Raw genomic sequence first — 284,012 nt, 5'->3', positions numbered from 1 at the left:
TCCTTTCCATATCTATTCTTTGTCATCTTCTAGTAAAGGCTTGTTTCTCCTGATGAAATCTCACTAATCTCCCAGTGCTCTCCAGTCTCTTTATTTGTTTTTCTCACTTTGACCTTGACCCCCCATGAACTTAGACCAGTAATAACCTAAGCTTCTTCCTCCAGAGCGGTGAGGGAAGAGATTAGAAACAACTATGATCTAATATATTTTACTTCCTCTTTATTGCATCTCCTTCTTAGCGTCAACTTTAATGTCTTGATTTAATAGAGTATCTGCAGTACCTAAGACAGAGCCGAGCATGTGGTTAATGCTTATAATGTATTGAGCTAAATGAAAGAATGCAATGAGTGAATAAACAATGTTCGGAGGTCAGTTCGTTTTTTTCCCATGCAACCTTAAAACAAATGTTGCCACTCCCAGATTCTAGGAAGTCTAAATAGCACCAGTGTCTGTCCGCAGAGGTCCCCTAAAGGTGATTTGGAGATACCCCACTCCTGGCTGGAGAAATATGTTGTTAGATGCTTCCCACTATGTGGATATTTTTGTTTGTTCTGTTTTTGTTTTACCAGATCATCAATTTATTATAAAAGAATATAACTTAGGAAAAGCTAGATGGAGGAGGTACACAGGGCAAGTCACGGGGATGGGGGCCGGGGCAGGGTGGCGGAGACCTTTCACGCCCTCTCTATCCATCCGTCTCCATTTCTAGGTGCCCCACTCTTGCAGAACCTCCACGTGTCCATCAACCCAGAAGCCCTCCAAACCCCATTCTTTTGGGTTTTTATGGAAACTTCATCACATGGGCACAATTGATTAAGGCGTTAGCCGTTGTTGATTGAACTCCATGTCTAGCCCTTCCAGGCAAGGCTGGTTTCCCCTGGCAACCAGCCCCCTTCCAAAGGGGCTTTCCAAAAGTCAGGTCATTAACATAAACTTAGGTGTAGTTAAAAGGAACTTGTTATGAATAACCAAAGACACCTTTACCACTCATATTACCTCTTTTCACTTAGGAAATTTCAAGGGTTTTTAGGAGCTCTTAGGAGCCGGGAATGGGACAGACAAAGACCAACACCACGGTGATATTTAATGAAATTGCAGAGATGGCCTGCTGTGCTTCGTGATTTCTCCGAAGTCTCTAATCTCTCTGTCTCCCATTACTGTTGCAGTTAAAAGCGTTTTGGCTTGGTGTCTGTGCACTCAACGCCTCTCTCAAATCAGCTTGAAGGCTAGGACTGCTAAATTGGAAAATGTCCTTGTCTCTCAGGACACTGCTTCTATAACTTCTTGATTTGTAGGTCTCAAAGCAGAGGAGTGAACATTTTTAAATTTCCTCACAGTTATCACAGGAGACCAGAGTCAAAGATTGAAAACACCAACACCTACCAAGCAGATTGGATATTCTTTCCTCCATGCTAACAAAGTGGAGGCACTAACAAAAAAACAGATCATCTGCTTTCTCTATTCTGGCCTTTCGCCCCTGCCCAATAAACAAAAGTCTAAATACTGAAAATCACTAATTATATTCTGAATCCCTAATATAGCAGCAGCAATTATGTATTAGCGAAGAGCTTCAGGATGAAGCCTGCTTTCTGTTTAGCAGAAAACACCCTCTCCTACTTATTCAGAAACTACTGTATCATTTATTTATCACATACCCGCCATATGCTAGACACTATGTTATTTTCTTTCACATAAGTGACTTCCTTTAATGTAACTCTTTTTGTGTGTGAGCATTTATTCATTCATTACACAACTGGTAGAAGGAGAAAAAAATCCAACAGGGGTTTATCCCTCTTGACTTGTAGGGGTCCTCAACCATGAGGATAAAGAAAATGAAAGGTTAGTGTAATTGGCTTTGATTTTCTACAGATGGGGCATTGTTATTTAAATATAATTTCTTTATGCTGTAGTTCCTGGTTTTAAAGATGGTTTCTTGGTTGAGCTAAAACTAGATACACAGCATCAGTCATTTAACTCTCACTTGTTAATTATATGAGAAAACATTGCACCCTGTGTATGGATTTGAAATCACTGGCCATCTTCCAACTTTATGAAAGATACGTTATAAACAGAAGTATGTCTCACCACCAAGTGACTCTAAATGCAACTATGTGATTTTGTTATGTCAATACTTAAAGTGATATATACGCCTTCATGCAAATTTCGAGGCTTAAAAAGGAAATAAAAGAGGGTGGCTCACAAACATCCCTACAATCTAATTTTAGGACGTTTCCCCTCCCTTAAAAAAAGAAACCCCATACCCATTCGCCCTCAACCCCCATTCTCCCCCCTCCGCCACCCTCTTCACTTCCTGGCTCTAGGTAACTACTAACTTACTTTCTGTCTCTACAGATTGCCCTATTCTGGACATTTCCTATAAATGGAATCAAGGCTCATCCATGTTGTAGCATGAATCAGTACTTCATTTATAAAGAAGGCTTTTTCAATATCCAAAAATCAAATAAATTCTTTGTGAGATAATGAATAAGGTGTATGGAAGATAAACACGTAATTTAGTTATGTACCAAATATCTTGTTTTGACTGTGTCAAGGTCAGGATTTTTAATTTGCACATTTTGATAGACAGCTGTGTAAGTTCAGAAAATGATAATTAAAGAGAAAGACTAAAATAAGACATGTTTTGTACGTTAAATTTGGTGATATATTTCTCCATTCCTGAAAATTCAGAGATATTATGGAAAGATAATAGCTTAATGCATTCACAAAGAAAAAAATTTGGAGTGCTGAAGAAAACGGGTGCCTGAAAACTGATGAAGAAATTGCTTTTCTTTAATCAAATACCAAACAGAGGTCTGAAAACTCATTTTAGAGTAAGAATATTCAGTTGCCTCATAAATAAAGCAAGGTCATGGGTTTTCCATTGTGTAAAGGGAACATGAAAAATATCATGCCTATTGTCAGCTGCCCTTAGGGCACCAGGCAGCAATAATATCTTTCAGCAATTCACCCCTAACTCTTCTCAATTTTTCATAGATCTTTTCACGGTTCTTTGATCTAACCTTCTTTTGACTTTCAGTTACCTTCTTTCCCTACTCTTGATCTGCTTCCCTATCATCAGATGCATCTTGCGTGGAGAAAGATAACACAAGTAACCAGGCACAAAAATGACCAAGTGACCCTTTCTTCTCCAGAAACCTGAAGTGACAGCCTCAACATTGTGGGTTTGCCTAGGCTGTGTACTAGGCAAACTAAGCCTTGCTTAAGGCTCCAACAAATCAGGGATGCCAATCAAGAAGAAAAAATTAAATAATCATATGTTAAATATTTTCAAAAATCATCGGATAGCTATCATGGTGTACATTTTAAAATAATTGCACTTATGCTTATTTTATAGATTAGTATTGCTTTTATTTTGTACCACACAATGGTGAGGTGTTGCAAACTGATTTCAGCCACTTTAGTATGCACAACACTTAAGTTCTTTCGGAAAGATGACAGCAGCCACCTAAGAAGTTTGCTTGGAATAAAGATTAGCACTCCCCCATAACCTTGGTGCCTGGCTGTGAAGAAAGAAGCCCTCAGACCACATTCTGCCAACACACACACATTCACCATCTAACGATTCATGAAGCAGGCAAACACAAAAGCCTATACAACCTATTCTGAGCTCAAAAGAAATTCCTGCTCGCTTGCTTTTCTTTTCTTTCCTTACTTTCTTCCTTTCTTTCTTCTTTCCTTCCTCTCTCTTTTTTCTTTTATCCAGATGCCCTAATGACTCTAGGCAGATATTCCAGAACATAACACAAGAATCCTCTGAGCCTAAGTTACATACGTAAGAAATACATACTACAGGAATCTGTTGCTTTTTATATCCTGTTCATGCAAGTGCTAGGGTGTCTCTAAAACATTTCACCAATCAAGACACTGAAATTACCCATTTCTAACTTTCTTCATGCTAGTTTGTAAGTCACTAAGTTTACCATTAAATGACCATTTTTGACATTTACCCTGGTAAGTAGAGTTACGATGAGTGGGTCAAGCCATGGACAATCACAGAAACACCATCCATGTAGGATAGCCATCTCTGGCAAGCCTGATTAGAATGCCAGCTGCACTTAGTTGTAGTTTAATCTAAGTAACAAGCACAGTGGTAGTCTATGCTGAATTGTTTTATTTTTTTATGGTGAATTTTTAAAAATGTTTTTATTTATTCTAGAGAGAGAGAGACAGACAGAGTGCAAGTGGGGGAGGGGCAGAGAGAGAGGGAGACACAGAATCAGAAGCAGGCTCCAGGCTCTGAGCCATCAGCACAGAACCCTGACACAGGGCCTGAACTTATGGACTGCAAGATCATGACCTGAGCCTGAAGTCAGACGCTTAACCAACTGAGCCACCCAGGTGCCCCTATACAGAATTGTTTTAAAACAGATTACAAACATCCTAACATGAGAATTGCACCAGATACTTTTCTGTCCCTGTTTTCTCAAGTCCCCATCTGAATCTTGTTTGCCAGCTTCCTCACACCTTCCTTGTTTCTTATGGCAACAAGATCAAGGAAAGTCAATCTTCCTTCTTCTTGGCCCTCACATTCAATCAATTGTCAAATCCTGGCCACACTCTTGTCATAATTAAGTTCATGTCTGCTCCTTCCATATACTCTCATGGCCAGTAATCTAGTTTGGGCCATTGCCACTCAGGGGCTCTGCAAATGCTCAGTAACTGCATTTAACTTGCTCACAGTGAGTACTCAACAAATACTTCAGGGAGCAAATCAAGTGAGCTAAAAAATGGAGTCAAAATCAGAAAATACATAACAAACAAAGCTGGAGCAACTGGTTGCCAATATGTCCTTCAGTATATTTAAGACACAGCCATGAAGATTTCAATTGATAAATTAGACTTGTTACATGACAATCCAAATACCCATGTAGGAAAACTGTCTAATGGCATTAGTAGTAGGAGAGAGTTAGGTTGCTATTCGCTTCCATAAGAATACTTTTTTTAAGTCTTTACTTAAATTCAGGTTAGTTAACATATGGTACAATGTGAGTTTCAGGTGTACAATATAGTGATTCAACACTTTCATACATCACCCAGTGCTCATCACAAGTGTCCTCCTTAATCCCCATCACCTTTTTCACCCATCCCTCCACGCACCCTCTGGTAACCATCATTTTGCTCTCAATAGTTAAGAGTCTATTTCTTGGTTTCTCTCTTTCTCCCTCTCCCTCTCCCTCTCTCTTTCTTCTTTGCTCATTTGTTTTGTTTCTTAAATTCCACATATGAGTGAAATCATATGGTATATAGTATATATATCTTTCTCTGATTTATTTTGCCTCGCATAATATTCTCTGACTCCATCCATATCATTGCAAATGGCAAGATTTCATTCATTTGTGGCTGAGTAATATTTCATTAGATATATAATATATATATACCACTTCTTTATCCATTCATCTATCGACGGACGCTTGGGCTGTTTCCATAATTTGGCTATCGTAGGTAATGCTGCCATAAACATCTGGGTGCATGTATCCCTTTGAATTAGCGTTTTTGTATCCTTTGGGTAAATATCTAGTGGTGCAATTGCCGGATTGTAGGTTAGTTCTATTTTTAATTTTGGGGGGAACCTCTGTACTGTTTTTCAGAGCAACTGCATCAGTTTGCATTCCCACCAATACTGCAAAAGTTTTCCCCTTCTCCACATCCTTGCCAATACTTCTTGGTTCTTGTGTTGTTGATTTTAGCCATTCTGACAGACGTGAGGTGGTATCTCATTGTAGTTTTGATTTGCATTTCCCCAATAAGCGATGTTGAGCAACTTTTCATATGTCTGTTGGTCATGTGTATGTCTTCTTTGAAAAAAATGTCTATTCATGTCTTCTGCCCGTTTTTTAATTGGATTGTTTGTTTTTGGGTTGCTGAGTTTTATAAGTTCTTTATACATTTTGGACACTAACTCTTTTTCAGATATGTCATTCGCAAATATCTTCTCCTGTTCCATAGGTTGACTTTTTGTTTTGTTGACTGCTTCCTTTACTGTGAAAGAGCTTTTTATATTGATGTAGCCCCAATACTTTTTCTTTGCTTTTGTTTCCCTTGCCTCAGGAAACCTATCTAGAAAGAAGTTGCTTCATCCGATATCAAAGAGGTTACTTCCTATGTTTACTTCTAGGATTTTTAAAAATTAAAAAAAAAAACAATTTTTAAATGCTTATTTATTTTCAGACAGAGAAAGAGAGTATGAGCTGGGGAGGGGCAGAGAGAGAGATGGAGACACAGAATCCTAAGTAGTCTCCAGGTTCTGAGCTATCAGTACAGAGCCCGACATGGGGCTCGAACTCATGAGCTATGAGATCATGACCTGAGCCAAAGTTGGACACTTAACCGACTGAGCCACCTAGGCCCCCAGACTCTTCTAGGATTTTTATGATTTCAGGTCTCACATGTAGGTCTTTAACCCATTTTGAATTTATTTTTGTATATGGTGTAAGAAAGTGGCCCAGTTTCATTCTTTTGCATGTGCTGTCCAGTTTTCCCAGCACCATTTGGTGAAGAGACAGTCTTTTTCACATTGGATATTCTTTGCTGAAGATTAATTGACCATATAAATGTGGGTTCATTTCTTGGTTTTCTATTATGTTCTATTAATCTATGTGTCTATTTTTATGTCGGTACCCTACTGTTTTGATTTACTACAGCTTTGCAATATAACTTGAAGTCTGGAATTGTGATGCCTCCCGCTTTGCTTTTCTTTTTCAAGATGACTTTGTCTATTTGGAGTCGTCTTCTTCTTCTTCTTCTTCTTCTTCTTCTTCTTCTTCTTCTTCTTCTTTTTTAAGTAAGCTCTAGGCCTAATGTGGAACTTGAACTCATGACCTTGAGATCAAAAATCACATGTTCTACTGACTGAACCCACCAGGTGCCCTGCTATTCAGGGTCTTTTGTGGTTCCATACAAATTTTAGTGTTGTTTTTTCTAGTTCTGCGAAAAATTCTTTTGGTGTTTTAATAATGTATAGATTGCTTTGGATTGTATAGACACTTTAACAATATTTGCTCTTCCAATCCATGAGCATGGAATGTGCTTCCATAAGACTAATTTTCATGGGAACATATACAAAATGTGTACAACTGTTCAACAAACGTTTATTGAGTGCCTACTATATATTAGGCACTGTTCAAAGTGCTGGGGAAGAGTCAGTGAACAAAACAGTAAAGTTTCTGCTTTTGTGGAGCTTACATAATCAAATTGTTTAGTGCATTTCTCTCCTGTTCTGGTATCACTTTGGTTATCACCAACTCATTAAAAAAAAAAACAAAACTGTTGGAAACTTTGAATCACTTTTCTTAAATCATGTTAAATTTTGTAAGTGATATGCAAACAAAATTTGTGTTATGGAAGTCTGGTTTCAAGCCAGTTTTTTAAAGGGTAGATCCCAGGTGCCTGGGTGGCTCAGTTGGTTAAGCATCTGACTTTGGCTTAGGTCATGATCTCATACATAGCTCATGAGTTCGAGCCCTGTGTTGGGCTCTGTGTTGACAGTTTGGAGCCTGGGGCCTGCTTCAGATTCTGTGTCTCCCTCTCTCTCTGCCCCTCTCCTGCTCATGCTCTGTCTCCCTCTCCTTCAAAGATAAATAAACATAAGACAAAAAATTTTTAACTAAAGGGTAGATCCTTTCCTGTCCTATTCTCAATCCTGAATTACCATGAGGACTAACTCACCCATTCATTTTTTAAAAACATTATTTACTGTTTATTATGTTCTGGGGATATAGCAGTGAATTGAACAGAGGTTTTGCCTAAGGAGCTTACATTATAGGGCAGAGAGACAAACAATAAACAAGAATATGTCCGATTATCAGAGGTGCTAAGAACAGAAGAAATAGGGAGTGTGGAGAGAAGGACTAAGTCCTAACCCTTAGGGAAGGTCTCTCTGATCTGTTGAATTTATGGAAAAGCCTGAAGGAAGTGAGGCAATGAGCCCTATGGATATCAGAGAGAAGAGCGTTACTGGGGGATCAAGAGCAAAGACCTCCTAGCAGGATTGTTCCTGGCATGTTGAAGGAACAAGAGGGAAGTCAGTGCAGCTGGAACAGAGTTAATGAAAGAAAGTAGATGAGATCTGAGCGTTGAGGGAGTAAAAGGGACAAGATCATGCAGCAGTGGGGGAGGCCACGATAAGGACTTTCACTCTGAGATGAAAAGCATTATTTTAAGCATGTGAATGTCATGATTTTACTAGAGTGTCATACATTTTAATAGAATCAAATAAGCCACAAGAGGGCAAGGTGGAAGCAAAGAAAACTGTTAAGAGGCTTTTGGAGTAACCCAGGCAAGAGATGACAGTGGCTTGAACCAGGGTAACAGTGGGGACGATGAACCGTGGAAAGACTAGAAGTATGTCTTAAAGATAGAGCCGACAGGGTTTGAATAATGTATGCGAGATACAAGAGAAAAAAGAGTGCCCAGTTGTCTAAAGGTGCATCCCTTCCAAAAAAGAGATAATATATCTTTACAAATATAGTGCAGTTTTATGTGTCATATATGTGAAATGCAGCAACATAGTAACTGTGTATTTGGCATCGTAAATGCTTCTGATACTGATATGCTTCATATCCTTTTTCTTCATGTACCCATGTTAGGTAAGGCAAGAACCTCTGCTACTATATTATGTATACATACGTCTACATATACACATATAAAACACCTCTGCCTACACGTATGTAAAACCCCTAAGCAATGGGTTGCCTACCTCACATTTATATGACACATTATTTCTTACTCTCATTCCAAACATTTATTTTCTTTTCATCCCCCTGCCCAACCACATCAATCTTATCATCCAAAATTATGTTACACGTGCAGGGAAAGCTTACGTGAATGGATGGACACCACTTTCAACTTTTAAGAACTTTCAGACGTAAAAAGTGCCTTTTGTAGTCTCTTCAAAATGAGCTGTCTTTGTGGCATAAAAGTTTTTGAAAGATGATGATCCAGGAAAAAGAGTTCTTTAGATCTAACGCATTTTTGTCCTATTATTATTAGGCTTTTAGTATCAAGTCACGTAATTTTGTAGGCATTTGCAAGTGAAATTTTCACAAGGTTGAGCTCTTTTCTGGCATGTTTTACACATCTTTCAAGCTCATCAGCCCGGGTTCATGTTCTGGCTCTGCTGTAAATTAGCTGTGTGATCTTGGACGTTTCCTCGGTGTATAATGAAGACAGTAAATGTGCCTCCTTCATTAGATTACTGGGGATTAGATGACCTGCAGAATAATGCTTGGTACGTGGGAAACCCTCAGTAAATAGTATTTTTTACCATCACCACTGCCATCATCATCATCAGGCTACATACAGGGTCTGTTAGTTGGTAAATCTTAAAATCTTAAATTGTTTCCACCCTATGCAAAAACAACCACTCGTTGCAGTCAATTCATTAAAAATATCAGGCCCTAGTACAGACAAAACACTAGTTGTCCATTAGATTTTTTCCCCCAGTACCTTTCAGCAGATTATTTTTGGCGTTACAAAGGAACAGACAACGGAAAGAAACTTCTCTTTCCATCTAGCAAGTGTTTTCTCTCTTTGTGAAAATTGCCGCCAACAGAAATAGTCCCTTTAACAGCAAGGGATGACTCTTCTCTTTCAGGGCAATCCCTTCTTGTTCTGGACATTATCGGCCTGCTGATTAGGTAGCACTGGAGACAGGTCAGCGCAAGTGCTTAACGTTTGTATATGAGGCTTTCTCTCTCACTCTCATCACTAAACTGCAGAAAGTTGTTGGAGCAAAGCAAATTCATTCACTGCAAAAAAAAAAAAAATCAAGCTTGAATTTCTGCCCATTTTTACCTTAAAAGGATGATTTCAAACCAAATTCACTTTCTCTACAAAGATAAATAAAGCAAATTTGTTTTGCCCTTTGCCCTGTATGTTCTATTGATTTCTTACACAAAATTCAACCTATATCTTCCAATGCTCTTTTAAGTCTAAAGAATGCCATTCATCTTGTAAACAATGTTCCATGGTGGGCAGAGGAAATAGAAACCATTGTGAATAAAGATGGTTTTAATCCCAAACATCAGCTTCTGGACAAAAAAACATTAAAATACTGTAAGAAGTATCACCTTAGGTCTTTATTCCTCACTTCTCTGTATCTTTTCCCCAGAAGTAAAGTCTCAGGTTGATAAACTTCTCACTTGGAAACTATTCATTCACAGTATTTTCAACTTGTGTTCAGGTTAAATGTTGACTTCTCACTATTGTATCCCTGGCATCTAGCACATAAGTATCCATTACAATAAAATAATAATGCTGAATGATTTCTTTTTTTTAAATGTTTATTTTTGAGAGAGAGAGAGAGAAAGACAGAGTGCGAGTGGGGGAGGGGCAAAGAGGGAGGGAGACAGAATTCCAAAGCAGGCTCCAGGCTCTGAGCCATCAGCACAGAGCCCAACAAGCACAGAGCCCAATGCGGGGCTTGAACTCAAAACCCTGAGATCATGACCTGAGCTGAAGTCAGAGGTTTAACTGACTGAGCCACTCAGGGGACCGGATTTCCTTTTCTTTTTCTTTTTAAAAATACTTGGCTCTATTTTTTTTTTTTACTGTTTTTTTTCTTCCAACTTTTTATTTAAATTGCAGTTAGTTAATATACAGTGTACTATTAGTTTCCGATGTAGAATTTAGTGATGCATCACTTACATACAACACCAAGGCTTATCACAAATGCCCTCCTTAACCCATCATCCGTTTAACCTATCCCCCCATCTCCCTCCCTTTTCAGCAACCCTCATTTGTTCTCTACAGTTAAGAGTTATGTTTGCCTCTCTCTTTTTTTTCCCTTCTATGTTCATCTGTTTTGTTTCTTAAATTACACATATGAGTGAAATAATATGATATTTATTTTTCTTTGACTGATTTATTTTGCTTAGCATAATACTCTTTAGCTTCATTTATGTCGTTGCAAATGGCAAGATTTCATTCTTTTTGTTTGCCGAGTAATAGTCCATTGTATATATATGCCACCTCTTTATCCATTCATGGACATTTGGGCTCTTTCCATAATTTGGCTCTTGTCAATATTGCTGCTATAAACATTGGTGTCCATGTATCACTTTGTATCAGTATTTGTGTATCCTTTGGATAAATACCTAGTAGTGGACTGCCGGGTTATAGGGTAGTTCTATTTTTAACTTTCTGAGGACTCTCCACCCTGTTTTCCACAGTGGCTGCTACAGTTTGCATTCCTATCGACAGTGTAAGAGGGTTCCCCTTTCTCCACATCCTTGACAATACCTGTTGTTTCCTATGTTGTTGATGTTAGCCATTCTGACGGGTGTGAGGTGATATCCCATTGTAGTTTTAATTTGTATTTCCCTGATGATCAGTGATGTTGAGCATCTTTTCATGTGTCTGTTAGCCACCAGCATATCTTCTCTGGAAAAATGTCTATTTGTGTCTTCTGCTCATTTCTTAACTAGATCATTTGTTTTTCGGGTGTTGAGGTTTTGGAGGAGTGTTTTTTTGGTGTGCTTGTTTCTTTCAGTAGGCTCTACACACAGTGTGGAGCCCAACTCCGGGCTTGAACTCAAGATCGTGCCATCAAGACCTGAGCTGAGATCAAGACTCTGACACTTAACCAGCTGAGCCACCCACGTGCTCCTGAGTGTTGGGTTTTATAAATTCTTTATGTATTTTAGACACTAACCCTTTATCTGATATGTCACTTGCAAATACCTTCTCCCATTCCAAAGGTTGCATTTTAGTTTTGTTGATTATTTCCTTCACTGTGCAGAAGCATTTTATCTTGATTTCTTATTTTTTTTTAAAGAGAGATATATACAATGTAGCCATTTAATCAAAAAGAATTCTGAGAAAAATCACCCCCCTTGAGGACTTGTAAGTAGACAATGCGATCTTGCAAATTACTGTTCTACTTGCTCAGGAAAAGTGGTGATTTATTAAAAATAAGTGTAAAAAAATCAATTAGTACCTATGCTAAGCACTTGGTAAGATCAGAAAAGATACCCATTTTTGGACTAGGCCTAAATTTGGTTCTTTTAAATAAATTATAGGAGAAAGTTTTAAAATGCCAAAAAGACTCAGAAACCAGTAAAAAGAAACTTTTAAATTAAAAAAAAATTTAATGTTTATCTATTTTTGAGAGACAGAGAGAGAGAGAGAGAGAGAGAGAGAGTGGAGGATGGGGCACAGAGACAGGGAGACACAGAATCTGAAGGAGGTTCCTAGCTCCAAGCTACCAGCACAGAGCTAGATGCGTAGCTTGAATTCACAAAACTGTGAAATCATGGCCTGAGCCAAAACCAAGACTTGGACATTTAACCAACTGAGCCACCCAATTGCCCTAAACACAGTATTTCTTTTTTTTTTTTTTTAAATTTTTTTTTTTTAATGTTTATTTATTTTTGAGACAGGGAGAGACAGAGCATGAACGGGGGAGGGTCAGAGAGAGAGGGAGACACAGAATCGGAAACAGGCTCCAGGCTCTGAGCTGTCAGCCCAGAGCCCGACGCGGGGCTCGAACTCACGGACCGCGAGATCATGACCTGAGCCGAAGTCGGACGCTTAACCGACTGAGCCACCCAGGCACCCCTAAACACAGTATTTCTTACCTGCAGTTATCCCCCCCCCGCTTCAAGGAAGAAAGCCTCTGGCCCTTTTTAAAACTTCTGATGCAGGAGCACCAGGCTGGCTCAGCCGATGAAGCATGTGACTCTTGATTGTGGGATGGTGCGTTTGAATCCCACATAGGGTGTAGAGGTTACTTAAAAATAAAATCTTAAAAAAAAAATTTCTGATGCAGAAAAAATGGGCCACAATAACATCTGATTGCGGTTCTATTACCTTATTAAGAAGGGTTTGGTAGATGGGTCTGTCTCTATTCTTTAGTACAAATATTAGTATTTCTATTATTTCAAACATTAGCACAATATTAATATAGTGCAATTTATACTAATATTGGTACAAATATGAGTAATTTCCCATAGGAGCTTTGCAAATATCACACATTCCATTTGTGGTGATAACACAAACTTGTTTTTCCAAAAAGAATACACACAGATCTTGATGAGACTTGCTTAAGAAAGCTAGCTAACAATCATAGTTTTGTATTTCAATTTTTTTTCCTCAAAAGATGAGGGGAAATGAATGTATAATGAGTATCAATAAGCTCATGACTATTAGAAGCAATTTTACCAAAGATCTTCTGGAATAGAACTCCAATATATAAATAAAATCTTTATATTATATGTAAATTGACTTTATGTAAATAGATTTACTTTCCATGTTGCTAGGGTCATTCCTAGTTAAAGGGTCCCTGTGGGAAAAAAATTTTAATCAAAGAATCTTTTTGTGATTTGAATCTCCTTAACTGAACAACTTGGATGTATACTGAATTTTATTGCTAGAGAATTCATCAATGGATAAGTGAATTGTGGTTCACTATGCAATGGTCTAGTATGCTGAATGAAATACTATTCAGCAATGAAATGGACCAAACGACTGACTGAGAAACTGCCTGCCATGGCAGCTGCCCCTCAAAAGACCATTATCTTTGGGTGCCCATCACCAATGTGTGACCACAAAAAACCCACACACAAACACCCATAGATCCCAACTTGTTCTGGGAAATGGCTGACCACAGAAAACCCTCCACCTAACACTGAACCCTCCTTCATCTTTTGAAATGTCCCCAAACTTCTCACTTGCCCTCTTGCAAGTAATCAAGGACTGCCAAATAGCTAAAAACCAATGAGAAAGTCTCCCCGCTTCCCCAAATCCCACATTAATAGAATACTTGCCAATCAGGGGCTGTCTCAGTATTTCCTCTTTTTGCTCCATAAAACTTATTTTCCCTTCCAATGCATCTGAGCCCCTGCTGAAACAAAAGTGATGACAGATGGGTTCCCTTGCCAAGAGTAAATGAATAAACAGTTTTTGTTAATTCTGTCTCAGACTTGGTTTTATCTTTGACGTGATAGACACAAGAACATGGATGAATCTCAAAAACATGAAATTGAGTGAAAGAAGCCAGACACTGTATGATTCTATTTATATAAAATTCTGGAGCAGGCAAAACTGAGCTGTGATGATAGAAATCGGGATAGAGGTTGTCACTGGGAGTGGAACTGACTGGAAAAGACCAGAGGGATCTTTTTGGAATGATGGAAATGTTCTATATTTTCATTCAGATATGTGTTTTTCAGAGCCCATTGATCTATATGCTTAAGGTTTGTGCATTTTATTGGATGCAAATTTTACCTCAGTTTTGAAAAGTAAGAATGTCTCTGGTTTGGAAGAGTAATAGGTTTCAGTATCCACCTATAACTGACTTAGAGGAACCAAAGCTCATTCTGTGCCCTATAAGGAAATGCACCATGTCTCTAATAAACTCCAACTTCTGTACCCCGAAGCTGGCAACAGAGGAAGAATTCCTAGAATGAAAATCATAATCACTACTGTTTCTGGAACTCTTACCATGCTCTTCACATACATTATCTCATTTAATCCCTCTGAGGTAGTATTGCTTTTATCCTCAGTAAGAGAAAACATAGGCCCAGAGAGGTTGACTAATCTTCTCAGTTTACTGTAAGGTGGAGCTGGTAAGTGGAGAAGTCAGTATGAAACCCAGGCAACTTGATCCCATAGTCTATGATTTTATCATCATGCTATGTTGGAGAAGAGCCTGTTGGACACCATAACCTTAGCTTTGACCTCAAAACTCATTTTCTTTTGGGGAATTCTCATTAGTCTGCTGTTACAAGACACTGAAAAATAATATGACATTTCTATCTCTCACAACAGTCCGAGTGATGGTTCAGATTGGTAGGCAAATTTGTCTGCATGATCCTTCAGGGATCCAGGCTGATAGCTGCTTGTCGTCTCAATGTGTGGTTTCTAAGGTCACGCTGGTCTTCATCTTTCCAAGCAACAGGAAAGAGAAAAAAATGGTTACTCAAAGTTAGGGATTTTCTCATAAGCAAGTGAGAAGTTGTATAGACCACTTCTGCTCATCCCACTGGGACACTTTAAGCAAAGGGCATACCTAGCTGCAAGGGAAGCTGGGAAATGTAGTCACTAAATATGCAGCTATGGTATACCATTAGCCTTTTATTATGAAAGAAGCAGAGAATGGATTTTGCTTGGACACTTAACAGTCTCTGCCATATTACTCTAGACAAATCATTCTTTTTCTAAAGTATTTATTTATTTATTTATTTATTTAGAGAGAGAAAGAGAGAGAGAGAGCATGTGCACGTTGGGGAGGGACAGAGAGAGAGAGAATCCCAAGCAGGCTCTGCACTGCCAGTGCAGAGCCCAATGCGGGGCTTGAACCCACAAACCAGAAGATCATGACCTGAGCCAAAGTCAAGAGTCAGATGCTCAACTGACTGAGCTACCCAGGTGTTCCTATATGTATCATTCTTAATTTCCCTAGACACACCTAAGACAAAGCTGGAATGTTAGTAAGTTTATACTTTTGGGAATAGTAGAGGAAGAGGAAATAGTGCACAGCATACCACAAAATAATGTGCGCTAAAAGATATTCAGCAATTTGCTTGCTGAAGTCTTTTCCTACCTCCTAGTCTATTTCATGAGGTAGGTATTATCTCAATCCAGGCTCTTTATAGGAGCCAGAGGAGAAAAGAACTACAGTCAAATTTAGCTCAAGTGAAAAGATATCTTTTGGAAAGGACACGTGGGCAATCTAAAAGATATTCTCACATAGGAAATAAAGTAGAATTCTTAAAATACTTAGGAAAGAACTGGAAAAAGAAAGTTCTGGATATTATTCATTCATTCAACAAATATTTATCAAGCATCTATTATGAGCTGCCAGGCACTGTTTTAAGTGATGTAGACACAACAGTAAAAAAAAAAAATATCTCCCTGAACAAACTTTCTTAATCATAAAGTTTACATTGTAGTAGTGGAGACAGACAATAAACAAAATAAGTGAAACATATAGCATATCACAAGGTCTTAAAATGTTATGGAGAAAAAAGAAAGAAAATGGGAGTAGAAAATGTTAGAATGGTTGTTGGTGATAAAGATTTGTTAGCTGCCACTCAAATCTGCTTTTCTCTTCCTCCTGGGAACATAGGTGAATTACATTTCTCAACCTCATTTTGTAGTTAGCTGTTGTCAGGTGACTAAGCTTCACTCAATGGAACATGAGTAGACATGATATTCACCGTCTGAAGGCCTAACACATAAAACCACTTATACACAATCCTCTTCTCTTAGCTCATCTGATAACTGAATGGAGAGCGCTCTGGGAACTTATGAAGGGGATGGAACCACAAGATAGGATTCTGGGTCCCAGCGTGACCAAGGTTGGCTTTTCTTTTCAGAAATCCCTAACAGAGCTTTATATGAACAAGAAGGAAATTACTATTTAGTTCAGCTACTGAGGTTTGAGGATTTATATTACAGAACATTATTTACTGTAATATAGTAATTGGTACCAAAAAATGTAAGTTATGAGCCATTAAAGGAGACCATAGCCTCAAGAAGGAAGGACCACAGGTCTCTAAATGATTAAGTAGAAGACTACCAACCACCCAGAGCACCCAATTGGTCTTATGTAACTAGAATTAAATGGTCATTGTGTTAAACCACTGAAAGGCATCTGTTCAACCACTGGATTTTATCTATTAGAGCAGCTAGCATTACTTCCCCTAACTAATCAGGGATACTGTATGATCTCTAGTTTCTTTTTGGCTGCATTGTTCTGCCAGTCTCCTGCTTCTCTGAAGACCAGCTCTCTGGGTTCCCTATAATTTTGGCTGGAACATGGCGCTCTCATGAAGTCAACTCCAGCCCTGACTATACATGACCTTGCAGTTCAAGTATCCATACTCCTCTAACTGACTCAGACTCTCATTGTCACAATGCCAGCTTCTCAAAAGCAAAAACCTAATTGACCCATCTAGTATTGGGCATCCACAACTTGTCCTATGAGCTGTGCTAGGGGAAGGTGATAATGGTGTTTTCCAGGGGGCACGGGCAGAATAATATCTAAATAAAACAGAAAACAAACAAACAAAAATATCCACAATACTGGATAGGAAAGCAATGGTTTCAAAATTTACTATAGACACCATCTTTTCATCTCTTATCCAGAAGCCCACACCTGGACACTTCCCTGAAAACCTTCTTTAAAATCTATCTCTAACAAGAACAAGACCTCAAATGGGACACATCTTCCCTGCTACATATTGTAACTTCTGGTTCATTGAGTTAAGGTCAATTGGATAAATGACACCAGGAAAAATGGATTCCTTCAAATAAAACCCTCACTCTCTTCATAGGGGTGTGTTATTCTCTAACATCTGCAACACATTAACCAAATCTGGATTCAATACCATAACCCCAACATCACAAAAGAATTATATGTAGAGCAACAGGCAAGGCATGTATTTTGATCATTGTGAATTACTCTTAATTGCCTTTATCATTAGTTTCCTCTATTGTACTTAAGACTTAGGGAAAAATATATTATTCTCACTTTTTAAAAAACATTATGTTTTTACATTAATTTATTTTTGAGAAACAGAGCATGAGCAGGGGGAGGGGCAGAGAGAGAGGAAACACAGAATCTGAAGCAACCTCCAGGCTCTGAGCAAGCAGTCAGCACAGAGTGCGACACGGGGCTTGAACCCACAAACCATAAGATCATGACCTGAGTTGAAGTTGGACACTTAACTGACTGAGCCACCCAGGAGCCCCTTACTCTCACTTTTAATACGAATTCTTGACAGGGAACATTATCACTTCTCCTGAATCTTTCACTGAAAGGTACCTGTGGGGAAATATCAGAACTCCGAAAATCACAATAATCCAAAATCTACAAGGAAATTTCATGCCCATGTACCTGTGAATAGAATTTCTGAACTCCCATGCAACGAGCCAGGAGAACAAGGCAAATTCTTTGGGAAATCAAGGAGATTCTTGCCCTCAATGGACTCATTTTGAATTTCTATGGGGCTTGGGGACTTGCTTAAGTATTATCTGCTGTCACTTCTGGTATTGAGTGCAGGACCACGGCACAGGAGAAGGAAGAAAAGGCAAAGGGCACACGTGGCAGAGAAAGTTTGTCAGGAGAGAAGAGGAGAGGGACAATAGAGAGAACAAAGGAAACATGAATTTTTGAAGGATGGGAAGTGAAAGATTACCTACAACATCCCCTTAGGATTCTAAGTGAAGGCCACCACTAGAAGACCATCCCAGTTGAGCCTGAGATGATGTTTTTCTCAGCTTTCTCTATATTCTTCACCCTCCTCCAACCTCACTGTGGGCACACACACACACACACACACACTCACCACCTTACTATATTCTAATATGCATTTCCCAACACCAATTCGCTTCAGTGCTTTGTACTCTCTTTGTTCTAATTTTTTTTACAAGTTTTAAAATGCCTCCAAAATTATTTTTTAAAGACTCAGAGGAGCACCTGGATGGCTCAGTTGGTTAAGCATTCAACTCTTGCTCTTGGCTCACAAGATCGTGCATCAGACCTTAGAGCCTCCTTTAGATTCTCTCTCTCCTTCGTTCTCTGCCCCTTCCCCCCTCCTTCTCATTCCCTCTATCTCTCGCCCCCCTCCCCCTCTCTCTCAAAAATAAATAAGGGGTGCTTGGGTGGCTCAGTCAGTTAAGCATCCGACTTCGGCTCAGGTCGTGATCTCATGGTTCATGAGTTCCAAACCCCATGTCTAGCTCTGTGCTGACAGCTCAGAGCCTGGAGCCAGCTTCATATTCTGTGTCTCCCTCTCTCTCTGCCCCTCCCCTACTCACACTCTATCTCCCTCTTTCTCAAAAATAAGTAAACATTAAAAATTTTTAATAAAAAAATAAACAAATACATAAACTTTTTAAAAAAAACACTCAGAAAAGTGACAATACTGCAAATCACAGTATCAAGGACTTGGAGGCTTTTGACTTGCCAATGGGAATCCCATAGTATTTATATGTCCATCAGTGTCTCTGATTTTGAGTCCTAGTCTACTTTCTTACTTAATAAGACTTTCCTTGTACTGGGCCTTTCTATAATACTAACATTAGTATTATAATGTTGTAATACTATAACCTATGGACAAACGTGTCCTGACAAAATTCATAGGTTAAATCTCTACTCTCCAATGTGATGGTCTTTGGAGATGAGGCCTTTTGGGAGGTAATTAGGTAAGAAGAGTGGAACCATCATGAATGGGATTAGTGCCCTTATAAGAAGAGACACAAGAGGGACAATCTCTGTCTCTCTCTCTCTGCCATGTGAGGATAGAGAGAGAAGTTGGCCATCTGTAAGCTAGGAAGAGGGATCTCACCAGAAAAATGAATCAGCTGGCTCCTTGATCTTGGACCTCCCAGTCTCCAGAACTGTGAGAAATAAATGTTTGTTGTTTCCGCCACTTAGTCTATGGTATTTTGTTATAGCAGCTCAAACTAAGATAATTAGAGTAAAAGGTACTCAGGGAGCAACAAAATTGTGTCCACTCAGTATGAAATTGGGAGAAACAGCCACTTTGTGACTTGTGCATGGCTTATTTCCTGGCCCCCACAGTATTTCCAGTGTAAGTTAATTTCATGTAATGGTTTTAATTCGGCATTGCTGTAATTGACTTGATCTCTTAGGAAACAGATTATAAAAAAAGAAAATTTACCTGAAATATTATCTTCTTTAAATGGATACGGTGATGGTTGTACAATATTATGACTGTGTTTAATACCACTGAACTGTACACTTTAAAATGGGAAATTTTTATATTATATGTATTTTACCACAATGAAAAAAGGCTAAGCTTATATTAAAAATAGGCAAATCAAAGAGAGCAATGGAAAGGAAAAACCACTGATCAATAAACAGTTATATTAGCCAGAATTCTTTGGTTCTCAAGCACAAGAAAGGCAACTCAAATTGGCTTATGCAAACAAACAAACAAACAAAAAAACATTGGCTCATGTAACTGAAAAGCCAAGGAATAATTTTCTATCAACATTTATTCATTTTTGAGAGACAGAGTGCAAGCGGGAGAGGGGCAGAGAGAGAGGGAGACACAAAACCTGAAGCAGGCTCCAAGCTCTGAGCTGTCAACACAGAGCGTGATGCCAGGCTCAAACTCATGAACCATGAGATCATAACATGAGCCAAAGTCAGATGCTCAACCAACTGAACCACCCAGGTGCCACTGGAATAATTTTTTTTTATTTCAGTCATTGCTAGATTGAAATATTCATTGTCATCCTGACTTCTGTCTGCATCTATTGGCTGTTTTCCCCTATGCTAGGTTCATTCTTATGCAGGTTCTCCCTAGATAATGGTGAAAGTGACTACCCAAGGCTCCAGGCTTATATCCTAGCACCTTAGCAAACACAGGAAAAGGAGAGTGATCTCTCCCAAAAGTTCCAATAAAAATTCTGGAGCTAAAATGGCCTGGCTTGGATCAGAACCATTTCCTGAGCCAGTTACCTTGTCTAGGGGGATGCAATGCTCTAATTACTTAAGCCTAGGATGGGTTATCACCTTTAGAGCAAGGAGATAAAATCAGCCCAACCTAAACCAACTGAACTGAGAGTGGGGGAGAGGTGACTCCCTAAGAAAATTAAGTCCTGTTACCAAATGGGAGGAGAGACATTGGGCAGGCAAAAAACACAGATGTCCAGAAAGGGTACAAAATAGACACTGGGACATGTTTTCCCCAAAAATAAAATCAATAGAATCATTTACAGACTAAAGACAGAGACAAAATTTTCTAACTTTATTTGATAATATCCCAGTTGGATGGGTGTTTGCTTCCTAGTTTTTGATCTTACATCTCTCTACAGCTACCACTCTCTCTGTTTCCCCTCTCCGTTTTGGCCAAGGTTCTTGAAAGACTTTGATATTCCCATTTAGAATTGTTTTCTGGGGACGCCTGGGGAACTCAGTCAGTTAAGCATCCAGCTCTTGATTTTGGCTCAGGTCATGACCTCACAGTTCCTGAGATGGAGACCCATCTTGGGCTCCACTCCGAGTGTGGAGCCTACTTAAGATTCTCTCTCTCTCTCTCTCTCTCTCTCTCTCTCTTTCTCTCCCTCTGCCCCTGTTCCCCACAGTTCTCTCTGTCTAAAATAATTTTTCAAAAGTAAATAAAAATTTTAAAAAGAATGTTTTCTGAAATGATAAATTGCATCTCCACTCCTCTTGTCCTTTCCACACCCACAAAAGTTAACATAATGGACTCCAAATGCTACCAAAATGAGAACATTCAGTGTGTGAGTTGTAGATTGAATCTGTGTCTTTGGCCTCATAGTACATCACCTCCTCAGACTGTTTCTATGGGAGAACAAGCTGACTTTTGCTGGCTGGAGTTACATAAATATACCTTCTGTGTTTTTTCTTGGTGTTCATGGTCACCTTAGAAGAGAGCTACCAAATCAAATAGAGATAATATTAAACCCTCAGCTCTCGGAGTTCCTCCATGTGGTGCTAATAATGCACAATGGCTAGCCCCCTCCAAGCTCATTTGACTTTGCCCTTGCATTATCATTGAAAGCACACACACACTTCTTGGGGAGCCTGAGTGGCTCAGTTGGTTGAGCATCCGACTTCAGCTCAGGTCATGATCTCACAGTCTGTGAGTTCAAGCCCCACGTTGGGCTCTGTGCTGACAGCTCAGAGCCTGGGGCCTGCTTCAGATTCTGTGTCTCCCTCTCTCTCTGCCCCTCCCTGCTCATGCTCTGTCTCTCTCTGTCTCAAAAATAAATAAAGACATTTAAAAAAAAATGTAGAAAGCACACACGCTTCTTAATGTCTGACCTTGACCAGAAAGCACACAGATGACCAAGAAGATAGATTCACAATGGCAATCATCGTCACTGAGCACAGTCACGTGATTAACAGAAATAGAACTTGAATCCTTTCCCCCACCCCCAAATTCCTTTATTTTCCTTCTTCACAAAACTAACTGGAAATAGAACCACGTGATTTAAGTACTGAGCAGAAATATTACTTTGTCGAGATAACATATTGCCTTTGCCCCCATGTTCAATAGAGGATCTTGTCACCATCATTCCATTAAGCCAAACAATGTCAGGAAAAGGAAGGCTGACACTTAAAGCCGCATTTAAAACCTGTAAATGCTATCTGGGATATGTCTGTGAGGAAGAACAGAGAGGGATGGTCTTTTCTCACTAACAACCTACTAACCCCAGGAAAAATTCACTTAGCTTCACCTTGGAAACCAGAGAAGAGCAGAGAATTTCAGCATTCCATTAAAATACTGGTAAATTTGGAGACCAGAAATTGCCAGGGAGGTGAGGTCATTATGCAGGCCTTGGAAGAGGAAATGTCCCAAATGAACTCACAGTCATTGGAAAGAATTTTAAAAGGGAGAATCAGATAGAAAAGAGAAAAAAATTAGTCAAAGAAGTTAATAGTAGACAAGCAGGTATATTTGTCATTCAATCCAGGAGAGATTAAACAAAAAACAAAAAACCAAAGTCAAGGGATATCTGGGTAGCTCGGTTGGTTAGGCCTCTGACTTTGACCCAGGTCATCGTATCATGGTTCATGGGTTCAAGCCCCATGTCGGGCTCTGTGCTGACAGCTCAGAGCTTGCATCTTGCTTCAGATCCTGTGTCTCCCTCTGTCTCTTCTCCTCTCCCACTTGGATTCTCTCTGTCTCTCAACAATAAATAAACATTAAAAAAAAATAAAAAAGAAAAACTTGAAGCCAAATAGATATCGTGTCTATTGGGGAAGAAGTAATTGAGACATGGTGAAAGGGGGTTCAGAAAACAAGAGGATTCTGCCATGCTCTAGCATGAAGTCAAAGCCCTGTCACTTAGACATCGGGAGGGGAAGAGAGAAGCAGACTGGGGAATCACTCCCGCAGTCTAATGCATAGAATCCATTAAGACTGTTCTTTGTTTTTCCATCTCAAACTTACAAATTTCTCTGTGTCTCTTGTAGTATTGTAGCAGCTGGAAGCAGATCTGAACTACTGCATGTTGGTTCTAGAGAATGTCATGATCAGAATTTACGTTTCAGAGAGATCACCATATCTTCGTTATCCTGCAGCCCTACACCTAGAAAATGGCAGGCACATAGTATGTATTCAATAAATGTTGCATAGTTGAGTGTTGTAGCAGATGCAGCCACGGCCTTGATCTTGTCCTCTTGGCCCAGCCTGAGGTCACCAGAAATCTTGGTTATGAAATCTCGTACTTGCTCATGGCTTCTGTTGTGTGGGTCTTGGTCTATCGGTAGTAATGCATTGGGCTAGAAATGCCCGAGGTGCTCACCTGGGCCCATCCTACCTGTGGCAGTCCCCATGGGAATTTTTTTTAATGTTTATTTTTATTTATGAGAGAGAGAGACAGAGCACAAGCAGGGGAGGGCAGAGAGAGGGAGACACAGGACCTCAGGCAGGCTCCAGGCTCTGAGCTGTCAGCATAGAGCACGACACGGGGCTCGAACTCACAAACCATGAGATCATGACCTGGGCCGAAGTGGGAAGCTTAACTGACTGAGCCACCCAGGCGCTTCCCCCCAACCCCACCCTCTAGGAATTTCTGACCAGAGTCAACATTGTGGATGGACTGGCCCTTGTGGTTCTCATTATGACTGCACCAAAAAAGAGCTGCAGGATGGAGCTGGGCTCGGCCTTTGTTAGGCTCTACCTAGGGTTGCTCAGGTTCTCTCTTTGTTGGCAAATGTAAAATGTAAGAATGGGACTCAGGATGCAGGGAGGGAGAAGCGGGGGCCACCCAGGTGGTCAGTTATCCAGGTGACCCAGGGCATTCCTAAAAGGGGAACCTGATGGGTGGGGGTGGCCTGGTTTCTTGACTGGTTGGTTTGCTAGTAGCCGTATCCTACAGCCGACAAAGTGTTTATCGGGATGAGTGTCTTTGAAATGGATACCTTGGCAATTAAAAACTTAACGTCAGGCACATCCACCACAGCTTCCCAGCATTTCTTGCCTGCAGGAGCTGTTCAGTCTGGGCACAGAGTAGACCACAAGTGCCACAGGAATGATCCTCAACTAAAGAGAGGCAGTAGTTGGTGAATTAAAAAAAATCTCTTGCTCTGGGTATGGTCTGCAGGGTCTCCCAGTGGGTCCCTCATGGGCAGACCATTGCCACCACTGTAACCTGCTCACTGAGGAACATTTATTGACTTTCCTCTCTTTGTCTTACTTCTCCAACCTTTTTAATATGGTTCCTGGGATACCCTCTGAATAAACTACTTGCACCCAAATCATTGTCTTAAAATTGCCTTTTGGATGGTTCAAAAACTAAAAAAACAAATTACTAATAATCTAGTAAGCCAAGGGACTTTCTCTTATTATGCCCCTGACCTTGTAATTCCTTTTACAGAGTCTGTGACCTCTGGGCTCTAAAGTTATTAGTCAGGGAGAAATGTGGCTTTGAATCCCATGAGACAAATTTTGTTATTCATCAGAGTGAATAAAGATTGAATAATAATCAGATTCTGTTGGTTATAAAGCCAAAGCAAAATATTCATTTATCAAACATTTTTGAGAAGTCTGAATACCAAACTGTTGAACCAATCATTTATAATCCATTTCCAAGAGACTTGTATTAATTCTAGTATTAATTCCCTACGTAGACCCAACTTATTCTTACCCAAATTACTTACCCTCTCAGCAGCTCCATTTTTCTTGTTTGTGGAATGGAGATAATCATGCTCGCCAGCTCCTTCACAAGGACACTGTGAGGATTAATGAGTTAATGCCAGGAAGCACGTTTCTGCCTTAGACGAATGTTGCTATATAAATGCAAATTATTGCATTACAGCTAGGCTTACATGTGCTAATGCAATAAGTTTTAGATCCTAGCTTCTTTCATAACACTGAGAAATAATTCTCCTCTGAACACAGCTTTCTCAATTTTGTTTTGTCCAAGAGAAAAAGCAATCAGTGTGAAGGGTAGCCAGGGATGAGAGAGTTGCTCCTCATACTTTTTCCCAGACCCTCTCCCTGTCTGCTAATTGCTCAGTGATTGTGTGTCTACTCTCTCCTCAGCTACCGTGCAGGGATCATCCCTCTCTCACCTGCTGTGTGACCAGGTGTTCCCATCACTCCTGAAACCCTTTGTGGCTTATTTAAATGAACTGTCTGCTTCTATTAAAAGAAAATCATCCTATATCTTACTTTTTGAATTCTTACAGAATCCTTCTTTCTCCTAATTCACCTTTGAAGCCTGACTCAGTAGATCCTGGGCAGTGGTCAAAGAGGAGAGGAATAAAGTCTTTAGTATTCCATTGATCATATTATCCTCCTGCAAAACACTTGGGCAACTTTCCATGACCTGCAGGATGACGTCCACACTCCTCAGTCTGGCACTCTGCCTCGTCCGTTCCTAATTCGACCGAAAGGCTCTTTCATCCCTCTCTGTCACTATTATCCTGCACAAAAAGAACACCCTTCTCTTATCTACCTTACAGCTCAGAACACCTGGATTTAATCCTGTTTGGGACCTTACTACCTGTGTGATCTTGCATAAATTCCTTTTTAGCTTACATTTTTTTTATCAACATGTATACACATGGTACAAAATTCAAAGGTACAAAAAGTGTAAAAGCAAGTCCAACGATCCGCTGTCTGCAAGCTGAAGAGCCAGGAAAGCTGGTGGTAGAATTCATTCCAACACTGCAGGCCTCAGAACTGGGAAGACCGCTGGTGTAAGTCCTGCAGTCCAAAGGTGTGAGAATCAGGAACTCCAATGTCCGAGGACGAGAAGATGGACCTCCCAGCTCAAGAAGAGAGAGCAGGAATTTGCTGTTCTGCTGCCTTTTTGTTCTATTTCAACCCTCAACAGGTTGGGTGAGACCCACCCACATTGGTGAGGGGCATCTCTTCTTTACTCAGTTTACCAACTCAAATGCCAATCTCTTTTGGAAGGCACCCTCACAGACACATGAATAAGATTTTATTAGGTATTTGGGGATTTCTTAGCCAAGTCAAGTTGACAGATAAAATTAACCATCGCAACATATTATACAAATGAAAGGTACTAATATTGTTACCTAGCTATATCTTGTGTGGGTGTGTGTTTCATCTCTACACTGTCACACATGTTCTTCCCTAACTCCTCCCAACGCTCCAGCTTTATCTCAGGTGTCTCTTATCCTTATTCTCAATGCTCCAGTCACTTTGAAATTTTAATATCTAGTTTTTGTTGCCTAATAAAAACAAGGATTTATAGTCTTTTTTTATTTCTTAAATTTTTTTGATGTTTATTTATTTTTGAGAGACAGAGAGACAGAGTGTGAGCAGGGGAGGGGCAGAGACAGGGGGAGACACAGAATCGGAAGTAGGCTCCAGGCTCTGAGCTGTCAGCACAGAGTCTGACGTGGGGGCTCAAACCCACAAACTGTGAGATCATGACCTGAGCCAAAGTAGGATGCTCAACTGAGTCAGCCACCCAGGTGCCACTATAGTCTTTTTTTAAAGTACAGAGGGTGGGCAAAAAGGGGGAAGGTGATCAAAAGGTGATCAAAATTCCAGTTATAAGACAAATAAGTCCTGGGGATGTAATGTACAGCATGGTGACATAGTTAACAATACTGTATTGCACATTTGAAAGTCGCTGAGAGAGTAAATCTTAAAAGTTCTCATGACTTGGGGCGCCTGGGTGGCGCAGTCGGTTAAGCGTCTGACTTCAGCCAGGTCACGATCTCGCGGTCCGTGAGTTCGAGCCCCGTGTCAGGCTCTGGGCTGATGGCTCGGAGCCTGGAGCCTGTTTCCGATTCTGTGTCTCCCTCTCTCTCTGCCCCTCCCCCGTTCATGCTCTGTCTCTCTCTGTCCGAAAAATAAATAAACGTTGAAAAAAAAAAAATTAAAAAAAAAAAAGTTCTCATGACACATACAGAAAGTGTAACTATACATGATGATGGGTGTTAACTGAACTTATATAATTATTTCACAATATATACATACATAAAATCATTATGTTGTACACCTAAAACAAATACAATGTCATATGTCAATTATATCTCAGTAAAAACAGTTTTATTTTAAGCCAAGTAGCACTATACATTTTCAAAACAGTAAACAACAGTTCCCAAGTTACTCGACTCATAGTCCTACCCCACCTATAGCTCTTTCGAGTGTTTTATTTTTTGTGGTATTTGCAGATATTATTATCACAATGTTCTGTTCTTGATTTATTAATTTCAGATATTATCTGTGAATTCCTCATGGAATGTATTCCTCAACGGAATTTCCTCATGGAAAATAAGGATTTAGCATTCATAAGCCATCATTCCTAACAGTTCTCCTCTGATAATACCAGCAATTTAGATATATCACAACTTAAAAAACAAATATTGTGATTTCTTCACTGTGATTACATAATTATTGTTCACTACTAAACCCAAAGTATAATTTGATTACATTTTATTTTCTTTTTAAGTTTATTTATTTGTTTTGAGAGAGGGAGAGAGAGTGCCCATGAGCAGGGGAGGGACAGAAAGAGAGGGAGAGAGAGAATTCCAAGCAGGCTCCACACTGTCAGCACAGAGCCCCACGTGGTGCTCAATCCCACGACCATGAGATCACAACCCAAGTGGAAATCAAGAGTCAGATTCTTAACCCACTGAGCCACCCAGGTGCCCAATTTCTGGCCTTATCTGGAGTTAATAGTTGATTCTTCCGGGGCGCCTGGGTGGCGCAGTCGGTTGGGCGTCCGACTTCAGCTAGGTCACGATCTCATGGTCCGTGAGTTCGAGCCCCGCGTCAGGCTCTGGGCTGATGGCTCAGAGCCTGGAGCCTGTTTCCGATTCTGTGTCTCCCTCTCTCTCTGCCCCTTCCCCGTTCATGCTCTGTCTCTCTCTGTCCCAAAAATAAATAAACGTTTGAAAAAAAAATTTTTTTGAAAAAAAAAATAGCTGATTCTTCCATTCCTTTGCTTAAAGTAAATGATATACATATAATCTTTTTCCTCCCAACTCTTCACAGAATCATAAAACCCACTTAAGGGGTGCCTGGGTGGCTCAGTCGGTTAAGTGTCGACTTCCACTCAGGTTGTGATCTCAGGGTTCATAGGTTTGAGCCCCACATCAGGCTCTGTGCTGACAGCTGGGAGCCTGGAGCCTGCTTCAGGTTCTGTGTCTCCCTCTCTCTCTCTCTCTCTCTCTCTCTGCCCCTCCCCTGCTCATGCTGTCTCTGTCGAAAATGAATAAACATTAAAAATAAATAAACAAGGGCACCTGTTGGGATGAGCACTGGGTGTTGTATGGAAACCAATTTGACAATAAATTTCATATTTAAAAAAATAAAAATAAATAAATAAAAATAAATAAACATGACCCACTTAATAATATTTTTCATATCCTCAAATGCATCAGTGCTGGTGTGCGTGCATCTGTGTTTTCTTAGAGCTTACTAGTCATCTACTCCAATCTAACTAGTTGTTCTCTAGGCTTTTGGCAAAACTGTTATCCCAGGACTTTCTTTCTTACTTTTTTTTTAGTTCTAGGACTTTCTTTTCTCATCACCTAGGGCGTTCTCTCTCTCTCCTTTTTTAAGACTTTATACCAACATGGGGCTCAAACTAATGACCCCAAGATCAAGAGTCACACATTTACGGACTGAACCAACAAGCCAGGGACCTGTCAGGAGTCCTCTTTATTATCCCTCTTCTATGTTGTATCTCCTATTTCTTTTGATCCTATGTCTACCTCCTTCTTTTTTTTTTTTTTTGAAATGTACTTCATTTTGAAGGAATATACCATGCAGAAAGTTCCTGAGAAACAGGGTTTGGGAGGTAAATGCTTATGTCTGAGAATATCTTTTATTTTCCCGTCACCATTTCTTAAAATTTTTTAAACATTTTTTTAAGTTTTATTTATTTATTTTTGAGAGATAGAGCGAGCACAAGCTAGGGAGGGACAGAGAGAGAGGGGAGACACAGAATATGATGCAGGGCTCAAACCCCTTGAACCCTGAGATCATGACCTGAGCCAAAGTCAGATGCTCAACTGACTAAGCCACCCAGGTGCCCCTCCCATCACCATTTTTGATAGTTTATCTGGGTAGAGAATTCTAAGTCAAAAATATTTTTCCCTTAAGATTTTGAAGACATGTCACCTCTGCTTTCTTGCTTCCGGTGTTGGTAATAAGTACAGCATATTTCTAATTCTTGACCCTCTGTAGATTTTAGCTTTTTCTTTATTCCAGTGAGGATGATTCTGGGAAGACAGCAGCAGCAGAACCATTTTGAATCTTTCCAAATCTTCACTTAAAAACAGAGTAATTAAAGGGAAAACAAACAAACAAAAAACTAAGAGATATCCCCTGAATCCCAAAGTACAAGCAGGTGAGAACAAAATAGCAGCCGTCAGTCATAGGACCTGTAACAGCATCTACGTTTATGCAGGAGAAAAGCAGGGGCAAGTAATGGTATTCTGAAAGACCTGAAAATAGGAGAGCCCCATGGCTAACAGGTATTCATTGGAAAGCACAGTGAGTCAAATTTAGAACAGCATCTGAACATGGGAAAGGTTTTGTCCACTCCAGCAGCAGGTGAGAACAGTAAATGTCTCTCTTGTAAAATAAGCTGGACAAAACAAATATTAAAACTATAAGTCAAGACATCTTGTCTAAAAAAAGAACAGCCCAAAATAAAAACCCTTAAAACCACATGTTGAAAGAGTGTGCCTCATATCTAATTATATCAACCTAAAAATCACCAGCCCAAGACAGATTCTAATAAAATTATTGGACTTGAAAGAAAAATTGTTTGGGCAACTAGGCACAAACAGCAAATGATATAAAGGAAAGAAAATTACAGACTTTTGTCAGCAACAGATTATGCCAAAAGAAATGGAGTGTCTTTAAAATACTTAAGAGCAGAAAATGTGTAAAGGATTTTATATCCAGCAAAAATGACTTTCAAATAAAAGGGGGCAGAGGCGGACTATTATTAACACACATAAACTCAGACTTTCTTGTGTGTTGTTTTCATGGGCCCTTCCTGCGGAATCTACTAAAGGAGAGCTTTGAACAACCAAGGTAACTGGAATACTCACATAAACCAAGACTATATCTAATACTTCAGCTAGGTGTTTCTTCATGCATTATCCTGGGAATTTGAAGGATGTTTTCAACCTTAAAACTTAGTTCAGAGAAATGTTCTTGTATTATTCATTTGAAAATCCTCTCCCCTAAAATAGGTGGGGAGAGGGTGTCTTGCTTGCTCAGTAGGTAGAATGTGCAACTCTTGATCTCAGAGTTGTGGGTTTTGAGCCCCAATTGGGTGTAGAGATTACTTAAAAATAAAATCTTTTTTTTTTCTTTAGAAAGAGAGAGAGTGTGTGTGATCGGGGGAGAGGAGCAGAGGAAGAGACAGAGAATCTTAAGTCAGCTCTATGCTCAATGCAGAACCTAATACAGGGCTTGATCCCATGACCCTGGGAATCATGACCTGAGCCGAAATCAAGAGTTGGATGTTCAACTGACTGAGCCACTCACGTGCCCCAAAGATGAAATCTTTAAAAAAAATGAAAAAGAAAATGTCTTCCCCTATATATACATATTTTTTTTCTCTTTCTGAAACTACTATACATCAGTTTACCATATGTTCTGTCTCTTTTCCTTTTTGTTGTACATTTTGAGAGTTTCTTGACTTTATCTTCCAGTCTCTATACTGAAAGTTTTTATTTTTCTTTTCAAGATTTTATTTTTAAGTAATCTCTATACTCATTGTAAGAGTCAAACTCACAACCCAAGATCAAGAGTCACATGCTGTACAAACTGATCAAGTCAGGCACCCCTGAAAGTTTTTACTTAATCTCTCATCTTTTTAATTTCTAAATGCTCTTCCTGCCATTTAAAAAAAATTTTTTTAACATTTATTTATTTTGAGAGATACAGAGAGACAGAGCATGAGCAGGGGAGGGGCAGAGAGAGAGGAAGACACAAAATCTGAAGCAGGGTCTTGGCTCTGAGCTGTCAGCACAGAGCCTGACATGGGGCTCGAACTCACAAACTTTAAGATTATGACCTGAGCCAAAGTCAGACGCTTAAATGACTGAGCCACCCAGGCACCCCTCTTCCTTCCATTTTTTTTAAACAGAATTGTGTATTGTTTCATGAATACAGTATCTTCTCTGATTTCTGTGACGATATTATACTTACAAGGTTTTTCTTTTGCTCTTTATAGTATCTGTTTCCTTTGAGTCATTTTTCTAGTCTTTGTATTTCATGATACTGGTTTTCTTCCAATGTATGAAGACCCATGATTGTCCCCTCATATTAAATTGGAATATTACAAAGCTGACTGAAGTTCTGTGAGCATAGACTGGTTTGACCACTGTAGGCATTTAGGCAAGGACCCTAGTGATTTAAGAGACCTAAAAATATCAATTCTTATAACTTTTCCTCTGGGACCATTCTGTTTCCCTAGAGAAGTGCCTTGTGTTTTTTTTTCTACCTAGGAAGTATAACCTTGATTGCTACCATTCTGGGAGATGAACAGGAAAAGGTGGTTGGTTGGGTGGGGTGGGATGTCTGCCTTTCAATATGCAAATTCTTACTTATTCTGTTTTTTATCAGTCCTGCACCTGACTGTCTTTAATGCTGCCTGGTGTCCTCAAGCATGGAACTTCTCTAATTCAATTTCTCCAGATTATAAACCTCTGGTATCCTGCAGAGGCTGGAGGAAAGTTGTCACCTAGCTATGAAACATGGGGAAAAAGAACTGGAATCTATTTATATACAGATTTTTAGCTGATCATTGGTTTTAACCCCATCACTTACCCTTACCTTCCACTGCTCCTAGTGCCTCCAGGGACTGACACTTTCTGTGTTTTTTTTGGGAAATGGACTTGCTCCTTTTTGTCATCTTCCTTATGCAAACATGTAAGGTTTCAGCCTTCTCTGTTCTGTTAACGTTATTAATCACTCCCCCCCCACCCCCGCTTACTATCTTCCAGAAATTTGTTGACATACTATTGTTGTCTCTGTTTTTCTTTATCTTTATGAGTTCTTATATTTAAAATTCATTTTCTGTCATTTTATTGGGGAATTGGAAGGAAGCAGCTATAAACAAACCTGTTCAATGTGTGCTTAAAAGGGAGTCTTCCTTTCTATTGCTTGAATTAAAGTATTGTGTTACTTTCTGTAGCAGGTTTTCACACATGCTGTTTCCTCTCTGTAAAAGACTCCTAGTCCTTCCTTCACTCTGGAATACCCATTCAACTGATGTGGTGGGTTGAATTGTGTCTCTGCAAAAGATATATCTGAGCTAGTACCTGTGAATGTGACCTTATTTGGAAATAAGACCTTTGCACATGTAATTAAGTTACAGATCTCAAAATGTTACAGATCTGTCTTAAGGAGTGGTTTTCTCATAAGAGAAAGAAGAGGGAGATTTGTGACCCACATGATGAGGTTTTGAAATGGTAGGGATTTGGAGCTGATGGCCAAGAAAGAATTCTTGGAGACATCTTTCATGCAAAAAGGTGATTTTATTAAAGCACAGGCACAGGACCCGTGTGCAGAAAGAGCTTCACTGGGGTTGTGAAGAGTGACTGGTTATATGCTACAGAGTTGAGGAGGTAAAGGCAAACAGGAGGCCTCCAGAAGGACTCTGATTTGCTTAGGAAGATTCCTAAAATGCCAGGGCCTTACTATTGTCAAGCTAAGGTTGTTTTCCTTCCAGTAAGGCATTAACAAAGGGCAGTAGGGGGTTCCTGGAGAAATGTTGTACTCCAAATTTGTCTCAAGTATTTGTCAATGGGCTGCAGGTTATAAGGAAATTTAATTTTACCTGCCATTTCCTTCTTGCCTTTGTTCTCCATATCATCATGGAAGGGAGGGTGATATTAGAGCTCCAGGAAAATGAGTCTATAGGTTTTTGGAAATTAGGCTATTGGTAAGATTGCCTTTTTCTTGTAATTTACTAAGATATTTATAAACTGATGGAGACTCATGTCCTGCATGACTGTGATCTCTATCAGTAAACTATTTGTTTTCCCCTTTTCTTTGTTCTTGGGCAGCAAGAGTTGCCTGAGGAATATCACACATATCCCACCTGGAGCTGGGGTTGTGTGCTAGTTTGTACTTTGCCCCCTCACTTGCCTTATGCTCCCTCATCACACAGACACAGAGAAGACCCAAAGGGCTCTCTGTGAAGACAGGAGCAGAGAGTTGAGGGATGCAGCCACAAGCCATGGAATTCCAGGAGGCAGGAGAAGCTAGAAGAGGCAAAGAAGTATTCTCCCTCTGAGGCTTCAGAGGGAACACGCTCCTGCCAACACCTTGATTTTGGACTTCCGGGCTCAAAAACTGTAAAAGAATAAATTTCCATTGTTTTAGGCCATTAACTTCGTGGTTATTTGTTGTGGTGGCTCTAGGACACTAATACTCCTGGATAATTTGAACTCACTCTGCAGGTCTCTGCCTAAACATCACACTAAAATAGGTCCACCACATTCAGTCCCTTTAATATACCACCTCATTGCATTCCTTTGTAGTATTACAACAATTTTCATTGTATAATCATTTGTTTACTTTGTTTTGTATCTACTTCTCACGAGTGGCAGGACTATATTAGTCTCATTTACTCTTACATCTTTCTGACACAGTGTCTTTTATATAATAGATGCTTCATTCATTCATTCATTCATTCTTCTACAAGGTCTTCCTTCATTTTTTTCAATTCTACCATTATGATGGGTATAGCTACAAAGCATTTCCTTACTACCCTAACTATATTACTGATGACCTAGACTTAAAATACTATAATTGCTTTTTCATGTGTACATAATCTATCTCCCCAGCTCCACTATGAGGTCTTGGCATTCTATTCACTCATTCACTAATTTGTCTGCATACATTAAGTAAAAACCATCTACACGTAAGCTAACAAGTGACACATAACCTCTACATCCAGAAATCAGACACAATTAAAGAGCTAGAACAAGCTGTAATATATAATGTGATAAATGCCAAAGAAGAGGTTAAATGTGCAGGGAAAAATTTAGCTGAAGAGACCAGGAAAGTCTTTGTAAAGGAGGTGACCTTTAGGCTCTCTATCCCCCCAGAAACCACAGCATCTATCATGATGGAAGCAAATAAACCTTTTTTGGTGGTGGTCATGATAGCTCCTTTAAGAGCTAATCATTTATTGGACACTGTGGTTAAGTTGTCTTCTCCTCTGTCTCATAATCAAGACTTAAAGCAGCCAGAGGCAGATGCAACATAATACTCCCACTGTATCTCTGGTTGGGAAAAAAAATTAGTGACCTTGTGGGCTTCTGTGTTTATAAGTTTTAATCACAATTTTACCAAGGATTCCCGAGGCTGGAGCAATGTGTTCTACACCTCTGTTAACCTGTATATGCCCCTAGTTTTGTACCCAGCACAAGTATATATTGTAGAGGTATGTGTTCATATTATGTAATTATATACTTGTGTGCTTCCCCCACTAATTTGAAAGCCCAAGGAGAAACACTGTGACTTATTCATCACTGTATGCCTCTTCCCTAACAAAATGCCTGGCATGCAATAGGAGAACAGCATATCTTTGCTAATTAAATAAATGTCATTTAGTTAAACTTGCTCTGTCCCTGTAAGTTCTCATTTTGGATAATTTCTAAGAGCTGAATTTTTTTTTTATCACATTTTAGCTCCTCTGAAATTGGAGTATATATATATATGTATATATATACATATATATATGTATATATGTATATGTATACATATATATGTATATATGTATATATATACATATTTATATATATGTATATATATGTGTGTATATATATATTTAATATTTATGGTTTTTTTGAAAGAGAGAGTATGAAAAGGGGAGGGGCAGAGAGAGAAGGAGAGAGAGAATTCCAAGCAGGATCCACGCTGTCAGTGCAGAGCCCAATGCAGGGCTTGATCTCACAAAACTTGAGATTGTGACCTGAGCTGAATTCAAGAGTCAGATGTTCAACTAAGCCACCCAGGTGCCCCTAAGGGTTGAAATTTTTATTTATTTATTTTCAAAAAAAATTTTTTTTTTTCTTCAACGTTTATTTTTATTTTTGGGACAGAGAGAGACAGAGCATGAACGGGGGAGGGGCAGAGAGAGAGGGAGACACAGAATCGGAAACAGGCTCCAGGCTCTGAGCCATCAGCCCAGAGCCCCACGCGGGGCTCGAACTCACGGACCGCGAGATCGTGACCTGGCTGAAGTCGGACGCTTAACCGACTGCGCCACCCAGGCGCCCCAGGGTTGAAATTTTTAAAAATTTTCTTTAGTTTATTTATTTTTTGAGAGAGAGAGAGAGAGGGTGAGAGAGAATCCCAAGCAGGCTCTGTGCTAGAAGTGTGGAGTCTGATGCAGAGCTGGAACTCATGAACCATGAGATCATGACCTGAGCCCAAATCAAGAGTCAGACTCTCAATCGACTGAGCCACCCAGGATCCCTGAATTGAACTTTTTTAAAACTATGGTTATGTGTGCAGCCATCTAAGATGCCTGTAAATCAGGACTTAAACTGGATGGGTGTTCTTTTGGAGTTCCTGGACCCAATTCCAATGTGTTATGGGGGTGGGGAGCTTCCCATACACAACACCTAGAAATTTTTTTGTTGTTTTAAGATTTTATTTTTAAGTAATCTCTATACCCAACATGGGCTCAAACTCACAATCCCAAGATCAAGAGTCACATGCTCTACCAACTAAGCCAGCCAGGTGCCCAAAATAGCAATTCTTGAACACCAACCAAGTGTCCAAGAATTCAACTCAATTCTGACACTATCTACCTGGAGATAAAATCAGATTCCACAGGTTAAAGGTTCAATTCTATGAGATGCCCTTCTCCAACCCCGATCTCAGACACCAGTCACAAGCTCCAGGCTGTTATCTGTGTCTCTGACCAACAGGCTACAGATGGAGGTTCCAGCAACCTCCTCCTTAGGTTGAACTAATTTGCTAGAGCAGCTCACAAAACTCAGGGAAATATGTTTACCAATTTATTAAAGGATATAATAGAAGATATGAATCAACAGACCAGTCAAGAGATACATAGGGCAAGATCCTAAACAAAGAAGCTTCTGTCCTCATAGAGCTTGGGCCTGACTCAGAGGCATGTGGAAATGTTATGGTTCCTGAAACTCTCTGAAAAAGACCAAAAAGTTATTCTCTTGGGTTTTTATAGAAGCTTCATTACATAGTTGTGATTGACTAAGTCATTGGACATTGGTTGATTCAACCCCCAGCCCCTCTCTCCTTCCCAGAGGTCTGGGAGTGGTGGGACTAAAAGTTTAATCACAGGGTACCTGGGTGGCTCAGTCGGTTAAGTGTGTGACTCTTGGTTTTGGCTCAGGTCATGGTCTCATGATTCATGGGTTTGAGCTCCACATGGGGCTCTGTGCTGACAGTGTAGAGCCTGCTTGGGATCCTCACTCTCCCTCTCTCTGCCCCTCCCCTGCTCTCTCTCTCTCTCTCTCTCTCTCTCTCTCTCAAAATTAATAAATAAACTTTTTAAAAAAATTCAAAAGGTTAATCACAACCTTTAATCATAAGGTTGGCTCTCCTCACTTCCAACCTCTAGCCTTGGTGAACTCCAAAAGTCACCTTCATTAATAACAAGACACTCATTTCACCTTTATGGCTCTGAAGCATTTTCAAGAACTGTGGATGAAGACCAAATATATCTGAGAAATATATTTTGGTCATCTGAATGATTGAGTGTATGTATTCTTATAAATCATTTTATCACAGGTACTCATTAATTCTCAGATCCACATCCTGCTGTTCTATTTGCTTTGTGTTCCTATAAATAGGTATCGTGTAGAAATTTATCCACAGTGAAACAAAGGACAAGAATAGCCACATCCTTCCTTTATACTACTGTCACTAATGTGGGCACATTAATCCTGATGGCAATTAAATGTGGAATACAAGCATGTGCCCAGAAGAAACCTGCTAGTTGAAGAGTCACAAGGCACACACATACATACACACAAGAGAGAATTCTCATCTCATCAATTCAATAAATAGTGTAAAAGATCTACTGGTTTGGCTATGGTATTGTCCAAATGCCTGTGGTTTGCTCTCCTCTCTCACCCAGAGGTCAAACTGTTACGGAACCTGGTCTGGATCACCTGGCGGAAGAACCAAGCAGCACTCGGAGATCTTGGAAGGCAGGTGGTTTATTTCACGCCGGTGGGCTCAGAGGAGATCACTCTCCAGAGGTCTGAGTCCTGAGTGTAAGCATGAGGGACAATTTATTGTCTGTTACTTCTGCATTAGTAGCAATTTAGTGCGCAGGAGAGGCGGGGCAGAAAGAAGAACATGGAAGGGGAGTTTTCGGGTGGGGACTGGAATTTCCCTATCAGTCCTGTGGGCCATCTTATAACATAATTTTTCCCAATCAAAACTACCCAGGTAACGAGGAAAACCTCTTGGAAGAACTAAAAGATATACCTCTATGCCTCTTTGATCAGTGCACATTTTTGGGTTTGTACTCAGATTCTGTTCAGGCTCCTTGAGAACCTTCTTTTCTGCAGAAGTGGCCTCAGTGTCCCTGGCCAGAAGATAGCAGCCCACCCCTTGCCTAAAGACTATAGAAGTCTTCATGGGGCTTCTGGGTGGCTCAGTCAGTTAAGTGCCCAACTCTTGATTTCAGCTCAGGTCATGAACTCATGGTTCATGAGTTCAAGCCCTACATCAGGCTCTGAGCTGACAGTGTGGAGTCTGCTTGAGATTCTCTCTGTCTCCCTTGCTCTCTGCCCCTCCCCAGCCAACATGTGGTCTCTCTCTCGAAGTAAAGAAATAAACTTTAAAAAATAAATAAATAAAAATAAAGACTACATAAGGCCTCAAATGAAGCAGATGTCCTGTGCTCTTCAGTACAAAATTTGCCTTCCTCCTCCAGTGTGGCACCCTCCTCCCCTCCTGGCCACACTAAACCAGGAACAAGGAACAAATCTCACTTCAGCCTGATTGGAGAGGTACTGGCCTTGCCACAAAGAATATTTACTGAAGGAGCTTCAAGCCCTGGCTAACCTATCTGGGAGTGGATGTTGAGGGTGCTGGACCTGATTGGGGACAGTATACTAACCTGGATAAGGAAGAGTTTAATATGAAGCACTATTATATCACTCAGGATTTAACACCCTGACAATGGAACCAGTTCTAATGTGCTGTTGAGATGGCTTTTAGAAGTTTATGGGGGAAAATGGCCCACATTAAAAGAAGCAGAGATGCCAGAAATGCCTTGGCAGGGTGTTAAGGATGGCATTTAAAGGCTCAGAGATAAGAACATGTCAGAATGAATCAATTATTTAAAACTCAAGGACCCACTCTGTTCCTTGTGAGGGCCCAAAGGACACTCCTTTCACTTATGCAATGAGGAATGTTCTAGTGAGAGGGACATAGCACTCCTGAGACCTCCTCAGTTGTGATGTCCTCCATTACTGAGGGCTGATGGTTCCAGATGCTGTTATAGAACCATTCTCCTTAATGACAATGGGGATGGAAGGATTCCAGAGTAGTAGACATTGGGGGACAGATCTTAACCACCAGAGACAAGGTGAGCTCACTTACTATAACGTTTGGTCAGGTTGGAATAGTTCATGGTTGGTCAGCTCATTGGAGCAAGCCACAAATGAAATGGGCTGCACTATATCCCACCACATGCAAAAGTGTTCTCAAAAGACAGTGGTGAGGAGAAATCCATTTAAAGGTCTGAGTTTCAGGTAGTGTGCCTGGCCACCCACTAGTATGGAGAGAAAGGGGTAGGATATTATGGTATCTTGGACAGATACTGTTGGGAAATACCACGTTGTGGGGAGGGACAGTGGGAGCACTCCAGCCCAGCATGGAGGAATAGTTTAATACCTACATTGCTTAGAATTGTCACTGCACAGTGATAATAAAAAGTGAACTGAATTTTAGGCATTTTTTTTATTGTTTGAAATTGTCTGCCAACAACATATACCCCTCTTGCCTGCACAGGAGCGGACCATTTTTGCCACTGTCTCCCTAGTTCACCATTGCTCATAGGCTGTGGTGAATAATTTGGTTGGTCGGTCAGAGCTCTGGAAGGAATAAGACCGTGGATGTGACAGCCTGGGGGCCTATAGGAGTGGGCCAAAGTGTGATGCCTATCAGAGTGGATCCATTGCAGAAGAGGCATTAAACACCTAAGGACTTGCCCAAAATGTCAGACTTCTATCACCAGCCACCTGGTGCCTGAACAAAGACGGCCAAAATGGAGCCTAGCGGCATAGACTCCCTTTCACCAAGGCTGATTTAGCGATTGCGATTGCGGCTGCTAAATGTGTCTGGTCTATCACTAGCAAGGACTGCCACTGAGCCTGCAATATGGCACTTTCCCTCAACAAGGACAATCAGTGCCATGGTGGCAAGTTAATTACATTAGATCCCTTCCACCCAGGAAGGAGCAGCCACTCTCCTCACTGGGATTGACACATTTTCTGAGTTTGACTTCTTTGCCTACAATATCTTGGGATCCCACATAACAAAGCCTCACTCTGCATACAAAGGGAACCAATTAACAGCAAAGAAGTCACAGGAAGGGCCAATGGCCACAAGATCCATTGGCCCAACCACAGATGGCATCACCTAAGTACAGCTTGCCTGATAAAGAGGTGGGATGCTTTTAAAAATGCTCTTAAAGATGCAGCAATGGTACCAGCTTAGAGAGGACTCACTCCAAGTTCAGGCCACTGCCCTTAAGGATGTTATTATACCTTCAGCTAACAGCCTTGATATGGTGCTGTGCACAGTGGCTCTGTTCACTATCACTTCTGGAGACCCACTTGGAGAATTTATCCTTCTTATCTCTATAAGTATAGGTTCGCTCAGTCTACATATCCTGGCTGCCAGAGAGGAAACGCTTCTGCCTTGGGACACCCTAAGGGTTCTAACAAATTTATAGCTATAGTTGTCACATGGTCATTCCATGTTCATGCCATTCAAACAAAAGGCAAAAAAAGATGAGTTGCTACACTGGCAGGGGCAGGTGTCCGTGTTCATCATGAGGAGATAGAGCTAATGCTGTAGAATGGGGCAGGAGAGGTGCCCTTGGGACTCAGAGGACCCACTGGGGCAAGGCATGCTACCCTCGTGCTCAGTTTTAACTCAAAATGGGCCAATTGCAGCAGAAATGGCATAAGGGCCTGGGAACCAGGGGCTGACCTAGCAAGGATGAGGGTCTGGGTCACTTCGGTAGGTAAGCCCCCTGGGGCCAGAAGAAATGCTTGCTAAGGATGAGACAAACTAGCATAGGTAGAGAAGGGAGATGATGAGTATCACTTATGACCTCCAGACTGACTGTACCAATGGGGCTTTAGCTCACTTCACCAATGCTCTTTTGGTAAGTTCTGCCCAAGAAACGTGACCAGTCACCGTCTTGAAGGAGCCAAGACAGGATAGAATGAACTTAAAGCGAGACTCAAGTAGATCTGGGTATTAGAATGAGTGGATGGCAGTGGCCACTGTTGGTACTTTACCGGATCCCCTATAATTCTGTAATTCTTCCTGTGTGCCCGTCTCCCATTTTCTGGGCTCTTTTGTTTTTAATGGCTTGCACATGCAACTTTATACAACTGACTTTATGTCTTTATACAACAGACTGAGAGCTACTGGAGCCTCTGCCTATACTTGCTGGGAGCCCAAAATACCTGGGAGTTTGTATCCCCTGGAGACGGCTTAACCAGTAACCAATTGGTGAGAATATGAAAGTCAAGCTTCCTTGCCTCAAGTTTCCACAAACTCTGAAATGTAATTCATACTCCAGAGCTCCCCATGGGATCATGCTAAGGCTAGTGATATTGCCTGTGGTAGGCAGAATTCTAGGATGGCTGCCAATGACCCACACCCTTGTATAATCCCCTCCCCTCAGGTATATACAGCACCTGTGAATATTGTGGACTATCGCTCCTGTGGTCATATTGTATTACATGGCAAGGTGAAGGGATTTTGCAGTTGTAATTAAGGCCCTAAATCAGAGGACTTTGAATTAATATAAAAGGAGATCATCTGAAGTGAGCCTGATCTAATCAGGTGAGCCTTCCAAAGAAAGCTTAAGCCTTTCCTGAGAAAGGGAGCCTTAGTGAGGAGGTGACTGCAGTGGTTCAGGCAGAGTTGATGATGGCCGCTGGGCTAGAGAGAGGGTAAAGGGAAGCACTCAGTTTACAGATAAACTTTAGAGGCAGAATGATCAGCTTGCTGATAGCTTAGATAGGAATTCTCTCAAAACCATCCTCATATATCTTTAGACAACTCTAATTCAACTAACAGCTGATAATTCACTTTTTGGACAGCTGTAATTAAGAGAACCTTCTTTTCTTTGGTGCACTAAGTCAGCCTCATAGGACTCTGCCTATGGTCTAGCTCCCATGAAATGTACGCATCTGACAGTTGATTTTTTTTATTACAATGGAAGTACCTGACATTAAGCTTTTGATTGTTGAAGCATCTACTTCAAAGACTACTTTCTCAGGGCCTGGGTGGCTCAGTCGGTTAAGCGTCCAACTTCAGCTCAGGTTATGATCTTGCTTTTCCAAGTTTGAACCCCCATCAGGCTCTACGCTGACAGCTCAGAGCCTGGAGACTGCTTCAGATTCGGTCTCCTTCTCTCTGCCCCTCCCCCATTTATGTTCTGTCTCTCAAAAATAAACATTAAAAAAAATTTTTTTAATTAAAATAAAAAATAAAATTCACCAGTAAGGAGCAAAATCCTTCTCTCTGCCCCTCCCCCATTCATGTTCTGTCTCTCAAAAATGAACATTAAAAAAAATTTTTTTAATTAAAATAAAAAATAAATTCACCAATAAAGAGCAAACTCCTAGGCCCTCAACCCCAATAAAAGCAGAACTCCAGGCCCATGTGTACTCTGTCCCTGAGAATTTTCTGTGTGGCCTTACGTGTGCCAAGGACCCTCGAGGACCTGTGAGAAAAAGACCTTGTTTTTCTTTCCAAAATTCCCTGATAGTTGATGCTGAGATGTGTCTTATAATCATAACAAGAATCACAAAGGCCATTCCAGACACAACATTGGCTCTGAAAGGGGAAATGTCCAGTGGGATCTCACCTCTCAGGCCTAGGTGAGTACCCGCAGGCATTGGCTAAATATCAGCCACCACTAACTCACGTTGTGCCCTTGGCAGGCTCAGCCCTACCCATTTTTTAAACCCATGAAAACCTAGTGTGGTAAGAAATGAGAAGCTCTCCCCAGGGGCAAGTAGTGGGGAAATGGAAATTACTGGTAAACCAAAGGTGAAGAGAGTGCTGGAAGTCTGTGTAAGCCCTGAGCCAAGCCTGCCTACAATTCCCCCCCCCCCCCCAAACAGATACACTCACTCACTCACCATTTCCAAATATAGCCTGTGTGTCTGATTTGCCTTGTAGGGTTCTCTGCCCCCAAGCAGCTTCCTCACTGGAAATAAAGCTTGGCCCTGAATTCCAGCATGGCAAACCATATCCCAGACTTCCTGGATTTATTCTACTGTCTTTCTTTAGAACTCTTGTTATTCCTTGCAATGACTCTACTCTGAGTTTCCCCTGACTTATGATTTGCAAATGCACCTGCACAGCACTGTTCCCACTGCTCTCAGAATCAGGTTTTCCCTCTTGGAGAGCACTGCTGATTTAGAGCCACCTGGAGTTTGCCACATCCCCATGGACTTGCTGTTTGATTGCACACCTCTTCCTCAGGCTGAGCTGATGCCCCTGGGGTTTCTCCACAGCACTGCCACTTTTTGGTCCTCGTTCCCTGATCTTGCTTGTTAGAATGTCCCAGCAGGCCATGCAGCTCGGACTGTGAATTATGACATATGACTGAAAGAATGTTAGAACTCAAAGGAATCTTACAGATCATCTTGCCTGGGGCCTCTCAAACTTTTCTCTGAACCACGCGTCTCAGGAAAAAAACACAAATAGCAGTGAATACCTTCTCTTTACAGACAAGAAAACAAGCTAAGCTCACCAAAGATCTTACAGCCAGTTATGATCAAGAACTAATTACCTGAAAAGCACCCTGGTGGCTTAGTCAGTTGAGCATCCGACTCTTGATTTTGGCTCAGGTCAGGATCCCAGGGTTATGAGATCAAGCCCCACATCAGGCTCTGCATTGAACATGGAGCCTGCTTAGGATTCTCTCTCTCCCTCCACCCCTCACTCACACTCTTTCTCTCTCTAAAATAAAACAAACAAACAAACAAAAAACTAATTACCTGAAATGTAGTATATAGCATTTATGTATCATTAAGAGTCACATTGATTTGGATCTTTTTTCTGCCAACTTGGGTTTATCACCAACCTATAAGAACTTTGGGGGGTAGTATGTGCACAATTTAACTTTAAAAACAGCCATTGAGAGGCACCTGGGTTAAGTGTTAAGTGCCACATCTTCTTTATGCATTTGTCAATTGATGGACATTTGGGCTCTTTCCATAATTTGGCTATTGTTGATAGCTCTGCTATAAACAGTGGGGTGCGTGTGCCCCTTCAAATCAGCATTTTTGTATCCCTTGAATAAACACCTAGTAGTACAATTGCTGGGTTATAGGGTAGTTCTATTTTTAATTTTTTGAGGAACTTCCATACTGTTTTCCAGAGTGGCTGCACCACTCTGGAGTGGTATTTGGGAGTGGTCTGGGAGTTTGCATTCCCACCAGCAGTGAAAAGGTACCCTCTTTCTCTGCATCCTCGCCAACATCTGCTGTTGCCTGAGTTGTTAATGTTAGCCATTCTGGCAGGCGTCGGGTGGTATCTCATTGTGGTTTTGATTTGTATTTCCCTGATAATGGGTGATGTTGAGCATCTTTTCGTGTGTCGGTCGGCCATCTGCATGTCTTTGGAGAAGTGTCTACTCGTGATTTTTGCCCATTTCTTCACTGGATTATTTGTTCTTTGGGTGTTGAGTTTGATACATTCTTTATAGATTTTGGATGTCAACCCTTTATCCGATATGTCATTTGCAATATCTTCTCCCATTCCATAAGTTGCCTTTTAGTTTTATTTATTGTTTCCTTTGCTCTGCAGAAGCTTCTTATCTTGATGAGGCCCAATAGTTCATTTTTGCTTTCATTCCCCTTGCCTCCAGAGACATGTCAAGTAAGAAGTTGCTGTGGCCAAGATCAGAAAGTTTGTTGCCTGTTTTCTCCTCAGGATTTTGATGGTTTCCTGTCTTACATTTAGGTCTTTCATCCACTTTGAGTTTATTTATTGTGTATGGGGTAAGAAAGTGGTCCAGTTTTATTCTTCTGCATGTCACTGTCAAGTTTTCCCAACATCATTTGTTGAAGAGACTGTCTTTTTTGCATTGGATATTCTTTCCTGCTTTGCCGAAGATTAGTTTGCTGTACATTTGTGGGTCCATTTGTGGGTTCTCTGTTCTATTCCATTGATCTATGTGTGTATTTTTGTGCCACTACCATGCTGTCTTGATGATTACAGCTTTGTAATACAGATTAAAGTCTGGAATTGTGATGTCTCCAGCTTTGGTTTTCTTTTTCAACATTACTTTGGCTATTCGGAGTCTTTTCTGGTTCCATGAAAATTTTAGGATTGTTTGTTCTAGGTCTATGAAGAATGCTGGTGTTATTACGATAGAGATTGCATTGAATGTGTAGATTTCTTTGGGTAGTATAGACATTTTAACAATATTCATGCTTGTAATACATGAGCATAGAATGTTTTTCCATTTCTTTGTGTCTTCTTCAATTTCTTTCATTAGTGTTCTTTAATTTTCAGCATATAGATCTTTTACCTCTTTGTTAGGTTTATTCCTAGGTATTTTACATAAAAGAGTCTTGAAAAAAGATGGTGGGCACTATATTAAGTCAGCCAGGCCTGCCATAATGGAATATCACAGTCTGGTTGGCTTAAACAACAGAAATATTGTTGTTTAACATCAACAGAAAGATCAAGGTACCAGCAAGATTGGTTTCTGCTGAGGCCTCTTTTCCTGGCTTGTGGACAGATGCCTTTCTCTGTGTCCTCACATGGCCTCTCCTTGGTGTTTTCACACACAGCCAGAGGGAGATCTCTGGTGTCTCTTACTTTTCTTTCTGTCTTTTTTAAAATGTTTATGTATTGGGGTGCCTCGGTGGCTCAGTCGGTTAAGCGTCCGACTTTGGCTCAGGTCATGATCTCACAGTTCTTGAGTTTGAGCCCCGCATCAGGCTCTGTGCTAACAGCTCAGAGCCTGGAGCCTGCTTCAGATTCTGTGTCTCCCTCTCTCTCTGCCCTTCCCCTGCTTGTGCTCTGTCTCTCTGTCTCTTTCTCAAAAATAAATAAATATTAAAAAAATTTTTTTAATAATAAATGTTTATTTTTGAGAGAGAGAGAGAGCACGCACACACTCCAGCATGGGAGGTGCAGAGAGCTACGAGGACAGAGGTTCCAAAGCAGATTCTGCACTGACAGCAGCGAGCTGCATGTGGGGCTCAAACTCATGAACGGCAAGATCATGACTTGAGCCAAAGTTGGACGCTCAACTGAGTCACCCAGGCACCCCTCTGTTCTTTTTCTTAAAAGGATACCAGTCCTATCAAATTACGGCCTCACCCTTACAACCTCATTTAACCTTTACTACACATTCCTAGAGGCTCTATCCCCAATACAGCCACACTGGAAGTTAGGGCTTCACTAGAATGTGGGAAGGACACAATTCAGTCCATTAAAAGGCACTTCCTCAAGCTTTTCTCAGTATTATGCACCAACTCACTCCTTTGCTTGAAAGTTATCTCATGTGTTTACAGAAGAGACAACAAAGAATTAGTGTTTGTCAGGGTAACAGCTTTGCCTTTGTGATACAATGTTTATTGTGTGAGTAACGGCTTATCTGTCTCCAGAGAGCAAGCAATACCTGAATTCACCTCCTATTCCACGTAAATGCAACGATGTAAATGCAAGGCAGAAGATTTGGCCACTCTTCATCTTCCTGTCACAACCCACTCTGCACTGATCAAATCAATTATTAACAACTCCCAGCCTTCGTCTTAATTTTGTTCAGGCCTTTGCTGTCACTGGGTAGCTTAGTTTTTTCTTCTCTGGAAATACTGCCAGTTTTCTCCATATAGTTACACTGGCAGCATATATATTAAAACTGGTTCAATAAATTGTTGATATCTGATACAGCAGAAAAGGAAAATATTATGAAAGCCATAGGTAAATGCTGGACTAAATTTCTCCCTTGAACTCTGAAGTTAATGGTAATAATAATGTTGGTTAATTTTGTTAAACTCTTTAGGTAAAATGCTGTCCTTTATTTTTAAAAAATTTTTAAATGTTTTATTCATTTTTGAGACAGAGAGAGAGAGAGAGAGAGAGAGAGAGAGAGAGAGAGAATTAGTGGGGGAGGGGCAGAGAGAGAGGGAGACACAGAATCTAAAGCAGGCTCCAGGCTCTGAGCTGTCAGCACAGAGCCGGACCCGGGGCTCAAACCCACCAACCGTGAAATCATGACCTGAGCTGAAGTTGGACACTTATCCGACTGAGCCACCCAGGCACCCCTATTTTTTTCCATTTATTTTAGTTGCAAAAGCAATATATAATGTTGTTTAAATTAAAAAAACACCCAGGAGTATAAAGTAAAAAATTAAAATCTTACCCACCTGCCTTATTGTTACCCCACTCACTCATTCTCCCCACTAGGGATAATCGCCTCGTCTGATGTGTTTTTTTCTAGATCTCTTACTAAACACACACACACACACACACGCACACGTACACATGTACACATGCACACACACGTACACACACACTCCCTCTCTTTCTGTGTTACTTTTAAAATAAAAACTGGATGATACTTTGTATTCATGCGTTTCACTCCTCAATGTATCACAAACAGAGATGAAATGAAAATTGCAGGAGACTGATAATTGTTGAATCTGGATAATGGATACATGGAGCTACATTATTCTCTTTATTTCTGGGCTAAAAAAAATCACAAATATCCTTCGATGTGAGAACAAAAAAAGAAAAGAAAAGAAACGTCATGGAAAAAAAGATCAGATGTAGCAGAGGCAGGGGTAGAGGGTGGAAGACTTGGATGAAAGTATTCAAAAGGTACAATTCCAGGGGCGCCTGGGTGACTCAGTCGGTTGAGCGTCTGACTTCGGCTCAGGTCATGATCTCACAGTCTGTGAGTTCGAGCCCCGCGTCAGGCTCTGTGCTGACAGCTCAGAGCCTGGAGCCTGCTTCGGATTCTGTGTCTCCCTCTCTCTCTGCCCCTCCCCTGCTCATGCTCTCTCTCTCTCTCTCTCTCTCTGTCAAAAATAAATAAACATCAAAAAAAAAATTTTTTTTAAAGGTACAATTCCAGACAGAGATAAATTAGTGCTGGGGATGTAATGTACAATATGATTATAGTTAACGCTGCTGTATGGTATATTTGCAAGTTAAGAGAATAAAATCTAAGACTTCTCATCATAAGGGGAAACAAAAACATTTTCTTTCTTTCTTTTTGTATATATATGAGATGATGGATATTTATTAAACTCATTGTGGTAATCATTTCACAATATATGTAAGTCAACTCATTATAATACACACCTTAAACTTAAACAGTGCTATATGCCAATTGTATTTCAGTAAAACATGGAAAAAAATAAAGTTCCATTGTATAATATCATATACAGAAGGAGACTGTTGATGAGAAAATTGAGTTTTCCATATACTATGTCAAATTATGTCTAATATCTCCCCTTTCCGCCACCGACTCCCTACCGTAAACCAGGATATACTTCATCACTAAGGTCAATTCCAATCTTTGGAAGACACTGAAGGAGTTTGAACCCAAAAATGTTGAACTTGGTACCATCACATGTACACTCTCACACTTCTCATACTTTGCCTGAATTACAGTGACTGGCATTCTTCTGCCTTGCTGCACATTGCTTAATTCTAATCTTGGTCACCTTTCCAGGTCCACAGTCTTTTTAGGATTGGAGACCTGAATTCTTCTCAGTTGTTGACTCCAGTGGTTGATCTCTTTGGCTACCTATTTTTTTAAGTAGGGTCTGTGCCCAACATGGGGCTCGAACTCATGACCCCGAGATCAAGAGTGGCATGCTCTATTGACTGAGCCAGCCAGGCACCCCTTTGGTTGCTTATGTGAATCTCTGATTTCCATTGCCTCCGGAATTCACCTTTGTTTATTCCCCAAGCCTCTTAAACCACTCCCTACCTTACTTTTGGACTACCTTGAGATCAATCTTGTTGATTTTCCCGATCTCTCAAAAACTTTGTTCTACCTGTTGGTCTGGACTCACTCCCCATCTCCCAGGACATGCCGCATCTGTTCTGCACAGCCTATTCCACCTCGTAGGTCTAGTTCAGGGTCTGCATAATCTCCTGTGGAACTGTGCTCTGTGCCTATAATAAGACTCTTCAAATGCTCAAAAGACCATTTTCTACATACCTGAGAAATTTTCAGACATTTCTAGAAATGGAAAGAAAGTGTAAACAAAGAGTTATTCTGAAGAGAAAGAAGCCAGTAAGAATCAAATTATAACCGTTCAGGTGAAACTGGGAAAGACCTGTACTACGAATAGAGATTATGATGGTGTGAGTAATCTCATGAGGCTAGTTAAAGATGACTTATTTTACAATAAAGGAAATTGCATAGAGATTAAGGGGTCATATTGTCAATAAATAATAAATTCTACAGGGGTGCCTGGGTGGCTTAGCCGGTTGGGCGTCTGACTTTGGCTCAGGTCATGATCTCACAGCTTGTGCGTTCAAGCTCTGAGTCTGGCTCTGTGCTGACAGCTCGGAGCCTGGAGCCTGCTTCAGATTCTGTGTGTCCCTCTCTCTCTGCCCTTCCCCTGCTCATGCTCTGTCTGTCTCTCTCTCAAGAATAAATAAACATTAAAAAAATTTTTTTAATAAAAAAAATAATAAATTCTACAAAGTAGAAATCTCTGCCCAAAATAAAATAATAAATAGAAGCTATCAAGAAAAATAAAACTTTTTAAAAAATCAGTTGCTTGGAAATGTTAAATGAAACCTCTAAATAACTCTTAGGTAAAGAAGAAATTAAAACTGAAATTACACAATAAAACTGAAAAATTCTGAAATTATAGATTATTTACAATATAACAACTATGTCACACTAGTGATCAGAACTTTTAGAATATAGTTTAAAATCCTATTTAGGGAGGAGTGTCTGGGTAGTTCAGTCAGTTAAGTATCTGACTTTGGCTCAGGTCATGACCTGGTGGTTTCTGGGTTCAAGCTCCATGTCTACATCAGGGTCTGTGCTGACAACTCAGAGCCTGGAGCCCACTTCGGATTCTGTGTCTCCCTCTCTCTCTGCCCCTCTACCACGAGCACACACGTGCATGCTCTCTTTCTCTCTCTCTCTCTCAAAAATAAATAAACATTAAAAAAAAATCCTATTCAGGGAAAATTCAATGATGTTTAGTAGTTACATTAATGAGTACAGAACATCGGTCATTATACATTTATCTCAAGAAACAAAAAAAGGGGTGGGGGGGCACCTGGCTGGCTCAGTCAGTAGAGAATGTGACTTTTGATCTCGGGGTTGTGATTTTGAGCCCTATGTTGAGTATAGAGATTACTTAGAAAAAACACAAACAAACAAACAAACAAAAAAGAAGGTAAAATAAAGGAATGTTCTAAGTAGTACACCAAAATCAGAAACTGAAGGAAAACATTGACAGCTTTAACTACAAAACTTATTTTTAAATTTCTAGAGCAAAATACACCATAAATAACAATAAAATGCAAATGACAAACTGGGAAAAATACATGCAACATATGGCAGAAATATATTTAATACATCTAGCATTAGTATATCTTTCAGATCAATAAAAATCAAGAAACACTTCAGTAGAACAATGAATGGGGATTCAACAAAATTTGCAGAAACAGAAGGTAAGATAATATTACCCAGATAAAAAGATAGTAAATTCACAGACCATCAGAGAAATGCAAATCAAAGAAAAAGAAAATATTTTGAATCTATGAAGCTGAGAAAAATTTAAAGGATCGATTTTGCCCAGAACTAGTATGGAGGGGCGCCTGGGTGGCTCAGTCGGTTGAACGGCCGACTTCAGCTCCAGTCGTGGTCTCGCAGTCTGTGGTTTCGAGCCCTGCGTAGGGCTCTGTGCTGACAGCTCAGAGCCTGGAGCCTGTTTCGGATTCTGTGTCTCCCTCTCTCTGACCCTCCTCTGTTGATGCTCTGTCTCTCTCTGTCTCAAAAATAAATAAACGTTAAAAAAAATTTTTTTTTTAAATAATAAAGAAAGAAAGAAAGAAAGAAAGAACTAGTATGGGAATGGGAAACCGGCATACTTGTCTACTACTGATAGAAGTGTAAACCGGTGCAAATTTTATTTTGGAAGGTTGATTTTGACAATATGTTTTGTATTTAAAATTTGCATATTAACTTGATGGCCCAAGCAGTATGCTTATCTCTCACACCTGCCAAAATCTCATTGAAGTGATGGAAAATACATCAAGGGAAGTTCTTGGGCTGTCTGACTGGATCAGTTGGTAGAGCATGAAACTCTTGATCTCAGGGTTGTAAGTTCGTGCCCCACATTGGGATAGAGATTACTTAAAAATAAAAATTTTGGGGGAGTGCCTGGGTGGCTTACTTGGTTAAGTGTCCAACTTTGGCTCAGGTCATGATCTCACGGTTCATGGGTTCGAGGCCCACATTGGACTCTGCTGACAACTCAGAGCCTGGTGCCTGGTTTGGATTCTGTGTCTCCCTCTCTCTCTGCTCCTCCCCCACCTGCACTCTGTCTCTCTCTCTCTTAAAAATAAATAAATATTAAAAATTTGTTAAAAATAAGATAAAATAGGGGCGCCTGGGTGGCGCAGTCGGTTAAGCGTCCGACTTCAGCCAGGTCACGATCTCGCGGTCCGTGAGTTCGAGCCCCGCGTCAGGCTCTGGGCTGATGACTCGGAGCCTGGAGCCTGTTTCTGATTCTGTGTCTCCCTCTCTCTCTGCCCCTCCCCCGTTCATGCTCTGTCTCTCTCTGTCCCAAAAATAAAAAAATTAAAAAAAAATAAGATAAAATAATATTTTTTTAAGAAAAGGATGTTCTTTGCCTAGTGGGGAAACCATAAACTAAGAAACCTGAAGCCCAAAATAGAGGCCTCATACCCAGCTTTCACTAGTGGTTTCTAGGAAGAACTCAAGTTCACAGTGAGCCGCAAGATGTCCCCTAGAAGGCAAAAATGCCCTGGATTGAGAACCACTAATACAGATGTAGACATTAGCATGGCCCTACCTATATCAAGGTCTTAACAATGATCTTTGTGGGATGAGAATACAGAGTTTGACTTTTGATATGTTATTTGTATATATCATACACACACACACACACACACACACACACACACATTTCCTTACAGTCATTATTACTCTTACTAAAAAAATTCTGAGGAGATAAAAGGATGAGGCACACCATTTTGTACCCATTGAAAAAAGCCTCGGAGTAAATAAAACCTGAATATGTTATTCTGAATTTAGGGGGAAGAATCCAAACTCCAAGTGAGAGAAACTGGACTGGTCAAACCAAACTGCATTTTAGGAGAAGATCAGAAATAACTCCTGAGAAAATATCCTGTGGTATTTTGTGAGGGACTTGTTTTCTGAAGAACTTCAGTGTGAGGTCATCTTTGATATTCACCTATAACTTGAAGAGTTTTGTACTGTAGGTGAGCTAGGTGATGGTTTACTGAGGAGCCAGTGAGAGGATACATCACTGAGTGTATGTGTTACCCTCTCATAGATTTACATTTATTTCTCTAGTCTCTTCCTTCGTAGATATGAGGTCTGATACATTTCCAGTGACCTATAGGTTGGACTAGGAATTAGAGAATCGATCAATACAACAAAATGTGTATCAGAACTCTGGAAAACAAAAATCACTCAGCTGGCAGCACCCATGAAAGTAGGCCTCTTTCCAAAAAACAACGCTGGGAAAAAAGAAATCCCGTGCTAAAATTTTAATAAATCTCATGTATTACTTTACCATGGTATTATATTTAAAAGGATAACATGCCTCAGAATAAGAAATGACTAGAAATTTAATTTTTTCTGCCTGCTTTTAAATTGATTCACACACCATGAAATTTACCTATTTATTTATTTATTTATTTATTTATTTATTTATTAATAGAGAGACAGAGCAAGGGGGCACCTGGGTAGCTCAGTCAGTTAAGCCACTGACTTTGGTTCAGGTCATGATCTCACAGTTCATGAGTTCCAGCCCCGTGTCAGGCTCTGTGCTGACAGCTCGCAGCCTGGAGCCTGCTTCGGATTCTGTGTCTCCCTCTCTCTCTGCCCCTTCCCTGCTCATGTTCTGTCTCTGTCTCTCCCCAAAATAAATAAACATTAAAAAAGAGAGAGAGAGTGCACAAGTTGGGGAGACGGGCAGAGGGAGAGAGAATCTTCAGCAGGCTCCATGCTCAGCTCAGAGCCTGACCCAGGATTCAATCCTACTACCATGGTATCAGGACCTGAGCCAAGATCAAGAGTCAGGAGCTCAACTGACTGAGCCACCCAGGCAACCTTAAAATTTACCCTTTTATTCTGTACACTGCAGTGGCCTTTAGTATACTTACTATGTTGTGCAACTAGCCCCAGCTGGTAATTCCAGAATATTTGCCACCACCCCCAAAAGAAACCCATATCCAGTAATGATCACTCACCATCCCCCATATCTCCTGGCAACCACTAATCTATTTTCTGTCTCTATGGATTTGTCTATTTTGAACAATTTCATATAAATGAGATCATACAGTATGTGACCTTCTGTTTATGGTTTCTTTCACTTAGTATGATGTTTTCCAGCCTCATCTGTGTTGTAGCATGAGTCAGAACTTCACTTCTTTTAGGGGTGCTTGGATGGCTCAACCAGTTAAGCAATAGACTCTTCATTTCAGCTGGGGTTTTGATCTCAAGGTCTTAATCTCAAGGTTGTGAGTTCAGGTCCTGCACTGGGTCCTCCCATTGAGTGTGAAACCTACTGAAAAAAATAAAAAGAACTTCACTTCTTTTGATGTCTGAATAATATTCTATTGTATGGATATGCTACATTTTGTTTAGCATTTATTAGTTGATGGATATTTGGGTTTCTACTTTTTGGCTATTATGAATAACGCTACTATGAACATTTATGTACAAGTTTTTACCTAGATGCATGTTTTCACTTCTTTTGGGTATGTACCTAGCAGTGGAAATCCTAGATCAAATGGTAAGCCTATATTTAACTTTTTGAGGAATTGTGAGACCATTTTCCACAACACCTGCACCATTTTACATTCTCACCAGGGAATGTATGTATGAGGGTTCTAATTCTTCATATCCTCACTAACACTTATTATTTCAATTTTTTTACAAAGAAATTTAACCTTAAACCTGTTGGATATGAATTTAAGACGAAACCTGAAAATGTGTGCATTCAAATATTCTTCAGGTATATACCACATTGCTCATAAAGAGACAGGATTTAGAAATAATGAATCCAAGCTAGTTAGAAGAGGCAAGTTAAACCAATCTTCAAACTGACCTTGGGATTACAGATCTGCATTTGAACTCTGCAAGGTCTGCGACTTGAGAGAAATTGTTAATCTCCTGAACCTCAGTTTTACTTCCCTATTATGGTAATAATTCCTGTTTCCAGAATAGGAGCCAGGATTTGGGGTCCTGAATCTTATATGGTTTTGAGGGCCCATGTTTAAGGAAAAAAGTAAAAAATTATGAACACAAAATTAGGTATGAATAAGAAAAAAATATCATTAACAAAACACAGATGTAAGCAGTTGGAAAATACCACAACACCATGAGATTCAGGAAAATAACACGATATTTTATTAACTACCTGATATACCTCTAATATATGTTCTCTCCATGTTTAGTCTTCATTTTCTCTTAAAACCGCTTTGTGTGATATAAATGTTGCAGTGCCATTTTCAGTAGTGAGAAAAGGAAAAGAATGTAGTCTTCCAGCTTGGTTGGATAATTTTTTTATTATTGATAGTTGGGATATTGAAATAATGCGAATTTAAACCTATATATTACTGTTTGAAGCTCTATTACAGGTTTGTGTCCTACAAACAGAAATTCTGGTAAATATTGGTGCTGAGCACAATAGAAAACACTTATTTATTTATCCATTTATTCACTATTTTTTATTAAAATTTTGTTTAATGTTTATTTGTCTTTGAGAAAGAGAGAGACAGAGTGGGAGTGGGAGAGGGGCAGAGAGAGGGGAAGACACAGAATCTGAAGCAGGCTCCAGGCTCTGGGTTGTCAGCACAGAGCCTGATGCAGCCCATGAACTGTGGGATCATGACCTGAGCCAAAGTCAGATGCTCAACTGACTGAGCCACCCATGCACCCTGGAAACATTTAAATCATGATGCAACTTCTCAGCATATACACTAGACACAGAAATGGCTGTTAAATACAAAAATTTATGACACAAATTCAAATTAAATGTATCCCCAATTCAAGATGCTCACAGTCACATCCTAAAATTGCCCACAGCCCTTTGAACACCACCCTAAAGGAGAAGGGAAGTGGAAGAGGGAAATGAAGTTGAATCCATGGTCTTAACCAATTGCCATTAAAATATATTTTATAAATTTTAACCAAAACATACAGCCATGCAAAGACACTGCTGCAGCCTCTTTCAGGATCTTGGGAGGGGTCAGGCAAATGAGAATCTTGAAACTTACATTTCTTTTTTTTTTTTAAGTTTATTTAGTTTTGAGAGAGAGAGAGAGCAAGTAGGAGAGGGGCAGATAGAGAGGAAGAGAGAGGATCCCAAGCAGGCTCCACACTGTCAGTGCAGTCTGACATAGGGCTTCAACTCAGGAATAGTGAAATCACGACCTGAGCTGAAATCAAGATCCCAACACTTGACTGTCTGAGCCACCCAGGCACCCCCTGAAATTTATATTTCACTGGCTTTGTGCTAACCCTGCCCCTGCCTATTTCATAGAATAGCTGTGGTGAGTGAGATAACATGTTAACTATTTACTTGTGTTCTGCACAGAACTTTGCAGAGTTCCAATCCCACCAGAATACTACATTTTTTAACGTCATAAAATTGGTGCATCTCAGTGGGTATATCTTTTCTTGTTGGAAAAACAAGAGAAATCATCCCCCCCCCCCCACATACTATATAAAGCTATAATAGAAATAGAATACACTATGACCATGATCGCTTCTATTTTTTTCCCTAATAGGCAGTTTAGTTTATGATATGAACCAAAAAATCATATGGAAATAATTTCTTTAAAGGTTATATTAATGTAATAAAGGGTGATGACAATACCTACAATATCTAGAATTCTGCATAAATATACCCAAGTACTATTGTTTAAAAAGAAAAGATTGCCTATGTGGATTTTTTCCCCCAAATGTTTTCAGGTAAAAGAGTTCTGCATTTCTAATTTCTTTTTAACATTTATTTATTTTTGAGAGACAGAGCGTGAGCGGGGGAGGGGCAGAGAGGGAGACACAGAATCGGAAGCAGGCTCCAGGCTCTGAGCTGTCAGCACAGAGCCCGGTGAGGGGCTCAGACTCACAGAGTGTGAGATCATGAGCCAGCTTAGCACCCAGGCGCCCTGAGAGTTCTGCATTTCTAAAGAAAAGACAGATTAAGATTTTGATTGAGATTTTTCAATAGAACAAGAAAAATTGTGCAGGATGTGTGAGTCTTTCTCTTAGACTGACTGACCTTGATTCTGAGTGTATGGGCACAAGCCCTAGGGTGGGGTGGGAGTGCTGGAGTGACGGCACTGCTATAATTAGAGAGTGGGAAGTATAGAATTTTTCAAGTACAGAGGCTGGTTTCCTCAGTCCTGATGCAGGGATCGCTCTGTACAGTACTGTGTGCATAGCTGCCCTCTACTGGATGGAATGACAATTTGCCCAAGTTCATTGAAACTGGAATTCATTTACTAACATTTAACAAATATGACTTTCTTAAATATTGTGTTGAGTTTCAGGGATATAGATATGGGGAAAACAGTACCTTCCCTCAAATCGCTCATGGAAAGTTGGGGGCGACTCTAAGAAAATCAGTGATTGTACTATAATAGTGGTAGACATAAATACTATCAGATAATAGAGAAAATACTATTTATACTCCACTTTAGTTTATTATCTAGTATGACCCCTGTTTTAGACCTCATCTGACAAAATTATGCAAGACATTCTGTAATTTTTACCTTAGGAGTGAGGATGACAGATAAAAACACACACAGTTTGAATTTCAGACGGAGATTACATAGAACATACTTGTATCGTTGTTTCTTTTGCAGGTAAGCATCTTTCAAAACCAAAAGATTTAGAATTAAGTATAAAAGTATTTAAGAAAATTTTGGCTTTTTAATATGTCTGAGTAATCTTAGGAGTTTAGTTGAAATTGTATAGCTAAAATAATCTATATAGGCTATAATTTTAAGGTTAAATTTTAAGCCTACAGTATTGGAACCATGAAAAAAAATCTCAAGAATCACTATATTTATGCTTAATTTTTTTGCATTATAAAAATTATTCAATACTTAGGAAAGTTTGTTCGTTGGACAACTAATACATAGAAAAAGAGCACTGACTTCATTAAATTTATAAGTGCAATTCAAAAAATAAGTTCAATTATCTAAGTTTATAAATGGGACCAAATATTTAGCAAGTGCCTTTGAAAGTAATTATTAGAGCTTAATACATTTATAAATCAAATAATAGGATTTGCAAGGTGGATTTAAAAGCTTAAGGAAGAAACAAATTTTAAAATGTGTAACCTTAATAAATAGCACAATAATTTTACAAAAGCAAGGAACCCTAGAGTAATCTTTTCTGGGCATAAAAGCAATCCTCAAGGACGCCAAATGCATACATTGAAACCATTCATTCATTTGATAAATATTAATGGAACATTTACTCTCTGTATAGTGTCTGAAGACACAGTAGTTAACAAAACAAACAGGAATAGTCTCGCTTTTGTAGATAAAGCATGGTGTTTGAGAGGATATGAGAATTATGGATTTTAGTCCAAGTCAGAAGGCAACAGTCAATAGGTAGAAGGAGGGGGAAATTCTTCTACAAATGAAATAGCTGAGGGTTCCTATATGGAGCCCAAGGAAAGATCGTGTAATATGGAAGGAGGAGGTACAAGTCAGATTTTAGATTCAAAGGGAGTGCGTGTATTTAAAAGAAAAACTGATAGAAGAAACAGATATAATTTTAGAAAACATCTTCTTTGTACCTGGAAAACTCAGAAAATATAGACAAGCCCAGGGATGAAAGATGAGATTATAAGTCAATAGACAGTGATAAAAAGGAAGTAGGTAGAAACAGAAACTGAATTAGGTGCAGAATGGCAGAGTTAGAAAAATCCTTGCTTTGGGAAAATCACCATAAAAATTGATCAGACAAAAAAAAATCAATGGATATTAAAATTATTCAGTGAAAGTTTGGTGGGAACAGCAAATATACACAGTCTCAAGATATTTCCTAACAAATCACATATTAATTGTAAAGTGAAAAAGTAACTTTATAGTGGAGAAATCTGGTGGACACTACCTTGAGTGATCAAAGTTAAAATTACCAGTTAACAGGACAAATGGGAATAATGTTCTTCCTGGTGTGATAAATTGAGAAGGACCAACATCATGCATGTGGTGTTCCCGCCAAAAATGAATAACCTGATTCTAATTATAGCAAACCCAGGTTGAGAGACACACTGCAAAACAACTGGCCTACACTCTTCAAAAATATCAAAGTCATGAAATACAAAGCAGAGTTGAGAAGAGTTCTAGGTTTAAGGAAACCAAAGAGGCACCACAACTAAATGTAATATGTGGTTACCGATCGGCTCCTGTATTTAAGCATGAGTGGAATAAATGATGGATTTTGAATATGGGCTATACTGTAAGATAATAGTATTGTAACAAGGTTCAATTCTCTAAATTTAATCACTGGACTATGTGTTATATAAGAAAAATTCCTCGCTTTGAGCAGATAGAAGCTGAAAGATAAGTCATGACATATGTAATTGTTCTCACGTGTCTCAGCAATAGTAAAAATAACATATGATACATACTGAGAGAGAAAGAGGGGATAATGGATTCAAGGATAGATATCCTATTAAAGCAAATCTATCAAAATGTTAATAATTGGTGAATCCAGGTGAATATACATAGAAGTTCATGTGTTCTTGAGATATTTCTGAATTTTGAAACGGCTTTTCAAAATAAAAAATTCAAGGTGCGCCTGGGTGGCTCAGTTGGTCAAGTGTCCGACTTCAGCTCAGGTCATGATCTCACGGTTCATGAGTTGGAGCCCCACATCGTGCTGTGTGCTGACAGCTCAGAGCCTGGAGCCTGCTTTGGATTCTGTGTCTCCCTCTGTCTCTGCCCCTCCCCTCATCTCTCTCTCTCTCTCTCTCTCTCTCTCTCTCTCAAAAATAAATACATTAAAATTTTTTTGATTCAAAATAGAAAATTAAAAAAAAATAAAACAAAAACTGAATTCATGACAAGTAGAACAAACTTGAAAAGATCTCACAGATTACAGAAAAAAGGGACAAAGGAAAAATGATAAACAGGAAGCTAACAAAAATGAAGGACAAAGAACAAAAAAATTTGCATATCTGTTTTCCTGAAGAAGCAGGAAGAACAACTGTTACATTACGTATGCTATAATGAATGCTGTTATAGAAAAAGAAAATTGCTGGGGCGCCTGGGTGGCGCAGTCGGTTAAGCGTCCGACTTCAGCCAGGTCATGATCTCGCGGTCCGTGAGTTCGAGCCCCGCGTCAGGCTCTGGGCTGATGGCTCGGAGCCTGGAGCCTGTTTCCGATTCTGTGTCTCCCTCTCTCTCTGCCCCTCCCCCGTTCATGCTCTGTCTCTCTCTGTCCCAAAAATAAATAAACGTTGAAAAAAAAAATTAAAAAAAAAAAGAAAAAGAAAATTGCTAATTGCAGGAAAGCCAGTCCGCAGGCAAAAGGGTCCATCAATTACCAGGCAAAATTAAGTTTTAAAAGACCAATATCCAAACAATTTGAAAGATGTAAAAATACAGAATTAATTCTGGATAACAGTTTTAACTATAATTAAAAACAGAAGAAAGCAATAATTATTGAAAATGAAAAATATAATAAATTAATTAACAAATAAACTCTGGGTCTAAAATGCCAGGTGATATCAACAACTGGTATGAAAATTATGTTAACCTCCTTAACTAATGATTAAGGAAATCAATAGGTACTGTTTCTTTTGATACTGTTTCATTAAAGAGTATAGGTTTTATTATTGCTTAGTTAACAAAGGTATTTATACCTGCCAAAAAACTAGAGGAAAACAAAAGAAAATATAGTCCATGTATCAAAAGATATGAAATAAAAGAAACAGCAAAGATGCATGAAAAGTAGTATAAAATGAGATGACTAATGTCAGTTATACCTGTAAAGGGTTTGCACTACTATTTATTTATTTATTTATTGTGCATGAATGATGGAGGGGCAGAGAGAGGAAGAGAAAGAGAATCCTAAGCAGGCTCCATGCTGCCTGCACAGAGCCGGATGCAGGACTCCAACTCACAAAACTGTGAGATCATGACCTGAGCTGAAACCAAGAGTCAGATGCATAACTGACTGTGCCATCCAGGCACCCCTCTTTTATTTATTTTTTAATGCTTTGATACAATTTTAACGTTAGGAATCTATTTTACATATATATTTACACATTTGCCAAAAGACAAATAGACACAAATCCCTGCTTGGGATTCTCTCTCTCCTTCTCTCTCTGCCCCTCCCTTCCTCTCCAAATGAATAAAATAAACTTAAAAAATATGATACTGTTTGTTAACTAACTTGAATTAAAAACTTAAGCAATCTATCGGGGCGCCTGGGTGGCGCAGTCGGTTAAGCGTCCGACTTCAGCCAGGTCACGATCTCGCGGTCCGTGAGTTCGAGCCCCGCGTCGGGCTCTGGGCTGATGGCTCAGAGCCTGGAGCCTGTTTCCGATTCTGTGTCTCCCTCTCTCTCCGCCCCTCCCCCGTTCATGCTCTGTCTCTCTCTGTCCCAAAAGTAAATAAACGTTGAAAAAACAATTTTTGAAAAAAAAAAAAAAAAAACTTAAGCAATCTATCAAAGTAATATCAACATTCTTCACAGAGCTAGAACATACAATCCTAAAATTTGTATGGAACCAGAAAAGACCCCGAATAGCTAAAGCAATCTTGAAAAGAAAACCAAAGCTGGAGGCGTCACAATCCCAGACTTCAAGCTGTATTACAAAGCTGTAATCATCAAGACAGTATGGTACTGGCACAGAAACAGACACTCAGGTCAATGGAACAGAAGAGAGAACCCAGAAATGAACCCACAAATATATGGCCAACTAATCTTTGACAAAGCAGGAAAGAGTATCCAATGGAATAAAGATAGTCTCTTCAGCAAATGGTGCTGGGAAAACTGGACAGCGACATGCAGAAAAATGAACCTGGACCACTTTCTTACACCATACACAAAAATAAACTCAAAATGGATGAAAGATAGGAAACCATCAAAAGCCTCGAGGAGGAAGCAGGCAAAAACCTCTCTGACCTCGGCCTCAGCAACTTCTTACTCAACACGTCTCCAGAGGCAAAGGAAACCAAAGCAAAAATGAACTATTGGGACCCCATCAAAATAAAAAATCTTCTGCACAGAGAAGGAAACAATCAGCAAAACTAAAAAGCAACTGATGGAATGGGAGAAGATATATCAGATAAAGGGTTAGTATCCAAAATCTATAAAGAACTTATCAAACTCAACACCCAAAAACAAATAATCCAGTGAAGAAATGGGCAAAAGACGTGAATAGACACTTCTCTAAAGAAGATATCCGGATGGCCAACCAACACATGAAAAAATGCTTCACATCACTCATCATCAGGGAAATACAAATCAAAACCACCATGAGATACTACCTCACACCTGTCAGAATGGCTAACATGAACAACTCAGGCAACAACAGATGTTGGTGAGGATGTGGAGAAAGAAGAACCCTTTTGCACTGCTGGTGGAATGCAAACTGGTGCCAGACACTCTGGAAAACAGTATGGAGGTTCTTCAAAAAATTAAAAATAGAACTACCCTATGACCCAACAATTGCACTACTAGGTATTTATGCAAGGGATACAGATGTGCTGATTTGAAGGGGCACATGCACCCCAGTGTTTATAGCAGTGCTATTGACAAGAGCCAAAGTATGGAAAGAGCCCAAATGTCTATCAACGGGTGAATGGATAAATAAGATGTGGTATACACACACACACACACACACACACACACACACACACACACACACAATGGAATATTACTCGGCAGTTAAAAATAATGAAATGTTGCCATTTGCAACAACGTGGATAGAACTAGAGTGTATTATGCTAAGTGAAATCAGAGAAAGACAAATATCATATGATTTCACTCATATGAAGAATTGAAGATACCAAAGAGATGAATATAAGGGAAGGGAAGCAAAAAGAATATAAAAACAGGGAGGGGGATAAAACATAAGAGACTCTCAAATATAGAGAACAAACAGAGGGTTGCCGGAGGGGTTGTGGGAAGGGGGATGGGCTAAATGGGTAAGGGGCATTAAGGAATCTCTCCTGAAATCATTGTTGCACTATATGCTTACTTGGATGTAAATTAAAAAAATAAATAAATAATTTAAAAATGAAAAGAAAAACTTAAAAATGTTATAAAGAGATTCATCCTATATTGATAAAAGATCTAATATACATGAAAATATAATCCTCATAAAGCTTTATGTACCAAATAATATAGTTCTACAAATATGAGGAAAAAACAGCCATAAATTTAAGGAGAAATTGATTGAAACATATTTCTCTGGGTGCACGATTCTCTGATTTCTTGGAAAGTTTAAAAGACAAACATTAAGTAGATTAAAAAAATAACAATTTTGACAGTCTGACTAATGTGAGTAGTAAGACAGATATAATATGTGTATGCTACATTTTATGCACTGTAGAAAATAACAATAGAAACTTTATTAATATCACACATTTTAGGCTACATAACCCCCCCCCAATAAATTCCCCAAAGCAAAATTGCACAGATCACATTTTCTGATTGTATTGTAATTAAATTGGGAAATAAGAATAGAAAAAAACAACATCTAAATCACTTAGAAATTAAAAAGGCTTGGGGCACCTGGGTGGCTCAGTCGGTTAAGTATCCGACTTCAGCTCAGGTCACGATCTCGCAGTTCATGAGTTCGAGCCCCGCGTCGGGCTCTGGGCTGATGGCTCAGAGCCTAGAGCCTGCTTCCGATTCTGTGTCTCCCTCTCTCTCTGCCCCTCCCCCGTTCATGCTCTGTCTCTCTCTGTCTCAAAAATAAATAAAAAATAAAAAAATAAAAAGGCTTTTCTAAAATAACTCTTGTCATGAAGAGGAAATTAAAAATGTAAATACATATTCTTTAGAAAATAATAATGGAAATACCAAATATAGAAAGCCATAGGATGAAGCCAATGTATGACCTTAAAGGCAGACTCATAGTCTTAAAAATGTTTTCTTCATATGCAAAAGATGAAAATAAACTAACCAAACTAAGAAGTTAACAGTAAATGAAGTACAGGTGTATCTAAGAAAATGATACGAAATAAAATAGAAATCAATTTTCTAGATAATGGCAAATAAATGGTAGATTTTTTTCTTCAGAATTTCAAAAAGGAAACAAAAATGGGAATAGAATAGAAATTGATGTTGTAGGTTTGGTATCATTATATAGAGTTGCTCACAAGATAATTCTTCTATTCAGTTTCATCATGGCATTTTACTTTTGACCTTTCTACACAGAGAACAAAGTAGTGGTTGCCAGAGGGGAGGGAAGTGGGGGGAGAGGCTAAATAGTTGAAGTTGATTAAGAGGTATAAACTTCTGGTTATAAAATAAATCACAAGAATGAAAAGTATAGCACAGGATATGTAGTCAATAATATTATAATAACTTTGAATGGTGACGGATGGTAACTATGCTTACTGTGGTGAGCATTTCATAACGCATAAAATTGGCAAATCAGTATGTTGTACACTGGAAGCTAATACATGTCAACTATACTTCAACTTTAAAAAATAACACCTATTTTCTTCCCTACTAATGACAAATGTCCATTGTAAGAAATTTGGAAGTTACAGAAAAGCACAAAAAAGAAAATAAAAATCACCTGTAATCCTGCAGCACACTTTCTTGGGAAACACTTTTTTTGCTTTTCTGTATACTTTAACCATGTAAATATGCATCCCTAGAATGAGTTTAGTTTTGCCTATTTTTGGCCTGTATATAAATGGCAACACACAATATGTATTATTTTCTGACTGACCTCCTTCCCTTACCATTGTGTATTTCATTCATGTTGTTGCATCTAACTGTAGTTTATTGTTTTCACTGCTGTTAATGAAATGATGGATGCTGCTAATGAAAGGTGGATGAATATGCCACTGTTTGATTTGATAGATATTTGGGTTGTTTCCAATATTTGGCTATTATGAATAGTGTTGGTATGAAATTCTTACACATGTCCTTGGGTGCAAATTCCTAGGAGTACAATTGCTGGGTACCTTAACTCTTAAGTGTAAAAGGAAGGATAAGGGAGACACCTGGCTGGCTCAGTCAGTAGAACTTGCAACGCCTGATCTCAGGGCCATGAGTTTGAGCCCCTCCTTGTGTGTAGACATTACTTAAAAAAATAAAAACAAACGTAAGGATAAGGGTCAATGAAGGAGAAAATGAGAAGTAAGTCAATTATGAACTTTTGTTTATTGTCAAAATAGAGTATAAAAAGAGCAATAAAATTTTATTTCACAAATGGAGCAAAACTGGAACTTAAAATAATCTCTTGAAATACCAATGTTTTATAGGCACATAAACATAAAGCAGTTCTTACCACTTTGGGGAGTGTCACACATCTGAGAATCTGATAAAAATACAGAACCTTTTCTCACTAAACTGAAATTAAACATTTTCATTTTCATATCACTTTAGTGTATTCACAGATCCCTGAAACTCCCCTTTCAATTTAAGGTAAGACCTTCAATCCAAGGAACAAAAACCTTGCTGTATATTGATTTCTTTAAAAAAAATATCTATCTCATGACACGCTACATTCCAGTTTCAAAATACATTTAAAATTTGCCTTAAATTAAGTGGCTATTGGGAAATGAAATGTTGTACCATTTGGGTTCCTTGTCCCAATATCTTTACCCATGAACGTGCAGGATGCTTCAAGCATGGACTGCAAAACTAAATCCAAGTTCCTCTACTGGAGTACCTGTATTCTATGATCTACATAACCCTTGAATCAAGACTGTTAAGAGGCCATGCTACAAAGAGATAATTTAGATCCTCCAAACTTGTGATGTGTTTGCTACCTCCAGGCTCAAGTCCTAGCTAAAGGCAGCTGGCCATTACCTGTGGAACATATATAAAGTCCTTCCAAAAATTTTAAATTATAAAGTGAACAAAAATTGTAGCAGAATGGCTGTTTCAGTAGAGCTGAGGATACCTGGAGGCTTACTTAAGCAAGGCCCATTCTCTTCAGTTTATGGAAGAAAACCCAGCTCTCCATCTGAGTCAAAAGGATGCCAGTAGCAAACATATTACATTCACATAGTCATTCAACACACGTTTGTTGAGAGCCTATCATGTGCAAACGGAGTATGCACTGAGCACACGTTTCACGTTGGGACATCGAACTAGTCTACAAAGTCCACGTCCACCCAGTCCTCCCTCCCCTGGCTCTTCAGGCCTTCCTCAACAGGACCTCTTGCTCCACCCAATGCGCACGTGCAGAAGCGACCGCCTCCGCGCACGGACGCCTCCGCGTGCGCACGTGCCTGGGAGCACCGCTTGTTCCTGAAGTTTCTTGGGAAGCAAGTGCCAGGAGTTTTGTTTGGCTCTGAAGATTTTGGTTCTGAGGAACTGACTGGACAAAGAAAGCTGCATAAGGTTTGTGGGGAATGTGGTGGCGACCTTTAGAAGCTGGCAAGGTTCTTGGTGAATTAGGGAAAGCATGTTAATCATCATCAAGTTCAGGGATTCTTAACTTGAGCCCAAAGGTGGGCCTCCGCCGGCCTGGTTACTGGCTAAATATTAGCTTCCCTTGGATGAGCTACTTCCCACGCTCGCGCGTCCTTCGCCCCCGTGCAGAGGTATCCCGACACCACGGAGATTCAGGTACCGGTAACCGGGAGGGGAAACCCTACAGTTTGGACGGATCCCCGACCTCTTGATTCTCAGTTGCCACAAGGTCGAAGGGAGCAGTGCGAATGCTGTGTGCCTCGCACGGGGCCAGGCGCCAGGGTTGGATTAGCCTCCTAGCGGTTTCCCTGGGGGCGGGGCGGGACCGCGGCGGGGCTTCAGGATCCGGGAGGGCGGGGATGGGGGTTGCCGCCCTCTCCCGCCGCAACTTGGCACCCACGCACAACCCAGCGACTCCCGAGCTTGGAGGCGGGGAACGCCGCCCGGGTGACGGCTGCTCTCGCGAAGTCGCGAGGCGCTGAGCCGCCCGGGCCACCCAGGGCGTCCGCGCGCCGCATCGCGGCGGAGCAGAGCCCGCGCGCTCGGACGATGCCCGCCGGCGCTGGCCGCCCGCTGTCTCGCTGCAGGAGCCCGTGGAGCTCGGGGTGGCGAGGGCGGCTCGGGAGGCGGGCGTGCAGGGTGAGCCCGAGGTGAGCATCCCCCGACGGCAGATCCGGCTGGCGGGCGGGCGGACCTTCGCGCCCGGGGAGGCGGCCGCCGCGTGTCCGAGGCGCTTTGGCCGTTGTAAGGGCTGAGTGGAGGTTTTGCGTGACTGCTTCGCTTTGATCATTCTTGACTTCTTGGTTCAGTTCTTTGAACGTACTGAAACTTTTCGGGTCCCACCCTGGCGTGGGTGCAGAAAAAGCCTCCTGACCTCAGGTAGTTTAGTATGAGCCACTGCCTAAGCCCATTCCTACTCCAGTCTTTTAAGGCAGTTTCCATCGTTTCCGCTCTGGGGTTGAATTTATTTGGAATGCTCGGTTTGGGGTACACGGCCGCCCTGGTGGCTGTGTGGAAAGCAGTTTAGTAAGGATGGTACAGAAAGTGGAAAGGTCGACAGTTCCTGGGCTTTTCCAGTGCACTGGACAGTTCCAGTGCTCCTCAAGTTTTAAAAATTGTGGGCTCCAAGTGCAATGTAAAGCACCCCAACACGTAAGTGCAATGCTTGCCTTTTGGGGTGACAGATGAGTGTGGGACTATTTCAAAATATAAAGTGGAAGTGACACAAAATTGTAATTCGCTTATTTACGTTTTTGAATTTGTTTTTTTTTTTGTCAATTATGTGCCAAGTGTGTATGTGTGGAGATACCAATAGAAATGGTACAAGCTTTAAGAAAAGTGTCATTGAATTCACATTTTAGAAAATATATTAGGTAATCTAAAAAGGTTTTAGACTTCATTCAAAATATGTCAGTGTTCATTGGAAAGGAGGACATTTTAACAGAAGAGGCCAAGGGAACTGGAGGACTGAAATCAGTATTTATAGGTATTTTCAGTGCTTTGTCATTGCTCATTTTCTTAAAAGCTTCTAATTTAAACACACACATAGAAAACTGTCTTTATCTTATTCCCCAGATATTTTAAAATCTGAGTCTAATCATAAAGATGTCAAAATTTTGGAGACCGTGCCTAAATGTCTTGAAAACCTATGCGTATTTTCTTTTTAAAAATTTATTGAAGAATTTGGGGCGCCTGGCTGGTTCAATCAAAAGAGCATCTAACTCTTGATCTCAGGGTCATGAGTGTGAGCCTCACGTTGGGTGTAGAGAGATTACTTTTAATAAATAAATAAAACTTAAAAAATTATTGAAGAATTCGTATGACTAGGGGAAAATTGCAATTATCTTTAGAGGTTAGTTGTTAATCAACAGGAAAAATAAGCATGATAAGTTTTATTTAAATTTTCTGGAAATTTAACACTAGTGATAATTTTAGTGTGTATTTCAGCCTTATTTTATTTTTATAGTTTACTACATTAAAAGGTTTTATCATTTTGCAGTATATAAATATGAAATCATTATGTTGCACACCCGAAGCTTATAAATGTTATATATCAATTATGTTTACATTTTTAAAATGCTTCCTACAACCAGTAAAATATAATGACTACTTTTGTTAATAAAATATATTATAATGGTACTTGTACTCAATTGCAAGTGACTTAAGGATTACTTTTTCTCTCAGTACACCAGCTACTAAGGCACTTTTAAGTTATAGAGTTATTTTTTATTATACTTAAACATGATATAGTTTACCTGGATTACAAAATTTTTAAATTAGGGATAACAATCACCGTTTTTACAATACCTGAAGATTAATTTTAGAAAATCGGCAATTCTGATTTTTGGTAAATGTGTTGCTTTGGTCAGCTTTTGCTATGTTCCTATTTTTTATTTATTTGTAAATGTCTTTGCTTTGAAGAAGAATGCTTTAAGGAATATGAAGTGCCTGCTTGTTATCCCATTAGATGTGATGGAATCTGATTAACTGCAAACCCTAAATGTGTTGCACAGTTGGGATTAATTTTCCTTTAACCCTTACCTTTTTCCATTCATATTTGTTACGTACTTTTATCAAAAAGGAACTCTTTTTGGTTTAAAAAATATTTCCAGAATACCAGTGTTTTATTCATTGATTTTTTGTGTGTTTATAAGTGATATTCTAGGCTGGTTTGTTTTTACTTTGTGATACTTTCAGTTATATGAAGTTAGTCCAGAGGTAGGCTTAGATTGTCAAAAAATAACTTTTTAAAAATAGCTCTATTTTACAAGGTGAAGTAAAGATGCATAGTAAACTGAACAAACTTAAGAGAATTTTTGAAAATTTACACAAAAGTAAAAAATATAGTAGAAAAAAATTAAAGAAAAATATTTTTAATAAATGAAAATAAAAATGAATTTTTTCTCTTTCTGCTGAATTCTGTGGTTCAGGTTGTGCAGATTGTTCTGTTAATCCTCAGATCAGTTTTCTAAGTGTGCAGGATGGTTTAGTGTTTGTCTGGCTGTATTTCACGGACCCGAGACCCACAAAAAAACTTCCATGCTGTTCCACCATCTCGGCTCCTCCCCCCAAACTTAAGAGAATTTTAAACTCATTAATAGAGTAAATTTGATGATTGCTTTAATGAGCAATTTTGCCTGTTTAAGATAGTCTCTGAAGTCTGGTAGCAACTCTATATCCTTGGAATGTATAATCCACATAATGCAAAGCTTTTGTAATTACTGCCCTGTGAAACTAACAATAGTTAGTTGCTCCTGGGAGTCTGTCTTTAATTACCACAGCTGAGACTTTGGCAAAGCTGCAGCTGCTGCTGTCATTAGTATGGCTGTGGATATATGTGAACAATTAAATCCTTATCAGAACATTATTTTCATATTGGATGGCTTTGGTAGTGCTTATTAGACCCTACATATATAAAGCCATTTTGATTTTTAAGTGTTTCTGACCAGTTTAACCTACTGTAACTCAACTTGAGGATATGGAGGACAATGTCGCAAGAGAGAAAATCACTGACTTGAGTGTCTAGCTTCTCAGGATACAATCTGAAGCTGGCGCACACACCTCGAGTTGGGGGGCATACTTACTTTTTGCCAGTGAAGGTAAAACTTAATTTCTTTTTCACTTTTATAAGCATAAGCTTGTTAGCACTGCTGTGTTTATAGGTTGAACAGCAAAACTGCAAAGTGTGGTGTGAGTGAGAGAAAAGGAGGGGAATGAGTAAATGGCATTTTTGTATATTAAATCAGCAGAAACCATTGTAATCCTTTTGTCTAGAGGTTCTTAATTTAGGACACATGGACTTTGGTAATTACTTGAAGCCCCTGATTGTTTGCAAAAAAAATGTGTGGATTGTGATAATTTTTGCTGAGGAAAATATATAGCTTCATCAGACTCTAAAAGATGTGAGCCTCTCTCCCCCCAAAACAAATTTAGCAATAATAAACTTGAAGTAGTTGTACAGGAACATGTTCCCAGTTTATAAAGCGTAATAGCTGGATATTAGCAGAACTGGGATTCAGACCTAGGTTTTGACTGCCAGTCCTTTGCTGCTTTCGTTAGTCTATAGTTATTGCACCTTGTAGTGGCCTCTTTTTTGATAAGCCAGTGTTCTATACTCTGTGGCTTACAAGTAAAGCTTTTAGAGGGACATTTCAAGTTCATGTAAGCATTTTAATGACAGGTCTTAGCAGAAACTATGAGCAAAAAATGAAATGAAGGAAGACATGAACAAATATTTCCTAATATCTGTAGATGAAAACATTGCCATAATTTTGTACTATTAGTATAAAAGAACAAATCCTGGGGCACCTGGGTGGTTCAGTCAGTTGAGTGTCCAACTCTTGATTTCTACTCAGGTCATCATCCCAGGGTCATGGTCTGTGCTGAGTGTGGAGCCTCCTTGGGATTCATTCTCTCTCTCTCTCTCTCTCTCTCTCTCTCTCTCAAATAAAATAAAAAATAAATAAAAGAACAAATTCAAAAGGGACTAAGCTTTTATAAAATCAAATTCTTTGCTAGTAGAATTACATATCATAATGGTGGTCAGGAAAGTCTGTAAGCCCTTTGACCTTGGATTTATGCTTTCTTTTTTTTAAGTTTCCTTAAAAAATTTTTTTAATGTTTATTTATTTTTGAGAGAGAGAGCACAAGCAGGGGAGGGGCAGAGAAGGAAGGAGACACAGAACCCAAAGCAGGCTCCAGGCTCTAAGCTGTCAGCACAGAGCCCGATGTGGGGCTTGAACCCACAAACTGTGAGATCAGGATCTGAGCCACCCAGGTGCGCCATTTTAAGTTTCTCTTCAAATTTCAGTTAGCTAACACACAGTGCAACACCATTTTCAGGTGTGCAATATAGCGATTCAACACCTCCACACAACACCCTGTGCCCATCAGAACAAGTGCACCTCCCGAATCCCTATCACCCACTCCACCCCCCACACAACCACCAGTTTCCTCTCCACAGACAAGAGTCTGCCTCTTGGTCTGCTCCCTCTCTCCCCCCTCCCCTTGCTCATTTGTTCTGTCTACTAAATTGTAAATATGAGTGAAACCACATGGCATTCCTCTGTCTCTGACTCACCCTGCCCAGTACAACAGTCTCCAGGTTTATACATCCTTTATACTCTGTGGGGTATATTGTGTATAATGAAATAGTCAAGGAATAAGAAGCAACTTCAAAGAGCAAAAGGGCAAATTTTTAAAGAAAAGTTTCACAAATCCATCTTTCTCTCTCAAAAACCCAGCCTTTTATATTTGCAGTTGTCTTTAAAGCCCGTTTCAGTCAATTAAACCTAGTATTTTAGTTTTTCCAAGTTTATTATGTGCCTGCCTATCTGAGATATTTAGCCCATACAAATACATGCACTTTATATATTTTTGTTCTCCTTTTTTTCAAGGATTTTTTAAAGTTTATTTACTTTGAGAGAGAGCACAATTAGGGTAGGGGCAGAGAGAGTTCGAGAGAGAGAATCCCAAGCAGGCTCTGCACAGTCAGTGCAGAGCTGGACATGGGGCTCAATCCCATGAACTGTGAGATCATGACCTGAACCTAAATCAGGAGTCGGACGCTCAACCGACTGAGCTACCCAGGCACCCCTAGTTTTGTTCTCTCTTAAAGCTAAAAAGAGAATAGGGCTTCACAGGTCAGTAAATCATATGAATATTTGAAAAAGAGAGGATGGGGGTGCCTGGGTGGCGCAGTCGGTTGAGCGTCTGACTTCAGCCAGGTCACGATCTCGCGGTCCATGAGTTCGAGCCCCGCGTCAGGCTCTGGGCTGATGGCTCAGAGCCTGGAGCCTGTTTCCGATTCTGTGTCTCCCTTTCTCTCTGTACCTCCCCCGTTCATGCTCTGTCTCTCTCTGTCCCCAAAAAAATAAATAAACGTTGAAAAAAAAATTTAGAAAAAGAGAGGATGAATGTTAGATGATTAACATTAAACTGTAAGAATTTAAAAATTTTATCTCATTATGTGATCAAACACATACTAATAATAATAACCAACACTGAATAGTGCTTTGTTCTGTAAGTCAGTTGTATATATTGCATATATTAATTTAGTTACTCATACAGCAGGGGAGTATTGATCAACTGAATTAACTTGAGTAGATATTTGTTAATTTTCCTATTTTTAATATATGAAGAAATTGAGGCACAGAGAGATTAGGTAACTGGTCCAAAGTTGCATAGTTAGTAAGGGCAGAACAGGATTTGAAACTAGGTGATCTGGCTTTACCATACTGCCACCAGAACTATTTATCTCTGATCTAAGTCATGAATGAATCAAATAATTTTCCTTTAAAAATAATTTATCTGGGGGCACCTGGCTGGCTCAGTAGGTAGAGCATGAAACTCTTGATCTCAGGGTCATGAGTTCAAGCCCCACACCGGCATGGAGCCTACTTTAAAAAATTTTTTTTTGCAAAAAACCAACAATTTATCTAAATTACTTACGCTAAAATTTTTTTTTTTTAATTTTTTTTTCAACGTTTATTTATTATTTTTTGGGACAGAGAGAGATAGAGCATGAACGGGGGAGGGGCAGAGAGAGAGGGAGACACAGAATCGGAAACAGGCTCCAGGTTCTGAGCCATCAGCCCAGAGCCCGACGCGGGGCTCGAACTCATGGACCGCGAGATCGTGACCTGGCTGAAGTCGGACGCTTAACCGACTGCGCCACCCAGGCGCCCCACGCTAAAATTTTTAAGGAAAATTATTTGCTGCAGATTTTCTTAGTCTGAAGAGAGCTAATGGCAAATTGGTCTGTTTTGTTCACCTCATATTTGTAGACTATTTAAAAATGGGACTAAAATTTTTAGTCTAACAGAAGACTAGCATCAGAAAAGCCAAGAAAAATGATGTAAATTCATTTCCTTGCATAGGGTGTTCTGGTTAGTTTTCTTCTGGAGACTCGATAATACTCAAATTTTGCCTACAGGTTTATTGGAATTCTCCAGTCTGTCTACTTGGTGTAATCCTCACCAGGTTTATTTTAGTATTTCAGACATGGCTTCTACAGAATTTTTGAGAAGTCTTGTTACTACAGTCAGGTAGACTCTTAAAATGAGTTAATTTAAAATGACTCTTAAAATGATGTTAGAAATAGACAAATTATATTGAAATCCATTCTTGATAGGATAAGGGTGCATATTATTATTGTTAGTTGTTAGCTTCTCAAATTTAAACTTAAATATGGAAAAAAATTAATTTTAAAATGAACATCATGCCTCTTCTATCAGAAGGATATATAATTAGATATATTTATTTAAGAATTATAATTGCATATTAGTGTTTTCTGGGTATGACTCCTTTACAGATATACATGATCCAATATTAAATAGTTATCTTTTGGGACACCTGGGTAGCTCAGTCAGTTGAGCGTTGGCTCTTGATTTTGGCTCAGGTCATGATTTCACTATTCATGGGACAGAGCACTGCATCAGGCACTGCACTGACAGTGCAGAACCTGCTTGTGATTCTCTCTCCCCCTCTCTCTCTGCCCCTCACATGCCCACACATGCTCTCTCAAAATAAACCAACATTAAAAAAATTTTTACTTTGGGGCGCTTGGGTGGCTCAGTCAGTTAAGCGTCTGACTTCAGCTCAGGTCATGATCTCACAGTTCATGGGTTCCAGCCCCGCATCAGGCTCTGTGCTGACAGCCTAGAGCCTACTTTGGTTTCTATGTCTGCCTCTCTCTCTGTCCTTCCCCTGCTTTCTCTCTCTCTCTCTCTCTCTCTCTCTGTCTCTCTCTGTCTCTCTCTCAAAAATAAATAACATAAAAAATTTTTTTTTGCTTTATCTTTCTGGCCTCAACCTTGCATTTTTTTAGGTTCAGCAGACCAGAATAGGTAACTAATAATTGATGGCTGTATTTTCCATACAAGATGTTGAATTTTTTGGACCAACACAGAAAGATAGCTTAATGTTTTAAAATGAAAACAACACCTTGAATAGCAAGAATGATTCAGTACACCATTCATTGACTTTGAAGGGCTATCTGAGGAATACTGTTGGTTTTTAACTAGAAAACAATCCAATGCAAGAGGAAAAGTTGACTCATTGTTGGTTCAGTCCTAGTTAGAAATTTATCAAACGATGCTTCATCTATTACCTGTATACCTATATTAATAAAAATGAATTGTGTGGGTTTTTAGGTAAGACCAATTTTAGAGATTACTTTGTTATTGGGGAAAATAACTGATAAGTCTTCTACAAGGATTAAATAAGGAGCTCTTTATTATTATTTTTTCTCTTCCAAGAGTTTCATGTGTTTAACTCCCTTGAAAATTGTATGTCATTATCTTTAGTCATCTGATTATGCCTTTGTATTTCCCTAATATGTTTTTAAAAGTCTCATAGCTATAATAGATTAGCTACTAATCTCATTCCTGTGCTTTTACAACAATTCCCTAACTCCTTTTGTATGTAATTTTCTTCTGCCACACAGAGAATGCACTCAGTTTGGGTTCTATTGATTGATCTCTTCATCTTTGACAGCCTGGTAGCACAATACACATCCACATTTTGTACCCTTCGAGCAACACATCTGCTTTCCAGAACTTTGGTCAGGCAATCATCTCTCTGTTTATATCTGCATAGGGAGGAAAGAAGTGGCTTTAGGCTGGCAAGGGGGTAACTTTCCTGCTGTTTCATTTGCTTTTCACTCGTTTTCAATACAGTAACTTAGAGGAAGGCATTCTTTGTATTTATTAATTGGGCTCACTAAGTAGTAACAATCTCTCATTATGTTCACCTATAAATTATAAAGCAAGGTTGATATATAGGAGGAGTGTAGGTAATCCAGGTTTTTTTTCCATGTAAAATAGGTTGTAAAGTATCCTTTGCTAGTTTACTTCATGGTAGAGTGTTTCTTTTTGGTTAAGCCTGTTAGAATTTGGGCATTTGAGAAGGTTGAAGGAAGAGCTAGGACTGGAGGATTGAGTTAATGAAGAGTTGACTTGTTTTCTCACCTTTCTCTGTGGCCAGGATGACCATGGCCTCTTTGTGGAACCTGATCTATTTTTACCAAAGCTCCTGGACTCCAAAGGGAAAGGAAGCAGGGGAGTCCTAACCCTTGGGGGCCCCTTAAATTTAATTATTCCCCTGATGAAAAGCAGCTGGACTAGGAGTACGCTTTCCCATAGCCTAGAGTCTTGGGATAGTCTTTAAAGCATATAAATTACTTTTAACTTTACTCTCATTTGACTGTGTATAATTAAATAGATACAGGATCCTCCTTGGGACTGAAGGGAGAGCCTGCCCCCAAATTTTTAGAAAAATCCGTTCATACACTATAGGACATCAAAACAAAATTAGGACTTCTGAGTCACCACAAAACCATGGAAATGTTTGAATACTGGCTTTTGCTTCTAGTTTAAGAAACCCTCATACTGTAGATTGATTAAGGCAACATAGTCAACTGAATTTGGGTTGTGATAAAATAATTAAGCCACATAGTTTAAAAGATAATCCGTCCCTCCTATTCTCTTTGCCCTCAGGGAGACAGACTAAATCTTAGCGATAAATACAAATGAGAAGGCCTTGAGAAATGAACTGGTAATTCTTAACCTTTCCTTCCTGGAGTGCCCAAATTTAATGATGCCTGATCATCTGGATTGGTGGTTATCAAAATGTGGTCCCAGTACCATCAGCATTACCTGGTCATTTGTTAGGGAAAAAAAAAAAATTCTGGGGTGCCTCGGTGGCTCAGTCGGTTAAGTGTCCGACTTCAGCTTAGCTCATGATCTCACACTCTGTGAGTTCAAGCCCTGCTTCAGGCTCTGTGCTGACAGCTCAGAGCCTGGAGCCTGCTTCAGATTCTGTGTGTCCCTCTCTCTCTGCCCCACCCCTGCTTGCGCGCTCTCTCTGTCTCAAAAATGAATAAATGTCAAAAAGAATTTTTTTAAAGAAAAAAAATTCTTGGGCTTCAAGCATAGACATACTGAATTGGAAACTCTAGAGATGTGGAAACTCTAGAGATTGGAAACTCAGTTATCTGTTTTAATAAGCTCTCCAGGTGACTGATATATGTTAAAGTTTGAGAACCACCAACTCTAGATCATCAGGACTGAACCTTGTTTGTTTGTTTGTTTGTTTGTTTTTTGCTTTGCTAGTCCATTGCTTCAGTGTAAAAATAATTATTACTTATTACTCATTTGGTATTTTGCCTGTGTACACACCTGGAATAGGCATCCTGTGTTAATTACATTGAAGATATCCAAATTAAAATTGTTGGTAGTTTTTAGAGTTCTTTTTACTTCCTTGTCTTTCCTTCTTGCTGGGTACCTGGAACAAGGTAGCTGCTTGATAAATACTTGTTAAATGAATTGATAGCCTACCTCCCTTTCCACCCCAAAAGAGCAAACCCACAGTCTTTTTAAAACTTTCTTTCAGATTCTTCCTTGCCAGGAGCATTAGGCCTGAAAGTGACGTTTCTAATTCAGAACACTTCTTTCTCCTAATAGTGACTCTGGTTGAAAAGAATTGCTTGCTAATACTAAAAATGGAAAAGAAGACGGGCGGGGGGGGGGGGGGGGGGGAGAAACCATTCTTATGTAGCTGATTGGATGCTTTCCTCAGAATTACCTACCAGTAGATCTCAAACCTAGCTTACATCAGAATCACCTGGAGAACTTGTCCAATCACAGATTGCCAGGTCTAATTCCTAGATTTTCTGATTCAGAAAGTCTAGGATGAGCCCAGAAGATTTGCGTTGCCAGCAAGTTCCCAGGTAATACTGATGCTGCTGGTCTAGGGACCCCAATTTGAGAATCACTGCCCTTCGTTCACTAAGACCAGAAATACAGGTAATTTCCTGAATGTGAACATTAGTTGCTGGTGCTTGTGTATCTAGGGAACTATAATTGGAATGTATAGTATATAACTGGGTAACAAACTTACTGAACAGTATTTTTTAGAGGTGTCTGTTAAAATCTTTTTCAACACAAAGCTTTTTTCAGACCTCTATAAAAATTGATTGAAAACTCAGCCACCTAAATATCTGAATTTAGGAGGAATAGATTCTTTACCCAAATCTTGCCACACTGGTCATTTCTCTGCTTCTTTTCACTTCAAGCTTTGTTGAGAGTTTAGCTAAGCTCCTCCATAGTATAGCTGCCTCAGCAGTCATTTTGTTTGGCCAGGCAGCCTTTGGTGACCTGAAACTGACCCTAGCTCCCTCATGCAAATGCATGCCCTAGATATTAGCCCTCAGAGTCACAAGTAAATGGAAGTTTCTGAAATGACTTCCCCAGCAGCCCTTTTGATCACCTGTCTCTCCTGCCTCCCACTGCCTTTCCCTTACGCGCCCCTTGGTTAAGACCCCTGTGCAGCTTACCAAAACCCTGCTCTTTTGTTTTGAGTTGACCAATCCATTTTAGCCCAGGAACCCCAAAGCACTCTGTTCACAGACCTTAATAAAGGCATGTGCCCAGGTCCTGCCTCTGCGTCTTCACTCTGCCTTCATCTCCTGTGTAGTCCCTTGAGGTGTGTCCAGTACTTCCTCCAGGACCTGTAACAAATTTCTCTTCAGTTCTTCTTGTGGTCTGTTGGTGAGCCTTGGTTCACCATCCAGCACCCCGTGCTCCAGCTAATATGTGTCAATTTGACAAATTCATAACAAGCTTACCTAATTTTCCGATATAATTTTATACCCAAACACGTGTTGCTTGTTCCTCTTCTTAAGTTGATCTGTTTCTGTATTTTCTGGCCTTAAATACAAGTTCCTAAAGAATAGAAAGTTCACATTTCATGTGGATTTTTTTTTTAAGTTTATTTATTTTTGAGACAGAGAGAGACAGAGCATGAACAGGGGAGGGGCAGAGAGAGAGGGAGACACAGAATCAGAAGCAGGCTCCAGGCTCTGAGCCATCAGCCCCGAGCCCGATGCGGGGCTTGAACTCACAGACCGCGAGATTGTGACCTGAGCTGAAGTCGGACGCTTAACCGACTGAGCCACCCAGGCGCCCCCCCATGTGGATTTTTTTCTCACAACTAAACAGTTTTGTTGACCTGACTCTCTGCCATTTGAATTCTTACATAATACATTCTTAGCTTCTCCCAAAACAGGTTAAAAATGAGGTGAAATTGAGGTCTTTTCCCTTTTTCTTGGTAAATGGGTAGTTCTAAAGAAGAAAATCTGACATATATCAATTAATATAGAATTCTCATATTTAATAGAAACTTTAGTGAATATTTTCAACCATACCCATACAAACGTACATTCCTCTGTAGATTAAATTCAGAGTTACTGTACTACATAGGTTCTAGTAGAGAAAAGTCTTGAAGGCAGTTTTTCCTTATTTTTTTAATGTTTGTTTATTTTTTTTTTTTTAATTTTTTTTTTCAACGTTTATTTATTTTTGGGACAGAGAGAAACAGAGCATGAACGGGGGAGGGGCAGAGAGAGAGGGAGACACAGAATCGGAAACAGGCTCCAGGCTCCGAGCCATCAGCCCAGAGCCTGACGCGGGGCTCGAACTCCCGGACCGCGAGATCGTGACCTGGCTGAAGTCGGACGCTTCACCGACTGCGCCACCCAGGCACCCCAAATGTTTGTTTATTTTGAGAGTGAGAGAGAGAAAGACAGAGAGCACCCACACAAGCTGGGGAGGGGCAAAGAGAGAGGGAGAGAGAATCCCAAGCAGGCTTCATGCTGTCAGCACAGAGCCCAACGTGGAGCTAGTTCTCATGAACCATGTTATCACGACCTGAGCCAAACCCGAGAGTGGGGCGTGTAACCAACTGAGCCACCCAGGCATCCCTTAGTTTCTCTTTTAATGAAATGCCTCCCATGAATTTGTGGAAAGGCTTACCAAATCAGTACCTTCTTTATTAAATTTGTAGTTGGTGTTGCTTTTTTAAACTTAAATTTTTTTAATATTTATTTTTGAGAGAGAGAGAGAGACAGTGTGAGCAGGGGCAGGGGAGGGGCAGAGAGAGAGAGGGAGATACAGAATCTGAAGCAGGCTCCAGGCTCCATGCTGTCATCACAGAGCCCAATGTGGGGCTCAAATTTACAAACTGTGAGATTATGAGCTGAGCTGAAGTCGAATGCTCAACCAGCTGAGCCACCCAGGTGCCTTAGGTTGGTGTTGCTTTTTAATTTCAGTGTCCCATAGCCAGTTTTTCCCCTTATTTCAGGGGTTTGCCACGGTTTTGCTATTCCAGAAAGTCTGAAACAGCTAGCTCTGCACAAGGGTTTTTGTGTTTTGTGCTTTCTTAAGCAACTTCTATGATCAAATTAAGAGTATTAGTAACTTTTACATCTTCATACATATTTGTTTTTTATACACCCCAGTTGTCTTAATTTACAAGTTTGCTTTGGATTCTTAAGTGTACTGACTTAAAAATTATCCTTTAACTTAGTACAGTTACAGTAGACAAGCAAATGCACTAATCGTTGATTTCCAAATGTACATGTCATCCATCTAATTATTACTAAATATTTCATACCATTATTGATATTCTTATGTGAATGCTAGCTCCAATCGTGAAAATTTGTGAGTGATAGACTATCATCATTAAATTCTCAGAAATTTTAGTTTCCAAATTAGTTGTCATTTTATTTTTATATGTCAGTCTCTTATCCTTATTACCTTGATATTCTATGACTATACTGACTCTGATTTTTTCTGTGTATTTTTTCCACTTTTATTTCTTTGGGTCCTTTTGGCAATAACACTTCATTAAAGCACTTCACTAAAACATTGGCAAAATAATCAGTAAAGGTTAACATGTTCTTTTGTTTTTACAGAGTTTTAAAATGTGTAGTAATGACGTTTTCTTTTCAAAAGTAGATCTACAATGTCTATTTTATTTTATTTTTTTAAGGTTAATGTATTTATTTGGGGGTTGGGGAGTAGAGAGAGAGGGAGACGGAATCCCAAGCAGGTCCTGTGCTGCCAGCACAGAACCTGACACAGGACTTGAACCTGTGAATTGTGAAATCATGACCTGAGCCGAAGTCGGACACTTAACTGACTAAGCCACCCAGGTGCTCCTACAATGTCTATTTTAAATACTTTTTTTATTTTCTTGAATGCTTAACTTGGAAAATAGAAAAACTCTAGAATTTGGAGTTCAAAATTTTGCTGGATGTATCAGGAAGAAAAACATACTTTTTCTTAATGTGTAACATTTTAAAGTATGGAATAGCATCATATAGAGATTATTATGTAACCAGTAGTACTATCCTGAAATCAGGGCATAAATTATATTTTAATATTATCCTGAAATCAAAGCATAAGTCTATTATCCTGAAATCAAGACATAAATTTGAAGCTAATTATAAACAGGTCATTAAGATTTGGACATATTTTATAATTGCTTATTGTTTCCATGGTGCATACAATTAGAGTTATGGCTTAAATGTCTCTAGAAAGGAACTTAAAAAATGGTTAGGATAGTTTAGTGGTTTAGAATCCAGATGTCAAGATTGGACTTGAAAACCAACTTAGCAATTGGATAACCTTAGGCAAGATTCTTAAATTTTTTGATTCTCCCTGTTCTCATCTGGAAAAAATGGTAATACTGCTAATCAGTGCAGATTAAATGAGATACTGTATATAAAGTACCTAGATGGTGCATAGCATGTACCATAACTGTTTATAGTGACTTAATTAAAATTTTGGTATAAAACTATCAGTGTTTATGTTTAGTGTTTTTTGCTATATATAAAAGTCCAAGGACAAGCTCATCTGCTATGTCACAATGTCATTTTCTCTGCTAGATGGCTGCATAAAAGTGGTGAGCTGATTCTGAATAGCAGATGAGAACGTACTAAAGCGAAGAGAAAGACTTAGGAAGAGGAGAGGAGAAAAGAATGCAAGGGTGTAATAGAGAAGGTACTGAGACATGCAGAAAATGGAACCTACCCTCCCCCAAAATGAAACAGGACTAAAAGGAAAGCAGAATTCACGAGGAAAAAAATGGCAGAACAAAAAAGAGTTTATTCGTGACGGAGAATGTGACCATAATTTTCTTCACCTCTGCCTTTTCTTTTTTTGTAGATACTCCTTTGTCATTTTTCATGTATGGACTGAGTCCTGATCATAACTGTATGATGGTAGATTTCATTGAGGAGTGGTAAGTATTTCAAATAATGGTTTTGTTACTGCTGTTACTTACAATACTGTATTGATTTTTTAAACTCACTGTCAGTAATCTACTTTATAATTGACTTATAAATAATTTCACAATAAAAAAGATATGTGAGGAATATGTGTATTTTTCCACACATTGAAATACTAAAGTATCCTTTGCAGGAAATTTTATTGGGTACTTATGAGGATCCGTGATTGGTGCTGGAGATTTAAAAATGGGTAAATTATAGTCCAGTGGAGAACATTGACCCATACAAAATTGACCTTAATTTTTTATTTATTTATTTTTATTTTTAGCGTTTATTTATTTTTGAGATAGGGAGAGACAGAGCATTAACGGGGGAGGGTCAGAGAGAGAGAGAGAGAGATACAGAATCTGAAACAGGCTCCAGGCTCCGAGCTGTCAGCACAGAGCCTGACGCGGGGCTCGAACTCACGGACCGCGAGATCATGCCCTGAGCCGAAGTCGGACGCTTAACCGACTGAGCCACCCAGGCGCCCCAAAATTGACCTTAATTTACCATAAGTATTGAATCTTTGAATAACTAAATTGGAAGGTCAGGCCAATATGCAGATATTGCTTAGAATATTTGTGTTATTTGAGGTTTGGAATTACCTTTGAGCTAGTACTTAAACAGAATAAGACATTTATTTTGTAGCCAGATTGTTTTTGTTTCTCCATTTTTAATCAAAAGTGTTACTGTCACATGTGGTCACCCACATATTAACTGGATGGGTTTTAAATGATACTTGTTTGATTTTGAAAACAAAACATGTCAGAGGATGGAAATTGGGCCAACTGTTGACATTTAAAAAAATAAAAGTGCCATAGTCATACACAGATGTACTCTGAGGAAATAAGTTTTCTAAGTAGTTTAAAAGTAAGGGTATCAAGGCTCTTTAACTTCTGAAACTGCCAAACTTTTATGACATCAGCTTGCATACACAGTACAGTTTTTTGCACGTACCTGTGTGTGGAACCACAGAGAAAATGTAAATAAATACAGCTTGGTAGTGGTAGAGAGTGGGATAGGAATAGGAGGAAGCAAAACATTTTATGGTTTACAGCTTTAAGCCTTACTGAAAACAGATGCGAAGAGTAAAGCTTAGGAGCAGGTGTTTAGTGAGTGGCAGAATCAGGACAAGAAATCCATGTCTGCTGACTTCTTGTGTAGAGTCCTTTGGTTACTATGTCATAAATACTTCAAAACCATTCTTTTTCAAGTTAATTTCATAAAGACAATTTGGAAGGAAAGTGAAAAGTTGGACTGTTAAGTTGCAGGAGTTTGAGCTGTGTAGCCAGGTTAGCCTCAGCTACTTGTAACTGGGCCTGAGATTTTAAGATATTTTTCTGCCAGTGTTTTAACTAGTCACTGTGATCAGTTCCAGACTTTTTTTTTGCATTTGGGGAAAAAATTGCTTGTTCAGTCTTAGCAAAGTCTTCAAAACAAACCTGAGAGCTTCTCTTAATTTTTTGGGGTAAATCTCAGGTTTTTATTTGGTAACATTTCATAATCTATTTATTACATTCACCCCCAGGGTAGTAAGATTTTATTCTTCCATAATCATTCAAATTAGTACAGTTTTACTCTAAATGTCCAGGAGTTTAGATATATAGTGCATTCTAATGTATGACGTTTTCTTTTGATACAGCACATCTTTCTAGAGAAGTGGTTGATGTGGGCACTGATTTTCAGAAGCACACAGGTTCTGCTTATCTAACTCTTTAAACCTAAGTAAAACAAGTATCAATGGAGGAGAGTTGTTCTCTTGGGAATTATGTTTGCTTTTTTTTTTTTTTTTTAATCTTCCTTGTTATTTTCTGTAGTGAGTCCAGGTAGCTACTGGAATTACTGTGTAGTTATAAGCCCTTGTCTCTAACTCACAGTAATGCCCTCCAGGGAAATAGGACTCAACAGATGGCTCATCTTTTCCAAGAGGATTTGATAAGCTTCACATGGTGCTTTTCCTAAAAGATTCTGGGATTTGGCAATAGCAGAATAAACAAAGATTATCACAAAAGAAATAAGATGGTCCTAATGTCCATCTTAAATACAATTAAAAGTGTAAGAAAACTACATGAGCTTCCTTTGCTATTTTGTTTCCAGTTTCTGTTAATTTTATATGAAAAATGATCTAGAAGCATCTTTTGTTTAGTAACTTCTGCCTGTTGTGTATAAGACTAGGAGGCAGTTTGGGTTTTTTGGGGTCTTTTTTTTTTAATTTTTTTTTTAACGTTTATTTATTTTTGAGACAGAGAGAGACAGAGCATGAACAGGGGAGGGGCAGAGAGAGAGGGAGACACAGAATCGGAAACAGGCTCCAGGCTCTGAGCTGTCAGCACAGAGCCCGACACAGGGCTCGAACTCATAGACTGTGAGATCATGACCTGAGCCGAAGTCGGACGCTTAGCCGACCAAGCCACCCAGGCGCCCCTTTTGGGGTCTTTTTAAGTTTATTCATTTAAGCAATCTCTGCACCCAGTGTAGGTAGGGCTTGAACTCATGATCCCAAGATCAAGAGCCACATGTTCCATTGACTGAGCCAGCCAGATGCTCCTAAGGGCCAGTTTAAAAAAACAACAACAAAACAACTATTTGTGATTATCATTTTCTTCATGTAGCCATTCCCAATATCACTGCCTCCCCCTAAGCCAAACCTCAAGTTAAAGAAGAATTTGAGAGAGAGAGTTTAGGGTAGATTTCTGAGACACTACAAGGATGAAATTGAGCTTTCTTTATTGTGTCTTCACAAAGTGTTGACATGTAAACCTCTGGATAACTTGTACATTTATCTTATGAGATATGTGTCACAAAAAAATGGCTACATAGATGTTGAATCTGAAATCAGTAAGAATAAACGATCTGATACTCAGCCAGATGCTGTTGCTAAAATTGATAGGCAAAAGTCAACAACATTCTGTAAGTGAAACAAGAGAATTAATAGATTTTACCGGTAGCTGCTAAGGGGTATCCTCTGCCCCTTTAAGGGGTTACAAGCTTCTAGTCCATGAAAAATAATGGATCATTTAACTTTACCTCTTCAGTCCCCACCCCCCTGCCTTACTAATTCAACAGACATTTATTGAAAATCTGTATGAAGTTAGGTGTTAACCCTTGAATCATTAGGCTGTATGTTTTTTGCTTTTGGGGGTTTTTTTGGTATGAGCTTTTTTTCTTACCACGATACAGATCATAATCTTGCTCTTTTATGATCAATTCAACCTCACCTTTTGGGAGATCTTTCAAAATTCCTCCAGTATTCATTTTTCCCTCAGAGTGTTCTGTTTGTTTATGATGGCATCAGAAGGAATTTTTCAAGACCTTCCATTTTTCTGTAACCACCCCATTCCTTTCCATGGGGCTGGGTCTTTCTGCCTTTGGTCTCAGTGTAATGTTTCACTCTCACTTGGAAACTCCACATTACCAGAAACAAGTACTAGTCACTGTGTCTGTGTTGCAGACACTGTCTCTACCTTTTTGACTACAATGTCTTTTGTGTTTTTTTTTAAATTTTTTAAGTATATTTATTTATTTTGAGAGAGAGAGAGAGGGTGCGCGCACAAGTTGGGGAGGGGGCAGAGAGAAGGAGAGACAGAATTCCAAGGAGGCTCTGTGCCATCAGCACAGAGCCAGATGCAGGGCTCGAACTCACAAACCGTGAGATCATGACCTGAGCCAAGATCAAGAGTCTGATGCCTAACCGACTGTGCCACCCAGGCACCTACAGTCTCTTCTTGACATGGCTCCCATTCCATCTTTACTATTGTGCTGTTTAGTTTTATTATAATCTCTTTCTCTTGAACCAGTGGGGGTTTTTTTGTTGTTTATTTTTTTACCAGCTTCTTTACCAGCTGGATTTGTCCTGGTCACTTATTTCATTAATAATTTCCCTAAGGTTCTAGATTTCCTTTCCCCGGAAATGCCTCGCACATATAATGAATGATTATACTGTACATTCATATCCAACTTGAACTATTGTATTATGTTCTCAATTAGGATCTTTTTTCATTACAAATATTTAATTTATGTTGGCACCATTTAATAAATAAACCATGCCTTTCAAGTACCTACTCATCAACATTAATTTTAAAATCATTTTTATCTAACTGCAAGAAAGAAATCTTACTGGGATTCATAAAGGAATTGCCTTGAATCTGTATCTTTTTTTCTCCTTCATCAGTCTCAGCACAGTTATTGTTCGGGGTTTTTTCACTGTTACAAAGAAGCAATTTTGGTCTTTTGTTCATTTTCTCTATTATAAATGTATTTTCTTATTTTAATTAAATCAGACTTTTAATAAGTAGGAGTGAATTAAAAGTTATGAAATCCGTAAGAGATTCTACTCCCCAGCAGATTGGGAGGAGGCAGATTAGCAGAGCACAGTGGTAGCAGTTATTGAAAAAATAGTTGTCAATGTTAATAGGTCAATGAGTTGAGACTTCACCAAACCAAAATTAATTATCCCTCTGCCTTGTTAGCCTAGAAATTAAAACATGTATGTGTAACTAAGTCTAAAGTTAATCAGTATATTCACCCTTCTATAGATAATATGGGACCTTAGAACACTTTTTTTTTTTTAAGTAAGCTCTTAGACCCAATGTGGGGCTTGAACTCACAACCCCAGGATCAAGAGTTGCATGCTCTTCAGACTGAGCCAGCCAGGCTCCCCTAGGATCTTAGAATGATTTTAATGCAATCCCTTTGAGATAACATGGTAGAAAAATACAAAAACAGAAAGTAAAAAGGATAGTACCAATAACTCAAGGCATAATTATTATTGAACTTTTGCTGTATTTTTGCCAGGTTTTTTTTTTCCCCTGCTGAATTTACTTTATGACCCATGGTATTTTCTTCCAGTAGAAACAGGTCAGTTCCTGCTTAAAGTATCTCAGACTGTCTCTTCATGCATTCTGTTTAGTGAAGAATTGTATGATAACCCAAACCCTGAGTTCAGTGTTACATATTTACATTAAAAAGATGTTATTCACAGTGAGAAATAGGGAGATGCCAAGAACATGTCCTTTCCAGGCACATGTCTAGTGAGAAAGGACTTTTTAAAACTTTCTTCACACTTTATCTAATCCCTGTTTCTTCAATACTTGAACCTCTGAATATTTATTTTATATTCTTTGTAAGCTTAGAGTTACTGTTCTGTTAGCCTTAATTTCTTTTCATATACAAAATATCACCACTTTCTATATAGCATTCAGTGAACTAGCCAATTCCAAATCAAAGCACACACTTCACTTATAAAAATGTCAAATTAGGGGCGCCTGGGTGGCGCAGTCGGTTGGGCGTCCGACTTCAGCCAGGTCACGATCTCGTGGTCCGGGAGTTCGAGCCCCGCGTCAGGCTCTGGGCTGATGGCTCAGAGCCTGGAGCCTGTTTCCGATTCTGTGTCTCCCTCTCTCTCTGACCCTCCCCCGTTCATGTTCTGTCTCTCTCTGTCCCCAAAATAAATAAACGTTGAAAAAAAAATTTTTTTTAAATAAAAAAAAAAGTCAAATTATAAAAATGTTATAAAAACTGAATGATACAAATAACCAACTAGGATTAAGAATGGAAAAGGATTAAGAGTGGCTCAGTCAGTTAAGCATCTGACTCTTGGTTTCCGTTCAGGTCATGATCTCACAGTTCATGAGATCAAGCCCCACATTGGGCTCCACACTGACAGCAGGGAGCCTGTTTGGGATTGTCTTTCTCCCTCTCTCTCTGCCCCTCTCCTGTTCCTATACGTGCACGCACACACACTCTCTCTCAAAAAAAACAAAAAAGCTGGAAGTGTAAAAGGACTTGGAACATTTGTATAACAATAACTACCACCAACAACAAAAGCAAACTTTCCTCCATATTTCTCAAGATGTTACCTAGATCAGTAAGAACTTTTTGACATGTGATACCAGAATTCACAGATAACTTCTGATTTTTCCATTTATGCAAATCTCTGTGAAAGGTGTTAGAATTTTCTTCCTAGATATTCTGATTCCTAGCAAAGTTTTTGCTACATGTAATGGCATAGCCTTACAAGTTATTTTTTATCCTAATATGAAGTATAAAATATTCTACTTTCTTAAAAAATTAACTTTTGTGGTTTTTTGTTAAGATAATTTCATTTTATTAAGTTTTTATTTTAATTCCAGTATTCCTAACATATAGTGTTATATTAGTTTCAGATGTACAGTATAGTGATTCAGCAATTCTATACATCATTACTCAGTGCTCATCATGATAAGTGAACTTTTAATTCCCTTCACCTGTTTCATCCATCCCTTACCCACTTCCCCTCTGATAGGCTTTATTTTAAGTGAGTATCCTCAGTTAAAGTTATTTTTTTTCCAATAAGAACATGTTTTACCTGAAGCATACTTCTGAATACATGATCTAAAATAGATATATGCACCACAGGAACTAGGATAAAAAAAGTAACTCTCATTTAGTGGAGGAAGGAAATAACAAAGAAAAATCAGAAATAAATAAAATAGAGACCAGAATAAACAATAACTTAACTTTTCAAGTAATGATCAGTTTTCCAAAAAATAAACAAAATTGGCAATGATTTAACTACATTAAGAAAAAAAGAGAAAAGACTCAAAAACCAATATGAGAAAACACAGAAATACATAGTGTGATAATAGATTACTATAAACAATTATATACTAACAAATCATGTAACTTAGGGAAAAAAGCAGATAATTCCTAAAAATGTACAAGTTAACACGACTGAGTCATGAATCTTGAGTCCAAGAAATAGGAAATCTTCTTATACCAATAATAAGAATGAAAATTGAATTTGAAATCAAAAATCTCCCAGCACAGAAAAGCCCAAGACCATATGATTTCATTGGTGAATTCTACCAAACATTAAAGAAAATAACTAATGACAATTTTTCTCAAAATCTTACAAATAGTGAAATAGAGGGAACACATTCAAAATCATTCCATGAAGCCAGTACTATTCTGATACCAAAGCAGGATAAAAACAAAACAAGAACAAAAAAAGTGTAGTTCATCTGATAGAAGCATTGCTACTTGCACATAATTTCAAAAAGTCATGATACTAAATATATATAATGAAAGACAGTTGTCTGTTGTCCCATTCTCTTCTGTTCCTAGTTATACTTCCTAGGGGCAGCAACCTTCAACTTCTGTAGTTACTTTCCTAGGTATTCACCTCCACACTTATAGGTAATATGCTTTTACTAGTGTTTCTTGATTTATCAATGATAGAAATTATCCATTGATTTTTGTCATCATTGTAGATAAGAACATATCTCCTAACCACCACTACCTACCTCCATCCTTCCAACATATTTATAATTTTTTGTTAGAAATCAGTGCTCACATTATTATGATCTAGATACTGTTTTCTACAACTGTGATTGTCTAACTTTTTTCCTTAGAATTAATAATAGCTTTTTTAGCCTGCTTTTAAATGTAACATTTTTTCTGCAAATGTGCTAGTACTTGCCAGTAATGGTTTTTGGGGTGCTAAGATACATAAGTTCCTTTTTCTTTTTAAGTTAGAGAATTTTTTTTTAATTGAAGTATAGTTGATGTACAATGTTATATTAGTTCCAGGTGTGTGGCGAATTCTGTTCTGGAGCCCTCCATTGTCCTGCTTCAGTCTATACTGAGGGTTTCCTGGAAATTGTGTGCCACTTTCATCCATCCTAAGGTCACTACTCTGGTATGGATTCATTCTTTTTTTTTTTTTTTTTTTAAACCCCACGTCATCTTTATTTTAGATTCATTCTTTTTTTTCCCACCCCAAAGCGCATCTTCCAGTAGTTTTCTAAGAAAGGGTATATGTTAATACTTGCATGTATGTTAACCCTTGCACACCTGCCAAAGACTTTCTCTTACCCAAGTACTGACATCATGTGAGCCAGGCAGGGTAAAAGAGTTAAGGATTCTATAACTTTCTACCCAAGTCCTGTTTTTCCTGGTGTTACCTGAGTTGTGAAACTTCAGTCTTACCAATACGAGCAGCTGTATTCTGGTTGCACAATCCTCATCTCTGTCTATACCAGTTTCATATTTGGAATATTCATATAGCCAAAACTATCAAAGACAACAATATTTGATCAAAGCATCCTTTGTCTACCAATTGTTATTATATCATTTGATAGCAGTGGTCAAATTAGAGACTTGATTTCACCTTCTCTACATTTCACCTAATCAGTGAATTTTAGAACACTGAGATGGTTCCAGTTAGAATGAACACAGTCTAATTATATTACTATTTTAAAATTTATTATTCTTTAATAAAGTTAGGAACTCAGGTTGATAAAAAATTTTAAGCTCATTTAAATAAATCATTAAAAGCCAAGTTTCAATATAGTAATATAATTCTGGTTGTACAAGTTCCTCCTGAAACATTCAGGCCTGTTTTCTTTGTCAGTAATGGGCTGGGTATTAGGTCAGGATGAGTGCCAGTTTGATACTTTAGGAATTTTTTGTTTTTTACTTTAGGAAATTTATGAAGTGTAATAGTTACAGTATGGAATGCTAAATGGAGAGTATTGGGATTATTGAAAAATAGCAAATGTTTGGTGGTCACATATTTTTTGTTAGCACCATTCAGCTGCCTACTACTCAGTTGTGTAACATGTCTGTCATTTTTTTTCTGTTGTAGATTGCCATACTTTGGCGTACTATTGTCAACTTAGTAGTAATCTTTGGTGGGGGAAATAGTAAATAGTACATTAAAGTTCATAATTGGTAGTTGTTAATTTTTAAAAAATTCATATTGATTTTAATAAATGTCCTGAAATCAGAAACATTGAAATTTGAAAAAAATATGTTGCCTAGAAATGATATAACACAATTGTTATATCAGTCTTCAGTCATACACACATAACGAAACCCCGTGAATGAGTGGTCAGAAAGAGGGAGGATATTACTGTAGGTATGTGAAGCACAAATTTGTCTAAACCCTCTGTGTGTATTTTTTTCTACCCTCACTTAGTTGTTCACCTGGTATAGAATTGAAAGTTTTCCTTTGAAACTAACAAGGTTGTTACACACTGAGCTGATGACTTGCCTGCTATCATATTTCTTCTTTCCTAAATTGTTCAGTTTTGCATTTTTTAAACTTCATATAAATAGCACCCTACTTTACTCTTTCACAACTTGTTTTGACATTACGTTTCATGTAGCTGTAGTCGATTCATTTTCACTCATGTTGTATTCCCTGGCATGTTGTATACCACAGTTTATCCATCCTGCTGGTTAGTGATGGACATCAGCAACAATGCTGCTCTGAACACTCTTTGGTTTGCTTTTAGGTGTACATGTACAGGAGCTTCTCTAGGATAATGGTTGTCAGAGATGTTGGTTTTAAAATTTGACATTTCCACCCTAACTGCAGTGCAATACAATCCAGTTCAAATGCTGACCATCTGTATTTAGTGTCAGACTCCACTAGAACTAAGTCTTCCGCAAAACTGTCCTTACTTCAGATGTCAGTCACAAGTGGTTCCCCAAGCTGCCCATACCTGTGACCAACTGCTTACAAATTCAGAGGTTCCCACAAACCCCCTCAGTTTCAACAATTCACTAGAACAACACCCAGAACTCGAAAAGCACTGTACTTAAAATTAGTTTTATTACAAAGGACATACATAGAATGCAGTCCTGGGAGGGTCCTGAACAGACCATGTCTTCCCTCCATGAAGTCTGGAGGCATCACCCTTACAGCACATCATTGCGTTCACCAATCAGTAAGCTCCCTTGAGCTGTAGTGTCCAGTGTTTATTGGGGTTTTATTAAGGAGGTGCAATTGATTAAATCATTGGACATGTGATTGAACTCATTCTTAACCCTTCTCCCGGGTGGAGCAACTGAAAGTCCTAGCCGTCTAATCACGTACAAGGTTTTCTGGTGACCAGCCCCAATTTTGAAACTATGTAGGGGCCCACCATGAGTCACCTTTTAGCATAACAAAGTCACTTCTGTCATTTAGGACATTCCAAGGGTTTTTGAAACTCTTTGCTGGGACAAAACCAAATGTATTCTTTATATAGGATCCCTTTAATCACCCTTCAAATTTAAGACCGTAAAGAACTTTTGTTAATGAGGATTGTATCTCCTGTACCTAGTTAAAATCAAGAAATTTTTAAACATATTAATTTTTCATTTAGAAATAGCAACACATCCATCATATTGACATAAGTAATATTTTAATGAAAAATAACTATTTCCCAAAAAAGTGCTGTTGTTTTCTATTACTGCAAATCAGGCTAATAGAAATCAGGTGTGGGGCACCCTGGGTGGCTCACTTGGTTGACTTGTGATTTCAGCTCAGGTCATGATCTCACAGTTCATGAGTTCAAGCCCAGTATCAGGCTCTGCGCTGACAGCATGTTTATTTTTGAGAGAGAGACAGAGTGCAACCGGGGGAGGGGCAGAGAGAGAGCAGGAGACACAGAATCCGAAGCAGTTTCCAGGCTCTGATCTGTCAGCACAGAGCCCGATGCAGGGTTTGAACTCAAGAACCACAAGATCGTGACCTGAGCCAAGTCGGACACTTAACTGACTGAGCCACCAAGGCACCCCTAAAAAATAAACAAACATTTAATAAATAGATAAATAAACTTAAAAAAAAATAAGTGAATTCTCACACCTGCTTCTGCATTTAGTCTTCTGCAGTTTTTGTTGTTTTGGTTGAAGAATATGAAGATAATATGACCTCACAGATATGTAGGTGGAAAAGAGGACCTGCTGACACCTTGAAATGCTCTTAAGGACTCCCAGAAGTTTTCGGATCACACTTTGTGAATTGCTTCTTGAGTATTTATACCTAGAGAATGGAGTTACTAGGTCAGAAGATAATGCACATCTTCAACCTTACTAGATAATGCCTAGTTGTTTTCTAAAGTGACAGTACCAGTTTACACAGTCACCAGAAGTATATGAGAGTTCCACTTGCTCTGGCACCTGTTTAAGCATTTGATATTGTCAGACTTTAATATTTTCTGATCTGAGAGGTATGGAAAAAATACTTCATTGTAGTTTTAAATTTGTGTTTTTGTTTTCCATATGGCTAGGTTCTGTTTGAATACTGTAGATTGCCTCACTGATTTGAAATACCATTATTAACATCTGCAAAATCTTGGGGGGACTTTTGGTCTTTTTTTCTCACTCTGGTATTCCATTGTTTATTTTTGTGTCGATAACTACAGTTTTAAATTGCCTATTATTTACTATCCTCTCTCTTATTAATAAAACCTAAATTTAATTGAGTGATATTACCCAGCTAATTATAATTGCTATAATTATTGAATAAATTATAATATTTAATAGTGCCAGTTTTCTTCCTCCAGTAACTTTCTCAGAATTTACTTGATTGTTTCTTTTCCATATAACCTTTAGTATTATTTTTGTCAATTTTAAGATTGAATCAACTTTAGAGGCTTAATGTAGGACAATTTTAAATATTCACCATAATAAGTATTCCTCAAAAATAAAGTATGCTCATTCCCTCTTTAAGCAAGTCTTTTATGACCTTCAGAGTTTTTAGAAGTCTTCCTATCAGCCCAGACCATTTCTTCAGTTTATTCTTAGGTATTTTATATTTTTCGTTGCAATAGTGAACAAATTATTTTCATTTTTAAGAGTTTATAAATTTATGAAGATAAAACTTAAGGTAATAAAAATATAAACTGATAAATTCCTCCACATTCCTAAACCACCTAGTATTCTTTTCTCCATAGACAACTAACGTTATCGATTTCTTTTAAAGATAATTTCAGGGTGCCTGGGTGGCTCCGTCTGAGTTTGGCCCGGGTCATGATCTTGCAGTTTGTGAGTTCGAGCCCCACATCAGGCTCTGTGCTGACAGTTCAGAGCCTAGAGTTTGCTTTGGATTCTATATCTCCTTCTCTCTGCCCCTACCCTGCTCACACTTTGTTTCTCTCTCTCTCTCTCAAAAATAAGTTAACATTAAAACAAATTTTTAAAGATAATTTATGTGCATTTAGCCACTTTTATGCTTCTGTTTTTATTCTGGAAAGTTCCAAAATATATGAAAATAGAATACTATAATGAGTCCCCAAGTACCCATTTTCAAGCTTCAGCAATTATTAACTGGATAATTTTAAAGCAAGTAACCCAGATATTATATCACTCTTTGTTTTGTGTGTGTGTGTGTGTGTGTGTGTGTGTGTGTGTGAAATCAACTATTGATTTTAAATCAACTTTATTGAGAATGCAACCTAGGAAAAAGAGATGAAATATATGAATTAGGTGTTAAGAAACATGAAAAATAAAGGTGTAGAAGTTTAAACACAGGTAACTAAAATTTCTATTCTAAGGAAATAGAACAATGCCACAACAATATTCAGAGATAAAGTTACAGAAAATTTCACAAAAATGTCAAAGATACCAAACCTTAAATACAAGTCCATGAAATATTTACACTAGAACATTATAATGAAAATGCAGAACACCAGAGATGAAGAGATTTTAAAAGCTGTCAGAGAAAAAAGATTTGCCCTTAAATGAGTGACAATTATATTGGAGGTGATTTCTTAACAGGAGCAGTGGGTCACAGGAAGTAGTGGGATAGTATCTTAAGAGAGCTAAGAAAATAGCAGTCAGTCTAGAATTTTATACCCAGGAAAATTTAACCTATACAGGATGTCTTTCAAAAAAAAAATAGAATTTGTCATTCAATTGTAAAAGATTTAAAACTTCCCCTTTAGGTTCAGGGAAAAGACCAAGGCACCTGCCATTATCACTTATATTTGACATATGTTAGAACTTCTAGCCTGCGCAGTAAGGCAAGCACAAGAAATAAATGGTATAATGATTGGAAAAAAGAAACATGCTGAAAATCATTATAATATGCCCTTCCTCATTCAGAAAGGTTATGATTGTTCATGAAGACAAATTATTAGAATCAATAGAAGCATAGCAAGGTTGCTGGCAGTCAGTGTACAGAAATCAGTTTCAATGAAAGTCATTTTGCCTAACAGTTGAGTGTATTCATGCCAATGTCAGATTGCCTGGCTTTGAATTCCAACAAACACTTCCTAGCTTTCTGTCCTTGGGCACATTATTTAACTTACACTTTTTCCCCTAATTTAAAATAAGGGAATCTTATAGGGATATGATGATTAAGTGGATCAATATATATCTAAAGCACTTAGATAAGTGTCTGGTTCCTAATAAGTGTTACAGATAAATATTGTCATTATCATGAACACCACTTTAAACATTAGCAGTGAATAAAATACAACTTTTTAAAAAGATAATGTGTAGTGATTTAAAAATTATGACAAACTTAGAATAAATCCTTTATTTTTTTAATGTTTGTTTACCTTTGAGAGAGAGAGAGAGCAAGGGAGGGGCACAGAGAAGGAGACAGAGGATCCAAGCAGGCTCCAAGATGTCAGCACAGAGCCTCACGTGGGACTCAAACACCATGAACCATGAGATCATAACCTGAGCTGAAGTTGGACATTTAACTGACTCAGCCACCCAGGCACCCCAGAACTTACAATAAATTCTTTAAAACATGTTATACCCTTGTGGAAAAAAGAAATCTTTATTGAAAGATATAAAGGACATGAATAAATAGGAAGATAGCCCATGTTCAAGAGAGGAAGACTCATAAAACAATATCATTGATTAGTAGTAGATCAGTGAAATTCCAATTAAAACCTAAACAAGATTTCTTATTAGACAAACATATTTTACATTATTTATTTATTTATTTATTTATTTACATCCAAGTTAGCATATAGTGCAACACTGATTTCAGGAGTAGATTCTTTAATGCCCCTTATCCATGTAGCCCATCCCCCTCCCACAGCCCCTCTAGCAACCCTCTGTTTGTTCTCTATATTTAAGAGTCTCTTATGTTTTAGACAAACTTATTTTAAAATATGTGTGTAAGAGCAAAGGTGTTTCAAAAAACAAGATTTGTTTTTTATTTTCTTTTGGTCTTATCCTAACATATATCAAGATTTATTATTGTGTGGTGTTGGTGCAGGAATGCAGAAAGACACCAATAAAACAGATCAGAGAGCCTAGAAATCATACATATGTGGAAAGTTGATTAATGTCAGAGATACCAGAGATAAATAGGGAAAGGAAAGATTTTTCTAATGCTACCATGATTTGATACTCATATGGAAAAATTGAGCCCTTCTTACCTCAGACTAACATGAATTTCAGGTTATTTAAGGACTTGAAGGTAAAAGGCAAAACTATAAAACTTTTCATAGAAGAGAATAGAGAGGATATTCTTTATGATCTTGGGGAGAATTATTAAAGTTTATCAAAAACAAAAACAAAATATAAGGAAAAAGTGTATAAATTCAACCACATTAAATATTTTTCAAAAAAGTGAAAAGATAAGTTTAAAAAGTGAGGGGAAATTATTTGCAACAAATATGATTGATGAAGTGCTCATATCTCAAAAAGATTTTTTTTGGGGGGCGCCTGGGTGGCTCAGTCAGTTAAGTGGCCGACTTCAGCTCAGGTCATGATCTCACGGTCCATGAGTTCGAGCCCCGCATCGGGCTCTGTGCTGACAGCTCAGAGCCTGGAGCCTGTTTCAGATTCTGTGTCTCCCTCTCTCTCTGACCCTCCCCACATTCATGCTCTCTCTCTGTCTCAAAAATAAATAAACGTTAAAGAAAATTAAAAAAAAAAGTGTTTTTTTTGGCAAATACATAGAGTAGAATAAATAGCCTCATAAAAAAGTGGGTAAAAAACATGAAAACATGGTAAACATGTAAAACATGAAAACATGGTAAAAAACAAAAAACATGGTAAAAAAAACAGGCATTTCACGGGTTTGAAAATGCAAATGACCAATAAATATACACAGTCTTATGAAAAATCAGACAAATGCAAACTAACCACAGTGAGATAGCATTTGCAGGTATTGAATCGGCAGGAATTAAAGTCTGGGCCAGTATTATGTGAGTTGAGAATATGGAACAACTGGAACTCTCCTACACTGCTGGTGTTAAGATAAGAATCCAGTATAATAAAAGGTTGAGAAATTAAACTACATAAAAATTAAAATTTTGCTATGGGATACAAATGCCATAAATGAAATTAAGACAAAAATATTGCAACCTTTATTATGACAGACAAAAACTAATATCTCTGTGTATAAAATCCTTACAAATCATTAAAAACCATCTTATTTGTAAAAAAGAAAAAATGGAGAAAAAGATAGGAACAAGTGACAGGAAAAAAATGACTCAACCTCACCAGTAATGAAAGAAATGCAAATTAAAACCACAAGATTTTGTTTTTGTTGTTGGCTAAAATAAGTTTGATAAATACTACTAAAAAAATCTTCAAAGAGAATATTCTCTTATTTCCCTTATAGAAGTAAACATTAAAACAATAATGTTTTAGTGTTGAATTATTAAGAGACTGAGAAAGGACCACCTGAAATCAGGATTATGAAGTCACAGCAATCAGGGAAGAGTGGGGCAGATTGGTCAAGAGTATCAAATGTAAACAGGCCAAGTAAGTTATGAGCCAGAAGTGTGCTTACGTGAGTGAGAGACTGATGTGAAAAAGGTAACTGAAGATTGCTGTTGAGGTGGAGTTGGAAATCAAAGTAGATTGAGGAGGAAGTAAGGTGATCTAGAATAAAGACATGTATAACCCTGGTAGAATCCTATTTTGGTTTTGAAATGATCAGGTTTGAGCCTGTTTAAATGCTGTTGGGCAAGATGCAGAGAAGCAAAGTGAGTAGGGATTCACTCACTTCGAAATTCATAATACAGTAGAGAGATAATTGAGACAATGGGAGTATGGGAGAAAGAGCCCTGAAATGGAAATCATAAGACCTAGTTTTTCTTGTCCCAATTAGTTGTGTTGCTTCATCTCTGACAGCGGTTGGCAAACTTTCTGTAAAGGGCTAGGTAGTAAATATTTTAGTCTGTGGGCCCCAGAGTGTCTGTCACATTTACTCAGCTATGCTTTTCTAATAGTAAAGCAGCCATAGACAATAGATAAATTGGTGTGGCTATGTCCCAGTAAAATTTACTTACCATGGACCCTTAAATTTGAGTTGCAGATAATTTTTTAAGCAACAAATACTATTCCTGACTTTTTTCCAGTCATTTAAATTTCAGTGCCTATGAAAACTAATAGTGGGCCAGCATTTGCCAATCCCTGATCTGTAAAATGAAAGATATGACAAAAATGTATTTTATTTCTCCATTGTATAGTCTTAACTAAGGGATTCTTGGCTTAATTTTACTAAGTGTGTATGCAGTTTATCATATGTGTGATCTGATTTAACCATTTGCTTATCAAATAATTCTTAGTCTGAACCATTTAGAACTCTGCAGAAGAACTCAGAAATTACTTTTGTGACTTAAGTTCTGAGAGTATTCTTTATTCATCAGGAACTCTTTCTTGAGATTACTAGAAGAGGAATGAATGATCTTTGCCATATCTGCATATCATCATTACAGTAACTTCTGTAATATTCTAAAGTAGACTTATTTTTTACTTAAGTATATTTTGGGATGGAAAATGAATAGGAAGTCAGTATTATTTGGCACAAATAGAAGGTAAGTGTAAAAATAAGTTAGAACAGTATTATTTGCCAGAAAATCCTGAAACTGAGGCATTGCTTTTGTTGTTGTTAAAGATCAGCAAAGTTTTAGAGATTTTAAAGATAAATTAATAACAAGCTGATTCATACAAAAGTTTGAAAGAGAACTGAAAAAAACCTTTCTCATTAATGCTTTTGTGTATCTGCAGTCATCCTGAGTTACCTTGTATAAAGGACTCAACTGATAGCAGTTGAGTCTTATTAAAGAAACTCTAAGGCTAAGTTTTTCACTTGAAACAGGTTCTGTTAAGACTCTTTGATAATCAGGTTAAAGATTTTGCAGGTTTATTTAGTAATCTCTAATCTCCCAAACATGCAAGTCCTTAATGTTTGATGATGGTCTTCGGAAACCCAATACAAATATTCTTCTAAAATGGACTTCAAGAGGATCAAATATTTAGCCTATTTGACATAAAAGGTATCTATTCTTTGGCCATTACTTGTCCCTGAAAAATGTAATACAATTCATAATGCACACAGAGTAACACACTGCAGAAGTTAGTGAATTGTTGGAGGTTAGTTGAGTAGTTGCTAGTATTAGAGAGCTATTAAGAGCTAGTATTAGAACCAACATCACTTGACTTCTAAGCTGGTTATCTTTGCAGTCCTGTGTTTCTTGACAAATAGTGTAACTTGGTTCCATAGGATAGACTTTAGGAATATACAAATAGTTAATTGTGTCCATTGTAGCATACAGGTGCTACAACCATGTGAAATATTATTGATATTACCAGCCTCAGAGAAGTTAGGGATTTTGCCTAATATAACATTGTTAATTAATGGTAGAACCAAAATTTGAAACATTATGATTTTTTTGCCTTTCTAAGTAAAATTCATTCTTCATCTAAAACTTCATCTAAGTTTTCTCTTACAAGCTGAAACACTCTTTTACTCCCAGAAATTCCCAAGCCCTTTTCTTTTTTCCTTTAACTTGCCTTTATACCTTTTATTTCTTGCCATTTGCCCTTGTGAGCACCGCCAGCCCACTGTTACAGGGAAGCAGAGATAAAGGAAAACAAAGGCATTCTTATTTTATTCTTAATTGAAAAGGTAGTGCTCCTGATATTTAGCAATTTGCTATAAATTTTTGGTGTTCGTTACCAATTTCTCTGTCACTTCCTCTTTCCTAAGATGTTTTTAAAAAAAAAAATCATAAGTCTATGAGATAATCATAGTCTATTGAGAGAATCACTTGATTTTTCTTTTTTAGTGTATAGGCAAAATACTTTTAAAAGGTTTATGTAGTAAATGAGATGTATATATTTCCTATTGATAAATCTCCCTTGCATTTCTGGGGTGAACTCAGATGGTTTGTGATATATTAATATCATTTTTACTTTAATTTTTTTATTTTTTAAGTTTATTTGAGAGAGAGCACGAGCAGGGGAGGGGCAGAGAGAGAATCCCAAGCAAGCTCCACATTCCGTGCTGAACCCAACATGGGGCTCGATCTCACAATTGTGAGATCATCACCTGAACTGAAATCAGGAGTTGTATGCTTAACCAACTGAACCATCCAGGAGCCCCATAATATCATTTTTACTTTTAGAATCAGTTTGTAACTTCTAATTTAATTTCTTCTTGACAGTACTAAGATGATGAATTCTTGTAATTCCTTCTTAAATCAGTTTTAATAATTTTTTCCTAGAATGTATTTTGTATAATCTTTTTTTTTTTTTCAACGTTTATTTATTTTTGGGACAGAGAGAGACAGAGCATGAACGGGGGAGGGGCAGAGAGAGAGGGAGACACAGAATCGGAAACAGGCTCCAGGCTCTGAGCCATCAGCCCAGAGCCCGACGCGGGGCTCGAACTCCCGGACCGCGAGATCGTGACCTGGCTGAAGTCGGACGCTTAACCGACTGCGCCACCCAGGCGCCCCAATTTTGTATAATCTTTAAGTGTGTTAGCTTAACATTGATCATAATATACATACTTATTTTTTAACTGTTTATTTATTTACTTTTGAGAGAGAGAGCATGAGTGGGAGAGAGGCAGAGAGAGAATCCCAAGCAGGATTCACACTGTCAGCATAGAACCCGATGTGGTTCTTGATCTAACAAACCACGAGATTATGACCTGAGTGAAAATCAGGAGTCAGACACTCAACCATTTGCATACATATGTAAAAACATATCCTGTTATATACTACAGAACAGGATATGTTTATGGGACTGTGAATATGAATATAAAGATTTATATGAATTTGTTATCACTTTAATATGGCTAAGTTGTTTAGGCTGAAGTTTTTCAAGTATTATTCCTACTTGAAAAATTGCTGGGTGCAACTTAATAAAGAACATTGAAGGGCGCCTGGGTGGCTTAGTTGGTTAAATGTCCAACTTCACATGCTCAGGTCATGATCTCACAGCTTGTGGGTTTGAGCCCCGCATCAGGCTCTGTGCTGACGGCTCAGAGCCTGGAGCGTGCTTCACATTCTTTGTCTCCGTCTCTCTCTGCTCCTCCCCTGCTCATACTCTTCTCTGTCTCTCAAAAATAAACAAACATTAAAAAAAAATTTTTTTTAAGAACATCGAATACCATTGTGCCCTGAATATTCATTTTTCACTACAGTTTTTAACTTCGCTAATTTGTGACTTAGTGTTATCCTAAGCACTAAGGAACAAAACCAATGAATTTCAGAGGCCCACTTTATTAGTAAATTGTACTAGAGGAACATTGTATAAGAAACCATACAGCTAAAATAGTATCCACCTTTCCTGAAAATACAATTTAACTATAGTTAAAGGCAGTATTGAGGATTGTTGCAGCACTTGGCCCTTCAAGTATATTCAAGTGATGGTAGTATCCCTTTGTGTACAGTAGGTATAGATCACGATTAATTGAAAAGTTTTCTTGTAATTTAAGTCATTAAATAAATTATTCTTCCTTTTCCCCCTTACCAGATGAACATGGCTATCTTGACAACTGTCTCTCAGGCTGGTATATCTTGGCAGCAGTATTCCTTCTGTTGTTGCTGTTAAAGATTTTATTTTTATATAATCTCTGCACCCAACACAGGGCTCAAACTCACAATGCCAAGATAAAGAGTCACGTGCTCTACCAACTGAGTTAGCCAGGTGCCCTGACTCAAGATAGTGTATCTTGTGGGTGTTCTTGTTAGGTGACAACACCACTGGTGTCTATCAGTGAAGCTAGATGAGAGAAAGGCTGATATTCTGTTTCTAGAGATTTCTGTCTATTCAGATTCCCTATTCTGATCCATGTTTGGGAGATTGTAAGATTATCTCCCATAAAGGGTGGAGTGGGGATTGAAGGGAAAGTCTTTTGTGAACCTTCTGTAGAATTTTATCCTTTATGATCCTTCTGTAGAATTTTATCCTTTATGATCCTTCTGTAGAATTTTGGCAGTTCTTAATGTAGATTATGAGCTAAGTTGGAACTAAGCAGTTAATAGCTATCAGGAGGTCCATGAACCATATTATGAAATGGTATGAAAAAATCCATGTCTACATGTATTTCTGTGTGTAGACTCCATAACTTTCCTTCAATACCTAGTATGAGTTCTACTTGAAAGGTTAAGAATTAACTGTATGTGTTGGGCGGGAGGGGAGGGAGGGTTGGAGAGAGAAAGAAGGGAGGAAAAGAAATCTGTTATAGTATGACAATATATGAGGTCTTAATCCATTTATAGAGTGATACTATGGAACATTAGCCAATGATTGACTGTTTAGGCAATCCACTGTAGGGATAGTCCTGTAGTAGTTGATTTACAACTTTAGGTTTTTCCCACAGGCAGAGATTCTGATTTAGAGAATTCATTCTGTTCACAGAAGTGTATAGACAAAATGCTTTTTAAAAACATAGTATTTGGCAAGAATTTTACCAGATGTTAATAAAAAATTGTTGTTCAGAGGTGACGGGGTGGCTCAGTCGGTTGAGCATCTGGTGTCAGCTCAGGTAATGACTCTCAGTCCGTGAGTTTGAGCTCCACATTGGGCTCACTGCCGTCAGCATAGAGCCTGCTTCAGATCCTCTATCTCCTTCTCTCTGTCCCTACCCCATCAAAATTAAATAAACATTTTTTTAAAATTGTTTGGAAGTTATTAAACTTTTCAGGAACACACACTTTTAGTTACCCCATTACAGTTTTGTAAATTACAGAGAAAAGGTTTATTAGAAGCTACAAAATAAATATTTAAAACATTATGTAAAAGCTAAAGCTGTTAATATTTTATTTTGGGTGACCTGACAAATTGTGATTGGAACCTGTTGTGAGTGTGACCAAGACAGTGTGTCAATTCCATGTAAGAAATTTTAAAGTTTTACTGCCATTGCCTCTTACTTATTAATTGACCTTTTGTTTAATAATTTCGGGTTGATTTTAGGCCACCAACAAAATGGAAATGAAAGATATTGCTAAACACAAGACACTATGGAAAATGAACTCAACCAGTGAGCCTTTATTACTTGCTGGTGTAGAAGTCAATCCTTTGAAGAAATTCACTATTCCCAAGATCAGGAGGGCAGCTGGGAAAGGTAATATTTACTATTTCCAAGGAAGGCGGGGTTATTTCATAACTATTACTGCATTTTTCTGATTCTTAGTTTGTGTTCATCTTCTGTTTTGACTATATAAAATTAGATGAAGTCATGCCTTTAATTCCTTAAACACACATGTACCTTTGGTTCACACACAATGAAACAGACATATCTCCTATCCCTTTCACTAAGTACACTTAAAATTGCTGGACATTATACACAAAACAAATAGTAGAAGACTTTGGAAGGTGTAGAGAAGATGGACCACTTAAAAACCCTGGGACTCAAGGAATGTCACTGCAGTAAGTTCTCTGGATTTTATGTTTTTGTTTCCTCCATGTCTCAGATCATATGCCAACAGTCCAGGAATACCAGCCGGAATAGACACAGAAAGCCTCAAGAAAAGTGTCTTCTCCCTTGAAAAGGACTAGGAAGGGCACATCCTAGAAAAATAGAAACTTATTTGACAGTATATCCCTTACTCCTACAAAAAACTAGGGGGAAAAATATAGCCGGTACACCTTTGTTAGCAAAAGCTAAGTGGAGGGCTTAGACTTCTATCCACTCCTCTCCCCTTCATGGCAGTAACAGGTTCCCCTCCCTGGCATCCCCTCCCCTGCAGTGTCAGTGGTTTTCCATCCCTGCCCTGTGGTGATGAGCCACCCCTTCTCACTTGGAATAGAGTCCATGAAGACCAAGTATGGAGCCTGGACTGCTATCACACCTGTCAGTTACAAAACACCTGTCCCTTTCCCACATTGTCATTGGAGGCTGAGTCAGGAGCAGTGACTTCTACCCCTTTCTCATGGTAACAAAGCAGCCCCCCCCCCCCCACCCCACACACACAGTGTTGTTGGAGACTCTGTAGGGAGCCAGGACTTCAGTCCAATCTGGTGGTAAAGAAATCAGTCCCTCCCTTTTCTTACTGGCAGTTTCCCCTGTTAGCTCAATTTCAGTAGAGGCTTGGTAAAACCCAAGATTAAATATGATCCAGAATTATCTTAACAATATCCAAAATGACCAAAATAAAATTTTTTGAAATCTCTCATTTTCTACCAACCAGGAAAAATATCAACTTGAATGAGACAAAGTAATCCATAGATGCCAATACTCTGATGAAACAGATGTTGGAATTAATCTGACAAGGCTCTTAAGGCAGCCATTATAATGGTGTTTCAGTAAGCAACTATGAACACTCTTGAAACAAATGAAAAAATAGAAAATCTCAACAAAAAAATGCAAAATGTAATAAAGAACCAAGTAGAAATTTTGGAACTGAAAAATACAATAATCAAAATAAAAACTCAAAGGATGGATCCAGAGAAGAGTTGAGGAGAAGACATTGGAAATAGTCAGTGAATTTGAAGATAATAACAATAGAAATTAGCCTGAATGACACGGGAGAACGTACACATGCACACACAGAAAAAAATACCAGAGCTTCAGGAATGTGTGGAACAATAAGATTTAACATCTTTGTCCTAGTGTCCCCAAAGAAGAAGAGAAAGAGTGTAGAAAAGTACTTGAAGGAATATTGGCTAAAAAATTTCCCAAATTTGGCAAAGGGCATAAACCTGCATAGTCAAAAGGCTGAAGGTTCCATAAACTCAAAAAGTCTGTGCTATAGCATAGCATAATCAAACTTCTGAAGACTAAGGACAGAAAAATCTTGAAAGCAACTAGAGCAACCACATATGTATAAGGGGAAAAAAAAATTTTTAAGTAAACCCTGTGCCCAACAGGGGGCTTGAGCTCATGACTCCCAAGAGTAAGAGTCATGTGCTTCAACCAACTGAGCCAGCCAGGTGCCCCTATAGGGGAAAATTTTTTTGAATGACAGAAGATTTCTCATTAGAAACCATGGAGCCTGGAGGAGGTGGCATAACATTTAAGTATAGAAGGAGAAGAACTGTCAACCCATAGTTCTGTCCCTGGCAAAAATATCCTTCAGGAATAGAAATGAAGTAGACATTTTCAGATGAAGTAAATTAAAATTTTTTCATCAACACATGGCTGAAAGAATGGCTGAACAAAGTTCTCTAAACAAAGCAACAGAAGAAGGAAGCTGGGAACATTAGGAATTAAGGAAAGATTCAAAATACAGGGAAATATAATGAGCCATCCTTCTCTTGAGTTTTATAATTATGTTTGACAGTTGGAAAAAAAGTTGTAACATTCTCTGATGTGATTCTCAGTGTATATAGAGGAAATAATTATAAAGTGAGATGTTACCATTGGAAGGAACTGGGTGAATGGGAATATAGGTGCTCTCTGTATTATATATTACAACTACATGTGAATCTACAGTTACATCAGAATTAAAAGATTTTTATAAAAATAGATCAAAATGGATTTTTTTAAATGTTTGAGTAACCCATAGGAAGTCAGGAAAATGAAATCAAGAATTGAACAGTGGAGGAAAAAACAGATAAATGGCAGGCTTAAGCCCTAACATACCAATTATATTAAGTGTAAATGATATATACCAATTAAAAAAATGGGTTGACACAATATGTTTTTATTTATTTTTTTTAATATGAAATTTATTGTCACATTGGTTTCCATACAACACCCAGTGCTCATCCCAACAGGTGCCCTCCTCAATACCCATCACCCACCCTACCCTCCCTTCTACCCCCCATCAACCCTCAGATTGTTCTCAGTTTTCAAGCGTCTCCTATGGTTTGGCTCCCTCGCTCTCTAACTTTTTTAGAGTCAATGGGGGAGTTCTCCTCCCCCATGGTCTTCTGTTAAGTTTCTCAGGATCCACATAAGAGTGAAAACATATGGTATCTGTCTTTCTCTGTGTGACTTATTTCACTTAGCATAACATTCTCCAGTTCCATCCACATTGCTACAAAAGGCCATATTTCATTCTTTCTCATTGCCACGTAGTATTCCATTGTGTATATAAACCACAGTTTGTTTATCCATTCATCAGTTGATAGACATTTAGGCTCTTCCCATAATTTGGCTCTTGTTAAAAGTGCTGCTGTAAACATTGGGGTACAGGTGCCCCTATGCATCAGCACTCTTGTATCCCTTGGGTAAATTCCTAGCAGTGCTATTGCTGGGTCATAGGGTAGATCTATTTTTAATTTTTTGAGCAAGCTCCACACTGTTTTCCAGAATGGCTGCACCAGTTTGCATTCCCACCAACAGTGCAAAAAGGTTCCTGTTTCTCCACATCCTCTCCAGTATCTATAGTCTCCTGATTTGTTCATTTTGGCCACTCTGACTGGTGTGAGGTGGTATCTGAGTATGGTTTTGATTTGTATTTCCCTGATGAGGAGCAACGTTGAGCATCGTTTCATGTGCCTGTTGGCCATCTGGATGTCTTCTCTAGAGAAGTGTGTATTCGTGTTTTCTGCCCATTTATTCACTGGATTATGTGTTTTTCGGGTGTGGAGTTTGGTGAGCTCTTTATAGATTTTGGATACTAGCCCTTTGTCCGATATGTCATTTGGAAGTATCTTTTCCCATTCCATCGGTTGCCTCTTAGTTTTGTTGATTGTTTCCTTTGTAGTGAAGAAGCTTATTATCTTCATGAGGTCCCAATAGTTCATTTTTGCTTTTAATTCCCTTGCCTTTGGAGATGTGTCAACTATGAAATTGGTGCGGCTGAGGTCAGGGAGGTTTTTTTCCTGCTTTTTCTTCTAGGGTTTTGATGGTTTCCTGTCTCACATTCAGGTCCTTTATCCATTTTGAGTTTATTTTTGTGAATGGTATAAGAAAGTGGTCTAGTTTCATTCTTCTGCATGTTGCTGTCCAGTTCTCCCAGCACCATTTGTTAAAGAGACTGTCTTTTTTCCATTGGATAGTCTTTTCTGCTTTGTCAAAGATTAGGTTGGCTATACTTTTGTGGGTCCAATTCTGGAGTCTGTATTCTATTCCATTGGTCTATGTGTCTGTTTTTGTGCCAATACCATGCTGTCTTGATGATTACAGCTTTTTAGTAGAGGCTAATGTCTGGGATTGTGATGCCTCCTGCTTTGGTCTTTTTCTTCAAAATTACTTTGGCTATTCAGGGCCTTTTGTGGTTCCATAGGAATTTTAGGATTGCTTGTTCTAGCTTCAAGAAGAATGCTGGTGCAATTTTGATTGGGATTGCATTGAATGTGTAGATAGCTTTGGGTAGTTGACATTTTAACAATATTTATTCTTCCAATCCATGAGCGTGGAATGTTTTTCCATTTCTTTATATCTTCTTCAATTTCCTTCCTTAGCTTTCTATAGTTTTCAGCATACAGATCTTTTACATCTTTGGTTAGGTTTATTCCTAGGTATTTTATGATTCTTGGTGCAATTGTGAATGGGATCAGTTTCTTTATTTGTCTTTATGTTGCTTCGTTATTAGTGTATAAGAATGCAACTGATTTCTGTACATTGATTTTGTATCCTGCGACTTTGCTGAATTCATACATCAGTTCTAGTAGACTTTTGGTGGAGTCTGTCGGGTTTTCCATCTATAATATCATCTCATCTGCAAAAAGTGAAAGCTTAACTTCATCTTTGCCAATTTTGATGCCTTTGATTTCCTTTTGTTATCTGACTGCTGATGCTAGCACTTCCAACACTATGTTAAACAACAGCGGTGAGGGTGGACATCCCTTCGTGTTCCTGATCTCAGGGGGAAAGCTCTCAGTTTTTCCCCATTGAGAATGATATTAGCTGTGGGCTTTTCATAAATGGCTTTTATGATGTTCAAGTATGTTCCTTCTATCCAGACTTTCTCGAGGGTTTTTATTAAGAAAGGATGCTGAATTTTGTCAAATGCTTTTTTTGCATCAATTGACAAGATCATATGGTTCTTTTCTTTTCTTTTATTAATGTTATGTATCACATTGATTGATTTGCGAATATTGAACCAGCCTTGCAGCCCAGGAATGAATCCCATTTGATCATGGTGAATAATTCTTTTTATATGCTGTTGAATTTGATTTTCTAGTATCTTATTGAGAATTTTTGCATCCATATTCATCAGGGATATTGGCCTGTAGTTCTCTTTTTTTGCTGGGTCTCTGTCTGGTTTAGGAATCAAAGTAATGCTGGCTTCAGAGAATGAGTTTGGAAATTCTCCTTCCCTTTCTATTTTCTGGAACAGCTTGAGAAGGATAGGTATTATCTCTGCTTTAAATGTCTGGTAGGGGCGCCTGGGTGGCGCAGTCGGTTAAGCGTCCGACTTCAGCCAGGTCACGATCTCGCGGTCCGTGAGTTCGAGCCCCGCGTCGGGCTATGGGCTGATGGCTCAGAGCCTGGAGCCTGTTTCCGATTCTGTGTCTCCCTCTCTCTCTGCCCCTCCCCCGTTCATGCTCTGTCTCTCTCTGTCCCAAAAAAATAAATAAACGTTGAAAAAAAAAAATTTTATAAATGTCTGGTAGAATTCCCCAGGGAAACCATCTGGTCCTGGACTCTTATTTGTTGGGAGATTTTTGATAACTGATTCAATTTCTTCACTGGTTATGGGTCTGTTCAAGTTTCCTATTTCTTCTTGTTTGAGTTTTGGAAGTGTGTGGGTGCTTAGGAATTTTTCCATTTCTTCCAGGTTGTCCAGTTTGTTGGCATATAATTTTTTATAGTATTCGCTGATAATTGCTTGTATCTCTGAGGGATTGGTCATAATAATTCCATTTTCATTTATGATTTTATCTATTTGGGTCATCTCCCTTTTCTTTTTGAGAAGCCTGGCTAGAGGTTTATCAATTTAGTTTATTTTTTCAAAAAAAACCAACTCTTGGTTTCGTTGATCTGCTCTACATTTTTTTTTGTATTCTATATTGTTTATTTATGCTCTGATCTTTATTATTTCTCTTCTTCTGCTGGGTTTAGGGTGTCTTTGCTGTTCTGCTTCTATTTCCTTTAGGTGTGCTATTAGATTTTGTACTTGGGATTTTTCTTGTTTCTTGAGATAGGCCTGGATTGTAATGTATTTTCCTCTCAGGACCTCCTTCACTGCATCCCAAAGCATTTGAATTGTTGTATTTTCATTTTCATTTGTTTCCATATATTTTTTAATTTCTTCTCTAATTGCCTGGTTGACCCATTCATTCTTTAGTAGGGTGTTCTTTAACCTCCATGCTTTTGGAGGTTTTCCAGACTTTTTTCTTGTGGTTGATTTCAAGCTTCATAGCATTGTGGTCTGAAAATGTGCGTGGTATGATCTCAATTCTTTTATACTTATGAAGGGCTGTTTTGTGACCCAGTATGTGATCTATCTTGGAGAATGTTCCATGTGCACTTGAGAAGAAAGAAACAAGGGCCCTGAATGATACAATATATTTTTTCTTTTTTTTTGATACAATATATTTTTTAAGATGACTGAAGTATATAATGTTGATAAATCCACTGCAGATATAGTGATACACATTTTTTAAAATAACATAGGCAGAAAGGCCATGGAAACAGCCAAAATAAAGCAAGACTAGCTTTATTCATATCAGATAAAGCAGAATTCTGAGGAAAGAAAATTACCAGGAACAAAGAGGGATGTTGCATAATGATGAGAGAAAGGGTCAATCTACCCATAAGACATAGCAAACCTTAATGTGTATACATCAAACAACAGAGCTTCAGTATGCATGAATCAAAATTGTTAGAAATTAAAGAAGAAATGGACAAATTCAGATTTATAGCTGGAGACTTTAGTATACCTGTGTCAACAATTGGTAGAACTGAACTATTAAGGCAGAAAATCAGCAAAGATACAGAAGAACTTGACACCATCAAACAACAGAATCTAATTGACATTTATACATGACTTCACCCAACAACAGCAGAGTAGATATTCTTTTCAAACGCTCATTTGACACTAATCAAGATAGACAATATGTTGGGCCCTGAAACACATCTCCCCATATTTAAAGAATTGAAGTCATACAGAATATGTTCTTGGACAATATGCAAAGTAGAAATTCATAGAAAGTAATAGGTCTCAAGACACATGGAAAATAACACATTTCTAAATATTCATGAGATTTCAAGAGAAATAAAATGCATTGAATCAAAATGAAAATGCAACATAGGAGAATTTTAGGGACACAGCTAAAGCATTGCTAACAAATTTATAGCACTGAATACTTAACATTAGAAAATAGAAAGGATTTCATATGATCTAGTAATTCCACAACTGGGTATTTATCCAAAGAATACAAAAACACTAATTCAAAAACCTGTATGTTTATTGAAGTATAACTCACAATAGCTAAATTATGGAAGCAGCCCAAATGTCCATTGATAGATGAATGTATAAAGAAGACATGGAATACTCTCTCTCTCTCTCTCTCTCTCTCTCTCTCTCACACACACACACACACACACACACACACACACACACACACAGTGGAATACTATTCAGCCATAAAAAAGAATGAAATCGACATTTGCAACAACATGGATGGATCTAGAGAGTATAATGCTAAGCAATATAAGTCAGTCAGAGAAAGACAGATACCATGTGATTTCACTCATGTGAAATTGAAGAAAATTAATGAACAAAATTAAAAAGACAAGCCAGTGGGGCACCTGGGTGGCTCAATTGGGTAAGTGTCCGACTTTGGCTCAGGTCATGAATCTCCATTTAGGAGTTTGAGCCAACTGTCTGGCTCTGTGCAGACAGCTCAGAGCCTGGAGCCTGCTTCAGATTCTCTGTTTCCTCTCTGCTCCTTCTCTGCTCATACTCTGTCTCTCTCAAAAATAAACAAACACTGAAAAAATTATTAAAAAAAGAGAGAGACAAGCCAAAACCAGACTCTTAACTATAGAGAACTGATGGTTACCAGAGGGGAAGTGGGTAGAGAGATGGGTGAAATAGGTGAAGGGGAGTTAAGAGTACATTTATCTTGATGAGCACTGAGTAACGTATAGAATTGTTTAATCACTGTATTGTACACCTGAAACTATATGTTAACACTGTATGTTAACTGTTCTGGAATTAAATTTTTTAAAAATGGGAATGATTTCATAACTAACTTCAGCTTCCACCTTAAGAAAATAAGAACGGAATAACAAGCCCAAAACAAGCAAAGAAGGAAAATCAATGAAAAATAAGTTGGTTGATTGAAAAAATAAAAAACTTGACAAACCTTTAGCAAGACTGACAGAAGGGACAAATATTACAAATTACCACTATCAGGAATGAAATGGGATATCATTTCTGACCCACAGCATTAAAGGTTAATAAGGGAATACTATGAACAGATCTGCTTACATAAACATAGATGAAATAGACCCATTTGTCAGAAACTACAAAGTAACAAAACATTGTTGGAAAAGAAATCTCCAGACCCAGATGGTTTCACTGGAGAATTCTAAACATTTAATTAATTAATTATTAATTTAATTATTTTATTTTTGAGAGAGAGTGGACACAAGCTGGGGAGGAGCAGAGAGAGAGGGGGACAGAGGATATGAAGTAAGCTCTGCACTGGCAGCAGTGGGCACAACGCAGAGCTCAAACTCATGAACCATGAGATCATGACCTGAGCCGAAGTAGGACACTTCAACCGACTGAGCCATGCAGATGCCCCAGAATGCTATACATTTAAAAAAGAGTTAATACAAATTCCACAGAACCTCTTCCAGAAAATAGAAAATAATTTTATGATATTACAAGCAGACAAATGCAATACAAAAAAAGAACAACACATGCCAATATCCATCATGAATATTGGTGCAGAAATCTTATACAAAATATAAGCGAATTCAACAGCACTGTATATAAAATGAATTAGACCAGAGTACCAAAGAAAATTTATTTGAGGGATGCAAGCCTGGTTTTGTATTTGAAAGTGAATCTATATTTGCAGTATAGAGAACAATTGCATAATCATATTAATTAATGCAAAGAAAGCATTTGACAAGTTTCAACACTCATGACAAAGACCCAGCAGACTAAGAGCAGGGCAATTTCCTCAACTTGATAAGGAGTATATTAAAAATGACTGTAGGGGCGCCTGGGTGGCGCAGTCGGTTAAGCGTCCGACTTCAGCCAGGTCACGATCTTGCGGTCCGTGAGTTCGAGCCCCACGTCAGGCTCTGGGCTGATGGCTCAGAGCCTGGAGCCTGTTTCCGATTGTGTGTCTCCCTCTCTCTCTGCCCCTCCCCTGTTCATGCTCTGTCTCTCTCTGTCCCAAAAATAAATAAAACGTTGAAAAAAAAAAATTAAAAAAAAAATGACTGTAGCTAACATCACACTTAATGATGAACAACAAGTTTTCTCTGTAAGAGAAGAAGGCAAGAACATTCTCGTTTACCATTCTTATGAATATAGTGCTGGAAATTGTAGCCAGTGCAAAAAGTGAATGAATTGATTTAAAAACAAGAAAAGAAGAAATAAAAAAAAAGAAAAGAAGAAATAAAACTTTCTGTTTGAAGATAACGTAGGGAAACCCAAGGAATTTACAAAAAAAAAGAAAAAAGTCCCCAACTAGTAAGTCCAGCAAGGTCACTGGATGCATGATTAAAATAGAAAAATCATAGAAGCAACTAAGTGTCCATAGATGGTTGAATGGATAAAGAAGATGGAGTATATGTGCACACACACACATACACACAGGAATATTAGCCATAAAAAAGAATAAAATCTTGCCATTTGTGACAATTTGGATGGACCTAGAGGGTATTATACTGTGTGAAATAACTTAGAAAAACACAAATACCATATGATTTCACTTAACATGTGGAATCTAAAAAACAGAACAAGTGAACAAGAAAAAAGCAGGAATAGACTCATAAATACAGAAAAGAAACTAAGGGTAGCCAGAGGGGAGAGAAGTTGGGGGAATGGGCAAAATAAGTGAAGGGGATTAGGAAGTACAAACTTCCAGTTATAAGTTAAGTCATGGGAATGAGAAATACAGTCTAGGGGATATAATTAATAATATTGTAGTGACTTTGGATGGTGACATATGGTAACTATACTTATTGTGGTGAGCATTTTGTAAAGTATGTAATTGTTGAATCACTATGTTGTATACCTGAAACTAATATATTATTGTATACCAACTCAGCTGTGTCTCAATTTTTAAAAAATGGAAAAAATCAGTTAAATTTTTATAGATTAGCAAGGAGCACGTGAAAATTAACACGAATATCAAACATAATGCCATTTATAATAGCTCAAAACATGAAATACATATGTAGAAGTCTAACAAAAACATGTATGGTGTTTTTGCTTTAAACAATAAATGCTGATGAAAGAAATCAAAGAGAATCTGTTACTGGGGAGGTGTACTTACATTCATGGATTAGAAGACTCAGCATAATGAAGATGTCAGTTCTCCACAAATTTAGATTTATTGCCATTTCTCTCAAAATCCCAGCAAGTCTTTTTGTAAATAAATTTATTCTCAAATTTGCATGAAAAGGCAAAGAAACTAGAATAGCTTACACAATTTTGAAGTAGAAACACAAAGTGTAATTACTCTGCTCAATACTAAAAGCTTACTCTGTAGCTACAGTAATCAAGACAGCATAGCATTGGCAGAAGAATAGACATGAGTGGAACAGAATAGACTCCAGAAATAAACCCACATTAATACACTTGTTTGATTTTCTTTCAATTAATTTTTATGAAAGTATATTCAATGGAGGAAAGGTAGTCTTTTCATCAGATATTGCTGGAGCAATTGGACAGCATCCATAGGCAAGAAAATGAACTTCTCCCTACTTCACACAAAACATAATTACAGTTGAATCATGGGTGGGGCCTGGCTGGCTCATTTTGTAGATCATGCGACTCTTGATCTCAAGATTGTGAGTTCAAGCCCCAAACTGGGTGTAGAGATTACTTGAAACTAAAATCGTGGAAAAAGAATCATGGGTTTAAATGGAAAATGTGAAACTAAAATTTCCAGAAGAAATCTGAAGAATCTAGAATAGTTCTCAGAAGTGATGTCAAAAGCACAAGGTATATAAATTTGAGCCCCACACTGGGTATAGAGATTACTAAAAAAAAATAAATAAATAAACTTTAAAAAAAAAAAGGAAAAGTTGATTAATTGGCTTCATCACAATTAAAAATTTTTGTAAAAGACTGTTAGGTAAGTGAAAATACAAGCTTAGTGGGAGAAAAGGTAGGGTTTTGTTTTTTTGTTTTAAGTATAGTTGACACACAATGTTACATTAGTTTCAGGTGTACAGCATAGTGATTCAACAAGTCTACATTATGCTGTGCTCCCGACAAGTGTAGCTACTATCTGTCACCATACAATGTTCAACACTGTTAAGTACCATTGACTATATTCCCTATGCTGTACCTTTTCTCCCCATGACTTATTTATTCCATAATGGGAAACCCATATCTGCTACTCCCCTTTACCCATTTTGCTCTTCCTTCCACCCCCCCCTTCCCTCAGGCAACCATCAGTTTTTCTATTTATGGGTCTGATTTTTACTTTTTGTTTTTTATTTTCCACATATAAGTTAAATCATATGGTATTTGTTTTTTCTCTTTCTGACTTATTTCATGTAGCATAATATCCTCTAGGTCCATCCATGTTGTTGCAAATGGCAAGATCTTATCCTTTTTTGTGACTGAGTAATATTAAATTGTAAATATATATACCACAGCTTTTTAAAAAAAATTTTAATGGTTTTTTTTTTTTTGAAAGAGAGAGCGTGAGCTGGGGAAGGGCAGAGGAGACACAGAATCTAAAGCAGCTCCAGGCTATGAGCTGTCATCACAGAGCCCGACGCGGGGCTGGAACCCATGAGCTGTGAGATCATGACGTGAGCTGAAGTCAGACACTCAACCGACTGAGCCACCCAAGCACCCCTATATACCACATCTTTATCCACTCATCTATCATTGGACACTTGGGCTTCTTCCATACCTTGGCTATTGTAAATAATGATGCGCTAAACATAGGGGTTCGTGTATCTTTTCACATTTGTGTTTTCATTTTGGGGGGTAAAAACCCAGTAGTGGAATTACTGAATCATATGGTATTTCTGTTTTTAATTTTTTGAAGAACTAACATTCCCACCAACAGTGCACAAGGGTTCCTTTTTCTCCACATCCTCATCAACACTTGTAAATCATGTATCTGAGAAGAACTCAGATCTTGAGCATGTAAAGTGCTTTGCAAATTCAATAGTAAGAAAAAGACATTCCAATAGTAAGGAAAAAAACATGAACAGACATTTCACTAAAGAGGATGTACAGACAGCAAATGAGCATATAAAAAGATGTTCAACATCATAGCCATTAAGGAAATGGAAACCACAATAAGATACCACTACTCATTTGATGAAACAGCTAAAATTAAAAGAATAACAATGCCAAATGTTAGCAAAGATGTGGAGAAACCAAATCAGTCATATAACCAGCGGAAATGTAAGATAGCTCAGCCACTCTTTGAAAAACAGTTTGATAGTTTCTTAAAAACACCAAACGTGCAATTATCATATAACCCAGAAATTGCACTTTTGGGCATATCCCAGAGAAGTGAAAACTTAGGTCCACACAAAAACCATACACAAATGTTCATAGCAGCCTTATTTGGAATAGCCAAAAATTGGCTACCACCTAGGTTTACAGTGAGTGGATGGTTAGACTATGGTACATCCATACCATGGAATACTTAGCAATAAAAAGAAACCATCTACTGAAATAACAACTTAGTTGGATCTCAAAGGGATTATCTTGAATGAAAAAAGCTAATGTCCATAGGTCACAAATACAAAATTCTACTTAACAAAACATTCTTGAAATGACAAAGGTATAGAATATGGAGAACAGATGAGCAGTTTTCAAGACTTAGAGACAGAGAAGGGGAATAGGGTTATCAGTATGATTCTGTTTATAAAACAGTAAGGGAGATCTTTGTGGTGATGAATCTTGATTATAGTGGTTGCCATGAATCTATACATATGGTAAAATTGCATAGAACTATACACACAAATACAAGTATATGTAAAACTGATAAAATCTTAAGATCTGTGGATTGTACCAATATTATTTTTCTGGTTTTGATATTATATGTCATTGTGTAGATGTACAAAGATGTAATTTTAAAGTCAAATAACCACTTGCCCTTTTCTTTATCTTTAGCTTACTTGTCACCTTGTTGCACCAACACTAGAGAGTATAGTTTCATACATGATACTCTTAACCAGTGCCGGCTTGATGTAGGCTGTGATCTACAATCATCATGGCAGTTTGGGGATACAAAACTGGTTCACAATGAGGATCTGGAAAAAAAATTTACTTCTAAGAGGTAAGTTATTATGACCTATAAGTTGAGATTTTTTTTTCATTTTTACTATAAAGTTTTATATAAATTAGTAATTTCTACCATTTGAGATTTGGTAAGTACCACTAAAAAAATAAGTACAGAGATTATTTATTCATTATTTTATTGGCTTCTTATGGCCTTGTGTAATAGTGAAGAGCTAAGTGTGATATTTTGGTTAATAAATTTTACAGGTTAACGTAGCCAGATTTCAGACACATGTAGTTTTTTAATCCTGATAAATTTTTCAGAAGCATATATCAGCACATTTATTGAGCAGCCATTGTATAGATTCTTTGTGCCTCCTGCATAATATAAAACAGCAGTTAAAGAATTCAGAAAAATGGGGGCACCTGGGTGGCTCAGTCGGTTGAGCATCTGACTTCGGCTCAGGTCATGATCTCACAGCTTGTGAGTTTGAACCCCGAGTCAGGTGCTGACAGCTCAGAGCCTGGAGCCTGCTTCAGAATCTGTGTCTCCCTCTCTCTCTACTCTTCCCCCCACTTGTGTCCTCTTTTTCAAAAATAAACAAACATTAAAAAATTTTAAAAAAGAATTTAGAAAAATAACTTTTTTTTCCTTGACTCAACCATTCAGAGACTTAGTTGATGTTTTAATTTGGCAAGATTATATCTGGCTGTTTCCAGCTATTCCACTAGAGCCACTATTTTTTTTCTTCTGAAAAACTTGAGTGTAGTTAACACATAGTATTTACATTAGTTTCAGGTATACAACTATTTCTGATATTAATTTTTCAAAAGTACTACTTGTACTTTTTGGGAAGGCATAATCCATTATGTTGTTTTGATAAGAAAGAAGAAAAGCATATGCAATTTCTCATTATAAACATTTTGCATTTATAGGTCTAGATCTTATGTGAATACAATATAGCTTTTTCATTTTCTGAATTTTTCTCCTTTATCAATTTGCATTTAATGTAAAACCTAACTGTAGTTTGATGCAAGACCCATACGTAGAACTCATTTTGGAATGTTTTTTGTTTCTTTTTTTGTTTTAAAATTAATTACTCTTGACTCAAACATACATACCCCCTGGTATCACTTTGAGAGAATTGGTGGGAATGACAGATATAGTTGATAGCGTATTCTTTCATCTAGACACCACAGTTTTGAGCAAAAGTAGAATGGACTGGATATATCCTGCCACTTCCAAATTGAAGTAATAGTTTGATCAAAAATTAATTCCTGGTATTGCTCTTTGATTTTGGTTCTTCTAAGCTTTTTAAAATTTTACCCTTTTTTGTAATGCCCCCCTGCCCAACACTTAATTTACAACCTCTTAAAGTTAGCAGAGAAATTAGAACCATGCAACAAGACATGTAAGAACATTGCAAATAACCAACAATATAGATTTATTGGTTTCTTAGGTATTTGCCCAATTAGACAAACTCATTTGTTTCCCATAGTACTTTATACTCATTTTTCTTACTACAAATATTGGTTTTGTCAGATTCTCCTGTATTGTGAGTTTTATCTCATTTGTGTTTATGTCCATAGCATGAAACTGGCAACACAGTGGACACTTAATTGTTAAGTTAAATTTTTCTTTCTTTCTTTTTTTTTAAGTGGAATGTTTCACCAATTTGCATATCATCCTTGCACAGGGGGCCATACTAATCTTCTCTGTATCATTCCAGTTTTAGTGTATGTGCTGCTGAAGTGAGCACAAATTTTTATTTCATATTTTAAAACTCCATAGGTTTTAAAGGGCCCTTAATTAACCTTAAGGCACAAGTGGGAATAAAATAAAAGGCAAAATAAATAAGAATGGTTAGCAGAAATCAAAAAGAATGAAATCTTGCCATTTACAACTACGTGGATGGAACTGGAAGGTATTATGCTAAGTGAAATTAGTCAGAGAAAGACAAATAAATGACTTCACTCATATGAGGACTTTAAGATACAAAACAAATGAACATAAGGGAAGGGAAGCAAAAATAATAAAAAACAGGGAGGGGAACAAAACGTAAGAGACTCCTAAATATGGAAAACAAACAGAGGGTTACTGGAGGGGTTATTGGAGGGGGATGGGCTAAATGGGTAAGGGGCATTAAGGAATCTACTCCAGAAATCATTGTTGTACTATATGCTAACTAACTTGGATGTAAATTAAAACAATAAAAATAAACTTTAAAAAAGAATGGTTAGCAGAAGAAAATAATAGAATGAAAAGAAAAAGTATAGTAACATTGACTGCTTCTGGCTTTTCTTTTTATCACTCACCTTGGAGGAGTTAATATGTCTATGGGCTCAGCAAAAGCAAGTATCTCCAAAAGGACACTAATTTCCACTTCTTATCTCCATTCCATCTATCACTTCTTAAATCTGAAATAGTGAAAGCGTTAATAATCTAAACACCTATGTATTCGATCATTCATTAAACATCTGAGTGCCTATTGTGTCAGACACTATTTTTGATACCCTCAGAGAAAATGAGTGTTTTTTCCTCAGCCTTAAAGAGTTCACATTCTAGTTTAGAACACATACAACTTGGGGTGCCTGGGTGGTGCAGTCGGTTAAGCGTCCGACTTCAGCCAGGTCACAATCTTGCGGTCCGTGAGTTCGAGCCCCGCGTCGGGCTCTGGGCTGATGGCTCAGAGCCTGGAGCCTGTTTCTGATTCTGTGTCTCCCTCTCTCTCTGCCCCTCCCCTGTTCATGCTCTGTCTCTCTCTGTCCCAAAAATAAAATAAAACGTTGAAAAAAAAATTTTTTTTAAAAAGAACACATACAACTAAATTTAAAATACAGCGTTATCATAAACATACAGGTGCACAGAATTATTCTTCAGGCCATTGCCTTATTTGTATCAGTTTGACCCTTTTTGTTTTAATATTACTTACTTTTAAACATTTCAAATTTATTGAAAGGATGTCATTTTAAAGTTTGTCAGTACCCAACTTAATGTTATCGTTGAATTAGTATTTGACATCTCCATTTCTGTTTCACCCCAGATGTAGTCTGAGCCGTCCGTGGTTTACTTCATTTACTTTAACGGTAATTGATTCCAAGGGTGGGCTGAACTAAATCAGTTTGGGTCAGTAACACACTGAAGATGTATTGACGTGGGGGTCTCTAGGAAAGAGAAGCCAATCTGATGTGAACAAGGAAGCATTTTGCTTAAGCTACTGATAGCACCACTGAGGTAATAAAGAGACTAGTGTTAGGATGACCCTCAAGCTGAGGACAGCAGGACAAAGAGATGGAAAAAACCTGGATCCTTGGTGACATCTGGAGCCACAGAACCCGTCAACCCTGATAAAAGCTGCAAGATTTCTGAATTTCTTGTTATAAGAAGTCAACTTATTTTTAAGCCAGTTTGAACAAGTTTCTGTGCTTGATGCCAACAGCATTCCACCTGATACTGAATTTCGTACTGGGACAGGGGTACTTGCAAGTAAGAGATTGTATACTATGGATTTAACTTGGAGAGAGGGCAGTAAGGGTGCCAACTGGAGATGTTGGTGATATTCCCTTATACTTTGGGGCATAACCATTTGCTTCCTGAGGCTGTGGTTTGGAAGGAAATTATACAGAAATTTGAGGATATTGAAGTGCCCTGACCGTGTCCTACTTAGACCCAAAAGACCTTAAACATTCAGATTGCAGATTTGGTAAGAAAGATTCTTTCTTCATGTGGTTTCACAGGTCAGCCTCATAAAATTAGATTGAGGTAAAGAATTTATCTTTTCTGAAGTTAGTTTGAATTTCGGATTAGAAAAGAGATTTAACAGGAGATAAGTATGCTATAGAGCACATACTTTCAACCTTCCCAATACCTTCTTTAAGTATTTTCTACTGGGTAAATGGAAACTACTCAGGTTTATACAGTAAAGGTATTTTTTATTTTTTTATTTTTTATTTATTTTTTTAATTTTTTTTTTAACATTTATTTTTGAGACAGAGAGAGACAGAGCATGAACAGGGGAGGGGCAGAGAGAGAGGGAGACACAGAATCTGAAACAGGCTCCAGGCTCTGGGCTGTCAGCACAGAGCCCGACGCGGGGCTCAAACCCACGGACCGTGAGATCATGACCTGAGCTGAAGTGGGACGCTTAACCGACTGAGCCACCCAGGCGCCCCAGTAAAGGTATTTTTTAAATGCAATGGGGGAAGAAGTGGATAGTTTCTAATTGGAGTACAGTAGGTAAAGGCCATTCCAAATTCAGAGCCTTGGAAGATGGGAAGATTTAGAGGCTTGTTGCCAGGAGACAAAGTCCTAATTGCAACCATTGTCTAACCGTGATCTTGCTATGGTTACTAGCCTTTAGAATTTTGAGGGTAAAGAATACTAGCTGCTTCTTTTCAAAAGGACATACTGTGTGCTAAGGGCCAGTTAACACTGACCACTGCTGTATCATTGTTTACTTTTCTGAATTTAATTGTAGTTACCCTATTTTTTTCCTTTTACCAATGTATTTTGGGTGTAGATAATAATCTTATAGCTGTATTACCTTAATGGATGTTAACTATAGGGATCTATATCCAGACCTGTTGGAAATGAAGGCATGTTAGTCAGATCATGGATCTGAAGTTAGATGCAGTAACTGGATGACATTTTGGTTTGTTCCCTTTTTGTGAGGTAGGTTGAAGGGTTTTGTGTGAGCCTAAGCATTTTTGAAAGTATATGTGTTAGAAGAAGGGTGTGTGCAAAGGGTAACCAAGTTAGTAGACTATAGTCTTTCTAACAATTCTAAATCATCTTACATAATTTAAACTATTTTTTTGTCCTATTCTCCTTTATTGGTTTACTGATGTACAGGCCTGGTCTGTATGGTTCACTAGGTTACTGTATGAGACCTGCCTGGAAATCCTGAGATGAAGGCAGTGTCTCTATTAAGGACCGCAAGCAAGGAAGCTATAGGTCTAGTTGCTGCTTGGCAGCCTTCTTAAGACTTAGAGGAGCCAAAGATAAAAGTAAAGCTATAGACAGCAGTAAGGAGAGTCAAAGCAAAGAAACTTGAATCCTTAATATTTTGGGGGAACTGAGTAAATTCAGAATCTGCCTTCAGTAGGCAGCACAGTACATCCCCAAAAATGCCCACATCTTGATTCTTAGAATCTGTGAATATGTTATTTTACATAACAACAAAGACTTTGCAGATCTGATTGCGATCACAAACCTGCAGATGGGCGATTATCTTGGATTACCTTCGTGAGCGCAGTTTCGAGATATGAGCTCTTAGAAATGTAAGAGGAAGTCAGAATGGGTCAGAGAGGAGACAGGAAAAATTTCAGAGGGATTCAGCCTGCTTTCCCTGGCTTTCAAGATGGAGGAAAGGTGTTATGATTCAAGGAATGCTGGTAACTTCTAGAACCTGGGAGCAGCATTCAGCAAACAGCTAGAAAGGAAATAGGATGTTAGTGCTCTGTCTGCAAGTAAATTTTGCCAACAAGTGAAGAGATCCTCCCCCAGAGCCTGAGACAGGAACACAGTTCAAATGCCACCTTTATTTTAACCTGATGAGACCTACATTGGACTTACGTCTTACTTAACTATAAAATAAACTTGATTTGTTTTAATCCACTGACTCTGTGGTAATTTGTTCTAGCAGCAATAGAAAACTAATACCTGCCTTTATCATCTCCAGACTTCTTGTGTGAGTTAGAAATTTTTTCCAGGGCTCCTATGTGGTTCAGTGGATTAACCATCCGACTCTTGATTTTGGCTTAGGTCATGATCTCAGAATTTGTGGGATTGACCCCCACTTGAGATTCTCTCTCTCCCTCTCACACTGCCCCTCCCCCACTCACACTCTCAAAATAAATATTAAAAAATTTTCCCTCTAGCTTTATTGAAATATGATTAACATATAACATTGTGTAAATTTAAAGTATATAATGTGATGATTTAATACATAGGTTATGAAATGTTTACCACAGTAAGGTTAGTAAACTCCTCTTTTACCTCACATCATAAACCATTTTGTTTTGTTTTTATGGTGAGAATATTTTTTAAATTTTTTTTTTTTTTCAACGTTTATTTATTTTTGGGACAGAGAGAGACAGAGCATGAACGGGGGAGGGGCAGAGAGAGAGGGAGGCACAGAATTGGAAACAGGCTCCAGGCTCTGAGCCATCAGCCCAGAGCCTGACGCGGGGCTCGAACTCCCGGACTGCGAGATCGTGACCTGGCTGAAGTCGGACGCTTAACCGACTGCGCCACCCAGGCGCCCCTATGGTGAGAATATTAAAGCTCTTTTCTCATAGCAACTTTCAAATATACAATACAATATTGTTAACTGTAGTCACCATGCTGTCCCATAGATCCTCCAAACTTATTAATCTTTTAACTGAAAGTTTGTACCCTTGACCAACATCTTCCCATTTCCCCTACACCCTAGGCCTGGCAACTCCCATTCTATTCTCTGTTTCTATGAATTTGATGTTTTTAGATTCCACATGTGAGTCAGATCAAATGGTATTTGTCTTTCTCTGACTTACTTCACTTAACATAATGCCCTCAAGGTCCATTCTTATGTCACAAACTGAAGGATTTCCTTTGTTTTATTGGTGAATAGTATTCTATGGTGTGGGTGTGTGGGTGTACCCCATATTTATCAATTCATGTGTTGATGGATACTTAAGTTGTTTCCATGTCTTGGCTATTGTGAGTAATGCTGCAGTGAACATGGTGGATACAGATATCTCTCTAAGATAGCAAGTTCATCTCCTTCAGATACATACCCAGAAGTGGGATTGCTTGATCATATAGTAGTTCTATTTTTAATGTTTTGTGGAATCTCCATACTGGTTTCCATAATGACTGCACCAATTTATGTTCCCATTAACAATGCATCAGGGTTCCATTTCCTCCACATCCTCACCAGCACTCTTTGTCTTGTCTTTTTGAGAATAGCCATTCTAACAGATCTTAGACAGTGTCTCATTGGGTTTTGATATGCATTTCCCTGATGCTTAGTGATGTTGAGCACCTACCTTTTCATGTACTTGTTGGCCATTAGTAGATTTTCTTTAGGAAAATGTCCATTAAAGTTCTATGCCCATTTAAAAAAAAATTTTTTTAATGTTTATTTATGTTTGACAGAGAGAGACAGAGCATGAGTGGGGGAGGGGCAGAGAGAGAGAGGGGGACACAGAATCTGAAGCAGGCTCCAGGCTCTGAGCTGTCAGCACAGAGCCCGATGCAGGGCTCGATCTCATGAACCTCGAGATCATTACCTGAGCTCAAGTCAGATGTTTAACTGACTGAGCCACCCAGGCGCCCCGCCCATTTTTTAATCAGATTGTGTTTTTGCTTTTGAGTTGTTACGTACCTTATGTATTTTAGGATATTAACCCCTTACTAGATACATGGCTTGTAAATACTTTCTCCTACTCCGTAGGTTGTCTTTTCCTTTTGTTTGTTCTTTCTGCTGTGCAGAGTATTTTAGTTTGATATAGTCCCACTTTATTTTGCTTTTGTTGCCTTTGCTTTTGGAGTTAGATGCAAAAAATCATGGCCAAGACTGATGTCTAGGAGCTTACTACTTATGTTTTCTTCTGGGAGATTTATGGTTTCAGGTCTTACAGTCAGGTCTTTTATCTGTTTTGAGTTAATTTTTATGAGTGGTGTAAGAAAGTAGTCTATTTTGCATATAGCTGTCCAGTTTTCCCAACACCATTTATTGAAGAGACTGTCCTTTTCCCATTGTATGTTCTTGACTCCTTTGTCATAAATCAATTGACCACATATGCCTGGGTTTATTTCCAGACTCTATTCTGTTCCATTGATTTATATGTCTGTTTTTATGCTAGTACCATGCTGTGTTGATTACTATAACTTTATATTATCATTGAAATCAGGGAGCAGTGTGCTTCTAGCTTTGTTCTTCTCTCTCACGATTACTTTGACTATTTGGGGTCTTTGTGGTTCTATATAAGTTTTAGGATTGTTTATTCTATTTCTATGAAAAATGCCATTGAAATTTCGGTAGGGATTGCATTGAATTGTAGATTGCCTTGGGTTGTATGGACATTTTAAAAATGTTAATTTTTCTAATTTCATGAGCGTGGAATATCTTTTTACTTGTGAGTTCTTCACTTTGTCTTAATAGTGACAATAGTGTCTTAATAGTTTTCAGTGTACAGGTCTTGATTAAATTTATTTCTAGGTATTTTCTTCTTTATAATGTAGTTGTAAATGGGGTTTTTAAAAAAGATTTTATTTATTTTTTATTTTCATTAGAAAGCATGTGAGCAGGGGAAGGGCAGAGGGAGAGAGAGAGAATCTTTTTTTTTTCAATATATGAAATTTATTGTCAAATTGGTTTCCATACAACACCCAGTGCTCATCCCAAAAGGTGCCCTCCTCAATACCCACCACCCACCCTCCTCCCTCCCACCCCCCATCAACCCTCAGTTTGTACTCAGTTTTCAAGAGTGAGAGAGAGAGAATCTTAAGCAGGCTCCATGCTCAGCACAGAGCCCCGCACTGGGCTGCATCTCACAACCATAAGATCATGATCTGGGCCAAAATCAAGAGTTAGATGCTTATCTGACTGAGTCACCCAGGCACCCCTCTTCTCTTCCTGATAGTTGTTTTTAGCTTATAGAAGTGTAACAATTTTCCGTATATTGATTTTGTGTCCTGCAACTTTGCTGAATTCATTTATTAGTTCTGAGAGTTTTTTGGTGGAGTCTTTAGGATATTCTGTATATAATATCAAGCCATCTGCAAATGTGGCAGTTCCAATTTGGATGCCTTCTTTTCCAATTTGGATGCCTTTTATCTATTTTTCTTGCCTAATTCTACTAGGTAGGACTTCAATACTATGTTGAATGTGTAGAGAAAGTTTGAATTCTTAGTAGGGCAAATTCTTTATCTCCGTTTCTTTGTGCCAGTTATTAGAGGTTTACTATATACCTTTGGTGGAGTCATGTTTCCCTGATTCTTCATAATCCTCATAACTTTGCGTAGGTGTCTGTGAATTTGAAGAAGTGGTCACCTCTTCCAGACTTTATACATTGAACGTTGGTAAGTGTAGACCTCACCTGCAAGTGGGGGCAGGGTACCATGGCTTATGGTAGCTCCAGATCTGAGGAGGGTGGATGGCAACTCATTGGATTAGGTCTTGGCCTGCAGAGTATTGGCAGTTTTGTGGTCCTTGGTGAGTGTTGCCAGACATTCACATAACCTGCATGAGCTCTTGGGGTTCTCAGTGTCTTCCCCTGGTCTGTCAACTAGGGACCAGAGCAAGCAGCAGTAGTGGCCTGAGTCTGTCATGCGCACACACTCAGTTGCAGGTGCCTATGTTGTAACAGGGGTCAGTTGCTAACACATGTAATGGTGGAAGTCAGGACAGGCAGCACAGGCCAGCCACCAGCATATGTACTGGCAGCTGGATCTGGCTGTGTTCACTACCATGTTGGTTGGATCTTGCCCTGGACACATAGCAATGTGGAGGTCAGTGATGGAGATTGGGCCAGAGGGTATGCACGTGCATAGTTGGAAGTGGCTATAGGCCAGCGACAGAAGACAGGGCTTAATCTGGCCCCACATGCAGCCGTAGGAGCCTTCACTATGGATGTGGTCTGATGTGGCTGCAGGATCTCTGCATGGTGTGCACACAGCATTTTAGGATGGTGACAGCTGTTTACCCAGCAGCATATAAGTACACAACTGGAGGGGGCTTGCCCTGAGCACCTGCATGTTGGTGAATGTCAGCTGCAGGAGTCTGCATGGGTGTGTTACACTCTCGGAGCCAGAGGGTCTTTGGCTGGCTGCTGGCAGAAAGTGGGTAGAGAGACTTGGGCAGCTGGTGTCAGCAAATATAAATAGGTGGGTCTGAAACTAGTGAAATTTGCAGGGGTATGCCACAGCTTTGTGGCCGTTGGTTTCTTCAGTAGTGAAAGCTGCTAGTGTTTGCTGAACAAGTCAGTAGGAAGGTGGTTGCTCCTGTTGTATGGCTGCTACAGGTAGCCTCTGCTTTTCTTCCTTGTTCCCAGCAGTCTCTATATGTCTCAGCTTTGCCATTCTCTGGTTGGGTAAAACCAAAGCAGATCCTTGATCCTTCGTGAAGTGCCCCAGAGGGGTAGGGAAGCTGGTTACTCACCTCACTCTCACTTTTCTGGTGAGGGGAACTCTTTTTTACCTGGGAAATACCCTTTGGGGACCGAGCAATGCCAGCTTGATTTGTGCGCTGATACAGGCAAACTGAAGCTGTTCGTCCTTCCCTTTTTGTGCAATTACTCTCAGTTTTTTTTGTGCCACCATGTTGCTGCAGTTTCTTAAGTGAACGCCAAAGCTCTGCCAGAGCTGTTTTTGTTTGTAGGTAGCTATGTAATTGTTGATCTTTTCTTAGGGGCCAGAGGGTGGGGTCTGCTACTCCACTGTCTTTGTGACATCACTACCCTTGAATCAAAGATGTACTTCTGTAAACTTAGTTAAATCCCCATTTTTCTTAGCTTGACTATGCTTCATTTCATGTATTCTGCTTTTTGCCAGCTAGACATTGATCACCTGTCAGCAATCTGATGGATTTGAAAACATTTAAATTCTTTTTCCAGCCCTCCAAAACCAGTTACTTCATTTTATTTAAGTATTTCCTAAAGCACATACTTAACTGAATACTCTCATTCTCTCCTCCACATACCCTAGTAGCTAAGTAAATAGTATTCTTTTATTTCCACTTAAACTTTGAGATAATGATATACTTAAAGTATTTCATTTACTCAAAAAAATTCACTACCTATTATATACACGGTATCTTGGAATCTATTCTATATAATGTAATTAACTGTGACTTGGGCATTCTGTCTGAGGCACTTATACCTTGTACTCTGTAGTAGTTAATTTCAGTAGATAAACATCATGGTAGCACACCATCAGTTCTAAGTTCATGGTCTTCCAAAAGATATCCAGATCATATCTTGTTTCTACCACTCATTTGTTGTGCTGTGTTAACTTATACATCTCTATCCATGTGAATTTTCTTAGCTAATAAGTCTTTTACATTTATTTAATTAATGTATAATCAAATAGTGGCTAAAAAAATAATGATCAACCCACAACCAAGAGTATATCTGCAGATTTAACATTTGACTACTGAGTTGTTTTTGAACTTTGCACTTCAGAGCTTTAAGTATGTGTAGGATACAGGGGCTGACAGATTGTGACACTTCTCCCTCATCAGCATTGTGGCATAAAAACAGAAGAAAATATTTCTGGAAAATTATTCTTAACTGTTAGGTATTTTTTATATTTAAGATAATATAAATATCATGTTGGCATAGAATCTGCCTGCTTCTTGGTAATGATGCAGGCAGGCTGGGTCCTCGACCCTGGAGAGGGGTCCTGCAGGACCATCCAAGAGGATGCTTGGCTTTGGGCAGGATGGAAATCAAATGTCAGCCAGGAAGTGAAAAAAAGAGTTTATTGAATAGCATTAAGTAACAGGCAGAATACAGCAGATGGAGAATGAGTCTCATCCCTTGGGGTTAGCATTTATACTGGAAAGGGGTAGAAGGTATATTTTCTTACAGGAGTCCAGGGTAGGATTTAATCAAAGGCAAGGGACAGGTGAATAATAGGTGTTATTTTCTGATCATCGAAGGTAAGGATTTTTTTTCATGTGTTTATTCTGAGAGAGAGACAGAGCACAAGCAGGGGAGGGGCAGAGAGGGAGAGAGAGAATCCCTAGCAGACTCCACACCGCCAGCACAGAGCCCAGTGTGGGGCTTGAACTCACCAATTGTCATGACCTGAGCCAAAACCAAGAGTCAGACACTTCACCAACTGAGTCACCCAGGCACCCCAAAGGTAAGGATTTTTATGCCAAAATTTGGCGAAGGTTTGTTTGAAGCTAATGTCCTGGAACGTGTTTAGGATCTGAGTTTCAGATGTAATCAGATGTTTGGGGGCCTAGGACAAAACTCCTAGAATGATTAACCTTCTTGTTTCCCACTTAGGGTGGGAACATAGCTTCTTTGGTTTATTGAGATGCAAAAATATAGAACATGAGTAAATGGGGCCTCACAGAAAAACAGCAGAGGCAGATCCTTTCTAAAAATGGGGTCTCATGGGGCGCCTGGGTGGCTCAGTCAGTTGAGTGTCTGACTTCGGCTTGGGTCTCGATCTTACAGTTTGTGAGTTCGAGCCCCACATCGGGCTCTGTGCTGACAGCTCCGAGCCTGGAGCCTGCTTCGGATTCTGTGTCTCCCTCTCCCTCTGCCCCTCCCCCACTCATGCTCTGTCTCTCTCTCTCTCTCTCTGTCAAAAATAAACAAACATTAAAAAAAAATGGGGTCTCTTCAGCTTCTCTCTCTCGGTAATAAGTCACATTGTATGTATTAGATCTTTATATTCTTATTTTATTACATGTTACTACAAACAGAAAAGACTATTCAAATTTATTTAACCTGTGGTATTTGAAATGGAAGTCTTGAGACTCAGAGCTTCTGTCATTTAATAAATTGACGTAGCTCCTAGTGTCTGATAACTCTGAAGAGCCAGCCTTTTAAAAAACTTCTAAAGACACTGGAAAAATAAATAATCCAATTCAAAAATGGGCAGAACACATGAACAGACACTTCTCTAAAGAGGACATATAGCTGGCCAACAGACAGATGAAAAGATGCTCAACATCACTCATCATCCGGGAAATGCAAATCAAAACTACAATTGAGATATCACCACACACCTATCAGAATGGCTAATATCAACAACACAAGAAACAGGTGTTGGCAAGGATGTGGAGAAAGGGGAACCCTCTTGCACTGTTGGTGGGAATGTAAATTGATGCAGCCACTCTGGAAAAATGGTATGGAGGTTCCTCAGAAAGTTACAAATAGACCTACCCTACAATCCAGCAATTGCACTACTAGGTATTTACCCAAAGAATAGGAAAACATTAATTCAGATGGGTATATGCAGCCTTTGCTTATTGCTTACAACAACCAAACTATGGAAGCAGCCCAAGTATCCATTGAAAGATGAGTGGATAAACAAGATATGGTGTATATACAATGGGATATTACTCAGCCAAAAGAGTGCAGTCTTGCCATTTGCAGCAACATGGATGGATCTAGAGTGTATAAAGCTAAGCAAATTAAGTCAAGTCAGAGAAATGATACCATAGAATTTCATTCATAATGTGGAATTTAAGAAATAAAACAAAGGAACAAATAAAAAAAAAAGACAAACCAAAAAACAGACTCTGAACTATAGAGAACAAAAACCAGAGGGGAGGTGGTGGGGGGATGGGTTAAATAGGCGAAGGAAATTAAGAGAACACTCATCTGAGGTGCCTGGGTGGCTTGGTCCAGTTAAATGTCCGACTCTTGATTTCGACTCAGGTCATGATCTGATCTTATCTGCATCAGGCTGCACACTGAGTGTGGAGCCTGCTTGAGATTCTCTCCCCTACCCTTCTCTCTGACCCTCCCCCACATGCACGCATGTGTGCACATATACTCTCTCAAAATAGATAAATAAACATTTTTTAAATGAGTACACTTATCTTGATGAACACTGAGTAATACATGAAACTTATGAATCGCTATATTGTATGGCTGAAACTAATACAGCACTATATGTTAACTACAGTGGAATTAAATTATTTTTAAAAAACTTCCATAGACAAATTTTCTATTGCTCACCTTTATCTAAATCATATGTAATCCTAAATGTTTTTCAAATGTAATTTTGAAAACATGTATTGAAAACAAGAAAGTATTTATCAGTATTATAACTAATACAAGTGGGGCCTCAGTGGCTCAGTCAGTTGAACATCTGACTCTTGATTTCGGCTCAGGTCATGATCCCAAGGTCATGGGATTAAGCCCCATGTCGAACGTGGAGCCTGCTTATGATTCTCTCTCGCCCCTCTCTCTCTAAAATAAAAAACAACAATAAAAAAATAACAAATACAAAACTTGGGAATATTTTCTACTTTATAAAGGTTTTTAGAGTCCTGGGTCAAATCTTTACTAGGTTATATTTTTACATTTTAGTCAGACCTTTAAGAGGATATAATGTTAAGCCGATACGATGACTAGGTAACACAAAGAATTATTCTACCCAAAATGTCAATGGTGTGTGCCACTTCTGCGAAACCCTGCTCTAGGGTTTACACGGTATACCTTCATATAACGTTATATTCGTGTGTAGTGTTAAGAACCTTGCAACAATGAACATTTCCTTCCTTCCTCCCATCCTTTGTGCTGTTGTTGTTAGTACGCCCATGTGGGAATTCCTTCTAGGTATGCTCAGAAAGCTTATGATGTTCCAGATTCTAGGAAAAAACAGTTGAGAAATTGGGAAAACAAACAAGTAATTCTTCTGTGAGAATTAAACCTTATCAACATGGAGATCTTAGTGTTTCATAGAATCTACTGATATCAAGTTGAAAGCAAGAGCAGGAGATGATGATACATGGAGTTGAAAGTTAAGGTTGCCATTTCCAGGACCTGGGACAGAGTGGTCATGATATAATCAGTCAGTCTTGCTTGTAACTGTTGCCATGTGTTTTCTGGTCCTGTGTAATGTAAACAGTTATTCATACAAATAAAATCAACATCAATATGCCAGTGTGCTTGGTATACTTTGTACAGACTCTGTGAGCGCCATTCCAGAGAACTGTTGGGAGCATGTGGTATTCAAGAATAATTTTCTTTTTGTAGTATACACATTACTTTTTAGGTTCTGAGGTTCTCCACTGTGATGATCATTTGGAATCCCACTTCCATTCTATTCTAGTGATCAAACCTCTTTATTACATCACCTGATTTGGCAATTGTTGCTGCTGCTACATCTGAACAAGCCATATAAAATTCCCTTTCTAATCTGCCAATTGGGAGATACAAGTTTTCTGTGTTTAAGTAGTTCTTGTTGCAGAGTACAGTCAAAATTGCAAGAATGTATATACTTCAGGGGCACCTGGGTGGATCAGTGGGTTAGGCGCCTGACTTTGGCTCGGGTCATGATCTCGTGGTTCATAAGTTTAAGCCCCACGTTGGGCTCTGTGCTGACAGCTCAGAGCCTGGAGCCTGCTTCCAATTCTGTGTCCCCCTTTCTCTCTGCCCCTCCCCAGCTCACACTCTGTCTCTCTCTCTCTCTCTCAGAAATGAATTTAAAAATTAAAAAATTATAAAAAAATGTATGTACTTAAGATTACAATCAGTTTTGAGTAGGATTCATAATTTTCTTACTTCTGTGATAGGAGTACACTACAATCAAATCCTAGATTATTTTTTTCCAGCTGTTATCTGAATCCCTGAGAAATAGAGAATGTCCCTAATAATGTACCATACATGTGTCTCTATATGTATTTAGGAAATGCATGTTAAAGAATCATTATAAAAAAAGAAAAATGTATGTTCTTTCGTCCATAGCACAAATAGGTGAGACTTTGAGCTCTGGAACTTAACAGACAAGAGTTCCCATATATAATTACAACTCTGTCACCTTGCTGCTTTGGCAAGTTTAATTCTCTGAACTTCATATTCCTCATTTTTAAAATGAGTATAACAGGGGCTAGGGAGACTAGGGGAAAAATGGGCATAACAACAGCAATTAAAAAATAACAATAGTCGGGGCGCCTGGGTGGCGCAGTCGGTTAAGCGTCCGACTTCAGCCAGGTCACGATCTCGCGGTCCGTGAGTTCGAGCCCCGCGTCAGGCTCTGGGCTGATGGCTCAGAGCCTGGAGCCTGTTTCCGATTCTGTGTCTCCCTCTCTCTCTGCCCCTGCCCCGTTCATGCTCTGTCTCTCTCTGTCCCAAAAATAAATAAACGTTGAAAAAAAAAAAATTAAAAAAAAAAAAAATAACAATAGTCAATTGCTCAAGGGTTCAGAAAAAAGTTACGAAAATGCATGTAAAAGTTAAGTCTTAACATATTGGGCATATTAGCAGCATTCAAGAAATGTTAGCCCTTATTATCACTGGGCTATACGGAATGTAGTCCATAATCCTGGATGAGTAGTTATCTACTTCATGAATTCTTTCCTTAGATGATTTTCAGCGTAACTTGTTACAATAGAATAGTGATGCTTCTTAAATTCTTTTTTTAAATGTTTATTTTTGAGAGACAGACAGAGTGCCAGCAGGGGAGGGGCAGAGAGAGAGAGGGAGACACAGAATCCAAAGCAGGCTCCAGGCTCCGAGCTGTCAGCACAGAGCCCAACGCAGGGCTCGAACCCATAGACCGTGAGATCATGACCTGAGCCGAAGTCGGACACTCAGCCGACTGAGCCACCCAGGCGCCCCAGAATAGTGGTGCTTCTGTTTTTTTTTTTTTTTCAATTTTTTTTTTTTCAACCTTTATTTATTTTTGGGACAGAGAGAGACAGAGCATGAACGGGGGAGGGGCAGAGAGAGAGGGAGACACAGAATCGGAAACAGGCTCCAGGCTCTGAGCCATCAGCCCAGAGCCCGACGCGGGGCTCGAACTCCCGGACCGCGAGATCGTGACCTGGCTGAAGTCGGACGCTTAACCGACTGCGCCACCCAGGTGCCCCGGTGCTTCTGAATGTTATCAGTGATTCTCTTGCTTTCTAACTGCAGTAAGTCGAAATGTTTATTTTCTCCTTGAAAATTCTGTCAATATTCTCACTTAACTTACACACAGTTTGTTTTGCTTTAGGTCAGAGATGCGTGAGAGTGGAAGACATGGCAGAGAACTTGAAGAACATTTCTGCTTTTTAGCACTTACTCAGAATGATGTGGCTGAAATATATCAAAATGGGATAAGTACCAGAGCATCTACATTCAAGATATTAGGAAATCCTCTTCTTGGAATTTATGTATTTAGACATGTTGACATTGCTTTGAATTATGCTCACAGTAAAAGCATTACTGTAGAAAGTATTATAATTTTTAAGGTAGGTAGCAGAAAACAAATACTAAATGTTATATTTAGTTGCTTTAAATTGACCCAAACATATTCTCCTTTCAGTCTGAATTATTAGTGTTCTTAAGTTGCATTATACAAAATAAATCATACGTATATTACTCTCATCATCGTCATTTGAAATTTTCCCCTATTTCTGACTTTAGTTGGGTATGCAGCATAAAACAAAACTCCCAAGTAAGCAAATTCAGCCTGTATCATCTTTGTCTTTATTTTTTCTCTGTCTTAAATGACGCTTTTCTCTTTCTTCCTCTTGTTTAGACCATAATTAATACCACAGTGCTTTAAGTGTTTTTTTCACAAAACATTGGTTACAGAATTCTGACTTAAGCTAAAGTTACTAAACTCCTACTGTTAATTTTTTTTAGGTTTTTATTTATTTATTTTTGAGAGAGAGACAGAGAGCACAGAAGGGGCAGAGAGAGAGGGACAGAGAGAGAATCCTAAGCAGGCTCTACACTGTCAGCACAGAGCCCGATGTGAGGCTCAGACTTACAAACTGTGAGATCATGACCTGAGCCAAACACTTAACCAGCTGAGCCACCCAGGTGCCCCACTAAACTCCTACTCTTTTAGTTAATAGCATTACACAATGTTAATTTCTTTTTGTTTTATTTTTTAATTGAAGTATAGTTGACACAGTGTACGTTAATTGCAGATTACAACATAGCAGTGTTTAGTTTTGCCATGTTTATCTAAGGTTTAACATTTGGAAAAACTGGATACACGTATATATAGGACCTCTGAACTAGTTTCAAAACTAGCAACTTTTCTGGAAGTCTAAAATTACTCAAAATTGAAAAAAATAATTCTTTCCAAATCTTAAGCATCAACAAATTGGTTAAGATAGACTTTTATGGTTAAATTTAGCTTTGCCAGGACTACTAAAATCAGAGTAGGTAGTCAGGATCCTCAGATTTGTAATATAGGATGTGTGTACACATAAAACCAATGCTTCCTTTGGAATAATTCCTTTTGTGCTTAGGCCTCGAATATTCTCAAATTAATAAAGCATAATTTATTTTTATATTAAAACAATACATCCTGATTTTAGAAAATCTGGCACATACTAAGAAGCTCCAAAGAACTCATTAATAACCAGTTAATTTTTTGTATATCTATACCTAGTCTTCTGTTTATGTGTGCAAACATGCATGTATAATTGTAATTAAAATGTATTCTTTACATACTATATCACTTTTTTCACTGATTATAAGGTAAACATTTTTAATTGCATTAAATAAGTATTTTTCTCTAATAACCTTTTGAGTAACTACCCAGTATTCTACTATATAGCCCTACCATTATTTGCACAACAAATTTTAAAATTTGGGGATATAAGTTACTTGGTTTTTTTTTGTTTGTTTTTGTGTTTTACATACTACTTTGATCATCCTTGTAGGTATATTTTTATGCCTGTGATTATTTGCTGTGAATTAATTGGTTAATTCCTACCTAGGAGTAAGATTAGGAGCTGTAAAAGCTTTTGATATGTAATGCCCAGTTATCCTGAGAAAGGTTGTACTGATTGACATTTCTATCCACAGTGTGTCAGAACATCTGTTATATATAGTATACTTTTTTAAAAAAATCTTTGCCAGTCTTATATGTAATAGTTTCTCATTGATGATTCAGTTATTTTTGCAGTCACTGCTGAGTTTAAACATTCTGCATATATTCATTAATAATATTTAGTGAGTTGGCTATATCCTTTGCCGTTTTGGTGTTTTCTTTTTTTTCTATTTGATTTGTAGACATTATCAATTCATTAAAGCATATTGTGTGAGCTAGGCTTTTCTCTGGACAATATTTTATCACTTAATGTTTTCTTTTTTAAAAAATAAACTTTTCCAATTTGTAATAAATTTAAATGTACATAAAAGTTACAAAGAAAATACAGAAAGTTCCTGTATACAGTTCACTCAGCATCCCCCTATTGTTAGCATTTCACATCACTATGACACATTTGTCAAAACTAAGAAACTAATATTGTATTTGTCAGTTATATTCAGTAAAAAAGTAAAGTTAAAGATAATAAAATAAAAAGACTAACAGAGACTAACATTGGTACAGTACCGTTAACTAGGCTACAGACTACCTTTTGCCAGTTTTTCTATTGTTTTTCTTCTCTTCTAGTACCCAAATGCAAGATACCACATTACGTTTAGTTTTTTAAATTATGAATGAATGTATTATTATATTTAAAAATAACAATAATAGAATTGCTGAATTTAAATGTTTGTTTATTTTGAGAGAGAGAGAGAGAGCAGAAGTGGGGCAGAGAAAGAGATTGGCAAGTAGGCTCCACGCTAAGTACAGAGCCCAACACAGGGCTCATTCCCATGACTATGAGATGATGACCTGAGCCAAAATCAAGAGTTGGACACTTAACTGACTGGGCCACCCAGGCACCCCTTGAATTTCTGACTTCAAATAAAATGTGTACTTTTTGTCATATGAATTATATGTTCATCCACTTTTTATCAGTTAATTGTATTCGTTTTTTTAATTTTATACTTGTTTTTTAATTTTATACATGTTTTCCATACATGACCACATAAATGTTTCTTTGTATATCCTACTCAATGCCGATATCTTCCCTGATCCAAATTAATATATTGTGTATATGCTACATCTTAGTCTTATATTGTGTATGTTTTATACATAAAGGAATTGATTCACATAATTTCTGGGGCTGGCAAGTATGAAATCCATAAGGCAAGATTTCTATGCTGAAGTCTTGATGAAAAGTTTCTTCTCTGAGACACTTCCCTTTTTACTCTTAAGGCCTTTAGCCAATTAAATGAGGCTCACCCACATTATCCAGGGTAATGTACTTAAAGTGAACAGATTTTTCATCTGGGATTTTTTTTATCATCTCAACAAGATACCTTCATAGCAGCATCTAGACTAATGTTCAATCAAACATCCAGACACTATACCCTAGCCAAATTGATCTATAAAATTTACTATGACATATGCTATCTATAAATTATTATTAAAATATATTTCCCAGGGCACCTGGGTGGCCCAGTCAGTTGAGCATCCAACTCTTGATTTCAGCTCAGGTCATGATCCCAGGGTCATGGGATCAAGCCCCATGTTGGGCTCCATGCTGAGCGTGGAGACTGTTTGGGATTTCTCTCTCTCTCTCTCTCTCTCTCTCTCTCTTTCTCTCTCCCTCCCTCCCTCCCTCTCCCCCCACCGTTGCTCTCCCCCACTTGTGTGCTCTCTTTATATAAAATTAATTAATTAATTAATTAATTAATTAAGAATCCTTAAGATTTGTTGGTAAACAGTGATATTTTATTTTTAATTTTTTTATTTTAATTCCAGTATAGTTAACATACAGTGTTATATTAGTTTAAGCTGTACAATATAGTCATTCATAAGTTTCATATATTATTCAGTTCTCATCAAGGTAAGTGTACTCTTAATCCCTTTCACCTATTTCACCAACCCCCCTCCCCCACCTCCCCTCTTGTAACCATCTATTCTCTATAGTTCAGAGTCTGGGTGGTTTTTTTTTTAATTTTTTTTTATGTTTATTTGTTTTTGAGAGAGAGACCGAGCATGAGTGGGAGAGGGGCAGAGAGAGAGGGAGACACAGAATCTAAAGCAAGCTCTAGGCTCTGAGCTGTCAGCACAGAGCCTGATGTGGGGCTCAAACCCACAGACCAGGAGATTAGGAAATGAGCCAAAGTCAGACACTTAACTGACTGAGCCGCTCAGGCACCCCCAGAGTCTGTTTTTTGGTTTGCCTTCCTCTCTCTTTTTTTTAACTAGACTCCACACCCAATATGGGGCTTGAACTCATGACCCTGAGGTCAAGAGTTGCATGTTCTACCAACTGAGCCAGCCAAATGCCTGTCTCTTTTTTCCCTTTGTTCATTTGTTTTGTTTCTTAAATTCCACATGTGAGTGAAGTTCTTTGGTATCTTTCTTTGACTGGCTTATTTCATTTAGCATTATACTGTCTAGATTAATCCGTGTTGTGGCAGATGGCAAGATTTCATGCTTTTTAATGGCTGATACTATTCCATTGTATATGTATATATACCACATCTTCTTTATCCATTCATCTTTCAATGGACACTTGGGCTGCTTCATAGTTTGGCTGTTATAAATAATACTGCTATAAAATAAGGGTGCATATATCCCTTTGAATTAGTGTTTTCATATTTTTTGGGTAAATGCCCAGTAGTGTGATGGCTGGATCATAGGGTAGGTCTATTTTTAATTTTTTGAGGAACCTCTATACTGTTTTCCAGAATGGCTTCATCAGTTTGTATTCCCACCAACAGTGCACGAGGATTCCTTTTGCTCCACATCTGCACCAGCACTTGTTTCTTGAGTTTTTTATTTTAACCATTCTGACAGTTGTGAGGTGATATCTCCTTGTGGTTTTTATTTATATTGCCCTGGTTATGAGTGATGTTGAGCATCTTTTCATCTGTCTGTTAGCCACCTGTATGTCTTCTTTGGAGAAAAGTCTGTTCATGGCTTCTGCCCATTTTTTAAAAGTTCTTATTTAAATTCCATTTAGTTAACATACAGTGTAATATTAGTTTCAGGTGTACCATTTAGTGATTCAACAACTTCCATGCAACAGCCAGTGCTCACCACATGAGCACTCCTTAATGCTCATGCTCCTTAATCCCCACCACCTATTTAACCCATCCTCCCACCCACCTCCACTCTGGTAACCATCAGTTTGTTCTCTATAGGTAGGAGTCTGGGGGCACCTGGCTGGGTCAGTCAATTTAAGTGTCTGACTCTTGGTTTCGGCTCAGGTCATGATCTCATAGTTCATGGAATTGAGCCCCACACCGGGCTCCAAGCTGACAGCACAGAGCCTGCTTGGGATTGTCTCTCTCCCTCTCTCTCTGCTCCTCCCCTGTTCACTCTCTCTGTCTCTCTCTCTCAAAATAAATAAGTAAATAAAACTAAACATTTTTTTAAAAAAAGAGTCTGTTTCTTGTCTTTCCTCTCCCCCCCCCCCGACCAGGGTCATTTTTGTTTTCTTAAATTCTACATATGAGTGAAATCATATACTATTTGTCTTTCTTTGACTTATTTCACTTAGTATAATACTCTCTAGCTCTATCCATATCATTGCAAATAGCAAGATATCACTCTTTTTTATGGCTGAGTAATATTCCTGTGTGTGTGTGTGTGTGTGTGTGTGTGTGTGTGTGTGTGTACACCTCCTCTTGTTTATTCATTCATTAGTCGATGCACATTTGAGCTCTTTCCATGATTTGGCTATTGTAGATAATGCCTCTATACATCAGGGTGCATATATCCCTTTGAATCAGTCTTTTTTTAATTCTTTGGGTAAATACCTAATAATGAAATTGCTGGATTATAGGGTAGTTCTATTTTTAACTTTCTGAGGAACCTCCATACTGCTTTCAAGAGTGGCTGTACCCATTTGCATTCCCACCAACAGTTTAAGAGGGTTCTCCTTTTACTGCATCCTTGCCAACACCTGTTGTTGTTTGTGTTTTTGATTTTAGCCATTCTGACTTGTGAGTTAATATCTTGTAGTTTTGATTTTCATTTCACTGATGATGAGTGATGATGAGCATCTTTTGATGTGTCTGTTGGCCATGTGTATGTCTTCTTTGGAATGTCTGTTCACATCTGCCCATTTTTTAACTGGATTGTTTGTTTTTTGGGGGTTGTTTTAGAAGTTCTTTATATATTTTGGATACTAATCCTTTATCGGGTATGTTACATGCAAATATTTTCCCCCACTCAGTAGGTTGTCTTTTAGTATACTCATTTGTTTTTGATGTACAAATGTTTTGTAATATTTTACAGTTTTATGTTTTAGGTTTATGGATTCATGGCACATATGCTTAGAAAACAATTCTCACTTTGAGATTAGATAAATACTGACTTTCTACAGTGTTTGCATTATTTAAATATTTAACCGGTTTGGCATTTATTTTGGTGCATACATTAAGGTAATTTAATTCTTTCAATTGTTTTATACTTACTTATTATATGTTTTCGTTTCACTTATTTCAAATGATACTTTTAACATTATACTGTATTTTTATAGATGCTTGGACTTACCTGGGGCTTTTTATTTGGTTCTTTTTACCCACTGCCTTTTTTTGTGGTAATACCATCCTTTAAAAAAAGTACTTAATACTGAGTTACGTGGGTGGCTCAGTGGGTTAAGCGTTCAACTTTGACTCAGGTCATGATCGCACATTTCGTGGGTTTGAGCCCCATGTCAGCAGAGAGCCCGCTTTGGATCCTCTGTCTCCCTCTCTCTCTGTGCCTCCCCCGCTCATGCTTTCTCTCTCACTCTGTCAAAAATAGGTAAATATTAAAAAAAAAAAAATTTAAATATATTTAATACCTTTGAAGTGCAAGTCGCCTGCCCTGTTCCATAATTCTGTTATCTCTGACCCAAAACTTTCTTCTAAAAACATTTTTTTGAAATTTTCTGGGCTGTTGTTTGTTAGTATTCCAAATAAGTTTTTAGACTAAAATTCATTTCTACAAATAGGTTTTCTAAAATTTTACTTACAGGTATTATAGTCCTAAGTTTAATTTAGAAGGGGAATTGATACGAATACAGTAAGTCATCTTATTCATCTGGGATATGGATTATCCATTTGTATTTCTTCCCTTAAAAAAGACAGCTTTAATTTATGTTCTGTATGCGAGTTTAAAATGTTCTAATATATTTTTATGACCTGCTTTTTGCCTTTTTTTTAGGTTCTCTTTGGAAAAGTGAAGAAAATTCGGCCTTCATTGGATAAAAACAAAGTTTCTTTGGATCCTTCTCCTAACTTTGATTGCCACATGTCAAGAAGTATACCTTCTCTGAAAGATGCCATTGAGTTACAAGCCTACAATTCAGCAGTATGTTAACTTTTGGGTTCATGTGACTACTTGAAAGTGACATGCTTCACACTATATGATACACAACTTAAAACAGCTTCTTGAAATATTAAATGAAAATCCCTTATTTTATTCAATATAGTAAGACATTAAATAAATAATGAAAGCTCTTTAATATTTGTGATTTGGGAATATAGTAAAGAAGTTTCCAAATTTGCATTTAACCTTGTTCAAAATACAGTGGCTGCTTTCTTTTATTTAGTTGTTCCATAGATTAATTCCTAACTTGCAAAACATGCCAACTTTTTTATAACAAGCTATTTTGAAATAACAACAGGAGAAAAGGCTTATATGTTCATCATTACATGTGAAATAGTAATTTTCCATCATAAATTGCTGACCTTTCCTCTTCTGTAGAATATTAAATTATATGTGGTAAACATTGCATATCATCATCTATATGACTAAATGAAGATAAATTTTCTAGAAGTATGTATATGCTCCCACATGTAAAATGTATCAAGCAATTATTATTTTCCTAATTAACTTTCTCTTCCAAATAAAACTTAGGGGTTAACAGCATATGCAAAACATTGAACTTTTTTTAATTTTTTTTTTCTTTTTGAGAGAGTGAATATGAGCAGGGGAGGTGGCAGAGAGAAGGGGACAGAAGATCTGACGGGGATTCCACACTGACAGCAGAGAGCCAGATGCAGGGCTCGAACTCACAAACCGTGAGATCATGACCTGAGCTGAAGTTGAACGCTTAACCGACTGAGCCACCCAGGCACCCCTAAAACGTTGAACTTTTAATGGAAAAAAATCTTTTTTAAAAAACAAATAGTTTCTGGGGCACCTGGGTGGTTCAGTTGGGTAAACGTCCGACTTCAGCTCAGGTCATGATCTCACCATTTATGGGTTCAAGCTCCTCATTGGGCTCTGTGCTGACAGTTCATAGCCTGAAGCCTACTTCAGATTCTGTGTCTCCCTCTCTCCCCTCACACTCTGCCCCTCCCCCGCTCACGCTCTGTTTCTGTCTCAAAAATAAATAAAACATTTTAAAATTTTCTTTAAAAAAGAAGAAAAAATAAAAACAGACTGTTTATGCTGCTGCCCACACTAATAACATACCAAAGAAAATATGTGTGGTTGGGAGAAAAAATTTATACCTTCAAAAAAACTAGAGTTAAAGAATGTGGGGAGAAGAAGTGGGTATATGGAAGCAGGTGAATAAATAACAAACATGAAGTTAGTTACATAGCTTTTTAAAATATGAGCTTATTTAATTCTGCTAACACTAATTAGTTTAAAATGTTTTTTTTCCTTTGTTTTTCAGGTATACTTCTATGAATACAATGTTCTTTCAAAGCCAGTAGATAAACCTAGGCATTGTCTTCCATATGCAACAGTAACTGTAAAATTTATTGGCCAAAAAGTAGATAGTGGACACCTTATTACATCTTTGAGGTTCCTTTCAACAGGATTTCCTAAGAGGGCTGGTAAGATACAGACATTATTATGCTTCTGTAGCATGTGTGCTGGTAGTAGAACTTCTGAATATTATTTTCTAATACGTTATCAATCTGTAAGCAAAATAGTTATGCTTTAACTTTTTAATTTTATGTATCTGGAATTATACTACAGATGTTTTTGTGACTCCTTTTGCTCAGTATTATCTTTGTGTGATTCTTCTTTTTTTTTTTTTTGAAGTTTATTTATTTATTTTTAGAGAGAGTGACTAGATAGAGCACAAGCAGGGGAGGGACAGAGAGTGAGACACAGAATCTGATGCAGCCTCCACACTCTGAGTTGGTCAGCACAGGGCCCACTGTAGGGCTCTAACCCATGAACCGTGAGATCATGACCTGAGTCAAAGCCAGATGCTTAACCGACTGAGCCACCCAGCGTCCCATTTGTATGATTCTTCTATGCTGATATGTATACCTGAGTTTCTTCATGTATATGCATTCACCCACACACATTATTCTGTTTTTTGACTACACACTATTCCTCTGGGGATGTTTGGATACTTGCCAGTTTTCTTCATATTTCAGACATTGCTGTTTTAAACATTTATGTAAGTGTCTCAGTGCATATGGGCAAGAGTTTTGGTATAGAGTAATATAATGTCTACATCAGAAATGTACAACTTAATCCAAAGATAATATCAACTAGTTTTCAAAAGTGGTTGCATCAGGTTACATAATTACTCTGTATCTTTGCCAACACATACACTTTTTAAAAAAATGTCTGTTTCTGCCAGCTCAGTGAGTGTGATATGTTATCATCATCGTTTCAAAAAGAAACTATACTCTTGAAAAGCCATCATATCCCTTTCCCCTCAGGCCTGCCCCTAAGCAGTCGCTAATCTGCCTTCTGTCTCTTAGTACGACTGACCCTTGAACAACACAGAGGTTAGAGGTGCCAACGCCCACGCAGTCACAATCTATGTTTAACTTGTAACTCCCTGAAAACTTCACTACTAATAGCCTAGTGTTCACTGGAAGCCTTACCCAGAACATAAACATTGATTAATGTGTACATTGTATGCTATATATTCTATTTACTGTATTCTTACAGTAATATCTAACTTTTTCTTAATTTTTATTGGCATTTCTAGGCTATGTGGTTCATCTGTGAGATTTTTTAAATTGTGGCAAATCTCCAAAAAATTTTCCAATATATTACATGAAAAAAATTCCATTTATGAGTGAACCCATGTAGTTCAAACCCATATTGTTCAAGGGTCAACTGTATTTGCCAATTCTGGGCATTTCATATAAGGGAATTCATAAATACGTGAAGCAAAGTGGCCTTTCATGAGTAGTGACTTTCATTTAACTGTTCTTAAGGTTCTTGCATGTATTAATACTTCATTCCTTTTTATGGCATAATATTACATTAAATAGAAACTATATCAGTTGAGGACATTTGGGTTGCTTCCATCTTTTAGCAATTATGAATAATCTTGCTATGAATGTTCTTGGACAAATTTTGGTACAGACCTGTGTTCTCATTTCTCTTGGGGTATATAGTTGGGAGTGGAATTGCTGGGTCATATGATAACACTGTTATCACTTGAAGAATTGCCAAACTGTTTTCCGAAGTGGTTGCACCAGTGACATTTACACCAGTAGTGTACGAGTGCTAGGACTTTCCACTTCCTATGTTATTATCTTACTTTTTGTTTATAGCTACCCTGGTGGAGGAAGTAAATGTTTTCAGGGTGTAAGTTTTATGCTTCTTTTGTTAAATTTATTTCAAGTATTGTATTTTTGGATACCTTTGTAAGTAGAGTTTGCTCAATTTCACTTTTTATGTTCCTCTTTGAAGTATATAGCAATAGTGTTTTTTTGTGTATTGATCTTGTAAATGATCTTGCTGATCTCATTATTAGTTCTAATAGTTTTTCAGTGATTTCTTTAGGATTTTCTATATAAAAGATCAAGTCATTTACAAATAGAGTTAGTTTTACTTCTTCCTTCCCAGTCTGGGTGTCTTTTATTTCTTTTTGTTGCCTAATAGCCCTGGCTAGGACCTCCAGTTGAATGTTTAATAGAAATGGTAGGAGTGGACATTCTTACCTTATTTGTAAACTTAGGGGAACGTATTCATCCCTCACCAGTAAGTATGATGTTAGCTATGGAGTTTTTTGATGTCTTTTATCATGAGGAAATTCCTTTCTATTCTTAGTTTGTTGAATGTTTTTATCATGAAAGGGTAGTAATTTTGTCAGATCCTTTTGCTGCATCTATCAAGATGATCACATGATTTTTAGTCTTCACTGTGTTACTGTGCTGTGTCACACTAATTGATTTTCAGATATTAAGTAAACTTTGCATTTTTGAGGTAAATTCCATTTGGTCATGGTATGTGATTCCTATTATATGTTGGTGGAATCAGTTTACTAAATTTTTGAAGATTTTCATGTCTATATTTATAAGATACATTAATCTGTAGCATTCTTGTGATGTTTTGGTATCAGAGCAATACTGGTCTCATAGAATAAGTTCGAAAGGGTTTCCTTTTCTTCCATTTTTTGGAAAGAGTTTGTGAAGAATTGACATTAATACGTCTTTATACATTTGATAGACTTGACTATTAAAGCCATTCAGGCTTTTGGGGGGGGGGTAGTTTTTTATCACTAAGTCAGTTTCTTCACTTACTGTCTGTCATTCAGATTTTCTGTTTCTTCTTGCATCAGTTTTAGTGGTTTGTGTCTTTGTAGGAATTTGTCCATTTCATCTAACTTACCTAATTTATTAGCATCCTGTCGTTCCTAGTATTTCTTTATAGTCCTTTTTATTTTTGTAAAGCCAGTAATAGTATCCTCTCTTTAACTTATTCTACTAATTTCAGTCTTCCTTCTTTATTTTCTTGGTCAGCTTGGCTAAAGTTTTGTCAGTTTTGTTATCTTTTTCAAAGAACCAACTTTTTTGGTTTCATTATTATTTTTTCTATATTTCTGTTCTCTCTTTTATTATTTCCCTCCTTTTTGCTTTAGGTTTAGTTTACTCTTCTCTTTCTTGTGTCTTAAGGTGGAAGGTTAGGGTATTGATCTTGCTTCTTTGATAATGTACATATTTACAGCTATAAATATCCCTGGTTGTTTTTTTTTTTTCTTTTTGAGACATAGAGAGACAGAGCATGAACAGGGGAGGGGCAGAGAGAGAGGGAGACACAGAATCTGAAGCAGGCTCCAGGCTCTGAGCTGTCAGCACAGAGCCCTATGTGAGGCTCAAACTCACAAGCCCTGAACCGAAGTTGGAGGCTTAACCAGCTGAGCCATCCAGGCACCCCTGAAAGTACTGTTTTAACTGCATCCCATAAGTTTTGGTATGTTGTGTCTTCATTCTCATTCATCTCAAAGTATTTTCTAATTTCCCTTTGATTTCTTATTTAATCCATTGGTTTTTTAGAAAGTGTTTTATTTCACTTATGTGTACATGTGAATTTCCCCCAAATTTTTTCTGCTACTGATTTCTAATTTTATTCCATTGTAATTGGAGAATATAATTTGTATTATCTTTATCCTTTTAAATTTATTGACCCTCTCATGTGGTCTGTCCTGAAGAATGTTCCATGTATACCTGAGAAGAGGGGAAGTTTTGTTTTTGTTGGGTAGAGTGTTCTGTAAATGTCTGTTAGACCTAGCTGATTTGAAGTTTGCTCAATTTTCTGTTTTCTTGATGAGCTTCTGCCTAGTCATTCTATCCACATTATCCTTCAGCCAGATGGCTTAAAATGGAGGCAATAAAATAAGGATCTTTCCTTACTTTCTACTCTCACCCATCCATAATCTTATAGCTAATTACTTTAATCAAAGAATGATGGATAGTAACTAGACTTACTGTGATGATCAGTTTGCAGTGTATTCAATATTGAATCACTATGTTGCACATCAGAAACTAATTAATATAATACTGTACATCAATTATACCTCAATTGAAAAAAAGGAAAAAAGCAATAAACAATGATGCCTTTCAGGATGATAAAGTTTGAGGAACACCTGTATTATGCCCAAAGTCAAGGCCACATGTGTTGGCTATCAGTGTACTCCTCTCCCTCCAGAGTAGTCTAGATCTTTGCTATCCAGTACAATAGCCTTTAGTCACATGTGGCTCTTTAAACCTAAATTAGTTAAAATTAATAAAAATTTTAATTACTCATTCACACCACCCCTTGTTTATGTACTTGCCCACATTTCAAGTGCTCAGTAACTACATGTGGCTATTGGCTACTGTACTGGATAGCATAAAGAACATTTCCATCATCACAGAATACATGGTGCTAATAACTATTTGGTAGTTTGCTTTGTGATTGTAATTTCATTTTCTTACAGTTTCTTATATTATGAAGATGTTGGGTTTTTTGTTCTCCTTTTTTCATGTGTTGTTTGGTGAGACTGCTAAAAACAGGAATAAATTTAAAGGGCCTTCATCCAGTTTAAGCGAATAATGTAACCTAGTGATTAAGGTTCTGCTGCTTATAAATTGTGATCTTGGGCAAATAATTCTTTACTTCCTTATCAATAAAATGGGAATGTTATGAAGATTAAATTAGTTAATGTGTATAAGGCATCAGAAAAACCATACCTGGCATTCCCATTAAGTACTTTATTAATTAATATTATGTATATGTTAATATGCATTTACCATACATTTATGAAATTCAGGTTATTAAACTGATTTGTTTCTTTTCCCATGTTGGTTTGTATTAATTTGTCTTAATCTTTTTTTTTTAAGTCTATTTATTTTGAGAGAGAGAGAGACTGTGTGTGAGCAGGGGAAGGGCAGAGAGAGAGGAGAGGGAAAATCCCAAGCAGGGTCCACACTGTTAGTTCACTCATGGTGTAGAGCCCAGCACGGGGCTTGAACCAAAAAATCCGTGAGATCATGACATGTGCCAAAATGAGGAGTCAGACACTTAACTGAGTCACCTAGACACCCCTGTCTTAATCTTTGTAACAGCTCCATAACATTATTTTTCTAGCGTATTTGTATAGTACATACATACAGTACTTTTATAATTCTTGATATGCCATATTTATTTAACCAGTCCCATTTTTTCAAGTTAACTTATTTTGAGAGAGAGTACAAGCAAGGGAGGGGCAGAGAGGTGGGGAGAGGATCGAAAGCAGGCTCCATGCAGTCAGCACAGAGCCCGATGCAGGGCTCAAACCCATGGGATCATGACCTGAGCCGAAATCAAGAGTCAGAGTCTTAACTGACTGTACCCTGCAGGCAGCCCTACCCAGTCTCATTTTTAAATTTTTTTTATTTGAGGGATGCCTGGGGGGCTCAGTCAGTTAAGCATCTTACTGTTGATTTCAGCTGAGGTCATGATCTCACCATTGTGAGCTTGAGTCCCATGTCAGGCTCTATACTGGGCATGGAGCCTGCTTAAGATTCTCTCTCTCTCCCTCTCCCTCTGTCACTCCCCTGCTTCTGCTCTCTCAAATATTTTAATTTGCCTATAGGTGACACACAATGTTACATTAGTTTCAGGTGTACAACATAGTGATCCAGCTCTTCTCTGTAGTATTCTATGCTCTCCACAAGTGTAGCTACCATCTGTCACCATGTAACGCTGTTACAATATCATCGACTCTATTCCCCCTGCTGTGCCTTTTACTCCCTTGACATATTCATTCTATAACTGGAAGCTTGTGTGTCTCTTTATGTGCCAGTAACATACTGTTTTGATTACTGTAGCTTTGTAGTAGATCTTGAAATCTTAACCAGTCTCATATTGATAGTTAGGTTTCTGGCTTCCAGCTGTCTTGGATTATGGTACTAAAAATCCTTGTGTATATATTATTTATGCAAGCATATCAGAATAATGAATGCATAAAAATGGATTTACTGGAGGGGCACCTGGGTGAACCTGACTTCAGCTCAGGTTATGATCTTGTGGTTCACGAGTTCAAGCCCCACACGAGGCTCACTGCTGTCATCCTGTCAGCACAAAGCCTGCTTTAGATCCTCTGTTCCCCTCTCTCTTTGCCCCTCCCCTGCTTGTGCTCTCTCAAAAAATAAATAAAACATTTTTAAAAATAGATTTACTGGATATTATGTATTACATTTCGCTGAAAACTGTAAATTTACTTCCCAGGAAATTAGTACCGGTTCATACTCCCATGAACAGTATAAGAGTGTTTATTACATCTGCAGAATATTTATTCTTTGTAGTCTTTGCCAGTCTAAGCAGTTTTTAAATATGGCTCTGTTTATTTAGTGGAGTTGGACATCTTTTTGTGTTTGTTGACAATTTTTATTTGTGATTTTCCTGTTCTTACACTTGCTCACATTTCTATTGCAGTATCTGTTTATTAATCTTTTGAATGTGTCTGTATACTCTTTATGCACTCTAATATATGTGTAATGATGTACAAAGCTTGCTCATTCAGAAAATACTTCGTACCAGTTTGTCTAAGTTTTGTTTATCATGAGTTTTGACCTACTAAGGTATTTAATTTACATGTAATTGACATCATTTCTTAATTTCTAGTTTTCTGATCTCCAGACATTCTTAAAAAGTACTTTTCTACCTCAGGATTATAAAACCATCTCTCTGTCTTTTCTTCTAATACTTTCATGGTTTTATTTTTTTTTTTTCAATGAATTTTATTTTGGAGTGAGTATAGGGATCTACCTTTTCTTCTGTCCACTGCAGCTCCTCCTCTTAAGAACTACATCTCTGTTATGGTCAGATTTCTACTATAGCTTATTATAATTAAAAAGTATAGTTACAGGTGCACCTTGGTGGCTCAGTTGATTAAGCATCCGACTTTGGCTCAGGTTATGATCTCACAGTTCATGAATTCCAGCCCTGCATCGGACTCTTTTGCAATGTTGACGCAAAGACTGCTTGGGATTCTTCCTCTTTGCCTCTCTCTACCTGTCCCCCACTTGTACTCTCTCTCTCAAAATAAATAAATAAACTTTAAAATGTATATAATTACAAGTTATAGAATTTAGAAATCTTCAACAAAGCTATCTTTCGATATATCGTGAAAAAGAATCTCATGGTACTTCCCAGTAATATGATTATAGTTTCGTATATGTCATAAATCTCACAATTTCTCATCATCAATTTGTTTTAATAAAGATATTTTTATGGTGTTATCTATGAATTCTTTATGAATGGCTTACTTGGTAAATATGCATTCTTATAAGTTCCTTTGTTATTATATGTAGTTATTTGTGAAATTTTAGGAATAAATTTCTATAAATTATAAGAGAAAATTTGCTTTCATTGTCAAGATTTTTGTTTGTGTATATTATTTGCAGGAATACTTATTTTAGTGGAACAGGGGTAGTGCTTTGCTTTTGCTCCTGGGAAGGATTTTTTGGGTCCTTTTTGATCTGTTTCCCTACCTCATTCCCGTTTTCTTCCTGTTTTCTTTCTCAAGGTAACAGTAGATAAAAGGGGGAGACAATTTTGCCTATTAATATGTAGATTCTATTATTAAGCATCTGAATATACAAAATTAATATAAGAAATACCTAGTCTTTGAGAAACATGTTTTTATTCCTTTTTAATTGTTCTATTCTTTGTATTTGTCACAATTCAAAAAAATTTATGGTAAATACTTTCTTAGTAAGGCCTCTAGGACACAGTTTCCTGGTACATCATTTATATTTTATTGGTTTGTCTTTCATCCTCTTCTCACCTTGCTTTTTCTGAGACACATACTTTAATCATCATTAGGCTATTTATCGAACTTTCCTTTAAAACCACTTATGACTGGGGTGCCTGAGTGGCTCAGTTGGTTAAGCATCCAACTTCAGCTCAGGTCATGATCTCATGGTTTGTGAGTTCGAGTCCCACATCGGGCCTGTGCTGACAGCACGGAGCCTGGAGCCTGCTTTGGATTCTGTGTCTCCCTCTCTCTCTGCCCCTCCCCCATTCATGCTCTGTCTCTCTGTCTCTCTCTCAAAAATAAATAAGCATTAAAAGAAAAAAAGAAAAAACCACCTATGACATAGTTTATTTGAATTAAGGGTTGAATGTAGAAACCCTTTCCTTCCTATTTTTTCTTAATTTTCTTATTATTTCTACAGAAAGAACCTGCTCTCTGAATAACTGTACAGTTGCCAAAAGAATTGGAAAAGGAAAAGATGCTACTGTTATCTTTGAACATTTCAGGAAACCTGTAGATCCATTTGTTCAGGAAAACTGTTCTTGCGGCGCACTAAATTCAGAGATAAATCCTTCCAACACAAATATTTCTAATTCCTATGGAAATGTGAAAAATGGAAACATTTCTATATATGAAACATACGGTGGACAGATGGAGCACAATTTAGCAGAATGTGGAGACACTTCTTGTATATATGATTCAGGTCTTTCATTTATTCCCAGTGATACCAGAGAAAGTGTTAATGGTGACCCCATGTTAAATTTGGCACATCTCAAAAATACTTTAAGTGGTCTTTCTGCTGCTTTCCCCCTTCATAACAATACTGGCTCAAGCACAGTTATTACTTCAAAACTCATTAAAGACCCAAGACTGATGAGGAGAGAAGAAAGCATAGGAAAACATAATAATATTACAGATTTAAATGAGATTTTGCCACTTGAGAAGAGTTTAGATTTTGTGAATTCAGAAATAAATCTATCATCCATGCCAAATAATTCTGCCTCCTCATCTGAAGTTGTGCCTGGTGATCATTCTGTTCTTACTAATTGTTTGGATGCCCCTAGCTTCAAAATTTCTTTTGATGGTTCACAATCTCAAGCTCACAACTTGGACTTTAACAACTATGATTATACAATTCCCAGTAAAATTACCCCAGCAGGACAGTGTAAGGGCCAAGATAATTTTTCCTTTCCAATGTGTTTGCCAAATGTAGTTTCAGAAGTTGAGAACCAAAAACACAATGAGGAAGAAGCCCAGAGATCTGAACTGAGAAGCAACATCCCACTTTTAATTGAAGACAACAGTGAAGCACATGACTCTTATGAATCAGTGAATATTTGTACAAAAGGGCACAGTAATCACATCTCTCTGGAGTCATGGTCTTCTAATTTAGAAACTGTATCTCAGACTGGTCAGCAAATGTCTACAGCTTTTCCTCTCCAAAGGAAAGAAAGCATACATGAGTACACCCAAAATATTGGAGAAATGAGAGACTTCACTGGCCCCGAAGATAATTCCAAACATGGAGAAAAGCAGGTTTTGTGGAAGGAAATTGATTTTACTAAGGAAGCAAAAGTCAGTCCAGTAGATAATTATATTTCTTTGTACCAAGAATACAATGAGGATGAGAGTCTTGATTCTTATGGGAAAAATTGTGATCAAATATTAATTGCTCAAGAATTAGAAATACAAAAATCTTCCACATCTACCACAAAGGATGAATATGAGCTAGATCATCTAAGTTTGGAATTACAAAGAGTGGAGCGCCTTTCACAGAAGCATCCTCAACTCTCTTTAGATTATGAAGATAACATTCATACAAGTTTTGCAATTTCTCAAAAACTAATGGAACTAAAACTGGGAAAACCAAATCAAAACTGTGTTAGCATTGTGACTGATGCTTTCCAGGAAGCAAAAGACATTCCCCAGGTCAAAGAACTGCCAATTGATGCAATTATTTCATCTCATGACATTAAACCAACTCATGACAACTCAGATTATAACATAACTGGAGAATATGTATGTGTCCATGGAAGAAAGGAAAATGACCCAGTGTCATTAGAGAACATACAAAGAGACTGTGGAGAAACTTTTCAAATTGATGAAGGTCATACTCTGTTCTGTAATGCAGAGTTGCACAGTGATACACACCTGAATATTGATTTCAGAGAACAAGGAGATAATGATAAAGAAAATGAAAATGAGGCTAAAGAGGAAGACATTGCCTTGTCTACAGAAAGCAGAGAAAATATATATGGAGAGGAGAAGCAGGGTTTTCATACAAACCAAAGTTACACCAACGTAGATGAAAGAAGGGAGAATAAAAATTACAACAATGTAGAAATTCTTAGTTCTGAAGAATGTTGTACATTTAATTTGAGTTCGGGGGAAAGACATGTGTCAACAGAAGCTACATTGTTAGAAAATGAAGACACTATGACTGCCACACAACAAAAAGATGCTCCAAATACTGGCAGGACTGTAGAGCATTTGGCTTACACAGCATTTCCCAAAGTTGAAGGGTCTTCAGAACATGAAGCCTCAAGTACTGCAGTGCAGACAGCTGGTGCTACGGTGCCTACATTGGGCACAAATCGTGAAGATCACCAAAGATACCAGATTAAAGAAACTTGTTCTTCTGAGAGTCTAGATTTTGGGTTGTTAGTAAAACATAGGGTTTCTGATTGTGAAATGGATATGGATAACAATAAATTACATGACTCATTTCATCAGTCAGTAAGTGATACTTCAGTTCTTCAGAGTTTCAAATTGGAAAATAAGATTGAAGTAGGATTGGAACAGTGTGATGATGCTTTTCTAATTCAACAACATAGCCATAGAAATGATCCATGTGAAGAATTTAGGGCCATATATGAAACTCTGAAGTCTCGTATTGATTGGGAAGGTCTACTAGGAAGCAATAATGGGGAGAGGGAAGTTTCGAAAAGCTCCAGAAGAAACGAGAATAGTGATCAGCATTACCCTAAGAAAAGTATTTGTTTTTATCCCTCTACAGAAAAAAACAAAGGAGAGCTCAATCCAATTTTACTTCCAGATTTACAAATTAGAATCACTAATACATTTATGCCAGGATTCAGTCCCACTTTTGAATCCCTTGCATTGAAAGATAATTTTTGCAAATACATAACTAAAACCACAGGACCAGAAATAAATGAGGAGGGGAAAGTGTCAGGATTTGAAATGTATTCCCACTGCTCTGGTGAAAATTCAGGTTATCCATGTGAAGATGAATTTGGTAATAGAAGGCAAGAATCAGGACTAGTGAATAAGTCTGAAATTGCTCTTTCTCTTGATGCGAGTCATAATACACAAGTGAATCATGTGTCTGAAAAACAAAACAGTGGACCTTTGCCTACTGAACCCTCTAATGTCACAGCATTAAATAATGAAAGCAGATGTTCCTTGACAGGGTCAAAAACTGATTGCAATGATATTACAAGTAAAAAGGACACACAATCAAGAATTAGCAAAAGAAAGCGACATATGCCTTTTAGGGACCAGAACACACCACATAAGGATTTAAGACGTCGTGAAATTTATGGGAAGAAGAGGAGACTAACCAGTCTAGACTCTTCTGAACATTTTTCTTCATTATCCCAAGGACGAATCAAAACCTTTTCCAAGTCGGAAAAACACATCAGGAGTGTCCTTGATATTCTAAATAGTGAAGCATCTTTATGCAAAAGCAAACGTCTTTCCAGAAGACTTGACAGAGCTGTTCTTCATTTAAAAAAAGCTCATAGAAGAGTTCACACGTCTTTGCAACTTATAGCTAAAGTAGGAGAAAAAAGAAAAGGCCCGTTACCAAAATCATATGCAATAATATGCAATAATTTCTGGGAAAGTTGTGACCTTCAAGGTTATAGCTCTGTGTCTGAAAGAAGATATTATTCCACTAAACATTTTTTGTCAAAAAGAAAATACGGCAAACCAGAAGAGAAAAGAGCTTTGGGATTTGAAGTGGATAAATCATTAACTCATGTATCAAAGCCCAAGTCTTTCAAACCAAGTAGAGCGAGAATCACAGAATGCATTTCTAAGAGAAATATGGCCAGCAGTGTCTCCAGAAGTCACACCACCATTCATGTAAGGGAATTTTGTGATCTCGAGTATCCTGAGTCACAGTTAGCCCTGTGCTCTACATCCCAAAGTGCCAGTCATTCCGCTTATAACAAGAGCCGGGTGAGAAATCGAAGATCATCAGAACTTCAGCTGTTTTCTGGAAAAACTGGATGTCTATTTTCCCCAGCCTGCCCAGATGCAAAAATAACTGAAAAAGAAAATCAAGTTGGCATAAAGTTTTTATCAAACATTAATAAATATGAAAATCCTGAGAACCACTCAGCACACAATAATATTAAGGATGCAGAAAACAATTCCAAGACTAATAAAGTAATAAATAAGAGTAATTCAGTATCATTAAGTTGCATAAAAGAAGACAAAGTAAGTTTTAGCACAGACACAAGTTATAATGCAACCTGTATAACACACACAAAGGTAAAAACTGACATAGTTATTTCAGTTTTAGAATCAGATATCAAGCACCTTTTAAATGTTGATGTCTGCACACCAGATAACCTTATTTTATCTGATTGTAAAGGCAACCTGGAAGTAAATTTGCCTGTAGAAGAATGGACAGCTGCTAATCAGAGCTCCAAACCAGGCACTGTTCCAGAAAACTTCATTAAGGACCCATTAAATCTAACTTTGATAACACACAAAAATTCTGACAGTATTCCTCAATTGTTATCAACCACAGCAGTGACAGACAGTGAAGGAGAATCTTCAGAATCTTATTTGGATAAACAGAGAGTTTTTGCTGTAGATTCCTTTACAACATCCACCAGTGTACCACACTGCCAGCCAGGATGTGGTGGAAAGGAACTTCTAAAGACAGAACAATGTTCTTCAAGTAATTGCTTCCATATAGATGGGAATGAATCACATGTTCTTGAGGATTCTGAGTTGGGTCTCAGATTAGTAACTGAAGAAAGTAAAAGTTGTAGGAAAAATACAATGAAGGAACTATTTTCCAATGATAGTTATTTGCTCTTAAAAGATAATATGAAGGGTTCTTCAAAAAAGTGTATGGCAAATAAAGACATTTGGGACAGAAAAATGTGGAAAGTTAAACAAGCAGAAAAAGCAAGAGATTCACTTCACAAAAAAAGCATGACTGAAGGATGCACTGTTAAGACTCAGTTCAAAAATCAAAAGAACAAGATCTTAGAAGAATCCTCCTACTTAAGCAAGAAAACAATTAAAAATAACTTGATTGATTCTCATCTAAACGTTGAAAACATTACTGAGGCAGTCGCTTTGAATAACCCAGTTTCTAATCATCTCAACAAAAGAGAGAAAGAAGGGGGAGTTAAAGTTAGTAATGACCCTCAGTCTGACTCTGCATTGCATTCGGAAATAGCCTGTAATTCCAAACCAGGCATTATAGGAATGAATCATATTCCTGTTTTACATACTGACTCTCAAACTTCTGAAGTCTCTACTCCTGAGAAGAAGCCTGCATCATACATGAGTGGATTAAAAGAGAAACACTGCTCAGCTAATCATTCAGCTCTTACAGCCAGGCTAGCTCAGATTTTGAGAAGGGCAGATGAAACATCATCTTTGCAGATTCTACTGGAAGAAACTAAGGCCTGTCAAAGTATTCTCCCTTTATTTGTTGAAGCTTTTGAAAGAAACCAAGAATGTTCTCTTGAACAAATCCTGATTTCAAGAGAACTATTAGTAGAACAAAACCTGTGGAATAATTGCAGACACAAATTAAAGCCATGTGCTGTTGACTCCTTGGTAGAACTCCAAATGATGATGGAAACTATTCAATTCATTGAAAACAAAAAAAGGCTCTTAGGAGGTGAGCCAACCTACCGAAGCTTGCTTTGGTATGATGAAACACTGTACAGTGAGCTGCTTGGTAGACCACGTGGATTTCAACAACAATCCAACTTCTATCCTGCTTTTCAAGGAAGATTGAAGTATAATGCATTCTGTGAGTTACAAAACTATCATGACCAGTTAATTGAATTATTTGAGGAAACCAAAAGGGAAAATAATTCATACTATGCATTCTTAAAATACAAACGACAGATTAATGAGTGTGAAGCAGTAATGAAGCGTTGTTCTGATTGCTTTGACTTTTCTCTTTCTGTTCCATTTACCTGTGGAGTTAACTTTGGAGATAGTTTAGGAGACCTAGAAACCTTAAGAAAAAGTACTTTAAAGCTGATTGGTATGTATGGGGACTCTCCTAAAGTTGATTCCTATCCAGGAAAACAAGACCATTTGTGGATTATCATAGAAATGATCACCTCTAAAGTTAATTTTATTAAGAGCAGTGAGGCAATAAGTATTAAAATATCTCTTTATGGTCTGGAACATATCTTTTTTGATGCTGCAAAAAGTCTTATTTGGAAAGAGAAGAGAGAATCTTTCAGCAAAATATACTCAGGAGAGAAGAATAGAGAATTGCTACTCAAAATGAATCAGTGTGCTTTTTCTAAGTTGAAAAAGATATATGATACATTGTCTAAGGATTTAAGCAGTGAACAGATTTCTAATACTGGGCTTGAGAATATGGAGATTGCTTCCAGAAAGTCAGATGATCTAATAAACAAAGCACCAGTTACCCTAGAAAACTGTGGGTTTAACAGTACTTTGCTTTCACACCCAGATATCTGTTGTATTAGCGAAATACTAGATCAAGCTGAATTTGCAGACTCTAAGAAATTACAGGACCTCACTTTGAGATGTACCGAACACCTAGAAATTTTAAAAAAATACTTTCAGATGCTGCAAGAAGAGAACATAGATAACATTTTTATCACAGAAGAAAACGCTTTGGACATGGTGAAAAACCACAATCATGGGGCCATAATTTTAAAGCCTGCAGCCATTGAAACCTATATTGAAATTGTCATGCTTTCAGAAACCATTCACTTTCTTAAAAACTCAATGGCAAAGAAACTAGACAAACAGAGGTTTCGAGGTATGCTTTGGTTTGATTTGTCACTTCTTCCTGAGCTGGTTCACTGCCAGGAAAAAATGGCTTCTTTTTCATTTCTTAAAGATAACTCAACAGATTGCCTTTGGAAAGTCATAGAGACTGCTATTTCTGAACTTAAGAAAGATCTGGATATTATTTACAAATATAGTGAAGCTGTTAATTGCTCATACGCTCTTCATTTGCTCTCAAGAGAACTTCAGGAACTTACAGAAATACAAAAACTTCTAAAGAAGTCTCAGTATTCCGTTTCCACATATATTGACTTTGTGCCATGTATAGCATCCATAAATTACGGAAGCACAATGACAGAGTTGGAATACAGCCACAACCAGTTTTCTGCACTGCTCAAAAATATAATGGCTGCCCCTCGGAAAGATTTCGGGAAAATGGCCCATATTATGAAAGTCATGAAAACTATTGAACATATGAAGATAATATGTACTAAAAATGCTGAATTAACCATTTCCTTTATTTTGTGCCAAATGCTACATAACAGAAAGAAGACTTCCCAACTGCAGGGAAAAGAAAAAACGAATGTGCATGTAAAACCTAGGAAGGATAGCAATAAATCTAGTATTTATATGAAGGTGCCCTCAATTTCAGAGTGCATAATGAAAACTGTTTCAAATTCTTCTGAAAAACGATCTATCACTGTAGACAAATGTGGAGACCCTCAAAAACGACAGAAAAACACTACTGTTTCCAGCTGTAAAAAACAAAAGGTAACAAATGTTTTAAAACAAAAGCCTATGTAAGTATTATTTTTGAGAACAAGTCTACTCTTCAAACAAGTAGTTTGCAGATTGGTAAAAATTGAGAATGCTTTTAATACTACCTTGCAAAATGAATTTACTAACTATAGAATTGGATTAGGGGTGCCTGGCTGGCTTAGTCAGTGGAGCATTCACCAACGGTGGAGCCCCATAATGGGCATAGAGCTTACTTTAAAAAAAAGAATTGGATTAAACAGTTTTTATTATCTTTATAATAAAGTGAAATGTTTCTCTACATGAGAAATACCTTGCAAATACTTATTTTTAAACGTACAATTAAATTTTTTAATTTGGAAAACATTTCTTGGAAGAATGTAAATTTGTATAACTTCTTAAGGAATAGTCCAATGTGAATGTGAGTAAGTTAGTAATTTATTGAGTAACTCCTATATAACAAGGCTATAGTTGATGTAGTAAGTATTAAAAATTGGCTAATGGAACCTGTGTTCTTGACCATTATCATCCACATGGAAAAATAGGACAGATTTTTTTTCTTAACTTTAGAGAGAGCATGCGAGGGAGGGAGAGGGTCAGAGGAGGGGCGGGAGGGAGGGAGGGAGAGAGAGAGAGAGAGAGAGAGAGAGAGAGAGAGAGAGAGAATTTCAAGCAGGCTCCACGTTGACGTGGGACTCAATTTCACTACCATGAGATCATCATGACCTGAGCCAAAATCAAGAGTCCGACGCTCAACTGACTGAGCCACCCATCCACCCCAGGACAGATATTTTAAATAGATGATTATAAAGGAGTTACAAGAAGTCCTACGTAAACAAGTTTTATTTAACAAATTATAGAAAATATTTATTTTATACCTGGCACTGTTGTAATAAATGCACAAATATTAACTCTTTATTCTTCACAAAATCTTTATGATGTAGGTACTGTTATTACCTTATGTAAAGGTATGAAAACAGACACATAGAAAGGTTGAGTCACTTTCCCAGGGTTACAGAGTTAGTAAATGGGTATAAAACCAGGCAGTCTAGCTCCAGAGCCCATAATAAACTGATAACTTGCCTCTACCCTCAGAGGCTTCTCTTAAAATAATTTTTTGGGAATTTCAGTTCAGAAGAGAAACCTATATGCAAAATGAAAAAAGGGATTTTTTTCTCAGCTTACTGTAATTGTATTTGTTAGTTAAACTAATTCTAGACACCAGGAAACCAATCATTTATTTCACTGTGTTTATAGGAAAATGCTTAATAACCAGTTTGTAAGCATACATCCAAAACAACAGTAATATTCCACATCAAGAGTAAAATGAGAATAATAAAAAGGTGTTGTAAGTATTGAGAAGAAAAGTAACAACAAAAAAATTGTGTTTTTTAATTTCATGGAAGAGCATAGGCCAAAGCGTTGCCTTAAATTAGGAAAAAATGGTATTTGGTGAAGATTAAAATGAAGAGGGGGTATCTAAGTTACGGAAAATAATATGAGCAAAGATACAATGTTTATTGACATCATTTGAGAAATGAGTTTCAAATTAAGTCTGGAACAAAAATTTAATTTAGTGGACAAGTAGTAAACTAAAGATGGAGACAAATACTGTTTCAGATTATAGAATGTCTTAAATATAGGCAAAAAGTTTGAACTTCATTCTGTATTGAAGCGTAACATCCTGTGAAATGTGTTTTTCAGTGATTTAAAGGGTAGAGATTCTGAGGACAGTTGGGAGTAGCAAGTCACCCAAGGCTTACAAGAGGGTGCTGTCTGACAGACTGAAAAAAGAAATTCCAGGGGCGCCTGGTTGACTCAGTGTGTGAAGCATCCAACTCTTGATTTCGGCTCAGGTCATGATCTCATGGTTCATAAGATGGAGCCCCATGTCGGGCTCTGCACTGGCAGCACAGAGCCAGTTTGGGATTTCTCTGTCCCTCTCTCTGCCTCTTCCCCACTTACGCTCTCGCTCAAAATAAATAAACTTAAAGAAAGTCCATATCTGGCAATTATTTAACAATGGAGCTTAAAAACCGGTTTACTAAAAAGAGTATGTATTTAAAAAAAAAGGCAGTGATAAATGGACCCCAAGATTTGTTGTGAGATATGGGGATAAAAAAATATTGTAAATTGTTTATTTCAAAGTTTCTCCAAACATTTAAGACATAATGGGAAGTCCAACAGAATCACTGGTTTTTGAAGGTAGGAGGATCATTAGTGAATGTTGTTTTAGACAGTGCGTTTTAGATGATGACCAAACAAGCAATTGTAAATACCTGTGATGAAAATATATATGTATTGTATTTTATAACATTGCCAATGTCGGTTCTCTTTGTAACTTTTAAACACAGGTTGACATAAAAGATGTCACAAAAATCAACAGAGAAAAGGCAACATTCAAGGATTCCAGGTAGGTTGCCAGCAGACCTACGTGAAGAAAAACTAAACAGAACTAAGCACATACTAAGGAACAATACTAAGACATTTATTTACATACCTCTATTGGATCATACCTGTAACTTAAAGGACAAGAGTAAATTTAGGAGGGGGAGAATAAGGTTTCAGATTATACAGTGCTTTATTAAGATTTAAAGACTTTGAACTTGGGGCGCCTGGGTGGCGCAGTCGGTTAAGCGTCCGACTTCAGCCAGGTCACGATCTTGCGGTCCGTGAGTTCGAGCCCCGCGTCGGGCTCTGGACTGATGGCTCAGAGCCTGGAGCCTGTTTCCGATTCTGTGTCTCCCTCTCTCTCTGTCCCTCCCCCGTTCATGCTCTGTCTCTCTGTCCCAAAAATAAATAAACGTTGAAAAAAAAATTTTTTTAAAGACTTTGAACTTCATTCTGTAAGTATTGAAGGGTAATGTCCTGTGAAATGTATTTTTTAAGTGATTTAAAGATAAGGAAGTTCTGAGTAGAGATAGAAGTAGTAAGTTAGATAAGAGTGATTTTTTTTTAGAGGAAGAAAGTAAAATTCATACTTGACAGACATTATTTAAAGAATTGATGGGGATTAGTAGCTGGTTGGCTAAAAAAGGAGATGAAATAATATAACAAGTGATTAGATTGAGTTTTTTAAACTTGTAATTGTTACAGACCAATCAGATTTCAAAATTGTTAAAAGATAGAAATTGCTGACTTATATTACTAAGAATTTGGTCATAAACACGCATACGTATATTATAAATACACAACTGTTTTCATGAAAGGATGCTTTAAAACCTTTAATGAATTATTTTTATTATTTTTGAACTGAATTATTTTTATGAAAAATTCACTACACTGTTTATATTTTTTCATTTTGACATGAAATGGTCCCACTGGACATGTGGACCGTCTCTTATTTCATTCAGCCCTGTAATATTTTCAGTTTATGACAAGCTTCATTTTTTTTCCATGTTTTTTTTTCTGTTTTGTGAAGGAGAATGAGTAATATGGAATACAAAAGATTAGCATTCTCATTTCTGTCTTACTTGGTTTTGCTTTTTTCAATACACATTTTATTTACTACATTTCTAGAATCGTTTTCTAGACTCTTGAAATAATTGCATAGTGGCATAAAGATGAATAGGTTTGTAAAGGATTAACATAAACCACTTCTATAATCATCTTAGTTTTGGTAACTGAATCTAGGTGGTATTTGCTACTCAGAGAATCGAACTTTGTCTCACATAGCAGAAAATAAGTTCAAAGATAAGTTTAATACAGGGTGCTGTCTTCATGGAAGAATATCCTCTAAGAGAGTATATAAAAGAATGGCCATACAGGCTGCTGTCAATCTATAGGGTTGAGACATTACTGAAACTTCATTGGAAATGTGATAAAGTCCAAACTGTAGTCTCTGCAAAATGTCAAAGTGTTACATGGGATTGGATGATGATGTAGGTTGTCACTCAGCTGCCTTTGAGAGAAGCTGGATTAAGTAAACTACGAGGCTTTTAGTTTCATGAATTGGATATATAAATTCCAGGCCAAAAATTAATTTCTCTTGACTGGAGAGCAGTGATTACTTTTTTCTTCTCAACATGTTCTTTTCCACATGCAATTCAAAGAATTTGATGAGACACCAAAAAAATATAATTATCCTGGGGACCTATATTAGCTATCTGACTAGTGGATACTAGACATTTCCCTAGTGGATACTTCCTTCAGCCTGCTTGAAATTGTCTAAATTTAGGTAGAAATATCAAGGATATTAAATTGGCATGGTATTCTGGAGGTCTGTGTTTCCTATTCTCAACCTTGAGCAGACAAAATACCTTAGTAGCTCCTGATGACAGTAGGTGGTCTTTTGGCAGGGACAGGGCACAGCTGGTAGTTTCATCAGTTGCATATAACCATTTACAAGTTGCATATAGTTGCACAAGTTTCATCAGTTGCATATAACCATTTACAAGTAACGAAGATCATCAACAGTTGGAGGTATATGTATGCAAAACTACAGTAAAATATTGGACATAGTTGCCTACTTCTAAACACCTCTGCTAGGAATTGTCCAATGCATAAAGTAATTACAATATTGACTGCACTATATATATTTCAAAATATATTAGAAATACATCTGGGGCACCTGGGTGGTGCAGTCGGTTAAGCGTCCGACTTCAGCCAGGTCACGATCTCGCGGTCCGTGAGTTCGAGCCCTGCGTCAGGCTCTGGGCTGATGGCTCGGAGCCTGGAGCCTGTTTCCGATTCTGTGTCTCCCTCTCTCTCTGCCCCTCCCCCGTTCATGCTCTGTCTCTCTCTGTCCCAAAAATAAATAAACGTTGAAAAAAAATTAAAAAAAAAAAAGAAATACATTTGAAATGTGGAATATTATCACCGTCAGCAGGAAAAGTAGCTAAATTCAAGGCAAGGGAGTAAAACTGGGTAAATAAGTTACATATATACTGCTGATAGAGAAAATGTAAATCTTAAGAATTCTTCTGAATAAAAATTTCAGATACATGTTTATATTAAAATTGGGGACTCCATATATTTAAAGTTGTTTGTATATATGTGTTACACTTAATAGGACTACAAGATCTCATCTCGAAAGTGAAAGTGAAATAGGACCGAGTTCATCTGACAATCTGAAAAGAAACCATGTATCTCCAAAAAGGGCTGAAATGGAAAGATCACTACTTGGCTCACTTTTACCTTTAAAGAACTTAAAAGACACTTGCATATCAAAGTCAGAGGGCAAAATAGATTTAACTAATATTTCATCTCATACTTCAGAAGATTTCACTGGACAACAGGGAGACTTAAGTAGCATGAAGAAAAGGGATGTGAATTTTAGTGCTGCTGAAACAAAGAGTGATAAGAAAGATTGTTTTGTGAGTTGTGAACAAAAAAGTGTAGACGGCATATTTAGGGACATCCCTGCCAATTTAGAAACAAGTAACACTGTCTTTGAACTTCAAGATCATGAAATATTAAATTCATCTATTAAAAATTCTGCATGCACCAATCCTTCAGAATCCAAATTTATCCAGGACAAATTTCCTGTTCTTCAAGTAAATAAAACACAGCCTGCAAAAACTGAGTTAAAAGGAAAATGCATGAAGGATACATTCAGTCCCAATACTATACCTGTTGGAGCATCTGGGAACATAACCCTCAGTGTAAATCAAACCACAGAACACTCTTTTTCTGAACAACAGAATAATGAAAATTCCAAAGTCCTAACTCAGAATGCTGCAGCGTGTTGGAACGAACTTCCACAGTCTGCATGTACCCCAATATATAATTCTTCTCAGCACCCGTTTGGAACTTCATATCCTTACTACGCATGGTGTGTTTATCATTACAGCAACAGCAGTGGCAGCTCCATTACCCAGACATACCATGGGATAACATCATATGAAGTACAGCCGCCTCCTTCTGCGATGTTGACTGCAATTGCAAGTACCGTCCAAAATGCACATTCTAATCTTTTGTACTCTCAATATTCTGGTTACTTTTCTGGGGAGCCACAAGCAAACGACTTGGTGCCAGTGAATGGGCATTTTCAATCTCAAATGCCTGTTTCTTATCATTTTCAGCAGCCGATTTTTTCACAGTATGCTCCCCATCAAGCGTTCCCACAAGCTGCATACCCTTACCCTCCTGATTCAGGTGTGCTTCCACAAGTTCCTTGGACTTACGGTGAGTTTTATAAGTTTTAACGTTCACTTTATTGAGTTTTTACTTTTATTTTTGTACATTTATGTAAATGGAATTTACAACAGATGGTGATATATATAGCAGTCATTTTTCTGTGTAGATTTGTAGTCTTGTTCCTATCTTCGGCAGTTGAATTATGTTGTCACATGGGAATCTGGCTGTCAAAGACTGGTAATATCACAAATATGTCCTTTAGTAAAACCCAACTTTGGGAAATAGTTAAGTTATAGTTAATCCACACTGCAAAATACAATGCAACAATCACAGAGTTTATAAACATTTTCAATGGCAGTTTTAAAAACTATGTCATATAAATATACCTGTGTAAATAAATGACTAAGGGTGCCTGGGTGTCTCAGTCGATTAAGCATCTGACTCTTGATTTTGGCTCAGGTCATGATCCCAGGGTCCTGGGATCTAGCACCATGTTGGGCACCATGCTGACAGCATGGAGCCTGCTTGAGATTCTCTCTCTCCCTGTCTCTCTCTCTCTCTCTCTCTCTCTCTCTCTCTCTCTCTCTCTCTGCCTCTCCCCTACTCATGCCCATACTTGCTCTCTCTTAAAAATAAATAGACTTTAAAAAAATGCCTAGAAATACTGAAATGAAATGCAACAACATTTTAATTTGTTTGCTTCTGCATAATAAATCAGGGGATTGTGGAGAGTGCTTTTTATATTTTCTAGATTTCCTACTGTGAAAATACATTATATTGATAAGTGGAGGAAAAAAAGAGTAAAAAACCAATTTGGCAAAGAAATTTCAATCTGATAAAGCAACGTTTCTCTCTTTTTTTTTTTTTTTTTTTTTAAGAGAGAGAGTGAGCTGGGTAGAGGGGCAGAGGGAAAGAGAGAATCTTAAGCAGGCTTTATGTTCAGCATGGAGCATGATGCTGGGCTGGATCCCATGACCCTCAGATCATGACCTGAGCCAAAATCAAGAGTTGGGACATTGAATCACCTAAGCCACCTAGTCGCCCCTCTTTCTCTTGGTATTCTAATACAATATTTGGGCATACGTGAAACGACTTAGTAATTTGCCACTAGAAGTTGTAATTTTTTTCTCTTGAGCACAATTCTGTTTATAAAATATCATAATTAGGGGTGCCTGGTTGGCTCAGTTGGTTTAGCATCTGACTTCGGCTCAGGTTATGATCTCAAGGTTCTCATGAATTCAAACCCCGTGTCAGGCTCTGTGCTGACAGCTCGAAGCCTGGAGCCTGCTTCAGATTCTGGGTCTCCCTCTGTCTCTGCCCCTTCCCCACTCGCACTCTCTCTCAAAAATAAACATTAAAAAAAATTTTTAATATCATAATTAGAACATAAATGTTTAAAATTAAATTAAAATTTATATACACCAGTATTAAATCAAATTTTAAAAACAATTATTAATAATTCTGCAAAAACTACAATTATCCACTAACACCCCAGTATTCTACCATCAGAGGTAATGTGTATCATAAGTAAAGTTAACAATCTTTTAAGGTCTTAAATAGAGAAATGTAAGAGAATTTTTTTCAAATTAAAAAGTTATTTCCCGGGTCTCCTGGCTAGCTAGTCAGAAGAGTATGCGACTCTTGATCCCAGGGGCATGAGTTCAAGCCCCATGTTGGCTATGTAGAGATTAATAAAAATAAGTAAACTTCAAAAAAATGATAATAGGGGCACCTGGGTGGCTCAGTCAGTTAAGCGTCTGACTCTTGATTTTGGCTGAGGTCATGATCTCATGGTTTGTGAGATCAAGCCCTGAATCTGGCTCTGTGCTGACAGCATGGAGCCTGCTTCGGATTCTCTCTCTGCCCTCCGCCTCGTGCCCTTTCTCTCTCAAAATAAACATTTAACCAAAAAAAGAAATTTTTTTTGTTTAAAAAAAATCATTGGAGTTACTACTGACACTCTGTGACCTGTAGGATAAAATTCAAATATTTTAGCTTGGAATGCAGGGTCCTTCACAGTATATGCAGCCTCATCTCCCACCACTTCTACCTTTGTGTTGAGGCCACATTGAACTTCTTGCTGTTCTCCCGTATGACAGTTCCTCTTGTACTATTTGTGCACGTTTCTCACATGATACGGCATGTGAGTATTATATGGTATTCTAATTATCTCTGTGTCTTTCCCTTCCCACCTGGCCCACCAAATGAATTTAAACAGGACTCGAAATTGTTCATCTAAAACAGAACCTGAAGAAAAACTATACAGGAGAGGAGAAAGAAATAGGAATGGAAGTGGGGAAGTATATGACTGCCCTTTTTCCTTTATTTTTTTTTTAATTTATTTTGAGAAGAAGTGCACACGTGCTAGGGAGGGGCAGAGAGAGGGAGAGAGAGAATCCCAAGCAGGCTCTGCACCATCATCACACAGCCAGACGCAGGGCTCCATCCCACGTGAGACCATGACCCAAGCTGAAATCAAGAGTTAGTCGCTCACCGGACTGAACCACCCAGGTGCCCCATGTGCTTTTTCCTTTTTGATTAACTTGATGTGCTGCCGCTCCTGTAAGGCTAAACACCCAACCTATAGTAGATGTGGCAAACTTACGAATTAAAGTAGAAATTTTCATTTCAGAAGAAGAAAATGTTGAATACAATTGTTTCACAGAGGTTCTCAGTTTGAGCTTTCTTGTGTTCTTAAATAAAAAGATCTCTCTAGAATCAAGTCCAGCTTTGATTCTCAAAAATCTTAATTGTTAACCTGCTTAGTTATATTAATCAAGTGAAAATAAAAGGAAAAGAAACAATTATTCAAAAGCAACTCTAACAGTGTTAGGCAATAAGCACAACACTCAGTTTTCCTGAGTGCAAATAATCTAGAGATCACCTCTCAGGCTTTCAGGAACTACCTCCTTCTAAAGGTGTGAAAATCCTTGTGACTCATTTATTGATGTTTTTGCTCATGGTGCTTGTATTCAGCACCATAAATGGAACTAAGGGAAGGGGCCAAGTGAGCCCTGTGTGCAAGGCACAGTGAATTCTTTACTCCATTTAAATCTCCCAGAATACCTACGAGGGATGAAGAGATGTTACTGTTCTTTACAGATAAGGAAAGTACTTCTTGAAGAGCCTTAAATAACTTTTTCAGGATCCCATGGCTATCAAAGGGCAGATATGCAGTTTGAACTCTAATATCTTGGTTCTAACTTAACTCAGGTCTTCCACTATTGTGTGCCATTAGTCTGTATTGCTAACTTATCTCAAATCTTTGTGGTTTTTCTTCCAGTTCCATGGCAACAAGAACCGTTTCAGCCAGGACAATGAAAAAAAGTCTTCTGTCTACTGAAATAAAGGGGATTTAACAAGTTTTTCCAAGCATTTTTTACTTAACTTTTTTATATATGTAAATGTGGTAGGAAATATAAACCATATAGCCCTTTATAAAATGTTTAAATGTAACAGCGTATCATAGAATGTAATTGGAAAATTTCTGACATCTAAAATACCAAAATTAGTTCCGTGCAATATTTTAGTGAACTGTACTAGGCTATTTTCAATACCTATATTTTCAATAGGCTAGTATTTTCAATAGGTTAATGTTTCAATATCAGAAACATTAACAGTATTTTGAAATTTATATTTTGAAGTGTTTCTATCACAACTGTTAACAGCTTATATAAACATTCTTTTGAGATTAGTCTAATGGAGTAAGGAGAGTAAATGTAACATTTAATATGATTAAAGTTAAGCAATAGTAGTAAAATCTTCAAAGTAAGATTTTTGTAAAGTCTGATATTTTTTGATATATTGTTTATGGTAACATTGTGCCATTTACCTTAGATTAAAAAAGGATTTTTTTACTTTAATTGATCGATCAAACCAATAATTTTATGATTCTTGATACTTCATATAATTTACAATTCTGTGTCTAATGCAACAAATTCCTTTAATTTCAATATTTTCAATTTTTACTTACAATCTATATTTTAATAGGGAATTTGGTTTGCATATTTTCTGTGTTTGTCCTTGAGTAGAGATTTTTTAAGTTTTTATGTTTGAAGTAGTTTTATATCATATTGAAATTAAAGCACATTTAGCACCTTTTCTAGTGAGCCCTTTCCACAAGATTATTTCTTTTGTATTGTATTTCACAATTCAAACTTTTTTTAAAAGTGATTTTGTAGCAAATAATAAGGGCTAATTTCTTTAGCTTATGCCATTAGTTTAGTTGTATTTTAGTGATTTAAATAATGCAGCACATAGAGTTTTTTAATCCTGTGGTCATAGATTTTTTTTTTCTTTTTCCAGCACTCCACAAAAGCAAAAAATGTCTCAGTAATAATCATCGTAGAACAGGGGTGTAGTGTATAACTATGGTCTTCAGCACTCTCTCTGCCCACTGACATCCATTCCTGTTTTCTGTAAGATTGCAGCTAGAAAGATCCCTCTCGACCTGACCTTTCCCCAAGTGCTAGTGGGCCCAAAAAACGTGACACAGACTTTTCATTGACTAAATCTAATAGACAGCAGAGCCTCAGAGTTTTCTCAGACTTTTTATGTGAGCAAACTTTTTATGCTATCTAGCACAGGCCTCCAAAAAGAGTATAATTCAGCCAAATTTATTGTAGAATAACTAATTTTTCAATTTAGAAAAACAGTAAGAACTCCCAGGGTAAGCCTCCCAGAGTAACCAAATAGGAGAGAATTCAGATTACTTAGGGTTCTTTTCTAACAAGGGGAAAGTAAAGAGGAAAAGTCCAGCCAAGACTGCAACTGAAAGAAAGAAGGAATCTGGAGACTACAGAATTAAAGTAATATCAAAATAATACAGGTGGGGGAAGGGGGGTGTTGTCCATACAGTTGTTTTATTTGAAAATAGTCTAAAATTCTGAACTCCTGAACAGGTATTAAAACAGTAATACTAACATTCAAAAAACGACTTTGTCTCAGTCATTTGATTTATGCTTGGTTATTGAAAGATGTTACAAATTTATTACTAAAAATGCCTCTATTAGGTAAACAAGAAGTTAAATGTTAAAAGGATGCTTTCTTTAAACAACATTCAGATTCTGTTGATACTGTCTTGTGATATTTTTATTTCATGAGTTTTAATTTCTTCCAAAAAAATGAAAAACACATATCTAAACATTCAGTTACATTTTAAAATCTACACTTTGAAACAGAGCATAAAAACTGTAGCATTTTCTTTTTTCCCCCTCTCAAATACGTGCTTTGGTCCTAAAAGTAAAAGAGCAAATTAAAATTTGAGCAAACATTGTAAACAAACAAAAAACGCTGCTTATTTGTCAATATTATTGTTTTTTGGAACTTAAGAGTTATCTGAATAAACTGAATTCCTTCTAGTTTCAGTGTTTTGGGGTTTTTTTTCCTATTTTGTTTCTTGACTAATGAGCAAATACATGGTTGGTCCTTGGCTTACACATGCCCATTACATGAAAAACAACCCACAATGAACTGGCTGAATTAGATGACTGAAGTGCTGGAGCCCTCCATCCACTGCAGCTGGTTTTGCCTTTATCACCTTCCTTCCTTTCCCCTCACTCTACAAACTTCTTTCCTGCCTGGAGTTTCATAGGATAAACCAGAGTCCCTGCCTTCATGCAGTTCTCCTGCTGTTCAAGAGACACAAGTAATAAACGTGTGTTTATCACATCATGAGAAGTAATATGGAAGAAACAAAGTAATGGAATGGAGAATGACTGGATGACACGTATGTAAGCTGAAATATTCAGTGAGGTAATCAACCTAATTTCTATATTCTTACGTTTTAATTATATCACTCTGCCTTCCATTGATGTAAAAGTGCCTCTACAACCTAAGTTCTGAATCTAGCCAAAGACTAGACTCTACCTCCATTTCCCCAATGAGAAGATTCCCAAAAGTGTTGTTTAGTGAACTTAAATAAATATATAAACTTTTTAGAGATATAGATACATGTTTAAATACCAATTGGATATTATATAAAAATATTTAAAATGCTTTTTTTAGCTCATTTTGTAGAACCGTTTTCATTGTATCCTGTCATGTATCTTCGACATCAATGTCTTTGCCATCATTAGAGCCAATGACAGAATTTTCCAAGGCAGATCGTCCTTACTTACAAGTTGTTTGAGGTGTATGCTTTTTAAATCTGTGTACATATCAAAATCACTTTTCACTGAAGTCATTTCAGGCTAATTTCTTCCCCAAAGACATTCTTGAAAGTAATGACTTAAGTCTTTGCAATAGAGTAAGGCTCCATACATACTCCTTTTTTGTTTTAATGTTTGTTTATGAGAGAGACAGAGCACAAGCAGGGGAGGATCAGAGAGAGAGGGAGACACAGAATCTGAAGCAGGCTCCAGGCTCTGAGCTGTCAGCACAAAGCCCGATGCAGGGCTCGAACCCACGAACCATGAGATCATGACCTGAGCCAAAGTTGGACGCTTAACCAACTGAGACACCCAGGCGCCACATAACATACTCCCTTTGATGGGTGTAATTTTAGGGGAAAAAATATGTTCAGGTATATGTGGCATTTTAAAACTATTAAATCTTTTTTTTTTTACAGGCATAGTTTGATTTCAATGTTTACGATATTGACAGTGCTTGAGTACCATGATAAACTCCCAGGTTTTCATGCAGCTTAAAAAATAGCATATTGTGGAGGAAGAAAATTAAATTATCTCTGATGAATATAATTGTAAGAGCAGTGACTACAGATTCTTAGCTAATGACAAGAAACTGAGAAAGTAAGAAGCTGTTACTTAGTAATGCAATGTGGAAATAAGATTTAAAAGAACTTGTTAGAAATTAAGACGAAAATTTTGTAAGGTTATAAATCCTACTCATTTCTTGAGGTGTAAACTCTGCTGCCTGCTTTATTGTTACTGTCTTATTTCTGAATCTTGTAACCATTAAAGAACCCCTCTGGTTCTTTAATTTGTAAGAAGCTTCCTCTGAAATATTCTATGGAACTCTTAATCTTTTAATACATTGCATTCTAATTTGTCACAGGAAGCTGCATATATCTTGGGATTTGTAACTGCTTTCATTTTTAAAGTGTATTTTCCTTTATTTGATAAGAATAATACTTAGGTCTATGACAGGTTCATTTTTTTATGTGAAAACATTTGTTTTGAGAAAACTAGTCACTTGAACATGTTTGATTAAAGATTTCATTCACATTTAGTCAGCAATTACTGATCATGTGACTTGTGCTAAAAGTATGCTCTTCTGTTTGTGCATGCATCAACTAATCTTTATGTCAATCCCATGAAGGAAAGCATTATTTGCGTATTTCATAATGAATTCATTCAGAGGACCCTTCAAGATATTTTCATACCTCAGGTCGTCTTTGTGAACATCAGTTAAAAGTTTCCAGTATTGTTGGATTAAAAGAATGTAAGATCTGTCTTAAATTTCTCTTCTTTGACATGTTACTTGCATTTTTAATTCCATATATCAATTTGTGTACCTAATACATAATCCCTTTTAAATTTTGGATTACAGAATATGCAGAAAGCATTACAGTAATCTTAGATTTTTGCATGTTCAATTAAAAAATAATTGCTCTATGTGCATACAAATAATTATAATCCTGTGGCTAATATTATTTTAGTTATATTAAGAAGTGAGTGTGTTTTTCATGTTGGAAGTTCTGCTAAGTCAAGTAATTGACGACTCCTAATCCACTGATTCCCAACCAAGGTGTTTTAAAACCATGTCTGAATATTAATGAGAATATTACTACTGAATTGTAAAGTTAAAAAATGGTTAGAGTGGTAAATTTTGTTATGTATTTCACAATTTAAAAATAAAAATAAAAAGGAAAAGTCCTGCCAGGAATACTTTAACCAGGGATATGTTCTATAGGATGTGCTTGTACTTCCCTTCACTCCTGTGGTAAACCAAGGGTTCGGCCAACAGATAATGCCAAGTTACTATGCCAGATTGAGATCTTGTCAAGGATGTTAAGTCTCTTGTTCCTCTTCATCGACTTAAATCATTCCATAGGAGACTGATGGTGTGATGTGTATCCCTCTTACTTCCCCATATTGCATAGACCCACACACATAATGTCAGTGGAATGCTTTAAGTTATGCATTCATGTGTGTCTCCTCTGTCTAAAGACCTCTTGGGGCTCCTGGGTGGCTCAGTCAGCTCAGCATCTGACCCTTGATTTCAGCTCAGGTCATGACGCGGTGTCGTGGGATCAAACCCAACATCACAGTTTGTGCTGAGCATGGAGCCTGCTTGAGATTCTCCCTCTTCCTCTCTCTGCCCCTCTCCCACTGATGCTGTCTCTTTCTCTCTCTCTTTCTAAAAATAAAGACATCTCAACTTTTCAACATGTATAACTCAAAAAAGATTGTTCAAGACTCATCTTTGGGTTGCCTTACTCTTACAAGTATTCCTAAATCCCAGTAGGTTGAATTATATAGTCTTCCTCTTAAGACCTATTAACACCAAGCAGAAGCATTTTTCACATTATTTACCTCACTTTGTTTTAATGGCTGGTTTCTTGCATGCGTCTCCCACTCTTACAAAGACTGTAAGCTCCTTTCAAGCCAGAAATGTCTCATTGATTCTTTAATTCCAAATGTCCAGCATATGGCTGAGCTCAGCAATAAAAGATGCATGATACAATTTGCTATTTGTAACTTGGAGTATATTTATACTGAGTGGAATGGATTTTCATTTTGTCTTTAGGAAAGCAAGAAAATTTTTGTCGTTCCCACCCTCAAATCTTGGGGTTGGTTTGTTTTTTTTACTATGACTGACATCTAAAGGGAGCACCCATAGGGTGCCTGGCTGGCTCAATCAGTAGTGCATGAAACTCTTGATCTTGGGGTTATGGGTTCAAGCCCCACACCAGGAGTAGAGACAACTTAAAAAAAAAATAAGGGCACCTGGCTGGGTTAGTCGATAGAGCATGCAACTCTTGATCCTCGGGGTTGTGAGTCCAAGCCCCATATTGGGTGTGGAGATTACTTAAAAAATAAAATCTTTTTTTTTATAGTTTAAAAAATGTTTTTCCATTTATTTTTGAGAGACAGAGCACAAGTGGGGAGGGGCGGAGAGAGAAGGAGACAGAATCCAAAGCAGGCTCCGGCTCTGAGCTGTCAGCACAGAGCGTGTGACGTGGGGCTCGAACTCACAAACTGTGAGATCATGACCTGAGCTGAAGTCAGATGATTAACCGACTGAGCCACCCAGGCGCCCCAAGAAATAAAATCTTTAAAAAAAATCTTAAAAAAAAAAAGTAACACCCAGGATATTCACTAACAGATTGTTTTTACTTTACCATTTGATGAGTACTCACAGAAGGTTGTAGGAGAAACTTCTTATCGCAGGCTCCTAGATCAGGAACCCAAAATGCAGGGTGCCAATGTTTTGCCCTGAAAAATTGGTGGAAGACCACACAAGTAACACAGCGGGCTCAGCAGGCTATATGTGTGCATTTGCAATAGATGACATACTTGAAACATTACTGTGATTGATTTTGTATAGTTGACCTGTGAGAAAGGTTTGAGGATGGGTATAGGTCCAGGAAACTATCACAGAAGTAAATAGTCTTGGGATAGCTTTGAAAAGGTGAGAGGGAAGGAAGGTAGAGAGCCAGCCTCCTATAGGGGGTATGGACCAGAAAAGGCTTCAGGACAGCATCTGAAGAGAAAAAGTGGGGACAAAGTCAGTTTTGAAGAAAGTGCCACCCATCTCCAGAACTTTCACATTTTGCAAACAAACCTTAAACCCATTCAACAACTCCCCTTTCCCCTGTCTCTTCCAGTTCCTGGCAACCACCATTCTACTTTGTCTCTGTGATTTTGACTCCTCTAGATACCTCAGAAATGGGAGTCTTACAATGTTTGTCCTTTTTTTGACTGACTTATTTCACTTAGCATAATGGCCTCAAAGTCCATCCATGTTGTAGCATGTGTCACAATTTATTTCCTTCTTAAGGCTGAACATACCATTGTATGTAATACATTTTCTTTATCCATTCATCCCTTGAACATTTGGGTTGCTTCCATTTTTTGGCTATGATGAATAATGCTGCTATGGATATTAGTGCACAAATATCTCAAAACTGCTTTTAATTGTTTTGGATGTAGGGGCGCCTGGGTGGCTCAGTTGGTTGAGAGTCCGACTTCAGCTCAGGTCATGATCTTGGGGTTCATAAGTTTGAGCTCTGGGGCTCTGTGCTGACGGCTCAGAGCCTGGAGCCAGCTTCAGATTCTGTGTCTCCCTCTCTCTCTCTGCCCCTCCCCTGCTCATGCTCAGTCTCTCTCTCTCTCTCTCTCTCTCTCTCTCTCTCTCTCTCTCTCTCTCAAGAATAAACATTAAAAAAAAATTTTTAATAGTTTTGGATGTATACCCAGAAGTGATACTGATGAATCACATTGTAATTCTATTTTTAACTTTCCACGGACCTACCATAATGTTTTCTATAGTGGCTCCACTGTTTTATACTCCCACTAGCAGTGCAAGAGGATTTCAATTTCTCCATATCCTCACCAACACTTGTTATTGCTGGATTGTTTGTTTATAGTAGCCATCCTAATGGATATATGATATATCGTTGTGGTTTTGATTTTCATTTCCCCAATACCGCTGCTGTGCTTTTAATGCCCCAAATTCACTATATACATATATATCTTGATATATTTTCAGCCAGTGGAATATTGGGAAAAAATATGTCCCCCACACTTGATTTATAAAAAATCTTATGACATTCCAAATGCATAGACAGAACATTATGGTGTCAAAAATAGGATAGGTGTGTTGATATCACAGCTAATACTCAATGTGAACCTTTTTCTCCACTATTGCATGTTTGTCCTAAAGGTTTTTTTTCCACATTTATCTTTCATGTGTAGCCCTTGGTTTTCCTGGAATGTCATGAGTGCCATGCCAGATGAGAGCATATTGAAGAAAATTGTAGATAGACAAGATAACTACTGTTGTAGACTCTAAGTCTAAAGTTCTCTTTTGGCCAGCAAAAGAGCAGACTCAGGATTAAAACAAGAGATGGCTAATGTCTAGGAAAAGACAAGAGCCTTGAATAAGGGTCCTTGCCCCGTATTTATTCAGATCACAAGGCTTGCAAATGTGATGGGCATGTACAAGGGGCAAAGAAACTAGGAACATTAACTTGGGGATGTGAGGGGGGAAAGGGGATTTTGAAGATATACTGTGTTTGGGGTTTGGGTCAATATAAAACAAAATCCAGGCGCCGGGCAGATGGGTAGATGGTTGTTAACAGCAGACAGGAGGCGCCATGACTGTTTATCTTTGCCAGCCTTGGGGATGAGACAGCTAGGGGGAATAACCTCAGGGTTAGTAAGGCACCTTTTATTTTGTTAATCATCTCTGCTCTGGGATGCTTTGCCTGCAGCACAGTGGTCCATGGTCCACCAATTTACCTAACCTGGCCCTATTCTATGAAATTAGCTTTTCTCCTATAGTAGTAAATTTGGGGTGCTTTCACCCTGAATATCTAATCTTGTTATTCCTATATATTGGGCACCTTTGTGACATTTCTATTTCAGGCCTTTGCCTCTCGCTATTTTTGGGGGTCAGCACCCACTCCTTATTTTGGGGTGCCCTTGCACCTCCCTATTCCTGGCACCTTTGTGCCTCCCTATTCTGGGGGTGTCTTTGCACCCCCCTATTCTTGGAGTGTTAATCTGGTTTACCCAAACTCAGGTGTGAGCATTTTATGGCTTTGTATTTCTTTCTTTTTAAAAAAAAATTTTTTTTTAACGTTTATTCATTTTTTGATAGAGACAGAGCATGAGTGGGGGAGGGGCAGAGAGAGAGGGAGACACAGAATCCGAAGCAGGCTCTAAGCTCTGAACTGAGAGGACAGAGCCCGACATGGGGCTCTAACTCACAAACCGCGAGATCATGACCTGAGCTGAAGTTGGACGCTTAAACGCACCCCATGGCTTTGTATTTCTTTATGCCTTGTTAACCCATTGGTGTAAGCCCGGGGGATTCCTAAGCTTATCCCCCACAAACTACTGTGTACAAAACTACTGTTTATTGAAACCATTTTGTTTGGTGATCAGAAAGCCATGTTTTAAGCATTTTACATTCCAACATGATAGCTTCTTGTTTGTACGTGGGTAATTAATCATATTTTGTTACATTTCTAGGAAATTGGAGATTTGGGGTTGGGATGTGCATTATAATTTTTCCTATTTAAAGAATTGGAAAATGGGCTCCTATTGTTGCAGAATGACCTTGTTTGCAGGTAAAGGTTACTGATTTTACCTCTATTTGGATCTGAAGAACAACAAAAAAAATTTTTGAAACAGTCACAAACTTATAGAAAAGTTGAAAAAACTTTTACTTTTGGGCTGTTTAAGGGTAAGTTACTGACTTGACACCTCACCACTCCTTGAATACTTCAGTGTGTGTTTCCTATAAAGAAGGAAATTCTCCTACATAACAGTATGATCATTAAAATCAGGAAATTAACACCAATACCTTACTACCGTCGAATCCTTAGACCCCATGTAATTCTCACCATTTGTCCCAGTAGTGGGTCGTACAGCAAAAGGATCTAGGCTAGAACCACATATTGTATTTCATGGCCAGTTCTCTTTAGTCTGGAATGTTTTGTCGGGGTTTCCTTGATATTTATACCTTGACACATTGGAAATTTATAAATTTATACAGTGTCCCTCAGTTTGAATTTGTGTGGTGTTTCCCCATGATTACATCTTTGGCTAGACCCCAGCTTTTCACGTTGAACAAACATATACTAAGAACTAATAAGCTAAAATGTAGACATAGGAATAAGAAATGATTTAAGTCCCAAAAATCACAAAAAGGAAAACAAAATGGATTTGACAACAGTTTCTATTCAAAGAACTTCACAGAGAGATGACAGAATGAGGGAAATTACTTGACACAAATAAAACTAGGGATTAACATATACAACATACTCCCGGAAATAAAACAAGAATATTGAGCCTGCTGTGATTTGAACAGGCAAATCACAGAAGAGGAAGCCCAAATGGCCAACAAATGTATAATGAGATATTCAAACTAACTACTAGAGACAAAATGCAAATTATAATGAAATACCACTTCATACTCATCAGAATTGCAAAAAAAACCCCCAAAAATCAGAAAGGGGGATAAGATCATTAGAGAGATAGGTCAACTATGGTGCATTCATACAGTGGAATACTATATATTAAAATTTAGGGGCACCTGGGTGGCTCAGTCAGTTGAGTGTCCGACTTTGGCTCAGGTCGTGATCTCATGGTTTGTGAGTTTGAGCCCCATATCGGACTCTGTGCTGACAGCTCGGAGCCTGGAGCCTGCTTCAGGTTCTGTGTCTCTCTCTCTGCCCCTCCCCCACTCATGCTCTGTCTCTCTCTCTCAAAAATCAGTAAACATTTAAAAAATATTTTATAAAAAAAAAGTTAGAAGCGGGGCGTCCTGGTGGCTCAGTTGGTTAAGGGACCAACTCTTGATTTCGGCTCAGATCATGATCTTACGGTTGAGAGAGCCCCATGTCAGGCTTTGCACTGACAACACAGAGCCTACCTCAGATTCTCTCACTCCCTCTCTCTCTGCCCCTCCCCCACTCACGCTCTCTCTGGTCTCTCTTAAACTTTTAAAAATGTTGAAAAGAAAACTTAGAAGCTAAATACAGTAATGGTCATCATTTAGTGAAGTTGCAAATAAATGCATAGCACAATTCAAATATGCACGTAAGACATAATACTGTATCTTTTACACGGATAATTTAAGGATATATGTCAAATACATTAAAGAATATTGTTCAAAGGAGAGAAACGAGATCCTGTATCCAGGATGAAAGGGGAAAACAAGGATTTTGCACAGACATGTTGACAATGTACTGTAAAATAAAAGGATTAAGTATACCTATGCATCTGAGAATCAAAAGAAAGTGGGCAGCTAATTTCCACAGCAAACTATGAAAAGATATAAATTACATCCATGAATTTAAAAAATTATGTAACTATAGCAACTTTAACTATTTTTTAAAGTGTTAAGATGACAATAAGTTAAATATAGTTGTAACCAAGACAGTAAATGTCATAAGTTCACCTGTCAAAAGATGTATGAAGATAAAAACTTACTGTGTTGCACTGTTCCATAACTAATTCCATGACAGTAAATAGGTATATTGCAATTGATTTCAATTTTGACACTTAGCACAACCCCTACAAGTGAAGTGCAAAATCCTTCACAAGACTGTCCCCACTTCAGGCTGCAGCCACAAATTTCAAGTGTATCCCAAGCAGGCTACAAATTCAGGGGTTCCCAATGACCCTTTCAGTTTCAGTAATTTGCTTAAACAACTCACAAAATTCACTGAAACATGACGGTTACAATTATAGTTTGATGATAAAGGATACAGATCAGGAACAACCAAACTAAGAAATGCTCGGAATCTCTACAGAGTTTCAATATCCAGAGTTTTTATTGGGGTTTTATTACATAGACATTTTAATCAAATAATTGATCACATGGTTGAGCTCAATCTGAAGCTCCAACCTCCTCTGAGGTCAGGCTGGCCCAAAGTTGGCTAACCTGTCATATGACATGTGTTTTGGGTGACCAATTCCCATCCTGTAGCTATTTTGGGGCCAACCATGAGTCACCTCATTAGTATAACAAATATACTCCTATCATACTCCTATGGGTCTGTTCAAATTTTCTGTTTCTTCTTGTTTCAATTTTGGTAGTTTATATGTTTCTAGGAATTTGTCCATTTCTTCCAGATTGCCCATTTTATTGGCATATAATTGCTTGTAATGTTCTCTTATTATTTTTTGTATTTCTGCTGTGTTGTTTGTGATCTCTCCTCTTTCACTCTTGATTTTATTTGGGTCCTTTCCTTTTTCTTTTTGATCAAACCAGCTAGGGGTTTATCAATTTTGTTAATTCTTTCGAAGAACTATCTTCTGGTTTCATTGGTCTGTTCTACTGTTTTCTTGGTTTTGATAGCATTAATTTCTGCTCTAATCTTTATTATTTCCTGTCTTCTGCTGGTTTTGGGTTTTATTTGCTGTTCTTTTTCCAGCTCTTTAAGGTGTAAGTTTAGGTTGTGTATCTGAGACTTTTCTTCCTTCTCTAGGAGGGCCTGGATTATTATATACTTCCCTCTTATGACCACCTTTGCTGCGTCCCAGAGGTTTTGGGCTTTGGTGTTACCATTTTCATTGGCTTCTATGTACTTTTTAATTTCCTCCTTAACTTCTTGGTTAGCCCATTCATATTATGCCACTGTTGCATAAAAAAGATGTTATAAGTGGAAAGATAAACTTCACAGTTTAATATTGGACAAAGATTTACCAATTGTCCTGTAGAAAAGAAAACTGGTGATAATATTAACAATCAAAATTACATTAAGATAAAATTTGAGAGTAATAAGTTATTATAAAGTTAATATTATGAAGTCATAACATATTAATGTACTATATACAACATTAATGTGTACTTTTTTCTTTTTTTTTTTTTTTTGTTATGTTTTCTTTATTTTTGAGAGAGGGACAGGGTGCAAGCAGGGCAGTGGGGCAGAGCCAGAGGGAGAGAGAGAGGGAGACACAGAATCCAAAGCAGGCTCCAGGCTCTGAGCTGTCAGCACAGAGCCTGATGCAGGGCTCAAACTCACAAAACGCGAGATCATGACCTGAGCCGAAGTCAGACACTTAAGGAACTGAGCCATCCAGGAGTCCCATTAATGTATACTTTAAATTAGAAAACCTTTTAGGAAAAGAATTTTAAAAACCCAGAAATAGACAAAAAAGGATTATTATGAGAGATTTTTCACTTTATTGGCCTGTGATAGATTTAGTAGATTTAAATAAGGCCATAGAAGAAATGAAAAGATGACAGATAGATAGATAGATAGATAGATGATAGATAGTACTACCCAGAGTAACTTTTGCTTGTCTGGCTTTCTGTGTTATCAATGGCTTTTTGTGTAGAAACATGGAACATTTTCATGTGATTTAATCCCTAAGTATTCATTGACTCATAGATTGTTCCTGAATACTCTCAAATGTTCTCCCATGTTTTTTATCTCCAAAGGCAGCTCTCAAAATCAGCATCTCAAGCACTTTCAAGTGAAATCTTTTGCTTCTGTCAATATTTAATATATTTATTTATTGTATTTAATTCTTATCCACAGTATCTTGTTTTTCTATGCTCACTTTTGTAAGACATAATCCCCGCATTAATGTCTTCCCCTTCGATTACTACTTTGTGGTCATTTGTATCCATTTCTTCCATTTTTGATTACTTGGGGCCACTCCAGTTTCCAGTTTCCAATCATTCATAGCATTTGAATATATTTAATGTTTATTTATTTATTTATTTATTTTTGAGAGAGAGAGAGAGAAAGACAGAGTACAAGCAGGGGAGGAGTAGACAGATAGGGAGACATAGAATCTGAAGCAGGCTCCAGGCTCTGAGCTGTCAGCACAGAGCCAGACACGGGGCTCGAACCCACAAACCACGAGATCATGACCTGAGCCCAAGTCAGACACTTAACTGACTGAGCTACCTAGGTTCCCCGAATCGCTCACAGCTTTTAGATCATGACTCAGAGTTTATCTCAACACCACTTTTTAAATAATTTTATTATTTTTTAATTTATCCATTCTGTGAGAAACAGTGTGCACAAGCAGGTGAGGGCAGAGGGGGGGGAGAGAGAGAGAATCCCAAGCAGGCTCTGCGCTATCAGCACAGAGCCCAATGTAGGGTTTGAACACAAGAACCCTAAGATCATGATCTGAGCCAAAACCAAGAGTCAGGTGCTTAACTGACTGAACCACCCAAGGACCCCAATAATTTTATTATTTTTATTTATTTATTTATTTATTTATTTATTTATTTATTTATTTTTTAGCGTTTATTTATTTTTGAGACAGAGAGAGACAGAGCATGAACGGGGGAGGGTCACAGAGAGAGGGAGACACAGAATCGGAAACAGGCTCCAGGCTCTGAGCTGTCAGCACAGAGCCCGACGCGGGGCTCGAACCCACCGACCACGAGATCGTGACCTGAGCCGAAGTCAGACGCTTAACTGACCGAGCCACCCAGGCGCCCCAATTTTATTATTTTTAAAATGAAAAATAATCTATACAAATTTTGACATTTACTCCCTACCTTGCCAGTCAGCATCAGCATTAATAAATGTACCAGTGTGTTTCTTAGTTACTCACCGTATTTTTACATCTAAATTTCTTTCAAGAATCATGTGAGAGAACATGCATAAGTGAACTTAGGCTAGATCTACCCTCTGTGTTTCTGAACACACTCTCCTTTGCCTACTCAACAGTCATTATCTCTAGTTAGAAATGCATTTCTTTGATGTTGACCAAACCCCAATTTTGTTCAGATAACTGTATGGAGAGCCCTTGAAATAGGGGGAAAATACATCCCTATTACAGACTAGGGAATTATTCATAATTAAGCCAGTCATAGTAACCTAGTTTGGGAGAAAAATGAAAAAAGCACAAATGTAAATTAAAAACTCCTCGAGATACCATTTCTCACCTATCATAGTGGCACAATTTTAAAAGCTTGACCAGGTACTCTGTTGAAGAAGCTGCAGGGAACAGGCACTCTCATACACTGTGGGAATGTTATGTGGTACAATCTCTGTACAGCAGAAGTTGTCGATATGTGAGGAAACTACATATGCCTTTGTAACCAGTAACCTTACTTTCAGGAATTATCCGGATGATAAATCTCCAATAATATAAAAATGCAAATGTATTGTTTGCCATTGCAAAATTTGGGAAATTACCTAAATTCCCATTTAGGCATAGCTGAATAAACTATGTCGCATACACCAGTGGAGGACTATACAGTTGTAAACAATGAACACAATCTTTATGAACCAATGAAGAGTGTTTTCTGTGAAATATTAAATTGAAAAAAGCAGAGTACAAAAGAATACCTAACATATTACCTTTTGGATAAGAAAGAAGGGGATAAGAAAGAAAGAAAGAGGGGCGCCTGGGTGGCTCAGTCGGTTGAGCGTCCGACTTCAGCTCAGGTCACGATCTCGCGGTCCGTGAGTTCGAGCCCCGCGTGGGGCTCTGGGCTGATGGCTCAGAGCCTGGAGCCTGCTTCCATTCTGTGTCTCCCCCTCTCTCTGCCCCTCCCCCGTTCATGCTCTGTCTCTCTCTGTCCCAAAAATAAATAAAACGTTAAAAAAATTTTTTTGAAAGAAAGAAAGAAAGAAAGAAAGAAAGAAAGAAAGAAAGAAAGAAAGAAAGAAATACACGCATATTTTTGTATAAAAGAACACTGGAAAAAGCAGAAAACAATGAAGCTGGTTACTATAGAGAGAACAGGGTGAAAGGGGGAAGGGAAAGAAGGACATTTTCCCAAATTCACCTTTCTGGATAAATTTTACTTTTGGAAGCTTGTGTAACGTTCTACATATCAAAAAGAAAATTAAATCAAGAAGCATGGGAGTAAAACTATAGGCAAGCAGATACAAAATTAATTGTTAAATGAATAACATACCCATACTGAAATAAAGAGTGGAGAGAGACCAAACTAAAGTAACTTGAACACAGCACTTTGGCTGTAAACAATTCTAAAAGGGATTTTATTGAATCTAAGATGTCACTGACTGTAAGATGGGATTTGATTTCAAATGTGTTACAGTATGAAAAAAAACATTATCTTAGAATCAATGGATATGATATAATCTGGGAAAATGCATATTAGATGAATAATCCAGATAACTCAAGAGTATTAGAATAAGCACCAAAAACTTCCTTGGGCGTCAGGGTGAGGGCTCTTCTGAGGTTTACGATAAATAATAGTAGAGTATATGTATATTAGGGGGATGACGATTATTGTTTGACTGGTACAGAGTTTCTTTTTAGGGGTGATGAAAAAGCTCCGGAGGTGAGAGTGGTGAGAGTTGCCTGATATTGTGAATGTACTTAATGCCATGGAATTGTATGCTTAAAGATGGTTAAAATGGGGGCACCCCATTTTATATGGGGTGACTGGCTCAGTCCATAGAGTATGCAGCTCTTGATCTCAAGGCCTTGAGTTCAAGACCCACAATGGGCAAAGAGCTTAATTTACTTTTTAATTTTTTTTAATAATTTATTGTCAAGTTAGCTAACATACAGTGTATACGATGTGCTCAAAGAGCTTATTTAAAAAAAAAAAACAAAAAACAAAATCAGGGGCACCTGGGTGGCTCAGTCAGTTAAACATTGGACTCTTGATTTTGGCTCAGGTCATGATTTCACAGTTCATGGAATTGAGCCCTGCATTGGGCTCCCCGGGGATAGTGCAGAGCCTGCTGGGAATTCTCTCTCCCTCTTTCTCTGCTCCTCCCCCCACTCACGCACCTGCATACTCTCTTTCTCTCAAAAATAAACATTTTTAAAAACAAACAAAAAACACTCTAAAAATGGTTTAAGTGGTAAATCGTACATTTTACCACAATAGCAAAAATCACAAAAAAAATTATATTGCAAGGAGATCTATAGAAATTATTTGGGTATATGAAATAAACAATAAAGTATTCTTGAAATCTTGGGGCAGACGAGACTCTTTCAACAGATTTAAGCAAATTACTGACAGGATAATGACAGAGTATGACACAGATATTGGAGGCGGTAGGCTCCGGCTACCTAGCTTCATTTCCCGGCTCCAAGTGAGTGACCTGGGGCCAGTAACTGATTTTCTCTCCCTCAGGATCCTCATTTGGTTAATTAGAGCAGTAATCATAGCACTTACTTCATAGGGTTATAATGAAGGGAACAAATGAGGTAGTAATTTAAGTACTTAGAGTACTGCCTGAAATAAATACTCTTACCACAACCAAAAAAATGTTTAAATTTTTGTATCCAAGTAACACACTTTGTAAAATATTTGAAATATGTATATCAAACAGTCTATAAATTGGTAATAAGGAAATGAAAAACCCAATAAAATAACGAACACTCAAGGGGCACCTGGGTGGCTCGGTCAGTTAAACTTCTGGCTTTGGCTCTGGTCATGAACTCACAGTCCTTGCAGTTGAGCCTCTCAACGGCTCTGTGCTGACAGCTCACAGCCTGGAGCCTGATTCTGATTCTGCGTCTCCCTCTCTCTGACCCTCCCCTGCTCATGCTCTGTCCTTCTCTCTCCAAAATAAACATTAAAAAAAAATAACAATGAACACCCAATTCACATACACAATCTAAATGTCAAAAAATATGAAAAATTGCTCAACTTCACTAATTGTCAGAAAAAATCTGATTATTTTCCACCTATCATTTAGTCAAAGCATAAAATGAGTAGTATCTGGATGTATCTGCCAGGTTTGTGTTTAGATGTAACAAAACCTCCAAATGAAGCTTAAACAAATATGAAGCTTGTTTTTTGTTTTATGTTTTTTCACTCATAATACGTTTGGAAAAAGACAGTCCAAAGCTGCTATTCTGGTTTCTCATTGTCATTAGGAACCCAAGTTCTTTTTATCTTTCTTGTTAGCTACCCCTAACATGTGGTCTTTCATCTATTGCTTTTTTTCTACTGGCTTCAAAATGGCTGTTCCATCTCCTACAATGAGTTCCAGGCAAGAGCACTTTGAGTTTACTCCCTTACAAGCTTTCCTGTGCAGCCCCTCTCAGCTACTTCTACTTATATCTCTTGCCAAAATTACACCACATACCCACTCCTAGGTATTTTTTTAAGCAGGGCATTTTTTTTACTCCAAACAGAATTGTACAGTGGATATTAGCTAGACTACAGGAATCTCTGCTATACCAGTGTTAGCTAGTATGAAAACTATGGTATCAAAATCATAATGACAAGAACTGTGATATTTTTATTAATAGTTTATTAATAGCAATGTGTAGTTTTTAAATTTAAATAAGGCATTTCCAATTTGACTTTATGTTTGTAATTTCATCATAATTGATGGAGATTCTGACACAGAATTCCCTGTGTCAATTTCAACAATATCATCTTCACATTCTGATCATCAGGTTTTTTTTAACTAGAAGTAAAGATACTTATTTAACCTTTTGAGAATTATGGTGGTTTAGAAGAATATTTTTTAGAACAATACAGTGTATAATTTTAAATGTAGCATAAAACTTCCTACAATATTACAAAATATAAATATAAATGATTCATATTAAAACCATTTAAATCAAGAAAATTATCAATATTTATATATTTTAAAAGAACCTAGGGGTGCCTGGGTGGTTAAGCGTCCGACTTCAGCTCAGGTCGTGATCTCGTGGTCCGTGAGTTCGAGCTCCGCGGCAGGCTCTGTGCTGACATCCCAGAGCCTGGAGCCTGTTTCAGATTCTGTGTCTCCCTCTCTCTCTGCTCCTCCCCCACTCATGCTCTGTCTCTCTGTCTCAGAAATAATTAAACATTAAAAAAATTTAAAAAAAAATAAAAAAAATAAAAGAACCTAGTCAGTTGTGTAAGAACAAATATTACATGTAATATTATTTTTTCAAGTTTGTTTATTTTGTGGTTTTTTTTAAATTTTTTTTTCAACATTTATTTATTTTTGGGACAGAGAGAGACAGAGCATGAACGGGGGAGGGGCAGAGAGAGAGGGAGACACAGAATCGGAAACAGGCTCCAGGCTCTGAGCCATCAGCCCAGAGCCCGACGCGGGGCTCGAACTCACGGACCGCGAGATCGTGACCTGGCTGAAGTCGGACGCTTAACCGACTGCGCCACCCAGGCGCCCCTCAAGTTTGTTTATTTTGAAGAGAGAGCAGGCAGGGAAAGGGCAGAGAGAGAGAGGAAGAGATTGAGAATCCCAGGCAGCCTCCATGTTTGGCACAAAGTCAGACACAAGGCTCCGAACCCATGAACCATGAGATCATGACCTGAGCCAAATGCAAGAGTCAGACGCTCAACTGACTGAGCCACCCAGGTGCCCTATATCTAACATGTAATTTTTTTTAACGTTTGTTTATTTTTGAGACAGAGAGACAGAGTGTGAGAGAAGGAGGGGCAAAGAGAGAGGGAGACACAGAATCTGAAACAGGCTCCAGGCTCTGTGCTGAAGCCCAATGCAGGCCTTAACTCCAGAACTATGAGATCATGACCTAGGCCAAAGTCAGATGTTTAACCGACTGAGCCACCCAGGCACCCAAACACGTAATTTTAAGGCAAAGGATCTGCTGAAGTCAATGATTTTAAAATTCTTTGATCAAAAGGAAAAAGGTAGGAACGCCTAGGTGGCTTAGTTGGTTAACTGAACAACTCCAGCTCAGGTCATCTTCTTGGGGTTCATGAGCTGGAGCCCCACATCGGGCTCTGGGCTGACAGCTCAGAACCTGGAGCCTGTGTCAGATTCTGTGTCTTCCTCTCTCTCTGTTTCTCTCCCCCCTCCCCCAGCCCTCTCTCTCAAAAATGAATAAACATTAAAAAAACTTTTAGGGGCACCTGGGTGGCTCAGTCAGTTGAGCGTCTGACTTCAGCTCAGGTCACAATCTTACAGTTTGTGGATTTCAGCCCTGCATCAGGCTCTGGGCTAAAGGCTCCGAGCCTGGAGCCTGCTTTGGACTCTGTGTCTCCCTCTCTCTCTGTCCCTTGCCCACTCACACTTTGTCTCTCTCTGTCTCAAAAATAAACATTAAAAAATTCTAATAAAAATGAAAATATTAATTAATGAATTTAGGGGCACCTGCGTGGCTCAGTCAGTTAAGCCTCGGACTCCTGATTTCAGCTTGTGTCATGATCTCACAGTTGCTGAGTTTGAACCCTGCATTGGGCTCTGCCCTGTGAGTGCAGAGCCTGCTTGGGATTCTTTCTCTCTCCTCTCTCTGCCCCTCCCCTGCTCTCTCTTTCAAAATAAATAAACTTAAAAATTTTTTTTTAATTTTTCTAAAGGAAAGAGGTTGGCAAATAAAAACAAGAACATTTCTGGTAAACAAATTTAGAACTGGCTTGCAAACTTAAGATTAAATGCAGTTTTACATGGCAAGTAATTAGCAAGGATTAAGAGGTTGATGGTTATTTTCTGCAGGATGAAACACACAACATATACATACATACATACATACATACATACATATGTGACAGAAGAAAAGTGAAAAGAAAGAAAGATGTTTAAGGATTATGGCTTTTATTTTTAATTAAGATGCCTTTACAACCAAAATACCAAAAACTGATATTGCACTCATCAAGTCTCCTGACTGGTCTCCCAGTGTCCAGCCTTCCCTACTCCTGTCAGACTGCTGAGGTCATAGAACAGAAAGTACAGGAATGGCAGCAAGACAGACTTGGGTATTCATTCCTACTCCACCAGTTATTATCTGTGTGACTTGGACGTGTTTTTAAACCCCTACGTGTCTGTTTCTTTATGTGTAAAATGGAGGATAAGAGGATTATTGGAGGATTAAATGAGAAGATACAAGTGAAACGCATGGTCTCTAGGAAGGACTCAAAAAAGCATTCGTTTTTCCCTGACAGCATAACTTGACTGAACTTTTCGGAAGCACTCTTTTCACAAACTCTCTTCCCTACCCCCAACTCTAAGAACATTCTCTCACATTAACGCCAAACACATTTGCGTGCACTTCAAGTACTTGCCTCCCCAAACACTATCCATGGTTCCCATTTCTCCTCTGGGTATGTTTTTCTATGCTCAATCCATTTTCTCTAGGAACTTTGAAAATAACCACTCACATTTGCAATCTGAGCTTTCCAGGTTTGGCTGAAACTCAGCCTCCTTTAAGCCTTTATAGATAATAGACTAACGTCCTCAGATACTGCAACATCTACTGCAATCATACACGTGTCCCTTCTCTTCAGTATTGTTTCATCACCTTTTCATGTTTTGTTCTTTAATGGGTCTAGTACTATTTACAAGTCACTTGAGATCAAGATTTCCTCCAGCCTGATTTCCCATCATATGACCTATTTCTGTTGAAAGAAGTAGCTTTCCAGACCACATTTCACACACGTGTTCTCTACGAAAAATAATAATAACAATTATATATGTATGTATATATATGTATGTACATATATATGTATATATATGTATGTGTGTATATGTATATACATATGTGTGCATAATTATGTATGTGTGTATGTGTGTATATATATATATATATATATATATATATATATATATCTGTAATTTTTTTCCTCTTCTCCAGGCAACTTCAAGGTTTTGCTTGGGGAGAAGGTTCAAACTTCAGTTCATATACCACCTTCCCTTATTAAAAAATTTTTTTTAAGTTTATTTATTTATTCTGAAGGAGAGAGAGAGCATGAGTAGGGGAGGGACAGGTAGGGAGAGAGAGAATCCTGAGCAGGCCCCATGCTGTCAGCGCAGAGCCCAACATAGGGCTCGAATTCACCAATCTGTGAGATCATGACCTGAGCCGAGATCACGAGTCAGACGTTTAACCGACTGAACCACCCAGGTGCCCCCAAATGCCACCTCCAAAAGCTTTCTGTAACTGTTGCCTAGGAGGGAAAAGACAACTAACATGTTAACCCCTTACTGTACTATTGGATAGGCACTTGTAAATGTTTCTTCACAACCTGAAAAGGTAGACCTTACTGAGCCCTTTTAACAAATGAGGAATCTGAGGCTGGGGAAAACTGGATGCAAGAACACACCTATGAAGTTGGCAAAGCCAAGATAGGAAACTTGCCTTCTTCTTTCACTTGGGTTGAGTTGGCAGTAGTATGTGCCTTCTATATAGTCAGTATGGCTGTTTAGCACCTGCTGTACGAGGGATCTAGCAGTTAACAGTTGTTCAATAAATATATGTTGAATGTACAAATCACTAGAACTCAGGAAACACTGCAGTAAATGCAGTAAAGAATGCTGGAGCTGGAAGGGACACAGATTGTTGTCATACAGAAAATTCATGAAAGGGAGGCTTCAAGATATTAGGGTCCACAGCTACTTAGTTGCAGAGATAAGACTAGAAAGAATTCATTTATACACCCAATAAAGATTGAATGCTTGCTATGGGAGAGTGCTAGACTCTGGGGAGACAATGCAGCTGAGGAAAGGCACAGGTTTCCCAATTCCTCTCCAGAGCGCTGAAACAGCCCTGCCGGAGACTAAGGTGGGTCTAAATTCCCAGAGAAAAGGATGTGAAGGGAGAACCGGAAGAGATTGTTCCGGACCCCAAGTGAGTAAGGAGAAGGGTAAAAGAGGAGCCACCCTTGACCCCCACGGGCCGTTTGTCCTCCAAGCCACAAGGGGGCGCTGCAGCCCTCCGCGTCCCTAGCCCCGCGGGCGCCGCCAGCTCGCCTGTTCCCGGCGGAAATGCCCAGGCGATGACGGAAACCCAGAGGGAGGGGAGAGAAAGAGCGAGAGAGGGGGCGAAAGAGCCGGGAGAAGCGGGCGGGCGGGCGTGAGGCGGCGGGTGGTTAGCCTCTGTAGGGTGTTGCGCCGAAGACCCGCGCCTCACTCCCCCCTAAACTTCCGTCGCCCTTCACCGACTCCCGGAGCGCGCAGCCGGGCGGGCGAGGGTCTCGAGGCCCTGCGCCCGGAGCCGCCCGCTGGCCTTGGGCGGGGCGAGGGGCCCGCAGCCACCCTCCCCGGCTCCCTCCTCTCCCGCTGGGAGCTGGCGGCGGCGTCGGCAGCGAGAGAGGGGAGCGGCGCCCGGGGTAGGGGTGGGTAGGGGCGGGGAGGGGGGAGGGAGGCGGCAGGGAAGGGGGATCGGGCCGCCATGGACGACAAGGCGTTCACCAAGGAGCTCGACCAGTGGGTCGAGCAGCTGAACGAGTGTAAACAGCTTAACGAGAACCAAGTGCGGACGCTGTGCGAAAAGGTAAGAGAAAAAAGAAAAAATGTGGGAGCGTTTGGCTGGGTGGGGGCGGCACCTCCCCTCCCGGGCCCGTCCGCCCTGTGCCCCGCGTAGCCGGTCCGGGTCCCTGTCGGGCTGCGTCTCCCGGCTGGGACGTCCACCCGGGCGGCGGGACGGGCCATTCCATGACCTGGCTTCAGGGGGCCTCCCCGGGCTCCACCTCTCCTCTGGGCCCACCCTAGGGCCCCATCCGGAAGCTCACTTCGCTGGCCTAAGGAGTCCGGTGGAGATGGGCGGGGAAACGTGGCATCAGGAATCCACGCCCTAGATTTTATTGGGGTCACCGCCGCTCTTCTGGGGATTACTGACCCTAACGTTTCACGTGGGGACTGGCGATCTCGGCGCTTTAGAATGCAGGCAAATTAATGCAGTCTCATTTGAAAATGCACCGAAAGTTAACCTGGATGTTATTACTATTAATGAACTTTTTAGTAGACGTAGGAATTTTCTCAGGTGAATCAGGGCCTTCAGAAAAATCACTAACCTGGGATGTGTCACGCGTTTGTTTGTGGAGGGATGGCTGTAATGGCGGGCTGATGTTTTAAATAGAGGTTGACTGTGGTTGAAACAGATGGTGACTGGTCTTCGCACTGAGTGGCCTTGGAAGCAAAATGTTTATTGTCAAAAACAAGACAGCATGTCTTAGGTTTGGCAACGGTGATTACTTGAAATGATAAATGGGAACGTGTTTTGGTGCACAATAACCCTTTTCAAAAAGTTATTTCCGTTTCTATTCTATCTAAAGTGTTTGGGTTTGTTTTTTGTTTTGTTTTCCCCCTATCCCAAAGAATAATAAAATATGCAGGTGGTTAACTGCTGACAGTTGTTCTTAATTGAGTGATCTTGGGCAACTTTCAGAATTCTGTATCCATTGTTTTCTTAACCACTGGGATCATTTCGCACTCTACATTTTAAAGTCTGGGATTTTTCTTATTCAGTTTTTATAATCGAGACTAAATTTTCACACGTTTTTATGTAGAAGAAGTCCTATAGGAAAGAGTAACAAAGTTATTTATTCTTACTGCTGTGGGGTTTGTATTTTTAAGGCATAATCTGTAAGAGTTGTTTGATCATTTTGTTTGGAAATCAGGACGTCTCAGAAATGCATTGAAGAAGAAAATAATAGGGCACTCTTAAAATTATGCAACTTACGGATGGAGGAGTAATAGCTAATAATCTAGAACAGTGTTTTTAACAAGTAAGTTTGCCAAGGACTGTTATGTATTAAATAATTATAACTCTTAACACGGGAGAATTTCTGTAAATAGAACTGCCAACCCAGTGGTGTTTTTTTTTTCTTTCTGAAACAAACATTACTTGTAGCTTCAAGTCGACATTGTTTTATTTGATAATCTATAATTTCACGAGTCTTAAAATTTCCATTTTAAATTGCTCTCTCAAGGCCTAGTGTCAACATTCAATTTTGAAATACCTAGTTTTGAAATTAGTTGAGTCGGTTAACCCTGCTGTGAGTATTAGATACAGACTTGAAGTTGTGAACAGAGTTGGTGTTGAACCAGTTTTTCCCTTTGACTAAAATAATTTTAAGATACGTTTATAGAGAAGAGTATTGTACCACTTCCCAAGCACACTTAAGTCACTTTATTTTATTTTACTCATTTAAGTAATTTCTACATGCAACGTGGGGCTCCAACTCACCACCCCGAGATCAAGAGCCACAGGCTCCCCCTGAGCCAGCCAGGCACCCCTCAATCACGCTTCAGTCTTAATCATCTGAGGAAGTTTTCTGTATTTGTTAAGAGAGATTATTTGTACTTCAGCACTTAAATAAATTGGACTACAGATCTCTAGGACCTTATAGGTATATTTAAGCTTATAAATTCCTCACTCTTTTTAATTTTTTTTTATTTTGAGAGATAGCGAGCACATGGGCAAGAGGGGGAGGGCAGGGAGAGAGGGAGACAGAGAAACCCAAGCAGGCTCCATGCTGTCGTCACGAGCCCAGTGTGGGGCTCAATCCCATGAACCATGAGATCGTGATCTGACCGGAAATTAAAAGTCAGATGCTTAACTGACTGAGCCACCTAGCTACCCCACTACTTAAAAAAAAAAAAAAAAAAAAAAAAAAAAAAGCTCATATCCACTAAACATGAATTTTTAAGTGAAAATAACCCAGCCTTTTATCTGTGGCCTCTACCCCTTAGGTGGAATTGCCAATGGACTGGAGAAGTGTAATATAGTATTTCTTTCTCACCACCCTTTTGAGCAATGCTTACTCTCATGGCCACTGTGGTATTTCTTGGTGGCATATGTATTCTGTCTTCTAACCTTAGTCTTTGGTTTCCACTTTATATCTCTACCCCTAACATTCTTTTTCCTGACAGGTGTGCTATTTACTTACAATGAACTCTGGTAGTCAGCATATCTGAGTTTAAACCCAGTCTCATTGCACCTCTAATTCCTTTTTTGTAAGACAAGAGTAACATTAAAATACTACCCGGATAGGGGCGCCTTGGGTGGCTCAGTTGGTTGAGCGTCCGACTTCAACTCAGGTCATGATCTCACGGTTTGTGGGTTTTAGCCCCGCGTTGGGCTCTGTGCTGACAGCTCAGAGCCTGGAGCCTGCTTCAGATTCATTCTCTCTCTCTCTCTCTCTTTGACCCTCCCCTGCTTGCGTGTGTGTTCTCTCTCTCTCTCTCTCAAAAATAAATAATAAACATGGGGCGCCTGGGTGGCGCAGTCGGTTAAGCGTCCGACTTCAGCCAGGTCACGATCTCGGTGGTCCGGGAGTTCGAGCCCCGCGTCGCGCTCTGGGCTGATGGCTCAGAGCCTGGAGCCTGTTTCCGATTCTGTGTCTCCCTCTGTCTCTGCCCCTCCCCCGTTCATGCTCTGTCTCTCTCTGTCCCAAAAATAAATAAACGTTGAAAAAAAAATTTTAAAAAATTGTTTAATGTTTATTATTTATTTATTTGTTTATTTATTTTTCTCGACGTTTATTTATTTTTGGGACAGAGAGAGACAGAGCATGAACAGGGGAGGGGCAGAGACAGAGGGAGACACAGAATCGGAAACAGGCTCCAGGCTCTGAGCCATCAGCCCAGAGCCCGACGCGGGGCTCGAACTCCCGGACCACCGAGATCGTGACCTGGCTGAAGTCGGACGCTTAACCGACTGCGCCACCCAGGCGCCCCTAAAAAATTTTTTTAAAGATACCACAGATAAAGTACTGACAAGCAAGAAGCCCTCAGTGAGTGAATCTTAGAAAAAGCCAAGTAAAAATAGCCATTTTATCTTGTTTTATTTTTTATTTATTTTTTTAATGTTTGTTTATTTTTGAGAAAGCACGCAGAGAGGGAGACAGAGAATCCGAAGCAGGCTCCCAACCAGGGCTTGAACTCACTAACTGTGAGATAGATGGTGACCTAAGTCGAAGTCCGTTTTACCACATTTTAAATCTGTCATCTCATTTTCTTTTGGGAAAAGATGCAAATTAAATAGCTGTGTTGATGTGACTGTGTTGATGTGAGGTTTTATGTGTAGTGGTTGTATAACCCTGAAAAATATAGTTTCTGTATTTCATGTAGTCTCTGTTATCTGAAGCACAAAGTACTAGAATTAGTAACAATTTTGTGAAGTGACTTTAAACTCCTTGCCTGGTCTACTTAGTACTTCCTCTACCTGTCCAGGTCAAGAATGGCAGGCATAAAGAAGGAATATAAAAGAAAAATAAAATGTTAAACCTAGTTATACAGACCATCTTTTGGTTCAATTCTTTGTGACTACATGGTTTTTTTTGTTTTTTGTTTTTTAATAGGAATCTTTTGGAGTCTAATGAAAATACTCTATAGGACATTGCTTTATATAGTGGTGATTTTTTTCCCTCAAAATTAAATTCCTGTTCTAATTCAGGTTGCCTAAACACTGAAGGAGTCAGCTGAAATTGAAACCAAAGTGGGACTGGTAAAAGCCCTATTTTGAGAGAATGGCAAAAGTAAGATCCATCCATCCAAAAGTAAGGCCATCCAGTGCCAAATGGGGAAGAACTACAAAAAATGTGGTCTGGCCTTCCAGGTTCATTTTTGTATAGAAAGAAAATTATTTGCATAAAATAGTAAGGTACATCTTCTGAGAGGACTAGCTCTTAAATTAACAGTCCAGCTTTTGAAGCTAATTGCAAATTTGACTAATGTGCATAGAGAATCAGTTTCTGTGATTCATTTCTGCAACAGCAGTGTGTACAGTAATTTTAAAAGATAGTATGCCTGGAGAGCCAGTCTGGCGCTGTTCAGGACATTGTGTGACTAGAACTATATTTAATTCTTGGTAGCATCTCAGGAAGAGAAACTTTTTAGGCTCTTTTACCCAGTAAGCTTTATTTTATACTGAAGAACCCGGGCAATGATACTGTAAGTAGGTAAGGAGATTTAGCTGTGTGCTAGCAGATCTTTATTCTGATGATTACAAAGTGCCTACTTAGAAAAATTTTGAGGCTTGGGGCACCTGAGTGGCTCAGTAGGTTAAATTTCGGACTCTTGGTTTTGGCTCAGGTCATGATCTCACCATTTGTGAAATCGAGCCCCACAGAGAACAGGCTCTGTACTGACAGCAGGGAGCCTCCTTGAAATTCTCTCTCTCCCTCTCTGCCCCTCCCTCTCTCAAAATAAATAAGCTTTTTTTTTTTTCTTTGAGGTTTGTGTAGGAGTGTAAATATGTAAATCTTGTGTTAAACTAATGGATATGTTTCTGGGTTGTGGCCTCAGCCTTGAAATAAACAGAAATATCATTAGGATATTACTTACCTCATTAATGTGAAATAGTGTGCTTAAATTCCTGAATGCTTAAAACCATCTTAATGAAGATTAGAGTCTCATAAAAATGAATGATTTTTGTGAGCAAGAAAAATCTCTTGGATTACTTTTTTCTTTGATAGGTTGTAGCTAAAAAATAGTGGTCTTAGTAATCAGAAAGCCTAACTGGTGCTTCATTTTAACTTCTCTTAAGCTCTGGTGGTCCATTTGATAGAGTCTAAAATGCAGTGATGTAGAAAGTAGCTCCTTCCCTTCTAACTGTAACACAGAATGACCTCATTACAGTGGACTATGAGGTTAAAACCCAATTTTGCTGACCGAACCAGTCATTTTCCATGCTTATCTAAGCCAGCCTCTCATAGCAGGCAGGTAAAGAAACTAAACCAAACTAGACTAGCACGAAATGCTAATGATTAGAAAGCAGACTTTTTAAAATCAGTTCATTTCTCAACTCTGTATGATGTGTAAAATCATCTCTGTAGGTAGACAAAATGAAGATGTCTACATTACATATTTTTTTCACATGGAATAGTTTTCTTTGTAGTAGGTGCCTTTTATTCTAATGTGAAGAGCCTGTATGAATTTTTTCTTCACAGTCTTTTCTTCAGGATAAGTACTATGAGGGACTTGCTGAATGAAGTCCTTCTTTGGTAAAAGGAAACCAAATACCAGAAGTTGAAGATAAAATTAATGCCAAAACAATTGCTGTGTTTTAAAGTGTATCTGTTTTCTGAACTTAGTTGTTCTAAGAATGGCATTAAAATCATAGATGTAATCTATTGCGTGTAAGAATTTGAGTCTACTTTAAATAGGAATTTTGTTTTGAAGTGATTCCCTTATACTGATTCTTCTTGATGTGAACATAGTTAAATGTGATCCTAATCTTGGTTCTTTAAAATAACTTATATAAAGAAATATTTTCTTCCAGACTGTTCCTTTACTAATGATTAAATCTTGTCTATGCTTCTTGTATGTTTTCAAGTCTAAATTTCTTTAATAATCATATTAATCTAGGGAATGAGGTCAGTTTATTACAGATTTGGTTTCTTTTCTAGGGAATGGTGGGGAGCTCAAGCCTAGACTTGGTTTGCTGTCTCTTATAGTCTGGGACAGTTGATTATGCCTTGCAAACTGCCCTTTTTTGAGCAAGAGTTAAATGATAATCTTGAGGTACAGTCTAAGATAAGTGACTTGCACTACAATGGCATTGTGATATAGCACAATGAAAGCATGCAAAGTTCCATTGAAGATCTGTTAAATAATATTTTATACAAAGGCGGTCATTTTATTTTGGGAATAGGATGGGAAGGTGAGATTGTACCCTCACCTCTTCCATCTTATATGAAATATTTTTTGAAGTGACTTTTTAGCATGTAATTTTTTTAATGTGCCAAAGTAATATGTAGCCTATTCTTTAATTTTTCTCTTTTCATTTCTAGAGAGGAAAATACTTACAAAGTGTCTTCTACTTTTGAAAGATTTCCCACACGACCTAGATAAGGAGCAGAGTTGGCTCTGCAGTCTTGCCTTTGCTTTAGTAGCAATAGAGACACTTCTTTGAGAAATGAGAAAGAAAAGAAAAGAATGGTCGAATAAATGCTGGCATTGTATTTTTTATACCATAGATTCAGCAAATTTTAGTTGCACTCCTGTGTGCCAGACGCTGTTCAAAGTGCTGGAGATTCAGCTGTGAACAGAAGAGGAGACTGATGATAAACAGGTTTAATAGAATGCCAGACGGTGATTCTTGGTAGGAAGAAAAGCAGAGGATAGAAGAGAGTGATGGACTTGAGCTTAGGAGGCTCTTTGAACAGACTAGTCAGAGAAAGCCTAGCAAATTATTCATTAGATGATTTACTTTTGTGATCTGAAAGTGTGTTGCAGGAGTTAGAGGGCACATTCCCAAGACTGCCCTCATTTTTGACACCAGTTACACGTCCTGTGGGTTCCACAGCCGCTCTCTCAGGTTCAGTAATTCACAGGAAGGCCTTGCAGAATGTACTCGTGATTGCAGGGAAAGAATACAGATTAAAATCAGCCAAGGGAAGAGACACACAGGGCAGAGTTCAGGAGGGCCTGATGTCTTGTCTCCAGAGGCAGAACTGGCACCGGGTCACCCAAAAAGCCCTCATCGTGAATCACCTTGTTAGACCGTCCAGTGGTCACAGCCCCCAGGCAAAGACACTCTCATGAAGCAGGACATTCTGGGGCTTAACAGTCACTTCCTAGTAGGCAAGAGCAGATGTCAGACCTCTCTTTGGGGAAGGTTCTTAACATATACAGATTTTTACTTCGTAACAAATTTTAGGTGACAAGAACTTGTAATAAATAATTAGGGGGAAAATAATGCCAAAATACATGAAGAAAACATGGGTAGATTTATCAGAATCTTAGAGTGTGTAGGATATGAGGTATTTTCCTACAAATTGAGTTGGTATGTTCTTTGTTGTAATTTCATAACATTTTCTTTTCTTGATTCTGTAAACTCTGAAAATGCAGAGTGTTGACCATTTAATGTTTAAAATCTTCTTTCCCTATTCTTGTAATTTTTACTGGACATTTTAGCATTTTTGTGTAGTCAGATGGTTCAGCTTTTCCTTAAACTTTGTACATAAGAAACACTCGGAAAAGAAAAAAATTCAGATTCCTTAATTCCATCCCAGAAACTGATTATGTTTTGGCATGTCCAAAAATCTGCATTTTAAAAAAAATATGTATTTTTAAAAATTTATTTATTTTGGGAGAAGGGGGTGAGGCTCAGAGGATCCAAAGCAGGCTCCAGACAGCAGACAGCCCCATGTGGGGCTCAAACCCACAAATCATGAGATCATGACCTGAGCCAAAGTGGGATGTTTAACTGAACCACCCAGGTGTCCCTGCATTTTTTTAAAATGTTTATTTTTGAGAGATCGAGTGAGTGGGGGAAGGGCAGAGAGAGGGGGAGAGAGAATCCAAAGCAGCCTCCACACTGTCAGCACAGAGCCTGACGTGGGGCTCAAACTCACAGACTGAGATCATGACATGAGCTCAAATCAAGAGTCAGATGCTTAACCAGTTGAGCCACCCAAGCGCCTCTACCTTAAGTTTGGATCAGCTACCAACATTTTTTCCTTTGTGTTTTCCATGTTGCAAGATGTCTCTGAGAGCTTCTTTACTGAGATTTTTGCCAGCATCACTTCCTCTGGGATATATTCATTCTCCTTATCACAACCACTTTCTTCATATATGTCAATAAGTTTCCTTATTTATTTATGTCACTATTTATTTTCTAGCTGCGTATTTAGAGCCTCTCCAGCAGCAGCAGTATCCATATCTCATAGACAGCCATTTCTTTGATATATTTTTTATTTGAATTTCATTTTGAGTTTTACCACTTTTCATTTCTTTGCTGCAGTTTCATCATTGTTGACCAAATCCCTCTTTTTGAGTATCCATTTTTGTAAAATGTCACATGAGTTTATTGCTAGAAGATAAGGGGGCAACATAGCTGTACATTTTGCTCTCTGGGTGTAAACCTAATAACAAATGTGCTATGGCCGACCCATCCCTAAAAGTTTTGAAAGAAGTGATGTGATTGTTATTGATCGTGATGCTGCACCTCTTGCTTATATAGTAACTTGTATACCAGCAGCAAAAAATAATAAAGTTTATTTATTTTGAGAGAGAGGGAGAGAGCACATGAGCAGGGGAGGGTCAGAGAGAGAGAAAGTCCCAAGCAGGCTTCTCACTGTCAGCAAAGAGCCCAAAACAGAGCTTGAACCCATATACCATGACATCATGACCATAATCAACTTGGACGCTTAACTGACTGAGCCACCCAGGCACCCTGCACCCAGTGCAGAGCCCAGCATGAGGCTTGAACTCATGACTCCTGAAATCAAGAGTTGGCTGCTTAACCGACTAAGCCACCCAGGTGCCCTAGCAGCAGAATTTTTAATTACAGTAAATATACTGTGGTAACTTAAATTTGAACCTTGTTATTGGGGGCCTAATTTAACTAAACCATGGTGACTGAAATTCATGCATATAGGAACTAATACAAAGTGAGAATTGCCTGTATTAAAGAGAAATTATTGAGGTAGGATTCATATCCACTAAATAATTTTTTTCTAACCCCATTGGGCTACAGCAGTATTTCATACATTTTCGTCACCCCAAAAAAGAAACTCTGTGCCCATTAGCAGTTACTCCTCATTTCACCCTTCCCCCATCCCTTGGCAGCCACTAATTTACTTTCTCTATAGGTTGTCTCTATAAAATGTCTCTATTCTAGATATTTTATATAAATGAAATCATGCAATATGTAGTCTTTTGTGTCTGGCTTTTTTCAGTTAGCATAAAATTTTCAAGATTCTTCCATGTTGTAGCACATATCAGTACTTTATTCCTTTTATTGGCTGAATAAATTTGTATCATATGGATATAGCTCCCTGGTTGTTTTTATAATTAAGTTCTTGCCATCTGGATTTTTTTTTTTTGAAGTTTAAAATTTTATTTTTCAGATTTAAAAAGGACTTTTTAAAAATTTTAACACAGAAATTTAGGGAAAAGAACACAGATGCTCTTCACTGTTGCACCCACCTTCCCCAACCACTGCCTTCCTACCTCAGAGACAAACATAGTTTTCCAGACCTTGTTCTTGAGAGGCAAAAAACATCTGTTGGGGAGGGGAGTGTTTTTGGTGTAATGTTATTATTAAAATGGGATCATAGATATAACATCGTAAAACTTTTTTTACTGAACAATATATCATGACCTATACGCATACACATAACTCATTCTTTTTATTTCAACAGAGTATATGACTTATTTTTATATGTGTTTCCAGGCTTGAAATTGCTTGGCAAACAGACAGATTGACTGTTGCTGAGCTGAAAGGAAAAGTTCATTTCCTTGTATTTAAAAAAAAGTCAGCTGTCATTTATCATTTATGGAAGAAGCTTGTAACTATATGGCTAAAGTCAAAAACACAAGAAATAGCAAGTGTTGGTGAGGATGTGGAGAAAAAGGAACCCTTGTGCACTCTTGGTGAGAAGGTAAATTGATGCAACCACTATTGAAAACAGTATGAAGTTTCCTCAAAAAATTAAAAATAGAATGATCATATGATCCAGTAATTCCACTATTGAATATTTATCCAACGAAAACAGAAACACTAATTCAAAAAGATATATGCACCCCTACATTTATTGCAGCATCATTTATAATAGCCAAAACATGGAAGCAGCTGAAGTATCCATCAATAGATGAATGGATAAAGAAGATGTATGGTATATATGCAATGCAATATTACCCAGCCATAAAAAAGAATGAAATCTTGCCATTTGCAACAATATGAATGGACCTAGAGGGTATAATGCTAAGTGAAATAAGAGAAAAACAAATACCATATGATTTCACTCGTATGTGGAATTTAAGAAACAACAATCAAAAGAGACAAAAACAGACTTTTAAATACAGATAACAAATGGGTGCCTGGGTGACTCAGTGTCCGACCGGCTTAAGGTCACGATCTCACAGTTTGTGGGTTCGAGCCCCACATCGGGCTCTGTGCTGACAGCTCAGAGCCTGGAGCCCGGTTTGGATTCTGTGTCCCCCTTTCTGTCTGCTCGTCCCCCACTTGTGCTCTGTCTCTCAAAAATAAACCATAAAAAAAGATTTTTTTTTTTTTAAAAAGTGATGATTACCAGAGGGATGGATGGGGTAAGGGCATGGGTGAAATAGGTAAAGGGGACTAAGAAGAGTACCTTGAACATTGAGAGATGTGTAGAATTGTTGAATCATTCTATTGTACCCCTGAAACTAATATAGTACTGTATGTACTAATATAGTACTATATGTTTGAATAAAAAATAGGTCAGATGTCATTTATGGAAGAATCTTGGAACTATAGGAGGACAGGCACCCTGCTTATATTAACTTAGGTCTGTAGGATTTTTAACTTCATTTAATCTCATCTCTTTCATAGATCAGTCTGTTCTGTAGCCTTAAGATGAATTTACCTATGTTTTAGAGCAAATTATTTATGTGTAAATAGAGGGGAAAGAAAATTTGCATACTGACTCTGCCAAAACCAAATACAGTAGCTTTTCATTAATATGGGTCTGGTGATGGGCACCAGCACAAAAACAGAAATAGAATTTCACCTGTTGGGCAGGGGAGATTTTAGTACATTTACATACTATCCATTCCTAAAACATGGGTAGGAGGGAAAATATTTTTTTCCTCCTATTTTATATAAACATCATTCCCAAATTTTTGTTTTCTCAGTTCTCTTCCTAAGATAGATTTGGTTCATAGCAGCAAGAAAGAACATGTCTTAAATGGGTGAGAAAGGAAACCAGTTTAAATGGATGGGTATACAGCATTCCATGCAGCAGTAACAGCTTCCTGCCAAGTGGCATTTACCATCCCCACAGTACACTTTACAGGTTTAAACTTGGTCTTATCTGTGTCCTAGAGATATTAAAGTTTGGGTGTTAAATCATATTAAAAATCACTCGTGGTGGTGGGGGGGGCGGCGCCTGGGTGGCTCATTTGGTTAAGCATCCGACTCTTTATTTTGGCTCAGGTCATGATCTCACGGGTTCGTGGCTTCAAGCCCTGCATTGGGCTCTGCGCTCAGGCAGTGTGGAGCCTGCTGGAGATTCTGTCTGTCTCTCTCTGCCCCTCCCCTGCTTGCGCGTGCTCTTTCTTTCAAAATAAATAAACTTAAAAAAAAATCATTCATGAGAATTACATATACAATCACAGGTGTATAAAAAGAGTCGACATAGCAGTCCTGAGACCACTATCTGTAGAAAGGCCTCATTTCAGGGTTGCCCTTGTATGGAGTCTGGGAACTTGAATTTGGGAAGGGTTCCCACCATCCCATTATGAATGGCTCACCTGTGCCTAAACTTTGTATGCAAACAGGAGGATTTATGCTGAGCACGTGCTTTCCTCACTTTGGTATATGCTTGGCAAGAGGGTGCCTGTGTGACCAACTCCCAATTACAGATCTTGAGCACGGAGTCTAATGAGCTTCTCTGGTAGACAGCATTTCACACTTCTTGTCACAGCTCATTGCTGCAGGCATTCAGTGTACTCTGAGACTCCCCTGGGAGAGGACTCTTGGAAGCTTGTGCCTGATTTACTCAGGACTTTGCCCCCATGTGCCTTTTCCCTTCGCTGAGTTCACTTCATATCCTTATGTTGTAATAAAATCTGGCCATAAGTGTGACTATATAATTGAGTTCTGTTGGTCTTCTTTGTGAACCTGTGAACCACCAGGAAACCTGGGGATGGTTTGGGGGGGCCCTGACACACAAAGGTTTTTACATGGAGAATTTTAAATATCAGGTGAACTGTATACTTCTGCCAGTCCAGCACACGATTTCCCTGTAGGCAAGTCAAAGTGATCTTACAATAATATCACTTGGTGAGCCAGGAATCCTGAAAGAAAGGGTGTGAGTTAAAAATCAAGAGTGTTTAAAACATCAGGGGATCTATACAATGGAAATTAAAACTGAGAGGTGGGATGGATTATCACACTGGCCTGAGAAGTACTTTCTTCACTACTATGTAGTGTAGACGGAGTATTGCTGTATTATTGCGAAACATAGATACATTCTATATCATATCTTAACTCACCAGGTAGTTTTGTGAAACCTGTGCTGGGTTAAGATAACCGTATATCCTTAAAAGAACAATTGACTTAGATAATACTTGTATTTTGGTGCTTTTTATTTCTATATTTAAAGTAAGACAGTAAGTGATAAGGGTTGCATATCAAGCAGAATTTTTCAGAGTTGGAACCATCAGTCGAGTGTTGTTTTTTTTTATTTTTTAAATAACAGTAATAAATAGAAGACATCAGCTCCGAATGAACATTCTAATGATTTGTGCTGTTCAGTTTGATTTTTCTTTTCCTGAACATAATTGGGAAGCTGTCTTGTGGAGTAAAGTTGGTTAAAGTTTCTTTCATTTGTGATTTTAGACATTTTTGAGCTGTTTGTCAGACCCATGTAGGAGATAATTGATAATTTAAAATTTCCTTCAGTTGTAATTGGAATTACACCTTTTAGTGACTCTACCCTCATTCTGTTCGCATGCCAGTGATGGATTGGGGCAGCAGGGAACGTGCGTCTCAGCCAGTGAGCTGTAGCAGAGTGGCTGAGTGGGACTTCTGAGAAAGTTTTCTAAGATAGATAGACTAGGCTAGCATGTACTCTTTAGTCTTTTGTCCCTTTGCCTTCTTGCTGAAATAGGGCACCAGATACAGTGACTAGAGTTGCACCACCAGTTTGTGACCATGAGTTGACAATTGTGTTCGCTGCAGATCACAAGGTAGGCGGAAAGAGCCTGCTGTCCTGGTGACCCTTGAGAAGCTGCACCAGTCCAGGATGCCTACCTCCAGGCTTCTTCTTAACGTGACAAAAATAAACCCAGTTTGTATTCTCCCCCCGCCCCACTGCCAAAAGGGATAATTTCAGTATTATAATGATTATAAAATAATGTACTTACCACACAGCTAAAAATCAACCCCTAAAGAATATCAGTTTGCAAAAGGATAGCTATTTCCACATTATACATGTGGAAGGAAGACTGCATATTTTTTAAGTTAATCCCTGCACCCACCGTGGGGATCGAACTCACAACCCCAAGATCACGAAAAGTATATAAGGTTACACAGATTTGAACCAGAAGGGGAGTCCCTATTTCCTGAAAGATTTCTATACATATAATCTCTAACTAACTATAGGCAAAGAGAAGAAAAAACATGGGCTACATTGTTCATAACTCTTGGGAAGGCCTACCAGGCTAATGTAAGCAGAAACAATATTTGGTAGCCTAGAATCAAAAGGAAACCTGGAGAGGGGCGCCTGAGTGTCTCAGTCGGTTAAGCATCTGATTCTTGATTTCAGCTCAGGTCATGTTCTCATGGTTCATGGGATCGGGCCCTGTGTCAGGCTCTGAGATGACAGTGAGGAGCCTTACTTGGGACTCTCTCTGTCTCTGTCTCTCTCTATCAAAAGTAAATAAACTTAAAAAAAAAAAAAAAGGAAAGCTGGAGAACTTAGCTTGGAAATTTTGTAGAAATTAACAAAGAATGAAGCCACAGTCAAAATCATACGTGAGAAATGTTTTAGAACACTGGAGAGAATGGCCCTTTTGGAATAGAACTTGCTATTGTCCCTACTGCTTAGAGTCACTTCAAATTAAAAGTATGGGCTAAGTGCATCCAATTGGCATAGATGAATCTGGAGATAGACTTTGTGATTCCTACAATGTATATGCAAACTTGCATTGCAATTTGTTTTACATATTCTAACAGCAGTCCTTATGATTAGTTAATAGGACACTAATAGTCACTGAAAACAAGTTGAAGTGAATGGGAAACATGTCTTTGTAGAAATGTGAACCTGCTTACCCTTACATGATCTCTGTCTTTCATCTTACATGTGGGTCAACAACAGAAGCATTAACATAGAGATTTTGTTAAACTTTTTAGTTTCCTGACCCCTTTATACTCTTAAAATTTAAGTTCCAAAAAGAGCTTTTCTTTATGTGGGTTGTACGATTGATACTTTATTAGCAATTAACCCTGAAATATTAAAAGATAAAGTTTCTTCAACATAGTCTCAATATTAGTTTCTTCAACATAGTCTCAATATTACATGTCTTGGAACATTTTTTTTTTGTTTTTGTTTAATTTGAGCGTGTGCGAGAAGGGGAGAGGGGTAGAGGGGGAAGAGAGAAAATCTTAAGCAGGCATTCAGGAAGGAGCCCAATACAGGGCTCGATACCATGACCCTGAGATCATGACCTGAGCTTGAAATCAAGAGTTGGACACTCATCCGACTGAGCCACCCAGACACCACACAAGTCTTAAAAGTATGAAAGCCATCAATATTCCCCAAATCTCTTTACTTAGACTTAAATAACTTTTTGATAAAATACAGAAAAGTATAACTTTAAGTTACATTTAAGTCCATTACTATAAAAATAGTTACAAGCCCTCTTCCATTTAACAGTTCAAACAAAGATGGCTAATTCAGAGATTTATATTCCCAGACACTGTTGTATAGTTTCTTAGGGTTTCTCAAAACTATGACCTCTTAATGTTGACTACCAGTTAGTGATTTTTTAAGACATAGTTTGTTCTCCAGATATCTTTAGATGATAGATGTCAGTATGTTTCTGTTATCTTGTGTGCTATAAATATTTTCCCAGGCTTCTCCTTTTATCTTTTTGTATGAGAAATTTTTATTTTGTTTGGTGCAGCCCATCTAAACCAGCCTGTTGATGCCAGAGGGTTTACCTGTTCCTCTTTTTATCTCTGGTGCCTGGCCTACAACACACACTTCACAAATGTGTGTTACATGTATACATGAACATTACTCTTCAGGAGTATTTTGATGTGTCAGGTGATTGCTGTGTATGGTATACATCAAAGTGAATGGATTATCATCTTAACAACTGTTGTCCTATGCAGTTACAAATGTTAAATAACTTTTCCTGTTTTTGGTAATGTTTCCTTTAGTAGATTTGTACTTGTGATTAGCTTGTTAAATTACTAATGTTATATGACTTGAGGATTTTCTTTAACTCTGCAAAATCTTGGTTACTTGCTCCTGTTTACTTGAAAAGCAAGTTTTTGTTTGCTAAGTAAATGACAATGATTTTCTCATTTTAAGCCTGTTGCCATTGACCTTTTTTTTTTTTTTTTTTTCCAGTTGATAGTTACATTGCAGGAGGTTATGTTGCTTTTGAAGGTCTTCTGCTGATTGTTTTCTCAATCTTCAGCTGTTTTATAGGATCCTGTTGACTTTGGGATTTGGCTTTTGTAAACTCAGTTCTTCTGTTGAGGAATTTCCTTCTCTACGCCCCTGCTTTCCTGATGCGTTAGTGGTTTGACAGGATTTGGCTGACTTTGCTATAAGTATTTTGCCCTTGTGATCTAAACCAGCTATTTGGAGAACCTAACACTTAAAAATTGGCCAAACAGCTTCTCGGAGTGGAGTTCCTAGACCGTTTTCCTTATTTTAATAGGTGATCATGAAGTAGTTTTAGGACTTATCTTTTTCGTTTATATATCAAATGCCCTTTATATCAATATTAGCATTAGTTTTCATATGTGTAACAAAAAACCCAAAAAAAGCGTTTAACCAAAGTAACAGTTTATATTTTTCTTATATATAGGCATATCTGGAGGTGATATGGTAGCCCTACAAAGTTACTAGGAAACCATAGACACTTGCCGTATTATTTTTCTGTGGCTGCTGTAACAAAATATTACAAACTGGGTGGCTTAAAACAGCAGAAATATATTATCTCACAGCTCTGGAAGCCAGAGGTTCAAAATCAAGGTGTCAGCAGGGCCACACACCCTCTGGAAGCTCTAAGAGAATCTGTCCCTTGCCTCTTAACAGCTTCTGGTGGCTGGTGACATTCCTTGGCTGCATCACTTCATTCCGCCTCTATCTTCACATGAGGGTGTGTGTGCGCTTGTCTGTCCGTCCAAAACTCCCTCTGCCTCATTATGCCTGTTGTGATAATCTAGGATAAGCTCCTCCTGTCAGAATCCACAATCACATCTTTTTCATGCGAGGATAATATTCACAGGTTTTGGTGATTAGGAAGTGACTATATCTTTGTGGGTGTTTTTTCAGCCTTGCCACATCTTCCAGCACTCTCTTCTGCTGTTACCAGGGAGCAGCTCTTGTCCTTGTGGTCTGAGGTGGTTTTTGAAGTTCCAGCCATCCCATAAAGCATTCCAGGAAACAGGATGGAGAGTGATGAAGGACATGCCTTCATTTCCTTAAGGAAATTTTCTGGTTCCCACATAACACTTCTTACATCTCACTGACCAGAACTTAGTCTTGTTGCTATCTGTAGCTACATAGAGGCTGGTGCTATGGACTATTTGTGTCCCCCCAAAATTTATAGATGAAGCCTAATTACCAATGTGATGGTTTTTGGAGAGGGGGCCTTTGAGAGGTAGTTAGGTCATGAAGGTAAAGCTCCCATGAATGGGATTAGAGCCCTTATTTAGAAGAGACTCTGGAGAGATGACTTCCCTCCTTCTCTCCCTCCCTCCCTCTCTCTCTCTCTCTCAATCTCTCTCTCTCTCTCTCTCTCTCTCACTCTCTCACCACCATGTGAGAATACAGCAAGAAGGCATGCCTCTGCAAAACAGGATGAAGGTCCTCACCAGGAATTGAATCTGCTGGCACCTTGGTGTTGGGCTTTCCAATCTTCAGAATTGTGAGGAAGCAGTTTGTGTTGTTGAAGCCATCTAGTCTGTGGTATTTTTTGTAGGAGCCTGAACTAAGGCAGCTGAGAAGTAGAGTCTTTGAGCTGGGAGCATGGCTACCTTGACTATAATTAGTTTAATTATGGAGAAGGAAGGGGAGACTAGTTATTGAGGTTAAGCAGTCTTTGCCTTAGATCACATTACATTTTGTTAGCTACATTTTGTTAGCTACTTTGTTAGCTATTTTGTTGTTTTCCAAAGAAGATGTATAAATGTTCATTCCTACCAGTAGGGTGTGAGAATAGGCTTGCTAACAGTAAGTGAATGTCTTTTTTGCCAATCTTACGAACGGAAAAGAAGCATTTTTAAAAAATTTTTTTATTTATTTTTGAGAGAGGGGAGGGGGGAAGGGGCACAGAGAGGGAGACACAGAATCTGAAGCAGGCTCCAGGCTCTAAGCTGTCAGCACAGAGCCCGACACGGGGCTCGAACCCACAAACCGTGAGATCATGACCTGAGCCAAAGTTGGATGCTTAACCAACTGAGCCACCCAGGAGCCCCAAAGAAGCATATTTTTTTCAATGTTTTATTTATTTTTGAGACACACACACACACACACACACACACACACACAGCATGAGCAGGGGAGGGGCAGAGAGAGAGGGAGCAGCTCTAGGCTCTGAGCTGTCAGCACAGAGCCTGACCCCAGGCTCGAGCTCATGAAGCATGAGATCATGACCTGAGCCAAAGTTAAAGGACAGGAAATAATCAGTAACTAAAAAAAGAGGCACAGCCCAGGGCTATGATCACCAAGTGGCACAACGAAGTACCACTCCTTACTGTACCCTGCCACTCCAAGCCATATGAATAAACTAGCAAAACCCGGAGGGTTTTCATTGACATCCTTCGTCTCTGAAAAGAGACAGCTAAGTGCGATCTTGATCTGGTCCTCTCTTGTCTGAGAAATAGTGGAAATGGCTATTGGAAAGAAATGGGAAGCGAGTGGTGGGCATGACAGTGACAGAACTGAATGTGTCATGGCTGCCCAAACTAAGACAAGACATTGGGAAATATGTCCAAAGTCTGAGAGTGTACCCCTATGGGAGTGGAGTGAGCCCTAAAAAACCTCAGAAGCAAATGCAGTTTGTAGGCATTCTAGACCCCACACACCCTCTTGTGAGCCCTCTTACCTTCTCTCTTGGCTACATAAAGAAGAATTGAAATTAACTACCTCAACATTAAACCTGTGGTTCAGGGGCACCTGGCTGGCTCAGCTGGAAGAGCATGCAACTCGATCTCACAGTCATGAGTTCGAGCCCCACGTTGGGCGTCAAGATTATTTAAATAATTTTTTTAAAAAACTTTAAACCCTTGTTTCATTGGGGAAAACAAACCAGTCTCATGTGGTAGAGTGGGAGTTAAATCACCTACAATATATTGGCATAAATAGAAAGTTTAGACAACCACAAAGAACAGCATGGCAAGCAAATTACAGCAAGCAAGAATGGAACATAGCTTGGGAAATACTGTACAAAAGATCCAAAGTAAAAATAAAAGCAAACCTTATCCCGAGGAACAGGAAGAAATTACCCAGATGTGCTCAAATTATAAAACAACTGACAGTGATGTGGATTAAATAAAAGAAGCTTGAAAAACGATAGCATAGGAGGAGATGAATAGAGATTTAGGAAACATTGAGGGCAAAATCAGTAGTAATACAAAAGAAGCAGAATAGATGTAGCAGGAAAAAAATCTACCTCCAGAAAGTTAAGGTAATCACAAGGAATGCAAGTGACAACAACAAAAAAACAAACATAATTAAAAATAATTCAGGTAATTAAAATTTTTTTTAATTTTAAATTCCAGTCTAACACAGTGTTATATTAATTTCAGGTGTACAATATAATGATTCACCAGTCCCATACATCACCTCGTGCTTCTCACAAGTGTACTCCTTAATCTCCCATTGCCTTATAACTTCTGAAATAGGAAATTCAAATAGAGCAGATTCCATGTCATGACAAGAGAATGTCCCCTAACTTAAGAAATGATGATATTTATAAATCAAAGGAGTGTGATCTTACTAAGTTTTAAGAAATCTTACTCTTAGGCTTCCAGAACTGTGAGAAGTAAAATTCTGTTGTTTCTAAGCTACTCAGTCTATGGCATTTTTATTGTAGAATGCCAAACAGACTAAGACATTAGTAATTACAAGATTTATAAGGGAAAAAAAAATTATCATTCTGGAGTGTATATGAAAAATCCAAGAGAATCTGTAAAATTTTATTTTATTTTTTTTTTTATTTTATTTATTTATTTATTTATTTATTTTGATTGAAATCACCAGGATTCAGGAATCTGTAAAATTTTAAGTGGCACAGTCAGTTGGGCGACTGACTTAAGCTCAGGTCATGACTTCAAATTGTTGAGTTTGAGCCCCACATTAGGCTCTCTGCTGTCAGTGCAGGGCCCTCTTCAGATCCTCTGTCTCCCTCTCCCTGCCCTTTTCCACTTGTGTTCTCCCTCTCTCTTAAAACTAAATTAAAAAAAAAATTTTTAAATAAAGTTTTAAGTATTCTAAGTTATGAGTATTATGTAAAAATCTGGCATAAGAGATATTTTTAAAATCCCAGGACAGTATCAAATATAGATTATCTTGGATTATGTATGACAGCTGCAATAACAAGTAGACATTATTAGACAATTAAAAGACACTTGACCAGGGGTGCCTGGGTGGTTCAGTTAGTTAAGCGTCCGACTTGCACTCAGGTCATGATCTCAACAGCTTGTGAGTTCAAGCCCCGCGTCAGGCTCTGTGCCCTCAGCTCAGAGCCTGGAGCCTGCTTCTGATTCTGTGTTTTGCTCTCGCTCTCTGCCCCTCCCCCGCTCACACTCTGTCTCTCTCTCAAAAATAAAAATAAAAAAATAAAAAACTTGACTGAAGAATAAAGGGGATCTGAAATAATTGTCAGTACTATATTTATCAGTGTAAAAACTTCATATTCTAAAGATGCCTACTCCAAATATATAAATTCAGAGCAATTTGAGTCAAAATCTCAACAAAATTTTAATAGGCCTTGACAAATTAGTTTTAAAATTCATATGGCAGGTTTAATGAAAGGACCAAAACCAAATAATTTTGAATAAAAGGAGTAAGGAAGAGAGCCTCAGTTCTCTGTTACCATCATTTCTCATAGAATTAAATTAGTCTGTTACTGATGCAGGGGTAGTAGACCAGTGAGAAGGGAATCTGAGGCAAGGTTAAGATGCTGACACTTTATTCAGGGACTGTACAAGCCCAGGTAGCCCAAAAATCAGGTGAGAAAGCTGTGAAGCAATGTGATATATGATGCATTACCTTGGGAGGTGAGGCTTCTGCCAAGTCCAGATAAATCATACCTCAGAGAAGTCCATGAAAGGAAAAACCAGGCTGGCAATTTATTTCCCTCTTCCCTTCTTTACTCCCTCTTCCCTTCTTTACTCCCTCTTCCCGCTGGTCAAGGTGCACTCCAGATGACCCCCACCTGTTTCCGGATTGTGCATCCTGCCTTCAGCACTTGCTCAATAGACCAGATCCCACATCCCCACCATGTGTCATTCCATGCCTGGAAATAGAGGAGCAACTTGGCATAGTTAGGGCTCAGCGTGAGGACCAACCAGGTCCACAACTTCACCTTAAATTCTAGCCAGCTCAGGGTACCATCAGTGATGACAGCAGTACAGTTCAGAAGACAGGCAGCTCCTTTTTTTTTTTCTCTCTTTTTTAAAAATATTTTTTAATGTTTTATTTTATTTTTGAGAGATAGAGCATGAGCAAGGGAGGGACAGAAATAGAGGGAGACAGAATCTGAAGCAGCCTCCAGGCTCCAAGCTGTCAGCCCAGAGCCTGATGCGGGGCTCGAACTCATGGGCAATGACGAGATCATGACCTGAGCTGAAGTTGGATGCTCAACCGACTGAGCCACCCAGTCCCCCCGACAGGCAGCTTCCTAAGAAAAAGAATTATAAAGGAATCTGAGAAAGTGTACAGGGCAGTTTCCAGTACAAATAAGAAATCAGGAAACAGAATGTTGGTCTTTACAAAAGGCTGGCACTATATAAATAGTGCTGGACTAGCTGAGTAACCACTAAGAAAAATAAAAAGTTCCCAAAGGCGCCTAGCTGGTTCAGTCGGTAGAGCATGTGACTTTTGATCTTGGGGTTGTGTATTTGAACCCCACTTTGGGTGTAGAAATTACTTAAAAAGAAAATCTTTTTTAAAAAATGAATCCCTACGTTATAACAAATTCCAGTTGAGTTCAAGATCTGTTAAATGTGAAAAGGCAAACTGGGATAAAAACACAGGAGTGCTGTAGGACCTGGGTGGTTCAGACTCCATCTCAGCTCAGGTCTTGATCTCGTGAGTTCAAGCCCAGCGTTGGGCTACGTGCTGGGTGGGGAGCCTACTTAAAAAAAAAAAAATACAGGAGTGCCTTTTTGGACCTAGATGTGGAGAACAATTTCTAAAACAAGACCCAAGCACCAGAAACTGTAAAGGAGGAAAAGAAATAGATTTGGCTGTCTTCGAAACAATAAAAGAAACTTAACTAGTGACACTAGAAGCGAAATAAAAACACCAGCCCCAGATTGAGAGAAGATATTTAAAATGCGTAAAACCAATAAAAGGTGAATATTCATAATTAAAAAAAAAAATTGGTACAACTCTATAGGGAAAATATAAACAACCAAATAGAAAATTAGGCTAATTTTGTGAGTAGGTATTTCACCAAAAAAAAAAAAAAAAAAAAAAAAATTCAATGACCAGTAAACATAAAAAGCTACTTTAAAAAAAGTGTACCTATTAGAGTTGCAAATTAAAAGATACTATTTCTGACCCATTGGCAAGAATGTTAAAGCGTTGACAGAGATGCAGAGCAGCAGAAACTTCTGTATAGACATTGAAAATTCATGTTTTTAAATGCTCTTCAGATGATCACATCTGCCAAGGCAGAGAAATGTCTGTCCCTAAAATTCTACTCTCCTACAGTCTTAAGCTCTCCTCTACCAGGTCCTACTGTAAGCTTCATCCTTAGTGTTTGACTTTTGTTGCCATGTCATTTTCTCTACCTTCGCCTTACTTTGTATGTCTTCGTTGGTCCAGTTCTTCCCTCTTATTCTTCATGGTTTTCTGTTCCGCATCTACCATAGATCTGAAAACTCTATAAATAGCTTATTAAAATTTTGCACATAATTAAGTAACTAGGCCCAAAAGAAGGCCTAAGAGACTCTTCTGGCAGGTTGGTAGGGAGGTACATAAACTTTTATCATATCTGTTTTATTACTTTAAGAGGCCTTTTTAATTTTCTCTGTTTCTGGGCTCTTTTTCTATTAGGCAAAGTTGCTGGCTAGATGAGACTTAATGAACTTTAATTTAGCCTGTTTATTTACGTATTTTGCCATGGTTTACACATAATTCCTGTCCTTCAAGGACTTCTAATGCTGTGTTTTTGGGTTTTTTTTAATCTTTATTTATTTTTGAGAGAGAGAGACACAGGAGTGCGAGAAGGGGAGAGGAACAGAAGGAGACACAGAATCCGAATCAGTCTCCAGGCTCCGAGCTGTCAGTGTAGTGCCTGACACGGGGCTTGAACTCCTGAACCGTGAAATCATGACCTGAGCTGAAGTCAGCCACTTAACCGACTGAGCCATCCAGGAGCCCTGACTAATGCTATGTTTTAATTTGACTCAAATGTAAAATAGTTGGAATAAGGAAGTTGAATGTTAGCCTATGAATTGGTGTAAGAAGTACAAAACATTTGAATAATTGGTAACTTTTCTGTATTGACCTTTTAAAAAATGCAAATAAGATTATTTTTTTAAATGAAAGATTTCTTGAGATGGAATTCCTATTGATACATTTCTAATAAATACAGTGCATTCAGAATTCAGTCAGCTCACTGACTTTTTAGTGTATTGCAGATATACTAAATATTACCACAATATTAGAACAATATTAGTACATTTTCATTGCCCACAAAAGGAACACTGTACCTCTTAGCTTTTATCCCCTAATCCTTCAGCCTTAGGCAACCATTAATCTTTCTGTCTCTGTATATTTGCCTGTTCTGAATATTTCATGTAAATAGAGTCATACAACATATGCCCATTTGTGACTGACTTCTTGCACTTAACATGTTCAGAGTTACAGCCTGTATCAATACTTTTTATTGCTGAATGATACTCTATCAAATGAGCAATACCATATTTTATTTATCCCCTAATCATTTACTGGACATTTGGGTAGTTTCCACTTTTTGGCTGTTAAGAATAAAGCTGCTATGAACATGTGTAAACTTAAGTTTTCGTTTCTCTTAAGTATATGTCTAGGAACAGAATTGCTGGATCACATGGTAATTCTATGTTTAACATTTTGAGGAACTGCCAGACTTTTCCACGGCAGCTGTGCCATTTTACATTCCCACCAACAGTGTGCGAGAGTTCCAATTTCTCTGCATCCTCAGAGACAGTTGTTACCTTTGAAATTTAGCTATCCTAGTATATGTAGTGTGGTGTCTCATTGTGGTTTTAGTTTTATGATTTTCTAAGGTATCTTTTTTCTCCATATTTTCTTTTAACAGGCTAAGGAAATTTTAACAAAAGAATCAAATGTGCAAGAGGTTCGTTGTCCTGTTACCGTGTGTGGAGATGTGCATGGTCAATTCCATGATCTTATGGAACTCTTTAGAATTGGTGGAAAATCACCAGATACAAACTATCTATTCATGGGCGACTATGTAGACAGGGGCTATTACTCAGTGGAGACTGTGACTCTTCTTGTGGCATTAAAGGTATGATTAATGAAATTCAATTTTGTTTTCAAGCCTCAAACTAGCAAAAGACAAGCATGACAGTATTGCATATCATCTGTTCTATTTTATGATCCATTCAATTTATAGCCCCTTAAAATATAACCATTGGTTTTACATCTTGTAAAAAAGAGAAAAATGAAAATGTTAACATTTAACTTGTCCTGCCTACTCCTGGTAAATCATTTCCCTTTGGTAATTCGCAGCTGAAGTCTTAGGATCATTTTTTATTTAGTCAGGTATCCCTCATAGTCAGGTAGTATAAGTTTGTTTTAATTCTTGCCTTGAGAAGTCTTGTTATTCCTGTGTCTGTTTTTTTCTGTCACACAATACGTATCTTCATCACTTCATAGCTTCAGCTAGTGTAAGTGTGGTATCTAATGTTTCTGACCTCTCCAAATGTGCCTTGCTTGCATATGCTTTGAGATTAAATGTTATTTAACACTTCGTCTTGTTACTTTTTTGTCCCCAAACTCTTCAGAGATTCCATGTTGCCTACAGAATCAAACCCTTTGGCTGGCCTTCTGTAGTCTAGCTTGAATTTGCTTGCTAGTAGTTGGTAGCATAAACTCCGTATTTCAAATCAGAGAGTTTCAAAACACTCTGCCCGTCTTCATTATTTCCTTATTGGATTTTCCCACAAGATGACTCTGATTTCTTACCCCCTTCTGCCAAGAGTCAGCTTAAGTCCTACATTATTCTTGAAGCCTCCAGCCATTTTTTTTAGCCTTGTTCCTTCTACTCTTAAGTACTAGGAAAATTACTCTTCCACTCCTAATTTATATTACCATAATGGTTTATTGCCTTGTAGTATTTACGTCTCATAGCTCCTTAGTAAGATTAGTCCCTAAACAGCGTAAGTCACGTATTGCATTTATGTGGACCTGGCACCTACTTTTAAACACTGAGCTTAATGTTGGACACATAATGGTTAGTTAATAAATACGTATAAATTGAAGTATGCGTATGCAGCTTTTTGGTTAATTTGCTTTACAGAATCTGATGCTTTTTCATACTTCTTATCAGGCACACTCCTAACTAAATAGTACGCTTATAAGGTATGTCTCTGTGTATTTTTATGAAGAGGAGACTAAATACATTTGAAATCTTGCCCAGATTTGGGAAGGGCCTATTTTTGTGTTTTTGTTAGCAAATACAGTCTTTCCGTGGGAAATAAAAATTGAAAGGAGAGAGACAAGTTACTGTATAGAGTAGTTTGTCTTGGGTTCAAATCTTTGACCTTTGGTATCCATTTAGCAGTAAGATATCGTAGTGTCTGGAAAGACCTAGAAGACTAGTAATTATTTGAGGATGAAGAAGACATTAAATACCAAGCATCATATATAATTTTATTAACAGTAATATCAGTTAATAAGATTCCAATGAAGGTGGTATAAATAGTAATGAAGAAGGACCATAAATATTTCAAAGGTCAGTCAAAGAATGAGAAGATGTTTAACTCTGAAAAAGAATTAGCATTTAATGTAATAGCAAACAAAAGAGCCATTTAAAGAAATAGGTCAGAAATTTGCTTAAGATTAACACTAGTAACAATATGCTTTATCCCATGAATTTTTTTTTGCTTTTCCTCCAGGTGCGTTATCCAGAGCGCATTACAATATTGAGAGGAAACCATGAAAGCCGACAAATTACCCAAGTATATGGCTTTTATGATGAATGTCTACGAAAGTATGGAAATGCCAATGTTTGGAAATATTTTACAGATCTATTTGATTATCTTCCACTTACAGCTTTAGTAGATGGACAGGTGTGTATGTGCTTATATGGGGGGGGGGGCGGGAATAAAAGAAAAGCTGTGTTTTTGGTTTTTTGTTTTGTTTTTTTAAGATTTTCTAATAGTAATTTAGGGTTTTGATTTACATGACATGCTACCCACCTCTCCTTAGCTTTTTCTGCTTTTCCTTATAATTAAAATTTCAGAATATGGAATTGGGGGTAAGTTTTATGCACATTGTAACCAGAAGATTTCCCTGTTGTTCTCAGATGTATAAATATTTTGGCCAAAGTATTTGCCAGTATGCTTTTTTTGTTATAGATAAATACCATAAATAAATGCTTAAGACCCTGATGTGCAATACTAGTAAAGCAAAGCTGTTTTTTAAATTTTTTTTTTTTTCCAACGTTTATTTATTTTTGGGACAGAGAGAGACAGAGCATGAACGGGGAGGGGCAGAGAGAGAGGGAGACACAGAATCGGAAACAGGCTCCAGGCTCTGAGCCATCAGCCCAGAGCCTGACGTGGGGCTCGAACTCCCGGACCGCGAGATCGTGACCTGGCTGAAGTCGGACGCTTAACCGACTGCGCCACCCAGGCGCCCCCAAAGCTGTTTTTTAAAACTAGCTCCACACATACACAGTTTGCTGACTACCATTAACTTTTTATTCCTGTTTTCATGGTAATTGCAAGAAGTAATATTGTGTATTAGACCTTCTCACTAAGAAGGGCATGCTTTCAGGCACTTGAGTAGCTCAGCTGGTTGAGCATCTGACTCTTAATTTAGGATCAGGCTCAGGTCATGATCCCAGGGTCGTGGGATTAAGCCTGTACTTGGGCTCCATGCTGACTGTGGAGTCTCCTTAAAATTCCCTCTGTCCCCCTCTGCCCCCTCCCCAGCTCATACATGCATTCTTGATTTTGGCTCAGGTCATATCTTATGGTTCGTGGGATCGATCCCCAAGTCAGTCTCTGTGCTGACAGTACGGAGCCTGCTTGGGATTCTCTCCCTCTCTCTCAAAATAAATAAACATTTAAGAAATAAAGATAAAAGCAGAAATTGGTACCAAAAAACCACTAGGAATGATAAGGCATTACTATCAGTGTGAATGTGCTTACTTACAATCACAATAACATAGGGTACAGATTTATTCTATTGAACTTGAAAAAATAGATGAATTTATTTTGGCAAATTCGTTTTTAAGGAAATTAGGCCAGTGTAAATAGACTACCAAACTTAGAAGGAATTGGAAAAGTAACCAGGTCTAGATAGTTTTATAGGCAAATTCTGCCAAAGGTACATCTGTGTTCCAGAGGTTAGGCAAAGATGGAGAGCTTCAAAATTCATTCTTTGAGGCTAGTAGTATAACCTCAATGCCAAACCAGACATGGCAAGCACCAAAAAATAAAACTCAGTTAAGTAGTAAAATAAAATAATACTAATTGAATAAAGAAACTTACATTGATTATACTTAATCAGCAAAACATCAGAAATCTCATCAAAATCAGGAGAAAAATGCCCTCTTAAAGCTTCCCTAGAGGATGGGTCTGGGAATAGATATTTTACCCACCCACCCCCCAAATTTGTATTTCTCAGTTTTGTTTCGGAAGTTCTAACCAGTGCACTGATCAATAAAAAGAATTAAAAGGAATAAACACTGAGAAGAAATTAACAAATATTCTTGCTAACACAATTATGTACTCCGAGAACTCTTAAGAAAGCTGAAAAATGGAGCAGGAATTGATAGTCTTTGGTATATGAGAAAAAATTTTATATGTCAGAAAATGTAATGGTGAATCACAAGAATGGAACTCACATCCACTAGAGAAGGGAAAAAAAAACCCTATACAAAATATTTAGGAATATAAGGGGAAAAAATTTTTTTTAAGTTTATTTGAGAGAGGTGGCATGCACGTGAGTTGGGAGGAGCAGAGAGAGAGGAAGAGAAATAATCCTAAATAGGCTCTGTGCTGTCAGAACATAGGCTGATTCAGGCTCAATTTCAAGAACTGTGAGATCATGACCTGAGCCGAAACCAGGTCAGATGCTTAACCAGCTGAGCCACCCAGGCACCCCAAGAAGAAATATTTCAAAGTATCAACTATCTCTGATGATGTGATTTTTGTTTCCTTTTCCACTGTATTTTATAAACTTTCCAAGTATTATTAAACTTTTGAAAAGAAGAGCTCTTAGGATTGACATTTATAATAACCATTATTGGCTCTCTGTTAACTTTCAGCATTTAACAAAACACTCTTTTCTCTCTTTTTTTTTTTTTAATTCATAAACAGATATTCTGCCTTCATGGTGGCCTCTCTCCATCCATAGATACACTGGATCATATAAGAGCCTTGGATCGTTTACAAGAAGTTCCACATGAGGTAATTTTAGTTTTAATTTTAAAAATAAATACAACCATACTGTAGTAAAGCTAAAGGAGTTAAACTTAACTGTCAATAATTTATGACATGTACTTAATTTTCTTGGCCAGGGCCCAATGTGTGATCTGTTGTGGTCAGATCCAGATGATCGTGGTGGGTGGGGTATTTCACCACGTGGTGCTGGCTACACATTTGGACAAGACATTTCTGAAACATTTAACCATGCCAACGGTCTCACACTGGTTTCTCGAGCTCACCAACTTGTAATGGAGGTATGTCCTTTTCTTGCACGATGATCTTTATTTCAAATAAATCTATATCTCTATAATAAGGCTTCATGAAATAGTCCTCCCTATTACCTAAATTAATGAAGAAAATATTTGGCTGGTTTTAGCAGGTAGTACTAGTTGGCCAGAGAAAAGTTGCAAAAGTATTACCAAAAAATTTCCTTGTATCCTACACTCAGATTCTGCAAATACAAAAATTTTCACATATTTTCATCTTTGCTTTAGCATTCCATCTCTACCCTCCAGCTTCCCTTCCTCCATGCACACATTACTTTCTTTTAAACTTACTTGAATGCCAATTGAAGATATGGTACTCCTTTATCTCCAAATTTCCATGTATATTTTGCAAAAATAAAGGTTTTTCTCTTATATTATGACAGTATAGTTCTTGCAGTCCAGAAATTTGCATTGATATATTACTATGATCTAATCTAAACACTTCATTTGAGTTTTTCAGTATACCACTAATGTTCTTGATAGGAAAATTTAATTATGTATGAGCATGTATAATCCAGGATCATGCTGTTTGGACTCCTTTGATGTAGAAATAATTCCTCAGATTCTCTGTTTTGCATAATCTTTACATTTTTGAAGACTACAAGCAATTTTATTTTGTAGACTGATGTTTCCTTATGATTCAGGATATGCATTTTTGGCAGGCATATTGCAGAATAATGTGATATGCTTCTCAGTGCATCATATTCAAGTCATGGAATCTATTTACCCTATAGTTTGTTGGTGGTATCTGCTTAAATCAGTTAAGGTAGTGGCCACCAGATTTTTCTACCATGATGTTACTGTTTTATAAATACTAAAGGAATAGAAACAGAGTTTTGTCTTTTCAAACCAGTAGGGAGTAGCTTCAAGATGTTAGAAAAAGGGGCCTCTGGGTGGCTCAGTCGGTTGGGTGGCCGACTGTAGCTCAGGTCATGATCTCACAGTTTGTGGGTTCAAGCCCCGCATTGGGCTCTGTGCTGACAGCTCAGAACCTGGAGCCTGCTTCTGATTCTGTGTCTCCCTCTCTCTCTGCCCCTTCCCTGCTTGCTCTCTTTCTGTCTCAAAAATAATAAACATTACAAAAAATAATAAAAAAAAAAATAAAGATGTTAGAGAAAACTTCAACCCAATTGAGGCAGGAGGAGTGAGAATATGGTTAATAAGGACTATAAATTCATACAGTAAAAGATAAACCTAATTCTATCAGTAATCATGAGAGAGAGATGTGAATGGATGAAAATTTTTATTTCCCTAAAATACTGAAAGTCTGAAGTAGATAATCAAAATTCAGCTGTTAACTTGGGATGAATCTAAAACATAATGAAAAAATAAAGAGTAAAACTTAGAAGTAAAACATGACAGTGCAGCCTAGAAAGAGGGAAAATAGTATGTTGGCATATCAATTAGATAGTTATCCAAAGTCAATTAATAATGTGAATCAAATAGGCTCTAAGATAAAAGGTATATTTTGAAATAAAAAGAGGTCATTACTGATAAAAACTGGCCTAGTGATCTAGGGAAGAAATAATTCTAGGTTTTTGTTTACCTAGTAATAAACAGATTCTAAACATAAAGCAAAAGTTGATACAATTTATAAGAAAAGTTATGTGAAGTCTTCCATCATTGTGGGAGAAATTTTAATACACATTGTAGCCAAGAGCTGAAGTATAGATCTAAGTAGAACAACACCATTACTGAGCCTCGGTGTCACAGAACCCTGTGCCCAACAGTTGAGTATTCAGTGCAGGTGCAGTGTTAAGGATGGATACCATATAAGGTAGCATAGAAGACTACGTTTCCACCAAGAATATTTATAATTTTTGAATTTAGTTTTCTAAACTTACCTGTGTCAATATTATAATTTTATAATGAAATATTTTGTGTTGTTTTTTTTAATGCTGCAGGGATACAATTGGTGTCATGATCGGAATGTGGTTACCATTTTCAGCGCACCCAATTACTGTTATCGTTGTGGGAACCAGGCTGCTATCATGGAATTAGATGACACTTTAAAATACTCCTTGTAAGTAACTTGATGTTAAATACAATTTTTAAATTGTATATAATTGCTTTTAGAAGGAAAACTTTAAATGTAGATAGATTTCTGGTGCTCCTGGGTGTCTCCCAGTCAAGCTTATAACTCTTGATTTGGCTTAGGTCACGATCTCACAGTTCTTTGGATTGAGCCTCGCGTCAGGCTCTGCACTGCCAGCTTGGGATTCTGTCTCTCTCCCTGCCACTCCTCTGCTTGCACATGCTTGCTTGCTTGCTCTCTCAAATAAACTCTAAAAAAAAAAAAAAAAAGAGGATTTCTGCTTCTCAAATAGTGGAGTAAGGAACTTGGCAAACCCTCTTCCCAACAGAGACGATCATTTAGCTCGAAAAAGTGATTTTAAACAATTATTACATGCTTTTGAATATTGTCCTAAATGCATGCAGCCCATAGAGAAACATTCTAAAAAATCTAAATCTCAGTAATAACAGCCACAATCTGTGGGATTTGAGCCATAGTGTGTTCCCTCCCTCTTTCCAGATCCCTTGTACAGAAACTACTCCACAGTCACTCCGCTCTGGACCCTGCTCATATTTTTTTCTGGTTTTAATCTTTTAGCCTCTGTTAAACTACACAACAAAGTTATTTCGAAGTCCCCTCTCTGTAGGCACAGGCTACTTATTGGTCAGAGGTTGTGCTGAAGCCTCCTTGGTTAGTGAATGTTAGGGCCCACCCTAAACTAGTAAGATGCATGGAAATGTATGTGGCTTAGAAGTTGCTGTCACAGTCGAAAGAATTTACATTTTGGCTCACAGTTCAACAAAGCACCAGTATGTTGGGGTGTGTGTGTGCGTGTGTGTGTGTGTGTGTCTGTGTGTGTGTCTGTGTTTAGTCCTGAGAGGGCACAAGCTTAAGAATGACACAAAGTGTAGTTTTCCAGACTGTCAGAGATGTATGTGTTTGGGATTTTAAGCCTGGCTTCCTAGGAGTTGCTTCTGGGTCAGAGGAACTTGTTTATTGGCCAGTAATTGATTAGAGATTGTGTTTAAGCCCTAGTACCATTGAGGGTTATACCCATTTGTTGATTAGTTTCCTAGGGCTCCTGTAACAAATTACCACCAAGTGGGTTCCTGAACGGAATTTATTCTCACACATGTGGAGGCTAAAAGTTTGCAATCAGGGGGTTGGCATGGTGGTGTTCCCTGTAAAGAATCCTTTCTTGCCTCTCCCTAGCTTCTCCTGGCTCCTGGAATCCTTGGTTTATAGATGCATCTCTCACTCTTTGTCTCTGTCTTCACGTGGCACTCTCCTCTGTATGTTCCTTCTGAGGATACCATCAGATTGAATTTAGGGCTCAACCTAATCAAGTATAACCTCACCTTATCTGATAATATCTGCAAAGACCTTATTTCCAAATAGTGTCACGTTGTGAGGTTCTAAATGAGTATGAATTTTGGGGATAAACTGTTTGACCCAGCACTGTCTCTGTGTGGCTTGGGAATGTTTTCAAGAATGCCCCAAGGGCAGCTAAGTGGTTCAGTTGGTTGATTGTCCAACTCTTGATTTCAGCTCAAGTCATTGTCTCATGTTTGTGGGATTGAGCCCTGCATCGGGCCCTGCGCTGACAGCACAGAGCCTACTTGGGATTTTCTCTCTCCTCTTTCTGCACCCCCCTTCCCAGCTCACACACATATGTGCTCACTCTCAAATGTTTAAAAAAAAAAAAAAAAAAAGAATGCCCCCAAATGCTACACTAATTATTCCTGTTGTAGGTATAGTTAATACATATGCATAGTCTTCCTGTCTCCCAGTGTTGACTGTGATCCAAGGAAGCCAGGAAAGGCTCTTCTTTGCCCTTTGGTGTTTTACATTTCTTAAAAGTTCAACTGTACTACAAATACATCTGTATTTTTTGCACCCACATGCAGCTGGTTTTTGAATCAGTTATGAAGATGAAATTATACTGTCATTTGCAATTACTGTCATGTATGTTTCTTAATTGATGATAACTTCAGTCTAAAGGAAGAGTATGAATAAAAAATGAGAAGGTTGGCTCCTGGGTGGCTCAGTCAGTTAAGTGTCTAACTTTGGTTCAGGTCATGATCTTGTGGTTCCTAAGTTCAAGCCCCACATCAGGTTCTGTGCTGTCAATGCAGAGCCTGCTTTGGATCCTCTCTACCCTTCTCTCTCTGCCACTCCCCACTCACACTCTCTTAAAAAATAAACTTTGGGAGCACTTGGGTGGCTCAGTCTCCGTTAAGCATCCGACTTCGGCTCAGGTCATGATCTCGCGGTTTCTGAGTTTGAGCCCCACGTCGAACTCTGTGCCTACAGCTCGGAGCCTGCTTCAGATTTTGTGTCTCTCTCTGCTCCTCCCCTGCTCACACTCTGTGTCTCTCTCTCAAAAATAAATTAATATTTTAAAAAATGAGAAGGTTAACAATCTACACACTCTCCTCAGCTTCTTTAAGGGCATGAGATTATATGAAATAGTAATTATGATAATGCATTTTGGAGATTGTAACATAACATCAGTAGCAAAAAAAGGAAATGGAAAGGAGCTTACTATATAGTAGAAATGTCTCTTAAATCACTAGAATTTATGAATCTTAAGTAGAATTCCATAAGTTAAGTGATGTATGGTTAAGATCTACAGCAACCAATAACAAAATAATTTAGGAAAAATAGCTAAAGTTATTAAGGGAATTTAAATGGCACACTAGAAAATATGCTTTTATTATTTTAATGTTCATTTATTTAGATAGCACAGGGGAGGGGCACAGAGAGGGAGAACCCCAAGGAGCCTCTCCGCTGTCAGCCCAGAGCCTGACATGAGCCTTATTCTCAGCAACCTTGAGATCATGACCCAAGCTGAAATCAAGAGTCCAATGCTTAACTAACTGAACCACCCAAGCACCCCAAAATATGCTTTTAATAAAAAAGCAGTTAAAGTAGGAACCAAGAAACAAGACAAAAAGTGGCAGGTATAAATCCAGTCATATCAGTATTAAATGTGAATGAGTGGTTTGAGTAATGCACTCAAAAGACAAAAATTATCAAGATTGTTTTTTTAAAGATCCAGCTTTATGATGTCTACAGGAAACATAGATTAAAAACAAATAGGTTGAAAATAAGTAAAAAAAAAAAAAAAAAAAAAAGATATACCATTGCTAACAGCAACCACATGACTGCTGACCTGGTTATACTAGTATCAGACAAAAATAGATTTCAAAATAAAAATTGTTACACGAAGACATTTCACAATGATGAGAGTCAAACCATTAGGAACATATACCAGTATTATGGAGCAAAACGAACAGAACTGAAAGAGGTAGTTCAACAGTACTTGGAGACTTTAACATGTATGGAACATTTTACCCAAATGTGCCAAAACTCATGGGATTTGATGAAAGCAGTATTTGCAGGGAAATAAATAACTGTAAATGCCTATATTAAAAATCAGATTTTTAGAAAGATCTCAAGTCAGTAACCTAACTGTACTTTACAGACCCTAGAAAAAGAAGAGCAAACTAAATCCAGTGCAAGCATTTGGAAGGAAGTAAAATGAAATAGTAGACAAATAGAAAAAAGTCAAAACCAGAAGTTCTTTCCAACAAAATCAAAAAGCCTTGACAGGCCAACCAAAAATGAGTAAAGATTCACAATACCAAAAATCACTGCAAGACCCTACTGAAATAAAAAGAATTAGAATACAGTGAGTAACGGTATGGCAACAAATTAGGTAACTTGGGTGAAATGGACAAATTCCTAGAAAGACAAACTGCCAAAATTGACTCAGAAAATCGGAATAGTTGTAAACAACATAGTAAAAATGGGAAACAGCACTGCTCTACCGCAGTGTCTTCTTCATTAACTTCAAATCCTTTAACTATTTGCTTTCTTTTTTTGCCACATATAGCCTTCAGTTTGACCCAGCACCTCGTCGTGGAGAGCCTCATGTTACCCGGCGCACCCCAGACTACTTCCTGTAAATTCCTCCTGGGAAAAACCTGCCTTTGTATGTGGAAGTATACCTGGCTTTTTAAAATATATATATTTAAAAACAAAACAAAAAAAGCAACAGTAATCTATGTGTTTCTGTAACAAATTGGGATCTGTCTTGGCATTAAAACCATATTATGGACCAAAATGTGCCATACTAATGATGAGCATTTAGCACAATTTGAGACTGAAACTTAGTACAACACTATGTTCTAGATCGGTCAGTCTTAACAGTTTGCCTGCTGTATTTGTAGTAACCATTTTCCTCTGGACTGTTGAAGCAAAAAAGGTAACTAACTCTTTCATCTCCTTTTGCACTTACTTGGAAATTTTAGTTCTAGTGTTTAACTGGCATGGATTGATAGAGTTGGGTTTTATTTTTAAGAAAAATTCGCAAGCTAACTTCCACTTAATCCATTACCCTTTATTTTATTGAAATGTATAGTTAAATTAACTGAAGATTCTTGGGAGTATGTTGTCATAACATTTAAAAAGGTTTCCCTTCATTTAAACTAAATTACTGTTTTATGTTGATCTGCATATTTCTGTATATTTGTCATGACAGTGCTTGCATCCTATTTGGTGTACTGAGCAAATAAACTTTCCATTTTAAACAGAAACAAATTGGTTTACTGTGGTACACTTTAAATGAAAGTTCTGCTTTTTTGACAATAAAACCTCTTGACCTGTGATGAACAGTTGTGTTGAGGTAATTTAAGTATAATGTTCTTTGTATAAGGCTTATTTTCGGAAGAAAAATTGAACTAGTAGGCTGTATCTTTTAGACCATAGAAAAGCCATTTTTTCTTTCTAAACATGATTTCAGTAGGTAGTTCGTGTTAATGTATTGAAGTATGGATTGTATGCTAAAACTGTAGAATATTCTAGGGGCACCTGGGTGGCTCAGTTGACTTAAGTGTCCGACTTCAGCTCAGGTCATGATCTTGCGTTCCATGGGTATGAGCCCCACGTCAGCCTCTGCTGACAGCTCAGAGCCTGGAGCCTGCTTTGGGTTCTGAGTCTCCCTCTCTCTCTGCCCCTCCCCCAGTCTCTCTCAAAATTGAATAAATGTTTAAAAAAATGTTTTAACTGTAGAATATTCTATAGCTAAGAAGAATCTTTTAAAAACCAAAATACAGAGGCACCTGGGTGGTTCAGTCTGTTAAGCATCCAGCTTTGGCTCAGGTCGTGATCTCACGGTTCATGGGTGCAAGCCCCACATCAGGCTCTGTGCTGACACCTCAGAGGAGCCTGGACTCTGCTTCAGATTCTGTGTCTCCCTCTCTGCCCCTGCCCAGCTCACACTCTGTCAATAAACATTTTAAAAAGTAATAATTAAAAAAATATATATATATAGGGGCACCTAGATGGCTCAAATCTCTTAAGTGTCTTGACTCTTGATTTTGGCTCAGGTCATGATCTCATAGTTCAGGAGTTCGAGCCCTGCATTGGGCTTTGCACTGACAGCACGGAGCTTCTTGGGATTCTCTCTCTCTCCATCTCTCTGTCCCTCCCCCGCTCATGGTTGCTTTCTCTCGCTCTCTGTTTCTCAAGAATAAACAAACATTAAAATATATATGTTATCTTTATCCATTTCTCTAAATGAAAATAATCTCCAAAAGAGTTTAGTAGGAGTATAGTGATAGCACTATTATTAATGTAGAATATAAACTCCAAGTAGAGGGGGGAAATATGGAGTCAGTGTTGAGAATGAGTGTGGGAGAATGGAAGACCCAGAAAACTAAATTTTTTGAGTTCTCTAGTTAAAAAGGGTCAAACTTGATTTTTTGGAACCCAACTATATCCTGATTACAAGGCACATACCAAAAGCAAAGTCAGACAATGTTGCGGAAAAAGATGAAATAGATCAGGAAGATCCTAAACAAAGGAAATCTGGAATAGCTCTATCAATATTAAAATAGACAAAATTTAAGAACAGATCAAATAATGTTAAGCCACAATTCTAAACCTGTATGTATATACCAAAATAGCCTCAAAATATAAAAGCAAAAATCCTTAGAAATCAAATTGACACACTTTCATTAAAATAGATTTCACCTCAAAGATGTTAAGTATTGAATAACACCTTAATAAGATATAATAAACATCTAGGTCTCTGCACCCTAACAATACACCTTTTTGTGAAGTTAATATGGAAAATTCATAAAAATTGGCAATAATTAGGCTCTAATATTTGCAAATGGCATATCGGACAAAGGGCTAGTATCCAAAATCTATAAAGAGCTCACCAAACTCCACACCCGAAAAACAACCCAGTGAAGAAATGGGCAGAAAACATGAATAGACACTTCTCTCAAGAAGACATCCAGGTGGCCAACAGGCACATGAAAAGATGCTCAATGTCGCTCCTCATCAGGGAAATACAAATCAAAACCACACTCAGATATCACCTCACGCCAGTCAGGGTGGCCAAAATGAACAAATCAGGAGACTATAGATGCTGGAGAGGATGTGGAGAAATGGGAACCCTCTTGCACTGTTGGTGGGAATGCAAATTGGTACAGCCACTCTGGAAAACGGTGTGGAGGTTCCTCAGAAAATTAAAAATAGACCTACCCTATGACCCAGCAATAGCACTGCTAGGAATTTACCCAAGGGATACAGGAGTACTGATGCATAGGGGCACTTGTACCCCAATGTTTATAGCAGCACTCTCAACAATAGCCAAATTATGGAAAGAGCCTAAATGTCCATCAACTGATGAATGAAGAAATTGTGGTTTATATACACAATGCAGTACTACGTGGCAATGAGAAAGAATGAAATATGGCCCTTTGTAGCAACGTGGATGGAACTGGAGAGTGTTATGCTAAGTGAAATAAGCCATACAGAGAAAGATACCATATGTTTTCATTCTTATGTGGATCCTGAGAAACTTAACAGAAACCCATGGGGGAGGGGAAGGAAAAAAAAAAAAGAGGTTAGAGTGGGAGAGAGCCAAAGCATAAGAGACTCTTAAAAACTGAGAACTGAGGGTTGATGGGGGGTGGGAGGGATGGGAGGGTGGGTGATGGGTATTGAGGAGGGCACCTTTTGGGATGAGCACTGGGTGTTGTATGGAAACCAATTTGACAATAAATTTCATATATTGAAAAAATAATAATAATTAGGCTCTAAAGCAAGTCTTAAAATTTTTCAAAAAATTGATACAACACCAAATTCTGACTACAATGTAATTTAGAAAATAGCAAAATTAAGACATGATACTTATGTAGAAAACCTAAGACTCCACCAAAAATTTGCTAGAACTGATGCATGAATTCAGTAACATTGCAGGATACAAAATCAACGTACAAAAATCTGTTGCATTTCTATACACCAATAATGAAGCAGCAAAAAGAGAAATCAAGGAATCGATTCCATTTACAATTGCACCAAAAGAAGTCAAAGATCTGTACTCTAAAACCTATAGAACACTTATGAAAGAAAGATGGCATGAAGAAATGGAAAAACATTCCATATTCATGGATTGGAAGAAAAATAATAAAATGTTTATACCACCCAAAGCAATCTACACATTTAATGCAATCCCCATCAAAATACCACCAACATTTTTCACAGAACTAGAACAAACAATCCTAGCATTTGTATGGAACCACAAAAGACCCCAGATAGTCAAAGCAATCTTGAAAAAGAAAAGAAAAGCTGATATCACAATTCTGGACTTCAAGTTCTATTACAAAACTGTGCTGATCAAGTCAATATGGTACTGGCACAAAAACAGACACAGATCAATGGTACAGAATAGGAAACCCAGAAATGGACCCACAACTATATGGCCAACTAATCTTAGACAAAGCGGGAAAGAATATCCAATGGAAAAAAGTCTCTTCAACGAATAGTGTTGGGAAACTGGACAGCAACATGCAGAAGAATGAAATCGGAATACTTTCTTACACCATACGCAGAAATAAATTCAAAATGGATGAAAGAACTAAATGTGAGACAGGAAACCGTCAAAATCCTAGAGGAGAACACAGACAACAACCTCTTTGACACTGACCATAGCCACTTCTTACTAGATAATGTCTCCGAAGGCAAGGGAAACAAAAGCAAAAATGAATTACTGGGACTTCATCAAGATAAAAGGCTTCTGAGCAACGAAGTAAACAACAAAACCAAAAGGCAACCTTCAGAATTGGAAAAAATATATGCAAATGACACTTCCCATAAAGGGTTAGTATCCAAAATGTATAAAGACCTTATACAACTAACACCCAAAATACAAATAATCCAGTTAAGAAATGGGCAGAAGACATCAATAGCCATTTTTCCAAAGACATGCAGATGGCTAAATAGACACACGAAAAGATGCTCAACATCACTCATCATCAGGGAAATACAAATCAAAACTACAATGAGGCCATCTCACACCTGTCAGAATGGGTAAGATCAACAACACAGGAAACAACAAATGTTGGTGAGGATGTGGAGAAAGGGGAACCCTCCCTTATACTATTGGTAGGAATGCCAACTGGTACAGGCACTCTGGAAAAAAGCATGGAGATTAGTTAAAAATAGAACTACCCAACAATCCAGTAATTTCACTAGGTATTTACCCAAAGGATACAAAAATACTGATTTGAACGGATACATACACCCCAATGTTTATAGAAGCATTTTCAACAATAGCCAAATTATGGAAGGAGCCCAAGTGTCCATCAACTCATGAAGAAGAGGTATTATGTATGTGTATACACACACGTGCGTGCACACACACACACACACACAATGGAATATTACTCAACCATAAAAAATGAAATCTTGCCATGTACAATTATCTGGATGGAGCTAGAGTGTATTATGCTAAGCAAAATAAGTCAGAGAAAGATATCGTATTGATTTCATTCATATGTAGTATCTAAGAAATCAAACAGATGAACATAAGCAGGTGGGGGAGAAAGAGAAAGGCAAACCATAAAACAGACTCTTAACTATAGAGAACAAACAAGGCTGCTAGAGGGGAAGTGGGCAAGTTAAACTGGTGAGGAGTATTAAGGAGAACACTTGTGATGAGCACTGGTTGTTGTGTGTAAGTGATGAATCACTAAATTTAAATAGAATTTAAATAGAAACTTGGGGTGCCTGAGTGGCTCAGTTGGTTCAGTGTCCACCTCTTGAATTTGGCTCAGGTCAGGTCATAATCTCAGGGTCATGGGATTGAGCTGTCCTTTGGGCTCCATGCTGAGTGTGGAGCCTGCTTAAGATTCTCTCTTCCTCCGCCCCATCCACCCCCACCCACTGCTCTCTTAAAAAATTAAATAAAAATGAAACTTTTTTTAAAAAAAGCAAAAATATAATTTTTGGATGTATCTATTCTTTTTACTTGAAATTTTAAAAATTAGGGTCAAAGATGAAATAAAGGAAATTTTTAACTCTATAAAATAGAATTTCGAAAAGTTAGTTATGGAAACACATTTTTAAGGGCACCTGGGTGACTCAGTAGGTTGATCATCTGATACTTGGTTTCAGCTCGGATCATGATATTGCAGTTTGCGGGATCAAGTACTGCGTTGGGCTCTGCACTGACCACCTGGAGCCTGCTTGGGAGTCTTTCTTTCCCTCTGTGCCCCTCCCCAGCTTGGATGTTCTCTCTCTCTCTCTCTCTCTCTCTCTCTCTCTCGTGAACGTTTTGAAAAATAAGTCAAGGGATTCACAAACAAAAGGGTGGGGGTGCCTGGGTGGCTCAGTTGGTTGGGTATCAGACTTTGGCTCAGGTCATGATCTTGCAGTGTGTGGGTTTGATCCTGCATTGGGATCCACACTGATGACGTAGAGCCTGCTTGAGATTCTCTTTATCTCCCTCTCTCTGCCCGTTCCATGCTCTCTTTCTCAAATAAAATTTTTAGAAACTTAAAAAAAAAATAAAAGGGTAAAAATTATGACATATACATAAAACTTTGAGGGAGGATAAAAATTAAGTCCACTTAAAATGGAGTCAGCAATCCCTATCAAAATAACACCAGCATTCCTTCACAGAGCTATAACAAACAATCCTAAAATTTGTATGGAACCAGAAAAGACCCCAAATAGCCCAAGTAATCTTGAAAAAGAAAACCAAAGCAGGAGGCATCACACTCCCGGACTTTAAGCTGTATTACAAAGCTGTAATCATCAAGACAGTATGGTACTGGCACAAAAACAGACACATGGATGAATGGAACAGAATAGAGAACCCAGAAATGGACCCACAAAAAATGGCCAACTAATCTTTGATAAAGCAGGAAAGAATATCCAATGGAATAAAGACAGTCTCTTCAGCAAACGGTGCTGGGAAAACTGGACAGTGACATGCAGAAGAATGAACCTGGGCCACTTTCTTACACCATACACAAAAGTCAACTCAAAATGGATGAAAGACCTCAATGTGAGACAGGAAGCCATCAAAACCCTCGAGGAGAAAGCAGGCAAAAACCTCTGACCTCAGCTGCAGCAACTTCTTAACACATCTCCAGAGGCAAGGGAAACAAAAGCAAAAATGAACTATTGGGACCTCATCAAAATAAAAATCTTTTGCACAGCGAAGGAAACAATCAGCAAAACTAAAAGTCAACTGACAGAATGGGAGAAGATATTTGCAAATGACCTATCAGATAAAGGGGTAGAATCCAAAATCTTTAAAGAAGTTATCAAACTCCACACCCAAAAAACAAATAATCCATTGAAGAAGTGGGCAAAAGACAGGAATAGACACTTCTCCAAAGAAGACATCCAGATGGCTAAAGGACACATGAAAAAATGCTCAACATCACTCATCATCAGGGAAATACAAATCAAAACCATAATGAGATACCACCTCACACCTGTCAGAATGGCTAAAATTAACAACTCAGGCAAGGACAGATGTTGGCGAGGATGCAGAGAAAGAGGGTATCTTTTCACTGCTGGTGGGAATGCAAACTGGTGCAGCCACTCTGGAAAACAGTATGGAGGTTCTCAAAAAATTAAAAATAGAACTACCCTACGACCCAGCAATTGCACTACTAGGCATTTATCCAAGGGATACAGGTGTGCTGTTTCAAAGGGACACATGCACCCCCAATGTTTATGGCAGCACTATCGACAAAAGCCAAAGTATGGAAAGAGCCCAAATGTATATCTACGGATGAATGGATAAAGAAGATGTACACACACACACACACACACACACACACACACACACACACTGGAGTATTACTTGGCAATCAAAAAGAATGAAATCTTGCTATTTGCAACTACGTGGATGGAACTGGAGGGTATTATGCTAAGCAAAATCAGTCAGAGAAAGACAAATATATGACTTCTCTCATGAGGAATTTAAGATACAAAAACAGATGAACATAAGGGAAGGGAAGCAAAAAGAATATAAAAACAGGGAGGGGGACAAAACATAAGAGACTCTTAAATATAGAGAATAAACAGAGTTGCTGGAGGGGTTGTGGGAGCGGGGATGGGCTAAGTGGGTAAGGGGCATTAAGGAATCTACTCCTGAAATCATTGTTGCACCATATGCTAACTGATTTGGATGTAAATTTAAAAATAAAGTAATTAATTTAAAAAAATGGATTCAAACCTAAGTGACCATCAAGTTCACAGACTGCTATATACATCGGATGTTAACATTTATTTATTTTTGAGAGACAGAGCAAGACAGAGCACAAGTGGGGGAGGAACAGAGAGAGAGGGAGACACAGAATCCGAAGCAGGCTCCAGGCTCTGAGCTGCCAGCACAGAGTCCGACGTGGGGCTCGAACTCACAGACTACAAGATCATGACCTGAGTAGAAGTCGGCTCCTTAACCAACTGAGCCACCCAGGTACCCCTGCATAGGATGTTATATATAAACCTATTAGTAACCACAAATAAAAAATCTGTAATAGATATGCAAAAAATAAAGAGGAATCCAAGAATATCATTAGTGAAAACCATCAATTCACAAGGGAAGAGAGCAAGAGAAGAAAGGAAAAGAATTACAAAAGAAGACCTTAAAATGAGAAACAAAATATCAATAAGCATGTATCTATCAATAGTTATTTTGAATGTAAATGTAAAAAGACATAGGGTGACTGAATGGATAAAAAAAACCCACCTCTATGCTGCCTACAAGAGACTCATTTCAGACTTGAAGACACCTGCAGATTGAAAGTGAAATGATGGGAAAATATGCAAGTGTAATCAAAAAGAAAGCAGGGATAGCAATATTTATATTGGACAAAACAGACTTTAAAACAAATACTGTGACAAGAGACAAAGAAGGACACCATATAATAATAAAGGGAGGGGCAACTGGCTGGCTCTGCTGATGGAGCATGCAGCTCGTGATCTCAGGGTTATGAGTTTGAGCCCATGATGGGGGTAGAGATTACTTACAATCCTTAAAACAAACAAACAAACAAACAAAAACCTAGTAACAATTAAGGGAACAGTAAGAAGATATAACAACTGTAAATATTTATGTACCCGATGTGGTAGCACCCTAATACATAAAGCATCTGTTAACAGACACAAAGGAAGAAATCGATAGTAATACGATAATAGTAGCAGATTAAAAAAAATTTTTTTTAATGTTTTATTTTTAAGACAGAGCATGAGTGGGATAGGGGCAGAGAGAGAGAGAGGGAAACACAGAATCCGAGGCAGGCTCCAGGCTCTGAGCTGTCAGCACGGAGCCCGACGTGGGGCTCAAACTCATGAACTGTGAGATCATGACCTGGCCAGAAGTTGGACACTTAACCGACTGAGTCACCCAGGCGCCCCAATAGTAGCAGACTTTAACACTGCCTAACATCAATGGATAGATCATCCAGAAGAAAATTAACAAGGAAACAGTGACTTTAAATGATACATTGGACTAGATGGATCTAACAGATATAGTCAGAGCATTCCATCCAAAACAGAATATACATTCTTTTCAAATGCACATGGAACATTCTCCAGAATAGATCACATTAGGCCACAAAACAAATTCAAAATTCTCAACGAATTAAAAAAATTAAAGTCCTATCATGCATCTTTTCTGACCACGATGGTATGGAACCAGAAATCAATCACAAGAAAAAGTCTTGGAGGGGCACCTGGCTCAGTCGATTAAGCAGTTAAGTATTTGACTTTTGGTTTTGGCTCAGGTCATGATCTTGCAGTTCCCGGATCAAGCCCAGCTTTGGGCTCTGTGCAAAGAGTAGAACATGATTGGGATTCTCTCTCTCCTCTCTCTTTGCCCCTTACCAGCTCACACACCCATGCATTCTTTCTCTCTCAAAATAAATAAATAAACATTAAAAACAAATCTGGAAAGAACACAAATACATGAGGGCTAAATAGTGTGCTACCAAATGGGTCAACCAAGAAATCAGAGAAGAAATTTAAAAATACTTGGAGACAAATGAAAATGAAAACACAGTGGTCCAAATCTTTACAATGCAGCAAAAGCAATTTTTTTTAATGTTTTTATTTATTTTTGAGACAGAGAGAAAACACTAGCTGGGGAGGGGCAGAGAGAGAGGGAGAGAGAGAACCCCAAGCAGGCTCCACTGTCAGCACAGAGCCTGACATGGGACTTGATCTCAGAAACCGTGAGATCATGACCTGAGCCAAAATAGAGTCAGACTTTTAGCAACTGAGCCACCCAGGTGCCCCAAGCAAAAGCAATTCTAAGAGGGAACCTGATAGCACTATGGGCCTATCTCCTCAAAAAGCAAGAAACATCTGGGATGCCTGGGTGTCTCAGTTGGTTAAGCGTCCAACTTTAGCTCAGGTCATGATCTTGCAGTTAGTGGGTTCGAGCCTGCGTCAGGCTCTGTGCTGACAGCTCAGATCCTGGAGCCTGCTTCAGATTTTATGTCTTGCTCGCTCTCTCTCTCTCTCTGCCCCTCCTCTTCTCGTGTTCTATCTCAAAAATAAACATTAAAAAAAAAAAAAGGCAAGAAACAACCTAACCTTACACCTAAAGCAACGAGAAAAAGAACAAAGCCCAAGACAGTAAAAGGAAAGAAAAAATAAAGATTAGAGCAGAAATAAATGAAATAGAGACTAAAAACACAATGAAACTGGGAGCTAGTTCTTTGAAAAGGTCAACAAAATTGATGAACCTTTAGTAAGACTCATTTAAAAAAAGAGAGAACTCAAATAAATAAAATCAGAATTGAAACAGGAAAAGTAACAATCGACACCACAGAAATATAAAGGATTGTAAGAGTAGTGTTACTAAAAATAATATGCCGGGGCGCCTGGGTGGCGCAGTCGGTTAGGCATCCGACTTCAGCCAGGTCACGATCTCGCGGTCCGTGGGTTCGAGCCCCGCGTCGGGCTCTGGGCTGATGGCTCAGAGCCTGGAGCCTGTTTCCGATTCTGTGTCTCCCTCTCTCTCTGCCCCTCCCCCGTTCATGCTCTGTCTCTCGCTGTCCCAAAAATAAATAAACGTTGAAAAAAAATTAAAAAAAAAATATGCCAACAAATTGGACAATCTAGAGAACATGGATAAATTCCTAGAAACATAAAATCTTCCAAAATTGAATCAGAAAGAAACGGAAAATTTGAACAGACTGATTGCTAGCAAAGAAATTGACTCAGTAATCAAAAATCTCCCAGCAAAAGTCCAGGACCAGATGGCTTCACAGGTGAATTCTACCAAACATTTAAAGAAGAGTTAATACCAGGGCACCTGGGTGGCTCAGTCTGTTGGGCGTTTGACCTCAGCTCAGGTTCCATCCCCATGTTGGGCTCTGTATGGACAGCTCAGAGCCCTCCCCTGCTCATTCTGTCTTTCAAAAATAAAAAAAAAAAATTTAAAAATACTCTCTCAAAAATAAAAAAAAATTTTTTTTAAATAATGAATGAATGAATGAATGAATAAGAATAAAGAAGAGTCGGTACCTACTGTCTCAAACTATTCCAAAAAATACAAGTGGAAGGAAAGCTTCCAAATTCTGAAGCCAGCATTATCCAAATACCAAAACCAGATAAAGACCTCACAAAAAAAGAAAACTAGAGGCCGATATCTCTGGTGAACACAGATGTAAAACTCCTCAACAGAATGTTAGCAAACTGAATCCAACAATACATTAAAAAGTCATTTACCACAATCAAGTGGGATTTATTCCGGGGATGCAAGGGTGGTTCAATGTTTACAAATTAATCAATGTGATACATTCTATCAACAAGAAGAAGAATAAAAACCATATGATCATTTCAATAGATGCAGAAAAACCACTCGATAAAGTACAGCATCCACATCCATTTATGATAAAAACTTTCAACAGAATAGATTGAAAGGAAATATGCCTCAAAATAATAAAGGCCATATGTGAAAATCTCACAGCTAACATACTCATTGGCGAAAAACAGATTTTCCTCTAAGATCAGGAAAAAGACAAGAATGTCCGCTCTCACCACTTTTATTCAACATTGTACAGGAAGTCCTAGCTGCACCCATCAGACAAAAAATAAAAGGCATCCAAATTGGTAAAGAAGAAGTAAAACTTTCACTATATGCAGATGATAGGATACTATATAGAGAAAACCGTAAAGACTCCATCAAAAAACTACTAGAACTGATAAATGAATTCAGTAAGGTCACAGGATACAGTGTTAAATACGGAAATCCACTGCATTTCTATACACTAGTAATGATGTAGCAGAAAGAGAAATTAAGAAGACACTCCCATTTAAAATTTAAAAATTTAAACTCCCATTTAAAATTTTAAAAAAGAGTAAAATACTTAAGAATAAACTTAACAGGCGCAGTCGGTTAAGCGTCCGACTTCAGCCAGGTCACGATCTCGCGGTCCGTGAGTTCGAGCCCCGCGTCAGGCTCTGGGCTGATGGCTCGGAGCCTGGAGCCTGTTTCCGATTCTGTGTCTCCCTCTCTCTCTGCCCCTCCCCCGTTCATGCTCTGTCTCTCTCTGTCCCAAAAATAAATAAACGTTGAAAAAAAAATTTTTTTTTAAAGAATAAACTTAACAAAAGATGTATTCTAAAACCTGTTAAAAACTGATGAAGAAATTGAAGATGACACAAACAAATGGAAAAATATCTATGCTCATGGATTGGGAGAACCAATACTGTTAAAATGTCCCACACTGCTCAAAACAATCTACAAATATAATGCAATCCCTATCAAACTACCAACAGCATTTCTCATAGAACTTGAACAAATAACCCTAAAATTTGTATGGAACCACAAAAAATCCCACATAGGCAAATCAGTCTTGAAAAAGCAGCACAAAACTGGAAGTATCATAATCTCAGATTTAAAAGCTATAGTAATCAGTAAGTTTATCATATAGTAAACAGTATGGTACTGGCACAAAAATAGACATACAGATCAACAGAACAGAATAGAGAACCCAGAAATAAAACCACAGTTTTATGGTCAATTAACTTACAATGGGAGAGGCAAGAATATACAATAGAAAAAAGGCAAACTCTTCACTAAATAGTACTGGGAAAACTGGACAGTACATGCAAAATAAACTGGACCCTTTTTGTATACCATACATGCAAAGAAAATTCAAAATGGATTAAAGACCTAAATGTGATACCTGAAACCATAAAATCCCTAGAAGAAAACATAGGCAGCAATCACTTTGATATCAGCCATAGAAACACTTTTCTGGATAGGTCCCCTTTGGCAATGAAAACAAAACCAAAAATAAACTATGGGGACTACACCAAAATAAAAATCTTTTGTACAGTGAAGGAAACCATCAACAAGACAAAAAGACAACCTACTAAATGGCAGAAGATATTTGCAAATGATATATCTGAAAAGGGGTTAATATCCAGAATATATAAAAAACGTATACAACTCAATACCAAAAAAACAAATAATCGAATTAAAAATGAGCAGAGGATATGAACAGACATTTTCCCATGGAAGATGTACGGATGGCCAACAGTATTAAAAGGTGTTCATCACCACTTACCATCAGAGAAATGCAAATCAAAACTACAATGAGATATCACCTCAGTCCTGTCAGAATGACTAATAAAAAACACAAATAACAAGTGTTCACAAGGATGTGAAGAAAAAGGAACTGATGGAAATGTAAGCCGGTACTACCAGCCACTATGGAAAACAGTATGGCAGTTCCTCAAAAAATTAAGAACAGAATTATCATATGATCCAATAATTCCACTACTGGGTATTTACCCAAAGAAAATAAAAACACGAATTTAAGGGGCGCCTGGGTAGCTCAGTCGGTTAAGCGTCCGACTTCAGCTCAGGTCACGATCTCGCGGTCCGTGAGTTCGAGCCCCGTGTCGGGCTCTGGGCTGATGGCTCAGAGCCTGGAGCCTGCTTCCGATTCTGTGTCTCCCTCTCTCTCTGCCCCTCCCCCGTTCATGCTCTGTCTCTCTCTGTCTCAAAAATAAATAAACGTTTTAAAAAAATTTAAAAAACACGAATTTAAGAAGATATGTGCACCCCTATGTTTATTGCAGCATTATTTAAAATAGCCAGGGTATGGTAGCAACCCAAGTGCCCATGGATGCACTTAGATGAATAGATGAAGATGTGGTGTATAATACAATGGAATATTACTTGGCCATAAAAAATAATGAAATCTTGCCATTTGAAACAATATGGATGGATCAGAGGGTATAATGCTAAGTAAAATACGTGGGTCAGAGAAAGGAAATACCATATGATTTCACTCATATGTGAAATTTAAGAAATAAATGAATGAAAAAAGAAACAAAAAAACAGACTCTTAAATACAGTCAACAAACTAGTGGTTGCTGGAGGGGAGGCGGTGGGTGAAATAGGTGAAGGGGATTAAGAGTACACTTATCTTGATGAGCACCCAGTAGTATACGGAACTGTTGAATCACTATATCGTACACCTGGAACTAATATAACACATCAATAACTGATGTTGGTGAGAACATAGAGAAACTGGAGGGCTCTTACACTGCTATCAAAAAATGTAAGAAGGTATAGCCCCTTTGGGAAACTTGGCAGTTTCTTAAGCATAAAATTACCTTGTGCCTAGCAATTTTACTCGTACATATCTACCCAAGAGAAACTACAATACATGTTGACACAAAGATAAGTATGCAAATATTTATAGCAACATCAACTATAATAGCCCAAAACTGGAAACAATCTAAATGTCCATCAACTGCTGAATGGATAGACAGAAATGTTATATTCATACAACAGTAAAGTACTATTAATAAAAAGGAAAAAAAGGGGGGGGCAGCTGGGTGGCTCAGTCAATTAAGCCTTCGACTTCAGCTCAGGTCATGATCTTGTGGTTCCTGGGTTCGAGCCCCGCTTCAGATTCTGTGCTGACAGCTCGGAGCCTGGAGCTTGCTTGCGATTCTGTTTCCCTCTCTCTCTCTCTGCCCCTCCTCCCCCTCTCGTACTCTGTCTCTGTCTCTCAAAAATAAATAAACATTGAAAAATAATGGGGCGCCTGGGTGGCTCAGTCGGTTGAGCGTCTGACTTCGGCTGGGGTCACAATCTCGCGGTCCGTGAGTTCGAGCCCCGCGTCGGGCTCTGGGCTGATGGCTCAGAGCCTGGAGCCTGTTTCCGATTCTGTGTCTCCCTCTCTCTCTGCCCCTCCCCCGTTCATGCTCTGTCTCTCTGTGTCTCAAAAATAAATAAAAACGTTAAAAAAAATTAAAAAAAAAAGAAAAATAAATAAATGAGGGGTGCCTGGGTAGCTCAGTCAGTTAAGCATCCGACTTCAGCTCAGGCCATGATATCGAGGTTTGTAAGTTTGAGCCCCACATGGGGCTCTGTGCTAACAGTTCAGAGCCTGGAGCCTGCTTCAGATTCTGTGTCTCCCTCTCTCTCTGACCCTCCCCTGTTCAAGCTCTGTCTCTGTCTCAAAAATAAAATAAAAATATTAAAAAATTTTTTTTGTTTAAATAATTAAATAAATGCATAAAATAAAAAGGAATAAACTGAAATGTATTACAACATGAATTTCACAATGTGCTAGTGAAAGAATGAAACATGAGAAACTACATATATTCCACTTATATGAAAATTGCAGAAAAAGATACATTTATAGGGACAGAAGTAGATTAGTGTTTGCCTTGGGGTGGCCAGTAGAAATGGGAAGTAACTGTAAATAGGCATGAGGGATCTTACTGGAACAATGAAAATGTTCTAAGACTGATTTATTGTCATAGCTGTTTCATTTGATAAATTTTCCCAAAAATCTCTTTTTCTTTTTAACGTTTATTTATTTTTGAGACAGAGAGAGACAGAGCATGAATGGGGGAGGGTCAGAGAGAGAAGGAGACACAGAATTTGAAACAGGCTCCAGGCTCTGAGCTGTCAGCACAGAGCCCGACGCGGGGCTCGAACTCACGGGCCGCGAGATCATAACCTGAGCCAAAGTCGGATGCTCAACCTACTGAGCAGCCCAGGCGCTCCATCTTTTTTTTTTTTTTTTAATTTAAAAAAAAATTTTTTTAATGTTTATTCATTTTTGAGAGACAGAGAGAGACAGAGTATGAGCGGGGAAGGGGCAGAGAGAGAGGAAGACACAGAATCTGAAGCAGGCTCCAGGCTTGGAGCTGTCAGCACAGAGCCCGACACAGGGCTCAAACTCATGAACTGTGAGATCATGACCTGAGCCGAAGTCGGACGCTCAACCAATGAGCCACCCAGACACCCCATCTTTTTTTTTAAATATATTAATTTCCACACCCAACCTGTAGCTCGAACCTGCACCCCCAAAATCTAGAGTTGTATGCTCTACTGACTGAGCCAGCCAGGCACTCCCAAAAGTCTTTTATTTGTACCCTTGAAATGGGAAAATGTTATATATAAACTATACCTTAGTGAAGCTGTTTACAGAACAAAATAAAACCTGTGCAATGTAGGGGCAGCTGGGTGGCTCTGTCAGTTGAGTGTTGGACTCTTGATTTCAGGTCATGGTCTCACGGTTCATGGTATGGAGCCCCACGTTGGACTCTGTGCTGACAACTTGGAGCCTGCATGGGTTCTCTCCCTTTTTCTCTCTCTGCTCCTCCCCAACTCATGCTTGCTCATTCTCATTCTCTCTCTCTCTGTCTCTCTCAAAGTAAATAAGTATACATTTAAAAAAACAACAGGGGCACCTGGGTGGCTCAGTCAGTTAAGAGTCGACTTTGGCTCAGTTCATGATCTTGCAGTTCATGAGTTTGAGCCCCTCACTGGGTTCTGTGCTGATGGCTCAGAGCCTGGAGCCTGCTTCAGATTCTGTGTCTCCTCTCTTTGCCCCTCCCCCGCTCACACACTGTCTCTCTCTCTCTCTCTCTCTCTCTCAAAAATAAACATTAAAAAAAAAAACAACACAACAAACTTGTGCAATGTAACCAAACCAGTCTTTAAAGGGAAATTTATAACTAAGTGCTTGTATTATAATAAAGGAAGAGTTTAATATTAATGAACTGTTTACTACTCCATAAAATAAAGTTAAAAGATTACAGCAAATATTAAAAGAAATAAAATATTCCAAAGAAAAGATCAACAAAACCAAAGCTGATACTTGAAGACTAATAAAATATGAAGGAAAGGAAGACACAAATAAAAGCCTGAGTTTTGCAAAATAGAAGATTCAAAAGGGAATAAAAAAATTAAAAGGGTACTATGAATACTATTTGCCAATAAATTGAAAACAAACAATGAGCAAATTACTGGAGTATCTTGACCTTATCAAAACTGACTAAAAAATAAATAGAGTCTAAATACTCATCTTACCAGGGGTGCCCGGCTGGCTCAATCAGTAGAGCATGCAACTCTTGATCTTGGGGTTTTGAGTATGAGCCCCACGTTGCGTGTAGAGATTAAAAATAAAATCTGGGGGCACCTGGGTGGCTCAGTTGGTTAAGGGTCCGACTCTTGATTTCAGTTCATTTCAGCTCAGATCATTTCATGAGCTCACGGTTCATGTGTTTGAGCCCCGAGTTGCATTGGGCTCTGTGCTGACAGCATGATGGAACTTGTTTGGGATTCTCTCTCTCTCCTTCTCTGTCTGCCCCTCCCTCACTCTCAAAGTAAATAACTTAAAAAAAATAAATTTATAGTCTGCCTTCAAGTGATATCCCACCACTTCACGTACAGAACCTTTCACTAGTATGCTTCCATTGATCCCCTCACACTTTCTGCTACCGTTGTCTTACATCTTTCTTTTACAAGTATTAAAATCCCATAGAACATTATCACTTTGTTTAAACAGTAGACTATCATGTAAAGTGATTTATATAATAAGGAAAACCTTTTATGTATGTACTCAGGTCAATCTATACCATTTCCAATGCACTTAATTCCTTTATGTCATATTTCCATCTCGTATAATGTTTTTTTTCTTCTGAAAGGTTTACTTGAATATTTCTTGTAAGGCAAGTCTGCTGGTAATGCATTCCTTCAGCTTTTGTATATCTTAAAAAGTATTTGGGGGCGCCTGGGTGGCTCAGTTGGTTGAGCATCCGACTTCCTCTCAGGTCATGATCTCACAGTTCATGGGTTTGAGCCCTGAGTCGGGCTCTGTGCTGAATGCTTGCTTGGAGCCTGAAGCCCGCTTGGGATTCTGTGTCTCCTTCTCTCTCTGCCCCTCCCCCGCTCATGCTCTGTCTCTCAAAAATAAATAAATGTAAAAAAAAAATTTTTTTTTTAAGTATTTGTTTCAGCGCACCTGGGTGGCTCAGTTGGTTAAGCAAATGACTTCGGTTCACATCATGATCTTGGGGTTCGTGAGTTCAAGCCCCTCATTGGGCTTGCTGCTGTCAGCATGGAGCCCGTTTTGGAGCCTCTGTCCCCTCCCACTCTCTGCCCCTACCCCACTCATGCTCTCTCTCACAAAAATAAATAAAACATTAAAATTTTTTTAATAAAATTTAAAAAATAAAATAAAATAAAGTATTTGTTTCATGTTCTATTTTGAAAGATATTTTCTCCATTGTCCCTGCGTACCTGTATCGGAGAGAGGGTTTTCCTCCGTGCTTGGTCTGTGTGTTGTGATTGCAGCCTGCTGGTGCCTGGGACCGGGTGCCAAGTTCATGGCAGGAGCAGGAGAGATGCCCTATTGTCCTAACTCCGCCTCCATCTCAGGCAGGCCCTTTGTGCTTTGACTTCCCAGGTGAGGTTTTCTCAGGGTTCCTGCTCTTCCTACCTGTGGCAACCAAACTCCGCCTTGTATCTGTGGTTGGTCTAGGGTGGCTGTTTGCTGCGCCGCCCCCAGCAATAGCCAGCATCTGTTTCGTATCTGTATCCAGCCCTCCCCCAGGAATGAGAATGTTTGCTTCTACTCTTCCCCTGGGAGCAATAAATCTTTACCTATGTCTTCGGAGAGGCAGATGGATCTTCCTTTTACTGCTTCTCCAGCCAACAGTAGATCTATGCTAGCGTCCTGAGGTCTTCGTACTTGGTGAACTGCCTATGGTTCCGCCTATGGTCCTCTACAAAGAGGCTTTGTAGAGGAGAAGGATCCTAGAAAGCTAGTGGAGCTTTAAACTCATTCCTCCACAGCCAGCAATCACCTCCTCATTTGCAACCAGGTTGGCCTTTCCTGGTCTCCTGCACCTGTCTTTCTCCCCTCCACAAACACCTGGCGAATGAAGGCTGATAGTGAAGTGCTTTCAGGTGAGTGGAAACTCCCTTTCTGTCTCAGACCACCGGCCAGGTCTGGCTTTGAGGCGGATGCCTTGTTCGGCCACATACAGCCCACACCTAGAAGGTCCTCACGCTTGATTTAATGCTCGCTGTCACCATCTGGAATTCTTCACTTTCCAGCGAGGTTTCCCACATTTTCATTTTGCACTAAGACTCACAAATTAAATAGCCAATCCCATTCCAAAGTGATACAGCGGCCCACGCTTGGCCTTTAAAAATGTTAAAATCTTAGCTGGATTTGTCTTATCTGTTTGTATAGCACCCACAATTCTACCGAACCTCTTCCTGTCTCTCCTTGTAGTGGATTATCCCCCTTTGGAATTCTGGTTCTGTGAATCCTTTGCAGCCTCAGCAATCTGAGGCTCAAAAATGTTATGGTTTTGTGCATCATCCAGCTGCTTCTTGTTAGAGAAAAACATTCTTTACAGCTTTATCCTAAGTAGAAGGATATGTACGGTTTAGAAGGATATGTATTATTTTTAGGATCTGTTTCAGCTAGCAGAACAATTAACTGATTAAGACTAGTCCCCCCCCCCATCTCCTGTCACCTTTATTTATTTTTAATTTTTAAAAATGTTTTAATGTTTATTTTTTTTTGAGAGACAGAGCATCAGTGGGGGAGGGGCAGAGAGAGAGAGAGAGAGAGAGAGAGAGAGAGAGAGACATAGAATCTGAAGCAGGCTCCAGGCTCTGAGCTGTCAGCACAGAGCCCGACGATGTGGGACTCAAACTCACAAACCATGAGATCATGACCTGAGCTGAAGTCGGTCGCTCAACCGACTGAGTCACCCAGGTGCCCCTGCCCTTTTTTTTTTTTTAATCTTAAGCCTGTTGATATCATTAAACAGTTTATCATGGAAATTATACAGAATTAGAAAGAAGAGTATAAGGTACCCTAATGTACCTTTTATTAGGCTTTAATATTTATTCAGCTATATGCCCACCTACTGTCCTCTCCCCATTATTTTGAAGCAGATTTTTACCATAATTCCTATGATATTGCAGCATATATCTTTAGAGATAAAGATTCTTTTCTTTCTCACCTAACCACAATGCCATCATCATACCTAAAAATAATTCCTTAATTATGTTTCTAATTTTTCCAACTCATTTCAAAGGGACTATAGTATAAAAAATAGTATTATTAACCAAGAATCTAAAGATTTAAGGTTTGTGTCCTTTCTCTCCATCCAGGGGAAGAAATTAGTTTTGTAACCAAGGAAACAACCATCTATCATTAGCGCTTTAGCAGTACAACTAAGAGTGTTTTTTCTTTGCTTAAAGAAAAATATATTGCTATGCAAAGAAATAGCCCCAATGATGTTTGTGTTAGAAATTGGGGACACAGGAGGAAACTTTATGCCGCAAATTTTAAAGGCCATTTGCTAATTACTAAAATTTGGCTTTTTTTTTTTTAATTTTTTTTTTCAACGTTTATTTATTTTTGGGACAGAGAGAGACAGAGCATGAACGGGGGAGGGGCAGAGAGAGAGGGAGACACAGAATCGGAAACAGGCTCCAGGCTCTGAGCCATCAGCCCAGAGCCCGACGCAGGGCTCGAACTCCCGGATCGCGAGATCATGACCTGGCTGAAGTCGGACGCTTAACCGACTGCGCCACCCAGGCGCCCCTAAAATTTGGCTTTTTAAAAGAGAACAAAGATTGGTTTTTTTTAAATATGAAATTTATTGTCAAATTGGTTTCCATACAACACCCAGTGCTCATCCCGACACAAAGATTGTTTTTTAACGATAATATTTTCTGTAGTCTGTATCCTTGGAAATGGATGATGATGGACAACTGAAAATAGAGTCTATGAAAGTCTGCGATCAGAACAGGTAAATACGGAAGTGTTTGTTCATTTTCTATTGTATTTCTATCTGCACTTGAGTCTATTTCAAAGAATAGTGGAAACTTACGGACTCTTTGAAAGGAGCCCTAAGACATATTGCCAGCTACAGAAGCCAAAGAATCTCCCCAGAACAGCAAAAGGCATTCACCCTAAGGCCATTTCAACCTGTTAGGGAAAATATCCTGAATGTTTCTTGTACTAGTTCTCCCTTGCCACATAAAAATTTACCCACCGCGGAGCTGGCTACCACAGTTCCTAAGTAGCACAGTTTCTTGTTAGCTTTCACGATATCAGTTTTTCAAGGGGTCTAAAAATGTGGGGTCCCTTTTTTGCTTTTTTAATCAATTGTACATAAGCATAGAAAGTCCAATAGGACATACTTTTAGTATACAAGTTTAGTCACACTTATTTCTGGGTATTATGGGTTATTTTGTTTTCATAACTTTGTAAAGTTTCGAAACCCTTTGAGGACATCCGACTTCGGCTCAGGCCATGATCTCACGGTTCGTGGGTTGGTTGGAGCTCCACATTGGGCTCTGGAGCCTGCTTTGGATCTGTCTCCTTCTCTCTCTGCCCCTCCCCGTTCATACTCTCTCTCAAAAATAATTATTTTAAAAAATTGGGGGGGGGGAGGGTCCCTGGGTGGCTCAGTCAGTTAAGCATCCATCTTAGATTCAGGTTATAATCTTGTGGTTCATAGGTTCAAGCCCCGTGTCGGGTTCTGTGCTGACAGCTCACAGCCTGGAGCCTGCTTTGGACTCTGTGTCTCCCTCTCTCTGCCACACCTCCCCTGTTTGTTGTCTCTCTCTCTCAAAAATAAACATTTTTTTTAATTAAAAAAAAAATTGAAAACCTTTCACAATCAATTTGAGTCTTTTTTTTTCATTAAATTTTTTTTTAATGTTTATTATTTGTGAGAGAGAGAGAACAAGCAAGGGAACAGTAGAGAGAGAGGGAGGCACAGAATCTGAAGCAAGCTTCAGGCTCTGAGCTGTCAGCACAGAGCCCCACACAGGGCTCAAAGTAACAAGCTGTGAGATCATGACTTAAGCTGAAGTCGGATGCTCAACTGGCTGAGCCACCCAAGCGCACCCCTTCTTTTCATTTTGTTTTCAATGTGGGATATTCCAGAGACCAAAAAAAAAAAAAAAAAAAATGTTAAAGGTGAGACAACTTATTTTTTTCAAACATATATTAAGTATATACTGTATACTAAGTACTTCTGGAGGGAGAAAAAGATACAATTCTTGCTTTTAAGGAACTGTTTGGGAAAACAAAAACATACCTATAGTACAGGGTAATAAATTCTACAGAAAAGGTAGAAGGAGCACTAAAGAGGGGCCAAAACACAAGAGGAGTCAATTAACTTTCTTAAAATGTTCATTTATTTGTTTTGAGAGAGAGAGTGGGGTTAAGGCAGAGAGAGAGGGAGAGAATCCCAAGCAGACTCTGCACCACCAGGGCAGAGCCCAACGCGGGCATCTGTGAGATCATGACCTGAGCTGAAATAAAGTTCCCCAGAACAAGGAGCTTCTTATACCACACTTGAGACTGGAACTTGGTATTATCGTACATGAATACACCATTACAGGAAAATGAAATGACCAGATATGAAAACAAACAAAAAAAAAACCCACCCAGGGGCGCCTGGGTGTCTCAGTTGGTTAAGTGTCTGACTCTTGGTCTTGGCAGGTCATGATCTTACAATTCATGGGTTTGAGTCCATCAGGCTCTACAATGGCCATGCAGAGCCTGCTTGGGATCTCTCTTCCTCTCTCACTGCTCCTCCCCTGCTCACTGTGTCTCTCAAAAGAAGTAAACTTAAAAAAGTGTAAAAAAGCTCACCTGTATTTTCATGTTTTCATTGTTTTACTATTATTTTATTTTTAGAGACAGAACATGAGTTGGCGAGAAGGAGGGAGAGAAAGAATCATAAGCAAGCATGGAGTCTGACACAGGGCTCCATCCCACAACTCTGGGATCAAGACCTGAGCTGAAATCAGGAGTTGGACGCTCAACTGAGTCACCCAGGCAACTTCCCATTGTTTTATTTATAAAAATATTGATCCACCTGGAACTTCCAAATGTTCCAATTTAATGTAAGGTGAAATGAAATAAACCTTGACACTGATTAAGTAAACAAAACATACCTATCAAAAAGAACTTTATTTTTTTTAAGCCTTCTTTTCACATTTTTGTTTTTATTTTAATCACCCAGTGTTCATCACAAGTGCACTCCTTAATCCCTATCACGTATTTCACCCATCCTCCCACTCACCTCCCCTCTGGCAACTGTCAGTTTGTCCTCTATAGTTAAGAGTCTGTTTCTTGGTTTGTCTTTTTCCCTTTGCTTATTTGTTTCTTAAATTCTACATGAGTGAAATAATATGGTATCTTTCTCTGACTTACTTTGCTTAGCATTATACTCTCTAGCTCCATCCGTGTTGTTGCAAATGGCAAGATTTCATTCCTTCTTATGGCTGAATAATATTCCATTGTCTATGTATACCACATCTTCTTTATCCATTCATCAACTGATAGACACTTGGGCTGCTTCCGTATCTTCGCTATCATCAATAATGCTGCTATAAACATACAGGGGCATGTATTGCTTTGAATTAGTACTCTTGTGTTCTTCGCCTACTTAGTAGTGTGATTGCTGGATCATAAGAGTTCAATTTTTAATGTTATGAAGAAACTCCACACTGTTTTCCACAGTGGCTGCACCAGTTTGCATTCCCACCAACAGTGCAAGAGGGTTCCCCTCTCTTCACATCCTCACCAAAACCTGTTTCCTGTATTATTGATTTTAGCCATTCTGACAGGAGCGAGGTGATACCTCGTTATAGTTTCGATTTGCATTTTCCCTGAGATGATGAGTAATGTTGAGCATCTTTTCATGTATCTGTTGGCCGTCTGTATGTCTTCTTTGGAGAAATGTCTGTTCATATCTTCTGCCCATTTTTAATTGGATAATTTGTTTTTTGGGTGTTGAGTTTATAAGTTCTTTATATATTTTGGGTACTAACCCTTTATTGTATATCAAAAAGAACTGTAAAGCATTAGAGACCTTTGAAATGTCTTTAAAGTTTCATTTCTAGAAATAAAGCAGAACAAACATTTCTACCTAATAGATTTTAAAGAGTTTGACTGAATTGTGAAATGTTCAGTATGGCAAGGTGGACTGATGAGGCAGGAAACAAAGTCATATGATTTTGTTTTTCAACACAGTGATGAATGATGTCCGCTAGGAAAAATACAAATCATGGAGTGCCTTACTGTACACATTTTTATCTAGTTTTCAGATGGTACATTATGACGGCACATTCCAAAAACTATTATATGCAGAGAGCAATCCTTTTCTAATCCTTCGTGTCCATACATTCCCGAGGATATCAACATTCAAGTGTTTACTGCCTTGAGCTCAATCAAGGTATGGCATGATTTTAACCTGAAACCTTTATGTCCTGTAAGATCATGGCATAACTGATTTTATGTAAAACAGGTCATTCTCATTTCTTAATTAGTTGCTCTGGTCTTTTTCTTCCACATTGAGTACAGTATCCATAGTTATTCCAATGTCCTGCAGGGACCAGCCTTCCTCTACTTCCAGAGGCCTTCTGGGAAAGGAAGTAGAAAGGCTGTATAGAGATATGTGGTACCCGATTTTCATCATCCAGTGAAATAAGACCTAAAAGATAAAAAGTTTAGTTATCAAATACTGTGCACAGTTGTATCCCTCTAGATTACCATGATATTTTACAATTCCTTCATTGTTAAATCATGCCCTGAGGAGTAATAAAACAAAACCTTCTAGAATTTAAAGGAAAATAGCATACCATGAATTGTGAGATGCAAATAACCCTTAGTACCTTTTGGAAGTTTCAGAGAAGGCCTAGGGACGATAGGCATCTATAGAGAGCAGAGGCATTTAACAACTAGGAAACTCCCACCCACAAGGAATGGGGTGGTTATTCAACATAGAAAAGTTGAGAACAAAAGTTTAGCACTTGGGAAAAAAATTATTTAGATCAAAACCTAAGCCAATAGTCCACATCAAAATCACTCAGGAACTTTGTCACCATAGACCTATCCAAGCCCTAGGGACTCTGCCTTAGGATAGTCCAATTGTCAATGGGCCACCCCTATAAATTGAAAACATTTCCTGGTATGAGGATTTCCATAGTAACCATCAAAATGTCCACTTACTATTGCCTAAAAATGTCTGCCAAAGGACAGTTTGCTGCTTTAGGAAGAAACCTAGATACTACAATGTTCTCGAAGGAAGCTGGACTATCAACTACAGATAATCTCTGACTTCTCCTGCTAACCACCATCCAAGAACCTACTGATATTCCATGTAACAAATGTACATCTAAGTCATAAAGCTTCCTAATTTTCCAATATTTGGATAGACCTTAATTCAACCAATTCCCACATTATACCTTTGATCATTTATCTTATTTCTATAGAATAAATTCTCATAAATGAAATTAATGAAACAAAAGATCTATTTTAAAGGTTATACGGGTAAATTATCTCATAGGAACAGTGTCCCAATTTATAAATTTATAGTCATAGGAACAGTTAATGAGAATCACCATTTTCTCCACACACTAGCCACAACTGACTTACTCTTTTTCTTTTTTTTAACACTTATTTACTTTTTGGGAAAGTGCAAGTGGGAGAGAGGCAGAGAGAAGGAGACAGGATCCAAAGCAGGCTCCATGCTGTCAGCACAGAGACTGATGTGGGGCTCAAACTCAAGAGGCGTGAGATCAAGAGTTGCCCCCTTAACCAACTGAGACACCCAGGTGCCTACGTTACTCTTCTTTTTAATCTTTGACAATCTGATAGGCAGAAAATTATGTCCCATTTTAATTTACACTTCTTTGATTCTAAGTAAGGCCAAATATTTTTTCCCTATTTTTATTTGTCACTTTTATTTTTCTTTAGGAAATCCTAAGTGTTTTGTTTTGTTTTTTTTTTCAACTGCCATCCTACTGAGGTGTTTACCTTTTCCTTGATTTGTATATTAGCTCTTTATAAAGAAATTACTCTAGGGGTACCTGGGTGGCTTAGTCAGTTGAGTGTCCAACTTTGGCTCGGGTCATGATCTCATGGTTCATGGATTCGAGCCCCACGTCAGGCCCTGTCCTGACAGCGTGGAGCCTGGAACCTGCTTCAGATTCTGTGTCTCTGTCTCTCTCTGCCCCTCCCCTACATACACACACACACACTCTCTCTCTCAAAAATGAATAAATGTTAAAAAAATTTTAAAAACAAGAAAGAAATGACTCTATCATACATAGATGTAAAATATTTTCTCCAAATATTTCTTTAACTTTACAATTTTTTCTTTATAGAATGTTACATTTCTATGCAGTTGAATCCATCAGTATTTTCCATTATGGTTCATAGCATGCTCATCACAGAAGGTTAAATGCAATCAGGATAGAAAACTAGATATATTTCAATACAGTGCATAATTATATGTTTAAATGCACTTAAAAGTAGAAATACACCAAAATATTAGCAACTGACCTTGGCATTAGACTATAGATCAAGCCTTTTTTCCTCTCTACTCTTCTATGTTTTCCAAATTATTGCTAATGAACACAGCATTGTTTTTAAGAGAAAAAAAAAATCCAATGGAATAAAAGTAAATAAGCCCTAAAGAATGATCTGAAAATTACATCTAAGCAATAGGGCTTAAGTTAATAATCTATCAGGGATAATGGGAACAAAGTTAATACTGTCTGCTTCTGAAGGATATGAAAGCACATTATGTACCAAGCTGTGAAAATGTAATTAATTAAAAAACAACAAATAAAAAATAGGAAAAGAACTGGGAAAAAAAAAAACTGAAAAAAGATCCAGCATGCTTAATTATCCAAATTTCCACAACACAGAGTATGTATAAATGCCCTTTACCCTTACCTGAAGGGAGCGCCAGACAAGGGAGTGGTTGCATGGGAGAAAACTATTGTCAAATTCAACAAAAACATTTCTCAAAATATGAATTTCCTCACCTGTGAACTGCAAGACTTAAAAAACCTTCTTTTCAGGACCCTCCCACTTGGACATCGGAGAGCAACAGCAACTACCTGAGGAATAAAAATGTTCAAATAAGAATTCCAATCCAGTGTGCTCTGCAATTCCAAAATACTACTCCTACGAAACATCTGTAATTCTAAAAAGCTGTATGGGGTTTTATAGGCATTTAGCTCTGAGAGCAGTAGATCAACATGAAGGTCCAGATAAAATTCACCTGAAACATAAAAATGTCTTCTGAAATGGAAGAGAACATCTTCCTCTTGATTGAGATCAATGACACAGCCTTCTGGCAAGGACACCAGAGACTAGACGCTTCTGTCTGTCCAGATAATATCAAGGTTGCACAGGGGCTTCAAAATTCATCTACCAAACCAAGAAGATCCAGTCCACCTTAGAGTCTACAGACAAGAAAAACACCGGGTTGCAAGGAAACAAGTGTCCCGAGTTACTCTATCATCATAAGCTGTGCGCCATGCCTGAGTCCTCCAAGCAAGTGACAGACAGGCGTGGAGCTGGTCCTGGATGCTGGAAACTCTAAGAGACCTCCTCTCCTGGAGGAGCTCCTGCTCCATCTGCTTTACGTATTGTTTCCCCGTCAGTTCCCCTTTGATAAAACAGTAAAATAGCTAAAAAGACCTTGCAAACTACCAGTTAATATTATAAGACATTAAAAAAAAAAAAAAGGATGAAGAATTAATAATTTATTCTGATGGGCATTATTTATCAGTCAGGAAACCCTTTCATTTTTAAAATTTATTATTATTATTATTATTATGATGTTAATGTTTATTTTGGGAGAGATGTGGGGGAAGGTGCAGAGAGAGGAGGACAGATGATCTGAAACTGGCTCCAAGCTGACAACAGAGAGCCTGATGCAGGGCCCAAACTCACGAACTGCGAGATCATAACCCAAGCCAAAGTCAGATGCTTAACCGACTGAGCCACCCCAGGTGCTCCAGGAAACCCTTTCTTATGGCTAACATTATCATAACTGTCCTGGGAGTTATGTAGGCATCGTAAGATATAGAAATGGTTTTACAGCAGCACCTACCCCCTTCAGGAAAGCCATGTTAGAAAATATTTCCATTCAAGTAGATAAGGTATTTGATTCATATCCAAATCAGTGCAATGCTGAGCTCTGTTGTACTTCTACTAATGAATAGTTTTATAATAACACACACAAAAATCACAAAACAGCTGAATCACAGATTTAAAGTCAATTTTGCTTATTTTTAGAAATGACAAAATTTAACTTTTGCAGTGAGGTTTTGTTCAAAGGCTAATGATCTGAAAGCAGAATTAAAGCCAAATTCTTTATGAGAAACTAGGGTTTCAAATATACTGAATTAAAGGGGCACCTGGCTGGTTCAGTAGGTTAAGCATCTAACTTTTTTTTTTTTTGTTTCTTTTTAAGCATCTTTTTTAGTTCAGGTCAGGGTCTCACAGCCACATATCAGGCTCCAGTTTGACAGTGCTTGCTTGGGATTCTCTTTTTTCTCTCTCTGTCCCTCTCTCTCAAAATAAAAATTATATATATATAATATATATAAGTTAATATTTTCCATTTGTTTAGATACTCAGGAGAAATTAACTATCATTGTTTGAAAATCTAGCAACTGTTTTGTTATTACAATTACTATGAAAATTGGTTGTGCTGTTTCTCCTAATATTACTGACAGCATAGAGGATTGACATATGAATGGGTAAAAGACATGGGACACAATCCAAATTGGAAAGTAAATCACAATGTCAAACACAGATTGTTAAATGAAAGCTAAATTAAAAGTGGCAGCAGGGGCACCTGGCTGGCTCAGTCAGTGGAGTGTGTGAATCTTAATCTCCGAGTGGTGAGTTCAAGCCCCAAGTTGGGTGTAGAGATTACTTTAAAAAAAAAAAAAAAATCTTAAAAAGAAAAAGTAGCAGCAATAAACAAAATTTAATTCCCAGGGACTCCTTAAAATGAAAGGTAGTTTACAATAATGAAAATAGTTGCAGACAGAAAGAAGATGGGAGTTTGTTTGGAAAGTTGACACTTTTTTTTTTTTTTAACATTGGTTTATTTTTGAGAGGCAGAGCATGAGTGGGGGAGGGGCAGAGAGCAAGAGACACAGAATCCGAAACAGGCTCCAGGCTCTGAGCTGTCAGCACAGAGCCCAACGTGGGGCTCGTTCAACTCACGAACTCTAAGATCATGACCTGAGCCGAAGTCAGACATTCAACTGACTGAGCCACCCAGACACCCCTAGTGTCATGTGTTTTAAAACCAGAGTAAAAAAGGTGCTCCCAGTCAAACCTGAGCTATATCTAATTACGTCTGTATTATAAATGGGTGTGAGAATGTAGAAGGGTGTGTGTCAGGACAGACATATCACAGACATGAATTTTTTGGGTATAACAGAAAGAAATGAGAAGTTTTTTTCTCTCTCTCTCTCTCTCTTTTTTTTTAATTGTGTTTCTCCTCCAGGATCAGTATCTGAGTTGCATGTTTCATTTTCTCTATTTTTGCATGACTTCTGGATTTTCCTCAGACAGCCAAAGTATTCCATTGCAATGTTGCAAGTGTGTTGATAAAATTAAGACCCTCCCAGTGGCAGACTCACGACTGGTTTTCAAGGAGTATAATAGTTGCCAAGCTCTAAGAAATAGAAAACCATCAGGGCTTTCCTTTGCCTAAAGGACTTCATGGCTTTAAAGACACATGCTCCCACTACATTAGAGACCTGTCTGAAATTCTGCTGGGCAACCACAGAAAGGCAGCACAGAATGCGGCACAGCAGCTGGGCAGATGGAAGCTCAGTGCAGTGTGGAGGTTCAATTGAACCCTGCCCCCCAAAACAGCAAACCATCCTTCAATTCAAACATCTACACAGCAGCTGCATGCTTCATTTTCTCTTTGTTAAGGGGAAAACTACAATTTGAAGTCATCTGCCTATCTTTGAGAGAGAGTGTGCTCGCGCAGAAGCAGGGGAGGGGTAGAGGGAGAAAGGGAATCTCAAGCAGGCTCCAGGCTCAGCAGGGAACCTGCAAGGGGCTCAGTCCCACAATCCAACCCTGGGACTGTGACTTGAGTCAAAATCAAGAGTTGGTCCCTAAACTGAGCCACCCAGGCGTCCCTGATTTTTTAGTAAAAAGTAACCCCTGGGCTCCTGGGTGGCTCAGTCAGTTAAGTGTCTGCATTTGGCTCAGGTCATGATCTCACAGTTCGTGGGTTTAAGCCCCACGTCAGGCTCAGTGTGGTCAGTACAGAGCCCTCTTCAGAACCTCTACTCCATCTCTCTCTGTCCCTTTCCTGCTTGCTCTCTGTCTCTCTCAAAATAAATAAATAAACAAACAAAAAATCTAGAAAAAAACAAGTAACTCCTTTGCTGACCTAAAGTTTTGGAAAAGCCCATGTATCATATCTCTGCCTGATGAGGTGTGGGGGCTCTAAAGACCCACTCGGTGGATGGCAGGCTCCAAAACTGGACACAGGCTGAGAGGTTTGCTATTACACCACGTTCAAAACAGACCTAATTACAGGGCTATCACATAAACATGCGTACTCTCTTCTTTTTCTAAACCCAAACTGAGATAAGACATACTCACTTGATGTTAAAGAAAACAAAATATATTTAATTTCCAAAGAAAAAAATGAGCTTACTTCGTCAGCTGTTTCAGGAGGTTCTTCAGGTAGATCAAGAACCTAAAGAAAATTAAGTATTACTAAGAAGAGTGTAAACATTTTGAAGAAAAAAAAAAAATCTCAGTGAGAAGAGTTCCTTTTAATATAGAGTTTAGACACATCTAAGCCTAATGGAATCTTTTATTTATTTTTTAAAATTTCTTTAATTATTTATTTATTTTGAGAGAGACGGAGAAAGAGCGAGCACACACACAGGCGGGGCAAGGGCAGAGAAAGAGAGACAGAATCCCAAGCGGGCTCTACACCATAAGCACAGAGCCCTATGTGGGGATTGAACTCAAACTGTGAGATCATGACCTGAGCTGAGACAAGAGTCTGACGCTTAACAGACTCTGCCACCCAGGCACCCCAATGAAATCTTTTAATATACATTTATAAAAATGTACAATATGAAAGGGCTCAATTAAACATTTTTGGTAAGCCATTCTGTGCTAAATACATGATAATAACAGGATGTGGGATGATAGCTACCAATCTATGCATATTTAAGAATCTCATTTTTATGATATTCCAAGACACTACATAAAAATATACTATTTAAAGACACAGAGGATAAATATTAAGTTCAACAGACCCCAAAGTTATTTAGGTTCATACGTATACACATTTTAAATGTGTATCTTTCTTCACTGGCACTTCTAGGGGACTGGATAAGAAACATTCACTTTGGTTGTCTTCATGATTTACTGATGTTTCCTTATTTCTGTTTATTTTATTTTTTTTAATTTTTTTTTCAACGTTTTTTATTTATTTTTGGGACAGTGAGAGACAGAGCATGAACGGGGGAGGGGCAGAGAGAGAGGGAGACACAGAATCGGAAACAGGCTCCAGGCTCCGAGCCATCAGCCCAGAGCCTGACGCGGGGCTCGAACTCCCGGACCGCGAGATCGTGACCTGGCTGAAGTCGGACGCTTAACCGACTGCGCCACCCAGGCGCCCCTCCTTATTTCTGTTTATTACAAAACCAGGTGTTCAGACCATTTTCTCTCGTTTAACAGGGTTACCAACAATTTCACCTTCAGGGACGCTTTTTGTTTTTTAATACCACAGACTCATGTTTTCTAGCATTGTATCTAGCCAACATTAACTGCATTTTATCAAATAAACCATTTACTTTCCTTTGGTATCAAAAGCCTGACAGTCAACCAAAATTTACCAACAACATGAGACGATTCATGTTATTAACAAAAAGCTAGGACTCCTGAAGTTTTAATTAGTCCATGAGATCTTTTTGAAATGCTAGAAATAGTTCAATGACTTGACTGCCACCCTCAGGCCCCATTATGGGGCTAAGAAACCTCAGATCAAGAGGCAACACATTAGAAACTATGTTCAGGGAACATATGGCCTCCCAGCATCCCTTAAGAGTCAGGGCAAAGAGATTTATTTCCAACCTTTGCCAGATCCAAGTGACGGTCAACTTAAGGATTAAAAATTTGAAAGAACAGAAGTAATAATGGACCTCAGCACTGTTCCAAAATGAATGGTTGCTAACCCATTCCCTGGAAGGGCTACTGAGAAAAATATTACCCACGTTAATAATATTAGCCACTCGGGGGCTTGGGTGGCTCAATTGGTAGAGCATGCAACTCTTGATCTAGGGGTTATGGGTTCAAGCCCCATGTTGGGTGCAGAGATTGCTGAAAAATAAAATCTTAAAAAAAATTTTTTTAATAAAAAAATAATAATATTAGCCTCTCACTAAATATGGGTTAATCATGTCTTAGTTACCTGTAGGAATATTTCCCTTAGTAAACGTTTTTCATTTCTACATAATAAAAGTACTTCCTCAAAAGAACGGAGTATTTTGTAAATCTGTCATTTATCTTCATAGCTTCCTTCTAAGTGTGGTTCAGAACATTAATATTAGCATCAAATAGCAAAGTGGTTTTTAATGAAGCTGATCCCTTTATAAGGTAGTGGGAAGACACCATCTGGATTAAAAGCCAGTCCTAATCTTCACTCAGTATACCACCTCGGCCAGAGAACCATATTCCTACTGCACACTGATACAATTACATGAGTAGGCATTCAGTAATGAACCTCCTTCTGCGTGGGCTGTTCAGCAGATGGTGAAATTTTGGTTAGAGGCTTAGGCAAGTTCCGTCTCTTTGCTGCTTCTCTGCTGTTTGATGTTTCAAAAGATGTCTGACTCCCATTTTCAAGCACCAACTCTTCATCACCCTGGTCAAAAACAACAGACAATTTCTAAATAGTCTCTCGTATAAACTTTATTCAATTCACAGTGGCTCTTTCTTTTACCCTGACGGCATTTCAGTAAAAAAATGACATTTCAGTTAAAAAAAACAAAACAAAACAAAACTCAACTCAGGGGTGCCTGGGTGGCTCAGTCGGTTGGGTGTCCCTTCGGCTCAGGTCACAATCTCGCAGTCTGTGAGTTCGAGCCCCATGTCAGGCTCTGCGCTGACAGCTCAGAGCCTGGAGCCTGTTTTGGATTCTGTGTCTCCCTCTCTCTGCCCCTCCCCAACTCACACTCTGTCTCTCTCTCTCAAAAATAAAATAAAAACATAAAAATAATTTTTTTTAATTAAAAAAAATTTAGTAAAAAATACTGGCTGGCTCTATTGGCAGAGCATGCAACTCTTAATCTCAGAGTCGTGAGTTCAAGCCTCTCGTTGGGTGTGGAGTCTACTTAAAAAAAAAAAAAAAAAAAAGAACTTAGTCAATATTAGGTCCAGAAATTTAAAGCATTATTTCCTTGGAGAAGAAAACATAGAGCTTAACATCCTGTAGAAACTACTCTTACCCAGCCCTGGGGCTCCCCCTGATAGACACAAGGCTGAGAGGCATCTTTCCATTTTAATTGATCCCCACAGTTTTTAGTAGGGTGGAAGAAATAAGAAAACCTGAATGATATCCTTTTCTCCTTTCATTAAAGGATGCAAGACAGTGCAAGGGATTATGCTTTAAAAAGCTGTGAAAAGAGAATAGGTATGTAAAAACATGTCTGTGTATGTAACCATGAAATACTTCCACAGTTGAACATGGCCGAAGTATCCTGTTACATATATTTTAGTTCTCAGATTCAAACTCTGATCTTCCTTTTGAATTAATCACTTTAGAAAGCAAAGGAATTTATTCCAGAAACCATATTACTTTTTATTAATATTATCCATTAAAACTTTTTCCTCAGCAAGATAATTAACTTAAATGTCAAATTCTCAGATACATACTTACTAGTTCAAAAATACCCTTTTCTACATCCACTGATTTGTAAAAGTTCTCTTTATCAGACTAAAATGGCCACCATTTTGGTGGGCTGTTTTATTCCTTTATCCTAAGAAAACCTGGTGGAAGGGGAGGGGCAATGGGAGCCAAGAGATCTAGATGCTCAATAGTTAACTGGCCAAACAGGCTGACTGCAAAGTACCAGGCTCCATCAGCTGCCACCTACACTTTCTCTCAGCAATTAACATTCTGATTCTCACATTTTTTTTTTTAAGTTTATTTATTATTGAGAGAGATAGAGAGAAAACCAGTGGGGAAGGGGCAGAGAGAGGGGAACAAAGGCCCAGAGAGCCAGATGCGGGGCTCAAACTCACAAACTGTGAGATCATGACTTGAGCCGAAGTCGGCTTAACTGACTGAACCACCCAGGTGCCCCCTGATTCTCACATTCTTGATAGTCCTAAGAGCCTTAAGTCATAACAATGCCAGTGGTCTGCTTGGTCCCTGACTTCTTGTTGTCCCCACTAATTAGGTTAAAATATATGCTACTAGTGTCATGAAGACATAGCCTGAAAGCAAGGGGCAGAATGACTAATTCACTTTGTGACCATTTGAGAAAAAGGTGTGGCCAGCTAAAGTCAGGCTTCTGAACAGAAGACAAACTCATCTCCGAAGTGACATCACTCCACAGAGCAGGCACATTTCATGCTGCACATCTTTCGCATTAATTTCATTACCCACCCTTGATGCATATTTACCATTATGAAATGGATAACAACGGAGTCTAGCTTCACAGTAAGAATCCTGTTAACCTTTACTGGATCACTTTATTTATAGGATAGTAAAAGATGCAATATAAATAGAAAGCAAAAAAACCCAAAAAGTCTTTGGGACAGAAATGATCTTACACATAAAATCTCTGACTAGTTACTCTCAAACTTAATTTTTTTTTTTTTTTAGGTAGGCTCCAGGTCCAACATGGGGGAGCTTGAACTCGTGGCCCTGAGATTAAGAGTTGCATGGTCTACCAACTGAGCCAGGCAGCCACCCCTAAAACTTAATTCCTTTATGAATATCGTTTTTCCTCTGTAAAAAAACTTTGAGCTGAAAACTACCATTAGCAAATGACAAAAGTTCATACTCAATGCCAAAGGAAAAAAGAGTCAAAGGTTAATTTGGCTTTATAGAAACAGAGCGAAACATAATGAGTATAATGTGAGCTTGTCATACCTTGGAGATCTTAAGGAAAGATCTGAATTTCCTCATATAAAATATGGTGATTGGTCAACAGTTTTCTCAAAGACAACTTTATGTTAGAGCTTCTCAAACATCTAGGTTATATGCTCTTTGGGCACCAAAAGCACTTAAGCCTTCAACACACAAATATGCTCTATGTACAATCATTAGCAATAAAGATTCCTAAAAACCAGACCAGTTTAACATCATTCGAAATTTAAAAAACCCAAATATGTAATATGCTTGTACATTATATGGACTTATACATTATATGTCATATACATATATTGCATGTATGTATGTAGTAGCAGAATTCAAAATATAAAGTGAGACTATTTTCTAACCCCAAGTTTATGACCATTGCTTAATTTCCAAGTTTCACCCGTCATCTGATAAAAGCGCTCTTCCAGTTTTCTCAATTTCATCTCCTGGTGAGGTTTTAGAACATTCTCTATGTATCTGCTGACCTATTAAAAAAAATAATAAATGAGGTGTTATTACCATAACATTCCAAAGATCTTCCATGGTCTATAAAGTTGTAAATAAGAAACAGGTTAACAAATTGTGTTTTCTGTCACACTAAATTTTGTCAAAAAAGCAGCATCCTCCTTTTACATCACTCTCTAAAAATCTGCATATATACCTAACGCAGATAAAAACAAATGTTCTATGCTTATGCTTATTTGGCAGTTGGCCTCCAGATATTTTAATGTGTTCTCAGTCCAACAAAAACTTACTACGAGCTAGGGATACAAAGATGCATAGGATGTGATGCTTGGCTTCTAGGAGCTTAAAGTCAAAGCCATTTGTTCAAGGCACAATGCCCAAGGCAAGAAGTCACTTGGAAAAGTGTTAATGAACAGCTTAATCATAGTAAAGTAGAAAATATTTTTGGGCTTAAAAGAAATGGAGATTCTGGTGGGGTTTTTTTTGTTTTTATTTTTATAAGTTTATTTATTTACTTTTTGGGAGGGAGGGGCAGATAGAGAGAAAGACAGAATCCCAAGCAGGCTTGCACTGTCAGCGCAGAGACCAACGTGGGGCTTGAACTCACAAACTTCAAAATCATGACCTGAGCTGAAGTCAAGAGTTGGACGCTCAACCAAGTGAGCCACCCAGGCACGCCAGAAAAGGAATATTGTGAACAACTGTAAACCAACAATTCAGAAAACCAAGATGAAGTTGACAAACTCCTAGAAACATACAAATTGCCTAAACTGACTCAAGAATTAGGAAATCTCAACATACCTAACAAGATATTGAATCAGTAATTAAAAGCCTCCCAGTAAAGAAAAGTAGATTCACAGGTGAATTCTATCAAATCTTTAAACATTTTTTTTTTAATTTTTTTTCAACGTTTATTTATTTTTGGGACAGAGAGAGACAGAGCATGAACGGGGGAGGGGCAGAGAGAGAGGGAGACACAGAATCGGAAACAGGCTCCAGGCTCTGAGCCATCAGCCCAGAGCCCGACGCGGGGCTCGAACTCCCGGACTGCGAGGTCGTGACCTGGCTGAAGTCGGACGCTTAACCGACTGCGCCACCCAGGCGCCCCTCTTTAAACATTTTTTAATGTTTATCTATTTTTGAGAGAGTGAGAACGTGCGCATGTGTGTGTACACAAGTGGAGGAGGGGCAGAGAGAGGGAGAGACACAGAATCTGAAGCAGGTGCCAGGCTCTGAGCTGTCAGCTCACTCAAGGCCGGAACCCACGAACTTCAAGATCATGGCCTGAGCAGAAGTGGGATGCTCAACCAACCGGGCTACCCAGGTGCTCTTCTATCAAACCTTTATTTATTTATTTATTTATTTATTTATTTATTTATTCAACATTTATTTATTTTGGGGACAGAGAGAGACAGAGCATGAACGGGGGAGGGGCAGAGAGAGAGGGAGACACAGAATCGGAAACAGGCTCCAGGCTCTGAGCCATCAGCCCAGAGCCCGACGCGGGGCTCGAACTCCCGGACCGCGAGATCGTGACCTGGCTGAAGTCGGACGCTTAACCGACTGCGCCACCCAGGCGCCCCTCTATCAAACCTTTAAAGAAGAGTTAACACTGTCTTGTTGACACTCCAAAAAATAAAAGTAAGAACAGTTCCTAATTAATTACATGAGGTCAACATCATCCTGATACCAAAGCCAGGCAAAGACACTACAAGACTAGTACAAACCAGTATCTCTTATGTAGATGCAAAAATCCTCAACGAAATTCTAGCAAACTGAGTCCAAAAACATACTGAAAGGATTATATACCGGCTATGTGTGATTCATCCCAAGAATGCAAGACGTTTCAACATAAGAAAATCAATCAGTGTAATACATATCAATAAAACAAAGGGGAAAAAAATACATGATCATCTCAATTGATAAGGAAAAAACATTTGACAAAACTCAACACTCTTTATGATAAAAATACTCAGAAACTAGGAATAGGAAGGAACTTACTCAACATAACGAGTAGCTAGAAAAAACCCATAGCTAACATCACATTCAGTGGTGAAAGACTAAAAGCTTTCTAAGACCAGGAACAACACAAGGATGCTGGCTTTCACCACTACTATTCAACACCATTTAGAAGTTTTAGCTAGAGCAATAGGCAAGAAAAATAAACAAACACCATTTTGGAAAGGAGGAAGTAAAACTATCCCTATTCTCAGATGACATGATCTTATATAGGCATATATTAGAGATATTGAAGGTCAGTTTGCAATAAAGTAAATATCACAATAAAGCAAGTCAAATTAATTTTCTGGTTTCCCAGTGCATATAAAAGTTATGTTTAGGGATGCCTGGGTGGCTCAGTCAGTTAAGTGTCCAACTCTTGGTTTCGGCTCAGGTCATGATCTCATGGTTTGTGGGTTCGAGCCCCAAATCAGGCTCTGTGCTGACAGTGTAGAGCCTGCTTGGGATTCTCTCTCTTCCCCTCTCTCTCTGCCCCTCCCCTGCTGTTTCTCTCTCTTTCCTTGTCTCTGCTCCTCCCCCACTTGTGCTTTCTCTCTCAAAATAAATAAACTTAAAAAAAGTTATGTTTATACTATACTGTAGTCTACTAAGTGTGCAATAGCATTAGGTCTACAAAAAAGTACATGACTTAATTAAAAAATACTTTCTTGTTAAAAAATGCTAACCATTATCTGAGCTTTCATTGAGTTGCAATCACTGATCACAGATTACCATAAAAAATATAATAATAAAACATTTGAAATATTGCGACAATTACCAAAATATAACACAGAGACACGAAGTGAGCAAATGCTGTTAGAAAAAAATGGCACCAATAGACTCGCTCAATGTAGGGTTGCCATAAACATTCAATATGTAAAAAAAAAAACCAAAAAAACCCAAAAAACCTGTATCTGCAAAGCACAATAAAATGAAGTACAATAAAATAAGGTTTGCCTTAATAGAAAATCCAAAGAATCCATGCACAGCAATCACTAGAGCTAATAAATAATAAACAAAGTGCAGGGTACAAGATCAACACAGAAAAACCATTTGTATTTCTATCCACTAGCAATGAAAAGTCAAAAAAGGAAATTAAAACCACAATTACATTTAAAACAGCATCCAAAATAAAATACGTAGAAATAAATTTAGCCAAAAGGGTAACTATGTACACTGAAACCTATAAAATATTGTTGGAAGAAATTAAAGATATAAATAAGTGGAAAGACATTACAGGCTTATGGTTGAAAGTTTTAATATCATTAAGATGTCAACACGAGGCAAAGCAAGGAAGACTTAATATAAAATGTCAAAACTACCCAAAGCAATCTATGGATTTTGATGTAATCCTTCTCAAAAATCACAAAGGCCTTTTTTACAGAAATGGAAAAGCCAACTCAAATTTATTTGAAAGTGTAAAGAGCCCCAAATAGCCAAAACAATATTAAAAAAGAAACTGAATCCCCACCTCACACTACAAACAAAAATATAAACACACTATATACTCAAAGTGGATTAGTAACCTAAATATAAAAGCTACAACTATACAACTCTTTTTTTTTTCTTTTTACAACTATACAACTCTTGAAAGAAAATATATAGGGGTAAATCACCATGGCTTTAAATTTGGCAATGGATTCTTAGAGGGACAATGGATTTGGCAATGGACACCAAAAGCATGAGCAACAAAAGAAATAACTGGATTTCATCAAAACTTTTGTGCATCAATGGACAATATCAAAATAATGAAGAGAACCCACACAATTGGAGAAAATACTTGGAAATTATGTATCTGATAAGAGTCTAGTATCCAGAATACATAAAGAACTCTAATTTAAAAAAAAAAAAAGACAACACAACCCAAAAATGGGCAAAGAACTTGAACAGACATTTCTGCAGAGAAGACATAAGAATAGACATTCTCCAGCAAGCATATGAAAAGACATTCAACATTATTAGTCATTAGGGAAATGTAAATCAAAACCACAATGTGATACCACTTCATGCTCATCACAATGAGAATTTATTGTTTTGAGAGAGAGAGTACATGGGAGGGGCAGAGAAAGAGGCAGAGAGAGAAAATCCCAGGCAGGGACACAGGGCTTGAACTCACGAACCTCAAGATCTGAGCCAAAATCAAGAGTCAGACACCTAACTAACTGAGCCACCCAGGCGCCACTACAATGAATATTTAAAAGGAGGTGGGGGTGGGAAAATATATGTCCGTGAGGAAATGGAGAAATTGGGACCCTCAGAAATTGGTGAGAATATAAAATGGAATAGCTGGTGTAGAGAACAATTTGGTGGTTCCTCAAAAAGGTACACACAGAATTACCAGATGACCCAGCAATTCCACTCCTATATATATATACCCAAAAGAACTGAAAACAGGTACTCAAAGAATTGTGTCCAAATATTCAGAGCAGCACTATTCACAACAGCCCAAAGGTGGAAACAACCTAAATGTGCAACAGCAAATGAACTGATAAACAAGTTTTTTTCTTTTAATTTTTTTTTTAACGTTTATTTATTTTTGAGACAGAGAGAGACAGAGCATGAACGGGGGAGGGTCAGAGAGAGGGAGACACAGAATCCGAAACAGGCTCCAGGCTCTGAGCTGTCAGCACAGAGCCCAACGCGGGGCTCGAACTCACGGACCGCGAGATCATGACCTGAGCCGAAGTCGGCCACTTAACCGACTAAGCCACCCAGGCGCCCCTGATAAACAAGTTTTGATACATCCATACAATGAAATATTATTTACCTGCAAAAAAGGAATGAGGTACTGATACATATATATGGATGAACCCCAGAAAACATTATTCTAAGTGAAAGAAGGCAAACACAAAAGGTCACATATTATGTGATTCCACTCAAATGAAATATCCAGAATACATAAATCCATATAAATAGAAAGCAGACCTAGTTGCCAAAGGACAGGAGTGGGAATGGAGAAGTGACTATTTAATAGGTACGGGGTCTTGTTTTGGGGTAAAGAAAATGTTTTGGAACTAGAGAGAGGTAGTGATTGCATAACACTGCAAATGTTCTAAATGCCACTGAATTGTACATTTTAAATTGTCTAATTTTTTTTAATTGGTTAATTTTAAGTCATGTGAATTTGACCTCAATAATTAAAAAATCTGAGCACATGGGGCACCTGGGTGGCTTAGTCAGTTAAGCGTCTGATTCTTGATTTCAGCTGAAGTCATGATCTTACAGTTTGTGAGTTTGACCCCCAGTCAGGCTCTGCACTGAGAACACAGAGCCTGTTTGGGATTACCTCTCTCCTCTCTCTCTGCACCCTGCCCCCCACTCTCACATGTGAGCATGTTCTCTCTCTCTTTCAAAATAAATAAACTTTAAAAAAAAGTCCAAGCACAAATGCAGAAAGCAACAGACCTCGATTTTAAATGCCCCAAGATGTTCTGTATTCTCTTTATATATACTCTCTAAAAATTATGCTTTACCTTTTCACCCTGTGCCTCTTGTTGTTTTTTCCTGACAAGTTTTTGCCTTTTTTCATTCTTCTCTTCTTCTTCTAAGACATCAAAACATAAAAATGCTTTTTAATTCCCAAATATCGTAAGTTGAATGCTCTTTTCTCTGAAAGTAGTCTGTAGATAACATTTTGGGAGAGACAAGCCTTCAAAAAACAGACTGTGTTTTTCAAACGATGAAAATGAGGTACATGCAGACAGTTCAAACAAAGAAATCCACAAGTAAAATCTGTAAGAAACGGTCTGTTCTGAAACAAAAATTCTCTAACATTCATTAATATCATATGTCATAGTTTTGGTGAGGAGGCTTCAAGAATGATTATATTGGATTTTTCATGCTAGGGCTTCAGCAGCTCCAAGACATGGCATGAAAGCCCATTTCTGCACATGAAGTGGAGAATGCTGCCCTGTAGGCATGTGTGCCATTTGGTCACCCTTGACATGACAGTAAAAGCATCATACCTGGGCGCCTGGTTAACTCAGTCAGTGGAGTGTGCAACTCTTTTTTTTTTTTTTTTTTAATGTTTAGTTATTTTTGAATGAAAGAGAGACAAGAGTGTGAGCAGGGGAGGGGCAGAGAGAGAGGGAGACACAGAATCTGAAGCAGGCTCCAGGCTCTGAGCTCTCAGCAGAGCCCGATGTGGGCCTCGAACTCACAAACTGCGAGATCATGAACTGAGCTGAAGTTGGATGCTAAACCAACTGAGCCACCCAGGCGCCCCATGTGTGACTCTTGATCTGGGGGTTGTGAGTTTGAACCCCACATTAGGTATACAGATTACTTAAAAATAAAGTCTTTTAAAAATCAATAAAGGGGCACCTGGCTGGCTCAGTGGGTACAGCATCTGACTTCATCCCAGGGTCATGAGTTCAAGCCCCACATTGGGCACGGAGCCTACTTTAAAAAAAAAAAAAAACATACAGGGCACTTGGGTGGCTCAGTGGGTTGAGCCTCTGACTCTTGGTTTCGGCTCAGGTGATCCCACAGTTCGTGGATTTGAGCCCCAAGTCAGGCTTTGCACTGATGGTGTGGAGCCTACTTGGGATTCCTTCTCTCCCTCTCTCTCTACGTCTCCCCCACTCTCTCAAAAAAAAAAAAAAAAAGCTTAAAAAAAAATTCATACACACATATAAGCAACATGCCTAGACCCCAAAAGTGGAGTTTGCTTGGAAACTCCCATGACTGAACCAATGTTAGGTTATTAGCCACTGAATGGCAAGAGAAAGAATATTTGCTGTTGTATAACCTTTTTTATTCTAGGTACACTAAGTTTCATTTGAACTAATTTCATTTAACTGTATTCCCTTGAGGAATTAGACATCTTTTTGGAAAATACATCCTTTAACCTGCCTGGCTCCTTAAATAGGAGTGTTCCTTTCTGTCAACAACTTTCTCTCCTGGCAATAAATATATCCTCAAGTTTATTAAGGAAAGATTAGGGCAGCAAAGCACATAGGAAAGCAGAAGGTCTAGTCTGGCCACTAACTTGCTATGTGATGAGTTAGACTTAGTGATCTTAAGACTCCCCTTCTGACTCTAAATCAAAGAATATAGTTTCTAAATAAATCAACAGCAGGTGATTAAGGGGCTTTAATCCCTTTTTTCTTTTTAAGTAGGCTCCACACCCAGCATGGGACTTGAACTCATGACCCTGAGATCAAGAGTCACATGCTCTACTGACTGAGCCAAATAGGTTCCCCAAAGGTCTTTAATCCTTAAAGCCACTGAGAACTGACTGCTTCTGAACTTGTGATACACTTCATCATGCAAATCTTTACAAAACACGGAGGATTAAAGTTTTGGATGAATCTGAAGTCTGGTATCTCAATATCTGATGACACTAGGGAAGATACAAAGCGTATAAATATGCGGATTTTTTACTCATTTAAAGGAAATCTGACAATAATTAAGCACTTTATATAGTCTTAATTACTTCTTAAATAGTTTTAGCCTTCAGTGATGACTATGTCTCAAAATCATTAATCCGTAAATGTACCAGAATGATGTACACTCCAACAATAAAAAGGTACAATTTAAACTACAAAAACTATGTCAAATACACGTTTCCCTTATTTATAAAATATAGAATATTTGACCATTTAATGCCTGCAGCAAATATCCTCCTGATGTCAAATGCACTTAACACAAAATTTCCAAGAGAAGTTACAATGCTCTTATTTAATTTTCCAATGGATAATTTGAAGTATAAGACATCAAATAATTTACCAAAAGAAGAAAAGAATTTCAAAAATCTATGATTGAGAGACCCTAAAACATCTAGATTGTCTTTTATGTTTGGGTTGAACAGTATAACCTTTTAGGATTATGGTTATATTCATGGTTAATTTGGAAAGGCTATAAATTAAGCACTGCTTATTTTCCTGTCATTTATTTACATTTAAATAAGTAGCTGGGGCGCCTGGGTGGCGCAGTCGGTTAAGCGTCCGACTTCAGCCAGGTCACGATTTCGCGATCTGTGAGTTCGAGCCCCGCGTCGGGCTCTGGGCTGATGGCTCAGAGCCTGGAGCCTGTTTCCGATTCTGTGTCTCCCTCTCTCTCTGCCCCTCCCCCGTTCATGCTCTGTCTCTCTCTCTGTCCCGAAAAAAATAAATAAACGTTGAAAAAAAATTAAAAAAAAAAAAAAAAGTAGCAAAATGAAACACAATGTACCAAAATCACTATTGGCAAGCTTCTTTGTAAAAGGATGTAAAAATTCAGGCTTTAGTTTTAGGATTCATCTTTTCTGAAGTGAACTACAATATTGTTTTAAAAGGCTTCTAACACTTTTAACATTGTCAAAGGCTTTAACAAATTTTTACTTATCAAAATTACAGTAAAATTTTTTGCTTATCAAACATAAAATAAGAACAAGCATGGTTTCCTAAAATTAAGAGTAAGCACTTAACTCTATAGGTAAGTGTGTAAACAAAAACTGCCAAAGTGAAAGGAAAAATAAATTAGGTTGAAAAGCCTCTACAGATTAACGGTAGAAAACATGACCATTCGTTGAATAGTTTATAAACTGAAAACATAAACCTCAAAGAACAATGAAACTGCACAATTCAAAATCAGAGAATTTGCAATGTATCAATATAGAAATGCTATCATTTCAAATGTGTATACAAGGATAATGTACAATTTCCCATAAAAATGTTGGGATTTATAGTCCATTAAAAATCAAGACTAAAGTAATGATCAGCTGAAATTATATGTCACAAATTAACAGTAAATGGTTCTAATTATGCAAAATCCTAGAATAAATAAATAAATAAAATACTCTAAAGAGTAGAAAATTATAAAAGGGTAGCATAAACAATAAACTTACCTTTCAGATACACTTGGGAAGATTTAAATGAATTAAGCCATGAGGTAGTCACAGAAATAATTAAAGTAAGAAGAGCAAGTAGTAAGAAAATCCGGCCACAGAGCAAAATTAGATCTTTAACTCCTTAAAAAAGTAAGAAAAAAAAGAGTAATAATAAAGTTCAAAATATTTTCCTTTTTAAAAATTTTAATTTATATTAATTTATATTAAAATTAAAATTTTAAATTGAATTTATATATTTTTTTAAAATTTATATCCAAGTTAGTTAGCATACAGTGCAATTGTGATTTCAGGAGTAGAATCCCAGTGATTCATCCCCTACATATAACACCCAGTGCTCATCCCAACAAGTGTCCTCCTTAATGACCCTTGCCCATTTAGCCCATCACCCCACCCAAAACCCCTCCAGCAACCCTCAGTTTGTTCTCTGTATTTAAGAGTCTCTTATGTTTTGGGGCACCTGGGTGGCTCAGTCAGTTAAGCGTCAAACTATTGGTTTCAGCTCAGGTCATGATCTCACGGTTCATGAGACCTGCATTGGGCTCTGTGCCCTCCTTTGGATTCTCTCCCTCTCGCTCTCTCTCTCCTCCTCCCCTGTTTGCATTCTCTCTCTCTCAAAATAAATAAACTTAAAAAAAAAGTCTGTTTTTCCCTCTCCCTGTTTTCATATTATTTTTGCTTCCCTTATGTTCATCTATTTTGTATCTTAAATCCCATGAGTGAAGTCATATGATATTTGTCTTTCTCTAATTTCACTTAGCATAATACACTCTAGTTCCATCCACATTGTTGCAAATAGCAAGACTTCATTATTTTTGACTGCCGAGTAATATTTCATTGTATACCACATCCTCTTTATCCATTCATCAGTCATTGAACTTTGGCTACTCTCAATAACACTGCTATAAACATTGGGGTGCATGTGCCCCTTTGAAACAAGACATCTGTATCCTTTAGATAAATACCTAGCAGTGCAATTGCTGGGTCATAGGGTAGTTCTAGTTTTGATTTTTTGAGGAACCTCCATACAGTTTTCCAGAGTGGCTGCACCAGTTTGTATTCCCACCAGCAACGCAAGAGTTCCTTTTTCTCCGCATCCTTGTCAACATCTGTCATTGCCTGAGTTGTTAATATTAGCCATTCTTAAAGGTGTGAGTTGGTATCTCATTGTGTTTTTCATTTGTATTTCCCTGATGATGAGTGATGCTGAGCATTTTTTCATGTGTCTGTTAGCCATCTGGATATCTTCTTTGCAAAAGTGTCTATTCATGCAAAAGTGTCTTTTGCCCATTTCTTCACTGGATCATGTTTTTTGGGTGTCGAGTTTGATAAGTTCTTCATAGATTTTTAGATACTAACCCTTTATCTGATATGTCATTTGCAAATACCTTCTCCCATTCTGTCAGTTGCCTTTTAGTTTTGCTGATTGTTTCCTTCACTGCGCAGAAAGTTTTTATTTTGATGAGGTCCCAGTAGTTCATTTTTGCTTTTGTTTCCCTTGCCTCCGGAGATATGTTAAGTAAGAAATTGCTGTGGCCAAGATAAAAGAGGTTTTTGCCTGCTTTCTCCTCTAAGATTTTGATGGCTTCCTGTCTTACATTTAGGTCTTTCATCCATTTTGAGTTTATTTTAGTGTATGGTATAAGAATGTGGTCCAGGTTCATTCATTTACATGTTGCTGTCCAGTTTTTCCAACACCATTTGCTAAAAAGACTGTCTTTATTCCATTGGATATTCTTTCCTGCTTTGTCAAACATCAGTTGGCCATATGTTTGTGGGTCCATTTCTGGATTCTCTATTCTGTTCCATTGATCCATGTGTCTGTTTTGTGCCAGTACCATACTGTCTTGATAATTACAACTTTGTAATACATCTTGAAGTCTGGAATTGTGATGCCTCCAGCCTTGGTTTTCTTTTTTAGGATTGCTTTGGCTATTTGGGGTCTTTTCTACTTCCATACAAATTTTAGGATTGTTTGTACTACCTCTGTGAAAAATGTTGGTGTTATTTTGATAGGGATTGCATTGAATATGTAGATTGCTTTGGGTAGTATCGACATTTTAACAATATTCTTCCAAGCCATGAGCATGGAATGTTTTTCCATTTTTTTTGTGTGTCTTCTTCAATTTCTTTCATAAGCTTTCTAATAGTTTTCAGTGTACAGATTTTTCACTTCTTTGGTTAGGTTTATTCCTAGGTATTTCATGATTTTTGATGTAACTGAAAATGGGATCAATACCTTGATTTCTCTTTCTGCTGCTTCATTATTGGTGTAGAGAAATGCAACTGATTTCTGTGTATTGATTTTATATCCTGAGACTTTGCTGAATTCATGGATCAGTTTTAGCAGTTTTTTAGTGGAATCTTTTGGGTTTTCCACATAGAATATCGTCATCTGTGAAGAGTGAAAGTTTGACTTCCTTCTTGTCTATTTGGATGCCTTTTATTTCTTTGTGTTGTCTGATTGCTGATGCTAGGACTTTCAACACTATTTTGAATGACTGTGGTGAGAATGGACATTCTTGTGTTCCTGACTTTAGGGGGAAAGATCTGTTTTCCCCATTGAGGGTGATATTAGCGGTGGGTCTTTCATATATGGCTTTATGATCTTGAGGTATGATCCTTTTATCCCTACTTTCTTGAGGGTTTTTATCAAGAAAGGATGCTGTATTTTGTCAAATACTTTCCCTGCATCTATTGAGAGGATCATGTGGTTCTTACTCTTTCTTTTATTAATGTGATGTATCAGGATGCTTGGGTGGCTCAGTCAGTAAGCGTCCGACTTCAGCTCAGGTCATGATCTCACGGTTCGTGAGTTTGAACCCCGCATTGGGCTCTGTGCTGACAGGTCAGAGCCTGGAGCCTGCTTCAGATTCTGTGTCTCCCTCTCTCTCCACTCCTCCCCCACTCACACTCTGTCTCTCTCCCAAAAATAAATAAACATTTAAAAAATTATTAATGTGATGTATCACATTGATTTGTGAATATTGAACCAGCCCTGCATCCCAGGTATAAATCCCACTTGATCATGGTGAATAATTCTTTTAATATATTGTTGGATCTGGTTGGCTAGTATCTTGTTGAGAATTTTTGCATCCATGTTCATCAAGGAAATTGGTCTATAGTTCTCCTTTTTAGTGAGGTCTTTGTCTGGTTTTGGAATCAAGCTAGTGTTGGCCTCATAGAATGAGTTTGGAAGCTTTCCTTCCATTTCTGCTTTTTGGAACAGCTTCAAAAGAATAGGTGTTAACTCTTCTTTAAATGTTTGACAGAATCCCCCTTACTTTCCTTGATACTAATAACAAATAGTAAGGCATTAAGAAGATTATTTGTAGTAATAAAGAATAGTAAAAGTTAAGCAACTGTCTTATGATTTTTTTCACATACTCTCCTTTGTGAGCTAAAATTCATCATGGTTGATTATTACCAGAACAAGTTTTCAAAAAACAATTTTAGAACATCTTTGGTCTTATGAATATAGGTAGAATTCATATGACTGACTACACTTATAAACACTATGGTTATCAATAATGCATAAATTCTGGTTTCCCTCTGTCCAGAGAGGTAGGTAAAATTATCCTATTGGGAATTAAATTGTGACATTAGCATCTTGTCAAATTCTAGTTTGTTCATTCATTCACTTAAAGATTTATTTTTATTTTTTTAAGTAGTTTCTATACCCAACATGGGACTTGAACTCACAATCCTGAGATCAAGAGTCACATGATCTACCAACTGAGCCAGCCAGGAACCTCTCAAATTGTAGTTCTATTTAAAAACAGTCATTCAAAAACACCAAATTCATATTTCTCACAGTTCAATTATGCAACTGTGTACCTCTCTATTCTTCAATATTTATTTGGTTATTTGAAAATAAAATCATTCTATAAACACCTAGAAAAAAGTCAAACTTTAGTATTTGGTCTTCTTTTAAAAACAAAGATGAAAATTAAATGAGAAAAAATGTAATCAGTACTTACTTATGGTAAATACTTATGGTGTAATACACCATTGCTAAATGGTTAAGGAGCAGGTATAAAGTTGGGTTAGAAATGGTTTCTACCCTCTAGGAGTTTTTAGTTTTGTAGTTCTCAAAAGTCACCAGGCAGAGGTACAGAAGAACCATCTTGCCTATGTGATCAGGGCTGGTAGTCAATTAAAGATTAAAAAATGATTTATATATACACACTTAAATATTTATTTTTATTCAAGTATAGTTTTCTACATTTGTGATAAATATTTTCTTTTAATTGAAAACCAATATATAGAGGTGACTGGGTGGCTCAGTCAGTTAAGCGTCTAACTCTTGGTTTCAGCTCAGGTCATGATCTCATGGTTCGTGAGCCTGCATCAGGCTCTAAACAACAGTGGGGAGCCTTCTTGAGATCCTCGTTCCTTCTGTCTCTGCCCCTACCCGCTGGTGTGCCCTCTCTCTCAAAATAAAAAAATAACCTTAAAAAAAAAAAAACCTCAATATATAGTTTATCCTTTAAAAATAAAGCAACTTAAAGCTGTTTAAATACTTCTTTTGTTTTGCCTCACAGTCCTCCAACTTTTTGCCAGCATTAGCTGTTGATTCAAGAGTTGCTCAAGACAACATCTAATTAAATCTAGGGTATTTCTGGCTATTACAAAAGTAATGTAATACCTAGAGTATTGGTATTTAGAGAAACCACTGAGTTACGGGATTTATGTTCCATGATACTGCTTTTTGTTCTAACAAGCAAGCAATTTGCAAACATCATATGGGAATATAAAAGAACTAGACTTATATTTGTTTACGTCTTTCAAGTAAAACTTTTTTTTTTAATTTTTTTTAACGTTTATTTATTTTTGAGACAGAGAGAGACAGCATGAACGGGAGAGGGTCAGAGAGAGGGAGACACAGAATCTGAAACAGGCTCCAGGCTCTGAGCTGTCAGCACAGAGCCTGACGCGGGGCTCGAACTCACGGACTGCAAGATCATGACCTGAGCCGAAGTCTGCTGCTTAACCAACTGAGCCACCCAGGCGCCCCTCAAGTAAAACTTTTTTTATTAAATTGGCTTTTTGGGTGTTTTTTTGGTCCATATTCTCAAGAGCCCATGTGCAAGACACTTCAAAGAATAACAAATGTGAGGAAGCAGCATTAAAATACTTAGCTTGATGTGCCTGGCTGGCTCAGTTGGTTAAGCAGCTGATTTTGGCTCCAATCAGGATCTCGTGGTCTGGGAGTTAGAGCCCCGAGACAGGCTCTGCGCTGATAGCTCAGAGCCTGGAGCTTGGTTTGGATTCTGTACCTCCCTCTCTCTCTGCCCCTCCCCTGCTCCTATTCTGTCTGTCTGTCTGTCTCTCTGTTTCTCAAAAATAAATAAACATTAAAAAAATTTTTTTAATAAAATATTTAGCTTTAAGTACAAGTAAAAATGTACTGACAATGAAGGCTTTTACACAGTAGAAAAAAGATAGGAACCATTTTTCAATGTTTGTCCAAAAATACAGCCCAGTTGAATGAATGGGTCTAGGAATTCTAGTTTTCCAATTAGCAGCCCCAGCTAAAAGTATCTATAAGTATATACTGTTACTGGATATCTGGAAAACAAATATCAAGAAGGCAAAGCAGGGGTACCTGGCTGGTTCAGCTGATAGAGCATGAGACTCTTAATCTCAGGGTTCTAAGTTTGAGCCCCACATTGGGTGTAGAGATTTCTTAAAAAATAATAGTAATAGTGGTGCCTAGGTGGTTGAGTCAGTGGTCCAACTCAATCTGGGCACAGGTCATGATCTCTTGGTTCGTGGGATCAGGCCCTTTGTCAGGCCCTGCGCTGACAGCACAGAGCCTGTTTGGGATTCCCTCTCTCCCGTTCTCTCTGCCCCTCATCCACTCACACTCTCTCCCTCCCTCCCAAAATATATAAAATGAACTTAAAAAAAGATAATAATAATAAAATCTTAAAAAAAAAAAAAAAGAAACCAAAGTAAACAACCATCAGTTCACAACTGAGAGGTTTCTAGGAGAAAGGAATTAAGTAAAAAAAAATCAGGAACTAGATGGAGATGCTACCAGGAATCCAGTTGCATTTTCTAGAATTTTTGGCCTGCTTTATTAAATTAGACATTGTCGGGGCACCTGGCTGGCTCAATCGGTAGAGCATGTGACTCTTGATCTTGGGATCATGACTTTAAGCCCCCAATTGGGCATGGAGCCTATTTTAAAAAAGAAAAAAAATTAAAAAATAAATAAAATAGGCATTGTGATATTTGATGGGAACACAAAAACAGATTAGATGTGGTCTCTGCCTTCAAAAAGCGTATTCTCCTGTTGTCAGAGCTGATTATGTGAGATTTCCTTCTGCAACCTTCCGTAACTATCCTCTCATTGATCAGTGACTTAAACGTTAGTGCAAAGTAGAAGAGATTCTAAATTAACAGAACAGAGGTGGATGCTGAAAAGACAAGGGAGGGAGCATGTAAATTCTGGACTAGATAAGCGTGAATTTAACATTTCTGTATATCATTTGGATAAAGGTCTTGTTAGATTCCTATATAGACTGAGTGAGTAGGAGGTTTCTAAAAGGACTTTGAAAATTTTTTTAAAAAGCATTTTAAGTTATTTCAAGCAACATTTCCAAGTACCTGAGCAGGGAGAGAGGAAATATACAAAGCTAAGTTTCATCAGGATCTCAAACTTTAGAAATGAGTATAAGGGAGACATGCATGTAAACCCATGACTAATATATCCAAAAAAGAACTGATTCTCCACAGACCCACCATTTTCCTCTCAGTTTCCCTTTTATCCCGGGCACTACCAAGTACTTAGGGTTGTTCAAATTCACTTGAAGGAGTTATCCTTGAATCCCTCCTTTCCCTCACCCAAACATTAATCCATCCACAAATCTTGTGGATTCTACTTTGTAAATATCCCAAATCTGTGCACACTCCATCGCTGTTATCATCCTAGTCCAGGCCATCATCACTACTTGTCTACTTCTAGAGCCTCACTTGCTCCACTGCTTCCACTACGCCTCCCTCCAAAACATCCTCCACAGAATCCAGCGACTATCTATATCTGCATCCATCATCCATCCATCTATCCAGTAATCCCTAGGGCCAAAGTGGGGCTTGAACTCACCATCCCAAGATCATGAGTCACATGCTCTACTGACTGAGCCAGCCAGGCGCCCCTCCAATAACCCTCCCTAAATCTCAGTTTCCTCAAGTGTAAAATGGGGATTATACCCCACCCACACCATGGTTATAATACAGAGTGGAAGAAATAATGAATAAACAGCACTTAGAGTTAGGTTTATAAGAGGTGGTCAGTGAATGTTATTAACTCGATCCACTCTCCCCTTTAGTCTTCCTGATCCATCCACAGTGGTCTTCATCCTTTTCCTCCAATTTGTCAATTCCTTTGGTCTAGAATGTTTTTGGCCCAGGCTTCGTATAATTTAAATCTCTGCTTAAATTCCTCAGAAGGCCTACATCACGTCACCTGTTTCCTTGTGAGCGTTCAAAACAATATGAAAGTAGTGTCTACATATGTTCCTGTGCTTTCTGCCAGCTTCTGTCTCCTTGCACACAAAACTGGAAAGACACTTTCTCCGCGAAGAGAAGTCAGCCTCCTCAAAGCCCTGAAGAGTCTTGCTCCCTGGGGTGGGGCCCCGGCGCCGGAAGAGAGGAAGGCGCTATGCAGCCTGGGAGTCGTAGTCTAAGCCGCCGGGAGGCGACGTGGCCATGAGACTGGAACCTTACGCAACATTCATGGGATAGTTACGCGGATGCGAGCGTCAGAAGGAAAAAGTCAACAGTTACCTAGATCCGGGATCCCACGCCGGAGCTCTAGACACAAGAGGGGGAGAGCAGAGAAGAGGAAAATGCCAACGACCCCGCGAGAAGCCATGATAGCGGGAGCCCCGCGTCCGGGCGGGAGGCCCTCCCCTTCCGGTTGCGCCTTCTGTTGGAAGGTGATGTGGAGCCCTTGCTATGGGAGGGGTTTGGGGGAGAGCTAGACCCTGAAGGCCGGCGGTTGGTTCGACTGAGATAAGCCCCTGTTTTGAACTCATAGTCTGTAGCCTTATGTTATTAGAAATGCAAGTCATTCCCCCCACGTCACATGGTGTCCCGGAGAGATAGGCAGTCTGGCAGCCCGCCTAGCCCAATCTTGTGAAAGCAAAGCTTGGGCGCTGGCGCGGCAGCTCCCCAGAGTCAAGGCCCGCAGCGCTCGCCCTTTTGGACTCTGTGGAAGCTGTGAAAAAGAACTCGAGTAAAATGTACCGGAAGAGAAAAGTGTACGGGCTGTTGACGCTGTGAGAAGGCAGCCCCTTGCCTCGGCCTTGTGTCCTAGAAGGCGACTGCGGGCTTTTGGGTCGGAGCTACTAAGCACTCCTCTGCTGAAGCACCTTCCTTATCATCCTAACGGTTCCCGGCCTCATCTGCGGCCTCTTATTACTGTGGGAAGATGCTTGTAAAGTGGGGCCAGGCACCTAATTCAAGATCCTGGAGACCCTTGGAGTCCCGCTACCCCTTTCTCTGCGTCTCAGTTTTGCCAATAGGTGTTATTGTTAATGACTAAATTTGGCCTCACAGTTCTATGACCTCATTGCCATCCCATGACTTAACCTCCGTGGCGCTTCTGCCAAACTACAACTCAGTTAAGCTGTGGTGGTCCTCACAATTTACACAATTTAATGCTTGAAATTTCGTTTTCTGACCCATCCGTCAATCCTGCTCCCTCACCCTTCCACTGAGTCCAACTGACGTTTATTGAACCCCACGGTTCCCCTGGTGCTGCAGAACTCTGAGAGATTCAAATATATGTAAATTACCGAATTTGTCCTCAAGAAACTCAGTTAACTAGGGGCGCCTGGGTGGCTCAGTCGGGTGAGCGTCTGACTTTCGCTCAGGTCATGATCTCGCGGTTGGCAAGTTGGAGCCTCGTGTCGGGCTCTGTGCTGTTGGCTCGGAGCCCGAGCCTGCTTCGGATTCTGTGTCTCCCTGTCTCACTCATGCTCTGTCTCTCTCTGTCTCAAAAATAAGTAGAAATTAAAAAAAAAAAAAAAAAACTCAGTTAACTAGTCTTGTAAACAGATAAATGCAATACAGCACCTGAGCGCTATGATAGGGATACACACAGGCTCCTGGGAACCCTACCCCGAGGGCCTGGAGGGAAGGGCTTTAAACTTGAGAGGGGAATGAGGACCACAGGGAGAGTGGGATTTCAAGTTTAGGAAACTGAATGTAGGGAACTACAGTTTGAATATTTAATAGTTTAAATATGAAGAAGTATTTAGGAGTTTACAATATTGCAGTTTAAAGCTCGAATAAAGGTGTGTAGGTATGTTGGAGCTAGGCCCACAGGGGGCTTTGCTTTGTGTATAGGCTAAGAATTTTGTCCTGAAAGTGAAGGTGAAAACTAGGAGGGCACAATCTCAAAATCAATCGGGGTGAAGTAATATAAATCATAACACGTAATACCAATTAAATCATTAAATGTATCAACTCATTCAGAAATTCTCATTTGTTGTCTGCGGGAAGACAGGAAAAAAAGTTGTACAGCTCTTACCATCTTCATTTTGGTATGATTTCCTCCTTTATTATTTTTTTTCATTCTCTGGCTTTCTATATTCTTAATTTCATCTATTGATGGCTCCAGACATCTGTCAAGACAATAAAGTGGAGGCTTGCAAGTACTCCAGATTTGCTTGGGGTCATACACATTTCCCAAACCTTGTTGATTATGAACAAGGTTCACTGTGATTGTCTACTGCTAGCTACCTCCTCGAAAAAGGCGACCAGTATAACCTGTTTGAGTAAAACCAAATTTCTTACTGCATTAAGTGAGAATACTATTTTGACAAAATCTTAGTAGTGTCTCAGAGAGGAGGTCAAGAGTGAATTTTATGAGGTTTTGGAGTTTTGGTTGGAGTGGTTTAAGGTGGGCCTGTTTGACTCATCTGTTTTGATTCATTTGGGATTGGATATAGTGCATGGTATAATAGTTTAGGACCGGTGGACTGAGCAAGATGAGGGACTTGATAGAGTAGGTCCCTTTTTTAATAAGGAAGGGGATTTGCCAATTGAGTGATCAGTTCAACTTGTCAGTGCCTTTAAAGGAAGCTTTTTGCCCAGATGAGCAACCTATTGCTCAGGTAAATGGATTTTCAGGAAAACGTAAAGCTAACAATTAAGTTATGTACTGATTGACAGCCTACTTGTGGGCAAGAATTTCCTGGAATAGTAAAGTCAGTGTGTTGATTTATGTAGTTCTAAGTGATGAAAATTACTGTAGATGTTTCATTTCCCACCAAAAAATCTTAAGAACATCATTGAGTATAAGAGGAAATGATTTTAAAATCTAAATAGTTTGTATTAAACGATTATTAACATTCTTAAGACACAAATTTCACATTTTTCATAAAAAGCGATACAACCCGTTTATGTATAAAAAAGTAGAATTGTTATTTAACACGTTTAAAAATGATAATATAATCATATTTGGTTAGGGAGACAAATGTGTATTATAATGTAGCCTGAATTGTATATATTAAGTATTCAGACTGCTTTTGTGACCTAAATTGGAATTTTTGCATTAAAAAAAAAACCAACTAGCGGGGTACGCGGGTGGCTCAGTCAGTTAAGCATCTAACTCCCTGGATTTCAGCTCAGGCCATGATCTCACTGTTTGTGGGGTCGGGCCCTGCGTTGTGCTCTACAGAGCATGCTTCGGATTCTTTCTCTCCTCTCTATGTCTCCCAAAATAAATAAATAAGCTTTAAAAAAATCAACTAGTTAATTTTTTCAGTATTTTTATTAAGAATTTTTTCAGCCCGGGGCACCTGGCTGGCTCAGTTGGAAGAGTATGTGACTTTTTTTTTTTTATATAAATATACATATTTAGTTTATGAAAGCACATGAGAGAAAGCAAGCAGGGGAGGGGCAGAGAAAGAGGGAGAGAGAGATCCTAGGCAGGTTCTGTCCTCTCAACGCAGAGCCCAATGCAAGGCTCAAACTCATGAACTGTGAGATCATGACTTGAGCCAAAATTAAGAGTTGTAGGCTTAACTAACTGAGCCACCCAGGCACCCCATGGAAGAGTATGTTACTGGCTCTTGATCTCAGGTCATAAGTTCAAGTCCCACCTGGGATGGAGAGATTACTCAATAAAACTTAAAAAAAATGTTTTCAGACAAAAATGTTGAAAAGAATTTATAGTGAGTATCCATATACCCACTCTACCACATAATAAAATAAATAATAATAATAATAAAACTGATTTTATCAAATATCTATCAACTTTCTTTCTTTCTTTCTTTCTTTCTTTCTTTCTTTCTTTCTTTTTCTTTCTCTCTTTCAGCACAAGCTGTAGAGAGGGGATAGCGGGGGAGAGGGAGAGAGGGAGGGAGGGAGGGAGGGAGGGAGGGAGAGAGAGAGAGAGAGAGAGAGAGAGAGAGAGAGAGAATGAATCCCAAACAGGCTCCATGCTCAACACAAAGCCCCATGTGGGGCTTGATCCCATGAACCTGGGATCATGACCTGAGCCAAAATCACGAGTTGGGTGCTCAACTGACCAAGCCACCCAGGCACCCCACAACCTGTCTCTTTTGATGCATTACAAAGATATGCATGATGCAGACATTAGTACACTTCCCCAAAAATACTTCAGTGTGCATATTATTAACTATAATACATGAATATGTATACGCAACTTCAGCATGCTGTTCATTAACTACAAAGACATAAACAACTGTACCATTCCTTGAGTTCCAATATAAACATTGTTAAAAGATAAACTGTGGCATATAAAATATTTTAAGTGTTTATTTGAGCAAAAATCTATTTGAATTGGGCAGCATCCAATCCAGTAGATACAAAGGAGCTCTGAGTTGCTATACGAAAATGAAAGACTTTTATAGCCAGAGGGAGAGTGAACAAGGAAGTTATTTTAGGCAAAAAAAAAAAGGGGGGGGGGTTGGTTATTGCAAGCTTACTTTCCTTTAGGGGTGTTTCAGGCAGATTACTGAAGTAGTGCTGAACAGGCAATTCCATTTCTGGGAGAGCCAAAACTGTAATTAAGCCTCAGCTTGGTGACGTGGGGCTTAGCACAAGATTTGACAAATCTTGTCAAATATGGGGCTTGTTGTCTTCTTTTTAATAGCATACACCCATATCCCTCTCAAGACAAAACTTTGCCCAGAAAATAACCATTGCTCTGTCATTTTTTTTTTCTATCATGGATTAGTTTTGCCTCTTCTAGGACTTCTATAAATGGAATTGGTGTTTGGATTAGGCTTTGTTTATACAGCAAAATTGTTTTTAACTTTTTATTTTAAAATAATTATAGGTTCACATAGAGTTATGGGAAATAGAGAGATCACATACATTTCTCTTTACCCAGTTTCTCCCAATGATAAATTCATGCATAAACCATAGCACAGTATCATAAACAGGAAATCAATATTGGCACAATCTACCAATCTTATTCAGATTTTACAAGTTTTACATACAATCGTGTGTGTATATGCATGTGTATTCGGTTCTATGCAATATTATCACTTGTATTGATTCATGTGACCACCACCAGTCAAGATACAGAACAGTTCCATCACAGGAATCTCTTGTGCTACCCTTTTATAGTCATAATCACCTCACTTTCTATCCCTTAACACCACCAAATCCTAGGTAATCATTAAATGTATCTCTAGCTTTTTAATGTTGTCATTTCAAGAGTATTATGAGGATGCCTGGGTGGTTTGAGCATCTGACTCTTGATTTCCCCTCAGGTCATGATTCCAGGGTTGTGGGATCAAGCCCTGTGTCGGGCTCTGCACTGAGCATGGAGCCTGCTTAAGATTCTCTCTTCTTCTGCCCCTCTCTCCCACTTGCACTCCCCTACTTTTAACAACAACAACAACAAAAAAGAGCATTACGTAAGTGGAATCCTACAGTGTATAACATTTAGAGATTGGCTGTTTTCACTCAGTATAATCTCGAGATCCATACAAATTGTTATGTGTATAGATATTCATTCCTTTTTTTAAAAAATGTTTATTTATTTAGGGGCGCCTGGGTGGCTCAGGCGGCTGAATGTCCAACTTTGGCTCAGGTCATGATCTCCCGGTTCATGGGTTCGGCCCACATAGGGCTCTGTGGTGGCAGCTAGGAGCCTGGAGCCTGCTTCAGGTTCTGTCTCTCTCTGCCTGTCCCTCCCTCCTTCTCTTTCTCTCTCTCTCCCTCTCTCTCAAATAATGTGTACTTTTGAGAGAGCACAAGCAGGGAAGGGACAGAGAGAGCGAGAGAGGAAGCACCAGGCTCTGAGCTGTCACACAGAGCCTGACATGAGGCTTGAACTCACAAACTGTAAGATCATGATCTGAGCCTAAGTTGATGCTTAACCAATGGAGCCACCCAGGTGCCCCTCATTCCTTTATTATTATTATTAAATACTTTTTAAAATTTATTTTGAGAGAGCGAGTGAGCATGTGAGCAGGGGAGGGGCAGAAAGAGAGGGAGAGAGAAAGAATCCCAAGCAGGTGCTGTCAGCACAGAGCATGACTCTGGGGCTCAATTCCGTGAACCACAGTCTCATGACCTGAGCCAAAATCAAGAGTTGGGTGCTTAACCCAACTGAATCACTCAGGTGCCCCAATATTCATTTCTTTTTATTGCTGGATACTATTCCTTTTTTTTTTCCTCTTTAAGTAAACTCTGCACCAAACGTGGGGCTTGAACTCATGATCAAGAGTCACAGAAGGGAGAGGGGGAGAATGATGTGACTAGAATAGTTATATAGAGCTATTACTATGGTAGTACTTCATTTGTTTAGCTGAGAGGTGTGGATGTTCGCTGCATTATTCTTTATATTTTACCTTTAATATTGCAAATACATTTTGAAAGTAATGTTATAGAAATAATTACATATTTAGATTCATAATAGGAATATTAGTGTTATTTCTAAAGATTTTTATGCTATCCCCCATTTTCTTTCAAAATACATTGGTAACACAAATGGAGATCAAAAGGTGAAAGAACTATTGAGTGCATGTGTGATTTTCCCCTAGATGTGTCTTCTCAGGTAGTGTCCAATTTCCCAATAGCAAGCAGACTTGTTATTTTTGGAAAGATTCCTTCTACTTATCGTAAAATTTTCTTTTTGTTAATCTCACATTCAGTTACACCTATTGTTCTCTGTCTCTTCAGTGTTTATCCTTTGCCTCAATATTAAACACTACTGAGTAGTTTGTTGTGTTCGTTTCCTCATATTTTTATCCTCATAAAAGACTGCAATTATCTTTATACATGCCTCATGAGAAATACATTTCATTGAGCAACTTGTATGTGCAAGCTTCCTTCTATACCACTATTTCCTGTACAGACTTCTCAGATTGTTTATAGAAATACTATTACCACCTTCCTTCTCGTATAATACATCTTGATCTGTAATCTCAACACAAAAGCTGTGATGTAAATTAGTCACTGATGAGTCATGAATACATTTCCTACAAATTACACTATAGAAAGAATGCAGAGGGAGAAAGAGGCTACGTTTATTTTTTTAATTTATTTTATTTTTTATAGAGAGTGCAAGTCGGGGAGTGGGACAGATGGAGAGAGATAGAAAAAGAATCCCAAGCAGAATCCATGCTCAGCACAGAGCCTGACACAGATCCCAAGACCCTGGGATCATGACCTGAGCCAAAATCAAGAGTTGGACACTCAACTGACTGAGCCACCCAGGTGCCCTAAGAGACTACATTTAAAAAGGAGAGTATAGTGCTAAGTGAAATAAATCAGAGAAAGACAAATACCATATGATTTCAGTCATATGTGGAGTTTAAGAAGCAAAACAAAGGAAAAAAGAGACAAAAAAACAAGACTCTTAACTATAGAGAAGAAATTTATGGTTACCAGAGGGGAGGTGGGCAGGGGAATGGGTGAAATAGGTGATGAGTTTTAAAAGTACACTTATCATGGGGCACCTGGGTGGTTCAGTTGGTTGAGCATCCAACTCTTGATTTTGGCTCAGTTCATTATTTCAGGGTAGTGGGATCAAGTCACTTGCTGGGCTTAGCACTGACAGCGGGGAGCCTGCTTGGGATTCTCTCTCCCTCTCTCTCTGAGCCGCCCAAAATAAATAAATAAACTAAAAAAAATAAGAGTACCTTTATCATGATGAACACTGAGTAATGTATAGAATTATTTTTTTGGTGTTTTTTTTTTTTTTAGAGGCTCCACACCCAACATGGGGCTCACACAATCCTGAGATCAAGACTCAGATGCTCTATGAGCTGAGCCAACTACATGCCCCAATGTATAGAATTGTTGAATTACTATATTGTACACCCGAAACTAATATAACACTGTGTTAATCATACTGGAGTTAACATTTAAAAAATTCAATTATACACTTACAGTAGGTAAATTTTATGTATGTAATACTCAATAGTTTAAAAAATGAAGAAGGGATAAAAAATATTTGACATTTTCTCCTACACAAAATGTCATTTAAAAACATCTTGGATCTTGTATTTTTACCACAGGACACTATCTATAATGGTTTCTTTCCAGTAATGGTTAAGACCACAGACTTCAAAGTTAGGACTTTAGGATTTGAATTCCTGCGCTGCCATTCACCAGCTGATCTTGTACAAGTTATTTATCCTCTTGGAACCTCAGTCTTTTCATCTATAAAATGGAGATAATAATAGTATTTATTTCTTGGGATGAGGAGGGGACAACATAGAGTTCTTAGCACTGTGCTTATTAAAGCTGTTAAGTACAGTGCTTAGCTTAGTACATATTAATTATTGGTTTATTATTTTGACAAATATTTCACAGTGTCTTTGTAGAAATCACCTAAGTGTGTCTAGTGTTCAAAAAAAATTCAATGATGCAATTATTATTATTTTAATGTTTCTATTTATTTTTGAGACAGAGAGAGACAGAGCATGAGCAGGGGAGGGGCAGAGAGAGAGGGAGACACAGAATCTGAAGCAGACTCCAGGCTCTGAGCTGTCAGCACAGAGCCTGATGCGGGGCTCGAACTCACGGGCTGTGAGATCATGACCTGAGCTGAAGTCGGACGCTTAACCAACTGAGCCACCCAGGTGCCCCCAGTGATGCAATTATTAACAGATGAAATAATTGCTTGGGGCTCTGCTATTTCTCACCAATCATGCTAGTTTATAATGATGTCATAAGACTGTCACACTTGAATAACTTAGTTGATTTTCATTCTCAGCATTTTTTAAAAAGTTGTTTTGTTTGTTTAATCTTTACACCAAACATAGGACTCGAACTTATGACCTCAAGATCAAAAGTTCCATGCTCTTCTGACTGAGCCAGCCAGGCACGCCGATTTTCAGCATTTATTATCATCCTGAAACTACCTTTTATTAACTACATTAACTAAATTGTTACTTTAGTTGAGATATACATATTTATATAAATATATACACATATATTTGTTTGAAGAGAAAACTTAGAAACAGTCTAAAGTCTTCAAGTGCTTGGGATATGGCTACCTGTTCCCCTTCCCATGGAAGTCAGAAGCAAAAGGTAAAAACACTTAAATGAAAATATTTTAGTCCCAAACAATACCTTATAAATCTTTAGTTTCAACATACTGCATGGAATTATGTAATTAGGTGGCCAAAAATTCTTTCCTCCTTTAAAACTAGCAGGGACATAAAACTGTACCTCCTTTCATCGTCTTTATGTTGTTTTATGGCATCCTTTTCCTCCCATATTTCCTGGTTCAAGACTTGTCATCATTGAGTATTGTACTCTCCCCCCCAATCTGTCAACTTCACTTCCTTATGCCTGTCCAGTCTGTTCTTCCTATCTGTTCTCAATACTGCCACCTTTGCCTCCTGATACAATTTCACCATCTCCAATTCATTTCATATATTTCCAGGGAAAGATGCTTCTGAGAAATCTTCAGCGACTCCTTATCGCCTCTGAAGTCTATACACCAAGCAAGGCTTTCCAGGACTCCACCCATCTTCCATTACCCACTTCAAAATGCTTATAGTCCAGCCAACCTGTGCTCCTCTACTTCTGTATCTACAATTCTTACCAACTCATTTCCTCCACTTTTTATTTGACATGCCTATCTCCTTTTTGTCAGCTTTCCCATTTCACAGATGAAGAAACTGACATCTAGAGAGGTGAAGGGACTATGACAATGTCTGTGGTGGAAAATGAATCCAAGTTTCTCAGATTCAGATTCTTTACTCCTATCGTTTTTTGGCCTTTTGGCTAAGATCAAGGGCCGACCCTTTATTCCTAAACACTTCAGTGTGTATCTCTTAAGAACAAGGATATTCTCTTATATGAGCACAGTACGATTAAACTCAGGAAATTTTGCATTGATGTAGTGCCATCATATATTATACAGGCCACAGTTCAAATTTTACCAACTATCCTTCATAGTGAATTTTCCCCAGTCCAGAATCCCATCCCGAATCAAACCTTGTCTTCGTTTCTCATATTTCTTCAATATTCCTTAACCTGGAATAGTTCCTTTGCCTTGCTTTATTTTCAAGACATTGATAGTTTTTATTTTTTTTTTTTAATTTTTTTTCAACGTTTTTTATTTATTTTTGGGACAGAGAGAGAGAGAGCATGAACAGGGGAGGGGCAGAGAGAGAGGGAGACACAGAATCGGAAACAGGCTCCAGGCTCTGAGCCATCAGCCCAGAGCCCGATGCGGGGCTCGAACTCACGGACCGCGAGATCGTGACCTGGCTGAAGTCCGATGCTTAACCGACTGCGCCACCCAGGCGCCCGGATAGTTTTTAAAGAGTACAGGCTAGTTGTTGTAAAATTCCCCTCAGTGTGGGTTATTCTGAGTGTTACCTCATGATTAGATTCAGATTATGGATTTCCAGCAGGGATACTACATAAATGAAGTTGTGTACTTCTTACTGCATCACATCACAGGGCACACCACAACTGTCTCATTACTGGCAATATTCAACTTTGATCACTTGGGTATGGTGGTGTCTGGGTCCCTGTAACGTTACTTTTTTTCCCCTTTGTGATCAATAGGAATCTGTGGGGACATATTCTAAGACTGTGTAAATAAGCTCCTCCCTGTCCCCCCAATCAAGTTTTCACCCAGGTGGTTTTAACATTCACTTATGTTTAATCACACAATTATCATTATGAATAGTTGCAAAATGTTGATTTTTCTAACTCTGTTGCTCTTCTACATCACGTGGCATTGTACTGAAGAATTTTCCTTTCTTCCCCTATATTTTTAATCAGGGGGAAAAAAGCTTAAAAAAAAAAAAAAAAGAACTGGATACCATTTTAACTGGAATGTAGTTAGCTCCCATTCGCCTTCGGTGTGCTGGGCTCACTTCTCTGTGACATGGACCTTCACTCCTGGACCTACAGCGAGCTCTCTCAGCCTTGTGGGTGGTGGTCTGGGCCACAGCCTTGCAGACGGTGGACTACCACCACGCAAATTTAAAGCCCACTTACTCCTCTGTGGTGTTGCTGGTGGTTCAAGCTATTCTAAAATGACACTCCAGTCTCTATTGCTAGGGAGTGAAGTGCTACCTTTATGCTTAACCTGTGACTCACAAAAATATTTATTCCAATGTTTCCCAAACTAAATGTGCTTTAGAATCACCTGAAAGCTTAAAGTGTAGACTGCTGGGGTCTGGCCCCCAGAGACTCGGATTTAGTAGATCTGGATTAAGGCTCAGGAATCAACACTCGAACTTTGAGAACACAATCTCCAAAATAATGAAGGGCAAACCTCCCTTCCTTGAAAAGTTGCCGCCACTGTCAACTTCTAAGGTGCCCTCTCAGGAAAAGCCGAGTGAAACAAGGCGTTCATCCTTCCTCGCCCCACCG

The 284,012-nt window shown here is 38.4% G+C and overlaps 3 protein-coding genes, 1 long non-coding RNA gene and 1 other non-coding gene across 11 annotated transcripts; 2 read left to right on the top strand and 3 right to left on the bottom strand.

Annotated features, from left to right (window-relative positions):
- The first annotated feature begins 64,917 nt into the window (after positions 1-64,917).
- TEX15 (testis expressed 15, meiosis and synapsis associated) lies at positions 64,918-166,461 on the top strand. Of its 6 annotated transcripts, none has more exons than XM_047857516.1 (12): positions 65,864-65,931; positions 80,061-80,136; positions 101,102-101,252; positions 114,307-114,472; positions 131,087-131,324; positions 138,092-138,238; positions 139,554-139,716; positions 147,784-155,126; positions 157,466-157,524; positions 160,123-160,993; positions 161,135-161,237; positions 164,473-166,461. In XM_047857516.1, the coding sequence occupies exons 3-12, from the start codon at positions 101,114-101,116 to the stop codon at positions 164,508-164,510; spliced, it is 9,267 nt and encodes a 3,088-aa protein (XP_047713472.1). In that variant the 5' UTR covers positions 65,864-65,931; positions 80,061-80,136; positions 101,102-101,113; the 3' UTR covers positions 164,511-166,461. The 6 variants fall into 6 exon arrangements, with proteins under 6 accessions (XP_047713470.1, XP_047713472.1, XP_047713473.1 ...); XM_047857517.1 differs by having other exon boundaries at positions 160,123-160,997; XM_047857514.1 differs by lacking the exon at positions 65,864-65,931 and adding an exon at positions 64,918-64,980 and having other exon boundaries at positions 160,123-161,237.
- Positions 73,309-116,827, bottom strand: LOC125164673 (uncharacterized). The gene is made up of 4 exons (XR_007151853.1): positions 116,731-116,827; positions 76,463-76,561; positions 75,231-75,336; positions 73,309-73,642 (listed from the first exon to the last, which is right to left on the bottom strand). It is a non-coding gene; the product is annotated as an uncharacterized LOC125164673 (long non-coding RNA).
- Positions 116,067-116,174, bottom strand: LOC125165009 (U6 spliceosomal RNA). Its single transcript, XR_007151918.1, has one exon. It is a non-coding gene; the product is annotated as a U6 spliceosomal RNA (small nuclear RNA).
- Positions 166,462-186,852: 20,391 nt separating the features above from the next.
- On the top strand, positions 186,853-221,886 carry PPP2CB (protein phosphatase 2 catalytic subunit beta). Its single transcript, XM_047857044.1, has 7 exons — positions 186,853-186,982; positions 210,643-210,852; positions 212,465-212,638; positions 214,898-214,987; positions 215,098-215,259; positions 217,176-217,294; positions 221,184-221,886. Exons 1-7 carry the CDS (start codon positions 186,881-186,883, stop codon positions 221,254-221,256), a joined length of 930 nt encoding a protein of 309 aa, XP_047713000.1. The 5' UTR covers positions 186,853-186,880; the 3' UTR covers positions 221,257-221,886.
- A 22,314-nt stretch (positions 221,887-244,200) lies between these two features.
- On the bottom strand, positions 244,201-273,120 carry UBXN8 (UBX domain protein 8). 2 transcript variants are annotated; one of them, XM_047855541.1, is made up of 8 exons: positions 272,961-273,120; positions 265,167-265,289; positions 261,811-261,881; positions 256,237-256,359; positions 253,511-253,651; positions 251,426-251,467; positions 247,761-247,835; positions 244,201-245,419 (listed from the first exon to the last, which is right to left on the bottom strand). In XM_047855541.1, exons 1-8 carry the CDS (start codon positions 273,046-273,048, stop codon positions 245,252-245,254), a joined length of 831 nt encoding a protein of 276 aa, XP_047711497.1. In that variant the 5' UTR covers positions 273,049-273,120; the 3' UTR covers positions 244,201-245,251. The 2 variants fall into 2 exon arrangements, with proteins under 2 accessions (XP_047711497.1, XP_047711498.1); XM_047855542.1 differs by lacking the exon at positions 265,167-265,289.
- Positions 273,121-284,012: the final 10,892 nt, after the last annotated feature.

Source organism: Prionailurus viverrinus, chromosome B1 (genome assembly GCF_022837055.1).
Source record: "Prionailurus viverrinus isolate Anna chromosome B1, UM_Priviv_1.0, whole genome shotgun sequence".
In the NCBI taxonomy this organism is placed as follows: domain Eukaryota; kingdom Metazoa; phylum Chordata; class Mammalia; order Carnivora; family Felidae; genus Prionailurus; species Prionailurus viverrinus.
Note: the sequence above shows the minus strand (reverse complement) of the source record. Positions and strands in the feature narration are given on the sequence as shown.

Bases quoted from the DNA above. Each gene is read 5' to 3' on its own strand.
- TEX15 (XM_047857514.1), top strand. From the start codon at position 101,114: ATGGAAATGAAAGATATTGCTAAACACAAGACACTATGGAAAATGAAC. The intron at 101,253-114,306 runs GTAATATTTACT...CTTTATCTTTAG, and splicing joins CAGGAGGGCAGCTGGGAAAG to CTTACTTGTCACCTTGTTGC. The intron at 131,325-138,091 runs GTAGGTAGCAGA...CCTTTTTTTTAG, and splicing joins AAAGTATTATAATTTTTAAG to GTTCTCTTTGGAAAAGTGAA.
- UBXN8 (XM_047855541.1), bottom strand. From the start codon at position 273,048: ATGGCTTCTCGCGGGGTCGTTGGCATTTTCCTCTTCTCTGCTCTCCCC. The intron at 256,360-261,810 runs GTAAAGCATAAT...TTTTTTTAATAG, and splicing joins AAGAGGCACAGGGTGAAAAG to GTCAGCAGATACATAGAGAA. The intron at 251,468-253,510 runs GTTCATTACTGA...AATTTTCTTTAG, and splicing joins AACAGCCCACGCAGAAGGAG to GTTCTTGATCTACCTGAAGA.
- PPP2CB (XM_047857044.1), top strand. From the start codon at position 186,881: ATGGACGACAAGGCGTTCACCAAGGAGCTCGACCAGTGGGTCGAGCAG. The intron at 210,853-212,464 runs GTATGATTAATG...CTTTTCCTCCAG, and splicing joins CTCTTCTTGTGGCATTAAAG to GTGCGTTATCCAGAGCGCAT. The intron at 212,639-214,897 runs GTGTGTATGTGC...ATTCATAAACAG, and splicing joins CAGCTTTAGTAGATGGACAG to ATATTCTGCCTTCATGGTGG.